The sequence below is a fragment of the Myripristis murdjan genome, chromosome 3, assembly GCF_902150065.1.
Source record: "Myripristis murdjan chromosome 3, fMyrMur1.1, whole genome shotgun sequence".
In the NCBI taxonomy this organism is placed as follows: domain Eukaryota; kingdom Metazoa; phylum Chordata; class Actinopteri; order Holocentriformes; family Holocentridae; genus Myripristis; species Myripristis murdjan.
The window spans coordinates 7,925,228-8,213,585 of record NC_043982.1 but is presented as its reverse complement, the minus strand read 5'-3'; the positions used below and the strand labels follow the sequence as shown (position 1 = coordinate 8,213,585).

The following is a 288,358-nucleotide window of genomic DNA, read 5'->3' as shown; positions in this document are numbered from 1 at the left end:
TCAATAGTTTTTCTAAAACATGTAATTATAACTCCACAAACACCTCTCCACCAGTCATCGGCATCCTCCTTCTCCTTTCCTCTTCTTCCTCTTTGAGTTATTATCATTACTAAATGCACAGGTATCTGGTTAGATAGCACTCTGTCCTTCTCACACCACATCAGCAGGTTACAGTCTAAGGTCACATCTAAAACTGATTTCTTGTACAGAGTGCCCTCCACTTTCACTCCCTCTGCTAAACGTCTCGACAAACGAGCATCCTTTCCATTTTACACTGTGGTGACGTCACATTCAGGTCGGCATGCAAGGCCTTACTCAGGAGGCTTGATGTTCTGTGTCGCTCTGCTATCCGGTTGCTTCTAATGTTCCTTCCAAAACACACCGCTGCACTCTTTACTCCTCTGTCAGCTGGCCATCCTTATTCATTGGTTCATGTTTATTTACAAAACCCTCCTTGGCTTGTCCTCACTCGTATCTGTGTCACTTGTTGGAAGCCTCACCTGCTACCTACGACACCTGTTCTGCTCTCAACATATGCTTTTGAAAGTTGCTCAAAACAAAAAAATACATTTGATTGTCGGTCATTCTGGTCTGCTGCAGACACAATCTGGAGCCATCTCCCAAAAACACTAGAACTGGGCAATTTCATACCCATATCAGCTCTCTTGGGCTCTATTATGGACATTTTCACTAATACATGCAGCTGTTTCCCAGCCCACTAATAAACCCTAAGCCCTGCCTTTCTGCTGCATGTTTGTCTCGTGCATATTATTGCTCTCTTGCTGCTGTTTTGCTTTGCCTGTTTTGTCTTGCTGCCTGTTTGCTGCTCTTGCTCTGTTGTTGTATTGCCTGACACTGTTGTCTGCTTGCTACCTACGCAATGCTCGTGTGCTAGCCTGCATGTCCCTTGTGTAATGCTTGTTGTCAAATGTTTGTCATTGTATGTAAATGATGGATGGGTTGGAAACACTTGTGCTGCTGTCTTTTAACATTTCATTTTTCTTTTTAGGCCCTACCCCACTCCCTGCAAGAGGATTTGCCTTGTGCCAGGCCGCCTTTGTTGATAATAATTTGCTCTTAATGGCTTGCCTGGTTAAATAAAGATTCAATAAATTCAATAAAATAAAACAAATTTATTGTCGTTGCTTTTGTTGTTGCTGTTGGTGTCATAAGAAGAGGAAGATATCAAAGAAAAGAAAAGAAAAGAAAAGAAAAGAAAAGGAAAGGAAAGGAAAGGAAAGGAAAGAACAGAACAGAAAAAAATCACTCCATTCATTAAAACGTCCAGAAAGCTGTGAGTCAGGTGTCTGGTGAGTTCATGCTCCAGGTCTGAGACGGAGAGCAGCTCTTGGTTGCTTTTACCCAGTTCTCACCACAGGCTGGCAGTAAAACACAACAAACACATGAAGCATCTGCATGTTCCTCTGTTGTTAGACTGCACCTGATCATTACTGAAACATCAGGAGGTTTAACACACATTTACCTCCATTTTGGCTGATAATCTTTACCATAATTAATATAGAGGTTTGTAAACTACAAAAATGGACACTGAAATATACATTACAGGGGGAGAAATCATTAATCGGCTTACTTACAGGTCACTCGCTGGGAGAGATTCATTCAGTGTAAATGGGATATTATTAAATGATAATGATTTATCTAGGGTGTAATCTGTAGTCCATGTACTGTGGGAAGGGAAGGAGCGCTATGTTATCAGAGGATGCAGGATTTTTTTTTGACAGTCTACAAGGCATCCAAGGCTGTTTTTTGGAGGTCAGCAGTTGATGGCTGGGACTGTGACAAATCTGGCCTTTTCAAACTGCATTTCAAACTTTGGAGTCGAGCTCGTCTGCCCGTCAGTCTGTTTGTCGATGTCATTTACACTGACTGGCAGCCTCTCTGGCTCTGAGAGTCAAGCACAATCATGGATTAACAACCATGAGAACCCCCTCCCCCTTCCAACACACATACACACACACACACACACACACACACACCAAATTCACACACTTACATATGGGGCAGATGTGTTTTGTGCCACAGTGGCTGGAACGGGAAGCAGAGCAGTAGGACGGGCTCAGCCTCAGCTGCGTCTGGCCTCATGGCAGGTCATGCAAACAGGAGCGGCAGAAGCTGAGCCATTTGGGCTTTGTACACACATATTCCAGCTCTTTCAGTTCAGATGAAATATTATCTGGAACATACTTTTAGGATAACTGAGAAAAAAGCTTGATAATGGCTGCAGTGCTCTTAACCCTTAGATGTGAAAGTGTGTCAAACATGATCTGTGTTGGCTGTTTGTTTGTTTTTTTCTTTGCAAAATGATTGCAATGAAAATATTTCATCTTTTCATGTTCCTGGTATTCCTCAAAAATCTTGTTTTTGATACTGCCACATTCACATTTTTTATTTATTTTCAATTCTTTTTTGAGAAAATAGATCTTTTGAATTACTACCCTAAGTTTCCAGAAGTGGGTCAAAAATGGTCTGTATGCATTTCCTATGGAATCTTATGAGAGCATTTGATCCTTATTAAGTACAAAGCCTGTTTGCTGTTGAGCACACTTCAAATATCAGCAGTGTACCCACTTACCAAGACTATTTTATATTTTACACACTATTGCAACTGCATAACACTGCATATTTATTACCACAGGTTGTACTTTAAAAAAAAAAAAAAAAAAAAAAAATCATCAAATAAGACTCTCTAGCCAGCTAACACCATGTAACTAAGTTAGCCAGTTAATGATAATAATAGTAGTAGCTTTATTTGGTATTATTCCAAACAGCTTGCTCACATTATTATAGGTTGGGTGGGTGTTTTGTTTTGTAGACAGAATAGAGCCTGGGACATTTGTGTTAGATTTTTGCATGGCCACTAACCTGCAGATTCATGAAAAATAGACTGAATCTAATACAGGCTCAGTGTAGCTTCTGATCACTTAAATATCTATGGGTTAATTCTCCAACGGAGGCTGGTTCTCCGTAACTAATTTTCTATTCAAGTCTTTAAAGTAACAAAAAGTTTCATTTTGCAATACATATTTTTATACATAATTATCCATTTAGCTCCAGGGAGTGAAGTACGGTCCATGAAAGCACTTTTATGTAATCCTGCACTGATAGGGGAGGAAGACCAGTTGCTGTGACTACAGACAATGACTTTCTAAAGATATAGGAGGCGTATCTTTTCAGCTGCAAAGCATAAACAGGAGGCAGGGATAGGATGTAAAAACAGCTATTTGTCTGTTTTGCTCTGTTTATCTCCCTCTCTCTCCTTTTCTCTGTCAACAGCTGGGCCAAGCCAGGCTCTTGTGTCATCTAATTCAATCTACTGCAGCCAGAATGATGTGAGCAAGAAACATTATACCTTATTTAACTCTTAAACCCATTCAACCCATCTGCTCTGTTTATGAGATAAAGTGTCATTATACCACACACCAAGAAGTGTGAAATCAATTGGAAAATATGCGCCTTTTGTTGATGTGGCAAAAAATGTGATGTAGCCACTGTCTCATTATAATTAGAGGAGGGGAAAAAGTAGTTCCTGTTGGCTCAAGTAAGCCTTGCTCAGCAGAACAAAAAAACACCCAAACCTGAGAGGTAACGATATTATTACTGCAGTACATATTTACACCCAAACAACAATATAAGCTTCAGTCCACACAGCAGTTGACAATGGCTGACGTAGCAAAATCCATAAATCTTATTGGAACCCATCAAACAAACAAACAAAGTAAAAAATAAGGTATCACCCCTATGCAGTTTTAAGAGTTTTGCTTTGTGTCTTAAAAAGAATATGCCTAAACAGGCAAGTTGCTTGCTCCACATGCTGTTTGTCATGCACAGCAGGCAGAACAATGATGTCTATACAATTAAAGTGATACTTCAGTGCAGAAAGAGTTCAACGCCTGGATCTACTAGGAAAGGTGCAGACCATTACCACATGCAGGAAAGTGCATGCAGCTGCTCCCTGTTGTGCAGCCAGTGCTGCTCCTGTTTCTAATATTTAATTTACTGTAGTTGTGTCTCGTGTGTCAAAGGGACAGAAGTCTGTCTGCAGCCTTGTAAAGACCGTCTTGTAGAGGTACAGCGGGATGGTCCTCTGTTATTTTATTCACTCAACAGCCGTGTCAGCCTACCGTGGCCAAACCTTTAAAGGTAATTCATATTCCTGCTTGTAAGGTAGCCTATAGAGTGCTGGGAGCTCCACACAATGTGAAACCAGATAAGAGACAACCAGACAAAAGGTCAAGTGTCTAACACAGACAAAAGTAATTTGAGACGTATTCTCCTGACAGGCGCTTTGTCTCTGCTGACCATGTCATAGCAGAAACTGACAAAGTCAAACATGTCCGGTATTCAACACACCTCCTTCTCTGTAAGGCTCTATTCATCAAAAAGAGAAGTCATTGGCTTTTTAGCTAAGCTCTAGAGGGACTAGCTCACAAAGACGTGTATGTGTTTGGTAAAGCCCCATCAGATAAAGCCCTCGTGGAGTCGGTGCTGCACCAGGGCCAAGACTATATGATCAAATATAATGTCATTAAGAATGTCAACTATCATGTGCATCCGGTTTCATATGATTACGGAAAACTGTGTGATTTTGCATTAAAACCATTTGACTTTTTCAAGATTTAGGACACTTGGGCGATCAGGCAGCTACCTTTAACCCCTGCTCTTTGTTCTGCTTTATTTTCCCATGAATCAGTTTGTATTATATATGTATTTCATTGACAGGATATGACGTCTACATTTTACCGCAGTGTTTTACAAAAGTGCATTGCGCTGATTGTGTTTTAATAACAGCAGGTCGTCCAGTGCGTACAGCCACACAGGTTGTTTCTTCCAACCCTCAAACACGACCAGCAGCAGCGTCTCTAATCGCGTGTTCAGACCAAACAAGAAGGGACTGTTTTTGCATTGCAGACTTGCACAAATACAGCTGTAAATGTTTCGCTCAGAAAATATTACATCATGCAAATACATGAATGAGGTGAATTTCATGTGTTCACGTCATTCGTGACACAGAAATTCATGTCATTTGTGTGGCCCAGCACAAAGTCTTTGCATTGACTTTGTATGTAATTGCACCACTTCATGTTTGGTCTGAACACACAGTGATACGACCCAAAGCTAATTACAAACAAAGCTACATAAAACTGGAAATGAGAACTTGAAGAACATGAGCAAGCTTTGAAAAACCTTTGGTTCTGCCGTTTTTAAAATCTTATTTGGATCTGTCTTGCCACACAGCGAATGAAAACATCCCCTCAGTGGAAAACCCCGTTGCAGCTCTTGAAAAGACAGTTTATTGTTGTCAAGGATCTTAGTGCACCCAGTGTGTCGGGCAAGAGTGAGTCACAAGGCCAAAGCCCAAAAAAAAAAAAAAGACACCAAAAAACCCACAGGATCATTTTGTGTAAATCCAAGGGTGTGTTGGGGCTGTGATTGTTGAAGTTCAGAGAGAAATTCTGCTCAAAAGAGACATTCTTTAGCAAGTGGGACCAGATGAAGCCACGATGAGTAATCTCCATCATTGTCTGCCCACGTCACACTGTGAAAACCCTGTGGCTGATTAATTAAAGAGATTGAATCACCAGGTTTATCTGATCAAGAAGCAGTCATAACAAAATCATAAGACTAAATATTCTTGCTCGCAGTTGCTTTGTAGTTTTACCTGAGTGACAATGTCCCCTTTACCATCTGAGCTTCTCTGTCATTATTTCATGTAGGTTTTTAATTTCAAATGTGTAGATGTGTGTTTATTTGTGCTGGTATTCCAAGTAGAGTGTGCTAATATTACAGCCACCACAACATGCAGCATTGAAGTCTGGTTTGGACCTCTTCATTAGTCCCTCCACAGTGAGCCTCGCACCGTCGGGCACACAGCCGGATCAAACAGGCCCTGTCCCAGCTCCCAGGCCCCACGTACCTGACGAAATCACACTTCAGGCCTTGTCCCGCAGCGCTGCCTCCCCCGGGCTGATAATGGGAAAGCCGAGCCTGCTGCGAGACAAGCCTCGGATCCATTTGGAACCAGTCATTTGCTGATTAGAGTGCCAAGGACAGAGACAGAAATAAGAGCAAATGCATTAAAATAACAAAAAGCACAAATCCTACCACTAAACTGGTGTCTGCTAGTGACTAATTAGCACAGACAGCACGGCGGGCTCACACAGCAATCTGATTTTTCATGCAAACTCTTCTCTGTTCCATGATCCATCGGTCTTTTTACGTTTTCCTGCACAGCATCCAGTCTTTTTTGGACCATGGCTGATCTAAACTAATCAGAAAACAAACTGATGGCTAAATTTCAAGTCACATATATGCATTTAAAGCAATATAGTTAATATCATAATGATTCAGCAAAACTGCATATTGCTCTTTCCATTCATTTTTTTTTTAAGTTGACAAAGACATCACTAACATGAGAACTACAACATATTATGAACAAGCAGCAGATGCACTGTGAACTGCAAATGCAAATTCACACTAGTCCACATGAAGCTTTTATGTACCTGCAGTTTTTCAGGAATAAAATAAAATATTCCAATTTTATCTGTCTGTCTATCTTTTGTGACCATTGTCATAGCCAGTGAATGTTAAACGATTTCCTAGAAAAAAAAAATGGAACAACACTGTAATCTTTAAACAGAGCAAATTTTTAGTACATTATATTGACAATAAAAGAATAAGAGTTTGGTACAAAATTGTATGTACAACTTATTTATATCACACTTTTAAAACAGAGGGTTCCAAAGTTCTTCACACCAATTAAGAGGCCACTCACACTGGCAAGTTTGATCCGCGCCCAAGCACGATTGCCCTTAAAATCCGGATTCTTTGACCAGTGTGATCGCTCCGTTCCGTGCTTGAATACAGTACACTTCCCCCGCTCTGGCACGGTTGGAAGGGGTGTGCTTCAGCGCGGTACGGGCGCGTACATGAGCACATGCACGGTCACGCACGCAGTGCGCGGACGTAAATCATGTAACTTTCCTCCTGCCTCTGCAAAACTGTTTAGTGTGCGCAGCGCGATTACCAGCGAATGGCCGCGTTGCGCAATCAATAATCAACCATGTTGTCTGTGTCATTGTCCGTTGTGCTGCTGCAACCGCGTATAAACAAAAGTCGGTTTATAATGACAGTACAGCAGTCTGTGTGCGGAGATCCGGCAGACCTGGTGCTGCGGCCGGCACTGGCCGCGGCACCGCGCGGTGTGCGGCCATCCGGTCACCCAGTCTGCCGGATCTGACAGGTGCCGCTCCGGCTGTCAGTTGGACCTTTCTGAAGAAGGAGGAAGTTACCTCCGAAACTGTCAAGGTAAATAAACATCCCATGTCTGATTAAAAGGACCAAAAACGTTTTTTAGTTAAAAGGAAGACATGATGTATTTGAACTACATTGATTTATAATGACGTCGGGCCATGCCTGTTGTTGTCGTATTTCAACGTGATGACGCGCACACCGGGGGCAATCGTGCTTGGGCGCGTTTGGGAAAAAGGTAATGTGAGTGCAGGCCAGCCGGGGACTGGGGAGGGGGGGATTTTGGCTTTAGCACGATACGGGCTCAAACTTGCCAATGTGAGTGGGCCCTAAAAGACACTGTAAAAGACACAAATATATCACAATATATAAAAAAAAAAACAAATGAAAACAAGTGAATGAAAGTAACAAACAACAAACAAACATATAATATACAGAGATAAATACAAGTAAGATACAATGAAAAAAGAAAGATGATAAGAAAAACAATAAAATGATGGTAAATCCAGGATAAAAAAGGTGGATTTTTAAAAATTTCATTTGGAGGTGTCTGTTCTGACTGGATTTTTAAGATTCCAGAGTTTCTACAATAGATGACGTGTTTGTCTGAAATGTGCGATCAGTCCCATGAACGCAGTTTTACAGGAGAAAAGCCCAAAGCTGAGGGAAGCCACGCATTAAATATTTGCCCACAGCTGCTAAACTGATTGAAGTGGATTGTAATCTCCTTTCAGCTCCCATGGAGTTCAGCATCTTTCTAGTTTGGAGTTCCCGCAGATGTCCAGATGACTGGTTTCCATGGCAACACATCTTCACATCAGACACGGCCCCACCTGTTATGGCATTAGGGATGTTTTCACTTTGGAATCAAGGGCGCTCTCCTGCTTGTATGTATTGATCTGACAGAAATTTGTCCTGTTTGCACATGGAGCAGAGATGCTTTCAGAGGGGGAGCGGTGTCCCCTCTTGTCTTTGTAGAGACAATGTTGAGTTAAGCGTCAATATTTCAGTATATATCATTTCTGCCTCTTTTTTTTAACCTTCAAAAAAAGTTTAAATGGGGCACTGGATCCAAATGATGAATGCAGTGCGGCACTAAGGCTCTTTTAGTTTGCAAGGATTGAGCTGTGCCTTAAAAAACTGCCCTTTGTTTGTCTTCCTCTGTGGTGCGGTACTCAGGGAAAAGGCTGAATTGCAGCAAGAAAGGACTCGCACACAGACGGAAAAAAAAGGAATTCAGGCTGAGTTTGTATATTTCTATTAATTACATTGCAGGGCTGTACAGATAAAAAAAATGCGTAAAAGTGCAGTGGGTTCAGAAGTGCAGACGTTTCAGTCCGTGTTGAACTTTCCTCGGTGCAAACAGAGCAAGGCATGATGAGTCACCGTCTATGTGGGTCACTCACACAGGTGCACCTGGGGAGCACAGGTGATCTAGGGCTCGATTAAACCCTCATGAAGCCAATCAGCAGCAGCTCAGGTCTTTACAGTCACATTAGGATCCCATCATTCCACAGCACCAACATGTTCACACACATACTGTTATATGAACATACAGATGTTGGTTTTTATACTGGGAATGGGACACACTGGTGTAAAATGACCATAAGATTGAGTCACAGAAAACAGGTCATATCTAATTTTCTACTTAAGCCAGTATAGTGTAGCATTGTAAGGTAGATAATAGGCCAATATCTACATCTACATTTTAGTAAAATTTGATCCATATTTCACAACTGGCAATCACACCAATTAGGAGCCATCATGTCACTGCCTCAGAATGCAAAATCCAAAGTTGAATGACACCTGAAAAGTGTCTTGCAACAGCTGATTTAGTTTTAGGCTCAGCTGATAGCACATTTATGTCCAGTGATTCAAAATCGAAGCTGCGTCCTTGATTTTCCAACATGCTGGATGCCACATTTATCACATGCAAGAAGGTAAACAACATTTTTGGAGCTGCATGTTTTTGGTCACAAAGCTGGTAAAGATATTGACCCTTTTGCCAATAGAACGTGCAGCACATTCAAGGAATGAGACCTGTGGCATTGTTAGTCAGTCTGAATCAAAGTTCTTGACAATTGATTTTCAAAGCACTTATTTATGGCCTATCAAGTACACATGCCCATGGAAGGGTCCACAAAATGTGTGCAGGCAAGCGACGTTGCTGTTTGCTTTTTGCTAAGGTTATGTTATGTTACATTACGTCACCACAACCAACCTTAACCTTTCCCTTACCTTAATCAAACAGTTTTTATGCCTAAACCGAACCTTTCCCTAACCTTAGCCTAAACCTAACCAAGTGACACTGAAACGCTAGAAAGGAGGAGGGAGAAAGAACAGAGGAAGAAGAAGTTTTCATCATAGATTGCAGAATATTCAAAGGCAGTGACTTGTGTTTAATAATAGAGTGAAGCAGATTGACAGTTTAATTTATTGTCTAACAGAACTTGATTTGCAGCCACTACAGTCTCAAAGATCAAGTTTGGTGGATGAAGCGTGTTTGATGTGCATGTTATTTGTATGAAGGCCTCTACAGTCGTATCCCATATATGTTACGTATCACTTACCTGTCAACAGACGTGATTAATCAAAGAAACGTTTGCATCTCCTAATATTGCTCTCTGCTCTTCCTCATTCGTAATTTTTAGGGGTGGCTGAAATCTGGATTTGTTTTTTGTTTTTTTCAGAGAGTTGAAAGGCAAAGAATAGAGTAGTGAGCTGAACTTTTTGCAATACCTGTTGATATTACAGGAACACGCTGCAGCTCTTTACTTATGCTACAGTTTCAATTATTTAGCCGAAAAACATGTCAGCCTTGGATAAGACCTTGAGAAATGCAAATGATTTTGCCATATAAATATAAAGGACACAAATCCAGGGGACAAATGAGTTTTAACTGTCTGTGCTGGCAAGTGGAGATAAATAACTTATATTAATAGTGTTAGTTTTTCTGAATTATTCTAATTAATGCCAGAAATGCGGGCTAAAATACTCAGATAGCATGTGTCTGGCCCTCTCCACGTCAGCAGCTAATATCAGCAGCTTAACAATCGGCCAGGCGCCGGCGGGACGCACAGAGCCTCGTGCCCTGAGCGGAGCCAAGGACAAGGCTGAACAGATAACATGAGCTGCGATGCTGCCTCGCCACATTTTTATGGTGGAGAGTTCACACTGACAATGACATACCGGTGTCCTCTGATGGTCTTTCCCTCTCTGATTGTTATTTATTTTTTATTTTAAATCATGGTTCTGATTGTGCGGCCTCCTAATAACTCATCTGCACACAGCGTTTCAGTCAGTCTACACATGTACATGATATCACAGAGCAACAGGAGATAAAAAGTTGCTGCGTACATCGTAGAGAGTGGATGCAGGGCATATGGGGACATTTTGTGTTTTGGATGGTGATGTCGACTGAGCTGGTTTTTGTCATGCCACAGTCGACAATGTCCCCATAACTGGATAAATATGTAAATACTAACTCTTCTCACACAAACGGTAATGCCTTCAACTTTCAGGCATAAACACTGAGAGACAGAACAAATAGCTCACATGCCAATGCAGGGCTCGATTATATTATAAGCAGGTGTAATTTTTTCACTATATTCAATTTGTTGAATATGGTCCTGTGATGTTCAAAGGCCAGAGGTCAGAGTCAAGTCTACATGTCCAGCATGGCACTGAGCAGGTATGTGGGGATACATTTGCTCTTGATTCACTCGACAGCATTTTGAGCCAATAAGATTTAGTAAACTCAGAAATTGTCATGTATACAGAGAATATTTGTTGTTTATTTTCCGATTAGCAGCCTTGTGCAGTTTATCTCAGTTATTTCTGAAAAGGATCTCCTCTCTTTGCTTGGTGGTCTTGACTTCATGTTTGTGCAGTCCCTTTTGTCTGTCACTGCACCGACAGCAACAGGTTACAGTCATTGAAGGAAAGGAATGTGACTTTGCAAACCAAGGATCTAAGTCCACAATAACGTGTTGGCCATTCCCTCCAAAGAAACATGTTTATTTTACATTACGTATTCCATTTCTTTGACTTAACATCAATTAATCTCAGGGGATTGTAGGTGTCACATTCTTCTCTCTCAGGGAACTGTGGTTATACCCATAACATCCGTAACAGTTCAGTGGCAGGGGCAAAGATGCAAACACTGCGAGTGCTGACAGTTGGATGAGACTCAGGCAGGTCGAGGCGCATCATCAAACAGCTCAGAGGCAGATACCAGGACATCTGTTCCATCGACAGTAGCACCAAGTCTGGGTCACTGTCTCTGTCCTGTGGAAATATTGCTGGTCATGCACGTGGTTGGGATAAATTGAACAGGTGCCCCCCCCCTCCACAAAAAAAAAAAAAAATCTCCAATGACAGTGTCTGCATAACCGATCATATTTCCAGGGCTAATGGAGTGTGTAGGATTGTATCTGCAGTGGTGAGTTGCAGCACACATTTTAACTCATCCCTTCTCTGTGATTACACAAATCACCCACACACACACAGAGCGGTTTGTTAAACTATTCTCTCTGTGTCACCTGCTTGGGTAGCAATAGAAATCATGTGTTATATATTAACTCATGCAATAATAATATATATTTTCACATCTTTTTTTATTATAGTTTTTTGCTTAATACTACCTTGCCCAAAGATATTTCAAGTAGTTTCTGAAATATGAAAAGCCTGTGAATAATACAGATGGAGTGGATAAGTGCATAAATGCGTGAAGTCACAATGTTAAAATATCCCCAGATGCTTGAGCTTAAATGAATGCACTTCACTTGTGAGTGAGCACATTAACAATCTGCTGCTGTGATAATGTTTCAATAGCCCCTGCAGTTAAGCCGTGCAGAATAGTCAGAAATTTGCCACATCGTCTTTCAGCCTCCACTGTACATAGTGTGTGTTTCAAATGGAGAAATAGTGTGACCCACAAAGGTGCTGCAACATGAGCCATTCCCATTGTAAGTGAAACTAAGGTCTCCCATTTAGTGATAAGCAGGGGGGGGCTAAAGCAATTGTTCTGGAGCAAGATCTTGTGAGTTTTTGCCTGGGGGAGAGTCCATTCACTTTTATGGAAAGGAAGATAATTCTGTGAATTTCAGAGACACCCAGACGTCTTCATGGGTTTTTCTGTAACCGATACACCAAGCACGCCCATAAAATGCTCTGTTATGCACGATAAGGGAATATCAATGCGTTGTTGGAGGAGATAACTGAGCCCACACGCTTGGCTGTAAAACACAGCTCCTCCTCACTTCTTCTTGTCCTTCTTCCTGGTTGCAGTCTCAGGATTACATTACTCTAGTGTGGTGCATTTTGCTGAGCTCACCACTTTAACATTCACATGCACCCTAGGAAAGTTGGCCTGTGTATCCACTGGCCATTTGTTATTTGTAGGCAAGTTATTTATAGTTTAGTAGTGATAACTTGATTTGATAACAGTAACTTGCTTCTAATATTCAGTGAGTTACTGCATGTTTGACATGTTATTGCCATAAATTATGGCCTGCATAACTATTTCTAAGGAAAATCCCATTCACTAGTAATTTTACTGGCTTCTCACTCACTGCCAGATATAAAAAAGTTATTGCTAGAAAGGAACAAAGCAGCTGTTTTTATGAGTAAAATGAGCTGCCTTCCTGTCTTTAGCACTGTCACCTCAGTTTTGATCACTGGCACACAGACAAAGAGGTTAAACACAGCCTCGGGTGAGCCTTTGGGTTTTAAGGTGGAACTGAAGAAAGGGTCTAAAGGGGAAATTTCTATGAATAAACTAAACCCTACTGCACTGTACAAAAAACGAGATAGCAGCAGACATGCGTAAATCAATAACAAATCATAAAACATGGAGGGTAAATGTAGCGAGTCTGAGATCTCTCCCTGCTAAAAGCAAATCTTTCAGGGCCTCCACCCACCTCGACCACAGAACAACGTCAGCACCTATGGACACGTGTTGGAACTGAACAAAGACAGCATGAATACTCAGCATATATTCACTCAAAAATATTCAGCAAATTTATTTACACAGCTACTGCAACCACAATAAAAAAATGGAAATGAATGAATGAATGATACTTTATTAATCCTTTGCAGGAAATTACTTTGTCACGGCAGCTTCATCACTTCAACACACATAAAATTGCCCACTCATACTATACTAATTGGCCATGAGAACGTACAGATAATCCAAGGCAACTCTTCTTGTGCATAAAAAGCCCTTTTGTGAAATATTTTCCCCGTAAGTCCAATGAGCACCTTCTTTTGTCATGGTATGAACCTTTTTTACATGAACTGTTGACACGCTGTAGCCTTCTCCTATTCTTCCTTTTTTCATATACTAATTGGCCACTTTAAGTCTAATGAGCAATGTAATAATAATGAAAACTAACTTTTAATCTTTTCTAAAGTGCACTGCATGTCAGCTCATTTTCAATTTTCAACTTTTCCCAAAGCTCAAAGGTCAACATGTTTTCAGTGTTTGCATGTCACCATTTTGACAACATTGTCACAACATGAGCATCCAGTGATTTCATTCACGGTGAGATGCCAACACTGGTCAGGCTCCATGATGTCGCCTCCCAACATCGGCATCCAACAAAGTTGAAATGTCATCTCAACATTGTGACAACTTCTAAATTCAATACTGGGTTAGGGTTAGACATGATATGTTGTGGCAATAGAGGTTAACATGATTTCATCTTTCCAGTACAACAGTCAGACTACGGTTATTTGAGACTGGGCAACACGCCGGTCATCATTTTTCAATAAGAACATCACCTGTTGCCTCCTACATTAACGCGGTAAGTGCCTCTGTAATACAGCATGTGACAGTGACTGTGTTTGTAGTAAAGCTCTCAGTTTTTCTCAAGAAGTGTCTGGCAGGGGCCTCATGTTCCTGAGGCCGCAGAGCTACCTCTGTGCCAACCGGGATATCCCATTTGGCAGAGCAGCTGGTGGGCTCCTTCCAGGGCTGCTACACTATCCCCTCTGAACCAGCTCGCAGGTCCTCAGCCACTGCATCCTTCAGCCTTCAGGTTTTTTGCCCTGACAAAGGCCTTAACTCACGCCACCCTTCAGGTCTGTCTAGTGACCTCATGTTCCCCAGAGAGAGAAAAAAATCTCAATGACATTTTATTGAAATAATATTTGAGACATTATGTTTTTATTAAATGGTCATGACATCAAGTCTCAACCTGTAGGAACAATGAGCACCAACATACACATGTAGGCATCAGCCATGCAGGTTATTTTTCCTTCTTGGCTTAGGCAGTAGCACTCACACACACACACACACACACACACACACACACACACACGTGTTACCAGAGACAAAACATTCAGTAATAGAGACACATTCCTGACATTCTCCACCTTTATCATGTCAGTGGTTGAGAGTAGAAATTTCTGAAGTGGGATTGGGGTGAGTGAGGGTGGGGGGGTCAAGAAAATAAAAATTAAAAACTAATAAAATTTAAAAAAAAAAAAAAAAAAAAGAATTAAAAAAGGGCAAAATAGAAAATACCCACACATTTCCACTGACGCTGATTTTAATCAAATAAAACAAAATTCTCCCTCTTTCTCTCTCTCTATCACACACACAGACAAAGATCTGGCAAAATTCAAAGGCTATGTGTTTTGTTGTAACCTGTTAGAGCAGATTAGCAAAACAATGAGTCAATTAGATCAACATTTCAAAATAACCCCTCTGGCTGTGTGAAGATGCCTTTTCCATGTGCTAATTTATGTGTAGCTGCTGTGGGGATATTGTATGGTGTTTATTTTATCAATAGCCACGTTTTATTAAATACATTTCCACGTGTTGTGGTAATGCTTGATTGCCGGTTTTGTGATGTTTGCAGAAATGAACATACTGAAAGTGACAAGCAACACGGCGCAGATTGCCAAACATGGGGCAATAACAGACACGGCACGGGCGAATGAAGTTAATCATCAGCCAAAGAAAAGAATTTATTTCACTGTGGCATGAATCACGATGGCTTGTTGATTCATCTGCTGTCTGTTCTAATGGCAGTGGTGAGTGAGTCATAACCAAAACAATTAATTGTTCATGAGTGGCTTAGCTTGACTCACTTGAGACTGCACTTGCATATCTGTTGCAGCAGTTTTAGCCACTGTTCAGAGTGCAGAGTCGCTACACTGTGAGAGCAGATAGTGAAAAGGGCAAGTGGAGGGTAATGAGCCTGTTGGTGACAGATCTGGGCTACATCTGCTCCTACGGGATGTGACAGGTTTTGAGCAGCGAGGAAAGGGGCTGTACAGTACCCCACAGGCCGGGGTCTGAGGTCACCATCCAGCCCTGCAGGATTAACACACCTGCCACCAGCACAATGAGGTCTAATGAGTGCACACCGCCGGCACCAGTCTGCTACCAGCGGGCCAAGTGCTTTCTGAGTGGCTCGCACCTCGGCGCTGTTATTGAAGTTCAGCTGAAGCCCGGGCTCTTGAGTCAGTGCCTTCATTAGTGACTTCATGGCACAGCCCTTTCTGAAACTGAACAAAAGGCTCCCGGGAACACAAAATGACACATTCCAGGGATTAGGGACCATTGACAGATTGTACCCTGAAAAGAAGTGAATTTTTGCCTGACGTGCAAGGAATGCGATTTGACAAGATGTTGGAGAGGTCTATGCCAGAGCGCCTTCACCGGCAAAAGCCTTGAAAATAGACCATAACACCTCCATCTGCACTAAGATGCGGTTTGAAGAGGCAGAGGGAGGCGCGAGCGGATTTTCGGACAACAAAATTGCACGGCGCCTGTAGATTTGTATCAACACTCTCCTCGGCCGTGCTCCCCGGCCATTTCAGCACAACAGATGTCTTGGCAAGGCATGAAATTACCAAACCACCTGGGCCCGACTAAAATGCAACTTTGCCCTCGCTAAGGTGCTGCGTTTGATCGGTGTGAGCGAAAACAAAGCCATTTTACTGCATAAATGAATGCAAGCAAAGTGGATTATGCCAGTATGAAATGCAACATACTACACTACCCTTTTTTTGTAAATGAAATTAAAAAGCTCTTTTCTTGTTATTTTCCTATTTGAATTGGAAAGTAGATCCGGCAAGTTGTGTCTGCAGGACACGTCCACCAAATTACAATTAAAATGTCATTTAAAATACTTTTGTTGACACCTGCCCTACTTCTTCAAAAGAGAGAAGACCATGAGGAGTAATGAGCTCTTCATGGTTGGAATGGCATCAGCATAACGTGAAGCCTATGTGAAACACCATCACCACTGCTCAGCATGTCATTATACATTATTAACGTAACATTATCACAAAGTCCAGCCAGGTGAACTCAAACATTTCAATCTGCTGTTCTGGAAAAGTTTAGCATTGCCACGTGTTTTGGAGTTGAGTGTGGCTCTGGCATGGCGTCTCTGAACTAGGCCTAAAATTCCTCAGTTATATCAACACTCTGCAATTTTGATCACACACCTTTAACATATTTCTGGACTGGATTTCTGTATCTCCAAACCCAACATCAACATGAAGTTTGGTGACAACGCTCATATTGGCTGGAGGATGAAATCTGTCCATTACTGTGACCCTGTGACCTCAAATTAACATTGCACACTAATATGTCACAATGTTTTTGCATTGCCAACATGCATATTGTATAAAGAATAAAGCTTGGCAATTTTGCTGACCCCGTGACCCTCTAGTGCCAACAACAGGCAGCTTTTTTTTCCTGGCACATTAATGTCTCGAAAGCTACTGCAGCATTGCCAGCATTCAACATTCACGTTGGACAAATGATGATATTTGTCAGTCTATCTATCTATCTATCTATCTATCTATCTATCTATAACTACGCAGAATGTTACACTATATTAAGCCCACTGTATGTCTGTGCTCAGTCTGTATTTGTTTTCCTGTTGTGCCACTGGAGCATAAAAAAACCCTTTAGGCTTGTCATGTAGAGTTTACGTTTCCGTCTAATCCCCGACTTTCCTTTTATGTAACATCTCAACAAACGAAGGTGGGTAATGAATTCCTGCAGTCATAGATGCTGACTTGTGAAGGTCCGCTGTGAAGAGAATATTCTTTCGGTTGCCATTTCCTCTCTAATTAGACAGCGAGGTGCCTGGGAAGGCTCTCACAGCTCTTTATGGACTTGATTAAGATGACATAATGATGTAGTGGCCATGTGGAGACCTCTGGTCCCCGGGGGCCCCTGGCTCACCACAGGACACCTGTGCCAAGAGCCAGAGTCACAGAGTCCTGCCCTTCAAAGTGTGCTCCTTTATCGGGCCCTACTTCCCAACTGTCGGCCTGTGTGACCCTGCAGCAGGACGAGTCAGGAGGCGGCGATGCTTCAGTACCTTTAACCTCTGCTAATCTGACCCTGAACCCCCCCTGTTGACCCCAGAACAAAGGCTGGGCCATTTTCTTTGTCAGGGCCTTCCTTGTTTTTGTTTCTGTGCAGCGGCTTTTGGGACGCGCATGTACATTTTACACACAAGGAAATGGTTGTAAAAGGCAGAGAGCATGTGAGATATGCTTGTGTGTTGGCGAGCGTGTGATGCAGACGTAGAAAGAGGCTATCAGAGAGGCTGAAGGACACCCTGACTGCCAGAGGGAGAAACACTGAGACTTATGACTGACCCAAGTGAAAACCTTTTGTCTCCTTAATCAGGCCAGCTCAGAGAAATGCTCGAGAGCAGAGACCCTCCAGATTCTTCCATTTTCTTTCAAGTGGCTCTAGTGTTCTGGGGACACTCCACATAATCAAAACTTGCCATATTATGCAACCTCATTCAGCAGCGTGGGAAACCTTGTGCAAAACCTGCACATCTAAAAAAAAAAAAAAAAAACATAGAATGAACTCATGTTTTGCCCACAGAATATATCTGGTGTTAAATCTTGCTTGCCACATACGCTATAATGGCTTTTTTTTTTCTTTCAGGTCCAGAGGCTAAATCATGTTTCTTAGTGTTACTGAGTGTCAAATGAAAAGGGAGCTGCATGAGAGAGTTGAGCAGAGTGCAGGAAGGCTGCCATTCACTGGCCCTGTAATACAGTACTTCCCCTTGTTCAATAACGCTGTTGCCCTAAATTCCCTCTGTAACAAAGACACTTAAGATGGCTTGTATGTCTTTGTGTGTGTGTGTGTGTGTGTGTGTGTGTGTGTTATCGTTGTTGTTTCCTGTAATTTCTCAGCTCATTGTCCAGCAGACACTTCATCAAGAACATCAGGATGCGCTGTGGTGTGGAACCACAACCACACTAATATGAACGTCAGATCATATGAAAGACTCACTTACATTACAATGCAGTCATTCAGCTTTGACGTGAGGGTTCTTGGTCAGCTGAACTGGAGTGGACAGATTAAGATTTTATTGCTTTGATACAGCAAAAGGAGCAGAAGAGTTTAACAGCAGACTGCGGTCCCAAGGTGCCTCCTCAATAACAACTGCTCTACTTTGAAACTCTTGCTGACAAAGGTTTGCGTGTTTCAGTGGCTGCTCTCATGAAGGGGAGTCCAAGCGTTGGCAGGTTCAGAGTCACAAATCATGCTGCAGACCCTGCCAGTTCAAGTCTTCCTCCCAATCCAGGGACTCTGCAATTTTTTATATATGTAATTTTGTGTTTACATACTGCTTGTGTATTTCTGTCTACTGGACAGAAGACAAAGCCGCTCCCTGCGGTTAAATCTTTGAAGCTGCTTGTCAAAAGTGATTATATTTTATTGAATTGTTTGTCCTGTGTCTATTTGCAGCATTAAAGCTTGACTTTGGACTTGTGTACCCATAGATGATAAGATGTCGTCTCAGGAACCCCCATCTGATAAGATTTAGTTATTCCATAACTGTCTGTTGTGTACATTGGCCGAATAACAGTGAAGAGTGTGAAACCTCATTCTCTCATTGGCCTGACTTCTACTCAGTGAAATAATGGTGAAATTATAATATTCACAGTTTTTCTGGGGACCTCCTGGAACCTCCTCAAGGGCCTCTGGGGGTCCCGGGACCCCGGGTTGAGACCCACTGCAGTAGGTCAGCCTAGCCAGTGTAGCTGCACAGAGCTCACATTTGAGATTGTGTGAACACAGCAGATTGTTAGACCCCTGAATTCTGATTAAAATATTTCTCTTTTCTTTTTGGAGACTCACATGAAGTTACATGAGTTTCAGTGGCAGCAGGCAGACACAAAACACACCTCTAAACAAATCTGGAGCAATGGATACCAATACTGTATACTGACACATGTCGTACTAAGCATATTTATGCATTACTGCTCATTTTTTTCGGAATAAATAAGCAAATAAACAAATAAATAAATAAAATTCTTTTTAACTTATGACTGACATGTTGGCATTCTCAAATTATGTGTTGTATTTTATTTAAAATGCAAATGTCTTTTGAACATCAGTCATACTTGTAGTTACTTTTCCCTGCGATTTTAAAGGCTGTGCTCACTTGTGTATCTCTGAGTGTCCTGGCTGTGACTGAGCCATGTGTCACGTGTGTTTCCTTTTCACTGAGAGGTACAGCCAGTACCTCAGCAGCACCACTGAAGGCCCGTGCCTTTCAGGCGAGTGTGTGCCCTCCTCCTCCCTCCGCCTCCTCCTTGCCGTGCCTTTGCTTTCTCTCACAAAGAGCATGTTTGCACTCAGATCACTTCCTTTTTTGTCTCCTTTAAAGAGAGCTGTCACCGAAACATCAGCTGCAGAGTGAGACAACAACAACTCGCAGAGCACAAACAAATCGGAGCCTGTGAAAAGCAGCAGATCTGGGACACATTACCCAACAGCCTGCAGCGCTCCCACAAAACACTTCTCCACTGCACGACACACCAACGCTGTGCTGTCACGTTCCCAAAATTTCTCTCAGTCAAAATCCTAATGAGATTCTGTTCTGTCAGCCTATACTTTTCTTAAAGATGGTGAAATGTCATTGAATTGGTGTTAATGGGCTTTCAAAATGCCTGCAATGAAACCTAAATTTCTTATGCTTGCTTACTTCAGCCTTGTGGCTCTACTTGGGCACAGGCCTCTCCAGGCATCCCGGTCCTGGGCCAGCTCCTCCAGCTGTACGTTTGGTTTTCTGCACGTCTGCCTCCAGGTCACGGTGCCAGGTGTTTCTTGGTCCGCAGCTTTCCTTTTCCCCTGTGGATTCCAAAAGAGGGCATGTGTTGTCCGGCTGGATGCAGGCTTGTGAGGAGTGCGGCCAATCCATCTCCAGCGCCTTCTGAGGATTTCTTCCTCTGCTGCGGTTGTCTCGTTCACTGCCACACTTCCTGGTTGCTGATAGAATCTGGCAAACAAATTTGTGGAATTCGGCAGGTGTTGGTTTGTTGGTTTCAGTCCCCATTGTGTTATAACAGTAGCTCCTCCTCATTAAGTATTTCTGAACAACGTTTTCAACAGCAAAAAAATACGACACATTAAGACTAACAATACATAACATAACAACAAAGACACACAATTCATAAAATAGATCTATAGAACAATTTCATCTCTCAGATGGTTGAGAAAAATGAAATGACTTTACATTCAGTCCACTCAAACACAAACAGAAGTGGGATGCAGAGCTTTCCACTTCCATGTCAGATCTTTTCAAGAACAGAGACAAAAATAATAACACAAGTCATAGTCTTCTACATTAGAAGCACTTTGAGCTGCAATTCTTGTATGAAAGGTGCTATACAAATAAAGTTTTATTATTATTTTTTTTCATTATTATTCCATAGGTAAACAAATACAATCTTAACTTAAAAAAACATATGATTTTACTTTTTGAAGTCAATAAACTTGGAAAAGAATTCCATGCCACTGCTTCTCGATAATTCACTGTTCTCTGTGTTAAACTAGTTTAATACGGAGGCAGCAGAAAATGACCCTGTGATGGCTGCCGAGTGGAATAATGATGTCTGAGAGGTTATTATAGTGCATTTCTGGGGTTTTAGTTTTGATGATATTTCTGATAAAGCACAGCAGAGAATAATGCTGCTTTTTACTCTTGATCAAGCCAAATGATTATGGTAAATGTTTGGATTCTCTAAAAAAAAAAAAAAATGTACATGTCAATCTAAATCGCCTCACTGTTTTTGATGTGTTTTGCGTGTGTGTGTGTGTGTGTGTGTGTGTGTGTTTGCACAAAATGTTCCAGGTCCAGTTACTGTCCTCTCATTGGGTGAAATTAGAGGAAGGATGTTGTTGTTTGCCTGCTGCAGCTCACCTCCACCCTCAGAGCCTCTCCCAGCCTTTCAAGAGGGATAAGCAGCCTGCTTGCTTACACAAACATAAATAGGGAACGGATTAACGGATATTGTCTGAATGAAAGGCTGTACTACTTGATGTTTTTGTTACAGGAGCAGACAAACTGGTAGCTCTTGAACTCTTGAACTCTTGAACGCGATTCCAGTGATCTAATGGGCGTAATAAGTAGGTCTATATGATCTGTGTTTGAAGAGTGGTTTGAGCGACCAGAGAAAAGCAGTGAAAGCCAAAGTTATAGCCTACATGCAGGTGTGTAACACACTCGTACGGCCTTTGTAAAGGGCTGTGCTGGCACTCCTGTACGTCAGAATGAAAGATTCTCATTTAGGAACCAAATAGTGAAGGGGGTTATGTACAGTATATACTGTAACACATGGGGGGGGAATGGGACACAGATTTTTATGCAGTTTTAACCCAGTTAAAATGCATTTTACTCTCTGTACAGAACACATATGGAAAAGATTAACCCCATCTAAGAGGGGTGACAACCACTGCTATTCAAAAAAAAAAAAAAAAAAAAAAAAGCACTGAGTATCGCTCATGCATAAGTGATGGCACAATTTATTGCCACCTGGGTGCTGAAATAATAATAATAATTATTATTATTATAATTATAATAATAATAAGTCTAAATTATCTAAAATGGCATATTAAAAAATTAAATGGTGCAGGAGGAACAGTTTGGAATGCTATGAAAATCTTTACTTTTACTTTTCCTGTCATTTGTAGTGCTGCTCTTTCTTTTGCCTTCCATTTCATGTGTGTCAAGTGCAATCCAAACCTCACAGAGTGTTATTCCTGTACATAACAGATAAATAATCCATGGCACATTAGCTACTTTAAATGTTGTAGAGATGGCTAATTTAGTGAATTTAGAGTCTGATTTCGGAAAAGATATTTATATGTCTTTTTTTGTTTAGATACTGTCCAATAAAGCTGTGGTTTCCTTGTGCATTTCAGTGTCAGTGGAAGTGTGTCATCTTCAGGTTGAGTGGTTAGTGGTTTCATCTGGATTTTTGTCCCCGTGTCGTACTTGCAGCTGATGCCCGTCCACATCTGTCTCACTGCTCATTTGTTTGTGTTTTTGCCTTTTCAAGCAAAGTTTTTGAAAGGGATAAAGATATGTGCACACTGAGAGACCACGCAAATTTCACTTGAATACAGCAAGCTTTTGTTCGATAACATCTTTGTGTCTTTGTCCACATACACAAATCCAGTCACATCACAATGCTGGGCACCTTTGTGCACCTGCGTCACTTTACAGAGAGCTGTGGTTCATGAGCCTGCTGCAGGCTACGCTCTCCCACAGCTCATAGTTGTGATTACAGGACACACTCAGTCCAGACAGACAGGGCTGGATCACAAAACAGTGTGTAGACATTTTCCTCCCCTCTTGAACAGATTTATACATCCAGCACCTATTTGAAACTCTATAGCAAGTGTGTAGTGGTGCTCTCTCAAATGATTTGGCATAAGGTTTCAAATACACAAAAATCATCATTAAATTTCATTCAGCTCATTAGAGTTGATGATTTGCCTTGAATTGGCGATTGAGAAGCATGTCTGGATTTCGCATGCAGCATTGTGATTGTATGCTGTCCTTACATGAGGCTGCAACAATTTCACTGGAGAAGCACTGAAAAAACAAGTGTGATAATTATTTCAAGGCAGTTTCAAAGGGGAGGGCACCTCGTCTTATTATGATGCAGTAACGAATGATGAACGCTACTCAACTCAACTTAATATAGAACATTTTGTTCCATTGTTTATGTTTTTGTGCACATTTGACCTCCAAACGTTAGACAGGTTTTTAACAGTGTTCCATTAATTCTTTGGGTTATTATTCTTGGCATGAACCTGAGGGGGTTTTATCTTCCTTAACATTAGTAAACAAAGTGGTGGGTCCTCCTGTTTGAAACTGCACTGTCTGTCTTTAAGATGATGAACACAAAGGCGCAGAGGAACTAGAAGCACTTATGATGGACTACGCACCGTAAAGTACTTGAGAATACTCCAAATCAGTTTTTGGTGTTGTCATTGCATCTTTTGGTGTTTTGTTAACAGCGTTATAACTCTTAAGTCCAAAGAGCACGTTAAAGCTACTTTAGCAGACGTTCTCATATTTTGACTCAAAGATACAGTGCATGTATCGTTTAACCTCCATTATTAGAATAAGAGCTATATAAGAAATTATTATGCGTGTTGATGACAAGGAATACAGTTCTGCAACTGTTAAACTAAAAATTTAAGAAGAAGTGACATGTCATAATTTAATGACTATTATTGTGATACCGATCCTGCAGGCTTGTGCAATAGGACACATCAGGAGAAGAGATGTTCTTCTAATATTTAGACATAATGAAGGGGGCTTTAGGTAACAGTGTCTTTGCCACTTTGTGCTGGGATGGTAAAGGAGCTGTTCTGTTCATCCTTTGTCCTCCCTGTGGTTTGATTTATTCACCGTGCCAAGCAAGTAGTCAGACACAGCTCCCTCCTGCTGCCACAATGCAGATCGTCTTGAATACTGGGCCTGTCTGTAATCCTACCTCCGACTGGGTAATCATTCACAGCCCAGCACACTGACAGGTTTATGATGGGTGGAGTACTCTGGAGAATGTGTATAGTTTCTGTCGCTGTTCTGGATCTATTTTTATGTGAATAACTCTGGGCCAAGGAACTTTTTTTTCTGACAAGATAAAATCAGCAGTGAGCAGTGATATCATATATTTTGGTGACACTTTTACTCAGTGATTAACTAATAATTCCTGTTTAGCTGTGGCCAGTAGACGACAAAGGTATCATATAGAATATTTCACTGGATGGTTAAAAAGTGGTGTGCAAGAAGACAGAGACATGCATATTGGCATTTATTCTAAAATGCATTAAAGGATATGTATGTACTCTTGGGCATGCAGATGCATTTAGACGATTTACGAATTTCAAAGCTACTTGACTAGCCTCCTCACATTGTAGATTATAGATTTTGCAATAATTTCATTACAGGATGAATCAGTGGTTCTATATACCTGCTGTGGTTAGTCTTATAGTTGCCATGCTTGCAGTGCACTGCAGGTACAATCACACAGTGAAATTACACAGTTCAACTTAACATGACCAGTTATGGTTTAATAAAGTATAAGGCCGCTTGGAGCCTTGTTAATGTGATCATTTCTTCTCTTGGCTGTTTGACACAGTCATTCATTCAGCAAAGAAAATGAGTGAAGTCCATACTGACATGATTACGTATCGTGTTTAAATCTGATCTGATTTTATACAACATGGATAATTTGATAATTTAATGGATAGTTAATGTTGGGGAGGGGGGAGAGAGTGAGAGATGGGAAAGTAGGAGAGAAGAGGGGGACAACAGAAAAACAAGGGGAGAAATTTGAGGAAGTATGAAGGACAAGGATTTTTGTCCTCTGGTTCTTTTCACTTTTTGAGCAAGCAAAATTACAAAGGTGTACATAATGTGTCTCTGGGTGAAGATTTAACTGTTTCTTGTTTACCTTCCATTGGTCTTATGGCTGTGATTATTGTCCCTGTGGAATAATAATGATAACAATATGGAGAGGTGCACTGAGTACCAGTGGCCCAAACATAGGCGGAGTTTGCGGGGGGGGGGGCAGGGGGGGCATTGCCCCCCCTAGCGTCTGAAATGTGTCACTACATTGAGTCAAAAATAGGTCCAATATTTTTTTTTTCCTGTATACATGTCTATAAACATTTAAGCAATGCAATAAAATAAGATTATTTTCAGAAATAAATATGAATTACATTATGTTTGGTATTGTAATAAATAAAATAATTTTTAAAAAATCTTTGCCCCCCCCCAGCGCAAATTTCAAACTCCGTCTATGGGCCCAAACCTATCTTGCTGCTCATCTGCTTCTAAGATGATTTCATACTGGGAGTTTCACACGTCCCACTCTCTTCACAACTTGATATTTTTTTTCGTTGACCACTTCCCACCTGGAAGGCTGTTCCTCCCTGTTGTGGGCTGTCACCAAACTCACAGAGAAAGGCTGCTGGCCTGCAGGGACTCATGACGGACTGAAGTTATGGCCTGAGCGCATGTGGGGAAACAAGGGGCTCCAGGCCCTCTCTTTGGACCCCTTGGCAGATTGAATGTGTTTGTCATGCTCTTTCCCCTCAGGTGAAGAAGAGTTGGTGTACATTTACTCTAAAACAGCGGAGTCATTGAGGGTCCAGAGCGAAATGAGGAATTGGCTGCATTCAGACGCCTTTCACAAGCATTTAAACACAAGAAATCTGGTGCAGCATCACTGGTTTGACTTTTAAATCTATCATTTCAATAATTATATTGTATTGTCATTTAAAAACTAGTTTTGCAGCCAATTTTTTAATTGTTTTTTTTTTTTTTTTGCTAATTTTCTGGTCATTGTCTCATACTTTTTTTTTGACTAATTTCTTGCAAATTTTCAGGTCATTTTTTGCTCATTTACTCATCACTTTTTTTCTACTATTTTTGAAAGAAATTAAGTGAATTTACAGGGGCAAAAGGCTAAATTAGCAAATTTGAAAAAAAAAAAAAAAAAACATCTGGAATAGTAAAAAATTTGTTTTAAAAAGTACCAAAAATTAGCACAAAACACTGACATTTTGCAAAGAAACTTTTGCAAAGGGGGGCATCTCATGACATTTTGGTACCAGTAAGACATAATGACTTCAACTGGAGGTTTGCAGCTTATTGAAAGTCACCTTGAGGTCCAGAACATGATGAGAGACTGAAAACCCTGGCTCTTAAACATGTGATTAAATATCCTGACAGCTACTTTCTCTACACTGATCCAGCTCAAAACAGCAGCCAGTAAAAATACACTATTGGCAGACATATGTAAGTGTAGTCTCTCTCTCTCTCTCTCTCTCTCTCTCTCTCTCTCTGTGTGTGTGTGTGTGTGTGTGTGCGTTTGTGTGTGAGTGTGTGTGTGTGCTGGACAGTCTTATCAGTCTGTGAGATAACTCCTGTCTCGTTGCAGGTAAACATATCTGACAGCTATGTAGTTTTACAGCATTAATTTAAGCTTTATGACGTTTTCTGTGACTTAAGCTGCTTTTATGATTTTATGATCTAGATACATCTTTTTCTCTGAGCTTCGCCGCTGTCTGGGGTCACTTTGAAAGAAATGCTGATGACACTCATCACCAATCTCTGTTCCCTTTATGTGATTTTATATTCTGCCAACGTTGCCCTTGTAAGCTATCTCTGAGATGATTGCTGGCAAGGAGGATGTTACTGCGAGGAAATGTCCTGCTTTTATCCTCAAGTGAAGCTGGCATCAGTCTGAAATGTTCATCTCATTGTATTTGACAACCTGTCGGATTCCGTGACAAGTGTTTCATCCTGCTGCCAAGTGGCTAACCTCCACAACCATGGCATATCAGCTTTTATACTATCAAGCTCATGCTAAACAGAAAACGTTATGTCAATGAATGAACCCATAAACAAGCTTCATGAGAATATTTATTCATATTTTCACAGGCTTTCATATAGGGCATCAGTGTGTCAATGGATATCAGTGTGAGGCAAAAAATGAAATGTACTTTGTCTTCTTTCTCACTTAAACACACCAGTTTGGAAGGTAAGAATTAACCAGTGCCATTATCCCCAACGAAAAAGAAGTGAAGTGATTTAATGATCAACTTTAGAAAGATCTTGTACAACTGTAAGAAATATATCCTGCAGAAATATCATGGAGACATTATTGTGGGATATTGAAAAAATACCACAAAGGACAGTAAAGTCACTATAAACTTGACATTGATGCACCAAATCCAAATTCTTCTAGGGATATTAGAGAAATATTACGGTTTATTTTAGTGAGGGTGCCCTTAAAATGTTGAGACCTGTTCCTGGAAAAAAGTTTACAGCTCAAGACTCAAACTGCTGTATGTTAACTAGATCCCTGAGAGTGTGGCTAAGAAAGAAACAGTCCAAACAACACAGCTTGCCCAGGTGATCTCCCTCACTAAACCAGGGACTCACACACAGGGTGCAGGCTGTCTGAGTCCTGGCTGTGCATGGAGCTCAAGCCTGTGTCTGAGTCGTCGTCATTCACGCTGTGGCTTTTGGAGAGCCCCCTGGCCTGCTCCACCCACTCGCGCTTGCTCTCCAAAGCGCACATCACGCCAGTTGTCACCGAGTCACATTCCACCTCACTGGTCGTCCTCTCGTCTATATCCAGAGTATTCACTTTCTCCAGCAAATCCCTGATTTCCCTTTCCCTTGCCCCCCAAATCTCCTGGGTCAGGTTTAAGTCGCTCCTAATAGCTTCTAAATCCGTGTTGAGGCGCAGTCCGATGTATAAACTCGTATCCAGCTGCGTTTTGATCCTCTCCTCTTCCAAAAGCAGCACATTCTCTGACGGTGCGTCTGCGTCGCTGTCTGCGGTTTGCAGGGCCGCTGGTGCGCTCGGCGGAGACTCCTTGCTGTGGATCTCCTCCTGCCTCCGCTTCATCCACCTGTGATTCAGCTCCTCCTGGATCTCCACGGTGATGTTGTCCATGAGGGCTTCGTGCTTTGACAGCTCCTCCTGTAGTTTCACCACCTCCTCGCACCGCCGCGCGTACTCCTCCAACTTGGCAACAGCCTCCACAGAGGACTTGTGATGAGTTTCTCCCTCGAGGCTGGAGGCTGCGTCAGCAGCGCCAGCATCCACTAAATACGTGTCTTGCACATAATTAATTCCGTGCCTTTCAATTCGGTCAAAATGAACTTTGGCCTCATACCTTTCAATCTCTGCGTCCAGCTGTTTAATCCTCTGGATCTGCTGGCGGATTGTATGATCCTGGGAAATCACAAGGTGGACCAAAGTTTCCATCTTCTCGGCAGAGGTGGCGTCCTTAGATGCCGCCTGCGCCCTCCTCTTATTTATCTTTTCCAACTTTCTGAAAGCTTTCCTGACAACCCGACGCTGCTTCTCTGGCGAGATGAGCCCCATGGGAGCCACCGCGGGGTCCCTAAACACACAGGGGCTCTGCTTGCTGAGCACCACCCGGGCCTCTGCGCTCCGGGGTCCATAGTTAGCCAGAAAAGCCTCATTTTTGACCAGCACGAACCTCACGTTCTCCTGCTCCTCTCCCCATGCGCCCCACAAGCGTAAAATCTTGGTTTTGTTGGGCAAAATCCTCTCAGAGCCTCTCCATTTCTCCACGATGCAATAGGGCCGAGAGTTGCCAGACTGCGTGGCCACAGAGAGGCTGTGCTGGAAGTTTTGGTCCTCCAGCAGCACCTTCACAACATCCGCACATGTGGTGCGCTTTGACAAGCCGAAGACCAGCTTCTCCTCTCGGCAGACCCACACGGATATCTTATTTTCCTCCGACTCCATTGTGAATTGAAACTAAACTCTCTTTTCCAAACAGCTACAGTGAATAACAACAAACAAATAAAAACAGTTATTCTTAAAATCTAAATAAATCCGCATGTCAACAATACTGAGCTCTTCCCCGCATGGTGATGTTGGTTTCATGCGTGTGCGTCCACACCGCTGACGCGCCTGGGGGCTGGCAGCTCCATCTGTCCCTTGGAGCAGCTTTTTTTCTGTCTGCCTCGTCCAAGTGAACCCTCTGGTTTTAACAGCGGAGTGTACACGCTGCGCTTTCTCAAGCCTGCCTTGGCTTTGATCACATGACTGCTCCTAAAATAGGCAAGTACCGGTGAAAAGACCTACATACTGAGCTGTGTGATGACTGATGCTTAGATTTTGCAACAGCAGAGGCCAGAGCACACAATATCATTTATATGACACAAAATGCACAGTGGTGGTGACTTTATGTTTCTTTTTATATGTGAGTTCGCTGAGTTACCCCCCCCCCCCCCCCCCCCCCCCCCCCCCCCCACACACACACACACACACACACACACACCAAAAAAAAAAAAAAAAAAAAGAAGAAGAAGAAGAAGATTTAGGCACTTTACGCTGAGAATTTTGAAGGCTCCATGAAACATCATATTCTAAACAACTTAAATGAATGAATGAATAGATCAAATGATTACATAATCAGTCTTGGGAATAATGGCACCAAAAGATAACTCCTATCATAATTTCATGTTGTGTAGGGCATAAAAAATGATGTGAATTCAGGGGGTTCCCCTTTAATAATTAGAAGTTTCAGTCTTAGTTCAGACCAAATGAATTAGTAGTTATTCTATAGTGCCTTCTTAGCGGATCCAAGCTAAAATGCACAACAGAGTCCGGATAAAATGAATCACCATCCTTGTGCTCTATTTACACCTATGATCCTCAAGAGGAGGATCCTCTGCAGCTACATCCATTGTATCTGATGCAGCAATAGCCTTTATGTGCATGAGTGTCATTGATCCAGGTTCAAAACCAGGTTATTTGTGTTTATGTGTACATTCAAGATATTTCCAAGAATATATGTTTGCTTGGATCCCCAGCTAACATCTGACAAACTGGCAGAGTAATCTATTCAGACTTTTTGGTAATTTACTTACTAATCATTTGACACTGTTGTGGTTAGGTTGTGTGCTGCTAATTAAGTTAACTCACAGTTTGAGAGGGTGTGGATTTATTCTGTGCTCACTCCGACTGTCGCCATGGTCTTACTCCTCCTATCTATCCTCAAGACCATAAAACAGTGTCATGTGACTGACCTTACTGAAGGCTTATTGCTATAAAAGCATCCAGGTGAGCCTGACTCCTCCCCTCTCCAAGACCTTAAGGTAAGAAGTTGATTCTTTAAATGGCACTAACATCAAACCGTCACTTTTGTGCAGGTGCCTTGCATCCCTGAGGATTTTATATGGTGTTCCCTTTGTGTGTTTCAAAACTGCAGGTGATCTGTTTGGGTTCACCTGTTTAAATGCTAGCTGTGTGGTTGCGTTAACCGCTTCTCTTTGTTTCAGACATTTCAATTGGTTGCACCTGTTGTTAACGCCGTGATCACAGCCTTGGTAAGGGCTGTAGCTTTTCTTTCAAAAGCTTAGTTTTTTCTTCCTCAGTCGTAAAAAAAAGTGTTTGATTGTTTAATATTCTATTTAGAGTTTGCATCTCCCTGTTAGCCCACTGTTAGCGGTGCTGCTGTGTTCACAAACAGTAAGTGGGAGGTTTCTTCCTTATTACTGATTTAACAATAAATAGATATATAAAAATTTAATGAAATTCCTGGTGGCTTAATATTTGGAGTATTTCTGAAACATTGCCTCCCAGTTGTGCCATTTTTGTCAGGGGACTATGGACCCAGTCCTGTTTGGGCATGGCACGTTTATTGGAGAATATTGAGAATCCTCGTGGATTTCTTTGGATGAACTCGTTCAAAGAGCCAGGCAGGTTGAACAGACTGCTCATGCTACTGAGCTTCAGTCTCAGTCAACACACTCAAAGGGATGGTAGTAGAAGAAAAAAGACCATACCCCTGTTCATGACTTGGCACAGGGTTCAGGAAAGCTTCTTCAGCTGATATAGAGCAGACAGAATTTACAGCAAAATGATAGTCAGCTTCAGCAGCCTTATGGGATTTGTCAGAAAGACTAGGCAGAGTGGAAGCCCACCATCCTGCTGTAGGAGCAGGAGTGGCAAGTGAGCAGAGTGTGCAGGAAGATGCTTGCACCCTCTGTGCTCCCAGATCTCTTTTGGATGAGGCTGAGCAGTTTGATGGTATAGAGGAAGCCACCCATGACAGCACTGAGGATATTGAGAGCTCAGCAAGTAATAGCTAATGTTTAACAGGTGCTGAGTGCAGCCAAATTTATTGGGCTCGAGGTTTCAGTGGAAGCTCCTGCTCCAGCGGAGGGAGTCTGGGCTGGCAAATAACATTTCCAGTCTGTTTCTGTCCCAGTGGCTGAGGATACTTTGCTGATGCTAAAGAGGTTGTTGGAATGCACCTGGTGTTGCACCTCAATTTGACACTGGCTGCTGCACAGACCATTTTTCCAATTTGCCTTTCAAGGCCGGACCTATCAATTCAATGTTTTGCCATTTGGCCTGTCTCTTTCACCATAAGTTCTCACCAGATTTACACCACCTAGATTGGCGGCAGCTTTATCTCCTCTCCAGATGTCCTACTTGAAAATCTTTCCATATCTGGACAGTTGGTTAATTTGTGCTCCATCTCACATTCAAATGGTTTAGGACACCAAACCACGTCCCATGTGCAGGCTCTGGGTTTCAAGGTAAACTTGATCAATAGCAACCTCAAACCATGATAGCAGCTAGATTTTGTGGGAATTGTTGGAGTTGGTTCAGTTACAGAGGCTGTGGGACTTGGCCTCTTTAGAGGTGGCTAAACGCATGGAATCTCCACTTGAAACAAGACAGGTGAGTGAAACTCTGGGTCACTCAGGCATGTCTCCAGTCCCTGCAACCTTGGAGGAACAAGAAGGAGGAACATTGTCTCCATTGGGCACAGCAACATTTGTTTTTGGCCTTTCTGTGGTTGGCCTCACTCAGGGAAATTCATGTTCCCGGGACAGTGAACCATGAAGCAGATCTGCTCTCCAGGACAGACCTTCTCCTAGGAGAATGGAGGCTCCACGTGGAAATGGTGGTCTTCTAATGGGGTTGCCTCGACAGATCTCAGACCGATCTGCTTGCAGCTGCAGATACGACTCAGTGCAAGACTTGGTTCCCCCTAGAGGGTCAGGGGGGTCCACTGGGTCTAAATGCATTGTGTCATGAATGGCCAGAAGGCTTGTTGTACACTTTCCCCCACTAGCTCTAGTGAAAAGTCAAGATTTGGATTCTGCAGCACAAAAATTTGAGAATTTGGACATTTTGTTTTTACTGTCCTTTATCACAGTTGCTGATCAACTCCAGTCGCTACTATTTGTTCGATACAACTTGCAATGAGTAAATGATGCAAATATAGTTTTTTGTGACTTCCTCCATTACGTTTTGGTGAGTCTTGTACCAGTTTACACTACATAGCCTTGCCAAACTAGGTCTGAAAAAATCAAATATAACTAAAAAATCTTTTCAGACTCCCACAGATGAGAGACCCAGAATCTCCAGTCTGTAACTCTTTCCTACAAGAGGATAATCTGTGCCAATTGAGTGGCCCCTTCCAGTCAGTCTTAACATCCAATTTACCATACCATCAGCACAGGACCAATCCTTGAGGAAACCCTTCACTGCATGCTTTAAAGAGTGATGAAAACCTATATCTTTTATGGCAGAAAAGCATTTTTGTACAGATCTCTATGGTCAAAAGTTTAAACTCTTTTGCACTTGTGACCTCTACTAATAATGACATAGCACTGTGGAATGTGCAGACATACACTGCAGAAAAGTAAAAATGTCAACCAATAGATGGCAGCAAAATCTAGCTATTCTGCCTGGGTCTCATTTACCCTTTAATCTCTGGTCATGGCAATGTATATGCAGACCAAGTGTGACAATTTGTGTTGTGGCTTGCCTAGATGTGATGGGATAGGCAGGCTAACCAGGTAACAAAAATTATTTATTGAATGGGACATCATCCCTCACAAATCATTATTTTGAAGGGAAGTAGAGACAATAAAAAATGACATGGTGTGTAGCATTAATTACCTTATTCTCTATGCCATATTCAGTTCAAAGATGAAGTGATGAAAATTAATGACCTGAAGAATTTGAGGACCAAGTTTTTGTCTGAATGTGCCTGGTTCTCACACTATAATTATCGCATTGTGCTGAACAAACTTTTGCTTCTTGCATTGTGGGCCTGGTTTACATCGCTACCTATGCACGTATGCATGTGATTGCTTGTTAATCATAGAGTGTGAATGGATGCAAAAGGTTTGGCTCATGAAAATGTGTCTAAGTGTGCAACTAACATTAAAGTTATGAAGCCTCAGCATCCAGCCCTCACCAACCGCACTCTAGCCATCCAGACGTGCTGCTCTACTTCCACTGCCAACTATCCTTTTACCAACTGTTTCCTCAAATCTGCTGCAGTTTGCCAACCACTGCCAATCCGAGATCCTGCCCAAGAAATACTTCACTTCTAATCCTTTCTCTCTCATGGACAAAAACACTTTTAAAATCTTCCTTCCTATCACCTGACAAGTTAATATCCAACTGTGGCTGCAGCACTTGCTTTCCAGGTGTATTGTGCTTGAGACAGATGTGCAATCAACATTTCTTTGGTCCAAACAATAGTGGAAAAGGTTGCTTTGTTGCATTTTTCTGTTTGGCTTTTTTAGGTTCACCCTGTCCACTAGAACTGAACCAGGGCTCAACAGTCACATGGACTTACAAGTTGCTTGTTCATCAGAGGTTTGATAGTCTCTGCCCTCTCCCCTGGTTAGAGATTTTAGTGGCAAGGCACACAACAAATCTAATTCCAGCTCCTGTAACTTTAAGCATGATGGACAAGTTTGCATTCTTTGTCGTAAGTCATCTGGTGTCCACACAAATTAAAAATGAGAACATACCTGGACATGGTCATTAGTTGAGGTCATGGTGAATAGTGCTCTCTCCCTCCAGTGGACATCCAGAGAATGTCTGTCAAGAGGTATTGAAGCTGTTCTAGAGGCATGGTGGTGCAGCATCTTACTAAGATGCTTTAAGTTGGTTTTTCTTCAATTTGTCAGCCATCTTTAGACTGCGGGACTCTCACTGAGATCCCCAGGCTGACAAAGCCATCGGCCTCACCCAAAATAGCACATTCTGCATCTCAATCCACTTGGGGGGAACCACTGATCTGGTGGCCTAGCACTCCAACCGGTGGGATATCTGGGTGTCTATTCCCTATCCTTTCTCTCCTCTGTTTTTCTCAGCACTGTCATCTTGCTCTTGACATTTGTCACAGGATGCTGATAGCCCCTTCTCTGGTATCTTTTATCTTCCTTTACAGCATCCTTGTGTGCCTCTCTTCTTGGATCAATCATGAATCAGTCACCTGTTTTCACTTTAACTTGTTCTGAATCTATTCTTGAACTTTTCTTATAAACTAGAAAACTTTCTATCCCATGATCATAAGTATGTCTCCTTTTGTTTCTCTATCTTCCTCTTAAATGTTCCTTTACACCCATCAGACACCTTTATCAAGTCTCCCAGTTCACTCCTGTCAGCTGCCCATGGCAACTATGATGGTGTTTGCCCACAGTTCTTCTGCTGGCTCACTGACACTGTGCTCCATCACCTTATATTTTAGTCCCTGCCCCCTCAGCAAGAGCAATACTGGGTTTTGTTACCTGCCACTAGACCTCACATGAATGACTTCTTAGTGATCAATGCTGCAGGGAATTTTCTCCCTCCATGTGTGCCCCATGGCCATCTTGCTGCCATCAGTTTCCCCCTGGCAGCTTTCTTTCCAGACTGTCAAATGGTCTGACACTAATTATGAGAATCTGGTACTGAGAAAATAAACAAGACATATTTATTCTGCAATTTCTCAAGATTTTCAAGAAACTTGCCTAATTATTACACATTGAATAAGATATCAGGGAGCTGCTTCAGCTGAAGTCCAATTGTCTGACGGTGAAAAACACAAAGAGTCAATACTTTTCTTTTCAGGCAGACCTCCTGGGTGGTGTTAGTGTTACAAAGCATGGTCACAACACTGAAATCATGATGCATTTAGCAATGTCTCCCTCTGGTGTTTGATCCCATTACTACACTGCTGTGCAATCCAATGGAGCAGCAACATGGAAATGCTGAGATTGAAGTGGAAGGCTCCATCTACTGTTTATCTGGTGTTTGTGCAACTTACATGTTTGCTGTACTTTAAGATTTACAGAGTATCCACAGCCATAGTTCTAGAAGGTGCTACTGGCTCAGTGAATGCTCATGTGCTCATGTCAGGTGCACAGTAATTACTTAGTATAAAGAAATAGTTTTGTGACAGTGACCAAAAAAAGGGGACAATATTTTCCAGATTTATTTAACTTCAATATTGCATACATACAAAGTATTCTAGAAAGCTACAAAATATCTACTATTATCAAGAAGGCATCATAATGTTACAGAGCAAAAACAAGACCATATGCAGAACACAAACATAGCAGTTTCTTTTCTTTTCCTTGCTTCCACACTTTACTGTCATTGTGTATATGAAAAGATATCACACTTCTGTACCAAGAAAAGCTAAGATATAATTTTGTACAAAGCACCTTTTTACAAAAAAAGTCTGCACACAAAAACCCAAATGTGTGTATGATACTATCTGAGCTATGTGAAAGATCACTTTTTAAAGCCAACATCTGAAAATGGTAATGAAACAAAAAGGTACCAGTACCTACTCTTTAGACAAAATTACAAATAACAAGAGCTAAACTGCTGATATGTTTGTGGCATGACTCCATGACTCATCTGTGTTTTTGTAATCAAATAGTCCGCTAGACATTCCTGCCATCAAAGGCATCGGTCCTGCTGTTTTTAAGGGTTGAAATGACATGTCAAAATGTACCAGCAGTGCAGCAGTAACATCATTACCATCCTATTGGGCTTGCAATATACAGACAATGTCATCACAAAACCAAGTACAATTGTATACAAGTACAGTAAGAAAACAGGAACATCTCACTAAGTAATCAATAAATGTGAACAGATACACAGGGTAAACATAAGGGAAAAAAGCCTATTAAAAAACCACGGTGTCCATAGGACTGTGGCAAAATACTGAATGATTGAACTTGCTTTGTCTGCATCCACCAGAGACATTGTCTGCAATTATTTAGAATTTCTTAGATTATGATACTTTCAGATGAATACAGCTTTGTAAGAAACAGTAAATATATGATTGAGTAGCTATGGTCTCTATGGTGAAAAATATTAACCTCTGTGGCTTCGTCCACACAAGCAGTGTTAAATTTTTTGATAAGGATGAGTTAAAAGCCATGCTTCCAGGGTGGCAACAAATCTTTTCTTTTGGTTTTGGAAACAGTCTGAAAGCCAATTTTTTTTTTTTTTTTTTTTTTTTTTTTTAACTGTGTTCTTGTCTGAAGCTATTACCATGTAACCAATTACACTGCATCTTGTAGACTCCAAACCATTTAATTAAATTTAATCCAGGCCTTACTGAAAAATTAATAGATTTAATTCTAACCAAATATCACATTGTGTTTTTTTTTTTTTGTTTTTTAACAAGTCTGATGATAACATCACATAATATTAGCTCGCATGTCTGGCTCCTGCCTTACTGACAACAAAACTACGTCTGCATTATCAATATTTAATGTTGTGTGGTATTCAGGTCTTGTGAATATGCAGTCACTAAAAATACCAAAATGTTTCCAAAACCTTTAAAGCTGCCGGTGTGTACGAAGCCTATGACTCTTGACAGCTGCATTTCTTGGTTATTATTCCGTTGACATCCTGCATGCAGTCAGCGGCTGTACGTGTCAACAGGTCTTTCAGTCTCTGACCTCAAACAAAGACAGGCTGTCTTCAAATGCATCAGTTCTGAACTCAGATTACATTGTCGTAAGAATGAATAGATCATTTATTTTACCAGTAACCAGCTGTCCCCTGCCATCGATGCAAACCTTCAAAAAGGCAATGTGGTGATTGGTTTCACTTATGTCTCATTTTTGGTCTAGCAACATTTAATTCATAATTTCTGTCTTTTTGAAGCTGGAATTATTTTATTTATTTTTTTTTTTTAAACCAAAGGCACTTCCTTGCTACAGTGCAGAACATGACAAAAGATTGACTGTATCTCTGTATTTTTTGGTCTTTTACAGCAACAGGAAAGGCAAAGTCAGTTCATGTATATAGTACACTCTTAGAAAGGCTGATATTTTATTAACACTTTTTCTGTTAGAGATAGAGGCTCAAAAAATAGAACCTGTATTAATTTATTTATAAGAACTCTCACAGATGTGGAGAACCCTCGTCAATAAACATTCAATCAACAAACGTCATTCAGCAGAGGTGTGATACATTACAAAAAAACAAAACAAAACAAACAAAAAAAACTATTTCTAAGAGTGTACCATTTGAAAAGTAACTTATAATTTCTCAGATGTGGAAATGTTGTACCAAGCTGTATAACGGTCATTTAATCTATTTTTTTTTCCATCCACAAAAACGTTTCGACTTTAGACTTAAAAACAAAGTAATGGGTAATGTTACAATATATTCTAAGGCACTGTACACTTACACTTTGGCAGATTGTATTGTGAATTTCCTTACACAATTCAAACATTAGAAAGAGTCTTCCCGCAAAGAGATCACAGCTTTAGTGGCATCTTTTGGAGTTCACACAGCTATAACATGTTTAAGGCTCGGAACTGGTGTAGGCCACATAAACATGGGATAGTGTGAACATAAAGGCAGCAACACTCTGGCCTGGACTTCTTCTAGCATGATACACAGAGGGGGAAAAGATTCGGAGACGGAAAAAAATCGATCGTCCGGGAGGGGGGCAATGCCACAGCGTATTGAATAAGGCCTGCTGTCTAGAAGTGATTACTGTCAGATGATTATTTAAGTTAAAAAAACCACAGATCTAGAAAGGGAAAAAAACCAACAACACGTTAGCGTCACTAAGGCATGTCCAAGAAGGGGAACAAAGTGCTTTGGACAAGCTGAAATCCAGTCAGAGTTCATTTGTTTAAAGTAGTGCTTTCACTTATCTAAACCCCAAAATAATTCTCTTGTCATTTGTCACAGGAGAAAGACTGGGAACTGCTTAACAGGTGGTCAAACTTCCTAGATTTATGGAACAGATGCAGGTAAATCTTTGTAGTATTTTCACAGTGCATACATTCTGGTGTTAGTGTCTAAGACTTGGAGTGCTTTGACAGGGATAAACTTTTTCCTGAAAGCTGAGAAATCTTTTTTTGTTTGTTTAGCGCTAATTTTGTAATAATCACGTCTGCTATCAACTTGCCTTCCACTAGCTTCTATTTAGTCTTGTGTTATGATATTTTTGTTTCTTTGGAAAATCTATTGGCTGTGGATGTATGTTTGTATATCTACAGTATGTATGCTCACAAGTTATCCACTAGACATACAAAACACACTCGTACATAATACACACTGACCACGACAGGCCATTGGGAAAAAAAAAAAAAGAAAGAAAAAAGAAAAGGCCAGCGTCCTTTTTCTCTTAGTGTACATTAACAAAGCAGAAGACGACACACATATTTGTTTACCAAATTAACCTCAACCAGTAAATTCTTTAAGAACGGCCACATGGATATCCAACAGAGATCGACTCAACATATTTTAAACGAGGAAATAACTCCCGTATTCAAACATAAAAACAACTGTACCGCGATTCACAGCTGCAGTCAAATAACAAACACATAACATTAAAACAAAAACAAATTCATAACAACTGACTTCACCCAATACTATGACCAAAAAGCATCGTAGGTGTGACTTTTCAGGTAGAGGCACTGCCACTTTGTTTTGAGGTTGGTAAGTCTATGAAAAGAGGGGATTTGAGGGGATTTAGGGGCTTGTGGGCTCTCATTCCTTTACCAGTCTGTAGATGTGATGCTGGGCACCGTGCTCACTGTTTGAAACCTCAAACACACACGCCATACATAGCAGAGTCTCCTGGGTGTCCCTATTCGTCACCACCTGAAAGACAAAGGGACACATGTCACTTTCTTACACAAGAGCATCGTTTTATTTTAAGTTGTAATGTTTTGAAGAGGTTTTTGAAGTGGAATGGGGTTAAAAAAATAAATAAATAAATAACAGCCCACACAGATGTTGATAAGGTTCGACCAATAGGCCCACAGGCTGTCTGTGTCTGCTTATATCAGAAACATCTGTATTGGTCCGAAAAAAGTTTTTTTTTGGGTGGGCTGATAGCGAAATCTGGAATTTTTGTGACCTTGTGTGCCATAAACACAAATGTCAAATTACCAAGAGAACAAACCTAACATGTTCTCCTATTTATTAAACACTTACTTCTATATGTCTATATGTGTCTACATGTATCAGAGAGTTAAATTTAGTGCTTTTTAAGACCTTCTCAGGATTGGTTTTAACATGGTTTCATACTGGGCAAAATCATCTTTTTGTTGGTTAAATGAACATTGCAGCTGAGTGTAAAGGTGAGTACTGTATATTTGGTCTTGTGTGGAGGTCAGTTTTAGGTCGGTTATAGACTACATAATCTCAACAGACTCCTTTACCTTACATAGCAGTGGCTGCTGGAAAATCTAACCTGGACTCTTTCTTTGTTTAAAAAAAAAAAAAAAAAAAAAAAAAAAAAAAAAAGGCCAAAACATTTTCTGATTTCTCTCTACAGATGCCCAAGTGAATAATCTGGTCTCTTATGTGCATGTGGAAATTAAGACCTCCTGAATTAAAATTTTAAGACTATTTAATGACTTTAAGGCCTAATATTTATTAAAATGAATTTAAGATATTATAAGACTTCTTAAGGACCAGAAGACAGCCTGTTAATTAAGACAGAGCCTATTTTATACCTGCATTTGTGCTCTGACTCCTTCAGAAATTCATACTGTTATCGACCATTACAGGTGGGATGATAACAGCTGTCATTATTGGCCACAAATAAAAAAAAACAAACATATTGTTCCATGCCTGGTTATCACTCACAAAGCAGTGCAACAAGACAGTGACTTCTAAAAGAAACTGGGCACTGTTTTGAATGCACATAACCGTATGCATCGGAGAAAAAGGGCATTTTACGCTTTTGTTCCTGCTGTCTCAGTAATGGAGAATGAGACTTTAAGACCCCATGTGATGGCTAATAACAGGGGTTCCTGCCCCCTCTTATCCTCCCTCCATGCCTCCCCTGCAGATAATGAGGCTCCTCATGCCGCGTTTCATCCCCTGTGGAATGTGAGGAATGTAGGACGCGGGAGAGGAACTCATCTCAACACCTAGTCAGAAAACTCCTCTTTTTCAAGCTGGCGGGAGCCACCAGCATCCACCAACACACCCACACACTCACACACCCACACAGCAGAGACGGGAGGAATGAGGGCCCTATAGAGGACCTTGCCCGCCGTACTGCTGCTCATTAGGAGGGAAAGTCATTGTGAAAGACATGATTACCAATAAGATAGTGAAGTTCTCCAGCACACTGTTCATCATATATTTCTCTGGCAGATGTTTTAGCTTATGGATGAAGTTGATCATGTATTCACACATAGGAGACCGGCTTATCCTGTAGACAAAGCGTCCATTCTCAAACCGTGCATATTCAGTCTAAAGAAAGAGAGAGAGAGAGGAAAAAAGAGAACAAAAGCGCACGGCATGAGTAACGGGACAAAAATAACGTAGTTATTTTGTTCGTGGAACTGAAACATTTCAATGGTCAATTGTTGAGCCTCTACCTCCACTTTCTCCACCACCTGCTTGCCGAAGGAGCACACCTTCGTCGAACAGGTAATGGTCATATTCTCCGAGCTCTCGTACTGGCTCGTCACTCCGTAGAAAGCTCCTGTGTCGTCCTGAATGTTGCAGTTCAAGTCAGCCTGGGAGCCGCAGAAAAGAAAATATTTAATGGAACATCTCAAGTTGGCAGAACACGTGCACATGAACGGCAAATAAGCATACTGCCTCTAGAAGTGACAAAGGATTTGCAGGAGGAATGCAGCAGGTGTATAAAGAGAGCAAGGTACTAAGTGTGAGGATGTGTGAGGAGGTTCAACTTATGTCACACCACTGGACTCCAACTTTCAGAAGTCAGAGTTAGGTTTGAATGTAGTATTTCGAATTAGTAAAAAAAAAAAACGTTAAATAAAACTCACTGGTCAGAGTCTGATTACAGAGCTGCCCAGGCTATCCACATACATCTAACATCAAATCAGGGCATCTGAATAAGCATGTAAATGCGTCCATACTGGAAACAGGATTCTAAAGAGGATTAAATGAAGTTATGTTAAAAGGCTGATTACAGGGCTGAAAGGGTCTGCTCCCAGAGGGCAGCCTGTCTTTGCCCAGAACATCCTGTTCATTATGGATACAAAAAGAGGAGACATCCTTCTACAACATTCTCCTCCTTCATTAAGCAAAGCAGTTATACATTCATTATTGTGCAGATTCTGCCTTTCATTTGAAATTTAGATTGGTCGGTCACTTCAAAAGGAATTTTGCAGGGACTTGGTCCAAGTGCATACGGCAGTACTTTGTTGACTGCCGCTAGTTAGCATTTTGCATCGGGGAGGAAATACATGCAATGTTTAAACAGCCATTAGGAGTGCAACCAGGTCACTCCATTGTTTTGAGATATTACGCTGAATTAGAGAGCGCTTTGATCACAAGCTCTCCTGCTATGCAAGTCCAAATATAGCAGAGTGCATTCTGTAAACATTAAGAGTGCCGTCTTCTCTGTGCAGACTCTGATTGTGTCCATTCACTGAGGATGAACCTGAATAGATCGTTACTGAACACGATTCAGCTATCAAATGTTTAACAATGTGCTGTTACAACTTCGTGTAGAGATAAACACACTGATATATACAGAAAATATAATAATAATAAAAAAAGATCTGTTTATTCTGAAGATCAATTTGAACCTGTGAAGACATGTTCAAATAATATCTGAAATATATCCTTTCTATTCAGCAAAATAAGAGCAAATACCGGAGACAAATAACATAATGACACTCACCCAGAATTTTATGAGGAAGAAGGAATTCTGGGGACCTTTGCCAAAAAGCTCCTTCAGCCCTCCTTTCTTTTCAGGGAATTTGTCATAAATCTGACGAATGTCCACCGACTCTAGCAGGGCATCACTGTAGGAATGGTTCGTCTGGCCGATATGCACAAAGAGGTGCTTGTTGTACTGAAAAAATAAACATGGTTTTACAGACAGGTTTAAAAGCAAAAACAACAATAAACTATTCAGGTTTCTAAAGCTGCAGTTCAGAGTAATACGGATAAATACATGTGTCTGAATTTGAGACCTAAACAGAATGGCAATGTAGGCCTTTAAATGATCCAAGACTCAGACCGTTATGGATTTCATGATCTTTTGATCACAGAATGAGCACAAGGTCAGCCAGTCTCTACAAGAACTGTGAGAATTTGCATTTCTGCACGATCCCTGCAATTTTTCAGCTAAAAAGGCATAACTGGAAGAATGCTGTGTGTGTTTATGTGTGTGAGTGCGCTTGCTTAAGAAACTGTTGAAGAGGGTGAGATGCGTGAGATGTGTGTGTCTGTGTGTGAATTTTTCCTGTTTATTACAGTATTAGACCACTAATGATAAACTCTAACGATGAGAAATAGGCCTGTGCAACAACATTCCAGATATATAAATTGGATTTGTCTGTGTGAATGTCTGAAGACTTTAGCAACATTTCTTTTTTTTATGATGTACATGTTAGGCAAGGACCCAAAATAAAACAATTTAACTGAAATACACAAACCAAGCGCAGCTGCTTCATACATTTTTTTTTTAATCTCAGAAAACTCACAGCTGCAGTCTCCTCACTAAATATTTCTAATAACGAGTGAGAACAAATATTTTTCCCTGTGCATCTGTTGTCGGATTCATACTATGTCAGCCGATCCCATTTCTCTAACAAGTTCACTGTTTTCATCCGAGGGCATTTTGATAAAAGTAAACACACATCAAATGGAAAATGTGCTCTGATACATTTCAAACATGTGAGGTATATCCAAAAACAGGAGCAATACCGGCAATTCAGGGAATATCCTAACAGCCATTATCATGGGGCCCTTGTCCTCGCTGCAGCCGTATCAAATTCTATCATGGGGTTGTTTCAAAGTCGCTGCTGCACTTAAGTTCAAGAGCAGTTTCAGTGCAATCTTTCCACCATGTAGCCTTCAGGGCAATGCAACTATTTCAAATATTAAGCTAAATATAAGATTAATGGCTGTTGTCATGTGGTATCAATAACAAAATAGAATTATCAGGAAAATGTAGACAAACATTGATGGATTGCTCCCATCTAAAGCAAACAATAAAAAATGTGAGGCTCAGACTTACGCCTGCTGATTTGTGTACCTTTTCAAATAACATTCAGTGGTTTGTTTCTGTGGGGTTGATTGCCTTACAAAGCCTCAGTCTCCAGTGTAAATATAGTCTGGCATGCCTTTAAGAAATTGATTAATATATATTCATTTATTAATGGTTCAGGTTTCTTGCAACCAGACCAGGCTTCTCTTCTTTGAGATTGTTTTGGCCTGCTCTCAGCTGACTCTGTGCCTGGGAAACTGTCCCTGTGTGCACAGGGGAAATGACTGGATGATAAGAGGCGGGAATAAATACTATAAGATAGCAATTCTCTATGGTGTAGCATGGCGCTCTACTCACTGAGTCTGGGTCTCTCTGTTGCTCTAGGAAGGCGGAGAACTCCACCAATCGGAGTTTGGATGTACCAATGGAGCGGCCCTGCCATGCTGGTGCCGTGGGTGCTTGAGCTGCTGTGGGCTCATAGCCTGCAGTAACACCAAAACAAGTGCCTTCAAACAGCTGCAACCTCTAAATGGGTTGTAAAACAGCACAGGTTCAACGTGTTCCTTTAAAAAAAATAAAATGCTTTAAGAAATCATGGCTTCACATCAGCAAATCAGAATTCCATGTCATGTTCAAGATGCAGTGTCAGAGCTTTTGGTGAAGGGTTTCAGCAAGTAGAGGTTTGTTTGGTTAAGTTCTCTTTAATGCTAGTCCTAGGTACCCATTCAGTCAGTCATTTTCTAATAGCAAAAAGGCCCAGCGTTACACAAATTGCACAACCAAATGAAATGAAGTAAGTGCCTCTGTATGAATTACAGCTCTGATTTTTGTGGCCTAATTTGATGCTAGATTTTCATGTCACAGCCACACAGAACAGGATTTTAAATGGGATTCACTGATTGCCCCCTTTTGATTCATAGCATATTAAGCAATTATTAAACACTTAAAATCTTACAAACTGCTTCTTTGATGCAAGTCAAAAGATAAACAAACCCAAATAGAAAACAACTTTTGTAAGTTACAAAATTGAACTCCACTAAGGGAAAAAAAAAAAAAATCACGCTCAATGAGATTGATCCAAACTTGGTCTTATTCCAATGTCAAATCTCAGTGTTCACTTTGCTGCCTGCACTAGACAAGTTGCTCTCTGCTCCATCATCATAGTAAGCTCCTCAAGGAAGATGTCTCTCTCTCTATCAACAAGTTTTGTTAACTGCAAGGGAATCTGGTATTTGTCATTGTGAATTAAAAGGGACAGAGGGTTCGAATGGAGAGTGTCTGACATGTTTCACACTGAGCAGGGAACTGCTCAAACAGAGGGAGGGCAAGTTTGACATAACCACCTATTATTGTTTGAAATTACTATTACCACATTGGACAAAGAGGTGGAGAGAAAATATAAAGAGCAAGGCACATGTCTAAGTTTAGAGTAAAGCCTTAAAGGCAGCTAGAGCTCTAAAAGGCAGTGCTATTTGCTGCAGAGACCACCCTTTTAATATGCACCTTCCTTTCAGTAAGACTAACATTAAGCAGATTTTTTTTCTGTCATCTAAAAGCCTGTTCCAATGGAAACTGCTGTGGTGCATTATATGCACAAAAGCGATATTTCCAGACTCAGCAAATAATCGTCATGAGCAAGGTGATTTTTCCTTTCACGTTTTTATCTGGTAAAATCTCACTTGAAATCGCCGTTGTGACTGCTGGCTGGATAGGATAGGCTTGCTGGGCGAAAGGCTTAATGCTGAAATATAACAACAGAAAAAAAATATTAACACCACAAAGCACTGAATGCATTAATTTTGACAAAGTAAAAGCTGCATGAAACAAGTATAGTTCACCCAGTCATCCAGTTATCTCCTCTGGAGGGTGGGTATAACTTTAGTTTTCTTTTTTCTGAGAAGAGAATATCATACTCACTCTTGTGAGGATCCTGGCTGGCCAGTGGAAATCATGCCCTGCCAAAACTAGAGAATTAGATAAATAAATAGACAACAAGGAGCAAATGACAAAAAAAAACATCCACTCATGTTAGAAACTGTTAGAAACAAGATCAAAACGGCTCTTAGAACCACGTTCGATAGATGCAGTTATCTCGACTACCATTCCTTTTGATCGTGCGCTTATCTGATAGGGGCAGTTGTGCAAAGCTGTGGTGTGTAATGTGATTTGGCCAGGGTGTCAGTGTGGTTGGCCCCGTGGCCGCCCTCGGTGGAGCTGGACAGGCTGGATCAATAGTAGGGTGCCAGTGGGGCTCTTACCCCTGCTCCAGGGAAGGCTGGGCGTGGGATGCCTGGCAGGCCCAGCTTGTTGTGAATAGCAGTCGCAGAGACGATCTGAGCTGAGGACATGGAAGCCATGCTCTGGAGGGCTTTGTCCTTCACGGTCTGGTCCTTTAAAAGCAGTCACAAAAGGCTTAGCACTCACAGAGGAGGGGGGCTGGGGCACGGTGCAGAAGCAGCAACAACCACACTCTAAACAACACGCTGAAAGCACTACTGACCTCTCTCCCACAATGGTAAACAGCAAGCAGGTTAAAGAGGGTACATCACCATAGCTATTTACGTGTAGTTTTCAAAAAAGGAATGTGCCAAACAATGAGAATTGAATTCCTATATATAATGATTAATGCTGGTATGCACTTACAAGAAAGTTAGCTTGTTGACTAATCCACCACTAAAATATGTCAATAAAACCTCATTCACTGGCACTTCTATCAAGGCTGCATTTGCCTGCATGTCAAAACACATCCAAACATTGTAGAAGAATTAAGCTGAAGGACACAAGTCCCACTTGGTTAAGAGTCTTTTTGCAGCTCCCATTAGTCCCTCTTTTTTGTCTATCAGATGTTAGATGTTTCAAATTAATAGTGTACATGTATGTAAATGCCAGGCTTTGAGGTTGCTAAACTCTCAAGATGAACTCAATTTAAACTAAGTGTTTTTTTTTTTTTTTTTTCCACTGAAGGCCAAATAAGTACATTTTGGAACTGTGGATTAAGTAGAGCCAAAAAGGCCAGAAGAAGCCAGCAAAAGAGCACCACAAATTGTCATATTTTGGACACAATCCTTAGTTAATGTAAATTAGTGTGCTCATGTAAAGTCACACAAGCCCCCGTTACATTCAACATAAATACTGTAGTAGAGTGCATACCTGTCCCACCCGTACAGCACTAGCAGCCCCATGCAACACTCATTGGTGGCAGAAGCATAAAGGTAAGCATGCTGGCAAGAGCTGCTGGTGGAGCAAAAAAAAAAAAAATACAAAAAAAATACAAAATAAAAAAAAGCTACAGCATGATGACAGTATAATGACACACAGAGATGTCAAAAGACTGGGGAGACACTGGGCAGCAGCTGTGGCACCACTACGGCAGAAGCGCGGATGCTAAACTAGCAGCTGGAGGAAGATGCAGGCCCTGGCTGAAGCTGGGCAATGAGCACAGACAGAAAATAAATGCATACTTACCATACTTGTGACCTAAATACAAACAAACAAGGTTTTATTGTAAATTTGCAATTCATCTGTTCTAAGTTGTTACAGTGTGTGATATGCATAAAAAACTCATACGGTAACAAACATCAGTTCATCATGCTATTTTGATTTATGACTGTCCCACCACCATCATACAGTACAACAAAGACTTCTAATTAATATTTCTAATAAAGGGATTATGAAATTTTGATTTCCAAATGAGCCAGACACAGTGAGTCACCGTGACCGACATTTTGCCCTCTATAATTTTCACAATGTGATCAGTGGTCAGCTATCGTTCGAGACAACACAAGAGAACAGTAACGTAATGACTGTAATTTCACTCAAAATGCCACAGACAAGAGAAGAAACAGCATTTTTTCATCGATACCCCCCAAAATGAAGGGGACACTTGTATTTCTCTTTGCTACTGAACTCTAATTTGCTTTAGATGAGAAGAGACAGAGATTCATACAAAAGCTGTCTGTTTTTACTCAGACAGCCGCCTGTGCCCCTGAAAGACCAGGCATTTATGTCTAGCTGCCTGGCTGACTCTCTCTGTCTCTCTTGACACACACACACACTCACTCTCACACGCGCACACACATTAATGAGGGGCCATTAATCCTTGCTGAATACTGGGAGTGGAGGAAAGTGTGAAAGTCAAAAGTATAGTCGCCTCCCCATGAAAGGATGAAAATGGCATATGGGTGAAGGTAAAAGTGTCCTTTCATATACAAGTATTACCTTATAAAATGCCCTAAATTGCAGGTCAATATAATTCAACATTACTCCTTTCACAATGGGTTTTGCCGTTTTAATCTGTCATTTTCAAAGTGTTTCTTTAGTGATTTTAACAGATTTTCAAAATTGCTGAAATAACTGACGAGAGTGCTTTGAGACGGCGATATCTGAGCTGGTAGGAAGGAAAAGCAACTGACAGCCATGTCATTGTGAGAGCCTTGAGTGATCAACAGGCTGAAGACAGGACAAGAAAGCAGGAGAGGGTATTTCAGAAACAGCCAGCTTCACGGCCATTCTCTACTCTGAATGAGCACCACGGAGCCTTTGACAGACGCGAAAAAGTTGGATTACATTGTCAAAGGAAGTAGAAGAGAAAACTCCTCTTCTTTATTATTATTTTTAATATAGACCCCTTTTAACATGCCTTTTTAATTATGTCAGCTTGGTAAGAGATGTAAGCTGACTGATGACCTCTGACCTTCAGCTCTCAGCCACTCACCAACAGCCAATGCATCTTGCCAGCATGCTTCCCATCAAAGACACACAATGCCATCCTGTGATTTTGGGTTTACATCATTATTATAAATAGGCATAGAGAAGAGAGGGGAAAAAAAATCTGCAAACTACCAGTACCATTTGCTTTGAAGTGTTTGATACTGAGCCTTTTTTTATTGTTGGCAAAATTTATAATGCACCAGGTTGTTTTCACATTCAAATAATACTGAACATGAACATGTTTAACTTCTTTTGTAACACCAAATGATGGATATGATGCACAGTTCTCAAAGCAAAGGCACTTGCTAAATGAATAAATGAAGAAGAAAGTAGACAGCGACAGTGATAGTGTGTTTGGGTGAGCAATGGACTGAGAAAGAGGGGGGGTTAGAAACTCTGAACAGACTATGATAAGCAGAGAATCTGGGTTAGGGGGAAATCAGAGCGCCAGGCATTCACTCTGTCACCACGGGAAACAGGAAGTAAGACGCACAGCAACCACAAGCCCAAAAGCAGAAAAGCGCATACCTTTAGCTTGGAATGAAACTCACGAGATTTCCTTCTGGCAAGAACCTGAATGTGACTAGACACCTGCGGGGTAGGGGAGGGGAGGAAAACAAAGGAACAGCCTGTAACCATGGCAATGAAAAGCCCCCTGCAACTGGGCAAAGCCAGACGTACCTTAATGGCAGCTTGGATTTCTCGAACTTTCTTTCTTGCTAAGACCTGTATGTGACTAGACACCTCCATTAAAAAAAAAAAAAAAAAAAAAAAAAAAAAAGAGAAAAGGGGGGAAAAAAAAACAAGAAAAACCAAAAAAGTACAAAGTGGATTACACATCTCTTTGTTGAAAACACTTCAGGGAGATCAGCTCTACAACAGAAGCATCTCCAAACCACACACCAAGCTCACAGCCAATAAAGCATTATGCTGTCTGTTGTCGTCACTTAAGTGAACTGATTAAGGAGGATGCAGGCCCCTTTAGCACACATTAAGAGCGCGCAGATGTGATCTGCTGTGTACTGAATGAGAATTGGCTGGTCCCGCGCTCTCGAGGGAGCTGGGTAAGGCATTTCACTGGCCAAGTTCGTCTTGAACGTTCGCACAGTCCAAAAATATTTCATGTTCTCGTATGAAATATTCAGCAGAGCAAATCGTCGTTCCGAGGGAAGTAATGTGTGTTCACCCGGTTCATCACAGTGTGTGTGCATGTTGTGCGGGGTGGAGTTCCTTTCTCCTCTCGTATTAATCAGGCGAATCACACCCATGGTGGGTATGCTAACAAGAGTGGAGTGGGTTAATAGGAACAGTGTCATCCCAGGCTCTACAGCACTGGGGTTGGCTAAGCACTTTCTCTTCTGGTGAGCATCTGGGAAATATTCATATTCCAACAAATTTATTACTATTGAACTTCAAATCTAACTTTCACATCATGTTATACATTCAAACTAACCACAGCAAGAGAGCTGGACCTGTGTTAATCTGCATTATTGTAGGTAAACAGCTCTCTGGCCATGCTGATTCCCTGCCTAGGGGGAGAGTCACAGAGATGCAAACCACATGGCCTCTCCGGTCCAGACTGATCAATTCACATACAGTGATCAAATGTCACTCTAGGCACAGGCCTGTTATCATTGCCGTCCAAGTCAGTGGTCATATAGGGAATTTCCTGCTCTGAGGGGAGATCAGTGGACCTCGTACTGGCACTGCAGCATCGTCAAAGCTGCTCAGTGATGGGCAATTTGAACGGAAGATTCAACACCGTCCTCTAATTTATGGAAGAGATATAAAGACTGTGTAAGAAGGGATGATGTTTTGTTAACCAACATCACTGCACCAGTGAAATACTTGCTATTGTTTTCAGAGTATTTATCAGTTCATTATTTAAGAAGTCTCTTGTGTTAAGTAATGAATGAAATAATATTTACGTGTGACAGCACAAAATATTGTAATCGATAGGGCTGGGACATGTCAGGGACGTCCTGATACGATTCGATTCATAATACTTGGGTGACGATTTGATGTATATTGCAATTCTGCAATTATTGTGAGTCGGTATTACAATTTCTTGTAATTTTGGATTTAGATTTTTTAAACACTGGGCTATGAGAAGCTGAATCATAATCCAATGACAATCAAAAGCAAGTCAGTCAAATTTATTTCAGCTTTTAAAGTTTATTCCAGGCTTCAATACAGAAAATGAACACTGAAAGTCATGTTATTTTTTTCTTGTTGTCTTTCTCATGATCTGCATGATTTGCGTGATGCCGCTAGAAGCAGATCTTTGAGTCATAACATAAACATTTATTTCCATCTCAAATAAAAAAAAAAATCATTAAAGAAAAGAACTGTGATTTGTAAATGAATCCATTTTTCCCCCTCATCCAAAGTAATTTATTTATTTATCCCTCATGTACTCTCAGACAACAACAGTGACGACTCTGCTGTGGAACCTCAATAATTCAGTCACATTAAAAAACACTGGCAGCTGTTTTTGCACATGCAGAATTATTGTTGATGCATTTATATTTACTGTGTAATAGTCTGTTATACTGTAGAAAGCAAAAAAGAAGAAGAAAAAAAAGCATTCCTGCAAGGAGTTGGCACCTGTTAATAGCTTTCAAAAAAGGAGAAGCAAAACATCTGAAATGTAACCACTGCCAGTTTCTCCTGTACAAATGCACAGCTACAGTCCTGTCTGTCCATGTCATGTAAGTGCAGTCGAGGCTGATCACTTTGGGAACCCCGTATTCCAAGAACATGTGTTCATGCAGGACTACAGGGACAGAGGGGTGTTGTCGGCCTCAGAGGACCCCTCTGCACTGTTTACATCCAAGCAGGGCTGGGCGATAACAGACAAAATGAAATCTCACAACATCCTTGACTGAATACCTCAAAAATTGATACTGCGACTATTAGTACTTTCATAAGATATTTGCACACCAGATATTTTCAGTAAACAGTCATTAGTAATGTTGTTGTGATGACCAGAGCCAAAGAATACAAAAGCTTGAATATCCATGGACAGAAAATTGCCCTTTTCACTGTAATGCAATTTCAATTTAAAAACCAGGCAAACACAACACTTATGCCAGATCATGATATTACAATTATCCAGAATCCCAGACGATATCTAGTTTCATATCATGATATCAATATAACATTGAAATATCGCCCAGCCCTGCCCCCAAGGCATTACCTTGCTACATGCAGCTGAGCATTCTGTGTGTGTGACTAGGTTTGTTTCTTTTCTCTGCAGAAGCAAACGCCAGCAGTCTTTACATATTCATATGTATTTGACGCCCGTTCATATTCATGCAACAGATGCTTGTACATTGCCGCTCTTCTCTTACCTGCTTCCGAGTCCTCGTCTTTCCAGTCCGAAGCTTGATGTATCTGGCTATCAGCTCATTTCGACCTGCGTGAACAAGAAAAAAGAAAGAGAGAAATATATTTGATTTAAAGCAGCCAACACAGCTTGTGTTTTTGTGAACTACTGTAAATCAGTCTTTTTTAACACTACTACTACTGTTAAGAAGAAGAAGAAGAAGGAGAAGAGGAAGAAGAGATTATTGCAGGAAAGAGATCTTAGGGAATTTAAATCATGAAAAAAATAGTGCCATGATTCATTTTTTTCTGTCTTTGATTCCCCATGATAAGTATTCTATTCAAACTTAACACACATGCACATAGTGCGTATTTTTTTTATTATTTTTTTTCCCAAGCAAACCAAAACAGCAATATTAACCGAGGCAAAAAAATTGTAGTTGTGTGCCCCGCCATTTTATTTTATCTTATCATTGCAATCTGTCACAGCCTGTTTACAAAAACACTGTCATTTCCACAGTGGCTGTGTTTGGATGCTCTATTTTATAAACACTAATCAGCTCAATCGTTTGCCTCTTTTTGAGTGGGTGGAATGGAAGATTTTTATATTTGTCACATTTGGTCAAATTTTCCCATTGCTGAAAGAATGTAAAATGTAGCGTGGGAGTGACAAGTTAATTTATGTTTTGAAAATTCCTGAAAAATAGCATACAAAGGTACATTATGTGTCACAGAAAAACAGGCAACTGGTGAGAAATTCAGTTATTTGGATAATGGTGACTCAGCTGGATAATGTGGATATTTTACCAGAGTCAAAGTAAGGACGCCATAACAAGTAAATTCAACTCTGCTTTTCAAGGCACTGAACTGCATCCAACTGTATCAGATCAAATCAAAAATGAATCCACTTGTATCAAATCGCTGATTGGCTGAAACATATATTTCAGTTATTGAATGACTAACTGCAGCAACATACAGAGATTAATTTTGAATTTGTTTTAAGGAGAGACTCAATTAGAAAAACAAAATATCTTTGAATCACAGCTAGCACAAGTAAAGGGCAATTCCCAGAAGGTTTAGAGGCACTCCAGCAGCAACCGCTTGATATTTTTGTCAGAAATTTTGTCACATATTTGTGACTGTAATGAGTGATGTGCATTCAAATGCTTACCAGAAATAAGCACTTTATCAGTCAAAAGAAGACAGAGAGAGATGCCTCGCTCACTCTGCAAGTGTTAGCTTGGCAAGCAAAATGTTACCTGTAATAACAATAATTTTGAATACTGAATTTTAAATAGGTACAAGCTCTTAACACCTTACTATTTAATTCATCATTCTAATAAGGGTTTCAAGCCCAAGACCACCATATTTGGCTATATTCATAATCAGAATTTTTCTAAGTAAAACAGCATACATTCATAGTCATCAGATCTGAAAGCAGTGAGGAACAAAACCTCTACAAACACATTTCAAGTGCAAGCATATCACAAGGTATGTACATCTCACTACAGACAAAACAGATCCGGTTTTCTTGTGAGAACATCATGTTACATTAGCATGAAAAAACTCGCATCAGCACAGCCTTTCAAATTAATCTAATTCAATCTCATTCTCTTCAAAGCCCAGAGCTTTGAAAGGAAACAGACCTTGTCATTCATACTATTACAGAAAATAATGGCAACCGAATATACTGGTTAAAAACAGCGCAGCTCTCACTAAATTATAATTAAAGCATAGCTTTGTAGAGATTTCCAATTAACAGCGGCTCCAAACATTCTTCTGCCCTCAGCTCTGCTCTAATTGCTGTAGCAATGCACATGACCCCTGCTTAGCCTTTTCATATGGTAATAACATGCCGCCAACCCAAAACTATTACACAAATTATAGGTAAGGAGGCACTCTAATTATGTGTCCAGCTGTAGCCATCTAATACCATGGATCTGCTTTACGCCTCTATGTAATGCACCAAGTCCTCAGCATAATGAAACATTTTTTACTTTCACTTCATTCTCAATTAAAGGTCTTACTTATATGCTTCACTTGGGGACCACAATACATTGTATATACACTAATGAGGAATATTTTAGGTAATAACAAAAAAGGCTTTCTCTCTCAAAAGCAGCACATGGATCACATAATGTGATGATGATGTAACATGAACAAATCTGTGAGCTATAATGAGGACAGCAGAATAGACCCACCGTTTAGAGAAAAGCCCTGACTGATATCCTGTCCTGTCTGCCTGTTGTTGCTGTAATGGCAACATAAAAGTAGTTAGCCTGAAGCCTCAACCAGCACTTGTGCTCTACTCAGGTGGGAGCAGAAATGAAAGACAGGGTTGGTCTGGGTAGAGCTGCTTGAATTACACCACATCAGCACCGAGCCCCTACCCCTGTCACTCTTTCTTACTCTGTTCCACAATTTCTCTTCTTTGAAGCTAAAGGTCTCTGGATGCAAGGGACATTTCCAAATAAATTATTCCATTTGGAAGGGCAGCTGTTAAAAAACAGGAAAATCGTCTTTTTCAGGCTGACAGAGTATTAAAAGAACAGCATACACACATATTCAGAAGCACAGTATTTTCTGTACCTTTAACACCTGGCTGTGTGCATGTGTTTGCCACACCTTGACATCTGTTGTTCCCCTCAGAGTGGAGGAGGGGTGAGAGGGATGGGGGGGTGGGGGGTGCCATCAGTTGGAGTTTGTGAAAGGTGGGCCCCAGGGGGAGTTTTGACCCCAAGGCTCTTCACACACTGACCATTTAGGTGAGGCCAGCCTGAGTGAACCCAGTCATGTGACGCCCCAGGTCATGTGACACCCCCTAGGACAAATAAACAACATCTGGGGATTTACAATTCCAGCCTGGTCACCCGGTGTGTCGGCAAGGCAAACTTTACTAGATGAAGCTGCAGCCTTCACTATTCTCAATAATTCACACACTGTGTACACATAACATGACAATACAGGCATTCATGCAAACGCCCGATTCCTAGATCAAAGCACACAAATGGCCAGCTGAAAGCTTGCTTACTGTTGAATAATTCATTCTTTTCACCAGGCTGGAAAAAAAGCTCAGTGGGTCCTGGCCAGCCTGCATTCTTTCTTCTTCCCTGTGTTTGCACAGCAAAACAACATTCACAGGGAAAAAAATGTAACTGTCCACATTCAGGACTAAAAATGTTCTAGACACAATCTGAATCTGAATCTCCCACCTGATACGTGTAAGGTGAATTCAACACACTACTATAGCAAGGTTGCACAAATAAAAAGAGAAAATGTCCCTTTGTGGCAGAGTAAAAAAAAAAGTTACCCCTGTTGAGGTTGGGATTATGCCAAGAATATATGCAGATACTGATAGGATCTTGTTAGTTGCGATGCCAAATCTGATTTGCCCTCCCTATTTGGGTTGATGTTGACTATTCAAAATGCTCTGTGATTTTAAAGTCTCAAAATTAAACTATATTCTAACCTTTTTAACATATTAACTTTGCACTTGGTGCAGTACTGCAGACTTTCAAAATTCAGCTGGAAAAAAATGATACAGGAATGGATGGGTAAGGTCTATTCCATTACATATTAGTTCTGTCTCACAATCATCAGGGCATCAGTCCTAAAGTAGATACAAGGGTGATCCTAAATAAAAACAGGTCAGGCAATGACTGGGATGGGGCATGTACAGCGGCCAATATCCAGAATTCAAAATCCAGACGACTGTTAAAGACAATGGTAAAATTATTGCAATATAACTCACAAATTGGCACATTATTTTTGCTAAATGGGCGGTGACTGACATAAGTTCAAAGTTCATAATACCTCAACAAATTAATTCAGAAATGCTTGTTTTCCTACACTGAGTAATATAGGGAATTAATAAATTTCTGAAAATAGGGGAATCATGCCTGCTTTCACCTGTTAATATTCCTCTTGAGTCAATGATTATAGTATTGAGTTTTATCAATGCTTACCTCAAAAAGATGTGCACATCAATTAATTAACAACAACAACAACGAAAAAGTTTCATATTTCAGATACACACACTGAGGTGATTTCTTCACTGGAAAGAGGATTTAAAACGGGAAATGCCTGGAGTTTATTTTCACTTAAGATGTTGGTTTAACAACAAAAATTTGAATTTAGCAAAACATATATGATTTAGGTTCCTCAGTTTTGCAATATTAAAACATCTGGCAAGGCCCGAGGCTCTTGCCTAGTACCTAACACGACTCCTATTTTATAATTAAACTTTTTATGCAATGAAATATTACTTAATTAGCAAAGCAAATGGATTATTATTGATAATTTTCAATGCAATAGAGTAGTGTTCTTAGCTACAAGCTGTGCATTCAGCCAAAAGAATAGCAATTCTGAAAATACAAGCAACTATTTAAATACAATCTCAAGTTTATCCATTTACATTCAGATCCAGGTTTTCACAATGCTACGTTTTGGATGACATTGTTTTTGCCGGGTGTTAATGAGAGAAAGTAGTTCAGTCAGGAGACTAAGCTGGTTTTCTCACCGGCATGCTTTTCAGAGTTAACCAATTATCAAATGACATGTCAGCTTACCTTGACTAGTTGCTTGTCTAGCTGCCCTGCTTTAACCCACCTCCTCCCCACCTGCTGATGTTGTTCTTATGTTCTATAGGAGGATTGTGCTTATCCCTAGGAAATCTATGTGCTGTGTGCAGGAGCAATTTATGAAATCAAATGTGTGCCGCAGCTAACATAAAAGCAGATCTAGTTCTCTATAGTCAGACTTGCTGCCATGCCACATCAATTAACTAGAAGAGTGCACTCAGTAGAGTGCAGATCTCCGCTAGGCATATTTCCCCTTTTCTAGACCATTGGCTTTTTGTGCTGAGCAAAACTCAGGAGAGACTAAGCAGCCAATTGTATTGTCAAAAGCTTTTCAAAATATAAATTTAAACTACTGTATGATTCAAATGTGATACAGTACAATACAGAAGATATACCGTAACACTCCAAAAGCCTCTCGAGTTAGGTGTTTCTTGTTCTCTCTGTATATTATAAAACACTTTATACCAGTGGTCTGGAACCTCTGGCTCATGAGCCATTTCTAGCTCTTTGCTAGAAATCTTATGACTTTCAATAGAAACATTATAACAGCAAAATTCAACATTTCCTCTCTCTCTCTCTCTCTCTCTCTCTCTCTCTCTCTCAGCAACAGCTGTTTTGCTGAGAATTGGCTGGTCAATCAGTTGGTCCACAAAACATTTCCCCATCCTTTGGCAACCACAGTTTTTGCTATAGGAGGCTGGCATTTGGTGCACGCGTGCGTGTGTGTGTGTGTGTGTGTGTGTGTGTGTGTGTCTGTGTGTGTGGTGTGTGTGTGTGTGTGTGTGTGTGCATGTGTGTGTGTGCGTGTGTGTGTGTGTGTGTGTGTGTGTGTGTGTGTGTGTGTGTGTGTGTGTGTATGTGTGTGATAAAGGTTGGAAAGGCTGGTCATGAGTCAAAGGACAGCTTATTAACTGTTCATACCAACTGGCAAAAAGGGGGTGCAAAGTGGAAGTGGCCTATAACAAAAAGGTATATAACTTCTAAATTGAGTCATGTCATATGGCTAACCTTTGAAGAAACACACACACACACACACACACACACACACACACACCGAAATTGTCATCGGTAACGGTTTGGCTACAGTCATAGATTGACGGTTAACTGCAGACCAACAGACGGACGGACAGATACACACAAGACCAAAGACATGATCTCCTCCCGGCTGCCACCTAGCGGACACAGTAAATGCATTTTCCATACATGAGTAGTCCTGAGGGAAATTGTATTGGGCATGTTCACATGCACAGACAATAAGTTTGTATCACATCTAATGACAGCAGCAACTGCTGTCTTTTTGCACAGCCAGCGGTGACACAGAATCTCTGCTATCCATAATGTCACCAGCACTCCTCACAGTTGACATTCAGTTAATATCTAACAGATTACGTTTGTTGGCAGCTAGTAAGCAAGCCGATCATTGACTATTGCCCACAAGTGATCCCAGACAATGTCTGCAACCAGGTGGAGCCATGAGCAACTTCAGTGCGTCTTGGCCTGGGTAGAGAGGGTCTGTGATGGCTAATATATGAAAAGTAGGCTAATGCCTTACCCCTGGCTATTATGCTAACAAGATATGAGTATTACAATCACTAACATGTTTTAGACTATCTGGTTTTACATCAAAATGTGCTAACAGCATATGTGCCTGGCCTTCTATACGGTCTTTTTGGGACATTTTTGAGAAGTTTCCAAACATGTTATCTAAAAACATTTTAAAGTAATAACATCTTCATATACAGAAAGTAAAATACTTTCTGTAACAGCATGTAACATTATGTACATTGGCATTAGATCATAGGCATGATTTCAGTCATTTGGAAAAAAAAATAAAATAAATAAATAAATAAATAAAAGCAAAACAATGAATTGTGACTAGCACCGTAGCTTAAAGATACAGATGGTTAATTTTACCAGTCTTGCTGGAATAGATTAAGGTAGAAAACGCAGTCTTTAAAATTCTGTTTTATTACACTTAGTGACTTTCAGGAACTCTCAAATCTTGGTGGATACTGATGATAAAACTCAAGAATAATACTAAACAAGAAAACAGTTTTAACTGTGTTTACCATCCCTTTAAGACTCGTGTAAGAGGAGGTGACAAGTTTTACTCATGTTAAAGTTTCTACTCATTGATGACAGAGGTGGATAAAGGTCATGGATTATTAATTGCCTATTTTGTCTGAATCAATTTAACCTATCATGAATATGGTGTGAAATGTAGCTGAAATATGTCATTGGTAGAACATCAACAGGAAGTGCAGGAAATCATTTGGACAGAGCTGAAAATGTCAACTTTGAACTTTGGGCAGTTATTTGAATTATCTGGCCTTTGAGGCTTTCTTACAGCTGACAGCTTTTGCAGATATCTTTAAGTTCCTGTTTAAAATGTAGTTTTACTGTCATTACTAGTTCTGAATGTGAGCCGTTGTACTAGAATTGAGTCAATCCCAGCTGGGTGAGTAAAACCCTGCAGTTTTGGTGAGGGATGGACAGCAGTGAGAGAATTAACTCTTTAAGGGACATTCTTGTCATTCAAAGCAGCAGGAGAGGGATTAGATATTTATAGTGTGACCCCAAAGAGCAGTCATGCTGCTCTGCAGCTGGAGGAGCATGCACTCCTTCCACCTGGCCGGAGTGAACTCTCCGCTGAATCTCAATGACCCTGGAGGTTCTGGGGCATATGAATGGCACTCCACCACCAGCCCACAATGAGATGGTAGTTCAACTTTTCCCCAATTCATCCCCCCAGCAGCTGATTCCTCATTCAGTCAGAAATCCAATTTGGCCTTCAGCATCCTTTCTCCAAGGAACCTGGAACAGGCTCCCTCTGTTGTGAATAACAATAGGCTCTCCGCAGCAGAGTGCACTGTCACAATCCACTGTGGACCAACCTCAGAGGTACCACACCCAGAAACAACTCCCCATAGGACCTCTGGTGTCTAAATCAGCATTTTAGAGATTGAACTAAGCAACTACAGCAACATATACAGTAATTTTAATCTGATTACAAACTAAGAACATGCACACATTCTTTTGTTTTATAAAAAGTAGAGAGGGAAACAGAGAGAGAATAAGCTGACAAACCTGGCTGCAAAGCAGCCCCTATCAGTCCTTCCCTGGACTGATGGGGTTTGCACAGCTGCTGTGTGTGCTTGTATCCATCTATTCTCCTCAGCCCCCCTTCCTCCGTCTCCTCTCCTCCCATCCTAAACCTCCTCCCATCCTACAATTAGGGATGGGTCTTAAATGGATATTAAAATATTTTTCTTTTAAGATCAATACTGACTTTTGCTGAGATATGTTTTGAAAAAAGTGGAACTAACAACATAGTATGTTGTGCTGAAGCCGAGCAAGAGCTTTGGCTGTAGATCAGCCACTAGGGGGCTTCCTATGTCATTAATAAAAAAATGACGCCCATTGCTTTGTACTTATCCTCCAGTAGCTGCTCTCAGTAGCAATCACGTAGCATAATTGTCAAAGCCACACAAACCATGACAGTAAAGGATGATTTTGTAAACTTTCAAGCTCCCACAATTGTGTCAGAAGCTAAAATAAGAGAATCCCTGCCCTCACTACCAAAATGGCTGCTAAAGGTATGCAACCAACCAGTGGTAAAAAGTACCACAAGTAGTATCACTCAGTACCACTAGTAGTATCACTCAGTACCACTAGTAGTATCACTCAGTATCACTACCTGAAATCTGTTCTCTGTTGGTGGAACCTGCTGCTTGCTGCTTTGAGCAAATGAAAAGACGATGCCACACTGTGTTTATTTCATGTTACACAATTTCTTTTAGGCTTTTTACCTAATGGTATTCCATCAAATTACAGATTTCTATTCAGTGCTCATTTCCCTCTTATGGGATTTTCTGCAAGTTTGTCAGGTTAAGGCTGTACAGTCTGGCCATAATTTAAATAGTGCTACCTGGAAATAAAATTCGGGAGCATTGTTCTGCCTAAAAATAACTTGGTATGACTTCGTTTTGAATAACAGGTAAAAGGTTTATAAAAAAAAAAAAAAAAAAAAAAACACCCTAAGAGTTTTTGGTGCACCCATATCAACCTGCCTCCTTTACCTCAGTTGCCAATTTCCTACAGTTCTCAAAATGACTTTTCATGTATGAACTCAATACATTCAGATGTAGGTTGCAGTTGTAGGAGGACAGAAATATCAATACATAACTCTGAGGTAGTAGGAGAAATAGAGAGTTTTTCTACCTTTATTCAAAATGCAACATGTCTTAGGGCAGAACTGTGTTCTGATGGATTGCTGAACTTTGATTCTGAGGTGCTGACACCAAAACCGGATGTTTACTTTTGACATTACTATTATCAAACTCCACTTGTAGCTGCACTGGAAGTATCTTGATATGATACAATATCAAAATATTACCAATATGTTGTTTAAATAGCATCAAAGCAGGAAGTGGAGGGGCATGTTTCCTTTAACAGCCCCGGAAAGTCACTGAAAAATATCCATGTATTTTTAAAACATGTCTTGACTGCCATACATTTTAAATGTGGCAAAATTTCAGGGAGATAATGATTAGTACGTATAGACAGCAGATTATCCTACACTGAAGAATAAGAAAATAGAATCCAGCTTTAAGGGATATTAAATAAAGTTAGGCATTAAATCTTAACATAATGGCAGGTTATCTCACATTGGTATTCTCCATTTCCTTCAGCAATATTTTTATTCATGGAAGGTAATGTGAATTTTACCATTTCGCCTGTCCCTTAAAAGATCAGCTTTACAATACTGTGACTATATCAACCAGTATCAGGTAAATCCATACTATATTTAAAAATTTCAGTGTGTTTTTTTTGATCACATTAGTTTTCCTTTGTAATCATCAGTGAAGCACCATACCATGTCCACTGGCATGCAAACACAAAGGTTCGCTATGAATACAGCACAAAAGCCTCTCATACCACATAAGATAAACACTGAGGTTAATTTAAGTAATGGCATATTAAACATTTTAACTGTCTGGGTTGTAAGTGGCAAGAACAATACTTGCTTTAGTGTTATTTTCCCCCCCTTACTTCTTTTTAAAAGCAGCCATTTCCTGTAACAGCACTTTGTTTAACGCAGACACGACCACAGTCACATCTGGCCTAGCAGTTGCCATGATGTCAGTGGACTGAGACAGCACTGGGCCTGGCTGAGACTCAGACAGCAGACTGCCTACTTGTACACATCGCAGATCACTTCATGTGGCTTGCGCTGCTCTGTTCTATCTGCAGGGCATGAGAGGGCAGAGGAAACCCATGAACCTGCCCTGCCCATAAAGACAAATCTATCATTAATTCTAGCTACTTTTTTTTTTCAGCTGACACTCATCATGCTAGATCCCCACTAAGAGGGAAGGCCTAGAAACTGATATGTCACCAACTGAGGTACTTTTCTCAGAGCTAACATAGTGCAGCCCCCTAGCGGTGACCATGCACTGTTTGTTTACACAAGGTTCATGCTGTTCGTAAAAACATCATGCCTAATACATTTCACCTTAGCCTACAAAAACTGGGTTGCAAACATTTAAGGGCTTACAGGCTACACAGACAAAAAAAAAGTATTAATTTTATATGTGCCACTGTTTTTTTTTTTTGTTTTTTTTTTCATATTTCACAAAATTGTTTAGGAAGTTGGTGGCTGCACACTACAGGGGCTTATAAAGACCTATAATGTGCAGCTAGAAAAACATCTTAACATTAAGAAATCTGTAATAGATCCATAAGTATAAGCCTTTGTTGTTGGCACTATACTTTCCACTAATTAAATACAAAAGCACTGAACTATCTTAAGGTACTTTTTTAATCTTGGACAATATTCTGGCACTAAATATCAATGACAGTCGACAAACTGGACCGCTTGGGATATCCGCTGCAAGATACCCATGGATGGATATTATTTGTGCAATGTGTCCCATTTTGACCATAACATGTAACAAAGCTAAATTTGGCAAAGGAAATTACCAAAAGTGACTTTTATTGACATCGCCTTCATCCAGTAGAAGGCGAGGGGCTGAAGTGGAGGACAGAGGAGCTTATTGTTGGGTTGATACAGAAATTTAGAAAGCTCAAACCAGGAAATGACAACTGGCTGACAATTAAACAGTGTGGTGGAAAAAGACCTACAGTGATGACTCACACATTGCAAAGGGTCCTTTTACTGCAAAAAAAAAAATAAAATAAAATAAATACTTGTTATGCAATTAAGCTTTAAGGGAAAGAAAAGTGAGAGCAGCAAATTACTTAAAAAAAAAATATATATATATATATTTAGCCTATGTAATGTTCTGAAACAACACAGGCAATTACATCCTCAGCAATGTTACTAGTTTCTAAAATGAGTAACTAACAGCTAACAACTAAAACAGCTCATTATTAGTTTTACTTGCATGCAAGCAATCATTTTAAAAGATTCTTTGTCAATTTATTCCAATGTATTATTCCAACTGAGGAGAAAAACCTTTCATAGTAGTGCAATAATCCTTTCCGTTTGGTTTCTTCTTCCTGAATCTTATGTAGGCCAGAGCCCAGATTGTATTTGTATCTATGTGTGTCTATGTGTGTGAGTGTCTGAGTGTGTGTGTGTGTGTGTGTGTGTGTGTGTGTGTGTGTGTGTGTGTGTGTGTGTGTGTGGTAGTGGGCCCACACAATAGCCCTAGCTTTCCTGTCATCCGTGATAGATGACTCAAGGGTCTCAGGCAGACATTAGCATCACAATAGACTAAACCAACAATATGAAGGCATTCAGCAGGAGGGTCCCTCATCCCAGGTTTTGGGAATGGCAGGCAGGGGCAGGAAGCCTTTTACTCGCAATATCAATAGGGAACCACTGCTTGCCAAGTGGAGGAGAGCCTGTGACTTGTGGCTTGGAGAAAAAATTACAATGCCGTTTTATTTTTTTGCAGGGAGAAATCTATGATATCAGTTTATCACTGTGTTAGTCCAGGAGGAGTGGCTGACAACTAAGTCAGTTGTGTGTGACTAATAATTTAGCTTAAATGAATCATGTGCAGATGCCATGGTGAAAACATAATCAGGCCGAAGTGCAAGCTTAAACAATTTAAGCTTTGGGGAAAAAAAAAAAGGAGTGGAGCAGGCCAGATCCTGCAGGTGTTTCCCAAGGAGGGTATAGCATCAACATCTCCATTTAACACCCGCAAATCCCTGCTCTCCGATTGGTAATAATCCGGGTCAGGGCTACTAGGAGCTCAGACTGCTACAGCAATGAAATCCATTGTAAAAGACAGAGTATAATATCTGCTGATCACACATAACATCTGGCTCCAGCCCACCAGCTGCCTATTACGGGTGGCTTAACTTCCTGTATTGTGGGCCCTTAAAAAAGACTTCAAGGCAAAAGTCGCATGTGTGTAGCCATGATGATGACACACACCCGGGCTATTCTCAGAGATACAACAGTAATCCCTTCCACTACACACACACACACACACCCATTCACACACACCATTCACACACACACACACGCACGCACGCACGCACGCACGCACACACACACACACACACACACACACACACACAAATCATTTAACGCCTGCTGGCTGAAACAGAAAAGTTCACGCTGATATGTCTTCCCTATAACCCCTCACTGCATTTATTATGTATTTTGGGGAATCCCTGTTTTTTTTTTTCTCTATTTTCTCTCTGTCTCTCTATCTCTCTCTCCCTCTCTCTCTCTCTCTCTAGGAAATAAACTGTCCATTGTTGTTTTGTGTGTGGTGATGTATTTTTAACTTAGCTTTATTTACTTGGTGGAACTTTGTGCCATTTTTACTACGGTGGAAGTTTTTAATTAGTGTAACCAAGTTTACTTTTTGTTTTATTTTTTCCCTCTTTTTTTTTTTTTTTTAAAGAACATACTGTGATCCTCGCTGAGATTTATGCAGAGCAACCACTCTGCATAATTAAAAACCTCATAAAACCTCATAAAAACCTCACTGGATTTTTCACTTTTGGCCTCACTGTACATGGGTATTCCTTCGAAATCCATAGGCTACAAGCAGCATCCAGTGCTTCAGAGGAGGAGAGCAGAAACGTAAAAACAAGAAAGCCTCTCTGTGAGAATAGTGCATTTATCTCAGTCAAAGATTTCCATAACTAAAGACAGATTTTAATGTGTTTCATTTGCTTCCACTGTATAATGGAGTAACTATGAAAATTGAAGACATTATTAGATTCTGCATGATTTTAAAACATCTCCCTGTTTAGGAAAAAGACAGTATTGGGTTTTACTCTCTGTCAGATGTGGTTCGATTTGAGCGGATAGCTCTTTCCCAATCCCCACTGGTTTCTCCACATATTATTTGATTGGCTAAGGAAACAGAAGCAGTTCCCTCTGGTGTTTAGAGCCTTTTTTGTTGCTTTAGCTCTATCTGTGCACAAATGCAACACAGAACAACCAGTGAGCTGCACAACCCAAAACCCAATTCTCTTTCAGCTGTAAAGCCTCCTCTGATATCTGCAAATTCATCTTGTCATATTGTTCCATAGTGAGCTGCAGCATGGCATGCAACAAATGTCTAGGTGTAATTATTCAGTTGTAACAGACAATAATTCTTTATCCCAAAAAAGTGTCTGGCTAAATACGTTTTTTGAGACATTAATAAGTTGACTGAATGGACTTCAATGTACAGACATCATGGCTGTTCAGAATTTAAAGTTAATTAATGATTCCAAGTTTCATTCAGGGTTTAAAACTCCAACCACCAATAAATTAAGTTCTCATAATGCTGTGAGTGCAACTGTAATTAACAGCTCTTTAAAAATCCATTTTTTCTTTGGACACTAAAAAAAAAAAAAAAAAAAAATCAATACTTAACTTAAAGTGACCTTATTGAGCTGGATAAAAGGTTTTATTGCAGGTAGTGGGTCAAGAGCAGTTGAGATAATGTGCTAGTTGAACAGTGGGGGATTAAAGGTGAGGTGTTCTCTCAAAATCTTACAAGACATCACAAAGCAGCAGGTCACTAACCTGAGCCTTCCTGGAGACACAAAGAGCATTACAGCAGCCAACCTCTGTTGAACTGTGGCTGTGTTCAGACAGGGGTAAGGAGGAGGAGGCGGCCTCTTTATCACTCAGCAGGTCCAGCCCTATTTTATTTCCTCGCTCTCTCCTTGGTCTGCTCTTCTGAGACGAGGCTAAAGCAGAAACCCACTTGGCCCAACTCTGTGCAACACACTCACAGGGGACCAATTTGCGCAGCCAGCCCTTGTCTGAATCAGTCTATCAATTAGGAGCCACTGAGTTTATCATCACATACATTACTGTAGAGGCTGGTCTGGTCATTGTGTTGAGGTGTGCCCCTCAGGAGAAGGGAAGGGATGAAATAAATGACCAGCGAGTCAAGCCACAGTTGGACAGGCTGCTGGACTAATCTGAGAGGACGGCTGTAATTATGAGTCTCCTGAGGAACTGGCTGAGCGGCAAGTCCAATGTGTGAACATGACGCTGACAGCCAGGAAGGTGCAACTCCCCCACCCCTTCTTCTTCTCAACAACAAAATAAGACACAGAGTCAAATCAATATTTTCAATCTCTCAGGATCAATTCGGCATCTGAGCACAAAGGAAGATGTGTTGGCATTGACCAATATGTAGAAATGAAAAGTCAAACTTTATGGTCGTGATGTGCTCCTCTGTCTCACATTCTCTAGTTATCATCAGACCAAGCAGAGAGACCTTGTCTGAAAGTTGTAATTGAACCCAACTATAGCCAGAGAAAAAAAAAAAACAAATACAAAAGCATCTCCATTGCAGCCTGTGAAAATAACCCTGATACAGTCACAACATGATAAATATGTCCAACGCACTCATTCTTATGATCTCTGTTACAGTCTAGATTCCACTGATACAGATAGGAATAGTTGTATAAAACACCAGTGTAAGACCACAATGCACAATTGAGTGTATGCCTACAAAATAATCTTCAGTTTGCTCTTTGTTTCCAGAGATGTTTCAGAATTGTGAGGCTTCCTCTTTTCCACAGGGAGCATGAGGGAGGACATCAACAGTGTCTGTCCCCGTGCTCCGGATGATAGGATAATATAGTCATTCAGATGCCATTCTTATGTTGATTACACAAAATGGTTCCATCAGTATGAAATGATTTCATCAGTGTGAAAGTGTTCCATCCATGGAGTACAATGTCGTCCATGATACAGATGACTCCTGGAACGGAGCATGCAAAGAGACGCTGCATCTTTAAGAAGCCCACAGTTCCACGGTGTTTTAGTCAAACAAAAGCAGCCAATTGGGAATGTGCAACCTGAAACCAGAGGCTCGGCTCTGAGGGCCTCACACAGACCTCAGAGCTGGGACACACCCCATGCACTCCTGATCCAGGCAGAAAACTAAGGCCTGCTATCCAGCCATTCAGTGCAAACGGTTCCACACTGACAGCGTTAGAAACCATGATCAAATAACACACACAGCGTCACTGAGCAGTTCTGGAAGCACATACATCAAAAACCAGACAGCCACTATTAGATCACCTTAAAATAATTAAAACATAACTGATAAAATAAAAATACAGCAGCATTTATCTTGAAAAAAAACAATAAAAAGTGAATTACAAAAAATACATCAAAGTATATATCTATATATTCTCCAGTTTTTTGGATGATTAAGTATACAATTTGGACATGCCTGTGTTCTATAAAATAATTATTTCTGTTACAATGTCTTAAGTTTAACAGGATGCCATTTTTGCTAACTCTCTTCAGTCACTTCAGTCTGTCGGAGTCAGAAAAAAAAAAAAAAAAAGGCAGTAGAAAGGACCTGCAAGTACTGTAGGTCATATCTCCATACAATGTGAACTTTTCAGGAAGAAAGTCCACCCCAAGAGTGCCAACACGTTATGTCTGGTCACTACAACCCAGACACAAGTTAGAACTGAAATCTGTCCCCTAAATGGACCTCCACTGACATTAATATGCGCATCAAAATCAATTCTTAATTCTGCATTCTCACAGCTACATACAGACATTTGAGTGACAGGCCAAAGACATGTAGGGGCTGAAATATGGGAAACAAGTATGAAGCTAGACCTAGACCTTAAATCATCTGAATGTTTCCGTCACTCATCGTCCAAACACTGAGTTTTGGCAGATTGGACCCATGTGTGTTTCTTCTTCTCCCTCCTCTCTCTTGCCAGGGGTGCTAAACAACAGGTGCAGACAAGCTCCAGCAGGACTGTCAGCGAAGAGCTTTGTTTAAAGTGACAGTATAAAGACTAGGGGTGGGAATCACTGAGTAACTCACAATATGATACTATTAAGATATTTAACCCAAGATAACGATACTGTCACTACACAGGTGACTCTGAGACACACTGTAACATAATCATAATATTTGTAACTGAGGAGGAAAAAAATACGCTTGAAAAGGCTAAATAATTTTTCCAATGAGCAGGAATCAGCCATGTTTTTCAGTGTTTTAATATACGCCACGACATGAGCATGACAGAACAGTTCCAGTTAAAATACCTAAAGCCAGGGAACAAATAGGCCTCACTGGAACTCCAATGTGCATCTGTGCAAATGAATCCCAAAATAGATAAAGTGTATCGATAATCTATCACAAGAGGAAGTATAGTGATAAAATGCATCATCGATTTATTGTTGCCCTCGTAATAAAGACATGAAAAGGGTACCCTCTCTGAATTTTACAAGTTAGGCCATCATGTGTCTTTGATCCCTTAGTAATGCATCAGTGCAGTCTCTTTGAAAGTCAAATTCAATTTAAAAGAAACAAATAACCAAAGGCTTGGGCTGCATCACAAAATTAAACAGAGTGACGGGCTGAGTCACACCAACAGAGAGACTGTGGAGAGAAAGAAACACATCTCCATAGTGACCCATGATGAGTAAATCATTATAGTTTATCACAACCTCAACCTTTAAATCCCAAATCCTTATTCAGAATGATTTCTTACGTCCCTCTCATTCCACCATCAATACTGTGTTTACACTTTGAGAGTTACTCCTATTGCGGAAGCAAGATATAAAATAATTGGACTTTTTTCCCGACAATGTGTGTGAAAACATGGCAGTGTTACACTGACAATGGTGGAGGAACAAATGAGGGATTATTCTTAAGGTGTGTGATGTCTCTCCTGCACTGAAGTTCCTCACACTCCATTCTGAGTGAATGCAGGTGACTCAGGGAGCCTGAGCTGATCCCAGAATTCCTCATTATCCGCCCAGCAGGGAGGCTCAGGTCCGCTCGCTCTGTCTCAGAGCATGCTCGGCCCAGAGAGACGAGCCCCAGAGGAGCACAGTGCTGGGCCATTGGGGGCAAGCCAGGTCTGCTCATTATATCTAACTCATCCTTGGCATCTCTGCAAACCAAGTGCCACTTAGTTCCCACAGGAGGGGTCAAGGCTGGATCACTGATGAGATGGCAGAGCAAACAGCAGAGTGGTAATACAAAAAGCTTTACATCAAAGACGTGCAAGGACAGAGGCATACATGGACAACATACCGCCCGAAGTCCAGCATCCAGCCCACAAGGTAAATGTAATATCCATCAGGAACTGCAATGATTTAGTCATTGCACTGAATATCTGGAAAACAGCTGAATGAATTGTGATGACTGTTTCTATTTATCAGAACCAGATTAGATCTGATCACACAGACATACAGAGTACCTCCAAAATGCCATGAGAGGTGATTATATCACCTTTTGTTTCACGAATCCTAACTGTTAGCAAGTGCTTTCAAGCAAATGTATCAAATGCAACAGAGGGGCTGGACTCCTGAATGAAAACAAGAACAAAAGCACTATGTATAGGTGTGGGACAACCTAAATAATAGAGTATGCATGTACATATTTATTTGTCAGTGGACCAAGTAAAAAATATCAGCTCTAGTCTTTTTTCTACAGTAACAGGGAAAAATTCACCAATGTCATTTAGCTTGCAGGCAAGTGCAAATACATAACACAATGAATAAACATACAATTTGAGTGAATCGTGTTGTTTCATTTATCAACCCTATTTCTGCGATAAATGAATGCAGCCTTGCACAGCAGGTGAATTATGTAAGCGCAGAGTCTTAGGCCCTTGGCTAGAGGCCAATGCCCCCTATTTCCCTTTACTTTTTAAGATATTCTCCCAAGTAAACTCAGGGGGCTTGGCAAATGCTGGGCAATGCCCACTATGTAGCCGTAGTGTCTCCCGTCCCCGTCACAATTAGCCTCACGGAATGGGCACCATGCCAGCCAACACAAGTCTCAGGACAGCAAAAAAAAAACACTTCAGGTAAACACCACAATAAGCTAAGGAGCAGAAATTATACATTGTTTTGTACCGCAAGACAGTTGCTATAGAAACTGTTGCTAATTAACTGCACTCTGCCCCAGGATAACAAAGGGCTTAAGGGCACTCAGAGCGGCTCCTCTTGTGATGAGCTGTGTATGGAACACTATGCCATCCTCAGGGTCTCTCATCTACAAAATACCAATCTCCTTTTACCCAACTTTCATCTCAGATGCCATGAGAGGTTTTGTTCTGTCTGCCTCTGTCTGTTATAAACCCTGTGGACCTGGATTACTAGGAAATGCTAGCCTCGCCATGAATAGGGTGAGCCTTTGCCCCCTTGAAAGTCAAATTACAGTCATGTTTTAGACAAATCAATGCCTTGTATCATCAACATGGAGGACAACTTCATGGGTCTCTCATCATCTCTGATGGCATTCCAAACAGATGACCTGCTCACAAGGAGCACCTGACTAATGGAAATCTGAGCCACGCAGCAAAGCACACACATTCACATGGTTAACAAAGCACCTTTGTTTTTAGAAGGAAATGCACCCAGGACAGAGCTTGCATGTGTAAGTAATATATTTACAGTTGTGTCTTCTCGACAACAAAACAGGCTTTATACAGGTCTAAATGTAGACGTATCAAATTTGTGATGATTATTTTTCATCTCCACCTGGCTGCAGGTTGGAGGGGATCATGCATTTAGTCATGTGTATCTGTCCATGTGTGTATCTGTCTGCAACTAATCTTGCATACTACTGGGCTTATCAGCCTAATAGTTTTTGTGCACATTATAACTCTAACTGGCTAGAAGCTGCCACGAGATCAACAACTGCTTCAGTTTGGACTCTTGTGTATTTTGTTTGTTTGTTTGTTTGTTTGTATTCACATGAACATTGTACACTATATTACCAAAAGTATTCGCTCACCCATTCAAATGATCAGAATCAGGTGTCCTAATCACTTGGCCTGGCCACAGGTGTATAAAATCAAGCACTCAGGCATGCAGACTGTGAAACAAGACATTTGTGAAAGAATGGGCCGCTCTCAGGAGCTCAGTGAATTCCAGCGTGGAACTGTCATAGGATGCCACCTGTGCAACAAATCCAGTCGTGAAATTTCCTCGCTCCTAAATATTCCACAGTCAACTGTCAGCTCTATTATAACAAAATGGAAGCGTTTGGGAACAACAGCAACTCAGCCACGAAGTGGTAGGCCACGTAAAGTGACGGAGAGGGGTCAGCGGATGCTGAAGCGCATAGTGCAAAGAGGTCGCCGACTTTCTGCACAGTCAATTGCTACAGAGCTACAAACTTCATGTGACCTTCAGATTAGCCCAAGTACAGTACGCAGAGAGCTTCATGGAATAGGTTTCCATGGCCGAGCAGCTGCAGCCAAGCCACACATCACCAAGTGCAATGCAAAGCGTCGGATGCAATGGTGTAAAGCACGCCGCCACTGGCCTCTAGAGCAGTGGAGACGCGTTCTCTGGAGTGATGAATCACGCTTTTCCATCTGGTAATCTGATGGACGAGTCTGGGTTTGGAGGTTGCCAGGAGAACGGTACATTTCAGACTGCATTGTGCCGACTGTGAAATTTGGTGGAGGAGGAATTATGGTGTGGGGTTGTTTTTCAGGAGCTGGGCTTGGCCCCTTAGTTCCACTGAAAGGAACTTTGAATGCTTCAGGATACCAAAACATTTTGGACAATTCCATGCTCCCAACCTTGTGGGAACAGTTTGGAGCGGGCCCCTTCCTCTTCCAACATGACTGTGCACCAGTGCACAAAGCAAGGTCCATAAAGACATGGATGACAGAGTCTGGTGTGGATGAACTTGACTGGCCTGCACAGAGTCCTGACCTGAACCCGATAGAACACCTTTGGGATGAATTAGAGCGGAGACTGAGAGCCAGGCCTTCTCGACCAACATCAGTGTGTGACCTCACCAATGCGCTTTTGGAAGAATGGTCAAAAATTCCTATAAACACTCTCCTCAACCTTGTGGACAGTCTTCCCAGAAGAGTTGAAGCTGTAATAGCTGCAAAAGGTGGACCGACATCATATTGAACTCTATGGGTTAGGAATGGGATGGCACTTCAGTTCATAGTATGAGTAAAGGCAGGTGAGCGAATACTTTTGGTAATATAGTGTATCTCAAGGTTTGTCTACGCTAGCCTGTCTTCCCTGCTTATACCTTGATAGCATACTCTGCATCTCCCCTTCGTTCCACTACTCTCATGCACACACGTCGGACACAAAGCCTGTCCTGCAGTTCCTGTTCACCACCCATATGCCCCCAGACATGCATGGTGGAGATCTGCACTCTACTGAGTGCACTCCTCTAGTTTTTTTTTTTTTTCTTTTTCCATACAACAATGCAGCAGGCATCTTTTCCCTGGCAGCTCATAATGAGGAGGGTAGGTGTGCGATTCCTGAGGAGATGAAAAAGCTTGATTGTGAGATTCATCTGGGCTCTTCTATCAGACATGGTGACTCCTATGAAGCAATATTAGTGACTTTTGACACTAGACAGGCCAAGAATCCAGGTCACCGAACATTTAAATGCATTGTGCACAGATGCCTACATTTTTTAGAATTTTACAAAAAAAAAAAAAAAAAATCACTGAGATGAAATACAGTCTTAACTATTTCTCCACACAAAACACTGCCATTAGTATCAGAACAATAGGCTACAAAATGCTAGTACCCAAAAGTGTGAATGCCTCTCCTTCTCCTCCGCCCCCTGCTCTCCTCCAATTAGATGACTATTACATAAATCCATTGAGGCAATGAGCACCATCAAAACTCTATCGGACCTATTCTTGCACACGATTATTCACATGCCCTCAGAACATTGTGGTGAGGATGATGAAGCCTTCAGTCACAGGGGAGGTGGGCTTAGGAAACAACAGAGGAAAGCACCAGTTGCATTGAACAGGTAACACACAAACTGTGAGACTGCCTTGACAATTCAGACACAAGGCCCAACTCGTCACACAAAAAGCACATGTACAAACAACTCTTGTCTGTGTCTATGTGACTTGAACATGCTGACATGAATCTCACAACCATCAAATTTACATGGAAAAAGGCATTTGCTCATAAACAGCGTAAAGCTGTTGAAGGAATAAGGCAAGAAAGGAGACGAGTCACATTCCAAGCATTCCATAAAGGATTAAGGAGACTTTCATTGGGATTTTTTAAAATATTTAAATCATCTTAATCATTGCCTTTTGTCAATTTGTCTTTTGTCAATTTTTAATTTTTTTTTAAGTCTGTTTCTTAATATTTAGTCTAAAAGTTAACAGTGAATCTGTACATCAGTGTACAGTGTACTAATCCTGATGCCTCTGAATACTACTTCAGCTATTATTTTTACTAGTTTCAACCCCTTTGGCTATATATACATACATATGGTAACAAACACTCCTAAAAAACACATATACTACCACCTCATGTGCAAATGTTTGAGGAATATTGCTTTACTCGGATGGGGTCTATTCACATTTTATAACATCCATATTTCTTTTCTCTGATCCTAATCTTATTTTGGATTTGGTAAACAGTATGTGTTCAAGATGAATTGTCTCAGTCTATCCAAAATAAAATGCAGGCCAGTTTTTCTCCAAGGAAGACCCACAGCACCTTTAATGCATCAGTGGCTTTGGGGGATTGTCACAGTTCATGGTATGATGGGATTGGCACTGGGTCCCAGCAACAGCTGCAGGGCTGAGCAACAAGCCCTGTCCCCAGAAAAAGTACTCAAACATCAGACTGGTTTCAATCTGTTCCCTGCTACACAGTCCCAACAAACTCTGCCGGGTCAAGCGAGAGGACTGCACCCCCCTTCTCCTGCCTTTTCTCTCCAAAAAATAAAAGTAATCTTCTCTTCCTTGTCTTTCAATAGCTCTTTCCAGCTTTTGAACTGGCACTCGGCTCTCGTTTCCATTTGAGAGAATGGTGTAGGAATCACATTCTGCTATGTAGAATGCATTATGTTTACAAATCCTTTCAGTTTTCATGCCTGAAGAGGTCTGCAAAGCATTTTACTGTGAATGGCTAACAGTTCTGATTCACTGAGCCTAGGAAAGACTGGTCCAAGGATTGTGCTGCTGGCAAGCAAACAAGCAACCAGATACCCCTTACACCTGGCACAAGTGACCTCTGTCTAATCCCACAACTCTTCAGCGGGTCAAGGTCCATTCAAAACCCCAAATAATAAAACCAAAAAGAGAACAGCAATAAACAATTCATGCGCACCAAGCCAATACACTCTCTCTGAAAAGAAAGAGTAAAGGCTGAAAGTGAATTAAGTCTGACATCTAAGCACCTGCCGAAATAATCACTGAGTCGTTTTTATTGACCAGCAACCCTATCAAAACTCTGCAGATGTATTATGGTCATTTTGCACAATGGGAATGTGAAAATCTTACTAACTGCACTTTTAAATGACACTTCACTCCACTAAAATGATGCATGTATACTTAAAGGTGTTAAATCTACAATTTCATAAAATGTATTGTGTTACATGAGCCCTGCCTGCCTCCATTAGCTCTGCCACATTGATAGTGTAAGCTGTTTTCTATTGGTAGATTTCAATGGTTTTTCTCTGTCACTTAAATATCAACTGCAAAACCCCATATTATTCCATATGAATCTATAAATCCAACTGATTTTACTGAGGACATCAATTACAAAATATTTTACATCTTGGTGCAGTGAGCGTTTATATGGGTATAGATGAGCCACACTGCATTTCCATCCGCTGCATTACTAAATATTAATATTTTAACATTTTTGATCGCACAGTGTACCAGAAAACAGAACACCTGTATCATATTGAGGATGTCCACTGTGCAGTAGTGAGACTTGCACTTGATGTTGCTCATTTTAAACTCTCTAGGAAAAGCTAATCGTCATGCTCTAATCCAGAGCAGAGGGACTGTGAGTCAGGTTCTTTGGCACTCAGTGAGTGTGGAAGAGAGGGAAGGGAAGGAAGAGGGGATGGGGAGGATCCTGTTGTCTGAGGCCACGTCTTTGTAGTGGCAGCTGAGGGACTTCTCCGAAACTCTTAGAATTTACATTTTGTTTGGCCGGAGGGGTCACATGACAGCTGCAAGCAAACGCCCTGAGGGGCTTTCTGCTTTCACTTGACACTGACAGGCTGTGAGACGGTCCAACACCACAGAGAGAAAATATTCCCTCTTTCCATGACATCACCCAGCCAGGAATGGGGGAAGTGGAGGGAGGAGAGGGGGGCACAGCTGGTGGCAGCCGCAGTGCCATCTGCTACTGACTAATAGTTCACGCTGCTTTACTTATAGACTTGTACTTCTGCGAACCAGAGTAGCGGCTGTATGGCCACCACCAGAGAGCCAGGAGGGGTCTGCATATCTCAGGTTCATTTCTGAATAGCAGTCTCACACATATTATATTGGTCCAATCAATTATTAATGCATTCTTTCTTTTTAAACATGTTCAGCGGTCAACTGTTGGAGAAAGATGTATGCACACAAAGACATAATTAAATATGAAAATAAAGCTGAAATAAAGTGAAGTAGTAAATGAGGAAAATTTGTATGCTTACTTCAACTTACAAAGCTGAACTCATTAGTATGGGTTAGATGTTTGTTTTCTTATTTCATTATCTGGAGCTAATGCAATTTGTTAGGCAAAAGTCATGTCCCTATTAATAGACTGAATAGGTAATAATGATTTATATTTAGATTTTACTAGTGTTTGGACAAACATTATAAGTAATAGTAAAGTAGAAACAGTAATGGTAGCAGTAGTAATTGCAGTATCTGTAATAGTTATAGTGGTAGGTGTAGTGAGACATGTTTAGTAGCAGTAGTAGTTGTCACAGTTCTAGTAACAGTAGTGAAATCATTAACATTAACTGGTTGTACTATTATCAGTAGTACTAGCTGTAGTTGTAGTAGTTGCAGTAGTAATGACAGTATTGGTGGTAGTCTCCGCAGTGCTCTGGGCAGTAGTACTTGTTACAGTCGTATGTTAAGTAGTTACACTAGAGACGGCACTTACAGCAGGAGTAGTAACAGCAGCAGTAGCACAGGTAGCAGTGGCAGTGGTAATAGTGGTAAGAGCATTAGTAATGCGGTAACTAGGGTGCCTCTAGGTGGTTGTGAGGGTGTACTAGTTAGTTGCTAGGGTGTTATTTGGTGTTTTGAGGTACTAGGTGGTTACTGTTACTATGTGGCTCATTATTAGTTGACTGCTACGCTGTGTATGGGTGTATGTGTGGTTTATGTTTATGTTTATGTTGATGTGTGCATGTGATTGGGTCAACACATACCAGTGAGTGTGTTTTCAGAGGCAGCAATACTAGCAGTAGTGACAGCAGTGCCAGTAGTGCCAGTGGTAGTAGCAGTTTTAGATGCAGGACTACTTTGCACGATGAAAATAAATAGGCTGGGAATAAGTCACTGAATTCCAACATCACACACTTGCAGAGGGGAACATTCTGCCATTATTGTACACTGCAAATAATTTGAAATTAAACTTAAAATACCTCAAAATAGTAGAAACAATCAAAATTTTAAACCACAAACTTGCTGAATATGTTCACATTTTATAGTTTGAACATCAGTGATTGTACAAATGGTGTGAGACTATCTACATACCAAAAAAAATGTCCAGTATTAAAAGTATTAGAAGCATGAGAATAAAGAGAGTATCAGTGTAACTTGAAGTGCGCCGATCAAGTCACACACGCGCATGCACACACTGTCTGTACTCACCATACATTTTTCCCTCATCAGAAAGGATGATCTTCCTGCGCCCACAAGGAGGGTAGATGGCTAGGGCCTCCTGGAAGCTCTGTTCAATGTCAGGGCTCCACACCCCTTCTGCATCATTGTCCATGGGCTTGTCTGCCGAATCGCTCATCCTCTCCATGTCCTCGGCAGGGCTCTCGCTGCCGCTCCAGCTGCTGGGATCAATTGTGGCGGTTGGGCTCTCCAAGCTGAGGCCTGGAGCAGACTAGGGAGAGACCTGGAATCCCCAATAAACAAACACAACCAGCCCATCACTCTCCACAGCAGAGACATCTGACTCCAAAAAAACAACACAGAGCACACCGCTGCTGCTGCCCAGTTGAGAGCACAATATGGTGGCGAGGCAGCCAAACAAGCTAAGACGTCGCCAAGCATGCTGTTGACTTGATTTACCAAGGATGTTATGGGTTTAAACAATTAAAACATTTCCTCTCATAGACTAGTGGCACTTTCTGCTTATCAAATTACAGCACCAAATTGCTTCTATTAAAGATTTATTCACAGACCAGATAGTTGCCTCCTAAAATTGGAAAGGTAACCCATGCCTGGAAGTTTCCTGGAAGCTGAGCAGAGCCCACACACCACCGTAAAATTTGAAACAGACCAGTGAACTCCAGTTCTCCACCAGTGGGTCATGACCCAAAAGTGGGTCACAGACCCATTAAGTGAGCGTCCCTGTATATAATTTTTTTTATGTATTCCGGTACAGGATTTTAATTTGGAAAGCATCTGTTTTGAGTGTTATCATTTTTTTAGCTTAACACATGTTCACATGCCATACGACAAGTGTGCCAAGTCACACTGCATTAAAACCACTGTTGCTGGGTAACCTGTCATAGCTCTTGTCGCTGTCCAGCCACAGCAGGACATTACATCCATTTCATTTCTATATGTGATGTAGAAATGAAACACTTTTTTTGTCAGAAGAAAGTTACAATTCCTGAAGGCATTACAAAAGCTACTACACAGACTGATATTCAACAACAGGGTCTTCATGCATCTTACCATGTTGGTCACAGTTGGATAAAGTCTAATCTCACTCACAGCTGTTGACATGAACAAGGAGCTGCTTAGTGAATCCACAGCTAATAAATATATTGAGGACTATGTGATCCAATGTCATGAAGAGTAGGAGAATCCATAAGTGAATCCTTGCTGAATAACAGACTACTGTACCTATTATTTGTAATGTGTGATGGGAGGCAGAATGTTTCCCACTGCTTGTCAGAAAGCACAACAACTGGACACAGTAGGTAGAAATGCATTTAAGAAAATTACAAAGGCATATCTGACTTTTCCCTTGAAGGCAATAGGCAAGATAACACGTGGATGGTGGAGCTTTCGTTTGACTCCCCACTGAAGAGGAAATGATCTCAGGTGAGGTGCCCACATTTCTGGTATAGAATTAGCAGTATAATTCCATTTCCTCTCATGCAATCAAAGTTGCTCCATCCTTCAGTCGCCTATATGTGAGAGTGGTTTTTGATCCACAGCTCAGCTCAAGGCCAAACACAAAAACAGAATGGACATTCAACATGATCTCGCTCTGTCCACTATCGCACATTTGGCAATTCACTGTGCTGTTAGACCTGTATTGTGTTATTAATTGCTATTATTGTAAGGTTGAATTACACTGAATTCAGCCAAGATGCTGTTTATATTTGGATTTTTATATTTTGTCACTGGCCTGTTTTATTTATTTATTTATTTCAGGGAGAGTGTTTTTCAGGGACAAATATTATATTCTCTTTGTTCCATTACAATTTGGTTTCAAGATGGCTTGCAATTGTTAGTTGATATAATTTGGAGGACATCTATTATTCAAATGTGCCAAAATGGTCTTGCATAGTTGTCACATTACATATTAATTATTGGGTTGTATGCATTAAAATCACTTCTTATTAATGGTTACCTCATTCCATATTACAGGATCTGAGCAACTTGTTTTCACTAGTTTGAGCCATAGTGGAAAAGTTGCACTTTTTTTTATCTTTGGTTCATTTAGGTTCACTCTGCCCAATCACAAGTAAACAGCAGCTTGTAAACAAAAGTCACATGGACTCATGGACCTCATGAGTAGCTTGGTTAGCTGAACAGAGTTTTGGTAACCCATCATCCCGTGAGGTAAGAGCTTTTGGTGACAGGATGTGTGTGTCCCTTTAGTGTGGTCTGCACTCTTCACCGTCATTTACCTTCTCTTGTGCTCAAACCAGTTAAGAACACATGAAAAAACAGCCATCCAGACTGTGGTTTGCCCTCGGTTCATTTTGTTATGCTAGGCTTTCCATGCAGGAGTAATTGCTGAGTATCAGACATCAACATCTGTCTCCTTACACCCATAAAACCACACGTTTTTGGCGTTTCTTGTAGGTGGTGGAATATGTTCTCACTCAACAAAGTACAAAGTAGATTGGTCAAAGGAGGACAGAAGCCCCCATTTATAGGCAGTTTCAGCACACTTATTCGGTGTGTACTTAAAATCAAATGGCATTGTTCTCACCTGGCCAAAGAAACCCAGACAAAGGAGTAAATGCTCAAGAGTCCAAATACACTCTTTCAAAACATACTTGGTGAATGTGTCCATCTTGTGTGTCCCTAAAACGATTTTAAAACTCTGGAAGTGCTGGGCAGATTTTTTTGAGTACATCAAGGACTAAAGGGTCACACTGGAAACTGAAGTTGATACTCTAATGTAGGTGACGAGCAAAGTGAGTAGAATCTGTAATTTATTCTGTGCTCTGAATTTTCATTTGTTTACTTATTAATCATTTTAATTACATTAAACATTATGATTTCCTTCTCTTCATGGTTAAGGGGATGGGGAATAACAGCACAAGTGGGTGGGAATTGTGGATGGGGAAATTATTATATCATTTGTAACACAAATAATACTGATAAAAACATTAAGTCTGGGGCTCATACACATCTTTTTTACCTGATCCATCTGTTTTTGGTTCCATTGTTAATCATTTATGGCTTTTTATCATCAATAATCACATGTTAAGCATGTCAAGTGTTGTTACGAGATTTGGACTTAAGACACACTATACGTCATGTGGGTAGCTTGCATCTTCACACCAAGAGCAGAGGAGGGCATGTTCAACCATATGACACATATATTTAAACATCAGACACTTCAAGCGTACAACGAATCAGGAGGACTATGATCATACAAATAAGCAATTTTTCAGGGACTTGGCTTGCAAAAGGTTCCTTTTAGTGAGGACTGAAGCATTAGAGTGTATTATTAAGACACAGACACAGTAAAAATTATGACATTCAGGTGATAAATGATGTTAATGTTCAGTACAGCCACCTGAAGGCTGAAATGTTTTTTCAAAGATGAAATATTCCTTTTCTGTGGTCATAGGTGATGGGCTATCTTCCTGAGCTGAGTCAATATTATGCTTGCAAAATTTGAGGAAAGTAATACTATCCCAGCTTACAGAGAGTGTAGTAGTAGTAGTAAGCAGTTGTTTCTAAGCTTTTCTTGAGAGACATTTGATATTTGATATTTTTGGGGACTCAGTGAGAGTCCACGAGGGTTTAGTGCAACAGTGATGGCAAGCAAACATACACACCCAACATGGATATAGCTTTCCACAAACAGTTCTATACACACATGAACGACGACTTAAAAGCATTTCTATTCATCTTTTCAAACCGATTCATCATAATTCCTCTGGATGCTTTTGCAAAGTCAAAAATTCCAGCACCATTTTGACCGAGTTTAAAGAATCAGGTACTTTGTGCAGTTCTCAGACAACAAGGGGCATTCTGAGGAAGAGCAAAACATGCAACATGTCAAAGAAAACTGTTTAAGCGCCTGCGCTTTGCTGACAGGGTCAACTCACACCATCATAGAGCTGTCAGTAATAACATCTGTTCAGGCATGTGACACACCCACCTGCAAAAGATATCTGAGGAGGTCTGCTAATTGTCATTTAAGGCAAGTAAACACTGTGCTATTTATTATTTGAGATGTGCCTTCTACCAAACGTTTCTATGAAACATTCAAAATTAATCATTATACAAAATCTATACGAGGATAGATAGGAAAACTGTTGCCAAAATATGTGCAGGTTCCTCCAGCAAAAAATGTGACTGGCACCAGTGAAACCCCTGATCAGGAGCTCTGAAAACATTTCCACAGCGAAGCCTTCAAAGCTCATTTATCTTTAGCCTTAATTCCGTATTAAATATACTTCTTTGTTTGTTTCCATGATAAAAGTTAAAGCAACACTTCACTGAGGCTTCTGCCCATAATGTAATATCTTCCCTCTCTCTCCAGACAACTGCTTCCTCTCCAAGCAAGATTCTATTCAAGCAGCACAAGCTGTCAGGAAGTGGGAATAGTAGCATATGGTTCTTCTAGCATGTCAGTTCACAAGGGGGAAAGGGGAGGGGGGATGGGAGCAAGCTGTTGGAAAAAAAAAAAAAAAAACTCCCGGAGTGGAGAGAGCTTTTACTGAATTCCGTTTTTGTGTGCTGACTGCTGACACTGCAGAACTAACTCACAAACTGATGAGGGAGGGGAAAAATTCCCATTTCAACCACTAAAAGGCTGGGACTCTTTCTAGATGTGCTCCCCTCATCCCAACTGAATAATGAACTACACTGCTAATCACTTCCAGCTTACACTTCCACGGCAAGATGCAAGACAACAGTTTGAAATGTTTGTTGCCATCTTCAACAAGTCCAAACATCTGCTTTTCAATAGTGTTTGTAAGAACTAGTCTTTAAAAAAATATGTTTTTTTCTTATTTTCATCATTCTTAAATTGTTAATGACACTTTATTATACCATCTCCACTAATGCACTCTCTCACAAATTCCTACCGAACCAACCCAAGAACATGATACTAAACATCAATTCATACACTCATTTCACATAACTACAGCTAGATCTATTGTTTACCTCCTACTGCTTATCATTGAGTTATTTTCAAGTGATACAACTTCAGCTCTTCATTGAGCCTAGCTGGTTAATATTTGTAACAACTTAATTGAAATGTTCTTTTATTTCTCCAGGCATATACATTTTTCTATTTCTGTTGCAGGAATGCAATTAGATGTTTAGAATTGTTTTGTCTACCCCCATTTCCATGCACCGCGGTTATCACTTGTGGCATCCACTGATTTATAATAACTGGACTGCTGATGATGTTATAAAATGCAAAGCCATCACAATGCCATATCGGTACAACCAAATTTGTAACACTTTAAAACAGAAGCATTTTAATCACTAAATCTATAATCTAGAACTCTATCAACAGTTTAAGTTTTCACCATGATTTCTTGTCCATGATGCAGACAATCTGTCAGTTATGAGTATTACTGCAAGAAATTAAAAAAAAAAAAAAAAAAAAGAAATACATGTTGTATTTTTAGTTTACCATCATCATTATTATTGTCATTATTATTTGTTTTCATTAACAGACAGGTAACAGTTGTCATCCCGGTTATTAGAACAAAAACTACCTCTAAAGCAGTGCATAGGAAGTGCTCTTTTTACCCTGCATCATTAGCGATATGGACAGATCTAAGTTAGAGGCTGTCAATCAGCTCACTGGCTGTTAGCCTAAACCCTTCTCTCAGATGATCTATACAGCCTCCAGTAATGTCATGTCCATACACATGAACATAAAGCTTTCTCCTGATGTTGCAATCACCTGTGGACTGTTTCCCCACTCCTTTTACAAGTTTGTTTCAAGCTATGCTGCACATCTTCCACATCCGTTATGCATAACTTCAACCTTTGTGGGCAGTCTATTATTACGTTAACCATCCATATTATATTATAGATCAATGGTGGCAACCCAACCCAAATCATATAATTGATCAAAATGCATGTTTCTATTTCTCCTGCAAATGCTGGTTTTCTGTGGTACAGTGAGTTCAAGGTGAATCAAACCTCATGTTCTAACTGTTCCTCAGCGATGTTGTGGCTCTGACCATCACACCAGCTTGATTCTTGTGCACTCTTTCCCTTTCTCTTTCACAGGTGGTTTCCTCACACGTCACACCAGGAAATGAATACTGTTACGGTGACGCATGCAATGAATTATTGAACCCACCGCCCCACCCTCTGCCCTCTCTGACAACGAAACACACAACTTAGAACTACAGCACCACTATTAGATAACAGCTGTTTCAGAGCAAGACTGTGCTCACAATGGCATGCTGATAAATACAGTAGTACTGAAAGAAAATAAGAAAAAAATACCTCCATTTTCATCTTAGTTTCAGTGTTGGAGAATGAAAGGGATTTCCATACAAATTTGCGTTAAACTTAAGATGGAGCAGGCGAAAGTGCAACTCCTATTCAAATCTATGTGGTAGAATCTGTCTCTTGTCCCAACATATAGCCGACGACGCTGCTTGAAAACATTTGCTGGAGAGCTAATCTGAGTGAGTGGTGTGTGATATACACTCAAAGCCATGTAAGTACAAAGACTTCAGAAAAAAAGACAGGGACAGTGCAAAGAATTAAATGCTCCCATCTTTGCTGGTGGCAAAACCTTTACAGGTTAAAACTGCTTAACTATTGAGACAGGCATAACAGAGATTAACATTAAATACATTTTTGTGTCATTATAGCAGTTAAAATCACTAAGCATGTCAAATCACTCTGCACTCACTCACTCTGAAACAGATTTACCTATATAGGTATTGTTTCAATATTTCTTATGCTTACAGATATCATTATATACCAAAATCAAAATTAATTTATTTGAATTATCATGATAGGTTTATTCATTTTAATCTACATCCTGCAGCCCCATTTTAAAGTCTCTGGGCAGTTTGTGCTTATTTTACACCAGGCCCTGGCTTTCAGCATTCACCTACCCAAACTTTGCTGCTGAAAAAGTCAGAATCTTTAGAACGGGTAAAGTTAATGTTATCCAATTATACTTTCTATGGTAAACTAAATTAACCTACATCCAGTGAAAGCTCACTGTCAAAACCCTCTTTCACACACAGTCTGCAGTAAATTACTGGGATAACCTTTCAGGCACTCCTAGTGTAGAATTCCTGTGATTTTCTCATACAACATCTCTGACTGTTCTAGACAGCTGCCTGTCAATTTTATCCATTATTTGTGGATCTGTCCAGTTTCCAGCCATTCTTGAAAAAAAATCTTCTATTACAGCTATCAAATCACCTGCAAGGCAACTGTAAACAAAGTTGCGGATTCAGATACGTCATTAGTGTCTTGTGATTGGTTTGGTCACCCTTACGTGCCATTCCCTGAAATGTTACTATTTTCATTCACAACACAGCCTTATTGGCGTTCTCCCTGAAAGGCTACTAGGTCTTGAGGTGGGAAGTGGGTTGTACAGATTCCCTGAATATCAATCCATGCACCCATTCACACACGAAGTGTTCCTGAACATTTCAGGTGAAGACTCCATGTGTGGAAGGGGCTAAAGAGTGAAGATAGGACTGCTCTGCTTCTTATTCAATCCGTCTTGTTTAGAGGCGTGCTTGCTTTGACAGTGACACTGGCCTACAAATACATTTGATTACAAATTTGAACCCTGTCCTTCTCAGTGTCCACCTGTCATGTGACCAGGAGGGCACTAGGTGACTTTAACAGAATGCAGCCAGAGTCTGTTGACAGCAATTTCTAGCCAGCAAGCTAGCTTATTTGGTATACCTCAGTTTAAGAAGACATACACAATTCATTCACTTACTGCAGTGTTGCAATATTTGTAACAGACTACATTACTAGCCAGTAGTGCAATTAGTATTATCATAACCAAATGTGACAATTTTAAAGAAAAGTCCTCAAAACAGATTCATTGAAGACTTTTAATTGCGTCTTCCATAACCAGTAATATGTACATTAATCATCCAAACCTACAATTTTGTAGGATGTTTACATAACACCTGATTCTGTTTCTTCTTGCCCCGCCTCCTGCAAACCGTTCTCATTGGATGTAATCTTACATGCTGCACATGGCTTGCTGCTCCCACCTAAGTCAACACGGATCAAAACATCATGTGACAAAAGTGCAGGGCAGGTGGATTCTGTACTTCCCATAGGATCCACTCTGCAAAGATGTCTTGAGGAGGGAAACTGAACAGATGTCGACTGCCAAAGTTTGGGGAATTTCAAGTAAGTGCACTGACTCTGTTGACTTTGCCAACTAGCTTGACAACAAACAGGCAGAGCAGTTAAGGACAATTCTCTGTGTGCTCTTCCATTAGCTGTTTGCTTGTTACATGTGTATAATGTTATTCCCCACAGGTCTGCTTGTGCATTAAAATTCTAGACTACCCTGTAATCTACCGTTTCTTTAACTCAAGGCTCCTCAATTCGAGTCTTGATGGGCCTACTGCAGGCTTTTCCCTTCCTCCCAAGCAGATAATAGGCCACACCTGGTCTGTGTCTACCCAGGACCAGGTGTGGTTCATTAACTGCCAGGGACGATCAACCTGAACAGATGACCCCTGCAGCCTGTGGTTATTATGTGGAAAAAGCAAATGCCACTCATTACTCCTGATCACTTTAAACATACCTGTATTCTTCAAATCACAACATGCAACCGATAATCAAACAATCTCCCACCGCTTTGTCCAAAACAGGCAGCTAATGCATTTAATGGAATCAAGGATATAATGTTATTGATGGTGCAAAATCATGCAGAGAATGAGGCTGTATGTGTGTGACTGTTAGTATAGTTTCAGCAGTAACACAATGCTAATCAAAAAGTAACAAGATGATAATAATGGGAGAATAGTGATGCCTTCTAAAGACAAGCAAATAGGATGTCAACAAGATAGGGGTGATGACTAAGATGAATGCACTGGGCGGATGATTGACAAAATTGGATAAGAGATGGAATGGTGCAATAAAACCCAAAAGAAAAGAAGATAAAAAGATGTAATAAAAAATAAAAACATGTAGAGTGAAATTGTTTCAGTTCAAGCCTGTTGCTGTTGATTTGGACCTTGTTAGGTAATTTGCCTCCAGAGCTGCATCTATGTCAGTGATATTTAAGGACAGTTCTGGTGGATATTCTATTTTTTTTTTTTTTATTCAAATATTGGTTATGTGTGCCTGTTTCGATCTGCTTCTGTCATCTGAGTAGTGTTTCCCAGCCTGAGGATGATGTAATCAAATATTGCCACAATATGAATAAAGCAAACTGCTGGCACTGCACTGTCACCTTTTCTTTATCTTCATGAAAACAAATAGCTGATTAACCTTTCTAAGTGCTTAGAGGGTACAATTTGTTTTGTGAAGTCTAATTATGGATTACTGGCCACAAATAGTTTTATTATTGAGTAAAAATCAATTTATGAATACATTTACAAAGCATTTTACCTCTACTGGCCTGCCCTTTATTGATCCATATTTTTTTTTTCCCTTTTTTCATGTAGTATGTTTTCTGTGAATTCTTCAATGTTGTTTATCTAGCGGAGTTTAGAAAGCACTTTGCTCAACTTGTGCTGTTTTACAATGTGCTATGGAAATGAATTTGATTTGACAAATAGTTAGAAATTGAATCTTAGAACTAGTTTAAAATTTACATGAATATTTGCAACATTTGTTTAAATGCTGTAGCACTGTTTCACAGATGTTTGAAAGAATGTGCTTGCAAATCATTTATAAAACATGAGTAAAACATGAGTACAGTCAAGTGCAACAATTTAACATTCATAAATAATTTATTTAGGATTTAAGCATTACTTGTTAATGACGAACAAATAATTTATACAGTAGTAAAAATAGCAACTTTGAATTCTTAACAAAAAGGTTATATAAAAGCTAAGTATACATTACATTTTGAACAATCAAGTTTCGTCCTATCTAATAATGCATTACTGTTAAATATCTGTTGCTTTTTATTGGTACAATATATTAAGTCATAGTTTTTGAAAGCTTCAAATCTTTCCAAGAGCTTCCTAAATTTCCTATAAAATATACTTTCTGAACAAAGCGAGCCATCTGAACTTGCTGCACCTCTCTGTGAACGAATCTGCATGTAAATAACCTGACACATATCCTATATTCTTAAACACATACTATATATGTAAAAGCTTTTGTTACACTGCTCTTTACTGTAATGCCAAAATAAAATTAACATTCACCGTCTGATACCTAGTAGACACTATACTTTGTGCTCCATATGCTACACTTTTGAAACTAAAGATCATAGATATTTTATTCTGAGTGGACTGTGTGGACTGTTGACAATCACCCCAACATCTTTTTCTTTAATTTCTTTCTTCTTCCTAGATTCTACAAGGTCAGAAATAAATCATTGTTTATACGATGACAGCTATGAGCAGCCCAGTGTGGGATTTCTCTAAAATACCAATATCGATTATCAGTGCTTTGACCTAGTAAGTTGATGTATTAATTAACTACTAACCTTATCATCTGATGAATTTTTCTACATCATTCAGAGAGGTGTTTGCTGACTTGCGGTCAGACATGCATTAATAACAGACACAGAGTCTTATACAACCTCTGTACACTGGTTTCTTTGCATACTTTGGCATCAGGCGGCTGCTTCTGCGATGTGTGAATAACCGGGCTGAGTCGTCTATTGAGTTGGTCTCTAAGTGCCTCAGAATCTGTGGACTAATTATGACAGCCAGAGGAAGGTATGAATGTCACCTGTAGAAACACTTGAGGCTTACAGATAATTGCATACTCCTGTCTTTGCAGGGTGCACACCATGGAAATGGCCTTATTTGTGAGATGTGTGGTGGAGATGGCCTCCAATGCAACAAGTGAATGTGGTAGCTAGGCAGGGTGGTAGCTGTGACATGGCATTATGGGAAATTACGCTTATCTTCAGATTACATAAACCGCTCGCCAAGCTGGAATCCAGCTCCTTAAATTAAGAGAGAACCCATTTCACCCATCAGACAGAGCAAGGTAATGAAATAGCAGATGAGAGGTCTCAAATGTAATTTTCCATGTGGAGTTCTTTTGTGCCGTTATCTCAGAGGGTGCAATAATGATTCTGTAAATGACTTTTGTGCACCCCATAATGGCCCACAGTAGTTAAGGCCATGCTGTGGAAAACTGTAATTACCATGTGATTACAAAACTCAATGTTTTCACCATGTTGTAAAGACATATCTTGGCCTATGCATAATTATTACAGCAATGTCAAAGGTATTCGACTTCGAGCAGTATGTAACCAATTATGCGAATTCACAATGGACGACATTAATGAAATTCCATTTAGTTTATGCCATTATAACAAATTAATTATCTCTGGAGTAGTGAGTTTATAAAAGGAAGCGAAGATAGCACATCTTAATTTTAAGACCTCCAGATAGTTTCTGGGTAAGGATAATACCCCAAAAATAAAATCAGGCAATATCTGTGAAGATATTTTTCGATTTTTATTTCAACAGCAGACCCACTCAGGGAAAGGTTCAGGATATGCAGTGAATATTTAAAATAAATTAAAATCTTGAAAAGACGTGGAGTGATGAAGCGAACGTCAGTCTTCACTAAAAACATTTTTGGGAAACATACCTAACATACTGCAACGCAAACAAAGTCAGGAAACTGGGAATGGAGTACAGGGATTATTCTGATTACCATACTCATAATAGAAGTATTTCCAAATGGTCTGTACCACTAAACTACAGAAGACAAACAAGGCAAAGCCACTGATCTATTTCGTATTGGATTTTCCTCTTGGTTTCATGAATAAATCTACAGGGTGTGGAGTACTGATGAATGAATGAACACACTTTTCAATATCAATTTCCAAAGGTCCACTGGAGTTGCTAGAAAGCTTGCTAATGCCCCCTCTGTTATTGGCAGTGGCCTAGTGTTTATTTCATGCCTCTTTAAACCAGCGGGCTTAGGTGCAGTGAGTCCGTCTGATATCATCCCACTCAAATCTGTGGCCTGGATCCCACCACCCAGCAACCATCAGGCCACTGTGGGATCAATCTTTGTTTGCCAGTGAATGGGATTGATTTACAGGTGCTGTCAAAGCAGCCCTCTCTACCTGCCTTGGACTAGGAGACAGGTAGCAGCAACATGACCTACACATCAGATATGCCGCGAGCCCAGAAAACAGGCATCGCTGAAGGCCTTCCATTCACAACATCAGACGTAAAACTGACTATAAATCTAAGAGACAAAATCTCTCATTCTGCTGATAGAATCCTGTCCTTGGGTGAATAACAACAAAATTTCTAAAAATAAAATACCATTTGCTATCCAAACATGAAATGTAATGAGATCTCAGAGGACATTTTCCTTTTCAAAAATTTGCAGTGCATTCCAGACTGCGTACACCCATGTCACTCTGGTGTGGTGCAAAAGCGGAACACATAAAGCTCAGGAAATTAAAGCTGTAAATAAAGGTCCGTCAGATAAAGGATCTCCTGACAGTTATGAGAGCAGAGCAGGCTGAGGGCTGGCCGTTGGCTCATTCAGGACGCGTGTGGATGGGCATGAAAAAACAAATCACAGTGATGAGCATGAAGGCCACCATTTGCATTTGGCTCTGCCAATCCACACTAACTCTCCTCTCTTTTTTCCCTGTCCCCTACTCATCCTTCCTGCCTTTGCTTTCTGTCTCATCAGTCATCTTTTCCTATCCTTTTTCCTTCTCATGTAAGTCCTGCATATCAGACTGGAAATCCATCTGCCATAAAGCAGCTGCCTCAGAGGTGCTAGCAGCAATTTCTTTATTGCAATTGCAATTTATTTATGGATAATAATTTGTTTGCAATTGTGACCACGATTATCTTAAGGTTTTACTCTGTTAATTAGTACCTAACATCCAGTCTGGGCACATGTGGCATACGTGGCACATGCGACACAGAAAGGGTATTTTAAGGAGCAAAATTCCTGATAAACCCTGCATGACAGGTAGATATTGACATATTACACATCATTATAGATATTACACGTAGATATCAATACAATTATTTCTGAACAGACTTACTATTTCAACTAAAATTCTTATACTTCTTATATCAATCCATGTATCAATTCAACTGAAAGCTATCAGATCCTTCCTACTCAACGCATAGTTCAAACACACTAGTGGATTTTGGGGCCCTTTTCAGTGCATCTCCATTTCTTCCATTATAGATTACCAAATGCAGTAGTCTATCAATTAATCATTCTCAAGAATCAACTGACAGACTAATCCTGTTAATTGACACTTCAAAAAGTATGTCTGGAGACATCATGCGCCCAACATGTTTTCAGCAATTTTACATGGGCTAGCCTAATCTGCAAGCTGTCTTTACATGCACAGGAAATCTATAATCATATTGCTGACAGATCCTTATTATGTCTACGGGTAAAAAGAGGACAAGTATGTGTGAATGAATTAAAAAACTCTGACTTTCACCTAGGAAAACACCCCCATCCACAATGACAGCCCACACTATGAGATCTTATTAAATAGATATTAATTCACTGGCATGATCAAAGTCCAATTAAAGCCAACTGTAAAATCTTGTGCTTGATGTAGTCTGACAAATTTTACCAAAAGCTCCTCTCGTGTGGCCAAATGGAACCTTGTGTACACAGACCCCCCATCTGCGAGCAGGACAAATGGATGAGAGGACACAAAGATCCTGCAGGAAATTAACAATGAGTTGCCCATTTCAATGATTTCTGGATCAGCAAAAAAAAAAAAAAAAAAAAAACTCAGTTTCTGAGATCAATGCATTTACCAACTGAAGGCAAACCAGAAAAGTAATTTCATATTATGTGGCCTACTATATTTGAGATTTGAGTTTTACACATTTCAGCTGATGGGAGGAACAAAACAGAAAAGGTCCAGGGCATATTTGTCTGTAGCACATTGTCTGTAGGTGAGCAATTTATAGTTTATAATACTTTGGACATTATGTCTAAACATCACAGCTCTCAATGTGTACAATATTGCTCCAAAGTTTCTGTAGTTGTTTAACTTTATTTATTTATTTATTTATTTGTTATTTGTTTATTTGTTAATTTATTTATTTTATCCAGACTCAGACTACTTTGAAAAGTCAATGATCTTAATTAAATTAACTGCCTCTATATATAATAGCAAGACAGGCCAACTATACCACCAGTAAAAACAACTGGTCCAAATATTTGGAGGCTTGAAGCTCTGGAAGAAAATAGATCATAATCAGTGTTTCGCCTGATAAAGATATGCCCAAAAAAACAAGGGGGGCCAGCGAAGGATGTACTGCTCATTGATAGCAGTAAGGCTTACATGTCATCGTATAACACACATATATTCCTGGCTGAAAATGCCTACTATTACAGGCCTATTATACACATGGAGAGAACAATTTAGTAAAAAAAAAAGAAAATAAAGCTCTGCATTGCTGTGTCCCAGCTAGGATTCCAAACTAATTCACTGGGCACAGCCTGCATATTAATGTTGGGAGCAAACCCTCCAGTGGATCTGTGCCTCCGCTGAATCCAGGGCACCTTCAGGGCAGAGAGAGGCTGCCTGATCTGTGTCGGCCATGATAACAATACAGCAGCCATTGATGAAAGGTCTTTTGGGGATTTATTACAAGCAATGACTGGGGAATTCGGTGCCAGAGAGACTGGCTAACCCACATTTGAATACAGGCCACAAATTATAAACAGTTTCAGTAAATGAAGTGACTGTGTGCCTTTGTTCCATGGGCGTACATCTTCCTTTCGCTAGTGGGAAGCTGAGCACTCTAAACCACTACCGCTACTAAGGCCAGCACTGGGAAAGGAAGTTGTTGAAGCCTGGATTTCCTGCTTTCACTGTGGCCAAGAACTTTATGTTTATAGTGGTTTCAGAAACTGACTCATCTAATGATTCATGGATTATATATTGCTTTTCATCTGTGTCTGATCACGAGGCAGCTCATTTATTTGTCTTTTTATACAAATAAGAATTGTGGCAAAATGGAAGGTAGACAAACAGCATGTCACAGTGTCCCAATAACTTCTGAATGACTGCTATAATGAGTGATTAAAATGTTGTTTTCCTCTAGATTTTTTTTTTTGCCTGTGAAACAGACTGAGACTGACTTATGGTATGAATTATAAGGCTATAATAATAGCGTGCTGATTCAGGGGTTTCATTACATTATAAGACTTCAAAGGGGCAGAGAGGCTCTAACATTTTGTGCTTTCTGTAAAACTTAGTACCAGAGAGATTCTATTCTGAAATGGTCACATCTCTAATTTCTTTAGGACCAAGGGGTAAAACTTGATATACATAACTTGTTTTCTATAATTATGCATATGGAGAAAAAATGGTGTTGCTCTTTCTACGGTGGTTGACAAGGCCAAAGTGCGCTCAGTAGCTGGCAGTCATTTTATGACTGCAGTACTGAGGCAGATTTACTTAGATGACGTCAGTGGCTTTGAGCCAGCTTTTCCTTTTTGGTGGCACTCTCCACTGGCCTCACTGGGGCCTTGCTCTAACTGCTGAGCGGCAGCCCGTACTCTAAAATTCCCTTTCTAGACTAGGGTTTACCTCAGGGCACACACAGTCTGGAAGCCTGCAGGAGTGTCCTCTTTTAAAGCATGCTTTGACCGTGGAAAACACTGATGTTTTGATGTGCGTCTACCCCTGCGAAATGTCACATCTAATTACGCAATTAATGACCCTGTGTCCAGATTAAATTACAGATCACACATCTTTTACAAACCCATGCATTTGTAACAAAAAAAGAGGACTGCATATTATCATTTTAATTCAACTGTGGAATACATTGTGCCTTCACATTCCCACGAGGAATTTCACAGACTCTAACCACACAAGGAAAAAGGGGAGTATTTCTTAGATGCAGCACAATTGTACACTGAGTCAGATAATGCCTTTATTTCTAACATCTGTTTCCCCTCCATACCTCCATTGAGAGGGCAACAAATGTAGACATGGGGAACAAGAAAAGCTCAATCTCTGACCAACAAAACAGAACAAAACAGCAGAGCCATGAAAACATCTAGTCAAAGACTCAACAGTTAATCCAAGTGTTAACAGAGCTAACCCCCCCCAGCAAAAAAACCAAAACATAGAGCTGGAGATGTGTTTTTTCTTTTCTTTTTTCTCATTCTGAAGCTGCCTAACATGTCTGTTGATCTAGGCACGCATTAGGTGACAACTAAACAAATTCTGGCTGAATTATGATTCCTTTATTGTAACATTTAAAAATGTAAATTAAATTTAAGCCTAACCCGTTTCACATAAAAAAGTAAAATACAGATAATGCCTGATCTCTAAAAAAAAACATCAATGAAACATTACTAGTGGTACAATTAAAATATTGTTAATGTGAGATTACAATGAGCAATTTTACATTATTACTTCTCTACAGTATGTTATTCTTTTATGAATCAAGTGTGTTAGTTTGGATGTGGGCATCCTACATATTTACTGTGTTATATGAGATCAAAGTATATATAAAAGACACCACTAAGCTGTGTCCTAAGTGGTGATTATTTCAGTCTTTCTTAACCGTTGGAGCAATAGTTAAACTGGCAAAGATTTATATCTGACAGGCTCTGTAAATAGTTTATTTTCTTCTTCTCTTGTACTGTGAGCATACACTTGTCTTAGCCACTGAATGTTTAAATCTTTGCCTCACCACAAAATGACAGCAATCCTAAGGCCAGCCTGTGTATTTACAGGCAAGACCCCGTCTCTGCTCAGAAGATCACTCAGCAGGTGAGAGTTGTTGTCTCTCACCTGTTGCAGGGAGCACAGAGTACACAAGTGCTTACACTCACAAGTCAGATTTTCACTCTTGCAAGCCAGCATTAATAGGCTACACAACCTGCATCTTCATCTCTTAGTCTTGCTTCTTGCACATCTCATAATGTGCTCTGCGTCAAACCGGTCAGGTATGTAGAGGTTATACTTTAATATGTTCTAATGGTGATCAAATGAATCACTACAGGCTCTCAGATTGACTCATTACAGCACTAGTCTGGATTTATTTTCTGAGACGATGGGTCGTCATCCTGACACTTCAGCATCAATAAGTGCAATCAAAAATCCCTAATTCTTATCAATGCAGGATGTTGCGGCAGCCAGTTTCAAAATAGATCTGTTTTAACACTCATCACTACACTCACAACTTGGTAGATGCAATAATTGCACCACTTTGTGTTCTAAAGAAAACCTGGTCATTTAGTCTCTTTTATGCATTAACATTGTCAAAACTGAAATTCCACCTCTACGCACAAATACAGCAGCCACCTTTAAATGAAGCATTTTAAAAGCCTATGGTATTGATGAGAGAGATCTGAAGTATTCACGCGCCCTATAATAACAACTGCGGGCATGACAACTCTATAGTCTAGATTCAAGCAAGTCTGACTAATGACAGATAGCAAGAAATTTTTGCCTTGTAAAAAACAATAGCGAACATTTATATTTGCACTGTTGCGATACGGGCGTAGAAAACAAGCAAAGGGGTTGTGAATTTGACAACATTGTTCTCTGCAAGGCAAGAGCCATTATACACTGTGAATATGGCCAGCTGGAGAAAAGACGAGTCTCACTTTGCTCCAGGAAGAAACACAATGCATTCAGCACCTCAGCAAGTCACATTATCCTGTCCACATTTCACAACTGCAAGACCACATTTTTCTTTACCGCTGCCAGGAACCCTCAACAAGGCTGGTAAGGGGAAAAAAAAAAAAAAACATAAAAAAAAAACATATAAATAACAGAAAAGCTACAGGGACATACACTGTCTGAATTTACAATTACACTGTTATGTAGTCTAAATATTATTAGAGAAGCTAGTATGTTCAAAACAGCACAATCCCTTATCTTTCAGATAAGCTTCGGTATCTGGCTGGAATTCATTGATTTACATAATACATTACGTTTATTTTAAAAGCACATTTCATAAGTTGGTGTAAAGAGTTGATTTATATCTTATGCCCCAGTAATTCATTTGATTTAGACAGAAAAAATACAAGTTAACATAATAACATACAAACTACAACTGTAGTCACAGTTATGAAAACCTTGTACATGTCTGCGCCTCAGTGTCTCAAATACACTCCAGTCAAAGTTAAGAATCTGATCAGATTTGTCAACATTTCCATATCTGTGATTAAGCAAAGGTTTTGATGGACACGTGGGAACTCGTAATCCCACTCTCAAAAGTAGAGCCTCATAAGGTCAAACAAAGACAACAACATCCTATTCTGGCACTTGAAAATGTTATGCAGGCTGCCATCCAACAGGTCCACTAGTTGCATAAGCTGAAAACAAAGCATCTATTTCTACCCATATTTTTTTTTTTTTTCACCCCGGCAAGTAGATTTACTTCTTAACATTGTGACAAGTCTGCAGTTAGTTATGTCTGACTGAAGTCAACCTGTTCATTGTAAAGGATAATCACCATTTTAGAGGAACAGACAAAAAACAGTGTCATGCTCTTTTTCTATAGGGCTACATTAAAATGTTGAACAATAATGAACAGCAATAAAGGATGTCTTTTACATTGTGAAATTATGAGGGAGTTTGTTTTAAAAACTCTTAGTTAATCCATATAATAGCCAGCATCTTTCTCATAAAAATGCAGCCAACAACTTGTATTAATAGAGATGAAAAGTGAATTTAGTCCAAGCACCTTCTTTTTAAGTATCTGCGGGTCATTTCCTTTTTTTCTCTTTTTCATATCACTCAGTTTAGTTGAGTCACTTCTCCTGCTGGGCGGAGTGAACACCAACTGTCACTGAATTCAATTTATTTACCGGGCAATTAGTCATTCTCCTCAAGCTGGTAATGAAATATGATTGAAGCAATGACACCCAAAGATCAGCAATTTAGAAATCTGACAAGAATACAGGTCAGCTTCACTGGCCTGCACTAACTGGAGACAGGAAAGTGTAATAAATCAAGTGATAAGAAGACTGACTTATAGTCATTAGGAAAGCTGAAATAATAAGAATGTTAAAAAGCCTTGACTTGAGTAACAAATGATCAAAACAGCATAAGCTACAGCCTGGTGATCTAACTGGCAAGTCTGGGAATCCAAGCATATAAGCTGCAAATTTTCAGTCACAAGCCAAAGTGCAAACCCCAACAAAAGATGCACTTTCCACGCTTGGGTCCATATTCCCGGTTCACAAGCTAGTAAGGGCTTTTCGGCCTGATCCTCACCCTTCACATGCATATCCATGGCGCAATATTTCCAAACTCCAGACTGATGGAGAAACTGGGAAATGGGAAACTGAGCTGAGGTAAAAAACTTTGTGTGACACACCGATGGCTGCCACAGCTGGCCTACCCCCGTACGATCAGGGCTACTTCAGTTTTAGCTGACCAGGCATTTCCCGAAAAAAAAAAAAAAAAAAAAAAAAAAAACAGACGGATGTGGAAAACAATAAAGGAAATCCCAAATAAAAGCACCATAAACTCGCTTAAAGCTGCTATACGTGTGCTTATACATCGGCGTTTTCCCTCACACTGTTGCTTACACTTCCCATAACATTGGCCTTGTGTGTTTCAAAAACGAGGGAATCGCTAAAATCAATTGGAGGCTACTTTTCTTCCTCAACGCTGGGTCGATATCCATCGTCTTCAGTTGAGACAGGACTAGGCCTTGATAACATAATTATTTGTGGAAGAAAAAAATCCCGAAGCAATGTGCCAGCCACGGACCCAGAAATGTTTTGCTGCATTGTTTGTCGCCATAGGTTTTGGACAGGTTCAAGATGAATACTTTAAACAGATTTAAACCAGCCCGCAACACTAAACAATAAAGGAGTTTTGGCTAACCTTTGACGGAGCGCTGTAGCTTTAGAGTTGATAAATAACAACCAGAAAGAGAGAGAGATAAAAACATACTTACACAAAACTTCGACGACGAATTAAAAAATTGCTCCTTCAAATGTGTTGAAGCAACAAGTCTTTCAACACAATGTTGTCGAGGTGGTCCGAAAATGCTCCGGTGAAAGCTCCAACTCCCGGCTGAGCCAACTACGAAGAGGAAAACAGCAACGTTTTTAACCGTCATCTTGTCCAAAAAATTGTTATTCCTGTAATATTTATTACGGTTCAGTATATCCTGAATCCCACTGGGAGTTTCTGAGATTCTGGCACAGGGCACACTGCATTATATGGCTTATACAGGGGCGTATGGTCAGGCTTCTTCTCAAAAAATGTAAAAAATGTCAAAGATTTTCGTGCTATGTCAGTGCAATAGGCTACAACACTGAGTGGACAAAGTGAGCACCCTGTTGCAACAGCGACAAGAATCGGCCATCTATTTCAGCGATGGAAAATACACATTTATCGCTGTGGGCTACACTGCACACACCTGGATAAACTAAGCATTTTAATTGCCCAATATTTTCCAAAGAATAAAACTAGACCCCAGCAGAACAGAACAGAAGTCTGCTATCAGTTTGCATATCATTAACTACATTGAAACTTACCTGAAACACCTCCGTTATTGATATTTCATGTAAAAAAAAAAAAAATTAAAAAATCAACCCTTATTTGAAATGTGATGTTGTTGATTTTGTTTTTTTAAACTATGTCAAGTTATTCTAGTGTTTCTGGACCAGCCAGGAAGGTGTAGGTAAATCGCTAGCGGACTGACAGAGATGCGAAGAATGCTCGGAATGAGAAGAGGAATGAAATGAACGCAAAGAGCGAGTTTGCGTCGGGGCGGAGCGAAAGGTGGCGTCATCCCGAACCCAGCAGCCAGCCTGGACAGCGGGGACAAGGGGCAAAAAAAAGCTCCCGTGTCGCCGCCTTCACGGCCCCGCCAGAGCTCGTACTTTACGCTTTCGCACATGTGCTGCTTTCACTTGTTACATGCCCAAGCGGCTTTTTTTTTTTTTTTTTTTTTTTTGGAAATAACGTCACAGCAACAGTGGATCCTGACTAAAGTAGTATTTTATTTTACTTCATTTTATGCTATTATTTTTTGTTGTTGTTGTTTTTCTTTTTCTTCTTTTTTTTTTTTTAGTTTTTTAAACCAGCCTGCACATACTTTGTGCAATAGTTAAGAAAAATTAAACGAAAAATTAAGTAACTGTATTTTTATCATTTTATTATTTTTTTTTAGCTTTATTCATTACTCCTTTTCCTCATTTTGCTGTTTTTTTTCCTATTGTAGGCTACACCATCAAAATATTTTATTTATTTATTTATTTATTTATTATATAGGTATACTGTCATAAATGTTATTTACTACACATTCTTAACACCATTAAAGTTCTATACTGTGTGTTTGCTACTGCTTCAGTGTTTGGTGTGGTCAAAGACAAATTTCCACCTTGCTGAACACTAAAGCTTTATTGTATTGTAGGCCTATTCTAACATATCATAATGCACAGCAATGTGAAATATTCAGAAGTCCCAACGATAACATGCCAACTGTTGCCACAGTTTTCTTTGTGACTGTCATTTTCTCTCAAGACACACCCCCTCCGAGTCAAACCTGAGGTGGGCCAATCAGATATGCGTTCAAATGATATTTGAAGTACAATATTTCCGACTACCCGCGAAGGCAGCATGTGACTTCACAGGACACGCCGAATTCAAATGGGGAGAGGAGGGGAATTCTTTTGTTACGACCAGAACCAGGCCTTTAAATAAAGAAACTTGGTGAAGAATTAGTGTATTATCATCAGCCTTCCCAGGGATGCAGTGCTGAATGAAGAGGGCAATCTATTGACTCCAACTAGTTATTATAAGACAAATATACACCAGTATTAACAGATATTATATTTTCAGGAAACCATTAATTTAATTTATTTTCCTAGTCCCTTAATACAAGCCTCTCAACATACACTACTCACAAAAAGTTAGGGATATTCGGCTTTCGGGTGAAATTTCAGGATGAACCTAAAATGCATTATAACCTTTACAGGTGAACTTAATGTGACCTTCTGTAAACTTTTGAATGCACATGTCCAACTGTTCAATGTTTCAGTTGCTGTTCTCTAACAAGGAGTTTAACAGCAAAATTCACATCAGGTGTTTGATGCTCCAGCTCATCGAGGTCGTATCATTAGGGAACGGCTGCTGGAGACTGGGGTACCTCAGATGGAGTGGCCTGCACTTTCTCCAGAACTGCATCCCACAGAAAACCTATGGGATCAGCTGAGTGGCCGTGTAGAGGCTCGGAGCTCTGTACCCCAGAACCTCAATGTCCTGAGGGCCACCCTTCAAGAAGAGTGGGATGCCATGCCTCAGCAGACAATAAGTCGACTTGTGAACAGCATGAGACGTCGTTGTCAAGCTGTAATTGATGCTCAAGGGCACATGACAAGTTATTGACACTGACATTTTTTGTTGTGGTATATCCACCACTGTTGTTGGCTTTTGTTTCAAGAAATTGTTTGAGATGAGGAAATCACCAGTGTATGCTTCTACTTAAATGCCCTACTTTCATGATATAATATCACTGTAGCGTGAACTTTTTATATTTTCCATAAATTTCACCCAAAAGCCAAATATCCCTAACTTTTTGTGAGTAGTGTATATCTGACATCAGTTTGATCATATTAACTCTGATGTACACTATTGATTCATGCCACTTGTTGACTTTTATGTCAGGCCGAAAGCTGGATAATCTCTATTTTGCAAATAAAAAGGTAAAGTGAAGTTGGACGACTGTACTCTGCTCTTCAGCATTCAATGCCAAACGCAAAGCTATGTGATTTTTCTCATTTTCATGTAACAACAATTATTTCAATGTTAAGTGCAACGTTTATGTAATAAGACACCAGTTCAGATAAAGGACACACAAATTATGTGGTTTCATGTGGCCTTCGTAACAAATCAGATTGCTATCAAATCAAATTCAATTAAACTGGACAAAAGAAACAACATTAGCTTTCTTTGGCCCTTATCATTGCACCAAAACCTTGTGGAAAGCACATTTGGGCAGACATGACTACCACAACTGAGAGTTCAAACAGTTATAGACACGTAGACCAGTTAGAGACAGAACTGTGGTTGGTCCTGTCTGAACAAGTCACCCATTAGAAGCCCGTGTTTTGACACCAATCCTTCAAGAGACAGGGATCTATGAAGATGAACGACTACCTTTCTGAGGACATCCATCAGCACCTGTAACACCTGTCTGTGCATGTTCAGCTGAGAGAGAAACACAGAGAGGTGCATGATTCAAGTCCTTTTTTTCCCCTTACAGCCCAGGATTGCCTTTCAATGACATTTCATTTTGCATTACATTTCATTTTGTTTCATTTGTCTCTCTCCTCTTAATTCTATAATCTTGGATATGCTCCGCATGGTATATTTTAGTAGTGGCTCCTTTCAAAGCAGCTCTTATCTTATCACCCTCTCTATTCTCCTGGGTGTTGCCTGTTCCCTCAATAACAAATTATTAATCATCAAAAGGCAGCTGTATCTATGCAAATGCAACAAAGACCTCTGCAGAGAGCAATCCCTGTTTTTCTCCAAAGATGAATGCAGTACTATGTAGCACCAGCTCGGCACCTTAGAAGTCACAGTGGTGATTCATCAGCTGACACTGTTTCAAAGCTACTTGTTAAACATAAGCTTCGAGTGCCCAGAGACCTCACCAACAGATCCCAGCATAAATAGCAACCTGCAAAATAGCCCAATGCATTGCATCAGAGCTTCATGTAGATCACACATGTAATAGATGGAATTCAGAAAATACGGCATGGTCATATGAAAAGGTTTCGGTGTCACTGGATCCAGGTGGGATTGCATTTTGTAGGCTACTGAGCCAAATGATTACAGTTAAATTATGGATATATGAATCCCTGCCACTCTTGTCTTGGTGTGCACGGCACAGTTACAGTCTGCTGTCATTTCTACATGTGTCGAGGGAAGAAGCAGTGCTCATAGCCGTTGAGCTGTTAAACAAATGGCTCACTCACACACCAAACCTACTGTACAGTATCACACACAGCCTTCACACTGCCTTGTAACGGGGCGTGGTTAACAGGTGGCACATACTGGAAGACAGGCAACTATGTCAGCAGGGAATGAATGAAGGGATGAATTGAAACAAATTCATTTCTGACAGAACAGGACCTTCATATGCTCACATGCATGTGGCACTCAGTAGAGACAGGTGGTTAACACCTCTGTCATCCAACGCATGAAAAAGAAGGGCTGCCGTTACACTGATTTTTTTTTTGTTTGTTTGTTTATTATTTGATTGATTAATTTATTTATTTCACTTACATCAGTCAAAAAATAAAAGCTACACATTTTCTCAGTGAGACACATTACCCCTCTAAACCTGGAGGCAAATGCAACTTTGTTTGAGTGTGGAAAGATAATTTTGTGCAAATCAAGTCAGTTCTGTACTTTTATGCAGCTCTGGCACTTTTGCCAAAAATTATACTTTTTTTCTCACATCTACACTGTTTGGGTCAACGTTAAGTTTCTTGCTGCGGTTCTAAAATGTAATTTTTTTTCTTCTTAAAGATTAGGACTAATTATATTATAGTTTCAGATGATAGACTAATTTACAATATTTGTTTTAATTTCACATTTTCTCTTGCACTGATGATAATGTGATTGCTGTTTTGGCACACCGCTGCTAAATGAATGCAGAGGAAACACAGGTGATAGACACTGAAATTTGAATTACGGTGAAAATTTAGACTATAAATCGTCACGCAGACAAGCTACACGACTGTGCAACCACCTCATAAACAGACACTCAAAGCTCTGGAGAACAAAACAAAAAACAAAATCCCATCACCACTGCAACTGAAAATTTCCTGTGTGTGGCCGTTTTCTGTCTACTGTAAAGGATTTTTCATGGCCTTACCCTACTGTTTGTGGCATAGTGCAAGATCCTCAAAACAAGATCCCAAGTAAGAAAGGCCTGTTACATCAAATTTTGATACACAAATTAATTTTTTCCCCAACTTTTTCAGTCAAAGCTGCCAAATTACGGAACACCCAGACAGTCACTATCAAAGAGTTGATGGTTAAAAGCTTTAAATCTGGTTTAAAAAAATTAAACCTGAAAGAAAGTCAGTCTTGTCTTATATCAGTAGTAATATTTATGTTGCACTGTTTGATGTATATGTTGTGTATACGTTGTTGCCCTTTGACGTAATTGCATTTTTAGTGCTTGAATATGTTTTTCTGCACTGCCTCCATATTGTGTACCATGGCCTCATGCCAAGATAAAAATTAGCTTTTAGGCATATCTGGTACAATATATTTATAGACTAGAAGAGTGGACTCAGTGCAGCTCACCACCAGGCGTATCTCCCCTTCTCAGACTTATGTGAAAACCAGCTGAGGAGTTAGCACTAAACTGTGGCATAAAACACGTTTTCAAAGGCTCTGAATCATGGCAGCCAACAAGATGTTATTGATCATGCAGTCATAACTGTGCACAAAAAAATATTAGGCTGAAAGGCCCAGTAGTTTGTGAGTAGCTGCAGACAGATACACACGCACGCAGGCAGAAAAGCCAGTGTTTTCCCTGCCATTATAAGACTTTTGCGCAGCGCCCAAGTTGATTAAACAGGAAATATGGAAGAAAAAAAAAGCTTTTAATATGCAGTGCTCAAGCTAAAAAATCTTCCTAATGAAAAGGATTTGGAAGTCTGTGGATGTGCTGCCTTCAAGGCAGACCCGAATGCATCCAAGTCAAATATTAACTGGCACTTCCCAAAAAGAAATAGGTTTGCTGTGCAACCATTTTGGTTGGAGTCTGGTCGACCTGCCTTCCCTAATGTTCTTAAAAACCACAGTCAAGTCAGCTCTGGCTTCAGACAAGACAGAGAGAGAGGAGAGAGAGAGAGAGAGAGAGAGAGCAGTGGTGGCCGAGCGAGCTAGAAAATGAATGAAGAGAGGTTCTTTGTCATACAGTCATGACTGTGCCCAAAAAATAGTAAGCTGATAGACCCAGTAGTTTGTGAGATTAGCTGTGGACAGATACACACGCACACGCGCACACACACACACACACACACACACACACACACACAACCCAACAAATGATTCCCTCCAGGCTGCCTTCTGATGGAGATAATAAATAGACATCTTAGCTGCAATGCTCAATACCCATACTCCTCTTTGTATGCAAATAAGTTCCAAACAGTTGCACAGCAGAACTTATTTCTGCGCATTTCATCTATTCTTCTTTGGGGTCATAAATTGAGCACCTCCTTGAATTAGGCAAATGACCCCACTAAGAGGCTGAGCAGTAAATTCTGTCACACTAGAACCTCTCCTCGGCCACAGTGAGGCCGTCCGCCTGTTCAACACTTAACTCCAAAGCAACATTAATGCTGCCCAGAGGATGCAGCATGTCAGTTTGGGTGAAGTTGGGTCTGATGAGCCTCTAGTCCCACCTTCAGGCCAAACTATCAACTTTTTACACACGATGCCATGATGTGAATGTAATGGATTGCCATGATGTTTGGTAAACGCCTTCATGCTCCCCAAAGTAAGATTTGTCTTAATCACCCTCAAGTCAAACATTTGACTTGTATACAACATCTTTCTAGATGTAATGGGCAGCTGCCCAAGTAATTTGATGAGTGTTTTCATGCTTCCCAGGGAATCAGTTTTGGTGTCACCATCAACCTTCCACTAGTGCCACCCTTGGGCCAAAATATCAAATCTGCTATCTCAAAATCTATTGGGTGGACTGCCACTGTAAAGCATATTCATGCTTTCCAAGAAGACAATCCCCGTTATCTTGGGTGACCTCATGACCTTTCCTCTAGCGCAACCCTCAGTCCAAAATGTTCAAACCCCGTTCTCTCGTAACTTGCATTCCCCCGACATGCACCAAATCAGCGAGGTGCCAGCAACAGAAGGCCCATGCTTGTTTCTATACTCAACTCCTGGCATTGTTCACACTTACACTTGCCAAGACTGCACTTAGAGAACACTGCATCCGCACGTCGGTTTACACTTTGCCCACAACATGAACAAAAGTATTTTACAAAATGAACAAAAACAGGCTAATAGAACTTTTGACCCTTCAATCTTGAAACAGCCCTCACAGTCGTTCAGAAATAACATTGTACACAAGCGGTCTTTTCTGTCGGCATCACGGGCAGCAGGTTTTTTTTAATGTCTCTAAACTGCTTATTGACTAATGTTAGCCCTGACCACAAATATCCAATGTGTACAATGAGTAAAGTTCAACACCAGGTCACGTCTCAGGATGGTGCTGAGTATCTCAACTAGAACTGCAGGCTTATATCTGCTCGCCTTTCCCAATTTCTCACCTTCTCCAGCACCTTAACTTAGCCGCCTGAATGTTTTTTTTCTCCCCCTGACACCCATTCGCCCTCTGCCTCAAACATATTCAAACTGGTAGGTTGTCTTTACTAACATGTAAAGAACTGATTTTCTGTTCAGCTACTTTGAATTGCATGTTAACACTTCCGTCACACTGACCTTGAGAGAGAGAGAGAGGCTTTGCATTCAGAGATAATATGTCCATGCAGCGGTGGCTCTGAGCACGGAAGCCATGCGAGGTCTGTATGTAGCAGCTGGTTGTTGTTTTCAAAAGATGGCAAATTGTCTCTTGACTTTTGTGCAATACAGCAAGCACTGAATGATCTTCCTCTTACAAATATCTTGGTTTCTGGTTAGATGAAAGGCTAAACTCTTTTATAGAAATAAGGCATGCTTTACCTTTAATTACAGAGAACAAATTCTCCAATCCACCTTTTTTTTAATTTTTTTTTTTTTTTTTTTTATCCATTTTGGATTATGGTGATATAATTTATATGCCCTCTAGTGCTTCCACCCTGAAACCTCTGGATGCAGCCTATCACTCAGGTTCATGACTGTGGATAATTTTAAAACTCATCATATTATATGAGGAAGTTGGATGGAATTCATTGGCATGCTTTTTGTTTACAAATGACTCACCGGGGAACTCCCAGACTATCTTTCAGGCCTACTTAGATATAGATCTGCTGCACAGTGCACTAGGTCACACTTTTATTTAATCCTAGAAGATCACCGTGTGAGCACAAACACAGGGAGGCTGGCATTTGAGTATGACGCTCCACATACATGGAATAATTTGCCAAAGAAAGCTAAATTTGGATTTCATTTTAGGTAATTTAAATCTTTGTTGTCTGGTAGGGATCAGTGTGCGCATATGTGTTTTAAATGAGTTGCTTATTGCTTTTTATGGATTCAGTGTTTTCTAGTTCTTGTTTTTATTTATTATGAGTGTTGTGTGTGCTTTTTAAAATTTGTGTGCTTTTATTGTTTTTATTGTTTCTACTTTCTTTGTGTATTCAGGGCATGTTTTCAGTTGACCTTCCCTGTTTAAATAAAGGTTGATGATGATATTTTACATATTCCGCAAGCATTACCTGCTAAGCCTGTTCTTTTTTTTTTTTTTTTTTACTCCTTTCCACTTTATCTGCTGTCCAACACACAAAGGTAGCGTCACATGAAGAGCCTGTCCTCTGTATGTTTGTACAGCGTATGCAGCACAGTATGGATGTGAGATGTTAGTCCTACTGGGATGGACGTACAAATATTTTAGAGCAGCAGGGTTTTAGATAATCTGTCTCTAACACCTCAGTATCGGTAAGTCTTTTTTATTGTGAATGCCAGAAATGTTCTTAAAATATTTTAGTCCCAAAAACTATCTGTGAGCCATCTGTGTCTAAATACCTTTTCAGATGGAAACGCATCAAAGCACAACAATACCACCAAACAGCGAACCCCGCCTCTAACCTTTATTTCTCTGTGCGTAAAGACCACTCTCCATTGCTTCCCCTCTAATGCATCACTCGGAACATTCTTACTATCTTTCTGAGATAAAAACATTTTACAGGACTTGCTTTGGCAAACACATTTGGGAGCTCAGGGACAGCACAGATATATGCAGCTCAATTATTATATACATGCTTCAGAGAGCACAGTGCTGAAGCAGCGGCTGGTGTGCTTACAGAGGTGTCCTCGACTCCTGCGCCTGATAAGGCCCTGTGTGTCCATGCTGTGGCATTGCTTTGATTCGAGGCTGCTTGTTCCCTGCTCTAAGCCTCTAAGGGAGGCCATGGTGCAATAGAATTAGCCTGGTTTAGTTCATTTTCCTCCAGATCCGCCCTGGCTCTGCCGCTGCCTATAGCTTGGTCTGGTCTGGCTTAGCCTGGCCTGCAACCTCTTCTAATCAGATAGCCCTGTAAGGCCAGGTGCTTCCCTGGCTCTCTACTTTGACTGCTCAGCCAGTAACACTGATTGGCTTTATTCAGAGATAAGAGAAGGGGCAATGAGGACCATTTACTAGCTAAATGAATAGGAGTTCAGCTTATATTACACATATTATTTGTGTTCATATGTTTGCTTTTCATGTCTTTATTATAAGCAAGCCATGCCTGAATAAAACAGACTTCAATAACAATCAATAACAATAAGTGGAAGTTGATTTCATGTGCTGAATCGGTGCATTTCAGAAGGGGGGAAAAAAATCAACTACAGCACTATGAATTCATAGTTATTCTGGATGTTCTAGGAATATAAACACTGCAGATTTTTTCAGGATGACCAAATATTAATTCATCTGGCAGCTGTGTTTGTTGTATTAATTGTTTACTTATCATACACACTGTTAGCCATATTCATAGTGTCTAATTTGTTTGCATACTGAACTGGTGCACTGGTCTCTCAAACCAAAGTGTGAGAAAAGGCCCCCTAGTGGCAACTTTGAAACAGTATTTGCTGTGTTCAATAGAGTAAACACTAGTGTGGGTTTGTGATTTCAGCCTCTCAAACTGTATTTCCAATCTTAACTAATGGCTGCAAAAACTGTCAAAATATCTCTGTGTATGTTTTCACTGACACTATGTAATTATGGATCACAATTATCCAATGATTTTCCAGTAGTTTTAATGTCATTTTGTGTGCAGCCTGCGACATTAATATTTTCTGTAACACAAAACATCAAACTGTGGTCTGTATTTCACCAGGCAAACACTCATGTATCAAAGACGAAAATGAGCGTGGTTATTTTTTTCTCTTATTCTTCTTCATTATCTTTGAATATGCACATCTTAACACCGACTTCCACTTGAATTCAAAATGCTATTCATATCTATAGACAAAGCTCTTGTGTGTGTTCTTCAGTCTGGATTATAACTAGTCTGTGGCACAGATTGCTGGATGACTCTGTCTTAAGGGGAACAGAAAATTTAGATCAGCGATTTCTTTACTCGTGTGCACTATTGGACACATTAAAATTCACCTAAGTGTGAACCCGGGTAGAAATTGTAATATGAAGAAAAGCGTTGGCAAAGATCAAGCTGTCTTTTTCTGCAAATTTAAACATCTTATGTATGAAATTTGTACAGCCCTGACACTGCCTTGCCCCGTTTGTGTGCTCTAGCAAAGGAGTCATTTATAGCTACTGCCTTTTCTTTAAAAAATGACACAGTGTCAACTTCAGTGTCAGAAATGAAATAATTATTATTACATGGACAGCTGATGCAATGTGTGAGATACGGATGCTTGGAACAAGATCTCTGATATGAAATCCCCCAACTTATTACAAGCATTTAACATCTGCTCTCAAATGAACTCATTTTGCATATTTCTGTTTCTTTCTGCTTTGTGTGTAACTGTGCAAATGATATTTTTCTTGTTTTGCACGTGCCTATGCAGGTCCTTGTAAGCTCCACTATTGACATACTTGGCAGGAATTTGGGCTGAATTCATCACTGCCACAGGTGTCAAGTGTATCTGAAATCCAATGGAACCCACAAAAACCACCAAGAAAGTGCCATACCAGCATGTGAAGTGTCATATTTTTGAATACTCACCCATGCCATAATATTGTACAAATCTTTTGATTCTGCAATTCCTCCTCTTCTTGCTGCGTTACGAAAAAATGGAAACTTCTAAGTTGCTTTTAACTGCTTGGCATGGCAAAGTCCTCAGATGGGATTATTGTGGATTTGTAGGCATTTAGAAACACTTTCAGATTGACTAACATCATTGTGGTATCGTGGCATCGGAAACAATCAGGACAAACAGCGATTTTAATATTATTTTCCGTTCAAAATTGATTTGATTCTTTGCCAGGTTGCTATCATCTATTCACTTTACATGTTCACACAAAGTGTAAGTCAGAAAACATGAGCTTAGATTGTAATGTGACATTGGACACCAGCCTCTCAAATGAAAAATGACTGATTACAGGGATGGACTGGGACAGAAAAGAAGCCCTGGACTGATTTAGACGGGCCCACAAAACAAGCACTCATTCCACAACCCCAAAGCTAACCACTGTCACACACACACACACACACACATATGCACCTAACACCACCACCTGTCTGCATCACAGCACTGTACATATCCACTAATGCAGTAATGCAGATTTTTCTTACTGACCAATACTGCATCATCACATGCCTGCATACATTTCCTATGAACTGCCCAGTCTCTCACCCAAAAACAAACAACTGGGAAGCCCCACCAACACCACCGATCACATTCTCATTTTCTAGTTGATTGACACTTTTTTTTATACAGCTTTTTCCTTCTAACACCCTATTTTTATATATATAAGCCTATATTTACAAGCACAAACATGCACATAAATATATTACATGCATACACATGTATATGCACATAGGCATCAGTGCACACGAGCAAGCACATTCATTATTTTAACTTGGCTGCATTACCAGGAGTCAGGTGGGACCAAGCTACCTGCCAACAAGTCACCAGCTGAGTGACCTCACAGGTATGACATCACCTGGTTCCACAAGAACAGGAAGTTCTGCACTCTCCCATTGAGAACAGGAGTTAGTCGCTCGAGCGGAAAGAGGTCAGGCAGGTTTTCAGTCTGCTGACGTGTTGCGGGCCTCTGTTGTTTAACCCGTTACCTGTGGAATAGCCACATAAGATTGAGGAGTTTTTTATGTGGCTGAAGTCCAAGAGCAGAAGTGTGCTAACCTGGATTACTGTAGGCAAAAGCCCCTCTGGTTTACAGATGATTTCAGAGATGGATTTCTCTACCTCCTTCCAGAATTACTGGGCATGGCCAGATTATTATTATGAGCCTGTTTGCATTTCACATTTGACACACACTCCTGAACAGTTTTTGTCATGTGTTTCTTTTACTGGGTGTAGTATGTAGTCTATGATATAAGGCTGAAAGGGGAGGAGGCAGTGTTTACATATTTCAGAGAACAGACAGTGAATGTCATAACTGTCATGCGAATCATATTAAAATAAATATTGATTTATGGTAAAGACACGCAAGCGCAAACGTTACAGCCCATGGAAATCTCACCCCTGCCAGCTGACAAAAGCTAAACCAACGCTCTCATGTAGGCTACCACCTTGGCTGCACGATTCCTTTGGCAGCTTGTGGCAGAAGAGGCAGCGAACAGGCCAGAGACTTTTCTGCATTTTCTAACAGAATTTTTTTCCTCTTATTTTTTCTGCTCCACCTTGTTTATTATCTTTGCTTTTGCAGTGACGTTGCTGAGTGCTCTGTCTCTGTGGAGCCCTGGTACGTCTCCCAGTACTGACTGGGTGTTCTCAAATGCAAATCACAAATGTGGAGGGTGCTATTGAAAATAGGGAAATAAAGTAATTCAAACAGGAATGCATTCAAGGCACTCACAAAAATGAACAAAGTGAAATGAGGAAGAAAAAAAATCAGGTAATCTTAAAAAGCCTTTATTGCAGAGGCAAAACCATTAGAAAAGTCAATATGTTTCAGTCACCACTAGGTTTTCATCAGGGCATAAAAGAGACAGGTGTGGCCTCACCTGGAAAGCCACAGAGGCAGGCTATCAAATGACCAAGAATGAAAATAATTACATCAGAAGAACATATAAGAGGATTACGCAATGATAAGATTTGATCCTAAAGCTTCCCTTTGCAAAAAAAAAAAAAAAAAAGGTAATCACTTTCACATAGATACATGTGAAAATACAGTGCACTCCCAACAGTTTCTTTTGTCCCATAACTCCGTATTAAGTTAAATGCCAACAGGACGTAATGCTTTACAGCACCATGTCGTCACCAGCACCAACTGTGTCCAACTGTTTTTTTTTTACTGGGTCAGTGTCATGCTTAATGTCACGCTTTGTGCAGCTGTAGTTATAAACATACTAACTTGGCCCTTTTGTGCATTTCCTCTCCCAGGTGTCAACGGTGCTACAATAACAAGTCCAAGAGATGGAGAGTGCACAGCCTGAAGGAGAAGAAGGACTACAACTACTTCCCAGACCTGCAGAAGGCCACATACAAGGGCGTTCCTGTTAGGTATTATGTAATAACAAGACAACCTGCCTCGTGAGGGGAGACATCAAAATATCAAAACATCCAGGTCTGAAAGAGAGACCATTCTCCCTTTCTATGAAGCATCACCTCAGGGACTGCATTTTAAAATGCGGGACTGATAATTGTGATGATATGTTTGTGAGTGATGTTTGTTTGTGTCAACGGATAAAATATTAGGATCAGGTGAGGGATTGTATTAATGTGCACAGAGTGAGAATACATTTTAGTCTTTCTCCCCACCCCACTTCCTTATACTTTGGCCAGTGGATGACCACTTTGATAGAGAACCACCTCTTTTTTTGCTTTATTATTTCTATTATATTTTTTTTCTGAACCTTTTACACATCTGTACATAGTTTTCCAAAATAATTAATCAGCTATACATTTTACTCTTGAACTATTATTGTTATCTTTTGACAACTTCCTCTGTTCATTTTGTCATTATTTAGTTATTTATTTAATACTGTCTTTTGACATTTGCATTTATTATTATTATTATTATTATTATTATTTAAGAAAGAAACTTTATCGAGGGGGAACTGCTTATTAAGTAATTTGATTTGAATAGTTAATTGTTGCTCTGCACTGTTGCACATTGCAAATTTTGTAAACCAAAAGAAATACAAGTGGTTAACATGTTTACAGTAAATGCATCTTCTGCTGGTTTATTTTGTTGCTTTTCAATGCACCACATTCAGTGTGCCACTTACTGTATAAGTTATATATTTGACAGCTTTGAGTTATTGTTCTTTTTAAGCTTTACCATGCTGTTTCCATGTGCTATGATTTGGTGAGAGATGCTGTCATATAATATAAAAATATAAATCATACAAAAATTCCTTTTAAAATATTGTAACATCTACTGTCACCTACTTTAACAGTGGTACTGATAAAAGAAGCCCGCAGTAGACTTTGTATTACATGAATCATACAAGAAAATAATTTATATCAAAGATATACAAAATCACTGTCGTTGACAAAAATGTGAAAAATGCCAAACCCAATTTACAGTAAAATCATGTGAACAGCCTTAAAGAAATGCCTCAGTAGAAAGAAAGAAAGAAAGAAAGGTACAATTGACCTGATCAAAATAACAGAATGCCAATGTATTTATTATTTTTATGGTCTCTTCTATGACAGTAACTCAACCCCCCCCCCCCCACACACACACACACACACCCCACACCCCCCACACCCCCTTTGTGCACACTCTCAACCAGGAGACTAGTCTCCAAGCAACAGCTGAGGTTTTGATGTCTAAATGTTTGTGCACTAAATGTTTCTTTAATCCAATTCTGTAATGCAGTGAAGATATGGATCGATGCTAGCTGCTTTTGATGGTCATTGTACTGCTCAGAGGCATGTCACTGTATCAGTCCTACACAACAGACAAAAAGAGCCAGACCACTCGATAATTTTGTCATTCTGTCATTGGAGAGTGAATCACATCATATTGGTACTGGAGGAACATGCACGTTTTATCCTGGGAAAAAAAAAAAAAAAAAAAAACATTCTTGGTTTCACTCTTAATGCTGGGCTTATACAAGTGGGCTGGACGAAATATTTAATTTTGGGACCAAAGTAAGAAATTTTGCAGACATTCATAAACTATAAACTGAAAATTATTCATATATTTTGAGACCAAAAAAATGCATATGGACCATTAAAGCAATACTCTAAAGGTTCAGGCAAAATCCCTAGACTAAGACAAGATGTTCAATATCATTTCCACCTCTATAAGCCCAGTGGTTTGGTTCCAATGGTTAGCATTTCCCGATAGCTTAGCATACAGACTTGTATTTGAAATACACATACATTGAACATATGGCTTTGTGAGTATACTATCTATTTATTTGCCCACTGCAAAATTTATCTGAAAACATATTGTCTTTTGCCTGCCTTGATTTACCCTTTAACTAACGGGTTTGCCCAAGTTATTGGTAAAATCCATGGCACCAACCACTGATCTATAATTTAAAGTACAGTTTTAGTATTACTTATTATTATTACAGATCATATGTATTAATATAGTAAAGCTATAGTATAATTTTATTCATGTATAGATATATACAAAAAAAAGTATATTTGGTCAGTGGCACTGACCCTGGTCCTGAAATATCATTTCGACTGAACTTTGGTGGTGGAGGCTACCTTTATATTTATATTTGGATGAAGTATTGTGAATAAACTCCTTTGTCATGCACAGATGGAACGCACTGGAAGTGTGTGATGGACAGCCCATGATCTCTGAGCGGTCAGGCTGAGGGAGTGGCGGGCTTTTAGAGATCATCTTTAGTGCATGGATACAGTAATTAATCCAGTTACTCATACAGTTTAAAACATTCAGTTATAGAGGTTAAATATTACAAATGTGGAATAATTTATTTGCGGTATTAGGAGTTAAAGGTTGTGTACAGTGACTAGTAAAAACACAAGGTGGCAGTAATGTGTAGAACAGAGTCACGAGTGCAAAATGAGGAGGCAACCTTGAGAGAAGTTTGCTAGCATGAGAGAGATAGGAGCATTGCAATGCCGTGCATTGCAGTATTATAATGCACAGTTTGCTCAGTAAAAGGCTGAAGGCAGAAAGTGATGTTCCCGTTCTTTTTTTTTTTTTTTCATAAAAGTCACCACAGTGCCTGGTACCAAGGACACATTAACTTATCCTTGTGATGCCAGGAGTTCCTCCTGCACAGGCCTTGACCAGTTCGATGACCTGCCTTCATGATGAGAGGCAGGGAACTCAACCGGAGAACATCAAACTCCAGCTCACAATGAAAGACAATACGAATTCATGGCAAGTTTATCAGAAAAAGTATGAAATTAAACTAATGTATGGATAGGTATTGTGAAAGCATCCAGTGATATTTTCATCCCAGAAACGGCAAGGAAACGTAAGCTCTCTGTTGAGTGCGACATGTCAGTGGAATGAAACGGAAACATGAAGAGTGTTGACAGAAGACTGAGGTGGTGGTGGTGGAGGAATGTACAAAACCTGCTGAATGACAGAGGAGCGGGAGGCATGGCTTATATGTTCCATTGGGGACAAATTATTAGGAAATTGGAAGCAGGGACATGATAGGTTTTTTGTTCTATGTGTATGGGAGAAGAGATATGGCTTTAGAATTTGTGGAGAAGCACAAGTTTATTCAAGCTATGAGAGGTAGGCAAGGCTTGAAGTAATTACATTTTTTCTTCTTAGATCAGTAATTTTACATTTACATTTTGCTTTTACTTAAGGGTGCTTTCATTTTGCCTTTTTATTGTATGTTTTGTGTTTTTACTGAGTACATATTGTACCCAACTTCATTTTAAATCCCATTCATTGACAGTGAATGAAGTGAGGATGAAGCATATAGTGACCCTGTAGACCGTTCAGAGAGAGAGAGAGAGAGAGAGAGCAGTAGTGGTCGAGTGAGCTAGACAGTGAATGAGGAAAGAGAGCGGAATAGCAAAAACCAACAAACCAACAACAGGTTCTCCATTCATAACTGTGCACAAAAAATTCCAGATGATATACCCAGTAGTTTGTGAGATGAGCTGCGGACAGACAGAAACACACACAGACAGACAGACAGACAGACCAGGTCGAACACTCGGTCCCTTCCATGCTACACCTGGTGGAAATACGGTAGCCCCTTTTCTTCTGTGTGTTGTACTGCTGTAGTTTTTTCAAGCTCTTTCCACCTCTGAAGTGGGGCATCTGATGACACAGTGCTCTCCTCACAAACCTGTCAAAATCCAATTCAGATCGTTCAGTATGTCGGTGTAACCAAACACCACATCAGATTTAGATTTTCATGGCACTACGCTATCAGCTCATGTGATGTTTTTCACACAGATAAACAGTTTACGTGCTTTATGTTAAAGTTCCCTTCAAATCTCATTATCTCCCTGCCAGCTTGATTGTCTGTTCAACAGAAGGTATTGCCAGTAGGACACAGCCATTAAAAACAGATTAACGCATAACCAATGTTTAAAATGTGATTATAACCAGATGTGCATGCAGATTGTATCTGAGGCAGAGGGTTTTATGATATCACACAAAAGCATGTTTTTAGAGCACCACTTCATGTCCAGCTATCAAAAAGAATCAGTGCAGCATCACATCGCCTCTGGCAAAAATAGTTGGATCTATATATATATATATATATCCATCCAGGAACTGTCAGACCTAGTTGTCTCAGCTAATTCTTTGATTCTACTTTACAATGAAACCATGTATTTACATAATGTCGAGTACTAATGCAAAGTATAACAATAAAAAAAATCTAATACCAAAAAAAAGAGAGCAATGAGAACAGTGCCTTATGCTGATCCATGCACATTCAAAAGCAATAAGTGAGTTGGCAATAATGATAGAAAAGATAGATAGCAATAGATAAGAGATTCTCCTGCTCAGACACTTCTGTACAAATCAATAATAGACAGATAAAAGTTCCTCCAAGAGGCACTAACTACTCATCCCCTTTTTTTTTTTTTTTTTTTTTTTTGTGAGTATTTTTCTTAACTGCTGCCAGAACTGCTGTTGTCCCAGATTAAGGCAAGAGATGGCTATGGTTGTAGCATGTTAAGGGGGGCTTATTATATGATGAATGGGATGATATAGAGGGATAGTTACAGCGGGGTAATTACTCCTAATGGCAGGAAATGCTCCTGTTCAAGACATCTTTGTGCATGAGGTCTGATTATGGGTGGTCATTTTCATCTTTATGATGAAAAAGCACAGCTCTCAGGTCCTGCATTTTTGCTGATGATGGAGGTTCAGAACAATGGGCTATTGAAAGGCATTGTCACAATCCCAGCTTAAATGTCAGAGGCTAAGAGTAAGGAGAAGTCTGAGGCAACAACAGCATGCTCAACCAAATCTAAGGTGGAACGAAGAGAATAAGATATGACCCTGTGAACTGCAACAACTAATATGAAGCGTTTTAGCAAGGACGTAAACCAAATGCAGTCTGCAGCAGTACATTCCAAGGACCACCACAAAGACCAGGAAAGTGTATGAATTGCTCTACTCGGGTTATAAGATTGGCAAGACCAGCCATTTCTTGTGTGGAAAATGCAGTGTGGCAGCTGCTCAACCCATAGAGTGTGTACCGTTAAGGCTAAAGTCACAGCGATCCAAATTCACTTTCGAATCAGATCCTTTGCTGCATGTCATCCCCTCTCTCTCTGTGTCTGGGAGTGTGGGATGCTCTTCCCTATCACAGCCCTACCTTTTCATTTTTTTTTACACAAAAACACTGCAGTTTCATTGCAGTTTTAAATCAACTGAACTAAAATGTAAATGTACGTTACTCAAGTAACCCTTTAAAAGTTATTGCAATGGCCTAAATTAGTGCACTGTCAGAAGTAAGTAGTTTGAAAACCAAGAAAAGTCATGCAACCAAAAACTTAACCGGTGTTTGCAGAGGGTAAACCAAATAGGAAGGTAACATGTAAAGCTAACTCTTCAGCCACATCTTGTGCCACATTTGATTTATTAGGATGAGCCATTTCTTACATAGATCTCCATATATGAGCCATTGTTGATTGGCTGTGTGATACAAGCAAAATCACAAGGCTTGATTTCATTTGCAATATAGTTAGATCTTTAAATTTAGCCAAATATCAGCACCACTGGAATCTAGGAGAATAACCTTGGATGTGACATTGATTTAAGGCACTTAACTGTTTCAAAATGCCATTGAAAATCTCTAAAATACCACCACCAAAAAAAAAAAATCTTTGTAAAAAGCTTGCAAATGGGAGTGCAAGGTTAACGAGGACGGAGATATCTTGAATCGCAGAGATGCCCCCTGGCAGGAGAATAAGCCAAGGTAAAAGGGGAGGGAAGCCAGGTCACAGTGGGCATAACTGCAGATACAAGCAGAAAGACTCTTCCAGTCCCAAACAGGGTCAGTTTAATCGTCTTTTCTTTCAACAACTTGGTCACAAGGCGTTTTTTAATGCAGTTTAAAGAGAATCGCATGAGCTAATCACCACCATGCATCTTTTCAGAACAGAATTCATCAAAGCTTATTGTACTCCGGCAGCAGAAACATACAGTGGAGCTGAAAGAAACCTGATTTGATCCATGGTGCATTTCATAGCTCATAGCATAGTATAGTTTCACAGCCATACTCTTGCTGTCATAAGTATTTATGTGTATGCAAAGCACTATCCTACTGCACATCCACACTGGAGTCGGTGCTTTATCTGATATGTTTATCTCATGTAAGTGGGAATGATGGACAGTTTAGTTTTTGATATCGATGACCTGACTTTTCTTAAGGCTCTTATATACGACACAACCCCTTCTAAATTTATCATTGTAAAATTTATATTTGCTAGCCATGCTTGTCACTAGTATAGCCTTACTGCAACACTGTCAAAGGCCAAGCTACAGCAAAAGATGAACACAGGTGGATTCCCATCATATGTGAGGGTTACATAATGTTACAGTGCATCACACTAACAAGTGCACAAGGTTGACTATTATGATGTGTAAAAATATATCTGACTAATGTTACCATAACAGCAAACGCAGTAACTTTAGTGAACGTCAAAAGGCTTATTATCAGAAATAATTTTGCCTGCGCTGTCGAGATTCCAGCCTTTTTGATAAGCCGGCCATCCTCAGCTATACCACATTGTGCCTCAAGAGTACTATATGCAGGGTTTCATTGTACCCAAGCTCTGCGACGCATGCCTTCACTGATTAGCATGGCTTCAGCCAGAAAGGAGGAAATAATCTGTGAAATATCATCTGCTGGAGCTGAATGGAGTGAAAACTTGCACATGGAATCACAGTGGCACATGGTTGAATTCTGATTTTTTTGTATTATTTTTATTGTATATAACCACAAATAAACCACTCTGTAATGTCAAAGTAGTTCTAAACTATATGTCATTTATTTATGTAATTTTTTAGGTGATGGAAAATTAACACAGCAGTAAATGGCTGTTGCCCTGTAATCAGATATGCATGCCAGGTCACAGCCAATGTCAATGACTGACTGTATTAACGTTTAATATCTGTTAGTGTTTTGGCCTTTTTCAAGCCATACAGCTGACATAATTTCCCCTTTCTTCCACAACATGAGTTACATCACTATTACAGGGCTTAGGAGCCAGGCAAACACAAGTAACTGTCCAGTGCTCCCCTAGGTGGATGCAGCTGTCTCACATCCTGTGAGCAGAGATCAGACTGAGCTCCTGCTGCAATATATGGCTATTGCAAAAGTGCAACATGCATATGGAAAGGTTTTTTAATATTTAGATGATCATAGTACAAATTTGGAGGCATAGAAAAAAGGGCACATCAGATGAGGTTTTTATAGCTCAATAACTGAGCAATAAATGCTCCAATGATAGATTCATTTTCATTAACTCACCCAGGGAATAAAATAAAGGGAAAAATACAATTAAAAAAAAAAAAAAGAAAAAGGGGGTGGGGGGGGGTGGGGGTGGGAGGTAAACACAGAAACAGGAACTGAATGAATTTATTCCAACAGTTAGAATCGATTTTGAAATTTGATGTGGATTTTTGGCTTGAAGGAGATAACAAATCTCAACTCTTTTTAATATTGTCAACATTTATGGCTTACATAGCATTTACGTTTATCTTTGAGAAATGAAAGTATGAAAATCTCACACTGCACATGACATGGCTACATTGAGCCCTGCCAGTTTTTGAGTGTTATATTTTCAAATGTCTGGACCTTAAATTTTCTAATACTAACACTGACCTGATGTCACACCCCGTGGAGGTATTTGCACAATGACACTGACCAGAATTAACAACAGGTAATCTTTCAATGTGTAGTAAATACATCTCTGGGTTGGAAGGTGTTGAAATATCCCTGTTAAATTCAGGTTATGTGGTGATACATATGGGACCGCGAATGTAGTTGATAAAGTTATCAGGGAGCTGGATTTCAGGGCCACAGACTTGATTGGTAACACAAAACCTAATACTGGTTAAGTTCAAATAAAACAGCTAAAAATTAAACAAATAAGGACTTTGTTTAAACCCAGAGAATATTAATTGAACACAGATGGCCTAATCAGGAGGGACAGACAGGAACATAAACAAAGAGATTTGGAGCGGTGAGGCTGCAGTTTTGTCCCACGGCCGGTGCAATCAAACACAGAGCCGAGGCCCGAATAGGGGCTTGGTGGACACGTGCCCAGCACTGCCGTTACTGCCTTGTCTTCTCAGTCCAATCTTCCCTAGCAGAGGCAGAGGCACGCTTGAGCAGCTGCTGCCCCTCGCAGCACAACAGCCCCCTCCCTCTTATCTGCAGAGCTGATTTGCACCCGCTGGAGGACTATTAATCAGCCACGGCTCTGTAAAACAGTGCAGTGCTGGCAGGACGAGGCTCCCACCTCTCCTCCCCTCCTCTTGGACCCTGCTGACTAAATCTGCTCATTAGCATAAGGCGCCAACTCTTCACATTGGCCCCCCAAGGACTTGGCGTGGTCAACCTGTCCTTCCACTTTGGAAACCAAGAGAACTTGTTTCATTCCCTCAGCAGCTCCTCGGTGGTTCGAACCGCCTAAACCCTCAGCGGACGTATTTACAGACTGATTTGTGCGCAGCTTTTCGCAGATGTCTCGTGTGTCACCTGCTAAGCTTCCAGTGCTGAATAACCAAACGTACCAGAGTGCAATAAAATTCACTTGCAGTAGCTGTACACTTTCATATAACAATCAAAGATTTTTATTACACCATTTACTGCAGCATGACTTTGCTGCTCTCATACTCCTCAGCAAGTCATTATTCCATTATGACCGTTATACAATTTTTCGTAGTTTTACAAAGTCCAAAATGAGCAGTTCACTTTGTCACGTTGATCAAAGGTTGTCACGTCGGGCAAGTCATTGTGTGTGTGTTGAGAACAAGCACCTGAACAAATTCATAACCAATTGTGAGCACTTATATCTATCTATCTATCTAAACCCCCACCCCACCACCACCACCACCACCCCCCATGTATATGAATAGGGAGGACAAAAAATTAGAAACACCTCTCAAAATAATGTAGTCCAGTACAAGACCTCTGTAATAAAGATAGAATTAAATTTGCACATTGTACACATTCTACACAATGTATAATTTATGGCAGAGCCGTTGCATTGATCTGCTTATCTGCATTAGATTGTATTAGATTGTACAGGTGGAATTAATAGAGTGGCCACTGAGTGTGTGTGTGATATCATCCATATTGTTGCCTTCTGAGATATTAATATCTCACATGTTCACATCTATATAATGATATATCTTTCAGCTCTAATATATGCACATCTACACATAGATAGATAGATAGATAGATAGATAGATAGATAGATAGATAGTTTTTATAAATATAATCCACAAACATATGGAAATCATAATATAACATCGATAAAACATACTATAACATACTTGACACTAGCTAATTATCTACAGTGTTTTGCATGTGATGGGATAGTCAGCCCACCGTGACAACATTACCTGTTTAGGTCACCAAAGCCAAGCATTGGTGACAGTTATGAAGTATTTCAGAGCAACCTCTGGTAACGTTATTCACCAGGAGGAACAAAAACAACCCACTGCTTTTATGAAAGTGATTGAATAACTGTTGCGCTCATTTGCATGATGTGAAACCATTTCAGCTTCTCTCATCGTGCCACCACATAACCCGTTGTGCTGGGAGCATCTGCTTCTTCAGTTTTCATTGACTATTAATGGAGACAGAGTGTTGACCTGAATGAGGCCTGCAGAAGGCCAACACTGCAGCAGCAGGATGGAAGGCAGCTGCAGGGTGTGGAGGTCAGGGTTCTGGATGGGTGTCTACATTTGCCTCTGACTCCTACAACCTGCTTCAGCTCTCAACTCATACCAACAAGTTTTCTACTTTGAGTAATGTTTTAATTTTAAGCACAATTTCCTTTTTTAACCACAATAAGAACTTATTTTAAAAACTTGTTTAGCTGCTGAAACACAACCTTAACATTAGTCCTCACTAAAGCTGTTTAGTTTACTAACCTTAACCATGACTATAACCAGAATTATTTTATCTGAGTTTACTATTAGTTAACCTTTTCCACATGATGAACGGGTGAAAATGGCATGTCTTGTCATGGTTTTGGGTTGCTTGTGTTTTGTTTGGTTCTGTTTCATGTGTTTCTGTCATGGTTTTGTTTGTATCTGTTTCCTGAGTTTCTTTTGCCTCGTTCTTTTCAGTGATTTCACCTGTGTCTTGTTTGCTCCTCCCTGTGCCACACCTGTCCTGTGCCTGTTAATCATCCCTGATTGTTCTGATCCCTCCCAGTGTTTCCCTCAGCCTATCCTCTGTGTTCTCCTGTCTTGTGCTCCAGCCCCTTCCCCAGGTGTGTCTTGTTTGATGATTAGTTCTTGTCTATTTAAGTCCTGTTTGAGTTCTGTTCTTCGTCGGTTCATTGTACTGTTTTGTTCTGTTCTGTTCTGTGCCTGCCTTAGTTTCTTTATTAAATTTTGTTTTTCACTGAGCATTTTTCTGCCTGTGGCTCCTGCTTTTGGGTCCTCCACCTTCCAGCCCCGTGACAGAATGAACCGAACCATACAGGACCCAGCGGAGCAATTTTGTTTGGGAGAACTGGCCGACTGCAACCGGTCGCTGGCGGCTAAAATCGCCCAGATCTCACAGCAGGTCGCGGAGATCACCTCATCTGTTAGGACGATGGTTGCATCCCGGGCTCCGGCTGCTCCTGCAAGTGCACTTCTCGGGTGTATCGGCAATTTGCAGGCTAGCCGCAACCCCGACACCAGCCTCAGCTTCCTGCCAGTCCCAGCTACCAGCCCCACCAGTCCCAGCAGCCTGACGAGTCCAGCCACCATTCTCAGCCGTCTGGCGAGTCCAGCCACCAGTCTCAGCTGCCCAGTAAGTCCAGTCACTAGCCTCAGCAGCCTAGCTAGCCCAGCTACCAACTCCAGCAGTCTAGCAAGCCCAGTTCCCTGTGTTCGACTGGCTGACCCGGTCCCAGTCCCTGTCCCAGTTCCCTGTGTTCGACTGGCTGACCCGGTGCCAGTCCCTGTCCCAGTTCCCCGTGTTCGACTGGCTGACCCGGTGCCAGTCCCTGTCCCAGTTCCCCGTGTTCGACTGGCTGATCCGGTCCCAGTCCCTGTCCCAGTTCCCCGAGTTCGACTGGCTGACCCGGTCCCAGTCCCTGTCCCAGTTCCCCGAGTTCGACTGGCTGACCCGGTCCCAGTTCCTGTCCCAGTTCCCCGGGTTCGACTGGCTGTCCCGGTCCCGGTCCCAGTTCCTGTCCCAGTTCCCAGAGTCCAACTGGCTGCTCCTGTCCCAATTCCCCGAGCCGGACCGGCTGCCCCGGTACCAGTCCCTGTTCCCGTACCAGTTCCTCGTGCCCGACTGGCTGTCCCGGTCCCTGCCCCAGTTCCCAGAGTCCGACTGGTTGCCCCGGCCCCAGTCCCTGTCAAAGTTCCCCGAGTGGACGTTGCCGCTGCCCGGCGGCCCCGAGTGGACGTTGCCGCTGCCCGGCGGCCCCGAGTGGACGCTGCCGCTGCCCGGCGGTCCCGAGTGGACGTTGCCGCTGCCCGGCGGCCCCGAGTGGACGCTGCCGCTGCCCGGCGGTCCCGAGTCCACGCTGCCGCTGCCCGGCGGTCCCGAGTCCACGCTGCCGCTGCCCGGCGGTCCCGAGTCCACGCTGCCGCTGCCCGGCGGTCCCGAGTCCACGCTGCCGCTGCCCGGCGGTCCCGAGTCCACGCCGCCGCTGCTGCTGCCTCTGCTGCTGCCGCTGCCCGGCGGTCCCGAGTCCGAGCTGCCGCTGCCCGGCGGTCCCGAGTCCACGCTGCAGGACTTCATGGTTGGCCTGCAGTCTGGTGCCGCCCGCACTGCCGCCATCCAGGGAGGTTCCGCCTTGGCCGCCAGCGCTCCGGCCGTCCGCCCCGAGCACCGCCCCGTGCTTGGTTCCTGGCGCCCTGGCCGTCCGCCCGAGCACCGCCCCGTGCTTAGTTCCTGGCGCCCTGGCCGTCCGCCCGAGCACCGCCCCGTGCTTGGTTCTTCACGCCCTGGCCGTCCGCCCGAGCACCGCCCCGTGCTTGGTTCTTCACGCCCTGGCCGTCCGCCCGAGCACCGCCCCGTCCTTGGTTCTTCGCGCCCTGGCCATCCGCCCGAGCATCGCCCCGCCCGTGGTCATCTGCCCTCTGGCCTTCCACCAGAGTCCAGCTCTGAGCCCTGTTTTGGCCTCCTCCTCCCCCCGTCTTATGACGGCCATCCATCCCCGTGCCCCTGATACTGTTTTTGGGACGTCAGGAGCCGTCCCTTGAGGGGGGGGTTCTGTCATGGTTTTGGGTTGCTTGTGTTTTGTTTGGTTCTGTTTCATGTGTTTCTGTCATGGTTTTGTTTGTATCTGTTTCCTGAGTTTCTTTTGCCTCGTTCTTTTCAGTGATTTCACCTGTGTCTTGTTTGCTCCTCCCTGTGCCACACCTGTCCTGTGCCTGTTAATCATCCCTGATTGTTCTGATCCCTCCCAGTGTTTCCCTCAGCCTATCCTCTGTGTTCTCCTGTCTTGTGCTCCAGCCCCTTCCCCAGGTGTGTCTTGTTTGATGATTAGTTCTTGTCTATTTAAGTCCTGTTTGAGTTCTGTTCTTCGTCGGTTCATTGTACTGTTTTGTTCTGTTCTGTTCTGTGCCTGCCTTAGTTTCTTTATTAAATTTTGTTTTTCACTGAGCATTTTTCTGCCTGTGGCTCCTGCTTTTGGGTCCTCCACCTTCCAGCCCCGTGACATGTCTAATTTGTGCTATTTATCATTTTATTCCTGCCAGGGAAGCACTGTTCACACAGTGTGTGTCCACAACATGTAATTTACATTACAGAGTTTATGATCACCTCACAGCATTTCCTGAGACTCACCCACCATGTGTGATTCAACTCAGCCATCAGGGTTTTCTGTATAGATTGGCCAGTTGCTGGGATGTGACATTTAGAGGACAGTGAGGATGGAAGCTGTTTCAAAAACTGATGTTAGAAGCAATTTTATTTAGCATTTATTATTACATTACTGTGTGACATTCTGCATGCTGGCATTCAAGAGCGCAGAATGCACCAGTATGCATCAGTGTGCCACATAAAAGCTGCTTCTAGTATGTGCAGATCAAATTTAGAAATAAGAACAAATATGCAAATCCTTAAATGCAAGCTCATAATGCTGTATCATCAAAGCTACTTACTGGGTGTGGCTTGTTTGTATAATTTTGAATAGGTCTGAGTCCGACTCAAGAAAATGAGTAAAGGATAAACATCTTGAGGCCGTTTGACGTTGGAACGCCAGCGTGAATGGCCACACCACAACAGCTATAGACATGCAAATCAGAGCTGAACAAGATATGTGTCCATTTTAGTGCTTTAATCCATTCACTTTGTCATTAACTTTATTAGTAACCTTATTCTTCACTTGATTGAATGACCTTTTTTCAACTTTATTGAGCTCTGTCCTCCATTTTCCAAGTTATGTATACGTCTCCAATTTTACATATTTGTTCCATTGTTTGCAGACAATTTTAGGCATGAAATGAATCATTCAGAATAAAGACAGCATAAAGGCAAAGTCTGCCACGATACAATTTTGACTTGATTCGAATCAGGTGCTTGCGATCGAAATCAGGCGATACTATATTCTCATTAACACATTTAATTATTGCACATTATATGAACTTATAAAACAACTTAAACATGATTTGACAAGTTTCTTGGCAACACTGTCTTTGCAAATCAAGTCTGAAATGGCAGCTGTGATCCTCCCTGCTCTTTCCTCCTCATCGTCTTTATCTTCCACGCTTGCCATTATCAGCACGGCGCCACCTAGCAGCTACTACCACACCTTCAGGTGGAAACGGGGACATTTCAAAATTTCAAAATAAAGGCGGCATAATCTGAAAGATGCTGATGATCGATGGTCACACTTTGATGGATCATTACACCCCCCTAGCAATAAGACATTTCGGCAAAAAGACAGAAATTTGCAGGCAGCATTTTCCATTAGCAGACACTGTTTTCGGCAGCGTGTCTGTTTGAAGCCGTCCCAACCTCCTGGAAATGGCTGGCCGTCCTCTCCTCCACACACCTGTCACATGTGATGTTACCTGGCACTGCATGTCGGCACTGGCCTTGCTGCCTGGCATCCCATCTCTGTGCTTCATCACTTTCTTATCTTGGTGTTATTGGCCAAATAATTGTGCCTGTTATTGTTTTGTCCTGTTGAATGCTCAACTGTTTCATCCAAGGTTTCCTCCACATTTCGTCCTGTTCTTGGGGGGTTTTCTTTGCCTTGATGGAGGCTTTAAGGTTGGGTAGTGCTGGTTGGGCTCAGCTCTGTAGTTCAACATGCAACTTTGTGTCTTCTACTTTGTTTCCTGAACACGCAGATTCACTATTTACAACACGGGAGGGAGGTTGCAGTCACATGAAGGAGCCATGGAAATGCATTTGTATGAAGGAAATACATTTAAGAAATAAATATTTTGGCAGTTGCTCTTCTATTCATGCAAATTCTGACAAATTTGTGAATCTTTTCTTCAGTTTCTTCATTGATTCTCTCATTCATTTTCTTTTTACCAGCTTTTGCCTGAGATTTTGGGAGGCCTGAAGGCTGCCATGATTGTACACTCTTTTGTTTAAAAAAAATCCAATTAAAAAATCTTTGATGAAACACATAATGTGCTGAGCACCAGTTACATTCACAAGTGGCAGAGTATGATTTGTTCAAGGATCTTCAACGGCGTTCTTTCAATGCATTTTCAATTGAATGATGATGATGACTTAAGAAATCATTACTGAATACTTTGTGGGAAATTTTTGGAATAGTTTGCAGCGAGGAAACTTGAGTGATGAGACTCTGGTTGAAAACAAACTTGAGGGGTTTCTGCCTTTTCGACAGAATGTCCTACACAGCTGTGAGCAGTGCTTCATGCTTCACCCTCTGCTTTTTTTGGGACGTTATGAAAATGAATTCCAATCATTTTTAGATTAGCCCTCGTAACTATTGACATGAATATTCTGTGTCTGTTTTGCCGGGCCTTTTGGAACATTTTTGTGCAAAACAAGAGTGAGTGCCTCCCAAAAGGGCAACAGTATGCACCGTGGGCCTGTGGCTTTCATTAAAGGAGACATTTCCCTTGTTACTGACCAGTCAGATGGGCAGAAGCAGGACTCTAATGCAGACAAAGAGGAGCCTCTCTGGCCTACAGCACATCAGACTATGGACAGCTTCATTGTCCAGCGCTGGGTTTCACCCATTTGTCCAGCAGGCCCCTAAATGTATTTGTTAGTAGGCCGATGTTCTGTTATTTTGCATGAGATAGGCAGATATGCTTTGAGTGGCCTTTATCTAAGGCTTTAGAAGTTACACAATCACATTGGTTGCCATTAGTCCTTTACTTACTCTTACCCAATATAAAACAGAGGCCTTGCTTATCACAACATCAATTCTTCTGTAATGCTTTGTTATGTGTGTGCCTGTTTCCACTGGTATTTTTACCATGCTTCCTGAAATTTATGTAACAAGACAGAAATAATGCAAATACTCAAGTGGCAATAGGCAATTTAGGGATGTATTTCCCCCTCTTGGAGATTTGAATTTTACTATTCAGGAGGATGTTTTTTTTTTTTTTTTTTTTTTTTTTTTTTTTGCCAAAGTGCTAAAATAATTATGTTGCATTTCAGGTTAATCTCCTCCCATCTTTTCTATTTTCATCGCCCTTCAGAGTTTCTGTAATTTCAATGCAATTTCAGCCTCTGATTGCTGTTTTGCTTGAATGCTAATCATTGTCACCGTATAACCTGTTTGCTAGTCTGCTCCTTTTCCATTCAAGATGAGGTAATTTTAAAAAGAAAACATGAAAAAAGTTGGAAGGGTCAGTAAACAGGTGCTCGGTGCACTCCGCAGGGGCGCACAGACAACACAGTCTGGTGACCAGTGCAGCGGATCACAGTTTACAGTGCGACGCTTCACATATGCCTCGCTGAGCCACGTGCGGCTTGGTGAAAGACAGTGAGGGCTGAGGCCGAGGTCAGTTGACTTTTTTTTATGCTGGCTGAAATATTTTCTCTTGCTGTGTTGTCACGAACGAAAACATTTATTTGAAATCAGAGTACCAGGTCGCGGGAGTCGGAGATTCAGGATCTCAGGTGTATTTTTACTGTTTCACCACTTGGTGACTGGTGGGTTGCTTTCATTTTTTTTCCTGTGTATTACTGTAATGCATTAATTTTGTATTGTGTTATCCCCAACACTGGTACTTATACAGCAATGATAAATGTGAGTGTATTAAACTGAACTTTGAATAGTGTTTTGCTGTTGTAAAATTGTAAAAAATACAAGCTAATTTTTTTTCCATTGGATCAGAGATGGTTAACGTTTTTGTAATATATGGGTACTATGAACGCTTCGACTGAAGGCAGCACACGGTGAATACTTGATAGAAATATAATTAATTATGGATGAAATGTGCCTTTAATCAAGAACAGGCCAGAATTCAGGCCCAGCAACAGGATCCAGTCCTTTCCCGGCAGCATCTTTGCCATTTCATGGGAAGAGGTGAGGCTTGAGTCGAGCACATTTTGCCTGCCAGCTCTATTTAGCCCTCCAAAGTTTGTGTTTGTCTTGTCTTCAGAGAAAGCTCCAACCTCATTCTCCACACTGGTTGTCAGTTTTTCTGCTGCGATCTGGTCGACTGTCTCTCCCTTCAATTCCACAAAACCCAATCATTGTGTCTCAGCAGCCATACTGGCATCACAGAGCCTTGTGTGCTGGTATTCTTGCACCAAAATGGGCAATAACTTCAAAGTCACTGGCTGAAACAACGTCACACTCGCTGTGCAGTCCATCAACCTGAACCTATCGTTGTTTAAAATCCCCGCCTGCAGTGCTAATTCATATTCCCCCCTCAAAGGCTCAGACATTTGGAACTATGTAGCAAGTTGGGCTTGCGTGACCACAAAGCGCTGAGTCATGTTTTGCTGTGATTTCACCTAGTGGCCTGTGATTGATGTTCTACCTCCACTTCATATTTGATTTTATAAAACCCTGGCGGCTTTCAGGGCTTTTTCAGTTCTTTTTCATAACAACAAATCTGTTAATTAATAAGAGGCTAATCCAGGTACATTTGCAGGGACACTTACCAGTCGGGTACAAGGCCCTGCTCTATAGCGATCCTTTTAATTTGCAGGGTTACCTGCTGAGCAAAATGTGGCTTTCCTGATTACTGGAGTCACTTCAACATTTAGCAAAATGCTGTGGGACTAGACTTTTTTTTTCTGTATGTGTGGCTGTAATGTCATTTTTCATCCTGTTTTGGTTGAGGTCCTGCCTTTTAACCATCAGTCAGTCCCGTGCGTCCTACTGTGGACACAACGCAAACAACTCACAGAATAAACCACTTTCCACCGTGTATGTCTCATTTTTCTAAAGCCGGGATACTGTGCTTTCAAAATTAATTTAAGACTGATATACAGAGCTTAATAGTCTTCACACTGAGTATTAATTAATTAAATAATACTGAAACGCTGTCAGATTTGGCTGAAAGCGTTTAAGACAGATTTTGAGCCTCACGTCTGTAAAAAAAAAAAGCTGCCTCAAAGTCATGATCACATGACAATTTGCAAAAAAAATGGAATTAGATGACATCTGTCAGGTGCCGTGGAGCACACTGTCTCCTCCAAGCCAGGTAATCATATGAATATTATTTCTCCCTACTGTAAGCTTTTGACACGTTGTGAATCAATGGTGAAAAGATGAATATGTGAATAAAATGATGCAGCCGGAGAGTAGGCTAATGCAGGACACAGAAGGATTTATTCAAACTGGAATAATAACTGCTGCTTCATTGTTGCTGTTTATTGTTTATTAGTCTCTATGGCGACAGTTATTTTCTGTATTTAATTCATTTCTGTGATCTGTTAACCAGCCAGACTTTTAAATATTACTGTATTCAAATATTCTAAATAAATATTAATATTAGCATGTTAATGTACATATTTAAATATCTCTCCACAAACCTCTTGTCTTGCTGTGTATCATCAAGGGCTGTGTGATATATCCAAATTATATTGATGGTATGATATGAGAGTAGATATTGTTGTTTTGGATGTCATAATATTGTGTATTGTCATATTGTCGTTCCTGCTTTTATACAACAGAGGTTTCTGTTTCAGCAATCTGATTGGTTGAGAGCCACTTGTTATTTACTAACACAATGCAGGAGCTACATCACTTTATCTGTATTATTCTGCAACAACAAACTGTTACTCAAAAAAAGATATTACAAATAAATTACATATTACTCATTAGTTTTTTTTAAAAAAAAAGTACTGCATTACTTTACTTAGTTCCTCCCTGTGGAAAGTAATGGGTTACCCAACTTTTACATTACCTGTGTGTTACACTGCAACACGGCCTCAGATGCGTTGTCATGTAACTGCCAGTTAACAATAGAAAGTTAAGCCTTACATCCGCCCACGTATCAGCACCAACCATCCTGATGGACACACACAAGATTTGTCTTTTATGTTTTTTAATAAAGTAAGAGCAGAGAGCCGACAGCAGCGCTGATGAAAAGCAGCCTGTTTGATGTTGTGCTCACAGCAGTGGAGAGTTGTTTCTGTGCACAGTTTGCACTTTACCGGCACATTCTTCTCCTCTCGACTGCTCTGCCATTTTGTCCTCCATGCCACATGAACTCCAGCCAGAGGTCAGGTGACTGTTGCACACGCATGCATGCAGACACGTTAGCCCGCATTATACAGGTAATGGAAAGACTTATGTTGTTTGATTTGTAACTGTAATGTGTTCAATGAATATAGGAACAGTACCATGTTACATTCCTGCGTTCCAGAGGAGTGTAATGTGACTACAGTTACCTCCAGCGCTGATCATCTGTCACCTACAGGTGATTCTGCTTCTGTCATGCTAGTTAGTCCACGGGGCAAACAATGGATATTTATAACTTGTGGTTTGGATTTTTATTGTTCATAAGATAAGGAGCAGAATGCCACAGAGTAGGCTGCTAGTGTTTAATCTGACAATGTACACCTGCAAAGAGACAGAAACCAAGACAGATCTGATAGAGAAGGTGTTGGTAAAGTAAGTAAAGCCAAGCCACTCACCACTCCCTTGTCAAGGCGTTAAACACGAGGCAGTTCTACATGCACATAACGCAATGCAAAACATGTATTTGCAGTTTGCACCAGATAAATGCTTTTAAATGGAATCTAGCCTCATTTCAATTGCACAGGCAAATGTGCTGCAGCCCAAATGGCTTTGTTATGTTGGCTCTTGGCCTGCAGTTGAGTTGCATAACATGGCCGGCTTGGAGAGTAATTGGACAAATGACCCCTGGGTGTGACATCTGGCACCTCTGGTTGCACCCAGGCACGTAGACAGCCCAGCTCAGGGGTCAAAGGAAATCTGGAGGCGTTTTTTGTTTTGTTTTTGTTTGTTCGCTGGAACAATGTTTACCACAGTCTACACTGTGAAAATAAGTACTGAGCGTTGAAATGCTGAGGGGAGACACTGAGTGGCCTACTGCTTCAAGATATATGTGTTTTTTTTTTTTTTTTTTTAAAGGCTAAACGTCACTGCACAGGTCTGTGCTGATTGTTACAGGCTGCACCTTTAAATCCTTTCCTTTTGAACCATTGTTGTTACAGCCTAATTTTTTTATTTCTGTGGTTACAGGCTATAGATATTGAGTGTATTACTAATCAGTTTTGAGTGTATTCATCGTATTTTGTGCTTATCTACGACAGCGTACAAGGGTCACTGTAGGGAGAAAAAAAATTGTGTAGCGAGGAAAAGGGTGGTAATATTCTGAGAAAAAAAGATTAAAGTTGTAATTTTACAAGACAAAAACTAAGATATTCTCTGAGATTAAAGTGGTAAATAGAAAAAAAACTCATGTTTTGTGAAAAAAAAAATAATAATAATAATAATAATGACTTGATCCTATTCAGAAGAATACAATATTGTGATTCTGGGCTTAAATCAACAGGATTTCCTTGTTACTGAATCCCATTGTAAAGTAGAATTCGCTGAGGTCTTCCACTGCAGGAGTTCTTTTTTTCTGATGCATTTGTGACTTTATAATATCAGAATTATCAGATTTTTTACCCATAAATTTGTGAGTTTTTTCTCGAAAATTCACCACTTTAATCTCAGAGAATAACTGAGTTTTCTTCTCTGAATATCACTCCCCCTCCCCTGGTTGCGTAATTTTTTTGTGTGACCTAAGTAGGCCATCATACTTACCATATAACACTACTAAATGCCTAAACTTCCTGCAGTCATCCATCTTTTTATCTATCTGCCCAGGACAAAAATGGTGATTTCTGCCAAAAGTGCACACACTTGCTCCTCACAGCCCAGACTGGTGACGCTGCTGGTGAAAAGTGAAGCTACAGAACGTTCTTTGAGCAAACATGGCATTCTTTTTCTTATTATTATAAATGATGAGCCATAAACAATCAAAATCAAGACTTCCTAAATGTCAGTGAAGGTCATAAATTCACGCAACATAATCGATGGAATCTAATAGAAAACTGCTGTATGTCTGTAGGCGTGAAGCCCAACTCTGTTGTTCTTTAAGGTAAGAAAAGATTTTAAAAAATAAATAAATAAGAATGGAAGTAGATTGTAGCATTTGTATTATATATTATTATATAAACAATTATTCTGACTGTCTGTCTGTTAGTTGAACACTGATGGAGGCTGATGTTCAGGCGGCTGAACCCATGATCATGGTGAACAATCTGCCACATATTTACAGCCACTTTGACCTTTTGGTCGGGAGGAAAATCTGACAATCAGAGTCTTGGGGGAGTCATTGGGATGGGTAAGCAAAACTTGATTGACTGCCTTTCTTGTTTAAACCAAAGGAGATATGGGTACCACAGGCATTTGGTTGAATGTGTCTTTCCGCTGAATGGGGAGTGAGACTGATAATTCTGCTTAGGATTTCAGCTTAAAGGTCAGTGGAAATGATGTCTTTATGCTGGTGGGGTGTTTTTTCTTTGGGTGTGGTGCAAACTGACTGAGAAGCCCAGAGAGTCAAATCAAACATCCTGAGATCATTTGAGGTGAAGTGATAAATCTGAGTGATGGAAATGTATGGTGATGAAAATGTCCAGGGAAAATGCTTTGGGAAAGGAGATTACTGCACAAGAGGAAGATGATAAGCAGAGAGAGAATCAGTAAATGTTGTGACAAAGACGGGAGAGGCATCAGGGCTCCCCTGGTGGCCTTACGACAACTGTCACGAGCGCAACTGGGTTGAAGTGAGGTTTTTTTGAAATATTGTTTCAGAAAAATGGAAAAAACTGAACTCTTGGTTCATTTCAGAGGCGCAATGAGTCACTTAGAGCATATTTGTTATTATTAGTAGTAATGTTAGTAGCAGTAGCAGTACTACTTGTAGTTGTAATTCTTTAAAAAAGGGGGGAAAAACATTCATCTTCACTTACATTTCAACACCTTCCTAAAATAATCGCCTAAGTCATTTTTTCAGGTTGTTCAGGAGACACAAAAAACTAAAAATACTAAAAACAATGTCAGTCAATTATGTACATAACAGAAATACATGAATTAGGCAAATTTCTGAATATGTCTTTGTTGCCTTAGGCAATTGTAATATGTTATACACTGCAAAAAATCTTACCAAGATTATTTGTCTTATTTCAAGTCAAAAATGTCTTATTTCTAGTCAAAATATCTCATTACACTTAAAATAAGACATGATCACCTCTGAAGTAACTTGTTTTTAGACAATTTTCACTTGTTTCAAGTGAAAATTCACTTGAAACAAATGAAAATTTGCTTGTTTCATTGGCAAAATGTGCCAGTGGATAAAGTGAAAATTCACTTGAAATAAGTGAAAATGAGCTAGAAACAAGAAACAAAACAGAGGCAACGGTGGCAAGTGGCTCAACTGGGCTGAGGATCAGTCACAGGCACGATCGTACAGCAACATGTAGCTGACTAACGTGGCCCGGCGATTTCAGCTCTTCTCAGTCGGCTGTGTGTGTGCTGGTCAGTTTCACGCACCTGAGAGCTCAGCGGCTTGTCTCCACCTCAGCACACAGGCACACTCTGCAGGAGTGCATGGAAATTTGATTTGCCACTCATTCACTCATTCATTCATTTGTTTGTGTGCTAACACAGCGTGGGCTTCTTGCTTGGCTGTTTTTTAGGGGTAAGATCTACTGTGCACTTTTGTTAGATTTTATTTTGCGGTATTTCTGCTTTATTTGATAGAGACGGGAAAGGCAGGGGAGGCAGAGGTGATGACGTATAATTCCAGGCCCAAAAGGTGATGACCTTTGGATGACCCCTGTCTTCTCAGGAAGAGCAGACAGAATCCATATTTGCTGTATGAAAGTGAACATCTCGTGCAAGGCTGTCCAGGCTCTTCTGAAGTTTTTCTGTGGCGTTTTCACATAGTTTCCTCCGACAGTCATTGATAACTTTGTATGTTTTTATGTCTTGGGCTGTATGGTTTGTGGTATGAACATCTCAGAGTAACTCACTTCTTAAGAATTTGAATGATATCTGTATAGGGGCTGGAAAACAACATGGAATGTATGAAGGCTTAGCAGGAGAGCATAAATATTTACCTGTGGCCTCGAGTGTCTCCAAAGACCTCTTCAGACCTTCCGACTGTCTTCACCAAGCTCCGCTGAAAAGAAAAGAAAATCCACTGTGTTTTTATGCAGTAAATTGAAATGTGTAACTGCAGAGTAGTCCATGAAAAGAAGGGCCAATAAATCTGTGGTGTCGGGCGGCACCACTGACCTGGTGTGCGATCCTCCTCGCAATGCAGAGCTGTGAAGACGATGATGATGATGTGTCAAAGTCAGCATGCACTGATATTGGGGCTTAAGACAAACGTTTATGACCCAAAAATTTTAGGAAATGTACATGTGGCCCTCAGCTGAAAATGCAATGAAGCACATGAGTTGTTATACACTGAATTCCCAATGCTTAAATGTAAAAGAGCACATGGTCTTGTTAATTTCCTTGTGGCCTCCTGTTCTTGGCACTCAGCTGAAAAGGCAGATTGTTTGAAATGGTGTGCCATGGAGATGGTCGTAGGCCTAATGATGTTATGACTAACAATCTGTCTTTCCTCATCGTCCAAACAGGATACATTTCAAGTCCATCTCAGGGCAGCAGTCGAGCCAGTTCTGCCGCAGCTTGAGGAGCGAGCGAACACTCTCAAGTCACCCTGGCGACTTGTCAAGTCAGATTTACGATCTGGAGCGAACGCAGCATCAGATAGGCCAAAAACAGAAAAAAGACCAACGGGAAAAGCAGGGAAAGTGGTCAGTCAGTTCCTTAGATGTGCAAAAAAAAAAAAAAAAAAAAAGCCCTTGCCCTGTCATTTGACTTCATCGACTAAACTGGCCAAAACGTGACTAAAAGTGAAATTCAAACAGCTGTCCAGATCAGCACTGATGTCAGGGAGGTTAAATCCAATAGATAACTGAGTGAATATGCAGAGACAGACGTTGTTTTTGACTGAAAGCTGAAGACACTGAAAAACGAACGTCTCTTGAAAGAGTAAAAGCGCCGACGGAGCCAGCAGACATCTTTCACTTTTCATACCTCTGAAGTGCCGTCATCACTTGTCCAAATGCTTCACAATATATAGGACTAAGCACACATTAACAAACTAGAAACGTTAAGAGCTCACATTTACCACGTGCTTGAAAGCTGAAGTGAAGCGCATGCACAAAGGTTAAAGTTTCTCACTTCCAATTTGCCGGTCTTGACCACTTGAAGTAATTTTCAAGGGTGACTCTCCAAGATTTAATAGCATTTAAAAGCGTTAATTAAAGCTCCTACTGACATCGGTGAGCCTCCATGACAGCAAATAGCGGTTATGTTTGTCTTGTTGAAGCCATCATTTAAACAAACGAGCTTCCTCTGTAAAGAAATGATTTGCCTGATAAGCTCTGCTGTGGCCTCAGAGCCACACGCTGCATCGCCGCCTGGCCTCTGGGGGAAAATTTAGTTTGAGCCGGTTCTGACTGACTTGTGACCTTTTTGGGGAATTTCAGCCAAGATTTTTGGGAGCAAATCCAGGGACATTTGTGATTTGCTGTCAAATATTAACCATAATAGACATATTCCATAATCTGACAGAAATTACGGTACATGAAAGCCTTTCACCTGCATTCAAACACAAGAATTATGGACTCAATTCAGCATCACTGACCCGATGTTAAAATATGTCATTTTGGTAATTATAAATACAGGTTTCTTGTAAATTCAGGATGTTTTTTAATTTTCTGTTTTTTGCAAATTTTCTCTCAAGTTTTCTACTTTTTTTTTTTTTTTTTTTTTTTTTTTTTTGCTTTTTTCCTGTGTTTTGGAACAAAATCAAGTTTAAAATTTTTCTGACACTGACCCAGCGTCGCTGATCCGAAGTGTGACTTGTCTGCAAATTCACGGTCCGTCTTCTACTTTTGTTGTAGCCACTTATGAACAAAAAGGAAAACCTAACACTTCCCATGACACAGGCTCTAAAGCGACATACCGTCAGGATTACAGTTTGAATTAGTCTGGAGATAAAAATTACGAATCGCAAGACGTCCGCTGAAAATAGCAGTGCCGTCTGGAGAAAGGGGGGGCCCAGGGACATTTACAGGGACAGAGCATCAAATCAGGGAAGTGTCCCCTGTTATCCAGTGAATATCTGGATCTATTCCTCTGTAGAAGATGGCGGTGGTATGGTTTTTTAAGTTGGGCTCGGAGAAAAGCTTCTTGTGAGGCTGATAGGGCTAAGATGTCTATCATGGGTGGGCAGTTTAATTTGGAATTTCTGTCTTTTTTCTTTTCTTTTTTAAAACACACGTGAACACACAATCTCTGGCATTGCTACCAAACTACTTAGCAAACCTTTAAGAATGGTTAATGTGAATAGTTGTGGCCTGAGGAATCAGCGGGAAACCATTTCCAGGTGGTGCGACAAGAAGAGACAAAGTAAACTTGAGTCAGCCCAGAGTGCAGCAGCACGACCCGCATTTCGCCATGCACACAGGACAAAGAGCAGGCATGCCATCCTCAGCAGGCGCGGAGAAGACAACATGCCAAAGGCTCCTACTTGACTTGACAAACACCGCAGAGTCAAAAACACAAACACACTCGTGCATTTGAACCACATACGTTTCACAAAGCGAAGGCCACTCTTCCATCCCCAAATCCGCAGCTAACTCTTTGAAATATTTAAAGAGCAACCATGAATGGAATGGCGGATGCGTCAAATTCCCGGCCCGCACTTATCATCCAAAGAATGAGCAAATTCACCTTCAGAGGGCAACAACAGAACCATCTAACAGCACAAAGGCACTCCAACAATGCTGACAACGGAGCGTGACGGAGATTCATTCAGGGTGACATAGAACCAGAACCATTTTAAACGTCTCTCTCTCTCTCTCTCTTCCCGTCTCTCTTCTCATTCTCTTCTCATTTTTTCGTCACTTGCATTGACTGTACTTGTAATGTCCTGCAATAATGCCTCGTTTGTATTGCTGTATTAAAGTACAGCTAATGGGGATCCTAATAAATACTAAAACCTGACCTGAGAACAGCTAAAGGGAGGTAGTCCAAAGCACAAAATATGTCCAGTCACTGGAGTCACCCTTGTTTTTCTAAAACCCAAACTATTAGTGGTGGAGTCATTGTGTAAGGCAATTAAACGAAGGTGGCAGTGGCAGCGTTGGACATCAATGTGAAAACTGTCATAACTCCACTGTAACACATCAATATTTATAGTCAAGGCAAAGCCAAGAAGAAGTTTGCACTGAATGTAAACTGGCATTCTGGGGCCAAGGACTTGCAGTTTACACCCTCAGGCGGGATATTTTACTGTGTAACACTCAATTCAAAAAGCAATTTTGTACTGAACGATTTGTAAATAACTTTTAAGTAAATGGAGGCTTAGCCTTCCAAGCTCTAAGTGCATTCCTGGGCAATTTCCAACACAATATAGGAGTACATTTTCCTCTTAAGGCAGACTTAAGTTGAGGCAGAGAAATTCCACTGATGAAGTTTGCAAACCAGGTATGAGTCCTATTCAGAAAAGTTTAAGGCAAAGATACGGAGGCCAATATCAGCACTGTGTCCCATTCTTCTGCGCTTATTCATGAGATAAGAGGCGCTTTATTGGATTTTCATTATCTGAAGAACAGATTGAACCTTTAAATGGTCATTCAGCCATTTTCAAAGCCATTAGCAGCTTCACATCGCCCCCAGTTGTTCCATATAGATGAAAATGGTGTTTTCACTGATCTTGTGTCAATTCATGGTTACTGTAATGGTAAAGAACCATTAATGGAATCTTAATGGCACTGCGATTGTTCCACGTGGAATCATCGTTATATGACACACAGCAGCAGCGTGTAATGTGACCATCTTGACATCAGGTGTTTTAGTTGTGCTTGCTTTTTTCTTCCAGGGAATGGAGAAGGGAGATTCATGGTGTTCAAACTCAGTGAGAAACATTTGCTATCGGATTTTTTTTTCTTTAAAAAAAAAATCATATCACAGAAACTATTGAATTAAACAGACCAATTCCGTCTTCATATATAACGGCCTTTATTGAATGCAATTTATTACAGCCTTTAGTAAAATCTTAAGAGCATTCTATTGCTGTAAACTTCATAATAGATCCGTTTAGTCTCAGCTGTTCATGAGCGGTTCACGGTTCACGGTTTACTGTTCATCAGAGACCCTCTTGTACTTGACAGCGGGAAAATGAATCGGGGTTTTCTCAGGAATGAATCAAAGCAGCAGCAGCGTAGTCACACAGACCCATTTGGCACCTCCCGGGCTCCTTACAAATCAAAGGCAGCACGAGGACAGAAATGCAGCAGGCGGAGATGACTGGGAGGGAACTGCTTGGGTTGAAATGTTCATGTCATAATGATCACTTCCATCTGCCAGCCAAAAAAGCAATTTGTAAATCCCTTAAAAATCCTATAAATCCTATAAATTCAACTCTAGACACTTTTTTAAATCCATAATGTAAAACATAATCACTGAAATGCACTCATGCAGCCATTGAGGGATTTTTTTTTTTTTTTTTTTTTTTTTTTTGCATAGAAGCCACAATGGACTTTGTGTCAGAGTAAATAATAAAAACAGATATCACAGCAGATGCTTTGGATTCAGTGAAAGTCCCCAGCAGTAAAAGTGCAAAGGCAAATAAAATCAATGCATCAACAGGTGTGATGGGATGGCAACAGTAAATAAAGGCCAGACCACGTAGTCTCTGTCCCAACCCTCGAAACCAGTGCTTCTCAAATGGGGGCACGTTGGAGAACCACAGGGGGACATGAGATTTTAAAAGAATGTTAATTTAAAAAAAGATCAGTCACACACAATATCTAAAATAAGTAGCCTATGCTATAATAAGTTCAATGAAAAAATGTAAATGTACATTTGACAAACCACAATTTATATTTGGTTTGTCAAATGTACTTTGGCTAAGTTGACTATGTTAAATGTTAATAGTTAACCATCCTGTGGTGTTTGAGTCAAATTGACTCGTGTTCACTTTTCTTTTATATTTAAAATTTGATTTTCTTCCATATAACTGCCTGAAAATGGCAGATGGTTCTCTGTGACACTCACTTCAAATAAAATTTTTGATCACTACTTGCATTGATTTATGGATTTTTTTTTTTTTTTTTTTTTAATTTCTCCCCTCCTGTGACATTCCCTGGTCAGTTTGATCTGCCCATCACTGGGTGGTGCTGGGTGATGGTCCAAACATTTGAAATGTTTTCATTTCATTTTCACATACTACCAGTCTGCGGTAATCCATCCATTTATATTTAACTATAGTCAAAATAATTCAGAAATTCTGCTTATTTTTACTCAAAAATGAGGTATAATTTTATGTAAATTAGGTCTATTGACCATACATTCCAAAAATAAGCGTAAAATTGGTGATAATGAGTTGGAGTGAAGTTGACTAACAAGGTCAAACACAGAATTGGGTGATAATTTTATGCTGTATACTTTACAACCAGTCTAACCACAAAGGGAACTGTGAACTACAAGGAGATCAGCGAAATGAAAAGTAACAATAGAAAACTAGAAGAACTACTTTTGAGTTTTACTAAAAAGTTTATTTTTGCATACCTGTGTGTGAATTTTCGGTATGACAACTTTGTATTTAAAAGCCTCTAGGCTGTAGTTTTATACAGCCCCCCCCCCGCGCATGCCAGTTGTGTCCCCCCCCACCTCTGAAATCAAAATTTCGTCCATGCCTGGAGGTGTCAAATGTGTGTGTTTTTGGTTTAAATCTGCTCCTGTGGTCGTCGAGCGAGGACGTTTGTTCACTATGACCGAGAAGCCAAGACAAAAACAAAACAAACAAAAAAAAAAATCCAGAAAAAAAAGCAAAAACAGAAATAACAAAATCTCCTCAGTATCAGCTTGTTGTTTCACTCAGTGATGGAGCTGGTTGCACCTCTGCATACAGACTTCTTTTCAGCCTGTTTTTTTTTTTTTTTTTTTTTTTTTCTCAGGTCAGGGGGCTATTTAGCTTAAAAACTACAGGGGGACATAGTTTTTCAGCTGGCCAACCTCTAATCCATTTTCTGGAATTTTGTTGTCTTGGCTTCTTGATGATGGACACTGTCCTCCGGCAGTCTCCATGATCACACATGGGCCTGTGCAGCTTCTACACTAATAAACTGTCTATGTAGCATTCCTTGGGTTGAAAAAATGACGCTGAGCTCGCTCCATTGTCAAATGTGTGGAGTTGAGTGGAAATTGGCTTTATTGTCTGAACCCTGAAATCTGATTTTCTCTGAAATTTCCCTTTAAGTCAATTCAAAGTTAGAGGGGAAAAAATCCATATTGCACAACAATGACACACGCATCTCTTCTGTATCTGCTGGTTGCAGCGCCTCACAGAAGCTGCATCACACTTGCAGTGAGGGAAATATTCCAACTCGAGATGCCATTTCTTCACGGCTACAGCATCACACCAAACAGACAATATGTGGATGTCTTGTGTATCATTTTATACTCATTTCCCTGCAATTCAGCAGGACATGTTTGGTATCTTTGGAAACCTTGGGAATGAATACCTGTGGGCTTGAACAAAGATACCAGCCTTTTTCATCTGATACTGATCAATTCAGCAATCATCCAGTATGTATGGACATTTATTGATGTTAAAAAAAAAAAAAAAAAAGCGAAGACAATGTGAAAAGCAATATAGGAATTCCTCATGAAAACACCCATAACACACTTTGAAATGTTACCAGGGATTATAACAATTTTATACAAAAACACTCTTGAATAAGCCTCGGTTTTCTCAGTGAACAAAAATCCCAGGCTTGAGTGAGTTAAGAGATAAGACAGGAAGAGGAAGGAGGAGAAGAAGAAGAAGAAGAAGAAGAAGAAGAAGAAGAAGAAGAAGAAGAAGAAGAAGAAGAAGAAGAAGAAGAAGAAGAAGAAGAGATGGAGGGATTTAGATAACAGGCGCCTTTATGTCACTGGACATGTTCATTTGGGAAAATAGAGTAATACTGCCCTCTACAATTTTTATGACTGTGTGATGATTTTAGGGGACAAATTGAATTTGATCAATTAAAATGAAGTCTGCAAGAGTCCTCTCCCTTTTCCCATCACATTCTTGAAAGCTCATCCTGGCCTCTGCAGGTTGTCTCAGCTCCTGGGTTGGCAGAGCAGCATATCCACTGAACAACATAATAAATATAAAAAAAAAAAAAAAAAAAAAAAAAAAAATCATATCACTTGGTCATATGAAAGGCCCTTTTTGTTAAGGATAAAAAAAAAGGTTATAATGCAGAATAAATGCTACAATATCACCTCTTGTAATATGTGTAATTTTACAGGATTGGCATGCATTTCTCACAATTTTTTTTCATGTGAAAAGATATTTTCAGAGGACACAACAGACATTCGTTCTGCACAGACAAAACAAGACATGTCTCTCTTGTGAGCGCTCTGAGAGGACAACATAAGAAACAAAGATGAGACGCACCAAAACATTTCTCAGCGTTTGCAAAAAACAAGACAATGAATTTGCAGATTAGTCTTGTCAGCCTGTTAGATAAATGAGCTGTTGAGGAACCGAGAGAATATTGAAAAAAAAAACAAAAAACAGTTTGCTCACAGAGGACTGTTAATATGCACAGAGATGTTGTATGCAAGGTGCTTTTTGAGGGAGGGGTGAAGGGATGATAATTTTTTTTTTTTTTTTAAAGTTTGGAAAAAACATTTTTCAGGGCATTAAAGGCCTTTATTCACATGGCATCTCTATAGCAATATGGTTTTACGCTTCATGTTCCTATCACAAACTGTGAGTTTTTAACACCCAAAAATGTGTTGTAACTACACTTTCCTATGTAAAGTTGTATGACACTGTATTAGCATCAAATGCCTGAGAACATTTTTGGAACAAAAAACTACAAAATAACCTCAATGGTTACAACACTTGTCAGTAAAACAATGAGGTCTTATTTTCTAATTTGGGTTAGTTTCACACTGATGCAATCTGAATATTAAGGTAAAAGCAATGATTTGACACCCCCTTTGTTTCTGCTCATTTCAAACTCATTTATTACCACAAATTCATTAGTCATGCTGAAAGTCAGTGTTACTTCAAAGCTGTATCTTCAATGATATAACAGTACTGTAAGATATTTTTGCAGTCTTGTTTTGGCAGACCTCAGTCATTAGTGATATGAAGCTTATGGGTTACAGGACTTAAACAGTCAGTATCTGCAGCCACACAATTACGTCCACAAGACCATGTGACCATGCAGGTGATCACCTTCAATATGTCATTTCTCCTAACCATCCAGTTCGTTCAGCAACACAAACTTCATAAAAGGCTTCGGCTGAATGGGGGGAAAAGATGACAGAAAGAAAATGATCTAAAACATGGAAAACATAAAAAATACATGAATAAAAAAACAGTTGAAGGCACAAGAAAGTAGTGTATGTTTATCAAAACGATTCTCAAAAGACAAGGTATCAATATGAAAGGCCAGCCGTTACAGTTTGCGTGGCTGTTTTGTTGTTACACAGGTGTGTATACAGTAAGATGTTCAATACAGCTTCAGTTCATCCGTATGAAAAAAGTCCATGAGGCTCGCTCCAAGTAAAAACTGATTCAACATCCATCCAAGTTATGCAACATGCTATATTAATTACAAAACACAAATATCTTATTGCTTACAAAGTATATTATGCTATGAACACTTGTGTTTCTTTAAACGAGTTTATTTTTGCATGAAGCATTTTCTCTCTTGCTGTTTGAGAAACATGCTCAGGATCATACAAAATACTCCACAGCTGTAAAGTGCTTCAATAGCATGATCAGATAGTGTATCTGAATGTGAAGCAACTGGACAGAGTCCGGTCACAGAGGTCTGCAGCTCATCTTGCACTTCAACACCATGCTTTAAAACTGTGGCAAGCACATTCAGACACAAACACATCACTGCATACTACCCAGCTCTTTGGTACAAAATAAATCGGACCACGTCTACTCCTAAATCAGTTATTGCCAAGTAAATGGTTTGCCGTGGAGATGAAAAAGGAGGGAGATTTTATTTCTTTTTGCCTTCCTGGTTTTTCGGATAGCCAACAGTAGATGGCAGCAATGTAGTAGAAATACTGAGCAGGAAACCCACAGCACTCAGCATCAGCAACTCAAGATACTCAGGGAAGTTTGAGTCGTCAATTAAAAAAGACAAAAAAAAAAAAAAAAAAAAAAAAGACAAGGTAATCAAAAAAGTACATAACAGTAAACATTTGGTGTGGTCTGAGTATAACGGTAATGATGTAATACTATAAAACATTATAAAAAAAGAAAAAGTAAAAACGAAGAAAGGAGCACATACATGCTCAAACCAACACCTGTGGAGTGGATTCAGTCGGAGCATGGGACAGGGCCGTGATTTTAATTTAACACTGTGCCAAAGCCATCCACTGTGCACAGGTTCAGGCAGTTCCCACGGTTAAAGTGCTTCAAGTTGACCTCATAGATCACTTTACACGATGAAAAAATCAGTCCTAACCTGAGTTAACTGACTTTATTGCTTGCTCTGTTTTTGAAGCCAGTCTATATAATTAAATTCTACAGCAATTATGATTTGTTATTTCAGCAGTCTCAGTTTTGATTGCACTGACTTTGGCCTATTTTACTCTTTAAATGCATTTCAATTGTATTTGACCTGCTTTTAACCTGTTTCAAAACAGTTAGAATTCATTTTAACACCAGAAGTACAGCTTTCTTAAAAAACCCACTGCAAAACTATTTAACGCAGCATCAATATTTAATTTTCCCAACCACTGTTCTTTAATTAGTTGTTAATTGTTAATTTAAAAAAGAAAAGTTGCAAGGGCAACCTACAGTGTCTCTTCTTTGGCTGACGCAGAAATACATCCAACACAGAGAGAGCTACATACAGTATCACTGTAAAAGTGAGTAAACATTTCAAAGGTGCTTGTGCACAGTCACAAAGTAGCCCACCAAAATATGACAAGACACAGAGACACACACCAGCTGATGTGAGGCTAGGCCACAGACCCAGTGGCATTTGGAATAAAGATAAACAAATACGGGGCTGTTGAGCCTCTAGAGGAGCCTGTGGCCAATATTCTCCTCCAGCCACAGCAGCAGTGGCTGCAGGGGGGTTGAGTCGGCAGGCACAGCCTCTGTGTACATCTGCAGCAGCACCTCTTGCAACACAAGTAGCAGGGGCAGGCCCAGGCTCAATAGCTCATACAGGAATGCATAGTCCTGGGCATTGTCCCTCAGGTGGACAGCAAGGGCCTGTGCTGTCTTACGCACGCGGCGCGACAGCAGCCAGGGGGCGTTACACACAGCACGAGTCACACTCAGGGGCCAGCTCAGGTGCTTCCTTAGGAATGAGCTGAAGGTACCTGCTGCTGTTTGGCTCTGCAGGCCTGCTGCGGGGCCAGGCTGGGCCGCTTCTCCGTTTGCAGCCTGGGTGGCAGATTTGTCCTGGACAGCAACTCCAGAATGACTTCGAGAAGGAAGCTGGGACAGACATATATTTCAAGGTCAATATAGATAGAATAAGATGAAATTTGCCCTCAAAAAATTAACTAATAGATGTTCAAGGCACTTACAGAGCATGCAGAGAAATTCCTCCGTAGCTTCATCCCATTGTTGCGTTGAGCAAAATGAAGTTTGCAGTACAATTTACCTGTAAAATGACAGCAATCATCACACAAGGTACTGAAAACTGGATGATCTCTAGTCTTTGAGTGATATATGGGAACAATAGAGGGAGCAGGCTGATGAGAACTGACATTTGATGATACATACCGTGTTCAGAGTCAAAGGCATGTGCTCCCTGGCGCAGGGGAGAGTTGCAAGTGTCACACCGAAAACATTCCCTGTGGAAGTAGAGCCCCTCGGCACAGACTTTCTCCACCATATAAACACGTCTTTCACATGAATGACACATGTCTCCGGACTGCGGGAACATCCTCCGTACGGAGCTCTGGGAAACAGCACAGGCAGAGTGGCAGGTGAGGGAAATGACAGTGAATCAATCCAAAAACAATGAGTCACATTTCTCCATCTCTGTGTAACTGAGGTCGATGTACACCTGCATGAGAACAATGCAACAGCTTCAGACACGTTCACACACCACTTATGATGTAGCAGCAAAATACTGTTGGTTCAAAGGATGAAAATGTAAAAATAAAGCTCTTCCTTGCAAATTGCTCATTCTGTTGCCATTATGCACCACTGCAAGTGTCATTTCCATCTCCCAACATAATTATATCCTCTATCTTTACACTTCTGCCAGTGTTTCCCAACACAATTACAAGAATGTACTTTTAATTGTTGCTCTGAGTGTGATGTATTGTACTCGCAGCTGAGGTACTGGAGTCCACGACAAATTTCCCCTGGGACAATAAAGTAATTTCTGATTTCTGATTTCTGATTTCTGAATGTGAACAGGCACCATGATTAAATATTATCCCTACAAAAAGCTTGACCTGAGACCAAGAGGTTGGTTTTATTAAATTTTGGTGCTTTCAGGACATCGGGGGTTCTCTACTTGGTCAGTTTGTCAGCTAAACAACAGATAAGCAACAACAGTAAAGGATCCTGAATGCTTTTAAAGATAGGGAGCATTTCCTGGAGCAAGGTGAAAATAACATGTGACAATCATTTCATGGCTTATGAAAGCTTTCATCAACAAGCCACAGGCATGTTTTGCTTGTTGGTGGTTTGCCCAACTTTTATTTGAACATTTTCACCACATACGCTTTTACATGGATACTTAATTACATGATTTAATGAATCTGTATTCATATGGTGCAATGGAGCTGTTATGAAAGTTTAGCTCAGGTGTTTTGAATGTGATGTCAGCTGTGTTTCACCTGACTACTGCTACTGTTAAGACTGACAGTGTGATGACAGTTCTATGCCAACCTTTGATTTATGCAGGGTTAGCAGAGCACTGACAATGACTGGATGAAATTTTTGTTTAGACCAGTTGGTGTCAGGGTGATTCAAATGTGATCAGACTGACTCAGATGTGCAACACTGTGTTTCTCATTCAGTTTAATTTCAGACAAACAAAACACTGTTTTCATCTACAAACTCCAGTCCAGTGGTTCAGAAAATCTTGAAATTTAAAAATTTAAATTTAAAAATAAAAACTGACATTTTTTAAGCTTAATCAACATTCCAGCTGTTTTGAAGAGAAGGAGTGAGGGCCGTTCCTTCATGTGTGGCTTAGACCACACATAGCCATCTGATAGCTATCACTGAAATAATAATAACTTTATTTTAGACCGGAGCAAAGCTATTAGGATAATAGCCTTGCATTTTTAACCTTTGTTCAGACATTTACGTGTGCAGGTGTTGACGTGGGGCAGAAATAGTGTGGGGGCACGCAGTAAGAGAAATATTATGAGAAGACAGACACGGGATGAAGAAATCAATCTGACATAGACCTGTTTCTTAATGTTCTCTGCCATGATGAAAGGTTTTCTTTGACACTGTCACAGCCTGAATGCCCTCGTTTTCAGGCAGACCTGCTTACCGGAGATGTCGGAGGTGACATTTGGGGTGACATTTGAGGTGATGGCAGGGAGGCTCTGTGTCTGTGGACTTTTTCAGAAAGGGTGACCAGTGTCTTTGCTTCACTGTTTACAGCCACAGACACCTTCTCAACTGCCTGCTGGCATTCAGCACAGAAGAAAAGACAGAAAAGAGAAGCATGTGAGAAAATAGAAAAAAGGTGAAAAGCATAAGAGGGAGTAAGCAAAAGGATATATGGACACACAGAGGATGCAGAGAAATGTAAAAAAAATATATATAGATCCTTAATTGTTAAAGAGCTGCATTTGATCCAAAATTGAAGAACAGGGTGTATAATGGGCTACTATTCTGACAATTCTATGCAGAATTTCATGTGTGGAACCCCGATTAATGTAATTCCTCGTAAAGGGAGTGAAATTCCTTCCCAACAACCACGGTAAAATGTGGCCGTGCTAGAACATCTGGTCAGTGACTTGGATCAGATTGTGTGGGATGGGTGGGGCAGAGGAATCCACAAAGTGCCACCACAAAAATACCTACTTCTATGCTGTGAGGAACACTGGTAACTACTGTAAAAACATAACGAGCAACAACAGCAGTTAAAACCAAAGCTCACACGCAAAGCAAGGCGTCTTTTGTCATATCTATCCATTGTGATTACAAGGCTACACAGGGAAAATGTAAGGTAATGCTGAAACTAAGATGTTTGTCTGAAGGTTAAAAAAAAATTAGCTCATAGATCTGTTTATCTTCTTATCTGGTGCATTTCAGTGTGTTGTCTTTGGGATACACATGGGTAAAACATGAATTTAATAAAGCAATCACTGGTAAATAAAGTTTTGGTGTCAAAACTTGATATTTATTGATTAAGAGCATGCAGGAGATCTATATCATCATTTAAGAGTGTGTTAGAGAGAGACTCATCATATAGATATGTGATGATAAATAAATGGCCCTATGTTGAATGTACAGGCGACAGCAGATCAGTTAACACATAGGAATGACTCAGCTGTTCTGTCTGTATTTGCTTTTGTTAACTTGCATATAAAAGTCCTGTAGTTTGTTCATGATGTGGAAAGAGAAGTAACAAGAAAGTAAGACAGCCAGGTTAAAGATAGAGAGGAAAAGAGTGGAAAACCAGTAGAGCCCAAAAATCATGCATGAACTCTAAATAATGTTTGTCTGCCCGTCTTTTCAACATTTTATTTCAAGGCAACATATCCTGAAGTCTAATTGGTAGATTGCCATGAAACTTGGGGAACACATTCATGTTCCCCAGAGGATGAACCCTATCAGTTGTGGTGAACTCAAGGCCTTTCCTCTAGCACTACCCGAAATGGTTTGTTGCAATCTAGAATGTGGATAAATTGTAGTACATGGGCCAAACATTCAAATTACTATGGTCCTTTCAGACCACAATATCAGCTTTGCACACAAAACATCACATACGTTAATCAGTGGGTTGCCATGATATTTGGCAACGATGACTTTGTTTGACGAGTTTGTCCAGACTCCCCAAAGGAATATTGCTCTTGATTGTGGTGACCCTATGACACCCTCAGGCCAGGCCAGAAATTACATTTATCCACTCCAGCCAAAGAACTGCCATGAGTAGCATAAGATTACCAGAGCAAAGTATTCTCTGATTTGTCTTGTTTTATCACTCACAGACACTCATACACACACACACACACACACACACACACACACACACACACACACACACACACACACACTCACAAATGAGTAATTTGTTAACGTAATATATGAAGGTGACAATCTCTTGGCAGCAGCAAGCTACAGTTCACACAGCTTTTCAGTGAACACAAGTCGTGGCTTGGCTACATTTTGATAAAAGGCCGTGGATGCACTATGATAAAATGTTATGCCTGTGGGGATAATTGAGTGGTGGATGATCTAATCAAAATCCATGAGGGGGGAAAATAACTACATGCAAGAGTGATGCCAAGCGTGATGTGTTCTTACATGCACACGAAGGCACTGTGACGGGACAGGTGGTGCAAAAAACAAGCATTAGGGGAGGCGTCACACTTCAGATAGTCACCTTGGGTATACAGGTGTTGTCCCCTGAGAACAACCCACAAAGGTGAACAGCTTTCTCCTTTATGCTCTTTTTGTGAAACTCCCTAGCATGTTGTGTCTGAGCTTTCCGCTGCAGGACGACATGGAGCACAGGAACAAAGAAAACCCGGTGTCAGTCTCACCCCGTTAACATAGTCAGACACACTGTCCCACCAGCTGATGAAAAGGACCAAGTACAGACATAATTAGGTGGACTATTAACCATTAAACAAGGACAATGCTGTAACATGATGAAAGACCTTTCTGTTCTCCTTTACAGATATGAGGCAGGCTTTGACAGCTAAGTGTGTATTGTGTAGCTGAGAACAATGACGCTGCTGTAAGAACGAAGGCAGCTTTATTACATTAATTTCACACCCCACTTGATGTGACTGCTCATTCTACACTCTTGGCAGACAGAGTAGAGACTAGGAGGAGCCCTAGAGTGTAACACAGTGGTTCACTGCAAAAAAAAAAAAAAAAAAAAAATCCACCTTCATAAGTCATTTAGTCTACTATTGGGTCTTAGAGTGTTATTTTTCTTGAAACAAGTGAAGAAATCTGTCTTACTTATTTTGAGATATTGTTTCAAGAAAAATCAGAACAGGTGAAATCTGGAAAAATGGAAGCTGAATTTTCTCACACCACTGGCAATTCATTTGCTGTAAGTCCCTTGTTTATAACCAGATTTTAAGATTAAATGACTGATGAGGTGGACATTTAGCAGTATTGGTCTGATCTAAGGCAGCTTGTTGGCTAATATGAATAATCAAAATAGTCATAAGTCTCTGCCTGCAGTTTTTAAAGAAACTTTACCCTGCCTGAACTTTTCCACAAGGACCCAGACTGGCCAGTAATCTGCCTGTCTGTCTTTGCTGGTGCCAGCTCTGTAGGCCTGCTCTTGCCATTATGGTCAGGCTGGATAATTAGGGGCTGACTTCACCATCTCACTACGCATTATACAAGCCTAAATGTATAATCAGGGCATGATATATAATCTCAATAACATTCACTTTGGGGCCTTTTTTAGGGATTGGAGCATGTAACAATCACACAGCGTTTTAAAAAGGGAAAGACAGGAAGAGAGAGGAAAAAACAGTTAAAAGATAGGCTAAAGATTGAAGGAAGAGATAGTGTTCACCTCACAGATCTTTTCATCCACCTCCCTGAGGCGCTGGAGCATTCTTGTCATGACTACGACTGCTGAGTGGCAGGAGGGAGAATAACCAGGGCAGTCTGCACTCTCAGGCTGGGGCTGGGGCTGCGTCTGAGCGTGTGTTTGATCAGCATGCCTGACTTTCTTAAGGGAATGCTTTGGGCTGGAGGGCTGCTGGGATCGGGGCTGGGGTGGAGGCTGGAATCGAGGTTTGGGCAGTGTCTTAGGTGGCAGGCGGACTATGTGCTCGGCTGCGTTTTTCACACAAGCTGCAGACTGAAACTGGACAAATATTGCACATGTGAACTGGGGGTACAGCTCACATTATGCAACAGAGCAGGCTGCAGGGACCAGTGAGGATGTGCTCTGCAGCAAAGCTCTGTTTTTAGAACAACACAGAATGTTCTGATAATTTAATTATTCACTTAAAACTCTTATTCTAGGTAAATTATAATCTTGTTGTGTTTGTATGTTGTATGTCTATATGTGTTTGTATGTGTATTAGGTGTTAGGACAAAATTAAACATATCAGTTTACATTAAGTTTACTTCAAATTGATTTCTATCAAAATGAATTCTCAAAAGTATTAGGCCTAGCTACTGTTCCCTGTCCCTGTGGTGGCTCCAGTCTACCTGTGGCTTGGGGGGAGGTTTAGGTGGGATTGGCGGCCTGAGTTTGACACACGGGGTCTCAGTCAGGTCAGGAACATGTAGCGGGGAGCAGCTCTCAAACTCTGACTCAATCTTTGCAGCCCCAGAGAAAAGAGTTTAAAGGTGAGTAAAACAGTCAGAAAGGCATGAAAGTAGAAAAGGCAGGGAAAAAACAGAAATAACAGACAAGAACAGACATCCAAGCAATGACCAAAACAATCTCGCCTTCAATAAAAACTGCACACCACTTCCAGAAAAGGTATATTTTAAATAATATATCAAACATAACCTACTACCCACAAAGTAGAAGACACAGTTATCTCTTCTACTTCTGCCACTTATGGTCAGGAAACATACACAGAAGTGCTTGACTTAGACAGAGACGCAGACAGGCAGTTTGTTGTGGTTCTTACCTGTCTGCGGATGGTGCAGCTGGGTGTGCCTTCAAACTTGGCCAGTAGCTGAGAAGCCATGGAGCGGACCTTGTTTTCTTTGGGCTCCCGACTCTCTCGCACGGAGGAGCCGTTGGTGGAGGAGAGATTAGTGGCCTGGATGCAGAGACAGAGAAACCAGGAGATCATGAGAATGTCCAGAAAACAATTTGTGGGTGATTTTTAAAAGTGAAAGCGGTTTGACAAACCTCCTCCAAATAACTGCAGAATTTTCGCCTCCTTTTGTAAATGTTGTCTGTACCGTCTGACTTCTTTTCATCCTGAAAGTTCAGCACAAGGGGAAAAAAAACAGACTGAATGTCTTACAATCCCATACAGGGAACATAACACCAGCCATAAACTTAATGCTGGAAATAATGGTTACAGAATGTAGCAGCCGTCCCAGTTCATTTGATGTGTATTATGTATATCTCCTGCAAATAATGATACTGGAAGGCACTGTCAGATTGTTTTAGTCACTATATTACACATACGAATAGAAGAGTCAATTTACCTTTGGTACCCGTTTCCTTGGCAGCGTAAGATTGAGCACATTATGAATACTTCTGCCTTCTTTTGATGGATAATCTTCACTGTTTTCATCTGCTTCTCTGGAGCCTGCAGTATAACATATATCTGTATTAAAGGTTTCATATTTTATGTAGCGCCCCAGTCATAAATGCCATAGTGTCACTGTGTTGCCCTACCACGTTAGGATAATAATATGAATGTTCTGTGGCAGAAAAAAAAATGGAGGCAAGATTTTTTTTCCTGTGATAAATAAAGCCCTGTTTCTGAAATTATTACTGGAAGAATGCAGTCAGAGGAATGTAGATGGTGGGCTAAGGCTACATAATAAAGCACAGAGAAAAGGTAAGTATTAGATGGCACTGCTATGAATGAAGTGTCTGGTTGTGATATAGAGATATTCAGCTCTCTTCAAACATCATGACTGCATTCAGTTCTCCATTCTCCAACGATCTACCCTGCTGGTGTAGATATACATTCTTCTCATGCCAGTATACTTGACTAATAGGGTTATGTAACTCAGGCATCCTTTCACAGAAAACCACATGAAATTTCATATATTTTCTTTTACTAGAAGATTTTTTTTACATAGCTTAGCCATACTACACTATGAAAAGGAGAGAGCAAGTATCTGTGACTTATAAAATATTACACATAACAAGGTGTGGTTCATATTGGAGAAGGGTGATTTGTGGCTAATTTGGCTTTAGGGGCAACAAAGGTTTCTCTGTGGACAGTAGAAGCTTTCCTCCTGTGTGTCATTTTGTGCAGAGAAAGAGTGAGGAGCAGACTACCTGAGGCAGGTAGAGGTGTGCCACGGAAGAGCTCATAGAATTTGGACAGGTAGGAAATCATCTGGGTCTTATCCAGCTCCTGGTCGGCACACAGCTTCCCAGATGTGAATGGCCGGATCCCAAACTCTCGCTCAGCCACATCAAACGCCAGCTGGAGGTTTGCAGCATAGTCCTCCTCGTTTAATGAATCGAAATCTCTGATGGAGAAAGGTGATAGCAGCTGGGGTAAGAGGCAGGGAGTGAAAAAACAAAACAAAACAAAAAAAAAAAAAAAAAAATGACCCGGACTCATATGGTTTTAAGCCATGGTGATGTCAGTTGGGAAAATATATGGTTACTATGTCAGCATATGGTAGGGTTTCAGTTTTCGTTGTGATTTATCCTGAGTTTTTTCTTTTTTTTTCTTTGATTTTTCGGCACTGAAAATGGATATGCTGCAGCCTTTAAAAGAGAACACCAGTGTCTTTTAGAGTTATAGCACAATTACTTCTGCCTGCTACTAGTGTACTTTTTTATATTCTTTTTAAAATACAGATGTTACGGTGTCAAATCTCACTTGGCTACTTTACTGCTGTCATGGCAGACAAAGATAACTTAATAAACACATGGATGTGACAATGAAGTTTATACGGTGACATGTTTTGAGGGAATATTTTGATGTGGAGACTTTCTGGCCATGGGTGTGAGGTGACTGACAGTAATCAGAGCATAACTTCATGTCAGTACATGTGTGAAATCACTGAACTCGGGCACATTGAAATAATGATAAAACAGAAACTTTCTCAAAACCAAATGAAGAAATGAAATTTACTGTGATGGATTACCTAGCTGGAGCAATTTTCAAGTCTGTGTAAGGTGTTTTTCATATTGTGCAAGGATGAATGGCAGCAGATGGCCTCTTAGGAATATATAGGAAAATAAGCCCTACACTGATTATGTGCAAACACCACCAGGAATAATGTATAATGATCTGACAAGTGGTCTACTCTCAGCAGTTGGCTCACAGTATACATGAGGAGATGGAGAGCAAAAGGGGGAAAACGCCAGTGGTTACTGTAAAGTTATAGGATCAAATGAAATGGCAATGCAGTGTGGCAAGGTGGGAAAGCATTAATTAAAGGGTGAGAGATTATAATTAGATTTCTAGATGTCCTAATCTGCAGTTATATCAGCTAAGTATATGCTGCATAAGCCGATCTCAACTCTAGAAAGAGGTTACTAAGCTACTCGTTCTGTTTTCCAAGAAGCTGTGCGGTTGGCAGGCTTCCAAAAAATGCTCAGTTCTATGTGAGTTTAAGTGTCGTTGCTGTTTTTTTCCTGCAGGACTCTGCTATTACCAGGAGGAAATGGGTTGTTTCTTGGGAGTGAATACTAGTAATTTTGGGGAGAATGATCAACCCCTAAAGTCCACAGTGATGCTACCGGAGTCCACTTTTTTCCAGAATGGAGATGATAAAAGGAAAAACAAAGTGCCTTTGACAAAAGCTGAAATGTGCACTCTGACACTGAGAAAAGTATTCTGTCTCCATGTGATATTTCCAAGCAGCGTGACATACAGGACAGGTTTGCATGCTCTGCTATTTCACACCTATAAGTGAGCGAGAGTCTGCAAACTAAGCATCAACAAAGCACACTGAAAAGGGTCAAGTGTCACTCGAACACTGTGGACAGGAGTGCAGTGGAAAATACACATGTATGAATGGGCAGCTCTCATACCAAGCATACTTAGCACACAAACATGGATTCCAGCACGTTGTGAAATTACAGAGACGGTGCTGTGTTGTAGTCACCAGTGCATTGACTTAAATCATATTTAATGAGGAAATTTTCACAAGAACAAGATATATTTGTGTGTATGTGGATATGTATAATATGAGTGCTTTTAAAATTGGGGTCCAGGGATAATGTAATTCACTAGATATTGTTACGATACAAAAAAAAAAAAAAAATGTATGAGTGATTATTTTAACATTAAGTTTTAATCCAACCACTTTGAATCTATTTATCTAAACAATTAAATACTCTTAATGAAGGTGAACTTGGAGGTCCAGAGCATGAAAAAGATTCTTGTGATAACATCGTGCACACTTATGTCATTGACATTATTCATAGACAGGCCATGTTGTGTCCTAGCGCTTTATCTGCAGCAGCAGGGTGTTCGTGATATAATCTGAAATGTCTTACGTACATCAGCTGGGGCTTGAACCTGTGGATGAGGGCACAGAGCGCGATGCCACTTTGCCAAGAGGACGTCAGGTCTGTCACTGTCACATTCCTGTAGCCCTCTGTCTGTTTCTGGCACCAGGTGAGCAGACGCCCCGGTCTGATCTCTGACTCTACAACAGCAGACAGAGCATGTCAGATTGCGCTGTAAAACAATGTAATTACACACACAGATAATCCGAGGAATGCAGGCTGCATTAGAAAGCCAGTCAGTCAGGCATCCAGAAAATACAGGCCTAAGAGGATATGATTTCATACACATGGACCCATCCAGTGATAGTAAATAAGACTCGGGGAATGGGTGCTGAGGTATGCACACATCTGTCAGGACACGTTCGGCCCAGAGGCTGAAGTCACTGTTGTCTGACGTGGGGCTCAGTTCAGTTTGTACAGCATGTGTCTTTCATTGTTAGTCTGGCCAGGACTGAAGTGACAAAGAGATGAAAAATCACTTTTTCAACTCGTTAGCTAGTTTTCCATTCTAGAATATGCACCTATTTAACAAGAATTGCCAAAGAACAGTTTAATTTGTTTGTATTCTTATATCAAAATTCCACTGCTTCCACAGCCTGTAAAACAGTCTATCTTCAGTGACGACATCAAGCTGAACCAGGACACATAAACAAAATTTTCAACTACTAAAAATGTCACATTATTAAATAATCACACGCCTCCCATTAAACTGACCTGCTTTTCTCTCCCAATCGATCACCCATTGGGTTACACTTTTGAAAAATGTTTCTCAGTGTTAAGCCCCGCCCCCACAACCTGTTTTACTGGAAATAAATTCAAATTAAGGAGGGTGGAGCCTCTCAAAATGCCATTATATTGTGATCCAGCACATTATTCTTCCTTTTTTTTTTTTTTCAAATCTCTTTCACATTTTCTTGAAATACACAAACTATCTCTACCATCTGTATGAAATCACATCCATACAATGTGATTTTGAACTAGGGAGCACTATAATATACCATAAGGACAGTGTTTACCTATCAGGCACTAAATTCCTTCCCCACAAGTTCCAACATTTTCAAAGTGTTTATTCATGAATGTAAATACAGAGCCATTTTAAAGACAGGAACAAGGCCGGTTATGAAATACGACCTGTCAGCAGTTTGCATTTCAAAGCCTTGGCCTCACAATAAACCCACATGTAAAAACAAAGCTAAAATCACGACTGACCCCCCAACACAGGCATTAATGCTGAACACTGTGGATCTTAAGTGTTTAGTGCGCATATGAGAGACGGTCCAAAATAACCTTGGCAAGGAGCTTGTGACAAGATGAAGTAAACAACTCAGATGAGAGCCTTACCTGCAGCATTCGTACTTTCAGCTGCAGACTCTGAAAACAACAAGGGAATGTTTCTGGTCCCATTAGACTCACCTCGTCTAGCCAGGTTGACAGGCCGACGTATTGTAGCAGCTCGCTCCAGGGAGCATGAATTCAGCTCTCCAGTGATGTACAAGTGATGCACCTGCAAGGGACAGACATTACAAAGTAACTATTAAGGTGATAATGGAGAGACAAGAGTTGTGGATATCTTTTTAGAGGAGAGCAAATAGAGGAGGGAGAGTACAGCTGTAAAAAGTGTCATCACCTGGCGTGGCCTGACACAGGAGGAGTTGAGATTGGGGTATCGAGTCCCAGGGTCTACGGTGTACTGCTCAAAGTTTTTGGTTATGTTTTCTGGCGTTGTCTGTGGAAGCAACCTGTAAATACTCTCCCTATGGACACACAAACAAACAACAAAGAATATTTAATACATGGTGTCATTCACACTTGTGGTCACAGTGGATTTTATAGACAAACAGTTCGACTGAGCTTGATTCTACAAAGGAATAATGTTTTTTAATGGTTGCAGAATCCAAAAAAACAAGTAGGCGTATGTCCTCAAAAGTAGGAGCACAGCGTTCTCATTTTTGGGTTCTCAAGTTTTATTGGCATAGGCCTAAACTAATTAACCTCTCTTAAATATTACCTCATCAACCTCTAATCATACACAGGTGCTTCACCTTCACAAAACAGCTGTGTTATTGGTAACCCCCACAGAAACACCAAAACAACACACCCTGCTAATAAAGAGAGAAGAGTGGGGGCTACAAAAACCTTCCATTAAATCTATAGACTTTCAACATGAAGTATACGGAAAAAGTATAGACAAGTATTATCCAGCAATTCTATAAATAGTAACAACATGCAACCACATAACAAAGGTTTTGACATTTGGTGACAATATAAAACACACTATCAAAAATATTTTCTCAAAAATATTTAAGAAAATGTACAGGATTTTTTTTAGAGAATTATTATAGGAAAAAAACAGGAAGAAATAAAAAAAAAAAATAGAGAACAATATAACATGTAGATGCTAAGAAACTGAGTGGTGGATGTTACACATATGAACTCCACTGTACATTCGAACTGTGAGGCTGTGTGCAGGACTACACACACAGTGCTAAAAGACAGGAGGGAACTGTGACAAGTAGATCACAGCTATTTAATAAGACAGTGTAAACATCTTCATTTATTCACTCAACCCACTCAGTTCTATATCAAGGTTGCAGGAAGCTGCTACACCTTGCCGTGGGTGGAAGGTACAGAAACTCCAGGTCACCAGTTCACCATGGGACTAACAAAGATTATTATATGGACCTGCATCCACACTCACATTCATACCTGTGGGCGATTTAAAGAGCTCGATCAATTGCATATCTTTGGACTGTGGGAGGAAACCGGAGCACACAGAGGAAGCCAAGGTAAACAGAGGGACAACATGCAAACTCCTTACAGAAAACACTGGAGTTTGGAAATTGAATCTTTTTTGTTGTGTGGTCACGGTGCTGGCCACTGAACTGCACCCACAGAAGGATACTGATGAAGCAAATTATTTATCTTCAGGTCTTTAAATGAATCTCTGCCTCAGACAGAGAATCCAAGATGTGGAATAAAACATTTAGCCAGACACACCTAAAACTCTAAGTGAGCTCATTAAATATTCCGAGCCTGGACAGGAACAGTACACAAATGTAGGGATCTCAAGCAACAGAAATGTCACATAACTTTGCAAAGTATGAATCTCACCCTCATTAAACTTTTATGTGACTGACAGTAAACTGAACCTCACAAACCTCAGTCTGAGTGTGTGTGTGTGTGTGTGTGTGTGTGTGTGTGTGTGTGTGTGTGTGTGTACGCTCGCGCGCACGCATGCGTGTACGTGTGTGTGTGGATGTGTGTGTGGATGTGTGTGTGTGTGTGTGTGTGTGTGTACCTTTCTGCCAGCACCTCCAGAACAGGGCGGCCCTGCGCCCAGCTCCTCACCATCCAGGCTGTGTCAAAGGCAGCCAGGAAGCCTCTGGCACACCCAGTTCCCATGGGCCAGAAGGGCTGTGCACAAACACATATCACACATATATGAGTGTGTATAAAGGAATGCAACGTACTGGTGGGAACATTTTTAATGAAAAAACAAAAAGAAAAAAAAGCTGTAAAATGTAACAAATAGGTTGATTTAAAAAAAGACGATGAGTCTAAAACTGTGTACAGCATATGAACTACTTTTTTGCTTGTTTATGTGTAATATACTTTATCGTATCATAAACAGTCACGTGGCTTATCTCTTCTCACCTCTAGCAGACTATCTCCGACCAGCGCCACCAGCAGCTGGTGCCCAAACCTCTCCCTGACCAGCGCGGCGTTCTCAGAGGCATACATGCTGGTGAAGTCAAACATAGCCACATCTGGCTGCCCGCAGTGGTTCATGGCAAAATCCAGCGTGGGAAGTTGGTAGTTGGTGCCAAAGTCAGCAGCCTCGCGGGCGTAACACAGAAGAGCTTCCTGGTTGACATTTTCACTGCTCAGCAGCATCTGGGTGTCGATGTAGTCCTGTTGAACAAAAGCCTCACAGTCAGGGGAGAGTCAAACAGAGCAATGCCCAAGCTTATAAAAGTCCTTGATGAAATGCTCTGATGCCATAAGATGACAACTTAGAAAGAGTTGTGATTTATTGTTTTATATGTTATTTATATAAAATAATAATTATTATTTATATTATGTTTTATATTGCCAACATATTTAAAAGACCTGTTCTGAACTTTTTTCATTATACCTTTAGATTCTTTTGTAACTTCACTAAACGTAAGAAAAAAAAATTGTAAAAATTGAAAACTGAAAATGAAAAATCCCAAACTATATGCTGCTTCCCAACACCATGAATGCATCGATAGTTTGATTTTCTTAAGTATTTTTTATATATATTTGATTAATATGATGGCTCACATAGAGACTGGCCAGTTCATAATGCATGATATTAATAGCTCTGCGTCCAGCAAACAATCATAACTCAGTGAATTCTGGCCTCTTTCAGGGTGTTTAGAACAGTTTTGTCTCAATTTATCAAAGTATCTTTGCTTTAATAAAGACTTATCCCTTTTTTGTCAAACTGACAAATCATTAGACTTTTTCCAGGACACTGCTTAAAGATGTCTTCTTACATGAATGACTACTCCTTTGTCCAGCAGGCTTTGCTTCTTGGCAGTCATGACAAAGTAATGCGTGTTGTCCTTGTAGTACACAATGTTCTCCAGATCGATGCCTGCAACAAACGACACGGTCTGAGTTTGACCACAGGCTTGAATGAAAGAAGCTCGAGTGAAAAGCCCCACAGCAATGAATGAGTCTGATGCTTCTGTACTGTAGTGGAGATCAGTGCCTTTTAACACATTGACTTTAGCACTGATTATATTGTAGCAGGAGCACCCCAAAACAAAAACAGTACCCTACCATTACACAACCACAGTCACTGAGAAACTGTGTTTAAGCAGGTTATTTCCTTTGAGCTCGCTCCGTCAAACTGAGCTGTATGTTCAGTCTGACTGTCGCCCCACCTGTCTCCTCTTTGAGGTCAAGGAAGAACTTCTGGTTAAAGATGAAGGCCACGCCGCTGATCTCCTCCACCTTGGCCTCTGCAGTGGTGTTCCTGTTGATGAAGTTGGCCGTGATGGCAATTGCCAGCTTTCCCCTAAACTCCTTCCTTCTGAAACCTGAGATAGAGAGAGAGAAAGAGACAGAGGCACAGGAGGAGAAAAAAGGAATGTTTACTCTCAAATGTTATGATTGGTTTTAACTACAGCAGCAGTAAATGTGCCACTCCTGAAACTTTATCATTATTATTATCATCATCATTATTATTGTTATTTGTATCACTGATACTAATACTACTACTACTTCTACTTCTACTACTATGAATAATAATAATAATAGTAATAGTTTTAGTATTAGTATTAACATTTCATATTAAAATAAACTAATTCAGAGTCTTTCAGCTCCTCCTTTTGGAACTGCATGGTTCTCAAAAGTTACTCAGTAACATTTCAAACTAGCTGTTTTTATTTACGTAGATTTTTTATACATGTAATTTTGCTGCTGCTTGAGCGAGGTAGTTGAGCAGGATGTTTTGGTACCACCCCTGAATGGTGTTAGGCATTCTAAAACTGGGGCACCAGTTTTGACTGCTCCATTACTATCACTGTTAAATTCATGATGGGCCTTTTCCCTTCTCCATCACTCCATTGCTCTTTTACAACTGCAGCAACAACTAGCTGTGCACAGAACTGCACCTATTTCACTCTGATTTAGGGAGGCCACAATAGCAGCAGGCTATTGCAGGCTGACTGCAGGGGAAAATAATTTCCCTAAGGCTTCTTCATAATTGTCGAATGAGCTAAACTTCTTGTCCTACCCAAAAATGCCCTTTTTAGGAATAAGTATCTGATGTGAATTGGTCAAGAGATGACAACATTTCAAAGGGAGAGACAGAAAGAGAGAGAGAGAGACAGAGAGAGAGAGAGAAACTGAGAGACCAAGAGATGGAGAGAGTCCAACTTGCATGTATCAGCAGCTGAACAGCCCAAGCTCCACTCTATTTGTGTACAGTGATGTGGTGGTTTCATGTATAACCTTTTCCTCTGGGAAAGATCAATGACTTCATACGAGTATGACTTTACAAAAGGCAGGATCCATTTTATGGCTTCACATGATTCAAAATGACCATCCAGAAACAACGTTGTGGACTTGTGTCCTGTGTTTTATCTGAACGGAGTCAGTGTCAATGATTAACGCAGCTTTGTACAACATGAAGCCTGAAGCTTTTCAAAATAATGAGAGCTGGTTAACTTCAGGGTAAAATCTAACTGCAAGCGGAGAGAGAAACTATGAGTAAATGTGTGGAGCTGGCGAGCTGTGAAAGACATTCAAGTAATGTGTTAAACACGCAATATTATTTTCATCAATATGGTGTAAAAATCAGAGTGATACATGATGATACATTCTATCTAAAACAAACATGTGAGAGCAGCTTTGCCCACCAAAACAGAGAGTAAGCTGCATTTATGCTGATTTATGCACCAAAGCTACAAGAGGCACTGTGGAATGTGGAGACTGTAGTCGTCAATGCACTTATTGCTGTTCACATAATATATTTAAAAAACAGAGCTAAGAACTGTACTCAAACACTGGTTTGAGGTGCTGGCACTTGACTATTTCCATTGTGTGAGTTTTATATTTTTGTTCACTTACATTCAGGGGTAAATCTTGTACTTTGTCCTGCATCTGACAACTGTAGTTGCTAGCTGGGCCGCACTACACCTACAACTTGTTTGAAGTCATCCAGTTACTGAATATACAATAATTAAACAGTCTAAAAAATACCAGCAAGTACTTTTAAATTTGATCACATTAAGTACACACTTCTATACTTTTCCTTAAGTATAATTTTGAATGCAGGACCATTATGGTATCACTTGTGCGTAAGAAAAGGATTTGATTACTTTTTCCCACTGCTGTTTAGATACAAATGTACAAAGATTAACTTTGCGTCATGCTGTTCCCCATCTTCTCCCATCTTCTCACCTTCCAGAGTATTCCTGCGCCCATCTGCCCCCACCACCACATCAAAGTCAAAGTTAGCCACAGGGTGATCACTCGGCCGGATTGCGGCCCTCCAGCCGATCTCTTTTGGTGAGAGGGAAAGAGAGAAAGAGAGAGGGCAATTAAGAATAACATACAAGATTAATGTGATAGTTACTTGATCCCCACAGGGAATTTCCCTTTTTTTACTGCCCCCCCCTCCTCCAGCATGCAAGATGCAGGATCAGCTGGTAAGTATTTGGTGTCTTGCCCAAAGACACTCCAGCAGAGTTGACACTTGCTGACATGGGGTATGAACCCGACTCATCCGGCTGAAGAAACACCTCTCATCTCTGGGCCACTCTGCCACCCTCTTCTAAACTTGTCAGTGTAAAGAAAGTGAGTGGGCAGAGTAAACAAGTGCAAGTATTTATGCTGTTGCTGTTTTGGGTTGCTGTTTCTTGGGTTGCTATGACCCAGTTACATAAGGACAAAATATGACTGTAAACATCATGTTTGAAAGAGAACACTCGATAAACATTCATGCAGTACAGAAATGCATCATGTCAGCGTACGCCACTATAATTCTAGTCTGTGATAATGGATAACTGTGAAAATGGCACTGTATAATTAAACCTGGCAGTGCAATTTTGTATCTAATATTAGTGATTTTGGGTGCAGGGGACAGTGGCACTGTGAGACCAGCACAGTGAGGGCTTGGCAGTCTGTTGTGTAATATCACCATGTGGAAAATGCATTCCGTGATGTCAAGGGCACAGCTAAGTCCATCACAGCAAAGCAGGGGAGACAAGTCTACTTCTAAATTTAGACGAGGCTCTTGTTGTTATCGCTGTATTGATATAGCAGTGGAAGAGAGACAGCACCTGATGGCAGCGTGTGAGTTTTGAGTTTAAAGTCCTTGTATGAGGGAAAAGGGTCAAGCGAATGGTCAGACGTCAGCTTATACGCTGCAAAACATTTGAGGAAGGCTTATATAATGTGATGATTGTTAAAGAAGTTCATAGATCGTTTCAAACTGAATGTAACATTGAGATCACTGCAAGTTTTGAATTGTCATAAATGTGTTGCATTCACCGTGCTACAGTTTGTCTGAAAAAGTCCATGAGATGAGAACATACACGATCACAACATTTTCTTTCAAACAAACAATATCTTTTCGATGGTATTAAGTGGCTAAGCAGAAGGTAACAAGTGTTTTTACATCAGTTAAAGCACCAAGTATGAGTCAAACAACATATCTGACTTTTACTAGATTCTAAATTTGATGCAAAAACTTGATCAGTGTGAGTGCATAGCTCCTGTTTAATGGTGGCTGTCAAGTAAATTAAATCCTGCGGGATGAGACAGTCAAGTCCCTCGCTGTCTGACTGACCTTGGAGCGGAGCACAGAGCTGGGTGTGGAAACACAGATCCTCAGAGACACTGTACAGTTTAACTCCCTAACTGACCGACAGATGCTGCTTTGTATCTCCTTATATATGCAAGTGAAATGCTAACAATTTACAGAGGGGGACATTATCAAGCTTCTTAACATCAACCTACTTTATGGTCATGTTGTGAAGTTTCCAGCTGCTTAAAATATTCAAATAGGATTTCCAAAGCCCCTATGTGGCGGGACATCAGATGGTAAATAATAAGGCACTGTCTATTTGTTGTTTGAACATAAGGTGAATGGGTAGACAAATACCTTCATTTTCCTGGTCTTCTGGAGGTTCAAGGAGCTTGACAAACTCCACGTTGATGTGAAACTCTACAGCGACGATCAGGGCAACCTTCAGCAAAATCAGCTGCAGCTGCTGAATACCTATCAGACAGCATAACAATCAGCCTTTGTTTAAATAGGTGTCATTGTGTATCCATTATACAGTATTTACAGACATAAATTAGCTCCTTTTGACACTCTTCAATGTAGTGTTGCTAAGGGTAGAAGACAAGAATATACCAGTGTCCACCAGTGTCACAAAAGTAAAAAAAAAAAAAATTGACAAAATGTGGATACAAAGAGATAGGATCATTTCATTTTATTTTATTTAATGAGTCAATCACTTTAGTGAGCTACAGAATAATTTCCTTTGTTTGGACTGAATGCCTTTGCAAGAAAAATGAGAACTATTCCTTTGATTTTTTTTTTCTTTTAACCTTTTTTTTCCATGTTTTACTGCAAAAAATAGTAACTCCATTTTAGACATTTCAATTGAATTTTAAAGTTTGGCACAGGCTAAGGTTATTCTATTGTGTGAAATGGGTGGTTCACCTCTGACTAGCATTCAAGTTTCTGATATTAAAAATAAAAAGATAAATCATCATTACTTCACTGCAAGTCAGAATATTGACTACTTTCCTCAGACTGTTTTGTAACGTGAATGACACAACTATAAGATTTATAATGTGACTGATATAACTGAGGGGTACTCACTGATATGGTCTATGGCACCAGCACAGAATTTGCCATAAAACTTTTTGGCCCCTAGGCCCCGCAGGTCGTGGATGGTGTAGGGCCACAAGTGCAGGACATTGTTTCTGGAGAAAGAGTCTCTCTTCTCAATCACCACCACTTTTGCCCCCAGCAAGGCCAGCTCAATGGCTGTCCGCAGGCCACAGGGGCCTCCTCCGATGATGAGGCACTGCGTAGAAAAGCATGACAAATGGATCTCATTATCAGAATGAGTGCCAGAGAAATGAGCTATACACCGTCAAATGGTTCTTGCAGAAGAGTGTGAAATCAAATAAGGATCATGATCATATTCCTGTGAGATATGCTAACACACAAACATGGATCATCAGAGGGAGTGTTTTTTTTGTTTTTGTTTTTGTTTTTTGTTTTTTGTTTTTTGTTTTTTGGAGCATTTAGATGGTGAGTATCTTACTAAAGGAGGCTTCAGAAAAGATGAACATTGGGTCTTCCAGTCTTTAAATGGCTTTTACCATTGCAAGAATCTCATTCAAAAACCAGTTTTTCTTCAAAAAAAAAAAGTGAAAAAAAAATCTGTTTGTTTACAGCATTTCCTAAAATCAGTCATTGATATTAGTGGGCTGATCTGCCTTATTGTGCCTTGTTTCAACTTATATTTCCCACATCAATTCCTCAAACATGCGAAACTCCATTTCACTTCACTTCAGAAAAATGAAACTTCCAATACTGAGTACTGAGTACTGAAACTAAGTGGTTTGGCATGATGGATATTTTACAGAGTGTTTTGAGAAGGCTGTTACTGAATGAAAAGAAAGATGAAGGGAAAACTTTAAGGGTGCCTCAGTAGGACATTTATGGTCAAACTGTGTTCTTCCCCAGGGGCATGTTTGCCAACACCTTCTTCAAACCTAAATCATTATTCTGTCGTCTTCTCATATCAAAAGTATTATTCACTCATCTACCTCACTCATGAAGTCAGCGTGAATGCATGAAGTCAGTTCTTTGAGGTTACAGCATCTGTCTGAGAATGCGTGATTCAAACATGACATCATACTCTTGAGAGGCAGATGAAAGGGAAAATTTAAATGCGTTTGAGTTTCTCTGTTTCTTTCTCTCACTGACAAACTCCATCTCTCTGTGCATGTGCTTGCATGCCTGTGTCTTCGTTCTTTTGACATTTCATCCAGAACCAAATATCTCCTGAATCCAACAGTCAGCCCAGCTGTGCTGCACAACAAAGAAGGTCTGTTTCTCACCTCCAAAACTTCACCAATCAGCGATTCAGGTATTCTCTCAACATCCCATCAGTTAACTTTCCCCATCAATCCGCTCAATGGCACAAAGAGCTAACACTTTTGTATGAGCTCTACTGTGAATCCACCCTGTGTGCACAGTGTGTTGCCAACATATTTGATCAGGAGGGCTCACTTCCTGTCACTCTGAGCGTCCACCTAGAGGGCTCAGAGGAGGCGCCGCTCACATCAAAACTGTGAGATGATCGTGTTTCAGCAGCTGACCTGGCCTCTGGGCCCGTGTCATGTTTGTGCAGCTTTGTGCAAAAAAAATGAACGTGGGTGTTCTAGGTGCATGCTCACTGTCTCTTTGATGCTCTTTCTTGCTTGCTTTCCTTCTACCAGGGCTGTGAGTCAGCTAGCTGTCTCCCTGGGTGCTGTTTACAGAGCACCCAGTGCCAGCTGACCAAAACCCTAGATCGCTCCCTAAATGGCCAGCTGCTCCCACCAACAAGAACATGACTTGGCTTTCGTCATTCTATATTCTTCGTCTGTGTGTGATTAAGCTCCGGTATGGTATTGCAGTAGGATGTGGTTGATGGGGAATGCAACACTTTATGGCATGTAGCCTGTGGTTATGAGGATGAGGTATTGTCAGGCGTGAGTCAAACACAGGTGGTGGGATTCTTGCCTGGACTGGCCTGTTCGCTGGCCCAGCCCCCCTCCACTACCACACCTGTGAAGAGTGATTAAAGTGGATGGACCTTTCTAAGCACAAGCTTTATTCAAAAAATGTAATATTAAAGTGACATTAAGGTGTGTTAGCGTGCCCCTGCAGTGAACAGGAGAACATTATATTATTACCTTTATCTATTCAGACACACTCATGATACAATGTGTCGACTGCATCACATCTTAGGTAATTATTTTGGTTTGGTCTGTCCACCAGGGGCTACCAGAGATGAGCTGTTTGTTTTAGCCAGTTTCCACGCTCTGATGTATTATTACAGATACAAGGCTTTTCCTGAGGGCTCGCACCAGATCTGCCAAGTCAGCACACACGCACGCACACACTTCCTGTCTGCTTCCTACCTGTGACCTCCCTGTCGTCCCAGCTCCACATCCCCCCCGGTCACATTTCACCTCAGCTCTGTTAATGAACCCTATCTGTCAGTCAGGCTCTCATATGTGGAGCACAGACTGGGAACGGGCTCAGATTTTCATCAAAACAGGCAGTGCGACCAGTGCAGTGAGCTCTTTACAAATCAGCATACAGATTAACACGGAACACTGGATAAGCCCATCAAATTCATCAAACACAAGAAGTGGGCCAGTAGGTCGATTTCCTCAGTATTATTAGGAATATTATTACTAGGGATAAAATTAGGGGTTATTGAAGAAATTGATTTATAGGCCTCCTTGTCTGTGAGGAACTGGGAGATATATCATTATCTTATCAATATCGTGATCTGAAACTAGATATTGTCTGGGATTTCAGATATTGTAATATCGTGATATGGCAAGTGATATGTTTTCCTGGTTTTAAAGGCTGCATTACAGTAAAGGTGTACAATTTTATGAACTTGTCAAACTGTTCTAGTTGTTCTATTATCTGTCTCTAACTGCCTGGTCATCATATACACATTAGTGATGATTGCGTGGCAAAAATCTCTTGTATTTAATTATATTACAAAAGCACCAACAGTCATCTCGACATCGATACCGTGGTATGTGGTCAGTGATATTGTGATATTTGATTTTGTCAATATTGCCCAGCCCCACTAATAGATGTATACATTAGCACTTTGGAAGATATGCACTACTGCACATATGACAATTGTATGGTTTCACTAACAACATTTCTTAGCACCCCATTTACAATGTTGGAAGAGGGGACATCATCCTAACATCTGGCTAACAGCCTGCAAACCTGATGTACAACTCACAAATTGTGTTATTGCTGTTGTTTTGCATTAGTAACTTGGTCCAACTAGTGGCAAGCAACCTTGACAGATGAAAATGTCAGACTTAAGGTGTGGCAGACAAACCAGGGGATCCCAAAATCATCAGGCAATGGTCATAGATGTTCATGTAGGACTTCAACTGGATCAGAACTGCAAAACTGGAATATCACTCTAGTCTGCTCATACAGGAGACCAAGCACAGCCACACTGCACTACGTCTGACATTATCCTGACATTTCAACCATGTTACTCTATGCAGGAAAGCAGTATATATCATGGAAACTGTTAGACTGGATGGGAGATTTTTCCACATCACCTAATCATCCGATGAAGGATGTGGCTCCATCTGTCAAGATCTCACAGCTGTCCAAAAAGGATGTAGAGCACAGAAATGCTGATGGCATATACTCAAGGATATACTATGGTTTGGGGAAATAGAAATGGAAAACATTACCTTAAATTATTATGATATCCTGAGTGGGGGCAGATGTATAGTATTTAAGAAGAGAGATTTTTTTTTTCCTTTGCTTTGCATTTTGGGTGTTTTTTGTATTTTATTCAAGGCCCTGTACACAAATCACAGGTCACAGGTAATTTTTTTGCCAATATGCTTAGTGATGATGGAGTTATTTCCAAATTATCTCACTGATTACTCACTCATATACTCACTGATTGGACAGCTATGAGTATAAGAGAGCATTCAAACTGATCTTGCCTGGAACTTAAATATAAGTTCTAAGTAGACTAAATCATCATGAATATACCTGTTATTACTGTAAAATAAATAAATAAATAAATAGATAGATAGATAAACAAATAAATAAAAACAAAAAACTGTAAAAAGAAAAAAGAAAAAACAATAATAAATAATTAAAAAATAATAATACTGCATCAGTGAGTAAACTGAATAGCTATAGCTTTGAAGAATGTTTCTAAAAGTTTCAATGGCATGTATAAGCAGTTAAGTAACATATTTAATAGTATGGTTTATAAAAAAGATAATAACAATTGGCTTCCATTATGGTACATTCTAGAAATCTGTGGAGAAGAAAAACCATAGATGTGTGTCAGAGTCATTACAGCCATCTGTATCAAGGCCATAAAACAGGGATGACATCATATCCTATAAAGATTGCTGCTACAGCAGGAATTTGGAAACTGGGTGTAGAGTAGTATCACATCTTTCAACGTTAAAAAGAGCAGAGGTCCCATAAAAACATGAGCTGTCACCCTGTGACTCTCCTGGGAAGAAAAAAAAAAGACTTATCAAGCGCTGGCAGACAGGCTGTCCTGTAATTAATAAGAACAAGTCTCATATTGCCGGTATGACGTGTGTGGAAGCTAATAGATGACCGATTAAATCTCAAGCCTGCAAAAGAAAACAGGCAATCTTTTCACAAAACACATAATAAATTTATAGTAATGTTTTAATAGCATACACACTCCACTGTTTGTACATCTGGTTTACTACTTTGGTCCAGTACACAGTACCACTTTGGCTTGTCAGAATGAAAAAATCTGACTGAAACCCTTTGGCACAGGAGTTTAGGACACTTGGTTTCTTCAAAAGCTTATTTACCACTTTGGTGTGGCTTGAATCAAAAAGGACTAGTTAAAATTACGCTCACAATGAAGCGCATAAAACACACTTTATTAACAATCTGGATCTGGTTCCAAACTTTAAGGAGGAGCTTATAAGCGTAACCTGGGCCAGCTAATCACACTTGCCGAGTGATGCTGTCTGTTTCTCTGTGTAATAAAAACACTCTTTCAGTATGGGAGGAACTAATGTCTGAAAGTACATTGTGTTCCCCCCAATTCTTCCTGCTTTTCCCCATCACCTTTACCATAGCTACCACACACACCAACCCACAGGTGGGTTAGATGGTGATGTGTTGATGATGCATTTATCTATTGGTTAATGTTTCGATTGTGTGTCTGTATGTCATGCAATCAGCTTTTTAATTCAAAAATTAACAAAGCAATAGCAAACCTGTCATCCCCCACAAAGTTCCAGCCTGGGCCAATCAGTAACAAATATGACATTTTGTTTCTGGCTATAGTTGTAGTTCCTCTTTGAGCCAGCTGTTACAAATTTGCAGTGCAGCAATGACTACATCACTTCCCTATGCTTCTTTAAAATTAGCTCAGCCTTGTGTGGGATATTGTGCATGAAGCGCAGACAATTAAACTAACATGATAGCACTCCTGTTTGGGCCAATCAAGTGCAGTTTTGAAATGCTAGAACAGATCAACTGCACATACAATTCCCCAACGTCCAATCAATGACATCCAAAATACTGAGCGTGACAGCCAGATGGACAGACAGACAGACAGACAGACAGACAGACAGATGGACAGACTGGGGTCAATCCACAGTTCCCAGTCCCTCCAGAATTTCATCATGGGGGACAAAAACAATCTCTGTATACTCTTGTAATGTAGTGCCTGCCTGGGAATGGCAGAGTTAGTGCAAAGCAATTGTGTAGCTTTAATTTCCTGTGCTGTCTGTAGTGTGCTGTTGCAGTGAAAGAGTGAGTGTGATGTAGCTGATGAGACGTGCCATGACAGGTGCAGGTTAAAGTGAAGACTGTGACAGTGTTAGCCTCAGTAATTCTCCAAGGCACTGGAGGAGTCCAAAGAAGGGACAAAGTGCTGACTTTCTCAAACATTTGGACAACCACAGGACAAAGAATAAACCACCAAAAGTTCAAAACCTCTTCCAGTGGATTCAATCATCATTGTAAAACTTCATAAGGAAATATAAGCAAACCCTTATGGAATTTGCACACATACCAACAATTTATATGCACTCATGAAAAAAAAACAACAAAAGAAACTCAAACTGGGACTTTAAGGACACTTACCTTGGTACCAGCACTGGCTTGGCCATTCTTGTACTCTTTATGGGACATCCTCTTGTCCAGCTTACTCCACAGTGCTTTGGCCTTCCAGTAGGTGACCTTAGCCTTTAGATTGGTGTAAAAGGTGTTGTTGTCCAGGGGGTCCAGGTCCAGCTGTCTGCACAGGACATTAAAGGCCTGCAGCGTTCCTTTACAGGTCGACGCCTGGACAAAGTTCTCAAACAGTTTCCCTGCATTGTCCCTCTCCTCCTCAATCTCCCCCATCTTTGCCAGCTAGGAGAAGACAGTGTGCCCTGCTGAGACTCTTGCTTATCCGGTCCTCTTCTCCAGCTGTGACTACACTCCCCGCACCATCATGCCCAGGCTGAGGAGGCAAGAAACAGAGAGTATGATGTCATCTCATGGCAAGGAGTCCTTCACACATGGCTTTAGGCAACTGGTGTTTTTTTTCCACATTCTATTATTAGCTTGAAAAAGGCAGCCCCATTTCACTGCATTACGTCTATTCACGCAATCAGCTTATGGAAGAGAATGTTAGATAATTTAGCGTGGAGTAATTTGATACGAGTTAAAGGTCCATGACGGTGCTTTTGACCGGTTACTGCATTGTATGCATATTTCACATTAATAGTGGCCATTTTACAATGCATGCCATGTTTTTTTTATCAAAATGTTCAGGTTTTAAATCTACCTCAAAACTCTCTGCCTCTCCAGGTAACATTTGTGCCTCCATTCAGATGTTGTGGACATTCAAATTTAGTTTATTTTTGTAAGGACCTGTTTGCTGGCAGAGGTATACATTCTGGTGGGTGGATATCTTTGGATGGAGAGCATTTCTGAGTACAACAGAGAAGAATGGTGCACTCAAGTACTACCAGATAAACTGGAAAAGCGATTACTTCTCAGTCATTTGGCAGGCTAAACAAACTTTACTTGTTTCAAAGCAAGAAGAAGCAGGTAATGAAGAGAAATCTCTTGCACTGCCTCAACTTGCAACTAGAACTTTATTGTAAGAGACCACATTTCAATCCAGTGAGGATCCTCCTCAGGTTTAGACCTAAAGCAAGAAGAAGCCAAAGAGACATCGGGCCCTATCTTGTGCCACCCGCTATCCGCTGCCACGACCCGCTACCCGCAAATTGCGGATTTAGGAGCTTCCGCTATCCCTAAACGGTATCTTGCGCCACCCGCTACCCGCTATCCTTATGCCGACTCCGTCATTTGCGCCTGGAGGTGTGTCCGTGGGCGTGTTTCATGCGCTTTCCCTAAAGTTGCTATCTTGCGCTCTCGTAACAGCCCAAACTGTTGGTCCTGACCACCCGCGGATAGCGGGTGGTCAGGACCACCCGCTATCCGCTATCCCTAAAGTTTGGGCTGTTACGAGAGCGCGCCCAGGCGGCTTCAATGCGCACCCCGACGGAGCCTCGCCACGCACACGGTCGGACTGATACCGGGACGCCGCCGGAATGGACTGAGTATATTACTCATATAGACTGTTTAAAGGAAAGACTGTTTTAATTGGACACTTACGCCAGCACGTTTTATTGTTTTATCATAAGCCAGCAGCTGTGCTATATTTTTATTTTTAATATTTTATTTGCCCAATCTACCTTGTCAATAAATTAGTTTACACATAGTTCCACCTCTGCCTCTTGTGTGTGTGTGGTGTGACCCGGGGATTTTACTCAATCAGTAGCCTACAACCTTGTGACTCGTCCACTTGGACACATGTGGCTCCACCTCCCGAATTAACTCGCCTATAATATAATATATCATATGTATATATATAAAGCGAACTTGCTTTAGCCTCAGTAGAACCCCTGAGAAACTCTACCTTCCTCTCTCCATCGCGGGTTTAGGATTTAGGATTTAGGATAGCGCATCCTGCCCTTAAAGGCAATGGCACCTGGCACACTGGTTGGTTTAACTGGCATAACGCCCAAAACACGCCTATTCATAATATAGCGGGTAGCGGAGGTGTTTTGCGGATAGCGGGAGGTGCACAAGATAGCAACTTTTACGGGGGAACGCCTCTTCCTAAATCCTAAATCCGCAAATAGCGGGTTTAGGGAGTCTGGCGCAAGATAGGGCCCATCATCCTTTTCACACCATCTTTGTTTATCATTTGTCCCCTGGTTTTGATTTTTTTTCTTCAATCAAATAACACATGAATGCAGCACTGTTCAGCAGCCTACTTTGAAGTCCTGGATCCTGGATGGAGGTTCTGACCAGCATGTGAACACACCAGCAGATGTGTAGTCTTTTCAAATCAATGTAGGCATTAAACTAAATTACTACAAAATGATAAAGTAACAAAAACAAGCCCGTCCAGGCTTGTTTTACCTACTTAAAACACCGTTTACTTGTCTGCAAGTTTTTCATACCATTTTGACATGGAAAAATGACTGTCTTGAATGAAGAAGAGGCATATTCAAAAAAACTGGAAAAACATAGAAAATGGTTAGTATTAACATGAGGTATACAAAAATGGCCTATAAATTTGGTGAAACATGCAAAAACACTAGTACAGTCCTTAAGCTGACAACATAACTGTAATGTATGTGCTGATGGTAACTCATAATATAGGCCTACTGCTATGACATAAATCAAAAGTTGCGACTGTTGTAATTTTGTTAGTTAATTTTCCAGAGGGCACTTAATACCAGTGCTGGTAAAGATTCAGTATCTCAAAATGTAAACATGAATTTTTGAAACAGTAAACTCACACACACATTACTAGATAACATTCCAAGTGGAGACAAGGCTATGAGATAAAACAAGGGAGAAAATGCAACAAGTGGGGAAATAAATGAGCCAGTTTGATGTGGTCAGACAGCCGTCATGCATGTTTACTGGTGGACTACAGGGTGGGCTGCTTGTAGGCTACATAGTGCTTTATTGAAGCAAAACCATTGAAAGATATAAGAAGAACCGCTTGTGGTTCTATATAGTATTTGTTGTTTCAATACTAAAAAAAATCTTCAACACTTTCATGATTCACAAATGACTTAATGTAGACTCCAATGGTTCTATAAATAGTTCAATTTGTGTAGGCATTCATATAGTGAGATATACTCCATCTCCTCGAACAAAAAGTAGGTGTTCATCTCCTTGAACACCTACTTCTACATTTTTTTTTTATAGAAAAGTAAAATTATGGAATATGATAATGCAGCCATCTCAGGGCTTCTATTGAAATATTTGAGGATCAGCAGAATATTTTTGGAGCAGAAAATGCATGAATTGCAAGTGGGACATTTTTCTCTAAGTGCATATGTGAGTTTTTGGAAAAAAATCAGTGCAGAGCCTATGCATAAAGAAACAAGACTAAATTGTTTCTATGAAGGCTCTATGCTATTTCATGTGATTGTGGGTTCATGAAGCATCGGAAAAAGGCACAAAAAGTGCTTTTCCTATGATTACACACCAAGGAACTGGTCTTTGTTTCTGTTAAGCACCTTCCTTTCCTAGAGTGAGGGAGGGGGTAGTAAGCAGGCAGGGAAGAAAAGCATTTGCACTGTGGTCTTTTCTCTCCAGCTGAAAACCAGACAAATAGTTGTTGTTTTTTTCAGCAAAAGAAAGGTAGCTCTTTGAAATGAGTTAGAAGGCAAACCCCTCATTACCACTGATTGATTGCACTTGCCTGCTTCGTACTCCACCCTATGAGACACTGTATATGTGCATACAATACGCTTACATGTGGGTGCATATAAATGACACTGTCACTAAAACACATCCGCCTTTCAAAAGGGAACTAACAGAATTAAACTCTGCATTTCTTTTCCTTTACTCAAATCAACCATCAAACACTCTGAAAACCATGCCAGCAAATCTGTGCCAGAAAAGAACATCAAAGCAAAATGTGGAGATTTTCTGAATTGAGTATGAGTGAGCTCCTTTGGGTGGAGACCCCTGCCTCTGTGAGTTTTGGGAGTAGTCTTCCTTTGATATTCTAATGTCCCATGGAGCGGGATGGGCTGGGCCAGAGGAAGGGTCAAGCTACTCTACTGCCACCCCCCTCCCCCCACCCCCACCCCACAGTGTCCCACTAGCTTTCCCACCTCAGGGATTCCAGGTGGCAACTTAACTGTGTCATGAGGCTGAAATGTGAAGCAAGTCCTCACATAAAATGCTATTCATTTAAAAAGCCACACATAGAGTGTGTTAAATCAAATACAGCACCAAATGGGAAATTTAGTTACTATGACCCTTCAGCCTTGGGTCACAGCCTTGTTTGTGGCATAAGACGGTGACTGTGTCACTGTGATTTTGAATGTTGCCCAGTCACTATGCTAAAATTAACAAATTCGATTGCATAAGATCCTGTTTGGCAGTATGTTTGCATCCTGTTTTGATGCTGCTCTTGTATTGCATTACAGGGAATAAAATTCAGCCAGAGAGAGCAAAACCAACCAGGCCTTTACTAATGACAGAGAGAGGGTGACATCAGTTTTGCACAGCGGTGGCCCCCTGCCAGCTTCACACACCCTCATGGCCTCCAACCAGCCCTTGTCCTGGTGGTAGATAAACCCAGGAGGCCTTTCAGTGCAGACAGTCAGCCTACGCTCAGTGAGCCTACATTCCTTTGCCACGTGGCTTGAGCAGCTCCAAACTGCTCCATCAGCATGGGGCACCACAGGCAACACTCACCCAGCCCTCCCATTGGCTCCACCATCCAGCCGGTCAATGGCATGCCCATGCCACAAGTCAGCTACATAGTTTCTTTTGTAGTTATTTATAATCTGATTGTGAATGAGTGGTGAGTGATGGCTGAGACAGGCAAGAAATATGACGCTTTAATTATTCATGCATAGCAGGAGGAAGTAATGGGAAGGTTGCTGTGTATTGTGACAGCTTTTATAACAATTGTTTTACATTTGGACAAGATTTCTAACTCATCTGCTTCTCTTTATCTATATCTCCCTTGAAATCGGATTAGATAGAGGATAGAGATTTAATGAGGGAAATCAACAGAGGACAATGGTGTGTTTACCTAGATTTCACGTCATCAGTGTAAGTGTCCTTTCAGTGCATATGAGTTTGAAATACTTTAAACTTCTATTCTGGTAAACCATTAAAGTCACTGTGCCGTCACAACACTTAATATGTTTATCTTGATATCAAATTATCCAAAACTATCGTGTGCTTTTGAGAAAAGTCCAAATAAAGACAAAATTACAGCTACAGTTTTGCTTCCACGTTTTAGTTCAAGTGAGTGGTAAGAAGGGCCCTATTATTGCAACCATCTGTTGTATGCATCTGTGAGGATTAATGGAAAGGTACCACTTACTGTCTTTACAGCTGACTCAATGATCAAACTATACTGTCCCAGACACAGGCCCATGACTTCACCATCTTAGGTCTGACAGAATGGAAAGTCAGTTGTGGGCAGACAGAACCAACCCGCAGAACGGCTGTAAAAATACATGCAATGACAGACAGAGCGGAAAGAATACACATGCACACATACACAGGCACACACACACACACACAGACGTGCGCATGCTCCATACATCACATAACAGCCAAACCATATAACGTTTAAGAGGATCAGCGAGTTTAATAGTACGCTTTAAGACTCCTATCTGTTTAAAAAATGATCTGACTGACTGAAACTGACTCAGGCTATTTGACACAGGCAATTGATTAATGTCTCTGTAAACATAGGGAATTTATATAATTAGATCTGCGGCTGATTATTAATGCAAGCAAATAGTCACTGCTAACTCTGCAGCACTGCCCCTGGTCTGTTATTTATGATTTTGCCATTATTTGTTTAACTAGCCTGCTGGACACACTACCTGAAAAGAATAATATCTATACTTTGTGCAGCACAGCAGTTCTATCTATGACCCAGCACACATGGTGGACATAGTACTGTATGTCTGAAAGCAATAACAACTTATCAGTTTCAGTATGATAGAGCAGCAATGTCAGGAATGTGAAAAATGTACCTGTTACACCTGGCCCGCTGGGAAGTTAAATCAAAACACAGGCACACACACACAATGTCTTGTTATATTTTGGTAATGGATTTAGTATACAAACTATACCCAGTTAATACCCAGGCCCATGTGATTACCAGAACCGAGTTTCCTTAGTTTGTCTATAAAATACAATACTGAGACTGACTGCTACTTTGCAGCCAAAGAAACTGAACTAATGAGTGTCGAAGCGGTGACATGATGTCTCCATTTGTTGCTGCAGAGCACATAGCCTCAGGCTAATCAGAATACAATGGGAAGCTGACAACACAAGGAAAACATTGGGAGTGCTGGGAAATGCACATACTGTAGTGCAGCCAGCCAGACAGCAACAGTAATTACATACTGGACTGAAGAAAACCAGGAAGGAACCCTCTCGACCCCTGATAAGCAGGCTGTATGCCTCAGAAAACAGTGCACTCATGTGGACTTCAACCCAGCACGCTCTGCCCTTCCCCAGGCCCCAAACCTTCATGCTATTATCTCAAACTCTCTAAAATCTGGCTGCATGTTCAACCCAGCGGTGCCAAGACTAAAGAAGAACCGTCATGGACAAGGTACAAGCACTGGCCGGCCAAGTAAATGTCAGTCATCTTTAGAAGAGAAAATTGTTAATTTACACAAACAGAAGCAGGCTTCTGAAGGCTGCTGTCTGCGGGCCCATCTGGCCAAGGCAGCGTGTTAACCACATGTCCTCTTTGGAAATGACTTTTCTGGACACACTTCAGTCACTGAGCACAAAGAATTATGCCTGCCCAGTTATTTGAAGTCTGACACAAATAATCCACTCGCCCAATTATTTTGACCCCATCCAGCCACACATTCTCTGCCTCATTTGTTACAATAAATGAGCAATGAGTTGAATAAATCCCTTATCATGACAATGTGGAAATGGATAAAGCACAAATGATGTCCGCGTAGTTTATCTAAAATGCTATAAAAAATAAATAAATAAAAAAAAACTGGCAAAAGGAAATGTGTGTAATACACATAGTTGTACAGAAATAAATTTTTAGACTGAGCCATTAGGACCATTAGAAAATCTACTGGAGTGATGGAAAGCCTCCTCTGACCAACTGACAGTGAGGGTCTAAGGTTGGTGGCTGTTGTTTTTATTTACTGTTTCATAATGTGGACACTGTGAAGCCTTGAAGACCGCAGCTGTGATTAAAACATACCAGTGACTTTGAATGTTTGAATCATCTACAATTCTCCCACATTTTACACTACAAACAAACCCTCCTGCAAATCCTGCAGAGGTATTAAAAATTTCACAACATATAATCAAAAATCCCTCTTTTTTCAAATATGATTTTGTGGTTGAAACACCTACCTTATAACAAAGTTGTCAACATTCATAAAATACATAACCTATAATTGGCTGTGTAAAGCAAACATATCCCCTGGGACTATTTTCCGCTGGAGGGCTTGTTTCAGTCCATCCAATTTCAAGACATCTAATACATAGTGGAATGAATGGAAACCAATGGCTGGTGAAAAGAAAGGAAAATGATACCAGACTTCTAAAATATGACTGCTTGCTTTGGGTTAGCAAATATGTGAGCCTAACATCTACATTTTGTAGATGTTAGGCTAAACATGCAAAATGACTGGTACTGTCCTTTAAGGGCTATACAAACAAGCTTAACTTGACTTGACTTAAATTTCTAAGTCCAGAGGCCGTGCAGTATCTATATCTCTGAATGGCACAATCATGGTTTAGTGTATGACAGTGAGTTTGACTGCAGGGCAGGAATAGTGGAGCACATAAGCCAACATTCAGTAAAGCTCTGCTCAGAATAGACAAGTGTCATGTTCAGGAGGAAAACAGCGCATGACCCTGAGGACAAGTCAACAGGGCTATAATGAGAACCTGTAAATAAGACGACCTCTATTCAAGACAAAAATGTACTGAGTGTCAAACTAAAACAATATAAGGGTTTGGGTCCAGCCAAACTAAACTGGAGACGTGGCTGGTACTAACACTCCACTCGTAAAACTAATTGTTGAAAAAAAAACATCGCCATACAACCAAGAGTGTATTCTGCCCAGGTAGAGAACTGAGTCATGGCGATGGACTAACACATATCATGCCTCAAATCCCATTTCATTAAGCTCTAAGTGTGAAGCCTCCCTCAGATGCCTCACATGCAGACTCTTCCTGTGGAGTGTGTCTGGTTTCCTGTCCAGATCAAAGCTGGATGAAGTGAGGCCCCTATAAAATCTGGGCACTGCAATTTTTAAAATGCGTTTGAAAGTTCTTGTGATTTCCTCCCCTCCGTGCCACAGGCAACTTGTTAATGCTGTCCTGGGGTGGATTTACTGCTGCTAACCTGAGCAGCCTGCTTTTACCTCCTCCTGTTCCTCTGTCTTTTTGTTGTGCTGTTGTCTTGAGGGAAGCGCTCTGTCCTGGTGTATGTTCTCTTCCAGTGTGGCAACAAGGAATAAGAAAACGGACATGGTCCTTTGGATGGCATAAAAAACCTCTTCCTGTTTAGCTCTGAACTGGGGGATTTAAATTTGATCCTTGCCAAGGTACTTCATCTGTGCTGGCAACTTAACAGGAAGAGTCTTTCTGTAGCTGTGGTTCTGAGAGGCTCTTAAGAATGGATAGAAGTTTGTTTTCTAATGGGGGTTCCCACTCACATTAAGTATTTCTATTGTTCATTCAGATGGTGATAAAGCAAAGAGGGAGACTGGCTATGAAAATTAAATAATTTAGCATAACTGCGAATAGGATCTCCTACAATAGTTCTTTTGTTCCTTTTGAGGCAACCTCACAAAACAAAATGTTAAACTGACATAAAGTCATCAGTGAGGCACAATTATAGTCTGCGGGCTCCCACGCTGATTTCAATAACCAATGCATGATGCTGTGGGTACCAGCCCTTTCTTTCCACTTTAGACTCATGGACATTTCATTCATACTGAGCATTATGTTAACACACAGCCTTGCGAGCTAATGGGAATAACACACCCCACCCATCTGAGACTCCCTGAATGTTACAGCCTCTTTTGTGTGGCCGGTGCCTGGAAGCATGCGTCCATTTTTACAGTGTGGAAATAGGAAGGAAACATGCCGCAGAAAGGAAGGAGAAAGTTTACAACACCTCCCTGACAGCGGAGAGTTCAAGCCTGTCCTCACCATCGTTTAATCAGACCGTGTGTAACACATTTTCCATTGTTTCTGTCCGCAGCTTGGCAACCTCAGGTATCACCATGGTGGACAGGTGTTACTTTGCTTTGTGATACACAGGAGGTCAAGGATGTGCCCCAGCTGGATAAATCTGTACATTCTGATTCCTGCTTTGTTGGTCATTGAATCACTGCTTAATTGATTTATTCATTCATTTGATCTATCTACATCTCTCTGTTTCTTGAACTAATTGTTAAAACTTGAGGGATGTATATTGTACTATTGTTTATTGCAGCTGTACCAGTGGCAGGGAGATGCAGCAGGTAACCAGTAATGCTCCTGCGGCAAACAAAGTCATCACCATTCATAAACCACAGAACTGATAATTGCCTGTGTAAAGCAAACACTTCCCAGGCACTATTTTCTCTGGCAGAAGGACTGTTTTACTCTGAAGACTTACAACTCTGAGAGTCTGAAGTGTTTTTTTGTTTGTTTGTTTGTTTGTTTGTTTTTACTTCAGCTCATTTAGTGTCTTTTCCTGTTCTGTAAAAGATGGGGTAAAGCAACATCTTTCCAAGGCTTCTCATGATAATGATGTAGATTTACATCTGGCTGCATAATTAGAGGGACCTGTGCCGCTTTCTGTGACGCCGTTTTCATCTGTACAAGCTGCTTTCAAGTTAAACTCCAGTAAAGCCAGTAATTACAAACTAAATGCAAGTGGCTGGCAGAGACATTTGCAGTTCTGCAAGTTACTGAAGTGTTGGCTGCAGAAGCATCTCCACCAAGATTTTAACATTTTGAAATTAAGAGGTCTTTTTGTTTTGTTTTTTTTTGTTCCTTTTTGGCAACAGTCCACCGCTATTTGAAAAAAACTTTGAGCGCGTACACATCCTTTCAAAACCACATGAACTGATTTGTGTTTGACTTTTACACTTGCCTCTAGGGACAGGCAATAATGTTTACATTTCTACATATAGCACTAAAATACAACCTTATAATCTTGAAATAAATGTGGCATGAAAGAGGGAACAATATGATTAAATTGTATATGCTGAAAGGAGAAAAGCATGAATCACAGCTGTACCTTAACTCCTAATCTAGTGCGTGTTCTGAAAACAAGCCTCACAGCTATTTGGCAGAGGCACAAAATCTCATTTAAATAAAGCATGTGCCGACAGAGAAGAAACTTATCTTGTTGAGCAGCATGTTGTTTGCTGTGTCTTTTTATATGCAGCCCACAAATGAGTCAAAAAATGTCTCACTATAAAGGAAATTCCAGCGAGACAAGAAGAATGTTCTTGCTGTTGAATGTTTGGGGACACAGAGTTTGTTGAATACTACGAGCATAAATCAGTCAGACCATCAGCGAGTGGGGCTGAGGCTGGTCCAGATATGTGTTTGGATGTTAACACGTTTGCTGGCATGGCAGTGAATCACTGTGTTAATACAGCAGGACTTTGAGAAGGGCTCGCTGTATCTTCACCAGTCATAAAATACACAGGAAATGATTACTCATTCAAGAGCGAGGAGGAAAACTACACTGTGTGACTCCTGCTAGCTTCTCCAAATGGTCCTGAACAAATCACGCGTCATGTTGCAATGCATATGAATCACACAAGACCGTCTGTACATGAAGTAATGTGAGATATGAAAGAGCATGAAATAGAATAGCTGACAAAAGCTGAGGGTTTTCTCCCATCATAGTAGTTTTTTTTCAGTCAACCAAAACATTTGACACACATGATCTGACACTGATACTGTGCTACTTTGCGACCTCATAAGGATCGCACCCCACCCCCCCACACCTCCCTCACACACACACACACATTGTTGAACGTCTATCTTTGTGAGAACATTATACTGACTTCCATTCATTTTTTAGAGCCTTTCCGTAATGTTAACCATAACCAACACATGCCGAACCCAAACCCTTACCCTAACCTTAACGTAACCAACAAGCCAGAATTTGCCTTAATAGCTGTGAGAACCAGCCAGAATGTCTTCACTTCCCAAAAATGTCCCCACTCTGTTGGTTCAAAAATGTGTTCTGGCCCTCACTGTGTACCAAGTACAAGTACACATGCACACAAACACACACACATGTTGACCAAGGTCACTTTATAGGACATTACATAGATTGACATTCATTTCTGCTTTTTCCCAATTTAGTCCATGAGCCAGACCATCAATGACAACCGAAAAGGTGGGCAATTTTTAGTTGCTTTTTTCTTCTTCCTATATATGTCAACATTATTTATTTGCATGATAGCCTTTGCAGACTGGCAGCTTAGTGATGGTTATCATGCATTCAATATATAAATATATAAATATATAAATATATATAAATATAAATATATACATCTATATATACATATATACATACACACACACACACACACACATATATATATATATATATATATATATATATATATGTGTGTGTGTGTGTGTGTGTGTGTGTATATATATATATATATATATATATATATATATATATATATACATATATTCAATATATAATTGGGGAAACGGCTTTTGCCCCCAGTTGGACAAGCCATCCCCAGTTAGCTGGTTTTCAGTCTTAAATTCTTTATTTGTTTTAATTTATCTACTTTGTTTTTTGTAATTTAGTATAATTCACTTATCTCTTTTCATTTCTTTTCATCCCTTTTTATTTCTTCTGAAGCATCTTTGAATACCAAGAAAGACGCTACTGAAATGCGTCCCTGAATGTATAGCCAAATCAGACACAAACATACACACACACTAAAGCCTGAAGGTAATCACACACTTTCAACTGTGTTAGTACAGTAGCAAAGTCTGCAGCGTCCACTGATCATTAACTTAGTCACAGCAGAAGCATTTAAAGTGAATCTATTTGATAATGTCGCTGGCTGATCTTCATCCATGAGCCCTCTTTGACAGTCCATAACATCAACACCACACCTCTGTCTTTTGTCTGCTACAACTTAGGAGCTATAACACCCCACACACACACACACACACACACACACACACACACTGAGGGTTGGCCACTGTTGTACCACTCTGACTGGTGAGCAGGTGGAGAATGCATGAGAAAAGCTGAAAAACACTAAAACAACTTAGCAGAGTTCACTGACCGGTGCTGCAGGCCTGTTTTTGGTCAGTCACACTATAACAGCCTGATTTAAATCCCAAAGCCCTGGGCGGGGAGGCTGAGAGCAGAGACCTTGTCTTACCTGTCTCTGGCACTGGGTGAGAAGCTCCTCAGCTTTTTTTTTTTTTTTTTTTTTTTTCCTTTTAAACGCACTGAGACACACAGAAGCTGTCCTTCCTGTTCTTAAAAATGAGTTAAGAAATGAACTGTCAGCGCAGATAAAGGCGCTCCAAAGTGATTTACAGCGCAGGAATCAGCACCGCAGAATGTGGCACTTGCGCAAGTGGCTGCGGTTATCTTATCTGGGGGCAGACAGGCAGCCCAGATGTTCCTGAGACAGCAGCCACACCGTGAAACGTGAACAAAACACGTTTTAAAAATAAGATACCAACCTCAGCGGAAAAAACGCTGAAAAAACTGTTACATGCCGTGTGGACAAGTCAGTTTTACCCCGTAAAAAGCGACTCCTGGCTGTTACTCAACACACAGACCTTAACGGCTACTTACAGTGATAAGCTAGTTTTTAAACCCGGCAGGAGTTCGTTATTTTTCAAAAGGAGAAACCGCTCGCACGTGCCAGGTGTTACAGCGACTTGGGTAGGCGAGGAGAAAAAAATGAACTTACCGTATATGTTTCCGCTAAAGTTATGAACAGGCAGTCGTTCCGGTGTCTTTGATGAAGCGAGGTGCCGGGGACTGAGGTCGGTGAAGGGCTCCAGTCACTCACTCAGCTTGACAGCCAGCAGTGTGTGTGTGTGTGTGTGTGTGTGTGTGTGTGTGTGTGTGTGTGTGTGTGTGTGTGTGTGTGTGTGCGCGCGCGCGCGCGCGCGTGTGCGTGTGCGTGTGTGTGTCGGACCTGCCTCCCTCCAGGCTGGGCGGCGCTCACAGCCCCGACACATCCCATTAACTACCGCTGCTGTTTGGTCCAGAGGTTCACAGGCTTTCTCATGCCGGTTTATTTCAAAATAGACTCCGCGTCACCAAAACCCGCTCTGTAACAGCTTGTCCCGAGGACGTTTTCTGTAACATTTTGTCCCGAGGAGCACATCACTTCATATGGAAATGCATAGGGGCTCCTCGTGTGTCACGGTGAAGTCCAACTCTGCGATAACGAGCATCAAAAGTTTTGACACACAATACTGGGCAGAGATGTTATGTAGCTCAATTTTAAGGATCTAACACCCAAAGCTCCATTTCAAAAACACAAAATGTACACGCAAATGTGATATAGTGCCGGGAATATGTGGATAATTTACATTGTATGGGAAAAGGAAAACCTCGTCCACCGCAGTCATCCTGACACATTGTCTTTTTGTGTTGTTATAATAAACTATTCGTCAGAGACGTCTGGGAAAACCACTGCTTAAAGCAACACACAAAATGCCTACCATGTACAGGCTGTCAGCACAAACTGTAGGCCTACAGGTCAAGCCCCCTTTCTCTCTCTTTTTACACACACACACACACACACACACACACACACACACACACACACACACACACATGCACAGTGCACGGCTCGTTATTATACTCCAATGGCTGGTAGGCTATATTTAGCATGAAGGCAAACGAGGCCATCTGGTGGTAAAATCGCGGAAATGCACTTTCAGTATATAAAGTGTGAAAGTGAATTCAATTTCCAGTTAATTAGGGCTAATTAGATGGTGTCGGTATTGGATGCACTGTAATAACTGTGATCTTTCGCCATAGTTGTTTCAGATTTAGACTGGACTATCCAACCTCTGTGCGTCCTGGTTGCTCAGTAGTCCAGTCATTTTATGAAAAAAACCTAGGACAAATTGCAACAGAAGCAAACTCAACTAATTTTGGATCCTCAGTTTGTCCTGAGTGAGGGAAAAAAAAAAAAGTCCCAAGGAATCCCATTGGTGGAAAGTTTTGAAAATCACCTCTATATGAACATATACCAGATATCACTATAAAAATTCACAAGTTGATTACACACACAAAGACAAGAAAAAAAGTCAGTTACAAGTTCTTTGAATTATTCTGTTTACACATGCATATCACACATTATCTGATTTGATATGCGCTAATAAGGAATATAAGGAATAAATGCCAGAACAGATATTTAAACAGTGAATTCAAAGGTTACTATATATATATACTATATATATAGTAACCTTTGAATCCACTGTTTAAATTTAAACTGTTTAAATTTAAACAATGAATTCAAAGGTCTGGCATTTATTCCTTATATTCCTTATTAGCGCATATCAAATCAGATCATCAGTTTAACCCTTTAAACCCTGGAGCCCACAGGCGGCTCTCAAATCCACTTCACTCCTTCAAACCAAACTAGAGAGTTTAAAAACTGATACTTTGGACTGTGAATATTTTTTTTTTTTTTTTTTTTATTGAGGGGTGGTGGGGTTGTGGATAGTGTGTGTGTGGGAATGGGGGGGTGGGAGTAGTGTGTGTGGCAGGTGGGGGGTTGAGGATGCTGTGTTTGGGGTGGGGGGGTGATTGCAAAGGGGAATGGACTGACATTTAATGGATGTGTGTGTGTGTGTGTGTGTGTGTGTGTGTGTGGTGGGGTGTGGTGGGGTGGGTTTTACTCCCTCCTCCTCCTTCGAGGAGTCAGGAATTTGATGACTCTTCCCACCCAGATGCGAATCTTGGATTTCTTTTTTTTGCGAGGCTTTTCCTCGTCTCGGTCTCCAGAGTCAACGCCCGGCGCTTTGCTGCAGTGGAGGGCTTCCTTCTGCTCCTCCTTCTCCTCCTTCTCCTCCTCCTCCTCCTTCTCCTCCTCCTCCTTCTCCTCCTCCTGCTCCTCCTTCTCCTCCTCCTTCTCCTCTGGGCTCAGCTCAGTCTTCATTTCTGCGTCCTCGTTCTGGAGCATTTCAAGCTGGCTGAGGACCTTCTTCTTCTCCTCCTCCTCTGCACTCAGCTTTGTTTTCAGCTCCCCAATCTCTGAGTCCTTCTCCTTGATAACTGATTCCAGCTTCCCGATGGTCTGGAAAAGGCACTTCTCATCCTTCTTGGCCCTGATCAGCAGGTGCATGTCCCGCCGGGCCATGGTCTTCTGTTTGAGGATGATGTACCTTTGCCTCTCGATCTTCTCCTTGAGGCCTGAGTTCTGTGTCTCATAGAACTCCTTTGCTCTGGTCTCAGCCTCCAGTTTGCTGGAGAGCTCCTGGTTCTTCTGGATGGCCTCCTCCAATTTCTGAAGGAGAGCCTCCTCCTCCGGATTCTGGAGGGCCACCTCTCTGGGCTCCTTTAGCTCCTGCTGGCTGCTGGAGGTCTTGCAGGCGTCCTGCTGCTCCTCCCTGCAAGCCAAGCACTTTTCAGCCTCGGAGGTCTCAGGAGTCTCAAATGTCTCAAGGGTCTCAGGGATGCTGGAGGTCTTGGAGGTATCGGTGTTGTGAGGAGTCTTCACAGGAGCCTTGCTGTTCTGGCAGGTGCCCTGCTCATTCAGCCTACAAGCCCAGAAGTTTTTGGCTTGAGTGAAGGAGATTTTGGAGGTCTCAGATCTGTTTGGAGTCTCTGAGATCTCAAGGGTCTCTGAGGTCTCAGGGTTGTTGAAGCTCTTGGAGATCAGAGTGTTCTGGCTGGAGTCCTGCTGCTCCTGTACCCAAGTCCAGAAAATCTTAGTTTGTGCAAAGCGCATTGCGAAGGTCTCAGTGGTCTCGCAGGGCGGAGTGGTCTTGGAGATCTCAGGGGTCTTGGACTGTCCTTGCAGCCCCTCCATGTTTTAGCTAAAGCAAGGAAGAAAAACCTTGTTTATATTGCACATTTCATTTCATGTGGAAACACAATTTATTTCACAGAGCAAGAACTACCAAGGAAGCTGCCACCATGAAGACTGTGGCTGCTGTCTTGAGTCAAACATCAGACAGACAGAAACACAATTCAAACAGAAACATCAGATCTGTGAGGAAAAACAAAGGGATGCACTGATCCAATATCAATACTGATATATATTGATATCAGATGTCGATCCAATAGTGACTCAAACAGCTGGATCACCTGTCAGTGACAATGGGGCTGATCTGGGGCCAAATCATTAATTTCAGTTCTATGTTCACATAGAATTAAACCCTTAAAAAGCACAGCTGGAAGAGTTTCCAGTCCACTTTGAAAAGACAAACACAAGTTAAACACTGAAATTTAAAACAGATGCTTTTCAGCTTTTCCTGTGAGCGGCACCTTGCAGTCGTCTAGCTGACTGGAAATACAAGTATGGACCACCTTTTCAGATTAAAAGCTCCTTACCTTCACAATAATATACAACAGGTAGCTCAGCTAATTGTTCAACTGTGCTGCACGCAGCTCTGAGCAGGTTGGTGTGAGGCGATCTGCAGCCCGTCTGCCTATTTTGTGCCTCCATCCTCTGATGACATCATGTTCTTCATGATATCACATCACATCTCCCTGTGACATCACAAACACTTTCAGTGACTCCACATTCCAATCAGCACATTCCAAACACTCAAACTTAGAAAGTCTAATGTAATGCTATATTTTATTTTTATAGTATTTCATTTGAGATTGAGAATAAAATGCTGTGTCTTAAAACGAGTCATGATGTTTTGGAGAATTCCACAACACAGCACCGCCTCACCTCATGTTACACACTAAAACTCTGTTAACACCAATATAATATTACATATATTGTAAAATGTGATGTCATTGTCAGATAATGTGTGATATGCATGTGTAAACAGAATAATTCAGAGAACTTGTTGACGTTTGTTGACGTTTTCTTGATGTTTTCTTGACGTTTTTTCTTGTCTTTGTGTGTGTAATCAACTTGTGAATTATTATAGTGATATCTGAAAGTAAAATTTTGAACCCCTTTCCCCTGTGTGTTAAAAAGGGTGGGGTTTTTTTTTTGGTATTATAGGTGATTTTCAAAACTTTCCACCAATGGGATTCTTTGAGACTTTTTTCCCCTCACTCAGGACAAACTGAGGATACAAAATCAGCTGAGTTTTCTTCTCTTGCAATTTGTCCTAGGTTGACGCCAATTTTGGACTAAAATTACTGGACTACAGTTGGGCGCACTTCACCAAACCAAGTCACGTACCAACTATGTTGTAACAAAAGTAGTCTAACTACTTACAGCAACCGAAAGGGTTAACTCCAGTCTGCTGATTCCCTGCACTGACATCCTCAGTCACCTGAGAAACAGTTGTTCTTCTGATTTTCCCACCATATCGCACTAATGCATGAGCATCAGTATTCAAATGTTCGCTTCCAGTCACATTTTCTGGCCATTTTACAGGCCAGCTGCCGAACTGGCTTTTTATAGGCTCCGCTGCTCCGGCCAGTGACTTCACCACTCAAACAGATGATGATGTTGTACGAGCAGCATAGACAACACCTGGAACACATCATACATTTACTCTGGTATTGACTGTCTTTGATGTATTTATGGAGCTGGAGTGATGCATTGTTTATTTCTGTTTCCTCTGTGCAGCACAGCTTTGTGCAGCTTTGAACTTTCAGTAAAACGCCACTCAGTGGTCAGACTCAGTCCTGTCTCCGCCTCATCCCTCACTGGTCAGTGGCCATCACCTGCTCATCTCATAAGTGGTGAGGAGGTGGGCATCATTCCATTGATAACCAAGTGGATACTCCAGCTGTTTTCAACTAAAAACCAAAATTCAGAAAGTGGTGCCAAGTTGTAACCAAAACAGGTAAACCAGCCAGAGGTGGAAAAATAAAAAGGGGACCTACTGCAGGACAGGCGGTCCCACTAGCAAGCAAAAAGCTACGATGCATCATATCTGATGAAACAATCTTTGTCCATGATTAAGACTGTTATTTGGTGATCCACATTAAAACACTGAGGAAATACACATTGAACTAATAACCTCTTAAGTTTTTTATTCACAGACACCTCCAGAGTAAAATATAGAGGCAACTATTAACATTTGTTTCACACAAACACACACACACACACACACACACACACACACACACACACACAACCCACTCTTAAGTGAAAAAGCAATTCACACCAAACTTTAAAGTCCTATATTTTTTTGTGCAAGTTGCTCTAAGTTAATTTCTTTGGGGATTTTTTTTTTTTTTCATTTCTAATTAATTCCAAATGGAGGTTAGCAGAGAATCAGCTGAGCAAGGTCCCTGTTCAGTTAACTAGCTCCTCAGCTAAGCAGAGAGGCTGAAAATGTGATGAGCTGTCTATAAAAGCTCTTGCAGTGAACACACATTAGTCTTTGGTAAGCGCTACGTGGTAAAAGTGTCCAGCTTGAGGACAGTGATCTGTGTTCCCACACTGCTGCAGGATGCAGCTTCCAGCTTAGACTGTGGAAGCCCCTCTGACAGCTGGACACTGGAAAGGGGCTGAGGCCGAAACTGAACACCTGGACAGGTGCAGTGGATGGAGGTTTCAACAACTGACCTAAAGGCTGCTCAGGGAAATAAAACAACAGGGACTGTGCAGATTACAGCAGAGATTACATCAAAATAGATATTAGCTCAACTTACTGGCCCTTTGCTGAAATGTACAGCAAACACTTTACACAGTACTTGCACTTTAGTCACTGTTTCTATAGAAACTCAAGCCAGCTGAGCAGCCTTTGCAAAGAGTGAACATTTCATATGATAGCATATTAAAAGTAGACTTCATGACTATTATCATTATTTTTGTTGTTGTTGTTGTTTTCATCGCCATTGCCATCAGTGCCGGCTTTACCTGTGTTGGCGCTCTAGACAAAATTACTCCCTTGCGCCCTTCAATGCCTACTTACTCACTTATTTATTTATTTAGAAGCCTAGCTTTTTTACCACGACTCAAACAAAATTACTTCTCTTATATCTTTTATTGGCTACCACTGATTTATGGACAGCAGTTCTGTATTTATTTATTTATCTATTTATCTATTTATTTATTGTGTTATATTTTTGAGCTTACGCTGTTCAGTATATTACACACATTCAGATTTGAACTGCGCGCTTGACGTGTGAGCAGCTCCAGCCTGACAGAGGAGCTCCCATGATGGAGAGCTGTGAGTTTGGGATGGTGCTACAGCCTGACGTGACTGGTAAAAGACTAACACTGAGCCACGGCTAATGAGTTTATCATTATTTTGTCTCGGACACGACCCGACAGAGATGCTTGTGTACTTATTTATTACGAGTTGGTACAGAAAAGGCACAGACATGGTGGAGCTGCGGACCTGCAGTGACGGAGAGACGCACCTCAGCTGCGGTGACGCTGCTCTGTATGTGTGTGTGAGTGTGTGAGTGTGTGTCGGCGGCTCACCACACCCTGTCAGTGCGCAGCAGCAGCAGCAGCAGCAGCATGATGTGGCGCTTCGCCCTGCTCCTCCTGGCTCTCACAGCCCACAGCGGGGCCATCCTGCCCGAAATAGTGGATTCAGGCATCAACCAGATCCTGGAGGAGAATTCCGTCCAGGACAGCAACAACGTGCTGGTGGAGGTGGAGCAGGAGACGGAGGACACGCAGCCCAGACTGGAGGATGCTGCCGGGCAAGTAAGCAGCCAGCACGCCTCTCAGCTTTATTTGTGCCTGTTTACTGCTCATCACCTCAATTGTAAGTTAACAACTACTTGCTAATACTTTGATGAGCCTTTGAATACATCTTTTTTTCCCCAGGGACTATTTCCAAGTATAAATTCAGAAAATTCATAAATCCAGACTGAGCAGACAGCAGAGGCAGCACAGAGGTGACTTCTCAGTGCATGTATTGATTTTCTGCGCCTGAAACTTGAACCGATCCATATCCAATCTTTCCAGAGGGGCAACGACAGTGTCGATTCCAGTCTTCGTCTCCATAACCTTCCTTCCAGTCAGGACAGTGAAGGTGGCTCTGAAAAAGTGAATGGCAGTCAGCCTGGCCACAGCTCAGAGACAGCACACCAGGTAGGCTTTGACCTGCACAAAGGGCAAACAGAAGTGGGATAGTCTGTTTTCTTGGTCATACAGGCCAAACAACTGTCCCATCTTCATGCAGGAGACAAACAACATTACCAAGGAAACGGATGCCATCACAACCACAGCTGTCCCATTTAGTGGCCCCAACCATGTAAGTGAATTCTTTGCTATGACACACTGATCACAGTTAACATGTCAAGGTACCCATACACTCTTGCATCTGCATCAAAAGGACAGCAAACAGAATGTGTATTGTGTTGCTTTTAACAGATTTAAAGACATGACACAATTTCTCTCAAATATATATTTTGTATTTCTTATGATGCACATTATTAGATTGCTTTATCACTATGTTTTGTGATGAGTATTATTTCAAGCCTGCTAATGATGTTATTAATATAGTCTTGACATTCCGGTGTCTTTTGGGCAAAGTTCTTCATGTCCTTTGCCTCTCTCAGCTGGAAAGATGGTACAGAAGCAGAATGAAATGTTCTTGGCAGCGGCTGGCCACTAAAAGGCAGCGTGCCGTCCATTCATAATGTGAGGTAGCAGCATCATCGCTGCTGATCTGGCATAATGTCTGCAAAGGAATCAAACTGATCGATCAACTGTGTGTCTGCCTGGGCTGCACCGTGTGTATTTCCTGTCTTAAGTTAATGGGCTGTTGCCAGTATTTGCTTGTGTAGAAAAAAAAAAGATGAACAGTGCTGAAATGCTGAGATAATAAAATGCACGGCCAGGTGGTTTTTAAAGATAAGGCATTGTCTACTTAGCAGATTGTATTTTCAGTGCAGGCAGTGAAACGCTTTCTGTAAAAAAAAAAAAAAAAAAAAATGTTGATAAGTGTGAATTTCTGCGCTGTGCTCTTGCTGTTTGTAACTGGAATACCTCCAAAAGAAGGAAAAAGATCCTTTGGCAACAAGACAATATAGCATTTGCCAAAGCTTTTCAGTAAACTGACCAAAAAAGAATGATAACTGTTTGATAATTATGTTCTGTATAAGCAGAGAACACAAAGTTTGCAATTGATAAAACAAGACGATGCATGACGTTTAATTAAAACACTGTCATAGACTAATAGCCATGATACAGTCAGTATGCTGTATGTCTCATCATCTGATTGCTTTTATACTTATGCTGAACAACCTTCCTGGCAGGATAAAGTGTTTGCAGGCCATCAGATAGTAGGAAGACAAACAAGGTTAAAACTGTGAGACAGGAGTCTGTCCCAGTTTCACCAGCAAGCCACCCGTTTGAAGAACAAATGGTTCTGGTGATGTGCTTCTCTTCATAAATGTAGGTGTCCCTCGCACCTAATTAGGTGACACAAAGTCTGCAACTTGAAAGGATATTTAGGTCGAGCTTTTACATTCATTTTAACCCGAGATACATCTTTCCATTTATTTATTTATTTATTTATTTATTTTTACAGCACCAGGGTGTTTTGACCCTTGACAACAATCCAAAGCATTTTTCTCTGCACAGCGTAGTGTGGCCTGAGTGATTTCATCGCACGCTCCTGTTCCTTCCTCTTTAGGAGTGCATTATTGATGAGGACTGTGAGAAGGGGAGGTACTGCCTCTATGAAACACACAACTCAAAGTGTCTACCTTGCAAACCTATCGATGTGGTAGGTGAATTTTGTTTATATGGACTTGGACAATTTTTTTTTTTCCTTCTATTTTTTTCTGTTTTTTGTGATACATGCTCGGTCATTTACTTGCAGTGGTCTTTCACTTTGACTGCATTGCAGCGTGTCTCTAAGTGTATGTGGAGTGTTTTGTTTGTGAGCACCACTGTGCCGTGAGCTTCACATTAAAGGACATCGCCCGTGTCAAGGTTAAATAAAAACTCTCCCTCTGCTGTCTTAGGGCACAAACAGAAACAAGGAAATAATGGTAATGAGACTTCTCTCTGAGGAGACATATTCACTTAGTAAGGAGTAGAGTAAAAAAGCAATGCACATGCAGGGATAAAGAACCGGGCCATCTGCTAGTCAGGGTGCATGGTGAACGGATAACACGTACACACACAGAATGATCTGTGATCTGTCAAAGGGACCTCGCAGTATTAGAAATGTTTCTGCTGGACCGTTGTCAGAGACCATTTGGTAGCAGTGTCTTTCTGATCTCATCTCCATTTTATAAACACAGCAGCAAGACTTAGCTCTAGCATCATGTCATTAACGCTGTGTCTGTGTGCTTCAGCCCTGCACCAAGGATGAGGAGTGCTGTGGTGAACACTTGTGTCTGTGGGGCCAGTGCAGTCAAAACGCCACTAAAGGGGAAGCTGGCAGCATTTGCCAATACCAGAGCGACTGCAGCACAGATCTGTGTTGTGCTTTCCATAAAGGTATAGCTCACTCCGAGAATAGCAACACACATCTACAGCACCAACTAGTTAGTCATGCTGTGTCTGAGTATTCAGTGTCCTCTCTCTTTGTCACAGTGAGGAAATTCTCTGAGAAAATGCCCAATAATGCAAAATGTCTGCTCTTCATAAACACGATGCCAAACTCAAATAAATATTCCAAGGTTTTGGGGCAACATAGCAATTGTCCAACTTAGCCAGAATGTGACAAGATGTTTGATACCATTTTCACCTCTGTGCATTTACTGGTTCAGTTCCTTCGGGTAGCATTTTGTGTTAGCTTAGCATAAAGACTTGAAGTCTATGGGAGTTGTTAGCCTGGCTCTGTCAAAGTGGGAAAAAAACCTTACAGCAACTCTGAGGCTGTCTTATTTACACAGTGTATCACATGTATTTCAAATGCATGTCTTGGATTTTTTCTTTTTAAATGAGAGTCGTATTAGGAGAAGTTAGACGGTGGAACTATAACCGCTGAACACATTTATCCTTCCATCTATCACCGTCTATTATTTTATTTTCATGGGTCAGTCGTTGCGTCTCTCAGTTTGTGTTTGTTGTTTTTGGAGCTTAGCCCTGCTCTTCCCTGTCTGCTTGGCCAAGCCAATTGAGCGTGAGCGCTGCTACAGTCCCTCCAACCACCTGATGGAGCTGTTGTCCTGGGACATGGAGGGAGAGGGGCCCAGGGAGCACTGCCCCTGTGCTGAGGATCTCCAGTGTCAGCCCCTTGGGTGAGTGCAGTGGCTGCTGTCCAGCACCGTGTTGCCTCACATGACTTTGACAACAACAATGTTATCCCTGTCTGTTACCCTTGGTAGATAAAAGTAATACTGTACACTTTAGCTATTGGACTTATAAATTTGGTAATGTGTGAAAAATGGTTTGGTTTTGAAGCTTTTACTGTATATCACATATCAACTTTTACTATTCATATCACGCTGCTCTGCTCACAGAAGTTGTGCTCTGCTCCTCTGACAGGCGAGGGTCCATGTGCTTAAAGGGACAAGACTCAAGTGAAGAGGACCTGACAGACACTCTTTACTCAGAGATAGACTATATAGTCTAGATCTAGCTTGAGTTGACTCAGATTGCCCTGTAAAAAAAAGACTGAGGAGTCTCTGCTGTCTCCAGTACTGAAGATGTACACCTCCTGTATGTACCTCACATTTAAGATTTGTTCTTTTGGTTATTGCTTATTCAGTGCTTTGTTGCAGTCAGTTTTAGCATTTCGAGTTTGATAACCTTATCCAAAATGATAGAGCTTTACAGCATTGACCATGCCTGAACCTGCATTACTTAAGTGCTAAGAAGTACAGTCTGTGTCCGCTAAAGTAAGAGAGCTGAGGTTTAGTTAAAATCCTTCACTTGTTAAGGTTTCTGAAAATGGATGATGTCAGATAAAAAAAGGCATTCACTCCATTAGCCATGCAGCTGGAGGACCCTCATGTATCAATGCTGTGAATGTACAAAAAATATCTGTGCATGAGACTGTGCATACGTTTCAGCATCGCTCCTACCATGCTGATGCACAGCACCGGGAGAGACAGAAACATGCAATCAAATGAATGGCATGTTTCATAATTATTATAAAAATGTCTAGCCTTCAGCTTTTCTAAACTTGGACAGTGCATGTTGTCCAACTTCATTTCCCACTTTAGGCACAATGACTTCAAATGAAAACTTGACAGTCTTTTTTTTTAAAAAAAAAATAAAGAATTAAAATCCAGAGTCTAGGCAATCAGAAACTGCATCAATGACATATTGATTGTGCTGTGTGGAAAATGGCTCATGTTGCCTTGATGGAGGGCTGCGGCATTCTGCACTGAGAGCAACAAGTGGCAACTCAGAATTTTTTTCCCAGTGTTTATTTTATTGAACCAAGTGGTGGGTGGACGGCTTATTGATTAGTGTACCCTTTGCAGTATTAATAAATATTTATCGCTACAGCAAGCAGTTGATCCAATGTGGCTGGTCCACATTGGCCAGGCTGGTCTCTCTCTGACTTCTGCCTGTTGCAATAACCCCACCCCCACCCCCCACCCACTGAGTTTGCTGCAGCTCACATCTACCGTCAGCTGTCAGGCTTCATTTTTCACTTGTTTGTTCATTTCTTCACCTGAGCCATATTCAGCACAGGAGCAACATCCTTGACAGTTCCTGCAGCACTGTATTTATGTTCATGAGCAGGAGTAATACTTATCGAGGCAGACTACTTTACAGGATTGTGTACACGCATTTGAAAGTCAAATTTATTGTGTGTACATGTTTTATTTAGAAGAAAGAATTGATTATCTTTTCTGTGCAGCATTGATAACTGAGGGCCCAGGAGGCCGGCAAAAATATGCTTCACGTGTGGCAATACAACGACCGAGGCAGGCAACAGGAGGTTTTGTCTTCCCAGGACAGCTCTCCTCAAACATGATCGGAGCTGTACTCTTCCACACCAACCCGACGACCATCAAATTACCCTTCTGCTTATTCTACTGTCCGTAAGATCTCACCTTTGGTTTCTAAATTCACCACTGATTTCAAACAAGAGATTGAAGGGCAATACCAGTGATTTTGAATGTTTGGCTCATTTATTACTATCAACCCACATTTTACATGGCAACAAACCATTTTGCAGATCATGCAGCAGTACTAAGAATTTCACAACATATAATCAAAACCCCTCTATTTCCAAATGTGAGTTTTTGGTTGTATCAGCCACCTTATCAAGTTCTGTTTCTGTGGCAAACAAAGTCGTCACCATTCCTAAACCACAGAACTGATAATTGGCTGTGGGGACTATTTTCTGGTGGAGAGACCGCATCACTCCGCCCAGTTTCAAATAATCCAAACACAACAGTGCTGCTGCTTTTAGGAGAACTAATGTGGACAGCTTTATTACAATGATGGAATACCAGTGTGGAGAAAGTTTGAAGTCTCTGAAAGTTCATTTTCATATTGTAGTGGAATGAATGGAAATCAAGGGCTGGATAAAAGGGAGGAAAAATGACATTGGAGTTCTTAAATATGACTGCTTGGTTTGGAAAAAGATTAACAGAAACATGATGCATATACATTTTGTAGATATTCGACTAAACATGCAGAATCACTGGTATAGTCCTTTAAAGGGAGAGCTGACCTCTGCAGCTTGTAAAAGCCCTTTCTACAGTTCTGAAATTGAATTATATCAGCAGACAGTAAAGCTTAAATAATGTAAAACAATTACACCTGAGGTTGAGAACATCATAACTGCCCACTTCCACCACCGTAGCTAAACCAGCAGCGCATGATAAATTAGTCTTCCTATCTTAGTCATTATGTAAATGTACATACTTAACACTCTCCTCTTCTACCAAGAGCTATTTGCCGCTCCGTCCTGCTGCTTTGTGTTGCCTCGTGCACCGTGACTTCACAATCTGGCCTTGGATCCCTCGCTGCCTGACTAAGCTGCTGTTGGATGTGGATACAAATCCATGGCATACAGCTTCAACAAGATGCAACGAGGTTTTGGAGGCTCACTGCTGAGCCTCAGCTGCTCGTTCGGTGTACCTAAGATTCTTCCTCTCATCTTCCTCGTTTTACAGTATCCTCCCGCGGCACAGGGAAATTTACAAAGTGAACAGACTGATAAGAGCTGGACAACAACAGCAGTCCAGATCTTAGGTTGCTGCTCTCTCTAACAGCACAGTAAATCACTGGCTTATGTTTGCTCGATAGTGCCTGTAGTCACTGTAAATCTGTCCAACTTCACACACAAAACCGATGAGATAGGCAGGGGTTTCTTTCCTAACTGATAAAGAATTTTCTTTTCACTTCAAACTGCTGCTGCCAGGGGCTTCATCGCTTGGTTACATCGCACTTGGGAAGGTAACTGTGTCTGATTAACTGAATGTGTGAAAGTGTCACTGCCTCTGAACCCAGAGGGCCTGTGAAGCCGTCGCCTGTTCAGGTCTGAGGGGGATGGCACACCATATGTTGCTGTAGTAATCTAATCTTAGATGCTTCTGTATCTCAAAGTTCTATCTAAGCTGTTCTCCCTGCACTTTCATACATCGTTGTAGACAAAAACCTTACTGCTTCATCCCTGCAATATTTTTGAAGGGTGTGCCATTATTCCATGGAGGTTTGCCTTTGCCAGAACTCAGGCCTCAGCCACTATATTGCACCTCACAGTATCTCTGCAGGAGAGACAATTATGCTTGTTGAGCTGTTCCTCTTGGAGTTCATTTCCACAAGATGCTGGATCAGGCTATACACTGCGGTCTTACTTTTGTGCTTCTGCAGGGATAGCCAGATAGAGGTAACCTGAGGATAAACTGCTAAAATGAATAGACAGCATGGGACTCTTAGCTATTTCCTCTTCATTTAACATAGAAATCAGTTCTCTCTGTAGCTTTTCACATCCCATCTGAATCTGCTCTTTGTCTGTAAGGTTTGTGTCATGACCCTTAATTTTTCACAGGTCTCTCCGGTATTCTTGGAGTTGCTCGTTGTCAGTGTAGAATCGTTTGTTGCACAGCAGACATGCATTTTAATTTGCATCAATTTACTTTTGGCAGGTCGGTCCTACGTCCTGCTCAGGACATACAATGTTACAATGCCAGAATTGTTATTCATATATCCTCTCACTGATCCCTCTCTTCTGTTTGTGCCATGTTTAATCATAAAGATCATTGTCACTATAAATAATGTTAGAGGAAGGACTGGACACCATGAACGCCAGTGTTTTCATATTTGTTCATTTTTAAATGTTTTAAAAATGGTATAGCTGTTATTGTAAGTATGCTCTACTCAGATTTTTCATCCAGGGCCCTCCAGACTGCCCAGCTACTCCCCACAAAATGCCATGTGATGCAACATGGAAAGCTGTGTTGCTGCTTGACGTAATTTGGTACCAAACCATGCATGTGTTCAAAAAAAAAAAAAAAAAAAAAAAAAAAAAAAAGCCCTGGGAGGCCTGTTATTTTCACACAGCTGATTTTCTCTCTAAGTAGTTTTTTGAATGTTTTGATTTCTCCTCCCAGGTTTATCAGAAACAGTTTACTTCCCATATACAGGCCATGTGTAACCAGCTCAAGAGGATTTTGTTAACCAATATCCTAGAATCTCCTGGCAACACCTCCAGACTGGATCATCAGTTTACTGCTTTGACTCTTTGTCATTTGGATGTAAGAGTTGAGTTATGCGCAGACACATTGCTGTGTCCATCCAGGCAGGAAGCTGCTGTTCCATATTTTATGAAATCAACGGGAAAAATCAAACAAATTGGCATAAGTGGCATGTTGTATGTTTGGGATCATTGTCTTGCAGGAACCTTAATCATCTTTAACTCAGAAGAGTGGCATTAGTTTCTCATGCACTGTATGCTATCAGTTGTTTATATATATATATATATATATATATATATCCCAATCATCTCTGAAAGCATTTCATATGTATTTCCTGACTGTTCGGAACAGATCATGTAGCAACCCTGACACAATTTGATGTCGTCTCAGGCCTGGAAGGTGTAATAGCAATGTAAGCAACCCCTGATGTTCATGCATCTATACTGTTGCTGATAACACTGCATATGTTATGTGTAAGAGTCAAGTGTAACCTTTTTTCCTCTTCATAAGCACCTGAAAACCTGACCCATGTAGCTTGTAGAACTCCTGCCTTAAAGACAATAAAGTTTTAAAATACCAACATATCTGTTCTTAAAAGTTGAACAGCTTGTGTTTTGGCACATAACAAGGTCAACATATAAATTGAACGCAAGTGAGAAACCCAGCAGTTTTAATATACATACACAGAAAACTGCAGTTATGAAAAAAAAGCATTTTAATTCATTTCTAAAATCAACTTAAACTATTTTTCACACAGGATTTAATTCTCAAAGAAATAAACATCAACATCAAAAGAAGAATTTCTTCAGATATTGGCATTTCTACAGTGAATAGCTGGTGGCAGCATCAGAAGCCCAGAGGGGCTGGAATGCTAAGCTCCAGTCCGCAGAGTGTTGGGCCAGACGTGAAAGTCCGACGGGCTCTCTACACCCTCTGGTGTCAGTCTATCAAGCAGCAGCAGGTAGAAGCGCCAAAACAACCTCGCTCTCTCTGGTTAAAAACCACAGAGGGCTCTCGGCCCCAGTCCAACATCACACACATGTGGATGACGCGAGAGATGCACACCCAGGTCACATGATGCAGAAAAAAAAAAACAACCCATTAACTTTCTAAATTAAAGGTTAAATACAAACAACAGATGTGTGCCAGTTATCTCACAAGACCTAACTGGATCATTAAGTCTGGAGCAAAATAATAATTTACAATGAACAAAAACAAAAAAAGGAGATTCATAACATAGTCTACTTGGTTTTGTTTCTAAGTCCTTGGTAGTAAAGGACCGATAGCCTATGTATCAGTAAATCCTGTGGAAGTTATGTACGAGAGGCAAAGCTCCTATAAAGCATTAGAAGAGCAGCAGTAAGAACAACCCATAATGACGCATTACTTTGAGGCATTATAGGAGAAGGGCGGGAACAACCTCTGGGTTAGCAATTTTGAATCATCCAATCTAGAGTATAAATTACTTTTCAACTTGCCAAAGATACTGAGAAAGTGAGAAAGTCCATCTCACCAAAGAGAGAGGATACAAGAGGGCTAGATAAGTAGTTCTTGGTTGCATGTACTACTGGTTTGATAGCATTTAAAGGAGGTGAGGCTTCTAAGGATGAGCATAACTTGTCTGGTGGAGAAGTGTTAAGGAGGCGTGAGCGTATAGACTTACAAGATGTTCACGATTGAGTCAGATGGGCTTAATCAACACTACATCCAAAACAGGAAGAGAAACACGCAGTGGCAGAGAGGAAGGTGAAGGAGAAAGACTCATGTGAAAGGAGACAGGTGACATAAACAGACAGGGATGGATGCCTTCCTCTCCAGTTTCACAGTTCTAACATCCATGCATCCATCTCTGGAACTTGACGTTCAGTTGATTTGTCTATACAGTATTTGATTCTTTTTTTTTTTTCTTTTTTAATAATCGAATAGCTTTTGTACTTCCCTTTAAACTTTACAGTACAATACACTATAGTGCACAATAGGATTTCTGAGCTAATCCTGGAGCCCAGAGTGGAGGGTGAGAGCACGTCAGCCTCACAGCGCTGCTTGACGTTCAAGTCAATGTGGGACCCCGTGCTCAGACAGAGTCCCTGAGCCTGGCCGCTACATTGCAGCAGGCAGGCCTTCCAAACACCCACGGAGCGGCAGGTCTGTGCATCAGTCCTGTCCCGGGTCCTTGGCTGGGCCTCCGTCCAGGTAGATTTTGAGGGCCTTTTCCTTGCGAGGCGAGTAGCTGACGCGGTGTCCGGTCTTCAGCAGCCGGCTGCTCTCCTTCTTCATCAGCTCGTTGCGTTCATCCTCTGACAGATCCATAGGCTCCTCAGTGCTGTCCCTGTGCAGAAACAGATCACAGAAAAGCTGACTGACATAGCTGTAGAATGGGAATGAGCTGCAGCAGTGCAATGCACATGCAACTGAGAGAAAAGTACTGTTTGAAATTCACATATGGTCTAGCACCATACCCCAACTCTACCATCAACGTCATGAAAGAAGGCTGATTCACTTTTGCCATTAAAAACCAACCACAATAGTAAGAAGCTGACGGTAAACTAGCATTGGACCAATATATAGGAAGACAATCACTATTGGCTGGTAACAGCTTATTTTACCAGCAATATTTAAATTAGCGGCAATACAAAAAAAAAAAAAAAAAATTACTATTTTTAGATTAATTAACTGGACAGTAGCCTGCCTGCTAGCCTTCTCCGCCTGAATGAATTATAAATAAACATAAACAACAAGTATCTGCAGTATATTAAATCGTTTTTGACCTAATTATTTTGCACTGAATGATCATATGATTCACGCGGGAGACTCCCGAGTTTTAACCCTATCTCCCGCAATGCTCCCGGTCAGTAATTTCTCCCGCTAATCTCCTGATTTTACAGTGAAGGAAACAAGTCAGATTGTGGGGGGTATTTGTCACAGTATCTGGCCATAACTGCCAACACTCCCGTTTTCCCCAGGTTTCTCATCTCCTGCCGCCCTCCCGTTTTGTCTTTTCTCCCGGGAATCTCCCGTAATTTACAAGCCCCAATTTTGTTTGTTAATAATAATGAGAAACGCACAATAACAAAGGAAGCTGAGACCGAAAGCTGCTGCAGCTCCGTTAGTTTAACACAGGGGTCACCAATCATGTGCCATGGAGGGCCGAGAGGCTGCAGGTTTTCTTTCCAACCAAGATCTCCACCAGGTGATTTCACTGATTAGCTCCTCCTTTCTGATACAAGGTGAGGTGATCAGTGAAGTCACCTGGTGGAGGTCTTGGTTGGAATGAAAACCTGCAGCCTCTCGGCCCTCCATGGAACATGATTGGTGACCCCTGGTTTAACAGAAGCTGAAACACACGGCGAAATGTTTAACTGTAAATAAAAGTGCGCATTTTCCAGCCTGTGTCAGACAATGCCGAGTTTATAGACTAATTATTAAAAACCTGGAAGTGTTGTAAATCTTAACCGGCTCGGCGGGTAATATCCCCGCACATCTTTTGCTGCTCCCCACCACAAAAATCTCCCGGATTTTACTACTCAAATGTTGGCAGGTATGTGAATGACACACTGGAGTCGGTCGGCTCTGACAGTGTTGCTTCACGTGCACCTACTCAATATCATAGCCTGTGATTTCCGTTTATGTCAAGCTGCTATGTTTATCCTCAAAACTGACGGAGCAACCTAACGCAGACATGTTAGCTTACCGTTTTAGGTGATATGCCCTGTTGGTCGTTGAGCTGTGATACGCAAACTGTTGTTTACAAAGTTTGCATTCGCCTTTTTTTCCCCATCTGTTTTGTTAAAATGCTGCCACACTGACGACGTCTTTGACATGGTAGAGGACTAAATGTTCATTAAACGTTCTTAATTAAGCAAATAGTCGGAAAACCAGACCTAATTTTTTCTTCAATTCAGAACATATCGGCCTACCTATCTGTCTCCGCCAGTGGGTTGGGCTAATCCAAAATTGTGAAAACAAGGGGGGTGTTCTGAAGACAGACTGTTACCTGTGAAACCGTTTGTTCTGAAAACACCCCCATTAGCACTTAGTGCTTTACTCCTGATAAAATTAACACGGCAAATAATCGACCAATCAGATTTTGGTCAACCAAGAACGTATCGACCAATAAATCGACCAGTCGACTAACAGACTACAGCCATAGTACAGACTGCACCACATCCAGCTCTCTCACCTGTAGAAGACCACGGCTCCGTCATCACAGATGTACAGAGGCCACACATTGAGGGTTGACACCTTCGGGTTCCAGTCTAAATCCTGGTGGATCTCCAACACAGAGATGTCACAAGGAAACGTTCCTCTCCCCTGCACAGGAAAGGCAGCAGCAGATTCACTCAAAGGTAAAATGGTAAACAGGAAAGTAAAGAAATAAACAAACAATCAAAGAGTCCTGTGTGAAGCAATGCATTTCATACCTTGGCAAACTCCAGGTTTTCAAGAGGAATACCACTTATTTCACTAAGCTGTGGACAGAATAAAGAATAAATGACAGACGGCATTAAATATCATTCAGATCATTTTGTATGTGGTGTCATAAGTACCACTGATTTCTCTTCCCTCAATGCTGCATAAGATAATCTTAAAGCTACATCTCTGTCTGTGTGAATGAAGTGGAAGAATATACAAACAATAGGACAGTACAACACCTTCTCCTTGAGTTCTTCCACACTGCTGCTCTCCAGAACCACTTCCTGGAAGGGCTCCAGCTTCATTGTAGCAGGACGCCAACGCCGCGTTAGAACAGCCAGCTGGGACATAGACTTCATCTTTTCTGGTTCTGAGAGACACACAGGAGGCCATGACTTAAACTAAGATTAGACTATAAATTAAGTGCTCTCACTGTTGTTCTTAAATCCAGACTTTCAACACAAAGGTGTTAGAACTTTTGCCTCCAGAGCCCCCAGACGATGGAACATACCATACTGTTGTTTTTATTGCTTTTATCTCATTTACTCCATTTTATTATGTTCTCATTTTACTTTTATAGTCAACTATTTATGTTATTGTTCTTATTTCCTTTTGTTGTTGACTTTGATGTCCTTATATTCCTTGGTCCTGAGAGGTGAGTGGTCATTGAAGTGGCCCACATGCACTGGCAAGATAAGTGTCAAGACATTTTACTGGAACAATGATCAAAAAGCAGCACTGTAATGCCATACTACAGCGTCACGTTATGTGCCTCAAGCCCATTTTTCCATTCCTGTATGCAGAGAACATAAAACAGGTCTGGATAATATCTGTCTAATTACAGAGAGCCACACTTTTTTTTTTTTTTTATGGAATGTTGATGATGGCCGAGTAATAAATTTAGCAGTGCCATACAGCCTTAATCAGGGAGCCAGTGGGAAATTGTCTTTCTGGAACCCTCTATAACCTGAAATTATTGAGCAAAAACAATAAAATCTGTGTTAACCGAGTGAACGCCAATAAGGATGGTTATGATGAAAACAAATGACAGATTTTACTGAATGACATGGCACTGTTTGTCCAGACACTTATTAATATTTCAGTACAGACCGATCAGGAACCAGCACCAATTTAATGGCACTGCTTGAGATATACAGAATGTGACCTGCCCCAAAAGTTGGAATGTTCTTTCAAGTTCTGGACATCAATCTACAAAAAAATCAAAAACTGATGATGGACAATACTGCTATTTTCCCTCTGAGGAATCGTGGAATGAGAGTTACCATTGAGGACCTCCAGAAAGACCTCCCAGTTGGAAGAAATGTTGATGTCTTCCTCGTAAACATGGTAGTCCAGAAACACTGTTCCTGGGTTCTTCCACGTCTTCTTCCTGAGACGGAACCTGACCACACAGACACGGTTCAAGATAAGAACTGGGCACACTGACCAAATTTAAAGCAACACTTCAAGCATGCTTCATGACTGTACACGAGGGGATTTTCTGAAAGTGGTTGCTGCAGATTTTGAAGATTTAAGCAAAAATTTGTTTGGGAAGTACTGAAGCATACGACTGGAAACCAGGGAATCGTTTAAAAGAATGACAAGTGTGAGTTTAACATAAGTGAGAAGAGGGTAGAGCAATATCTATAAACTATCAATGGCAAATGAACTTAATTTCTGTTTACTTTCCAAAATCATGTATCATTTAACATGTAATCTACAAATACAAACCAGTATCTTATCTTAACATTAATGATGCGGCTCCTGTTTGTGTCTAGGCCACCAGGCTTTGACCATTCGTTAATGTGCTGCTCCAAGTGTGAACACAAAATCTCACCTGTCAATGCTGAGGTCAAGCTTGCACTGCTCTTTCAACTGAGGAAGCAGCTCCTCTTTAGACTGTCTGACAGTCATGCCCTTGGCAAACACCGTGTCCACAAGGAACTTACAGGGCTGGGGAGCACAGGGAGAAACATCTCAACGATGCAGTTTCAACATTAATCTCCAAAACTACCATTTTAGCCTTGATTTTGTTTTCCTCACCTTAACACAATTTGTCTTTACTAAAAACTGCTGACCACAATAACATCATGCTGTGTATTTATAGTACTCTAGGTTCATATTCATATATATCCATCACAAACATGCCATTTTATGTATAAATAGCACAAACCCCACTTCAGTTCTTACCTCTGGTTCATTCACTAGTAGCTGATACACTTTCACTCTGTATTCACCCTTTTTCAGCGCTCTTCCAAGTCGAATAGTTATCTATTGAAGGTAATAAATATTCAATAAATTCAACACATTCCGACCTGCCTAAACATACCGAGGAAAAAAAAAACATTCTGAAAAATAATCCTCACAAACCTTATTGTCATCAGAGAAGGATGAGAGAGTTTCATTGAGGCGTACACTCTCAAACTCCTGGTTGTTGGCGTACACCCGGAACACCTTGAACTGGGTGGAGGTAACTCCCACGAAGGGCTCCAGGTTCTGCTTGAACGCTGCCAACGTTATTCTCTTATCCACATGGACCACTAAACCTTAAGCATAAGAAAAGAAACAGAGATTTAACATCTCTTCAAAGATACGTTGCCCCGTTTCAGTTGTGCAAGCTGTTCTGTCAATTGGATACATTTTCATCAGTTTTCAAGATTCACTTTGCCACCCTTCCATTTAAAGTCGCTAAATCAACATCGTGCTCTATCTGAATCGAAAGTAGAAATCATACATTAGAGAGAAATTTCTTTTGTCTTCTAAAACCCAACCTCTTCTGAAGTTGTAGCAATTCTGAAACAAGCAGTCAATTTATCAATTAGTAGAGCAACAGAAAATCGATTCTGACTTTGATCAGAAGTAAAAATAAATAAATAAAGCCCAATATTTGTTGGTTGTAGCTTATAAATTCTTGTTTTGCTTGTTTCTCTCCGTTTCATATCATCAGTGCTTTGGATGGGCACATTACCACATTTAATGGATGGGATAACTATTTGAAAAAAAATAACCAAAGATTAACTCCAGTATGAAAATAATTATTTGTTGCAATTAATGTTATATGCACAGTTTCTTATTACAAAAGGATGATTTTTCTTTAAATGGCACTATAAAGAGGATTCATACATTTTTGTGCATCCCCAGATGACTCATCGTGAGCACAAGGTTCTGCTTTGAAGTACAGGTACTGAGCCTCTGCCTTGCTCTTTCCGTTGTCGTCGTACTCGCTGTCTGTGCCGGAGTCTTCCTCAGCAGTGTCCCAGGTCTCTTTTTTGCCCTCGTGGGCTTTGGAGCGGCGGCTACTGGTGATGCTGTGTGAGTCCAAGCCATTAGCCAGCTGGATAGGGCCACTGTCCGCATTACATAGTGTGTCACTGCTGTGACTAGAGCTCAGGATGTCGCTGTCCACCGAGCTGGTGCTGCGGTCGTTGTTTACCTCAGAGTCTGAGCGCTCCTCACAGGCAAACTGGTTCTCGGCATCAGAGGAGGCACCACCGCTGCCCCCAGCTGCTGCCCGGATCCGGTTTTCCAGCTCTCTGTTGTCTGCAGCTGCACAAATGGATGAGTTTGAATCGGCCTCCTGGGTTGGGGACTCAATATGTTCAAAGTCGCTGGCATCTGAGCTTTTCTGGCTGTCACTGGTGCTGGAGCCCTGTTGCTGCTGCTGGAGAGACAGGTTCTTTAGCTTCTCTGTGCTCTCCTCCAGGATAGCCTCTACGGACTTCCTGTTACCCTTTGATCCTTCAAAGGAAACATCAGAGTCACCTCCCATTTTTTGGCAAACAGTTCTGTTGGTCAAAGTACCAGGAGACTGCTCAGGCAGCAAGACCAAAAGTCGGATTGTATTCCCGTGGCGATCCAGCAGTTTCCACAAGAGAGAGTCAGTGAAAGTGACCTGGTGATCCGTTGAGTCAGAGCTCTCCACAAAAACCTGATGGGAGGGCAAACACAAATCGCACATAACAATCAAATTTTAATGTTTTTTAGGGATATTCAAATTGATATGCTACTGAATGTTTAGCAATGAACACATACAAATCCCTGTCAGATGGATGGCATGTTTAAATGTGGGACATTATGCTTTAAGGGCTTTACGGTCAGAAATAAAAGAAACAATCCAGGGACCTTGTTGCTCCTGAAGAAGCCCTCAGCTTTCAGTGTCTTGTTTGGAACATAGAGGAGCCGAAGGTCGTTATAGCAGCGCTCCAGGACCACGCGCATGGTTTCTGCAGATAGCTCTGTAGCCTGGAAACAAAGCCAGACATAAGACATAGGACTGGATCTCACATTCTCTCAACTACTGCTGTATCAGATTCAACCATGCCCTATCACAAGTGTTGGATAAAAATGGTTTACAGAATAGACCTTTTGTGCAGCCTCACTAATGTAAAATGACTCTAACCCTCAGGGGATTATTGATCAATTAAATAACTAGGCAAAAAACAGAAGACACTAAAGAAAAGAAAGATTAAGGAGAAATGAAAGAAAAGAGAACCTGTGCAATGAGCTGTTTGAATTCAGTGATCGTCTGATTCAGGTAGGCCCTGACGCTGATGGGAGGAGCGATGGTCTCACTCTTCAGATCAACCACGTGAACCTTTACCATCACCTCTGTAGAACAGCGCGCACACACACACACACACCAAGACATTATGAGCAGTTTAGACTCATCATGCTGTAACATCAGCTTTTTCTGTTCTACATTACTAAAACATCTTTCTTACATCCAAAAGTGTGCAGACATGAGCTTGTGTACTATATATTGTCTTAGGTGTGCACAAGTATGGATAAAATATGATGGTAAGCGTACCCTTTACGCCCACCTTCAACTTTTAAGCAAATAAAAAAATATGCATGTGTCAACATTTGGTGTTTTTATCCTTTTAACCAATCACTTTTACTTATTTCAAGCTCTTATTGTCCAGAACTAAGGTTTGTAAGGGGGAAAAAACAGCCATTTTTCATCTACCATATTGATCTGAATATAAGACGACACTGATTTTAAGACGACCCCTCTTTTTCAAGAACCTTTTTTGGAAATATACTTTTTATATGGACATTCTGCGACACCAGCCCATGCTAGCTTTAAAGTCAGTTCGGGGTATGTTGAGCTCTGTGGCAACTTCAAGTGCTTTTTGCTGCATCACAGCCCTCGTAATGGGTAGTCCTTCGCTACGTTTCTCATTCACAAAATCGCACACCCTCCGGTCAGTCTCGTTGAATCGACCAGTTTTTGGACCACGAGAAGCCCTTCTCTGGCTGTGGGCATTTTTTAGCTCTTCTTTCTGAGACCGCCACCGTCTCACATTGCACTCAGGGCCAGGGTTAAGGGATGTTTATTTACCTTGACAGTTTCGGAGGTAACTTCAGAAAGCGTCCAACTGACAGCCGGAGCAGCATGTCAGCTGGCTGCTACATTCAACCGGTGGCGGCGCACACCGGCCGGCCCACCTGATGCCGGCTGGTGCCTCGGTCGGCTCGGTCGGCACACAGGCTGCCATATATACCTTTCATCATAAATCAACTTTTGTTTATACGCGGTTGCAGCAGCACCATGGACAGCGACACAGACAACATGGTTGATTATTGATTGCGCGACGCGGCCATTCGCCGGTAATCGAGCCGCGCATTAAACGATTTTGCGGAGGCAGGAGGAAAGTTGTATGATTTACGTTGTATCCACGTTCGCGAGCTGCGTGCGTGACCGTTCATGTGCTCGTGCATGAACGCCCGTACCGTGCTGGAGCACACCCCTTCCAACTGTGCTAGAGCGGGGGAAGTGTATTGTATTCAAGCACGGAACATATGCAAGTACAATACATGTGTATTTGCTTAGACCCCCAATATTAGACGAGGGCGTTTTTTCAGGGAATTTTCAATGGAAAAAATATCGTCTTATATTCAGATCAATACGGTATTTCCAGTCATTTTTAAAGTAAGTAGACATTAACATAATAAAATCTTCTCATTGAATGTCAGTTGTGTTTTTTCCAATTTACTATGCAATGTCACTGTAAAATATTTCATTATATTTTCCTCTACTGCTTTGAATATGTTAGTGTCACCAGCACTTTGTATTTTTGAGTGCTTTAAAAATAAATCACTAGTATTATTCTTATTAAAAAAGAAAGATTTTTAAGCTGGCATACCAGACGCATGGTGCAGTGGATATTTGAGCTGCATAGAAGGGAGTACAGCGAAAGCAAAAATGCATGATAGGCATGCAAACAACTGATAGTGCCGTGAATATTAACGGCCTACTGACCTCCGGGCTTGTAAGGCTGGAACACTTGCTCTGGCCTGCGTGTTTCCAACAGCAAGTCAAACATGTATGAGGACTTGACTCCTCCCAGCAGCAGGCCCATCGGTGTGTCCTCCTCGCCTTCATAGGAGCGCTCCAGGTACTCATGGAACTCATCATATTTCACCAAGCGACAGCAGTCCAGAGGGACCACACCGTCTAGCTCCATCAGCTGAGAGGCAGTACACATAATGTTTAGGATGTTTTTGACACTAACCAATCCACATGTTGAAAAAAATGTCTTTAATGAAAGAACTTCATAAGAAACTAAAAGTTAAACTTTGTTCTACAAAAACAACAGCTGGTCATGTAAGTACATAAAACACAGGCTTTGCTAGTTTACCTAAGACCACCATAAGTACAACTTCTAAAATTCATCCAAAGGAGTGTCTTCTATTAGAGGTGTATCAATAGTTAGGTAAATCTTGTTTCAGCTGCCTTCACTATTTCAAGGAAACAAACTATGGGAACTTCTAAAATCAAATTCACACGCACCACTTTCTTAGTGTAGGTCAATAATTTTAAAAATGCTGACATCCATCCTTGTTCTGTGATGTTATTGTTTAACTGTCGTATTTGTTGAAATTATAGATTACTTGTGATGTTCTGGTTTCACTGTACAACTGACAGATTGGTTTTTAATTTCCTGCTCCTCCTATTTCTATCTCAGGTAGTTCTACCTTGTAGGCCATTTCTGTTGCTTCTCGGAGAGTTTTATCCTTATGCACTTCCAGCTTGCTCTCCATCATCATCAACATCTTCACAGGGTGCATGCAGAAGAGTTTGATCTGAAAGTAAAAAGAGCAAGATTGAAACAAGAAAGGTGCATTTCCCGAAGAAAATGTGGGGTGATTACTGTACAATAATGGCAGTGGAAAGGTGGTGGCTGTTGGTTTTAGGCTGATACAGGGGTGCAAATATGTGGTTGATATTCAATGTTGTTGCTAGGTAGTTGCTATGGTGTACTAGGTGGTTGCTATGGTGGTCTAGGTGATTGCTATGGTTTTGCTAGGTGGTTGTTATGGTGTTCCTAAGTGGTTGCTATGGTGCTCTTGGTGGTTGTTAAGGTGTTACTAAGTGGTTGCTACTGTATTCTGGGTGGTCATTATGTGGTTGGTAGGGTGTCTTGAGCTGGTTAGTGTTCCACGTGGTTGCTAGGTTGTTTGCTAGGATGTTGCTAGGTGGTTGCTATGTGGCTACCTTGCACGTGTTGCGCTCAATCTCTCTCTGTCTCTTTTCCTGTTCTTCAGACTCTTTCTCCTTCTGAACCAAAGACTTGATGTGCTCAGGGAAGTCATCCACAGCTAAATATTCTGCAGACACCACAACATACAGTGCAGACATTATTAAACCACACATTCCTGGACCAGCACACTAAAGCCAACCTTATATAATAACCAAAACATCACGATTATAAACAACAACAACCTTGCCACACTGAAAGGCCTTCATGTTGTGGTTCTGTTCTAGTGTCGGGTGCTTTACAGGGTTGAGGGCTTCTGGGTACGATCACATTAATTTTATAATGTATTTCTGTCTAAATGGATTCAGTAACTTCAAAGACAACAATGCCTCTATCAAGATGGCTCTGGCAATGATTTGAGAACCATGAAACTGATGTTAACAATATGCCATTGCCTCCTCAATACCCGTATGGGATCCCAATTGAGCATTTCTGGTGAACTCTGAGGAAAATAGGTGCATAGCTGATCAGTAAAAATAACTGCGTTGATGTGGTGCTTTTAAATTTTCATAATTTTAGGTTGCCTTTTAAAGTTCTGGACAGGGACAGCAGATGAAAACAAGCCTTGACCGCTAACTCTGACTCACTTACAGTTTAACTGTTGATTGGTGTGTACTGTCCCTGAAAAGTAAACCAATAAATAAATAAATAAATAAAACAGTGATCAGAATTGACTTTGCCCTTGGAGAGGAGTAAACCAAAAGAAAAAAAAACACGAAAAGAAAACACCCTACACGTGACAGAGCAACCATGATCTAAATGATTTAAAGATTTAAAGGAATGAATCCCTTACTTGCATTCCTTGAGGGATCTTTCAATCTATAAATCAGCATATACGCATTTGTAGAGCTGTTGGGTGAAAAGGAAACCTTATTAGCATTGCAGTGGAATGGATAAACATAAAATATTGTTTTACTAGGTACTAGGAACTGTGTACTCCCTCTACAGGCACATGAAAAAACATAGTGTTATACAAAAATGTTTCTCAACAAAAACCCTCATTTTTCTTCTGATTACTTACATGCGAGTTGCTACACAACTGCTCAAAACTGATGCAAGACCAACACTGTTTTTGTTCTCAAATGAATGAAGGCCTTGTACAATCAATCCATTAGATGACTGATGCAAGACAGCTCACCTTGCAAAGGCACTGGAATAATAGCCCCTGCTCCCTGAGGACCCTCCGTATGTCTTCCTGATATCATCCTGGGTGATCTGCACAGTAAAAAATGTACATACAAGCATTGACAATGATGCTGATGATTTTAATATTAAATCACAGGGACATGAGGATATTTGTGGCTTCCTTTTATTAAGAGCGTGTAACGATGGTGAGCTCTGCGCCTGGTGAGTCATTTTGTCTGATATTTCAGCGCTTTTAGTAAACAAAATGAGTTCAAGGACTGAGGCTGACCTTGCTGACGTGTTGGTCATTGAAACTGTACCACTGGCCATCACTGAAGGACTTGATGCAGGCATAGTAGTGGCCACCGGCAGCACTTCCCGAATGGACCATGACGGAGAACAGCTCAAAAGTCAACAAACTCTAGAGATGAGACAGGAGAAAAAAAATATATTACTGTACAGTCAAACACATGCAATCCAAGCGCTTTGTTTTTCATTTTCATATCATAGTGGAATGAATGGCAACCACTGGCTGGATAAAAGGGAGGAAAAATTACACTGAGTTTTAAAATACGATTGCTGGCTTTGGGAAAATATTAGCAGAAACATTATGTATGTACATTTTGTAGACATTACACCTCTGTGGTCCTTTAATAAGCTTTACACAATGTCCAGGCTGGTCACCTTTGGCTTCAACACCCTCTCTGTGCTGCCTGTGCTGTCCAAGCAGATGCCCTCATCCACACAGTCATCTGTGGAAAAATCGTTGCTCATCTGGTCGCTGTGGCAACTGCCTTCGTTCTCAGCCCCACTGTCAGTGCAGCTCTCTGTCTGAGGAGACTTCTAGAGGGGAGGCCATTTAAAACAACAGAGAGTGTATAATAAAAGCTGGCTAGATATCAATGTCAATCACAATAGATAATTATGAATAACTGATGACTTCATTTTAATGACCAGTAAATCATATCTAGGTTAATCCACAAAATGCTCCTCATCCTCCAGACCTAATAACCTGGTGTTACACAGGAGCCCATGTTGCTCTCACCTCGTCCTCCACATCAATGAAGGGACTCATGTCAAGCTCCTCAGGGAAAGTCATGCGGTCATTGAGTTTGATCCGATGCATAGTGGTGTAGTCAAAGTCAAAACGCTTCAGCTGTAGTGTCAGCAGGTAGGGAAAGTGCAGAAATCTCAGCCCCTGTGGGGAACAGTCATTAATCAGAGGCGAGTCTGTAAGAGTGGAGCATCTTTGCTCAACATGACTCCCCACATCATATTTTCAGTTTGCTCACCTTACGGGCGTCACATTTTTTTTTGCAGCGCTCACAGAAGTATTGGTTGGGGCCATCGAGAGTTTCTGGTTGAATGAATGCCTGCAGAGCTTCCTCCTGTGAAAACAGAATTGGTTAGGGCCATTGAACTGTAGGCCTGCTCTACCAGTTGGTCATAAAATGAATTGACATGAACTGTAAATCTGAGATCAGTACCCTTAGGGTGTCAGTTTACAGTGAATCCAAACTAGCAGATTAATATTGTTATGTTTTTCTAGACAATGTGTGAAACACTGAAAAAAATGTGCGATGTGACAAAGACGCACCACACTTCCAAAAGCCTGGCTGGCTCCGAAGGGTCTGATTACAAGAGGGATGTCCAGGTAGGTATCAATCCTCCAGCTCTCATAGCCGCACTCCAGACAGCGCACATAATCCTTGAGCTTCCCTTGGTACAGCTGGTTGATCAGGTCAGCCTGCAGGTAAGGAGGCATGAACACAGTCAGGCCTCTCAGCCATGCTTCAATTGTCATAACAACACAAGGCCTTTCTCAGTTCTCAAGTTTGTACTTCATCATGTCTCTTCCTCGCGTCTTAGTCCTGCCCACAGGAGATGCCAGCTGAGGAGGCGAGGAAGAGATGCAAGGAAAAGAGTCGAGGCAACGGGCAGTTAACAAAAGGAAACATTCATGATCACTCAAGCCTCATTTTAATGCGCTCTCTGTTCACTTATGACATGTTTCACCTCTGTAAGTTATTACTGTCATTTCTTCTATTGGACAGTAGAAATGTGATGTGCTTTTTATAAGTAAAAATATTATAAATCATTCTTTATTCCAACTGTACTTCTGTACTAACTGTACTATTTATTTTTTCTGTCTTGTTTCCATTCAAGTTTGTTGTGAAGCACAAAATGTGCTTTAAAAAGTGCCATGCAAATAAATGTTATCATAATGATGCTCGAGATCCATCTGAAAGCTTACATTTTAGAAATAAATAGTCTACGGTGTATCTAGTTTTGTTTACTCTGATTTATAAAATTGTTGTCTCTCAAATTTAATGACTGAGCCTCTATACCAGGCCCTTACGTCCGTAATTTTTTAAAAAGCCACCAGCAGACCTGCGTCTTGAGTATAACAAGTGAAAGCTAGCTTAGTGCTAGGTTCAAGCTCGCCACCTGTTTTGACTGTGAAACCAGTTTAACAGCTTACAGCATCACACTATCACACACACAGCATTATAACAACTATATGAACTGCACATTGAAAAATTCCAATCGCTCCCACACTGTGGCTAGGCTGATGTCAATGTCACAGAAATGATAGAAATCAGCGAGATTCAGGGCAACCTGCTCAGGCCTATAATTGATTTTCAGACCAAAAAGGTTATATTTGAACTTTACTTTGTGATCAATAAGTCTTAACCAAACAACAATGGGAACAAGGAAAAGTGTTTCCTTGGAGATCATGCTTGTGTCCCATGTCATCTCAAACAACAAATGTCCAATGATTCTACAAGTACACCAGGCAACAAATTATTGTCATTCATTAAGCACATGTGCTCAGAACTACAATGTACACTACCAACAAAATGAGGACACATCAGGGAAACACGTTTTTCAGAGGATACATATTTTGGCACACAGCAATCTCTGGCTCCTCTCCCTGCACAGTTAGCCAACCTTTCTACACAGCCTCAGCTACTAAAGTTAAATTAAATGAAGACAAAGACCTGTGTTCAATTTGTACCGCTGAAAAGGCAAGGGTGTTTTCAAAGAAGAGGGATCATAAAAGTTGAACTGAACCAGGCTTGGGTATCTCTCTCTCTTTTTTTGCCATACAAAGCTGAGTGAGACTTGCAGTGGGAATATGGACCCTAACTAGTAAACCAACTATACTAAACTATACTATACTAAACCAAACCCACACACAAGCAAACCACTGCAAGTTACAAAACCTGATGAGCTATGAAAGACTTATTAGGGATGATTAAAGCTCTACATACAAACATAAAACTTATACAATCTGTGTGAGTACACGTATAATTCATATCTATCCAAATGAGTTCCAGATTGGGGCTTTAGGGGACACAGAACTTGTTACACACTGATCCATCAGACTCACACTACAAGACAATAGCACACAGTTGTTGCCCTTTGCCACTTTCACTTTAGCTAACTAGTACAAAATATGTTCATTCGGTCATAAGCAGCAACTCGTGTGCAGACCAAATGTCTCCACATACACACACGGCATCAAGTGTTTACAGTTTACAGCTAACTCCTGAGATCAGAAATAGCTAACCCTGGGGCTTACTGGCCCATTCCTCTTTTGCCACAGTAGGCCCTTTGTTCTGACTGTGGGGGAGAGGGTTCAGGCTGGCTGGGTGGATTTGTGTTGTCGCCAAAGTTGTCGCCTTCTCCTACCTGCTCTGTCTGTTTCCATTTCTGCTCCAGGGCATCGAACATGACCCTGCACAACTCCTGGACATCATGCTGCTGCCAGGCTGAAAACACACACAGAAAGTATAAGTAAGTGAACAGACTTGGAGACACATGGTCTCTCTTTCTTCTTTTCATATGAAAATAGACACATGCATACAAGCCATGTGAGTCAAATCATAGGAAAGTGAGAGTTCTCACCCTCACTGCTGTCCCAGCCAAAGCTTCGTGTCACATCAGTGGTCTCGATTGCCCGTTTCTTACTTGTCTGCAACAGAACGAACAGCCTTTGAAGCTGGTAGGGGATGCTGGTAACTGGGTCCTCTTCTGACTCCTCAAACTCCCAGCTGGAGGAAAGGTTGGATACCAACAGAGTTTAGTGAGCTTAAATATATATATCACAGAGTGAAGCTAACAAAAACCTCCACAAGCACAAGTTCTTACTTGTACAGCGCATTTCTGAACTCCGGAGTCATGAACAGTGTTTGGAGAAGGCTGTTCAAATAGCAGGTCATAGCTTGGTTGACCAAGCCCACATAACCTGAAACGGGGACCAAGAGACAAGAGCAGGTCAGGTGAGGTCACATAACTGGAGGGTATGTCATGTTTATAACAAGCGGCCAAGCCCCACCTGTCTCAGATTTGTTGAGAATGGAGGAGTAGGAGTAAGACGGGCTGCTGTAGTCACTACTGCAACCCGCAGTGCCATCTCTGGGCAGGGGCCCAATAAAACGCTCCTGAGAACTGTCATCAAGTCCACTGCTGTCTGCTGTCCCTGACTCATCCTACACATGCAAGCACAAACATACAGAGTAGAAGCTTTTGATGTATTCCATTTATTTATTTTTTTTAAATAATAGCAGCCAGAGGGTGCAATCAATGAAAAATCAACTCATGGTACTTGTTTGGTTATTCCTCTGCCACTCACCGATGCGATCTGTGGTTGCTCGCCGTCTTTGTCTGTCAACTGAAGGAAATTCCTCTTACCAGGTTCAAAGCCCGACTCAGAGAGGGACATCTCACTGCTGTGGTCCAGTGGTGCCTAAGAGGAGGCGAAGTTACAGCAGACAGTAGCAAGAAATATTCACAAATCACAAATGTGGACAGGTAAAACAAGCAAAACACAGTGCATAGTACGTAAAGGAAAAAAACAACAGCAACAAACAGACAAAAGCAATGTTCCTTAAATACAGATACTACACAGAAGATTTCAGAAATAGTTTTCTTTGGGCTACAGGCTAAGTGAGCTCACAAAGAGACTTAGGTTGAATTCATTTTGAAGAGCTTCTCCATATTGACCGGTCCGAAGGAAGTAGCTTGAGGCTAACATGTGTCCGACACTGCACAACAGAGAACTCTGTGTTGTTCCTCCGGGTGAGCTGAAGAGGAGCGAGCTATAGGCTGCAGTGGAAATGGTTTAATCCACTGACCTACTCAGTGAGATAACAACAGACACAGCACCTGGGCTTTGGCCTGGGTCAGCAGCAGGATTAGCTTGGCCTCGGTTAAGAAAAGGAAGTAGCATGTCTGCACGCACGCACACACACACGCACGTGCATGACCACACAGAGCAAACACACAACTAGTAAGCACATTTAGAATACACTCATTACATAGCTTTTTGGGTGTGGTTATATAAGGATTAGAGAAGAGCTGTGTAACTTAATGTGGGAAAACATTATTGCATTCAGACAGAAAACAGGAGTGGCTGTCCATAATAAACTTAATTTGCTAACCATGTCTGATGTATTTCCCCAGGCGAGGTCAAAGGTACCAATCACATAGCCTGCTTTGTGGGCGACATCTTCATACAGTTTGGAGAGGGCAGTGGAAGCAGGCAGGTTCAGCGTCAGCCGCTCATTGACCGTCTTTGCATTGGTGGTGTCCTGAATTATACACAGCACCCTGGGCTCCTCAGCTGCATTTTGTATCTACAAATCAAAAGAGAAGAGGAGAAAAAGTGAGCATAATAAACTGGCCGCATTTTTTCACTTTAAATGTGCAACATCAGTGCCTTAAACCATGCACAAGAGCCCAGAGTTAGAATAAAATGGTTAGAAGACTCCTCCGGTTATGTTCCCAAAGTCATCAATACAAACACATACCTGACCACAACAGAAAAATGATACTTCAGCTATGCAATGCAGTACAGATATGACCTACTGGGGACAAACTTTCATGTAGGTTTCAGATGAAGACACAGCAGACCATGCTAACATATTAAAACAAACTGCATATGACAACAGCTAAGTAATACAAACTGCCGGAGGAACATATTTAATAGTTAGTAAAACAAAGAGAACACCGCGTAAGCACAGCAGACCCCACAGATGGGTAAGCATGCAGTACAGCAGCAGCATTAATAATTAAGTTTGCAAATCCCACTGTGGCGCATCATTTTCAACATGTTAAAGGATCATTCTGGCTATTTTCAGCCTGGGCCTTGTTTCCCTTGGTTTTGTCAACATGGCAATTGACTGTATTCAAAATTTCATCACTTCACTTCACTGTAGAGCTTGATGCAGCCTTGCTTCAACTCTCCGGGTGCAAACTTGCAAATATACAACCATGGGGCAAACACAAGCTCTGGCAGATAAACCAAAAAGCAATTAAAACAAATGCTTTCAACACAATAATACTTAGTCCGCAATGGGACCTGCTTACATCCAATTTCTGATAATCCACTGACATGTTATTTAAAGTTGCATAAACAGACCACTCAAGTACTGTGACACTGCATTCAGTGTAAACAGCATGTTTGTAAATACAGTATTTGTTAGAAGACTTATGTCAACCTCCTAGTGGTATTTCAGAAGGCAGGATTAGCAAGCAAGACCAATAACTTTAAAAAATGTTATGTAATTATCCTCTAAAATTTTGTTTTCATCAATATGCATGAGGAAATCATATTCCTAAACCTAATATTCATGTTTCACTTTACAAATTCAAATCAGTATCAGCAGCATATGGCATAATCTTTTTCACAATTATCTGGCTGGCTTTCCGATCATGTTTTGTGAAATAAACTACTGGTGTCACAAATTTAGGAAGTGTGCCAATGCAAGTGGTAAACATAGTAGGGATTTTTTCAATACTGACAGTCCAAGGTATTGAACATGGAAATGATCAGTTATGCAATCAGCTGTAGAAAAGCAAGATATATCAGCTGTGGTTTGCTTATGGTTCATTTTAGATTTACAAAAACATAGTTTTGGATGTTATGTTGGATGTGTGTGTATGTATATATATATATATATATATATATACACACACACACACACACACACACACACACACACACAGGCCAAAATGTTATCAGAAGCTTTTTACTCCTCAAAATCAATACTGGTGCCAAAAATCCAGAATCCAGGATCAGGATCAAAATTCAGGATCTTGTGTCTGAGCAATGCTAAAAATATATCAAATGAATATTGTGATTCTTGTTCCAATTGCAGCTATTTAATCATGTGAAAAGTGCAGTATGTTTGTGTGTGTTGGGGTTTTGTTAGCCAGTGTGTTTGCCCTGTGGGTATCACCATGATAAAAAAAATAAATAAATAAATAAGAAAGTAAGGCCCAAGTTGAAAATAATTGGAATTATACTTTAAGCAGCCCGTTTTCATTCTCATGAAAAAAAAAATAATAATAATAATAATAAATACACTGTCTGTTTCAAAAGAAACACAACTGAAGTCTCTAATGGCCAATATATTTGTTTCCCCTCCAGTCAGTATTTCCATTCTTTGTCTTTGTTATGTTATGTGCTGCTGGTACCTATAAAAATTATTCTTAATTAAAGAAAGTCTTGACCCTTGCTGCAATATGACAGTCTTTAAGAGTGCTGTCCCATGCAAATTTAAAACACCATGCTCTACCTCTCACACACAAACACACACAAGCCATGGCTACCTGTGACAACCTCTTCATCTCATCAAAAATACTTTGTCTGCAACTCCAAAATGTACCCTGATAATATATGGAGAGAGTTGTGGGGGAAAGAACATCAACACAAAAGACACACAGCAAAGAAATGAGTTGCACAGTATGTTGGTGTAGTTACTCACATTTAATTCAAGTTGACTAGTAGAACTAGACCTAGTCAACATCCTAAATCCTGGCTGTCAAATGAACCTCACAGTAGCAGGCCAGGTGAAGAGGTGATAATGAAAGGAAGATATTTTCAGACGTTAGCCATTTTTTTCCTATTTTATCTTTGCAAAGCCTGTGATCTTGGAGAATGTGATTGACAGGTCCTATAAAGAAGCAACAGCTGACCACACTGGAGTGTATTATGAGATTAAAGGTTATTTTTATCATGGATGTAATCACAAGGTGCTGACATGAAGCGACAGGTAGAGCAAAGCACAGGCACTATTGGTTTTCTTTACACCTGTGAAAGACTGGAAATAGCAGCTACGCAGTAATTTAGTATAGTGCTGCAAAATGTCAGTACCCAATATCCATGGCAGAATTTATCTGTCACTTTGGGGGTTCTATTCTGTTCTAAAATTGTTTTTGTCCAGTAAAGTAGTGATAGTAGTTGGTGATTTTTTCTTTTTTTTCTTTTTGAAGCACCAGTCATTGCGGCCTGTATGGCCATTCCTCGAAAATTAGATAATAATGATGATTAATCGTGGATCAACAAAAACTTTGGGCTATCTCAAACTATTTGTTCAGAGACCAACTGCAGTGTCAACCCTGTAATGACCCTAATGCTTCATTTTTACACACAACTATAGAGTTACAAACCTAACTTTGACTTGAAGCAGCAAAGACACATTTGCCAAATTCAACCACAAAGCAAGTGAGCAATACTCTATTTCAGCTTTCTGGCCTAAGGCCTGATCGAAAACACCCATAAAGAGTCCTCAACAAACACTTAAACAAGCAAATCCCACCTTGGGGAACTCTGATACTGTCTGTCATCTGTATATCCACAGCTGCATGATCTGTCTGAGCAAAAGAGATCAAAATACAGTGTCTGCATCAATTCCTTGACAGAACACTCAGCCACCCAGCCCACGATCATCCTACTCTGATGCTCTGAGGAGTAAGCAGGGCAATACCCCTCCAAACTGTACTGTGTATACTGACTACATGATCCAGATGACTAAAGTAAGTTTTACTGGAAAAGCTTCCTGGATTCCATTAGCTTACAAATGTGAAATACAGAGGACATCTGGTAATCTATAATACCACAAGGCAGCCAGCACCACTCACTGTCCATCTAATCTACACGTTACAGGGTTGGGTGTGTGACTGTGGGTTCATCACTATGGTTATCGAGCAGGAACTTCCCATCACAGATGTGCTGTTAAACTACAACAGCCAGGGCTGCACTTGTCTGACACCCCTAACAACCCCAAGTCTAGCATTTTAAAAGTACTAGAGTTGGGGTTGTTAGGGGTGCAAATTAAAAAATAAATAAATACAAATTATTGCTGCTTTCTCATTTTTAAACCGGCTCAAACATGGATTATGTACCTATCTCTGAGTCCAATCACATTTATTACTTTCATCAATATTAGGCCTACTGTTAATTATAATATTGACAATAACCCTGTCAATAAGCCTGCAATAATCATAATAGCAGGCCCACCGATCTGTGAAATAAATGAGTTTCTGTGAGGATACAGCTGATCACTGCACCACCTGCTGTCTTTGAAGGAGAACTGCGCTTTGGCAGGAGGATCAGCTAGGCAGAAGAACACCGAGACAGTTTACATGCACACCTTATTCCTGTATTAACCGGAATATTCGCAATATTCCGGTTGCGCACGTGTCATGTAAACACGCACCGAACCCGATTAAGGTCATAATCCGGTTGGAGAGAATTCCGAATAAGACCCCTGACATATGCCTGTTCCAACCGGAATATTGGGGCATGTAAACACCTTAGTCGGAAAATGCCCCGAACCGGAATATTGAGTCAAGACTGCGCATGCTCGACACGCAAGGAATTCTGTGGCGTCTTTGTTGCTATGGTTACTGCAAGCGGGGAAAACGGCATAGCAAACAGCAGCAAGAGCCAGGAGACTGCAGTCCGCCTTCAGCTAATGAAAGACTTAAATATCATGGAGTATATCGCTGGGAGAAAACATAGAAATAGCGACAGTAGAAGAAGAAAACGATGAAGAAGACGAAGAAGAAGACTTCTTCATCTGTCTACCTGGCAGACCAGACGCCTATAAGCGTACTGCTGCCCCCCGCGGCCGAGTGTCACATTACATAAGAGAGTGGAATACGCCGAAACACGGGGGCATGCCAAGTAACATGTAAACGGAATATTCCAGTTGCCGCAGCGCAGTTACCTTAACCGGAATATTGACCCGAACCGGAATATGGTGTGCATGTAAACGTAGTCAATGGGGTAACACGTAGAGTGGTGACAAATGGAGCTTTTCCAACTTTTCCAATTCAAATCTCACAACACTACTGGGTAAAGAACAGTCAAAGAAGCTGGATGCTGTTAGTTCTTGGTAACTAAGTGAAAATATGTATAAATGTCACACAAACTGACGGCTGGTATTACTTACAGTGCAAAACCACTGGTGCGTGATAGATTCACAATTACCCCTAAACAGAAAGTTAGAAGTGTTTTCTAATGGATCAAGAAGATGTCAATCAAAGTCACATTTTGAAATTTACACAGCTATATTTAGTGTTGTTACCTGTTGTGGTTATACATATTACACAAATGACAACCATCTGATCTAAAATCAAACATCAGGTTCTTGCAGTGGATGTCCCAAGATTTCAGAAGAGGTCTACCTTGTTGACTGTCATGGATCTACTTCTGCACTCTTGCCTTCCTTATAAGGCTGTGATGAAATGAGTAAACACAGGTGTGTTGAAAGTTCAATCTTTTTGTCTGTGGGCCCTGTATAAAAGTTTGTAACCTGTTTTTTTTTCTAGATTAAGGTGTCATGGGTAAGGTATGTTTTTTTTTTTTTTTTTTTTTTTTTTTTTTACAAACAAGATATAGCCTATGCCAACGGTGTCTGAACACACTGTCACCACTTGGGGGCTCCACTATATTAGTTCTGAAAATGAATAAATTAATTAAATAAGTAAAACAGTAAGTCAGTGACTGATACCAGTTTGCACCAGGTTTTCCCCCAAACGTGCGTCCAGCAATTAGATCCACAACACTACAAGGAGCCTCAGTAGAGGTTTCTGGCATCCCAGAATCCCCCTCATCAGCCTAGCACCATTCCTAGCTATAATCACCTACACCACCATATATCTGTGCAAAGCCTTATCCCTAGTTCTTAACATGACTCACTAATTTATAAACTTGCTATTGATTTCACCACATAACTTAAGTAGTGGAACTAATACGATTCTAAATACTGCATGGGACTTTTTAACTCTTGCTCTGTGCCTGTGCTAGTAATTACTGTATAGAGTCTATACAGTCCAGAGTTGCTCATTGTGTTTATAGACCCTGAGTCTCAACAGGGCTGGGTTAAAATATTTCATACATTAAACAAATGTTGATGTTTAACATCCATTTCAAGGTGATTTAGCTAATAAGTTCATGTGATGATACTATACTAGCTGCGTGCTTACATCTTGCAAAAGGACAGTTATGTATTTTATTGTCATGACTACTCTGGAACAAACAGCTGACCACAAAGTATCTGAATCTTGAAAAGTAGACTTGCCCTTCTAATGCAAACACTTTCAAAAGTTTTCTTACCTTTTCTTCCTTGTTTTGTCTTTCTGACTAATCTGATTATATATCCAAGGACTGACAGCATGTGAGGCAGTTAACTACATACATGATTGTTTTTCATGTGACATGATTTGTGATGTTTATAAACACTGGAGCATAAGAGACTCCGGTGTAAGTTTTGAGTTTCAAATGGTTTCTTTTCTATGCTCAAGTATATTAATCAACATAAAATGGATCTGTCTGTCCTTGGGCTGTAATGACAACTGCATTACGGCAGTCATGTGATGCCTACTGCAGGGTTGAGGTCATTATAGTCATCACCGTAGGGATGTGTGTACTGACAATAAAAATTATATCTTGATATTTTGGGGATTTTGCAGAAAACAGTAACTGACAATATTTTGGATCCCTCAAAAAAGTGTTTCTAAAAGTCTTTTATTGCACTAGCTTGCTCTTGTTAATAGTATATTAGATACTGTTATATTAGATGATATTATTTAATCTGTTGCTGTGGCAAAATATGAAAGCCTGTGCAGTTTATGCTCCAGAGTTTGGTGACATGAATCATACAATTTAGGCAGAGCTGCATGACTGAAATATTTTCGGTTAGGCAGGGTGTCCAAAGTTGTCAAAGTTTTTCTTGGCCACTTGAATTGGCACCATATCTATCAATGTAACTGGTGACAGCGTTTGTTATTTCTTGCCATCTGTTGCCCTTCTTGTCGTAAGGCGCTCTTATGCAGAATGACTGCCAAACTTTGCTGAGCGTGTTTTTGTTTTGCCAGTACTTTAGCTGGTCGGTTGCAGTCGACCGCTGACTCCTGAAGCTTTTCATATTCTTCATATTCTGTGCGGTGGTTAATTTGCAGACCGTGAAACATGTTAGCTGTGGAGCTGTTTAACAGCAACCACTTTCCGAATCAGTCTGCAGATTGTCTTTTGAGAAACATCCGTCTTTTCGAAGCCAAACCACCTCCATGCGAGTGAGAATGATGAATGTCTAGCAGTTAAATCTAATGTGGTTGATTCCGAGGCTGTGGGGTTTGTATTTGTTCACTCATTTTTAACTTCAGCCATGCAGGCAGCTAGCTAGCTAAGTTTGTTGCGAAGCATGAACACTGCATGTGTTCTCAGTGCGTTTGTGAAGTAGTCTGTCCTACTTGGCTTGATCATATGCAGTGAATGTGTGCGGACTCTCAAGTCATGTTTTGATTGTTTTTTGCAAAATGAGTACCACCATGTCATTGCGCGCATTGTTAAAACAATTATGATATTATCGGAAATTATATATCGCACAGCCCTACATCATTGCATTTTTTCCCATATCTTTTGATTGTGAAAGTTAAAGGAGTGCATATGGTTTGTGATATGAAACATAAATACTATAATTATTGTTTATTTATCATCACTGACTGTCTTCCATCCTATGTTCAAGGGCTTCTGGAGAAAACTTTTCAGCTGCTCGTCACTTCCAATTCACAAAGAAGAGGAAGGAATAGTCCATTAATCATATGGGGGACAGGACAGGGATAGGATCTAACCAATCCTGTGCAATCTTTTGTATCGCCGGAACGGAGGGTTGCAGAGATACAGGACCAAGACCAGTGTGTTCAGAGACCCTGAAAAACTCAGACAGACCTTAGCTTCAAGTCGCAAGGATGTTCAGTTTCAGAGACATGGGCAAAAGGTTGATTTGCAATGTGATAAATTTTACTAAGCATTAATTTTTAATACCAGAGCAGAAGATGATGCAGACAAAATACAAAGAAAAGTGTGTTCAGAGTCCCCAAAAACTTCCAAGCGGACCTTGGTTCCAGAGATATGGGCCAACTGACCTCCCATTAAAGTTAACTTTGGGGGCGGGGGTACGGGCAGTAAACCTCAGTGATATGTTACAATCACAGCTCCAGTCTGTCCACATAAAATTCTAGCCTGGCACTTCACAAAACTGGCTCACACTTGCTTGAACATGTTTCAGCCATTCCCGACATGCACGAGTCTCTACTGAATTCTTGTCAACAGAAAACAGATGCACACCAAAAAATAAGATAAAAACATATTGATGTCCCTGTAAATATTTACAGAATGTTGCCTTACAAAAACTATTGATTGTGGATATTTTGTTTGTATTTTCTTATTCAAGGCTATATTGCAAAAGAAACTTAAGGAACTTAAAATATAATTCACAGAGGTGTGTGTGTGTGTGTGTGTACTGTCTGACTATTAAAAGGTTATTTCCTTGTCCAAAACATAATGTCTAAAGACATATCATGTCAAAACCTACAATGACACTTTTTTAATAAAACTGATGGTCGTCAATAGGAATCAATAAAAAGGGAGTGAGATCTTGAAAGATAAAATGAGCCTGTTGGAAATTAACAACTGTGCTCATTCCCGTATCTGATTAATTCAGATTAAAAACAGGCAAATCTAGTGATCTGGTGGTCTGAAGCACGTACCACTGTGGCAAGATGGTCTCACTTCAGGTCTGCCAGCAACATTTGTGGCATGTTGTCCCCACCTGACTTCTGATTCTCCAGGGAAAGTCAACAGAGAATGGCCACTGTATTCCAGTAATGGCCTGCCTCATATTCATAAAGTTACACACATTCACATCTGATGGCTGCCCAGCATTACTAACACCTCTACTGCTGGCCGCTGGGCAGCATCACTGGAGCAGTAAGGGAGCTGTGTGCCTTATTCAAAGGCTTATCAGCAATGGTTGCTGGGCGGTTGCACTGGTATTGACTATTATAAAACTTCAAACCAATGAAAGACATGGCAGGGAAGGTTCCAAAATCCACTCTACACTTCAACTAGTGTACCAGCTCTCTGAAGTACAATGCATGTCTAAGTAATGACTGCTTAGCTGCTAAAGAGGCTGGAAAAGAAGGTAAGCGTACTGTTTTTTCTTAGGCTCAAAGCTAGTTAATATGAAATAAAAACACCTAAGGAAACACAACAACAGATTGCTACACCAATCAAACACCTACAGCTGGCCATGTAATTGGCTGTATGACAGATTTTTTTTTTTTTTTTTTTTTTTTGGGGGGGGGGGGAGACTACAAGGCAACTAACCCCTGATAAAGGCTAAACAAATAAATATGATAAATACGTGTGGAGGTCTGTTATCAGCATAAATCTCTATGTGCAAACACCACATAAATATCAACCGGTGACGTATGAGGCTTGACGTACCGCGCTGGGCAACTGACGTATATGGGACCGAAAACACACAAAAATGACTCGCACGTTACACCCGCACTAAAACTAAAAACTTCGTTTAATAACTATGTTTTGGGTACACACAATTCCTTAAAAAACGAGCAGAGTGTCAACAACACGCTTTACGCCGCTGCCACGGGCCAATGTCCACACACCTTACCGACAAATGACTGACCTGGCTGGATAATAAACATCGGTGACGCTGACAGTTGCTAGAGCTGCTTCATTTTCCACTGATGAATTGAAAACAGCTGATAGTAACACTAATGTAACAGAGATGGATTAAATTGATTATTAGAGCTAGTCTTATGCCTTATGAACTATCCGCGGTTAACCAGTTAGCCAGCCACTGCCCGTTTAACAATTCAGCACGGTGTAAATGTCAACATGGCAAAGAAGTTAGGTCAAATAAGATGCGTAAAAATGTAAACATGTAACTCCTAACATTTAACGGCTCTGGTTGTGGAATATGAATTTTGCCCGAGTAACGTAGCTAGTCAAGTTTGCTAGCGCTATCAAAAGCTAGTGGCAACATGCTAAAGTTACATTCACAGTCATAGAAATGGAAAAAACGAAAGGACAAGCAAGAAGTCAAAATATGCACACTGTAAAGATAGGATGTTAACATAAACCAAATCTACCTGAGCCACTTAAAAAATACAGTACACAAAGTGAAGATGTTAGCTACCAAGGCAGTATTAGGCTATCTAGTTCCTAACGTCAACAAGAGTTAAAAAGCTAACGACGTGAAGCCAGATTGTGCCAGCTAGTGGTAGCGGCTAGTTAGCTAACTAACGTTAACAGTTGTTGTCTTTGTTTGGGCTGGATATTAAAGTTAACCAATTAACTTATCGCCAGGCCAAGAGGTCGATATGTAAAGACAAGAAAGCAGTGGGTTTCTGTTGGGCAACGAAGATGTTTACGTTTGAGCGTCATGCTAACTTTGTGTGAGCTGCAGTAAACTAGCCGCTAACGACTGTTAGCTATATAGCCTTGTCATCACAGGCCGTCCTGCTCCCGTTAAGCTAACTGTTACTGTTAGCAGCTCAAATTCGGGCTCAAAATGGATCAGCAACATCGCGTACTCGTCAAGTCGTACGACAGCTTGCTCGCGGTCGACGTGCTTTGAATGTCGGCACCGAGAGCTAATGTCCCCAATGTTGATTCCACGACTTGGGCTGGGTCCAGAATAACCTCACCTCTTTGGGTACGATCTGGTTCTCCTCGCTAGGCACCATTTCCATTTGTACGACAGTTCAGACAGGCATCTATCCGGGCAAGGATGTCAACGAGAAAACTTGACGGCGGTGGACACAGACATGGTTTGTGTTGTGTTTGTCTGAAGTTTGGATGCGCAGATACCAAACTCAAAGTTGCCGAAACTTGCAGGCTTATCAAAGTGATCGCTCCACACTTTCTCTCTTACACTACCCAAGCACAAAGTGTCCTGCTATCAATGAAGAAAAATGGCCGGTGTTCAACTCCGCGAGACTTCACTCAGAGAGCTTCCGCGTCACATCCCATCCAGACCTCTAATCCAGAGGCGCGCGCGCGTGTGCGTGTGCGCGCGGAGAGGCTGATGTTTATGTTTGTGTGCGCGTGTTTTTAATTATCAGAAGATAGAGAGAATTGAAATTCTGCAGAGTGTTTACACTTTGGTCAGAGCTCGCTTTGGAAATGCGCCATCGGTGATGTCGCGCATGTGTGAGTGCTGCGGGTCAGCAGTGGGTCAGCGTTTTTTGGCAATCCTTGCTTTTTGCTTTTGAACAGTAGTACTCTCCTTTTTCAGTGGCATCCTCCTGCCACAGCGTCCCAACTCTGCCAGCATGAAATCAGTAAAGTGTACTCTATGGGTTTAGGAGCTATCAACACAGCAGGAGGATTGGGCCTGTTGACAGAATATGAATAATTAGACTACTCTATGATTATGGAGCCAGCCAGTCACATATTCCTCACTGTATCCAGTTCTGGCACAGAATCTGCTGAGGGACGATAGTGAAGTGACGCTCCCTACATAGTAAAAATATGTGTAGTGCATAGTAAATCAGCTGTAGTAGGATGATATTCTCACTGCATTTAAAAACATATGCCCCTCTGTAATGTTCCACATTTATCTCTAATCTCTGGCACCCAGCTGTCTGTCTGCCTGTCTATCTTGCACTAAGTGGCTTGGTGCCTTATAATAGGAAGTCTCACAGGAGTGGTCTTTGCAGTCGTCCTCTCAAGTGTTGTCATTTCAGGCCTTTCTAATCATATCCAGAGCCTTTTTTTCTGAACGGGATTTTGGGATCCCTTTTCATTTGTGCAGTGGTATTCCGCTTTACAGCCACAGTTACCTCATCTTTTGGCGCTAAGAAGAGTTCACAAGCTGACGTTAAGCTACTCTCATTACAAAATGTAAACTCTGAACAGTTTTTGTGCTCTACCCAACACAACTCACTGAGAGGGAGGAAATGGATCCAACAGAGAGCATCTCTTTATCTCTTTATGCTGTTGTTTTTGTGCTGTACTTTAACACTGTTGAGTGAATCAGGCATTTATAGGCGAAGGTTAGTGCAGGTAGTCTGACACAGCAGTGGGAGCCAGCGAGTGGCTGTGGTTGAGGAGAAAGCAAACTAACTAGGGCACAAAGTCACAAAGGCAGGTACCCTTGAGAGTTATAGGGCAGGGACTGTTTATTTCTAGTGTGCTTTATGTTGATCTTTCTGTGAATGGTATGCTCACTGTTGATATGATGGATTGGTAGTATTTGCAGCATGCAACATTGTCAGCATTTTTGCACTGACTCAGATTAAATATGTAAATATAGAGAATTTGGTTCATACTACATGCAGAATTTTTTTTCTCAGAATACACATCTCATGTTTCAGTGGAACAAAAATAGCTTTTTGTCCTGCTTCATACAGTATGAATTCTCTGAGTCAACACTTGTTTTATATTTTTCTTGCATCCTTTTACAGTAGAAGGGGGTCAAATCATCATACCTCACCATAAGCTTTTATAGGGCAATTTTTTTATGCTGACTGAAACTGGTGCAAGTGGGATGAAGGTGAAAGCTGAGAGTTTGTGTTGCATTTGAAGGTTTCACACTGTAGGGGTCAGCAGGCACCAAGAGAAAACATCACATGAGTCGTGAATTTCTAAGAGCATCATTCAACTTTCTGAAATGCTCTGGTTAACACTGACCTATGAAGCCCAAAATAAAATTTTATCACTTTGTTTTATTTCAGTATCTACAGTATAAACCTTGTTGATATAAGCAAACTTTTCACAGCTTCAAAATATATTTAAAGCTCAGCCATCATACTGACATGAATAAGTGGCGTGATATTTATTTTACTTAAGTGTTGCCATAATGCAGTTAAATGCTCTTTCACACGAAATGGTTATAGATAAGCACCCTAATCACCACTTAAATCTACCATTGCTGCTGGCTGGTGGTAATCAAGGTGGTAGGGGATGAATCAGTAGCTTATTATGCCCTAAGGGATCTTTTATTTTGTACAAAGACTATTGTCCAGGGTATTATGTGTGTAGTTGCAAGCATAAAATGTGATTTTTTAAAAAAAAATCTATACACGCACACACATCTCCCTCCTTCCCCACTGCCACAAAATAATATGAACATTTCCTATGATCTTATTTTTTCCTCTTTGGAAAGGACAATATGGTGTTGTAGGGCTGTGAGTCTTGCAGTTTTCTTGGTTGGGTGGTATACAGAGGTTTTATATATATATATATATATATATATATCATGCTGTGGAAGCACATCTCTACTTCAGAATTAAGGCTCACTACTCCAAGGCTTTGTGAAGAACCATTATGTGATCATGAAAGAGTTAACTTCGATGGCTAAAGCAAAATTGGAGTTCTAGTTTAGACTGAAAGTGTGTGTAGCAATTACTGCAGAAAACACAACGTGTGGGGATGGTTAAACGATTAGAGCATTTTGACTGCACTATGGCACCTTCTTTTTTTAAAACACTGTCACAACACTTACTCTCAAAATGACTCATAATACCAGGACTGACAGTATGCCAGTAGGATGACTAAGTTTTAAATATGTTTTGTGACTGTGAGAGGGTTGTTTACACTGGCAATATTCTCTAACCTCTCGATTCAAACATAAAATTATTTTCAAAAAATAATTTTATTTAAAATTTCAGATTTGGGAATTAGTAGGGTTTGAAAGCTGTTGTTTTAGTCAGCACACACAGGCTCCTGTTTTCTGAGTCCCACCATGAGATAAGGGAATTTGAATGAATAACATTTTATCTTTCCTCAGCAGCCACCACTGAGATGCCCTTGAGCAAACCATTTACGTCCTTATTGCCTAAATTGTTACACGGTCAACAGGGCAGCTCCCAAATGTTCCCCTACAAAACTGTAAAAATACAGGTTGATTCTGAATAAAGAGTTGAAAGATGATTAATAATGCCAGAAATAGGAAAGGGATATGGAGAAACAGAATAATTGTAATGCAACAGGGCCTTTGTGTTTTTGCTTGATTTCTATGCAGCCTCATACAGAGGTTCTTAAGTGATTGCCAGTAAACTTATTATGTAGTGTAGTAATTAGATGGAGAGGTCATATATGATTGTAAGTGTTAGAAATCTGGTCATTTTTGATATTTTAGGACTATGGATAAATAAATTTATTGTGAACATGAAGTCATCCAATATCAAAAAAGAGAAACTGCATTCACTTTTTAAAAATATCTGGGATAATAATCTTACATTATTCAATCTGATGTCATCCAAAGGTTAATGTGAAAGATTTTACCAAACACTGTGTGGAAAGACTTATTAACAGCCTCAATCACCATCTAATCATATCAATGAAAACATAAAAATCTCATGGCTTGAGAAAGTTAACAGGATAGACACTGATTAAAAAAAAAGATTCAAACAAAAAATGTGATTTTGCATGATTTTAATCAATGACCTGCACAAGTGATCATCAGGTTGTCAACAACCATTGGGTCTCCTTTAGGGGATGAGGTATTCACAAATGTACTTTTTCTGGCTGCGACAAACCTCGTCGTACCACTTGCCTTGTGCAGCCACTGAGAGAACAACACAGCTCTCCCTCTTGGTTCCTGTGGGCTGCTTCTTGGAGCGGTCCCAGTTGAAGAAACTAATGGGCATGCTGTTGACATCGACATACTGGCCCTCCTTCACTATGTCCGCCACACCAATCCAGAAGTCTTTGGATCCCGGGGCGCTCCTCTTTGCATAGTCTCGTAGCTCATTGTTTTCAATCAGGTCTCGTGGCGTTGCAAGGGTTCCTCCTTGTGCAATGCAGTCTTCGTTTGCTTCATGGTAATGTTTGGGTTCCTCAATTGTAAGGTAGCACTTCCTGTGAGCTTTGATGCCACGGAGACAAACTGAAAATACAAAGCAGTTGCTCCATTAGTGCACTGTACTCTATAGTGACTGATATTCAAAGTGTTATCATTTCTTTGTTCCCAATCGATGTGCAAAGCCTGATTATTTATTAGGCAAATGTTATTTCAGATGGTATGTTGCATAACACATTTCTCCCCACAGTTTTAGTCCTGAAATGTGATGATAGGATAATGATGTGAGTGTTCCTGCCCTCTACTGGTGACAAAGCATACCAAGCAGTTCAACATCTGGCTGTCCTAACAACAGTTTCCTCAGTGCAGTATGATGACAGTGGTCCAAATCAACAGGAACTGACCAGTTGGAAGAAGGCAAGAATTCACAGCCTCAGTCTTATTTGCAACCTATGCTTTGTAATACAGAGGTGTAATTACCCTGAGAAAAGTGAGTTGTTTGGTAGCCAGCAAGGCATGCAGTAACTCCTCTGAATCCCTTATCTCCTCTCTGACTCACTGCCTCTTTCATCAGGCTCTGTGTGTGTGAGAGTAGTACCTGTCTGCAAAGCCTGGATCTCTTTCAGCGAGTTCACCTCCTGCCACAGCTTGTCAAGCTGAGACTTAACATCGTCTTCATGTGCGGCTGCATCTCGACCGAAAAGCATGAAAGCCAGGTCAGATTAACACTGGTAGTGAGCACACGTTTCTGCCACTATGTCTGCATGATGTGTATAGTTACCCGTCTGTCGAGCTGACACAGCCTTCCTGGTACGAGATGGACGGCCGGAGCTGTAGTGGAGCGAGGAGAGGCAAAGAACCAGAAAGATAGGGAGGGCCAGACGTGCCATGCCTAAGGCCGATGGATCCTACAAGGCACAGTGGCGCACCTTAAAATACAGTGAGAGGAACCAAAAACACTGAGGGCAACTCAATATATACTAGCCCTCTGTATGTCTTTCCCTCCTTTCATTGGCTCACACTATGTTTGTTTTTTTCCAGACATCGGGAGGAGGAGGGGGGAAATAAGGGTGGAGTGGCAAATAATGATTTCCTTGTCTCTGCCCATTCATAAATATTTACTTGGGACAAGGTGCACTAAGCAGTTTTCCCTTTCATTTCAAAAACAAGCTGTAAATTCATTGACTGCATCGCTATTACACAGTGTTCCGCAGTGGATTCCGCTCTCTGCCCTTTATATGTCAGCTTTGGACCTGCTCAATGGATCCCGGCCAAGTGAGAAATAATGTTAGTCCCAGGTGTCAACACTGAAAAGAAATGTGCACCCTTAAATATGAACTATAGGAATCATACACATTAAATAGAATTAAACCACACTGACAGGATTTCATTCACAAGTTTCAAAACAGGTTACTGAAAGACAGATATCTTAAAAGTGTGTGAATCATGCTGACTTCCAGTTGCATAATCTTAAAAAACAAAGGTGCCATTACACCTGAGGAAGTCCAGCTCCCAGCTCTGGTGCAAGCGGAGTTATTTTTAGAGTGAGATGTTGTGGACAGATGAGAGAGGGGGGCTAGTCAAGAAAAACTCTGCTGTGTAGTGGATCAGAGGTAGCCATGCTGATCTCTAGGGCACATGGGCTCAATATAGCAACACAGTTTTTCAAACCATCTCAAGCATATGCTCTCCCATTTAGCTCCAAACATTCAACTTTTCTGTCCATTATTTTTTATTTTACAAAAAAATGTCAACATTGAGATTGCATTTCTATTGCAAATGGAATTAGTAATAGTAATAGAAGAGAAATTTATGATGATAAAGAAAACTTAACATTCTGTTTAACCCTGAATTTGGACTCTATATCCAGTTTTACCTTGGAGTATATAAGATATAATAACATTGTATGCTTTGTACTCATAATGACACTGAGAATGCTTGATGTATTGATACTTTCTTTCAATAAAAAGTCTTTAAACATTTAACATCTCTGTCCATTTCTATTCAGGTTAAGTTTCTGTCCTGAGAGGAATGCAGAATAACTGTAGAATGATGATAAACAGAATAAGCATGAAGACAATCCAGCAAACTATATTAATATAGGCAGTATAGTATAGCCTGATGCTTTCTATGGTTCTCATTAGTACGGTAGTATGGCATTCTGTTAGGCCAATGAAGTTTAACATGGATTACATAAGGAATAATAGCATCATATGTTTTGTACTGATAATGACAGTGAGAATGTTTGTTATATTGTTAACGCTTTCTTTCAATAGTGGAATAAAATGTCTGCTGCATACCAGTAGATGTTTTATTCCATTGGACAAAGAAAAAAATGGAAATTTGCACAATTCAGGCTTAGTTTGTTGTTGCTGTGGGATTTCAGTAATGGAATGTGATGCGGGGCACTGAGCCAGAGGACAGAAATGTTGACCCTCCCAAGACACTCCCAAAACAGAACATGAAGCCAGGTTAGTCCATTCCAAATTAATAACTGCACACAGATTGCACTTACACACTCATTACAGCCCTGCTATTATAAACCACAGTGCAACTGAACAATTTCCTAATGCACTTGGCAGGGATCCTAATGACCTGTTGGTTTTGGGGGCAGGCAGTCCAGCCCATGGAGCGCTGATTTCCAGGGGACGCTGAAGGAAATGGCCCTTGTTCCTGGAGAGCAGAGAGGTGTCGGGGTGTGGTCGCTCTCCTGTCGGCAGCACCCCGTTATTGTTTTTCAGTCTCCTGGTTTACTTGATATGCGTCGGTGCACAATTATACACAGTCGACTACATTTTGGCATCCACATTCACAAGGGGCAAGAGTTCGCTAAAAGAGTTACTTTCACAGAACTGTGTGTAGGCTGTGCACAGTTAGAAAACTCTCTAAACACGAGATACTGTCGTTAATTACATGGATATAAAAAATGAGGTTTGACTTCGAAAGCGTAGATGAGTCATCTCCCACATGGACACAGCAGCTTGAAATAGCTCCAACAGTGAAAGGAGGCAGCACCAATTTTGCCTTTGTTGTGGGAGCCCTAACACTCAAACAGTGAAAAATTCATAAATGTATAACAACTTTATGGCTTACTTGGCTTTGACTCTGAATTAGGCAAACAGACACATATCTATCTCATGTGATTCTGGGCTATACAAATAAATAAAAATTGAATGAACACTTTCACATATTGTAGGGTGAAATGTTACATTGTTAAATAACTGGTAATACAAATCAAGCTCTTGGACTGCATGATAGTTATCATTAATCATCACTGTTGCATATTGGTACATTTTTTGGGATGAAGATTTATTCCATTAACACACTGAGCACCACAAATTGGAACTGAGGGCTGCAGCCTGTTATATGTTATAGGCTCCAATTTTTTTACTATACTTATTAGCATGTGTATTAGCCACTTAGCTTATTTTAGTATTAATCTATGCAGAATAAGCATGTAGTGATTTAGTGATATAGTGAAAAATATTCCAGATATTAAGATCTTTGGAGAGCAACAATGTCAAGATAATAAAAATAGAAAAAGTAATTTTCATCGCATAAAATTGATCTTTTGAAAAGTAACCAAAACAAATCCCTTGCAGGTCATTTACTCAGCAAATATATATATATATATATATATATATATTTTTTTTTATTTATTTCAACAGTTACAAATAAGTACATATTAGAATGTATGCAATTCAAATACGGTCTGTGCTAGCACTACTCTCATAATGCGTTATATTAAAGTAAGTGTAAGTTAATAGGTAATAACGTCCTTATAAGTCCTTTATCATATGCTTATTAACATTAATAGTAGTATTAGTAAGACTATATCAATGTATTAATAACAGCATCATAAAGACATTTATTTTAGTTTATAAGATATTTGTCAGCTCTATGCTTTTTGCAGCTGCCACACCTGGAATGAGCGCTATGTGGTCAAGGTCAAGCACAGTTAACTGTTAATAGGTGCATAATAAAAGATGTATTAATTTTGTTTGCACGTAGGGGATCTAAAGCACCAAGTACAGGACTACTTGCAGTGGTTCGACCTGCAATGTATCTAGTGATTCTGACTAATGCAGACTGCCTAAGAATATCATAATAACAAAGGTAAACAGTTATAAATGTGTGCAGTGTGTGTGTAGGCCTACACCTGTATTTGATATTTATGCTCAGTGCCAATGTAATCAGCCATTTGCCTGCCCCCATATTTCTGTGGGGGGCTGGTGCAAGAACATCATGTAAAAAAATGGAGGCGTAATGAGAGCAAAGTTTTTCCAATATTTATGACGATGTAGCTAAAACAAGGTCAAAGTGTTGTGGGGAAGATATGCGTTGAATGTGAATGGTAGAGCAGTTGTGGTTGGGTGACTGGCAGCGGGCTGACTTTTTGAAGCTGTCAAACTGTCCAGCCAGTGTCCACTTTGATCCAAGTGTGCTCAAGCAAGACAAGACAAAGAGGTTTTTTTCTTTCACAGATGGCTGGCTTTAAGTAAAAATGACGTCTTAAAAAAATTTGATCATGAAGCATGAGAGCTGATCCTACAGTTTCGACAAAACACTTTTACCAAAATACTAATTTATCCAGGTGTTCTCTTTCAATCATTGGGTAAAGTGCAGACTACCAAACTACATTTTTAAAGAGAATAATAATAAAAGCATGCATGAGTGTAATATGGAAACAATTCTGTACAGCTCATTTAATTAAAAAAAAAAAAAAGAGGACATGCGGCCAAAGAATAAAACACAGCCTTCACTGGATGCTTTGCAGATAAATTTATTCAAGTAAACAGAATTGTACTCTCATAAAGTACACAACAAAACATGGCAAAACTCAATAAAAATATACGGCCACAGGTAAAACCATTATTTTCTATATAGTTCCATAACTACAATGCTAAAACACTTCTACACAGCAGTGTTTTTTCTTTATTTCTTTTTTTTTCTTACACTTAAGGCAAATTGACTATCATAAAAGCACACACAGACAAACACGCTCTTTCGCGCACGCACGCACACACCCACACACACCCACCCACGCAAAACACACCACAAGGACATTAAAATGGAGATGCATGTGTTCCAAAGCCTACAGTGCATTAACCTCGTACCCAGTTCGATGAACAGTTAAGTTTCTGTACGTTGCAGCTTTCTCTCATACCACCGCTTCACTGCACCAAATAATGCTGCTTGCCCGTCCATTTGATTGAATCTAATTTTTAAAAGCAACCTCAACCCCACCCCATTTCATTTATGATGTTTTGCTTTTGAGCTGATACAATTTAAAATTTTATGACTGCTACACCTGACACAGAATCTACTCGTCTTCTTTTATCAAGTTAAGAAAATACTTCTTTGCGAATACACCAGTTTACATATCAACAATACAAGTGAGGTTATGAATAATTCAGATGGCTGATCTGTCGTTGTTGTTGTTCTTGTTTTTTTTTTCATATTTTTGCAAGTGAAAACAGCGAATGACAGGCTTCGAGCAAACCTAGAAGCAGCAGCAAACTTCGAGTGAGATGCAAATAAAAGCAAACTAAATGCATACTTGAATACATAATGAACAATGATCAGCCATCTGAATAAATCAATCTGTGTGGCAACTGTATTCCTTGTTGGATGTTTTTTTTGTTTGTTTGTTTGTTTTTTTCCAGCATTTGACGAAACTCCTTGGAGATTTGGAGTCATGCAGAGGACAGCACACACTGACTTTGTGAATGTAACAAATAACTTTACTCAACACCAGCATGTCGCGCCTTTATGCACCAGTCATTAAAAAATATCTTGGAGTCGTATGGCACTTATATTGAGAGGCACCAGCAGGTAAACATGACACTGTACAGACACGGAAAGCACTCCATACACTCTGACTCATCACTTTTGTCTTTTTTTCTCCTGTAGGATAATCTAGAATTTGATTTGATGCATTAAACTGTGGATTCTACTTTTTTTTTTTTTTTTGTTACGTCTACATAATCATGCTCCATGTGATTTTGACTTGGAGGTGGAAATGGAGCTTTTCAGAACTTTCTTCACCTATTATAATTCAAAATACAGTCATTTTGCCCTTGTGTCAGCAGACATTACAAATGTTGCTGCCTGAAGGCAAATATAAAAATGCAAGCTGTCACATACAATAATGCCAGCTGAAATATCAAAATTTCTTGAATTAAATCTTACTGGAAAAATATGTCTACTTTCCCATAATGAAGACATATCTTTACTTTGTCTAAACATGTTGGAGTTTTTCGATGATTTGAAGGAAGCGCATCAGTTTTTCATCTTCCCCTGGCAGCTAAAAATACATGTTTTTGTTTTCTTTTTTCGTCTGAACCTCAGATGAGGAATGCCTGCGGAGTGGATATATTTCAAATATCAAAAAGCTGCGTGTGGTGTGGACTTTGTAGCTCAAAGGCACTGGTGATCCCATAATAATAAAATGTTGAGACCCAGGAATAGAGTACATATGCAGATATCTACACAGATTTATAGCCTGACTCCCCTGGCTCATACTATGCAAAGGCAGCATGAGGAAGCGAGAGAAAGCAGTGTTTTATTTTTCCAGTTTTGATTCACTCTCATGGCCAAATGTAGGGAAACCTTGAACTGATTTCCTCAAACTTTAAAATTGCTGCTAAATACTATACTGGCAAAACAGGACAGCACAAGGGAGAGCAGCATACTCTTTTTCATTTCCAGTGAACCATTAAGTCAGCATAAGCTTATTCTAAAACACATATACTTTCTCTTTAAGGGTCACTCTTCTAAAAGGAATTCTCCAACATTTTGGGCAAAATAAAAGGGTGTTTCGCCCAAAACGCTGGAATATTTCTCCAAAGCAACCCCATGGAACTTTTATTTATTTTTTTGTTGAATTTTAAATTAGTAACTGCAATTCAACTCTTTTGCATGCTTGTTTAGTCCACGGCTAATTAAATAAATTGTCGCAAATTCAAAGTGATAAACAAAACGAGCAATTTGCAGACACCTTAAACAAGCTGTAAAATGGACACATGCTTATTTCCACTGTTAGTTAGCGTCACATCACTTACTTGATAATACTATGTTGAGAATGGCACTTATGTCGACTGGCTATTTTGACGAATATAAAGTTGGGTGTTCTATCAGTCTTCACAAACTCACACATTTTACCTGACCGATAAACTGAGAAAACAACAGACAACAGACAACAGACACATGCACGTCTATGCATACATACTGCACAATACTCGTGTGTACTCGTGATCCTCTGTGGTGAATCTGTGTAGAAGTTCAGTCTCCAGTCTCTAGACAGGCATGCTGCAGCTCGGGGGCCGGGTCTAGTGGATGAAAGGCATACGCTCCTTGTTGTCGTTGTCTCCCTCAGGCTCCTCCTCTTCCTCACCTGCTTCGCTCGTCTCTGTGCTGTCACTAGCCATCTGGACACACAATTAGCCGAATTATCATTTACATACATACTAAGGTGCCCATGCACACAGCAGGAGGGGAATGGAACTGATATCCCTCTATTAATGGGCACATATATATGGAATAGGCATGTCCATATAATAGTATTCTAGGTTTGATGTGGAGAACACCATGCAAACTTCTACTTATGGCTTAAGAAGTGGTACTTATAAAGATATAAAGGCTTTCCTGATTTTGGTTTTCCATTTATGTGTTTTTTGTGATGTTGGTGTTGTGGAGGATGACTCCCGTTTAGTATTTCCTTGTTCTTTGTACACTGATTTGAGGAGGTATTTGTTTGAAAAATCCTGATTTGTTCGGGATGTCTGAAGCTGATATGCTGAGTTGGCTTTTAAATATGGAGATTTTTGTTTTGGTGAGGTTTGTGGGACATGCTTGGCAGCCAAGACAGAGAACTACATGTGTCCATCATAAGAGGTAATTTCATTTCTGCCCTGTAAATCGAATGCTCTGAATTGTTCTGTCTTTGAATCTGTGGAACTGTACATTTTGATATGGCATGTGGTGCATCCATATTGGCTGGACACCAAACTAGGTGCAGGACACTTAAATAAAAAAAATCACTTACTGACTTACTATGGCTATTGTATTTGAAAATGTAAGCACCAGGTATTTCACTTCTTCAAGGAAATCTTTATTATAGGGCACTACAGGGGCTTTGCAAGAGCAGCAAAAATAACACTGACATAATGCCCAAATACTCGCTAAATATGTAACAACCAGGTTAGACAAAGAGAAGACAAGACAGAGGACATGAAAATAACCATGTAACATGAGCAGGTATGTAAATCAAATGCGTTAACAAGACAGAGATTCTTGGCTGACCAGATACTAAGGCTAGCAGGCACACTAACAAGCTGATACCCAAACAAAAAAATCAGTCAAATGTGGGCAATCGCTAGTGAAATGATCAGTTAAGAGTCATACTGTAGAAAATTAAATGAAATTACTTCAAGTTACATTAAATGAATCACATCTCTACTGTTCAGAATAGCCAGGTTACAAGTTGAGAAGACAGTGTAATCAGCCATCCTCAGCATAAACAAGCCTCTAATGTGGCCACCAGAGGGCGCAAATGTAACCTGAAAACTTCCTAATGTGTCTCAGCCATTATCAAGTCTATGGTGCATTATAACTGGGCAAAATGGCTTTGGACAAAAAGCCAATTAGACAAGAGCCCCTCTGACAGTTCAACCAGCTGATTAATTTAGTGCCATATTTTCTGTGACAACACCATAGTAAGTGTTAAGGTTCATAGTGGGTAGCCTGATAAAGCTGTAATTGAAATGACTTGCATTGGCAAAGTGTGTTAAGTGCATTATGTAAAAGAGGAACAAATATTTAATGAGGAATTGATAGCAATGACGTTCCAACTGTATTAATAATTATAATTTAGGCCAAGAGTTTCCAAAATAATAACTGTGATAATATATATTACATACAATAATACATTTCCACCCAAATCAGAGCAACCTAGCCACCTACTCCAGGCAAACCCAGTCCTGTTTGCATTATTCTCACTTGAGTCAATAAGATGGTGATGTTGCTATGCTACTTATAGCCCTATCTACTGCTGTGTGCTTTCTGAAAGCTTCATTCTTATCATGAGCTGAAGTAAAACATATCAACAAATGTCTTGTTACCAGTGGCGTAGGAGACTTCTCAACATCCAGAATGAGTTTTCCTATATTGCCTCGGTCATGAATCCTCTGCATGGCCTCTTTTACCTGTGGGCAAAACATGACAAACTGAGTAATTTAAGGAAAAAGGTTAAACTGGGGTGCGTATTATTAGTATGGTGCTATGATCCTATCCGTACAAAGTGTGAAAAAAATCAACCTTGTTCATTTAGACTGATATAACATGAAGTGAAATATGACTTTTTAACACAGGGCAAAAAAAGAAAAAAAAAAAAAAAAAAAAAAAAAAACGTCTCTGATGCTTCCTTAGACGGTTATGCACCCTCCTGATGGCTAATGTGCATACTTTTAGTGTTAGGTTTTTCAGCTTGGCCACATCAGCTGATCAGAGGGGCAAGGGAAGGCAAAGGGGAACTGGCTTGCAAAATGTGTTAAAGAGTGTTAAACGTGCACTACAGCTCTGATTTATCTATATTCTGTAGAAAGGGCCAAAATGCACAGTGAGCCCAGGTTATATTTCCGACTTTGATTGAAAACACACTCCAAGCTGATTTGTGAACAAAAGAGGACATTTTACACTTCACATTTTCACTCATAAAATTCATGAATGCTACTGCGATACTAAGCGCTCTCTGACAAGGGCGCCTCCTGGTAACATTAAAGACATTTCAATTGAAATTCAATGAAATCCACACAAAGAAAATTTTGCAAAAAAATTTAGGTTAAATAAGGTAAGATTATCATCAGTCTGAACTAGTCTTATTTATTTTCATCATCAGTACAAGAAGTTCCCCCAGTCTGAATTGCTCCAATTTATATATACTATGTGAAAAAAGCTGAAAGCTATAATTTAGTCTAAATGATGCTGACTCACCCTACTGGGTAAAATAAAAGTCAACTTGAACAGCTCACCTCCTGTAGATATGATTCAGAGAGGTCTATATTAAGTTAAAAGATATATAGCTATGGCTTCAAACACCTTAAGATGATTTGAGGAGCAGCACAGACTGTATCCTCCATGGGAAATTAGATTAACTGGCTTTTGGCTGACAGGGAGAAACAAGCTCTAACAACTTCACACAAACATTGTATTCTTTTGATTCCCTTGTAACATTTAGTCTGTGGTTCCCAAAAGAATGACAAAAATCTATGCAGTTCTACCTCTTTGCATAACAAAGTTTCTCAAGGAGTCGCATTCGGCCAAAATGAAAAACACCTCTATAAGCCACTTATTTCATGACACTTTATAAGGTTCTTGTATGTTCTTCAGTGCCATGGGAATGGATCAGAATCCTGCTGTGGATATGTAATGCTGATCATCAGGGAATCACACGTATGCCGTCCGCACAGGAACTGAAAATTTCCCTTTTGTGAAACATTATAAACAACCCCATTAATGTAATCCAGGCTGACTCAGCACCGAAGGAATAGAGACTAGTGAACCGTCAAAGAGAGGAGGCGACAAACTAAAGATGACGCTGCAGAGAGGAATCTTTAAGTTGGGGACTATTTAGACTCCTCGTCTTAAGGAGGAATTAGATTTTGTGCCATATCTATAAATGCATTAAAATGTGCAACCCCTTGCCTCTTTCATTTGTGTCATTTGTTTTCTCTTTATGTCTCTTATCATCAGAAATATCTTGATGAAATTCTGGATCAGCATAATTAAATTACAATGTGTTTGTGATTTACTGTATGTATCTAGGATTTCCATAATGTTGACATTTATAAGAACCATCTGATCCTGCCAATGGCAAAAATAAGTGGAGTGGACATAATTTGACGGGTGCACATGCTTTGTACATTGCCGTCCATTTTGCGGTTGCCGGCGTAAGTGTTCTCGACCAGTTCCAAAAGTTTGTCCCTATCAGTCATTTGGATCCCAAAAAGAGGAAAAATAGGGCCCAGGTTGAAAAACACCAGAATGATCCTTTAAAGACTGTTTAACTTTCCACAAAAAAGTGTGCTTTGAAATCTTTTGGTTTTGGCTTGGTGACTCCACACAAAAGCCTTATCTCTCTGGCTGGGTGACCTTTGCCAGAGGAGTTGAACAGGAGTTATGTTTTCACACCATTCAATTTATTACGCCGATTGGCCAGGCAGGCAGATTGGGGCAGGGCAGCCATCAAAACAAGGTGGATATCTTCTGAATGGACTGACATAAAATCACAAGATTTTGTGGAAAGGTTGGCCACAAGCCATGCAGGAGCAGATCAACTTCTCATGACCATTGACTAAAATAGGGTGTGACAGTGGGCATGGCCTATCATGAAAATGGGCAAAATTTACAAATAGGTTCACATAATATTTAATGTTATGCCCTCTTGGATCCAAAGAGCACCTTTTTTTGGTACTGATCTTAGTGAAGTAACGCTCCTTGCCCACTATTGGCGTTGTTTTGTTTCTGAGTTTACATTATGCAGTTATAATTTCTAAGCAGAACAACAGAACACCGACCACCAAACATAATCTGTCTGAACGATGGATAGTGACTTGTGCAGCTCATAACATTTATAACATGTTTTTTAACATCTTGTTGGATCTTTGACATCGACTGTCCATTCTTGTCAATGCCCTACAGCAATTTGACTATGTGAGTGACTGATAAGTCAATTAACAGCAATGTGGACTCTACTCATTACAGCTTGAGCAAATATAATTAATCTTTCATTGGGGAAGTTCACCCATCACAAAAGATTGCTGGAGATGCTGTATTTCCCTTTCTCATTACAGTCCACACAGACAAACAACTGAATGTCCCTCTTTGTCTGGAGGCCATTGTTTCATAAGCATTCACTTGTTTAAAGAAATGGCACAAACCAAGTTGAAAGCAAAAATATGTCAGAAACTATTGCAATACTTTACTACAATCTAAAAATGATGGAGAGGAAAGAGAATATGATCCTCTTCCACAGTGGATGTTACGGGACCTTGCAATTAATTTGTAGGAGTGGTGCAGCTTTATTTCCTATATCTTAAATAGCCTTTACCTTGGCACTTCCAAGCTAAAGTGCATCTCGAGGTGAATCGTCTCCTAACCTAACGCAGCTGGTATCCAGGCAACCTTCCCTTGTTCACCTCCAGTCACATACACTCTCATTCCTGCAGATAAGCAAAGGCAGGCCGGCTGTGCCCCCGACACGCCATCCCAATACTCTTTAATGAGATTCTTCATGGGCAATGGTTCCACTGAATGCTTCGAGCATTCTGCCAAAGTTAGAGCTTGGGGGAAGTTTCCCATGAAAAATGAAATGAAAATCTGAAGAGAACACACATTCATCAACATTCACATCTCAAAAAAAAAAAAAAAAAAAAAAAAAAAAAAATCCCATGAGGTTGATTTCAATAAGAAGTTTTGGGTCTTCTTAAACTTTGCTTGATGTTCATTTCAAAAACTATGCTTCCATTTAGCCAAAGCCATGTGTAGCTGTGGCAATGTGTGCATTTAACTGACAATAAACTTATTTGTAGTATTCTTTTGAGTGACTGTGGCCTCTCTCAGGAGCTGGTGTTTTTGGTTGAGAGACTTTAAAGGTCACTTTTTCTTAATGTAGTTCACCACTAAAAGTGTCTTGTTCCGCATTCAACTGTACAGGCAGACTCCTGAAGGACTCAGATCCCCATTTTTTTTCAGGAAGTTTACTTTTGATTTGGCCTGTTAGCTAGCCCAGATTAACATGATATATTGCAATACTGCAGCAAGAATTCACCTAGCTTATTTGCCAACCTTGGTGTTTGCTACCTGATGATAGCTCCCTGCATTAACACATTTGATCCTTCTCAGCTCCATCCATCCAATTCTGGATATTCTACATTTTCTGGTTCCAAATGACAATATAGCAATATGACAACAAACATAACTAAACACTAAAAAGGGATTTCATAATCCAATGGGTAATGCCAATGGTTTCTTCTCAGTCAGGTTTAGATAGCAGGGATTAGCTTGTAAGCTTGCGTTAACCTTTTCCACAGTGGGGGCACTGGCACGTGGGTTTCGAACATGTAATCCAAGTGGCAGCTTGGGGGATCGAATGTAGAATTCTGTATGTCCATTCAGCATTTTATTCTAAAGCAATATATTTCAAAAGCTACTGATACCCATTTTCCACCAAAGAGGTTCCAGGGCTGGTTCGGAGCCAGTGCCTGACTTAGCACCGGTTCTTTGTTTTTCCACCGCCCAAGCACTGGCCAAACTGGTTCCAAATCGGTTTCAAGCAAGCACCAACTTCGAGCAGGGGCTAAACAGGGGCCAGAGAAAGAACCGATGACGCGACCCACCACATCATTGGTGGGCGGGCTTACAGACCCAAACGGGAACAGGGAACGCTATAAACGTATAGCTAAACATAGTCGCCGTTAGTTCCGACCACAAATACGATGGGTAGCCAGGAATAATTGCGATTTTCGCCTCTGGATCGCAGTGTAGGCCTGTAAAGACACGAGCAGTATTTGCATCGCTACGATGGGTCGTCCATTTGTCATCCATGTTGGTTATTGTGATTCCGAGCAAGTGTCTCGCACACCCACATGATCACGTTTCACGCTGACATCATGACGTGGCTCTGACTTGGCTCTGCTTGGCTCTTGGCTGATGGAAAAGCAAACCGGTTCTTTGTTGGAACCATTTAAGCACCGGCTCTAGCACCAGCACCGAACTAGCACCAGGCTCTTTTTGGTGGAAAAGGGGCATGAGTGACTTACCATGAAATTTGGTAAGTATGTTCATGCTCCTCAGAGGATGAACCCTGTCAGTGTCAGTAACCCCATGACTTTTCCTCTGGTGTCAACATCAGACCAAAATTTAAACTTTCTACTATCTTGAAATGTAATATGTGGATTGACATGATATTTGGTGAGTGCATTCATACTCCCCAAAGGAAGAGTCCTCTTCATTGTGGTGACCCTATAAGCTTTCATCTTACACCATCCATAGTTCAAATAATCGACTTGTACACAACATACCTCTTAAGTGCAATGGAGGGACTGCCAAATAATTTGCCAGTGTACTCATGCTTCCCAAAGAATGAACCTTGTTCCTATTCATTTTGCTGTCAGTATCACCTTTCCTCTTGTGTCAACCTTAGGCCAGAATGTCAAATGTGACATCTTACAATCAACTAGGCAATATGCCATGTCATTTGCTGAGCATGTTCATGCTCCCCTAAGAATGACCCCTGTCAACTTTGGTGATCTCATTACCTTTTCTCTAGTGCCACCCTCAGGCCAAAATGTCAAATTTACTCTCTCAGAATCTATTCAGTGGATTGCCATGACATTTAATGAGCACATGCACACTCACCAGAGGATAACACCCACAATTAAATCTAATTATTGGCTTGCTTGCATGATATTTGGGGAGCACATTCATAAGTCTCAGGTACAGTCACAAATTTCCCCAAATGAAGGTTCCTTTTGTTTTTGAAGACTTCTCAAAATCTTTAGGGCAGATTGCCATTACATTTAGAAAGCAAGAGGTTGCAGTGCAGTTCATCACAACCTCCAGTTTGCCTATGTTACAACCATGTACCATTATCACTTAATAACATTTCTTTGTCACACATAGACTCCTAGAAGTTGGCAGAAGAAGGTAAAATGGTGACCAGGAACCATGAAAATCAATGCTATGCCAAAGATATTCTGTACAGGAAGACCATAGAAAGCCATTCAAAGAAAAGGGCCTGTGGGTATCCCTGCTCACACCCCATGGCTCTGCTGCCCCACTGGGCACAGACCATTGGAAATAAATGAAATGATGTCACTTGCGCATCTGTTGTGGTTTTCCAGCAGTAGCAGCAATTAGTTTATGAACAAGAAAGTTTTAGTTATGTCCCCAACGAATACAAGCCCAAAAAATGGAACTTAAAGTTAAAGCTACCCTTCAGTTGCACAACTTTTTCACCAGACAGGGAGATAAGAATTGATCACTGGCTGAGAAGATGAGACTGTAAAAAATACAGGACATACAGAATGGAAACATAAGTAATGCTACCTTGTTTATTCCTAAAGGGATGTGCCAAATGACAGAACCCCAAGGACTGACTTTCTTATCGAAATTTTGCTTTCCTCCACCCATAGAGTCTGTGCACTTAGCCCTTTTGCCCTCTTCAGATCATGGGCCTTCGCCTCACAAGGACAAGCACCACCAGCTACATGGCAGTGAATGATTTTTGTCAGTGTCTGGGCTGGTGATTGTTTGGGAATCGATAAGACAATAACGTTTTTGCTGGCCATTTTGACTGTACAATGTTTGAAAATATCACATCATAGAAAGCAAAACGATTTCATCTGTCAAGCATGTATTCCCACAGACAAATTTCTGCAAAAGGCAAAGCAGATCTTAACTGCACAAAGCTTTCCAATGCATGTGCAAACTTCCATTACAACCTTTGTAATTTATGTGTGAATTACCTGCGTGAAATTCATGTGAAACAGATGTCAAGGATATTTTATGATGATCCAGGTAGACTACTAAATCTATACAGACAGCACAGAGCACCATTTTAACCAATCATAAAGTTCTGTGATAAATTTTTTTAGAAGGTATTCCTAGTTATTATCATGTGGGATCTCTTGGGGGTGTGAATAGGGACCTTTACCTTCAGAGCGAAGGTATAGCCAAGCCCAGGATGCGGACTAAAAGAGACATGACATCCTGTGTCCCACACAGCATTCAGCTGCTTGACCACTAATCACATGGTCTGAATTTGACACTTTCTATCATCTTCTTGTGCTCACACTTGATGCCTTTTATCAATTTCCCAAAATGATGCTTTTTATGATGTTTGTTGATGTTTTTCACAGTCTTTCATGCTCTTTGCACAAAGAAAATTCCCCAATCCAGGAAATTCACCCTCCAGAGCTCCCAACATGAACCAGTGTTTGATGCATGTGCATTTGCTTTGGCACCATCACGTGGAAGGAATGATCAATAACAACACAAACATGAATCTTTTCCTGTTCACATCAGCTCCACGGAGAAAAGATCACTGGACTGAGAGAGCGTCTGCTGTATGTGTGACAGACAAATTCGGGAAGTTGGCGACTGTGGTACACAACAGTATCTTGTACAGCCACTGAAATATAACCCATTTTTTTCTGCATGACTGCAGTACTGCGACCAGCAGTATTGTTTCCATGTTCAGAGGTGATGTGCCAGTCCCTGCCCCACTGGCAAGGCACAGGGACATATCACTTGGAATAGCTAATAGAAGAGGGGGGCAGGCAGCCACCTTCCACTGGTCACTCTGGAAACAAAAGTCCCTTGTGCCCAAAACAGACCGTCTCTCTTTATGTGGGACAGAGCCACAACAGAATAACTTACTAAACTATTTCTAAAATAAACAAAACTTCAAGTGTTTTTTCAAGACTTTGAAATAGAAAAAGAACACGCAGGCACAGACACAGTGCAGATCTCGGATGATGAAAAACATAATTTGCAATCATTACAGCTGAAAAGCAACTGACTATGACTAGTAGTTTTAGGTGATTGTTCACATAAAAAAGAGTATAAGTAGGCTGCAAATAGAGTAAGTGAAAAAAAAGGCCTCCTCTTCAGTCTGCTTAACAAGACCCTGCACAGAAACAATATTCTGAATACATTTTATATTGTCTAGCTCCTGAAATGGTTACCGACTAGCACCTCATGAAATTCAGATTTTTTTGGCGCTCATCACAAAGCCAATATATGTAAATAGTGTGCTCTGATAGTGGGTGTGATTCTACCAGGATTCTTCAGCAATGGGATCACGACAATATAAGACACTTTAAAAGTTTGCAGAAATCTAAATGAGGTGATTGATGTATGGCCTATTGGGCTTTGATTGAGTGTAAAATAATTACAGAACAGGAAGCTGCAATCTACCCACCATCGGTGGAAGGCTGTCCAACAACAGCTGACAATGCCTCATACAACGAATCGCTGACAAACAGCAGATTACTGCCTGTCCAGGATGTTACGTAACACCTGCTCAAATCAAGCCACTCAAGCCTGCTGGTCTCTTCCCTTTCATAATAATTAATGTTACCATTGAGACCACATCAGTTTTGGGCTTCATGATCATCATTTACCTCCACTGCCAGTCTTAGCACCCTTCAACCCACAGCTCCAGTCCCTTACCTCCTCCAGCGCCCAGAGGGAGTCCACCACTGGTTTGATCTTCTTTTGGTTGTAAAGAGTCAAGAGTTTTTCCATCACTGTCTTCACAAGATTGCATCTCCCCTGCTTGAAGAGGAGGTTGAGCAGCGAGAAGCCCGCTATGACTTTGTTCTCCTCATAGAGTTTAATAGGGTTGACCTTCTCCACCTGCCACCACTGGGACAAACAAACCAGAGACACACATTTCATCCCCGGTGACTCATTTTTGTTTATGTTTCATTTGCCATGAAATGTTCATTAGGTAGTAAATAGGGTGCTTGATTTCCTTCAAATGCTGATGACAGACTGCATCTCTGACTCACAGATTTTGCAAAGCTGAAGAAACTCTTTGTTTCCCCAGTTACCATGTTTGATGCGCCTGAAAAAACAAAAATAACAGGATTGCTGTATGCAGTGCAAATGGCTGGGCAGAAGTGACTGGTCAATAATAGACTGCCACGCAGGCTGAAGGGGTTGAGGTGGGGGAGGAACAGTTGCTACCTTTAGAGCTTTAGATATGTGCAAGCATGGCCTGGCACATCCTGAGCATAACTACAGCTAATGAATTCTTCTCCTCTTAATGCTCTTAATCAGTTCATAATGTGCATGTACCAGGACACAAAGGCTATCAGATGAACTGAGGCCTGACAGAAACTTCAAGGGCCATACCAGTGATTTTAGATGTTTAGCCTAATATCTACAATATACTTAATATTTCTGCTTAACGTTTCCCAAAGCAAATCACATTTCAGAACTTGGATAACATGTTTCCTACCTTTTATAAAGCCACTGGTTTCCATTTATTCTACTATGAAATGAAAATGAACTTTCAGAGACTCGAAACTTTCTTCACACCAGTATTTCATCACTGTAATAAAATCATCCACATTAGTTTTCCTAAAATTGAGTGGAGTAAAACGGTCCCTCAGCCAGAAAATAGTCCCCAGGGAAATGTTTGATTTACACAGAGATTTATCAGTTCTGTGGTTTATGAATGGCGACAACTTCATTAGCCACAGAAGCAGAGCATTATAAGGTGGGTGTTTCAACCAAACAATCATATTTGAAAATGGAGGGATTTTGATTAGATTGTGTGAAATCTTTAGTACCCCTACATAATTTGCAAAAGGGCTTGTTGCAGTGAAAAATGTTGGTAAATTAGGGAGCCCTGATGGGTCACCATGTGGAGCACGTACCATGTAACATTAAGGCAAAGCTGCAGCAGCCTGGGCTTGAATCCAGCCCAGACCTTTTGCTGCATGTCATCCCTTGTCTTTCCTGTCTCTCTCTACTGTAACTGTCGAATAAAGCAGAAATACCACAGAAATCTTTTTAAAAATGGGGGTAAATTGTAGTAAATGGGCCAAACATTCAAGACCACTGGTATCGTCCTTTGTGATTAAAACAGATCAGATATGGATGGTGGCTGTGAGCACTAACACCACATTTTCTCTCTAATCTGAACATACTGAATGAAACAGCAAAGGTTCTACCAACTCATATAAGGCAAGGAATATATATGATCATCACCATAGAGGATGTATGTTCCAAGTGGCTTCAGCAAACCCAGGCCTTTCCCTGTGTTCTCTCCACACAGGCAGTCCAACACAATGTCCACTCCCTCTGGAGAGAGCCTAAAATGGAGAGTCAAAAGAAAGTTAAAGTGCACTGTACAAACAGAAGTCACATCAACATGCTAAAGCAGTGGGGGGTTTCTAACTGTTTTGTATTCTGGAGCCCAAGCTGACCTTCATTAAGCCACAGATGTCCATTCGACGTGATTTAGCTCTAGGAACCGTATTACGAAAGCTTGAAAGTGTTAAACCGTTTAGATGCTACACTTGAGCACTGACAAGTAGCCTACTATAGATTCAAAACAGTGAGATTCTAACAGTGTTAAAATAAGCACTCAAACATTTTGTATCATTACAAATCTATTGAATTATAGTGCAATCAAACTAGGACCCCTGGGAGCCCCCCAATGCCTCCTAGACCTCACTGCTATAGGACAGTATCATCTGAACATGTGATGCAGATGAACATGAGGTCATTTACATCATCTTTGTGGATGACAACCCTGCCCTAAGTCATTTACAGAGATACAGGTCTATTTCCTTCTTCATGACTGCAGGCCTAATAATGAAACAAAGTTAATTTGGATGTAAAATTGAATTCAGAAACTCTGACTCATTATCGCTAGCGCAGCTTCAGTTTTTGTCTCATGATGATGTCACAGAGCTGGCTCACTTTAATATAGCTTTAGTAAAAAGCTGTACCTGACTTTTAACGTGAATATTGACTGATTATCTTTTAACTACTTCATGTTTTCCTGATTGCAAGCAATCAAAGGTGAACACTCCATTAGCAGCCCATCAATACATTAGCTTTGCAGTATACACCACACATTCCCCCCATAATTTCTCCTTTGACTCTACTCTCTAGTCTTCTTCACAAGCAAAGTTTAGCAGCGATCACAATGATGTTCTTCAGTGACACCTTTGATATCCTGGCACAAAACACAATCAATCAAACAAGGCTCCCATAATGAGTCTCATTAAAGTTACAAATGTGAAGGAATGAAAGGCATGTAATGATCAAGGGGGCCCTAATTCCCTCCTTTCTGCCTTGTGGCCCTGAACACCTGCTTGGCTAAACTGCTTGGGGGTCTTGTGATGCCCATGGTCTTGCCTTTTCTAAAAAGACTAATTTAATTTTACTTTGCTCATGATCCTGAGAAGAATGTGCAGGCTGGAGAGATGAAAGGGGCATTAATCCACCACCATTGTTAATATGTAGGCAGAAAGCATGACACAATCAGTGTTGAAAGCACTGTGTGAATCTCTATGCATTATGACCTAAAGAACATATCCATTTAACATACTTCATATGGTAAGTATGTATAAGTACCCTGAGTAAATGACTTATTATTTCTTTATGAAAATAGCATAAGGCATAGTTAGAAGTTACTGTGCCACCTGATGATCTACTGCTGAGGAGACAGCATCCAGATGGATCTTACTGACTGACAAAGATTTGAGACTTTCAGAAAAAAAAAAAAAAAACTTTATAACATACTTGCAGCAAACCCATGGCAGCGCTGCAGCAAATATCAAACAATGTTTCTGCCTCTGTAGTGCAAACTGTTTGGACAGCATGCTGTCTGGAATTTGTAACGTATCAGATCTCAGCCCTAATTGGCTCAGTTGTTCTATATTGCCAGTACAGGCCGTCGCCCCACACAATGCTGCTGCTCTCTGAGATGAGCCGAGTGTTGCCATGGGGACCACAGCCACACAAGACCAAGAAAGGCAACAGGTAACATCTGCATCCGTCTATGTGCTCAGTGTGCTACCACATTAGTTCACATTTATTATATGCTACAGTGAGCCGCTGCTTTATGACGGTTTCAAATGAAATCTCATTTTCAAAAATTAAGCAATTAGTCTGTTGCTGTAATAGAACATGTGGAACTGATTTAACAAGCATTAACATAAAAGCCTTTCTGTCTTTTCTTTACAGACAAACTTTTGGTCCTTACTTTTTGACTTCTTGTACATAATCCGTATTTCTGTCAAAGAGGTGGGTCACAGAGTCTCTGATGGCTACATGTTTGAAACATGAGGCAATCCCAAACACAGTGACGCTGGGGACAGTGGAGCAAAGCTGTGCCACAGCTTGACCCTGAAAATAACAAACAGTCACAATTTGGTTATCAAAAACTGAGAGGCAACAGAGGTGTTAACTCTAAATGTACCAGTGTCAAATGAGGGTTGTTCAGATGCCACCATAAAAACATACACACACACTCATTACAAAACAAAACAAAAAAAGATATCCAGTAGTGTAGAACTGAGGCACATATGGCAAGCTGTTTTAACATTTCCAGAATTAACATCACAGATACCAATAATGTGTGTATGAATTTGTGCAACTGTATGTAACTGAATTTTAAATAGTTGTAATTACATGGTTACTAGTCAGAATTTTCATTCAAGATATCTATAACATGATTTTGACTAGTCAAAACAAAATTTAGAGACATTTGTAATTCAGTTTTGGCAAGTCACACAGAATATTTCAGATATCCTACGCACAAATGAAGTCACAACAATTAAATTATGACTAGTAGTAATTCCAGTTTCAGATATCAACAATTAAATTATGACAAGTTGTAACACTAGTTTCAGATATCCACACATAAATTACAACTAGTCATAATTCCAGTTTGAGTTATCTACACCTAAAATATGACCAGTCGTAACTCTAGTTTCAAATATCTACACATTAAAATATGACTAGTTGTAATATGACAGTTTGAGATATCTATGTCATTTTGACTGGTCGTAATTCCTGTTTCAGATATTTACATCATCATTCTGACTAGTTAAAACTTAATTTGAGATGTCTAAAAAGGACAATGTAGATATTTTAAACTGAGGGAATTAAACATATCTTGAACTGGAATTACATCTAGTCATAATTCCATTGTGGATATCTGTAATGAGAAACTCATTACACTTGAGTGACGAAAGTGATGACATTTGTCCTATGAAGAATGTCATAGTGGATATCTAAAATATTCTTTTTGACTAGGAAGCACTGAATTATATCTGCAACACATATCCAGTCTTGCTATTAAATGTTAAAACAGCTTGCCATAGGCACCATCCAATTTTTAGTTGCAGGTTTTGTTAGTCATTTTAACTATTACAACAAAAATGTTACCTGCTTTCTGAGTACAAATTTCTTTCTCTGATTTCAATCAAACTTCAGGTGAAAGTTTAGCCAGTTTCACTAAGCCGCAAAAATAAGAACCAATTTAAATTCTAGCATATATCTTTAGTATGCACTAACAATAATACAACTGTAGCACCAAGAAAGATACAGGCAACATATAGAACAATATCCCCATTGTGGCTATGAAGCACCCCATTATAATTAGATTTGGATGTGGCTATTACATTGGTTTTGTGTGTGCATGCATACACACATTGTGTGGATGTTTTCGTGCATGACCATGTCCTATTCCTCAGCCTGAGTGCTCCTAGCCCTTCAGACACAGCGACATGTCTGATCGCCAAAATAGCAAATCCACAGGGGGTCCTTTCAATCACATCTGAAAGCCTGAGCTTTTTAAGATGGCATCTGATCTCACTGATAATAGTAACAAGCTGTTTTGCTCAAGAGGCTCAAAAGATTCCCTCTGATAACATTTCCATTTCACTCTCTGACCATTCTACCTCAGTCATTTAAGAAATGGACTTACTACACCACCTCCTGCTGAGTGGACCAATACTGACATCCCCTCTCGCAGATTGGCAACCTCAAATAGCATCATGTATGCAGCCACAAAGTTCAGGGAGAAGGCTGCGGCCTCGGGAAAAGTCATTTCATCTGGCATCTTGTAGACAAAATCCACCGGTGTGCACACCACTTCTGCCCAGGCATTGTAATTCACAAAAGCCATGACTCTGTCCCCTATCTGGAAGAAAAATGTAAGTGTTGCTAGATAACAGGCATACCAGGAATGCTGCAACAATTATGTGGCGTTGGGGAGAGAACAGCTTGAGGATTAAGTACATATTGTTTACATCTCTACTTTTGTTGATGCAAAATGAACTGTGTTCATTCACAAATGGATGAATGTAGATACACAGTAATGCATACTGACTCCAACTGATGAAACTGTTCCAACTGTTGTTGCTGTTCAAGTACTGGATCCACTATTTAGACTGCATAGTATCAAAAAATAACGATAAACACACATCAGAGGTGATCAAAGCCCAAGTGATGTCTTCAATTTGCTTCCTTAGTATCACCGGCAACCAAAAAAAAACACTCTAAAGATTAATTTTATAATAACATGAACAGGGAAAAGCAAGTGATCTTAATGAGGTTCAGCAAAAGTTTGGCATTTTGACATGATAAATGACTAAAAGGATTAACAAGTTATCAAAATGATGACCAATTAAATGGCTATTCATTTACTAATCCTTTAACTAATCACTTCAGCACTAATACACACACTGTGTCACTGCAGTCCGGTTTGGCAGCCTGTAAATTCACTGACCTCAAATCCCTTGGTGTTCTCACCCACCGACTCCACTATTCCAGAACATTCAAATCCAGGGACAAGAGGAGGTTTCGGAGGATTGTCGATGGTCCCCTGGCGCACCATCAGGTCCAGGAAGTTCAACCCACTGCAACAGCACAATCTGACTTCACTCTCTTGTTTTATTTTTGTTACTTTGATTCAATATTTTTACATGAATGAACTCATGCAGCAAAGCTTTTTCTCACCATGCCAGCTAAGTAGTCAGCAATATAAATATTTGATATGAGCTGTATGGATTTACAGTTGCCCAGCAGCTACATTTTAATCATCAGCAATCAGTCCTAGGCACTGCATCTGAATCCTTGCTTTGAACTGATGGCTTTAAGAGCAGTAACATTTTTTTTTTTTTCCACAAAATGTCTTGCCTCTTTCTGAAAGTACACTTTAATTGTCTTTAACTCCAAGTTTGCCAATAGATAGCACTAACTAGGTTGTCATCCTCAAGAATAATTTCATAAGTTCATGTTAAATATGCAAATCTAGCAGAGCAAATCATAATGATGACTTGAATGGTGAGAAATCTTAAAATGTAGGTGTTCCTTGACATAATCCAGGCAAGGCAGGGGGTAGTTTGGTCCTGGTTTGGCTGAATTAGCAGCTCCAGTGCATTAGGAAGGACCTGTGGCTTCTCGGCTGCGAAATTTTTCCCAAGAAATGTCTCCTTCTGGGTCCATACTGAGGCAGAAGTCAGCGATTATACAGTAAAGCGTGGGAACCTCGGGGTGCAGCCGGAGTGCACCACAATCTATGCATCGCAAAAGACACGTATGAGCTGTACAATCCTGCCGGCATCACCTGCAGTATTCAGCATATATTTACCATGCTTTGACGCGGATTTTCACTTCACCCTCCTGAGGCTCGGGCATCGTCTTCTTGGTTACCCTGAGTTTGTTGAGACCTCCGAAACCTGCCAGCATCACCGCTCGCATCTCTTTGGCGTGAGCTGAGGACTCCACGTTGTCTCCCTCTTTTCCCAGATTCTTGTCTATCATGTGCTCGGTCTCCTCTGTCATATCTGCTCCTTCTTTAGCCATGTCGGCGACCTGCTCCGCTGCACCTCCTCTCCGCCTCAGCCTCGGAGTGATGTGGTGCGCAGGCTGGAGCACGGAGCACGGAGCCGGAGCCGGGCGGGCGCTGTGGCACGGTGCGCGTTCCCACAGCGGAGCCGGACCAGCCGAGCGCCTCCTTCACACACGCACGCACGCACACACACACAGGGTGGGTTGCGCGTCCCAGTGGATCACCACCCATATTGTGTTTTCTTACTCTAATTCAGGTGGGACTCAAATAAGCTATAAAAGTTTAAACCCCACCTCCCAAACTGTAATTAGAATAATAACAATCACTTTAAAAACACATAAATAAATAAATACAATAAAATAATTCGATTGGTCAGCAAAGCGATAAAACATGCAGTGCGCCATCTGCTGGAGAAGTTCCGTTAAGCCCATAACATGGACCAGCTCAGTGGCTCTCAAACTTTTTTGTCTGTTGAATCCAAGTCCCCCCTTCACCTGTATGCAGCATTTAGGCCAGAAAGCTGCAACAGAAAACCACAGCTATCAGGCAGTGAGTGAACAATAAGAAACGGAGTGGAAAATTTGCAGTTAGTAGCAGATTTATTCTAACGCTATGGCCACATTTCAGTAAGTCATTCAAGTTTGTTTGTTTTTTTTTCTTTTGACCTGATTCTTCAGGTGTGGCTCTATTTCATGTTTTGAATTGTACTATTATTACCTGAAAATACATATTTTCAAAATCCTGTAATATATTCATGATTTATGCTTACATTTTTCTATTTTCAGAAGTGCTCTTTGTAGTACCTCTGCGTGCCACTAGGGGTGCGCGTACGACTATTTGAGAATTGTGGGACTAGATGACACTATAGCTAAGAAAGTATGGTGCCTTTTAAGTGTTCCTGGAAATGCCCGCACCTTACTTAAACTATGATCAGCAAAAGGCAGTTATTCTTTGCTTGAGCCCCCCTTGGTCTCTACTTGTCTTGGCTGAAATCTTTATTTTACAAACGTGCTCATAGGCAAATAGTTCTGATTCCATTTTTTTTTTTATGAATTGACCATAAAGGTTGAAGTGTAGTAATTCTGCTTCCGCTCTTTCTTGCACTCCCTTACAAGCAGTAATATACAGGCTACACAGTTATCAGATATTAGGCAACTTCTTTTACACACAGCAGTTTTAACTGGCTGACATGACTGAGAGTTAACAGCTGCAACTTTGAACTTCTGCTTTGTCACCGTGTAGCTTTCAAAATACTGTAGTCTCTTCTCCAGTCACATCTTCAGACTTACAGTTGGCTGATGACGCAGCAAACATGCTGGTGAAAAAACAATATTCATGATTTCATAAGTTAACTCATCTGCCATGGGTGCATTGCTCTTTAAATATTAACTACAGTAGCCTAATAATAAGTGGTTCCAGCTTGTAGTCCAAGCAGCTCATGGCTCCGCTTCACATTAAAAGTGATCACAGAGTCAGTGACAATGCCAAATAATGTTATGCAAAATATTGATTTCCTCCCAAATAAAGTTGTACAGTGTTTTTTCTGATACCAGCAACATGTGGAAATGTACATCTACATCATTAAATATCAAAAATTAACACATCATCTCTATGGGTGAACTACAAGATTGAAAGAAGCCCTTCATGACTTAATCTTTATTATGAATCCCAGCTGTTGGTGCCGTCAGAGCACAGCAGAGTTTTACAAAATTTGAAGCTTTCATACACTCAGAGAGAGGTAACTCATTCTTAAATTAAATAAGAAAAAACGAACAACAATCATTTAGGCTCATTTTTACTTTATTACAATGTGTGGACTGGCAACTTAATAATTATCACAAAATTCTAACTACTTGATATCCTCATGTTAAAAGCTTTACATTCACTCTGGGTGTGCTGGACATGGAACAGGAAATGATGAGTGGAAGGACTTGCTCTAATGTTTTGGGACGTCTGTGAATATTCGCAGACCGTGCATCGCTTGAATCTCATCCTTGAGTGCCTGTGGAGGAAAAAATACAGCGGCTAATAAATAAAATGAATCAGTGCTCCAATAATAGATCCATGCACAAGTGACGGGAGGCATTTAAAGCCGATTTCTCATTAACCATCGACAAGTCCTCCGAGAGCATTTTCCTCCAAGTTAATGGAACAAATCTTAAAATATCTCAAGAGCTACTATGAGGTCAAAATGAGATGAATCATGACTCAGTCATCACCTGAAAACATGAGTCATGCCCCAAAAGCTTATCTCTCATTCATATTGTAGATGACAAAAATGCAGAATACTCAGGAATGTCTGCATACTGTAAATGGATGGATGCATGGATATATAGAGCTACAGAAAATAAACACAACAAATAACAACAAAAATAAAGTGGATCAATACAAAGAATATAAGAAAAAACAAAAAACCTTTGCATACCCTCTGACAGTAATAAAAATAGCATACACTAAAATATATATATAGAATATCTATAGACCTTTCATCTTTCAACATCTACATAGACTATATGTACAATGAAATAATGAGATGGCAGTGAGTACACAGCAGGGACTGTTGAGTGTTAGTGTGTAGTTTGCTTCTGGACCACAGAGGTTATGTTGGACAGATGGATGGGATTTTTTGGTTAAAAGTGTTTGAAAAAAAATAAATAAACAAAAATCCACATTGCTGCCAAAGTGAAGCCTGAGGCCGCTTGCCACAGCTGCTTATGCTGGACCGAGCCAGGTGATATGGTGATATGCCGGGCTAACTGTGGAGCCACTTTACCTGGTTGACTAGCTGGTGTTGCTGAATGGTCCTTTTTCCTTGGAACTCGCTGGACTCTATGTGGATCTCGTACATGGCGCCGCATCCACCTGCAGACAACACAGGTTCAGACCCACATCCCGCTCAGATGGCCTGTACCCATTCTGTCTCTTCAGAGTAAAGGCTGATGGACTGGGCCCCTCTTAATAACGATTAGTCAGCCAATATAAGGCTGATACGGTCATGGAGGAAACAGAGATTGTCTGCAATGTTCAGCTTTACATTAGGAATCATTTCACGATATTATTCTGGACTTTTGCAGAATTAAGTTAATTATTGTATAAGATTGTTTCAATATTGCTCACAGCACTTAAAACATTTAAGTTACATATTCATGTCCCCTTTGCCTGAAGACAAAGTAATTTTTGCATACCATTAGGATTAATTTTAGTTCCTGCTGGTCAGACACTACTTGAGCCACGTTCTGCCGATACCAACAGTTTGTTAAATGTCAAGTCGGCACCGATTAATCGGACAATAGGCGAGATCGGATATCATATCCCGCTCATTCACCTCAGGTTAGGTTAGCTCATCTCCAAGTAAGGATGCCTCTGTAATATCCTAAATCCTAATTGTGTATCTACTATTTAAAAAACAATCAAAATTGGGATGATCTCTCTGTAGTGGTAAAGTTCTAGTTTGAATTTTTGTAATGGGCCAGATAAAATTTGCTCAGCTGTTTTGATTATTATTGGTCTTACGCAGGCATTAATCATTTCAAGGGGGATCTACAATGAAGCGCAGGCAAGACTTGGTGATGTGTACGCACATTACATGCAACATGTTATATTTATGTACAATTTGATTGACACTCAATTATCAACATTATTGTGAATGCAGCTGCATCAGTGTGAGCCAGCAGTCCTTACAGCAGGGTTCACACTCTGTGTCAAATGTAAAACTCTGTGATGTTTCCACAGCTTTACATGGCAATAATGTTGAATTTCCATGACCTATTGAAATTATGTTTTTTTGTTGTTGTTGTTTTTTTTTTTTTCCTTTGATGAAAATGATAAGCACTCTTCAGATTCAGAGGTCTTCCTGTATTAAAATTCATTATCGTTACTCTGCCAGGGAAGTAAACATACCATGAACACAATGGGAAATAAAATCTGTGTTTTAATACTTTTTTTCTCTATAGTGGAGGCTGAAAAAATTCCACAATATTTCATGCCTTATCATAAGAAATCATTTAATTCCCTGACTTTCCCTGTCTGGGATAGACTTTTCAAGATTTGGATTTTATTTGGACAGAGCCAAATAAAACAGATTATAAAGGACAGGATATCAGAATGAGCTGATCATACACTATTGGGAAACAGATATAAAAATTACACATAATGCACATACTTTTTTGTTACATATTTCTAATGCACATAATTTTACATTTCTTTTTCCATTTCTATTTCTTCTCTTGAGAATTTGAACAACTGCAAGTGACCCAGTTCCCCAGTAAACTGCTTCTGATTGTGATTGTGAGAAAAAGCAGAAGTGTATCAGCACACACAGATGCAGCAACTCTTGCACCTACATACACATGGGGCCTGCTGTTTCGGGGGCATAAATAATAAGTGTCCATCCTTGATGTGGTCAGTGTTTTAAAGCTGCGTGGGTGCCGTGTCCTCCTACAGTACCTGAGATATCCACCACTTTGAGCGACGAGGCCAGGGGAAACTTCTCTCTGAGTATCTGAGCGATGCGGATCTCTCCTTGTGTCTGTGAGGACAGACACCTCCGGACCTGTCCCGCAAAAACCTACAGGAGCAGAGCAAAGCAAGGCGCAGTGAGTGGAGACGCCACCTTAGCAGACTTGATGTTAGCTAGCGTTTAACTGAGCTTCGCCCTTGAATTTGGACTGAAGCCGCGGAGGAAGAGTTCGTTTACTTGTTTGATGCGAAGAAACCGGCAGACAGAGCTCATGGTTCCGGCCAGGTTCTGTGTGGAAGTCGACGCTTATTCTTTGTGTTGCGTGACCTCAGTCATGAGGACCTTACAAAATCCACAGGCATGTAACTTCACTACTCAGCAAGTCATGTCCTCGGACGGTGACAGCGCCGCGCACACCAAAACATTCGTCTCCAACATATGACGCAACGCAACCGGGTACTTCCGCGGAGCAAATGTTTTCCTAGCATGGCGACGGAAGATTCAATTGACACGCATTTATATCCAATAGTCTTTTCGTTGTGTTATCCAAAACAAACTCATAGCCAAACCCTAAACTTAAACTAACCTCAATTGTAACCTTAACAAATAAGCCACATGAGCACTCACAGTATGAATAATGCCTTCGCTTACCTAGGAAAAAAATCGCCTCGTGGTAGGCTTCTTCTGGTTGCGTATTAGTGATTTGCACCCGTCCTGAGCATTATCGCCACCTATTGTTAATTGTACAGAATCACTACAGAGACAGTCCTTTTTAAATGCTTGTGATGAGTCTAGTGTCTTTTAGGTAATCAAAAACAGAATGTAAAAATGAACTGTTGGTGAAGATTGACTTGACGTCCATATTTTGTATCCCCTTGGATTCCATCTATTTATTTTGTAATAACTGTCTTTGACTTGAGGATTTTGGCCAAATGAGGGTTACGTGTCCCACAGTGTCCAGCTGATTGCAGTGTCCATGTGCATGCTTTCCAGTGAGGTGTGAGGTTGAATCACAAAACTGAACCCATTCAGTTTCTATGGGCTGAATTCAAATATGTGTGTTCCAGTTTCATCCTCCTTATCAAATTTTCCTTCTTCCCCCACATCTCTTCCCACGTCTCTTTGGATCTGGTATAAATATCTTTCTTTAGACACTTTGCCACAGTGCCTTGATTCTGTTCCATATGACTGCTTTTGTTTCTGCTTTACTGACTGATCACTCTACAGTATTTCAGTGTGATTCACTTTTAACCTTTTAGTTTTTGGATCTTATTTCTCATTCCCTTTTGTTTCCTATGTGTGCTGGTGCCCATCAAACCTGTACATCAGTCCCTAATCAAGTGATTCAATTTAATTTTTGCAGTAGCTCATAAAGAATATCCTGTCTACTTCTACATGTTGATTGCTGTAAACTGCTGTCATCAGTACTGATATGTATATATGCATATATATAGTGATCAATTACATTTTTGTACTGATGAACCTGAAGCTTGACAACTGGAGGAATATTAGTTTTGACTGTAATCATGATCCCACAAACTTTGACCATGATCACATTTTTTTCAGTAAACGTATCAATCTCATCATTGGGAAATGTTCATTTGCATAATCATATATTTATAAAATCTAAATCATATTATAGGGCACAGGTTTGAATATTTTCTGAGAGTGAATTCAAGTAGGTCTAGCTTTTCCAAACAATTACTCTAACAAACAAACAGCCACAGTGTAGACTGCTCTGGCCAGATCTCAGTCATTCATTCATTAAACTTTTATTTCAACTTCGAGGCACATTATAGGGACATACACTCTTCTGCATGTGTGTTGAGCAAAAATGATGGCCAATTATGCCATTTCAAGAGTTACAAAATCACACAGTAATTAATTATAGGACAATAAATGCAACAATGAAGAGCAATAAACATGTCAGTTAAAGTAATTGCAGGCTGAAGCGTGATGATTTGTGACTGTCCCTAAAGTATGGATGCAGAGACTGCACTGAACATTGTCCAGGTGTAGCGTGCACAGTGACTAAAGCCAGTCTTTCCAAGGTCAGCCAGAGCTCGTGGCTGATGAGGAGTAATTTGGTCACTGGAGTGAGTTTGATAGGACCCACAGGCTCTACAGCACTGACATGATACACGATGGCAAATAGCATTTGATGGCCTTGCAGATGAATAGAAGCCATTACGTATTATGTCTCTCATTTCAAGAGGACTACGCTGCCTTTTCATTTAACATACAATAATGAGTGTCACAGCTATCATCAGTGTTGAAGTTGAGGGCACTGTGATTCACAGACTCCATCGACCTGAGAGTGAAGGCTGCATCATGTCCATACATAACATGTCCATTCTGTTCGACTGGAGGGACAGCTATTTCTATTAGCATTTTTCTTCTAGGCCTTGGGAAGCAAGAGAGTTACTTCTGTAATGTTAACCATCATTTGTGTCAGTTTACAAGTAATGATGCACTACACAATGTTAGAATATATCTTTCTCCTCAGCCCACATGGCATTACTATTATTTATATTCAGTAGCTCCTCCAATATTAGATCGAGTCACAGTTTTCACAGCTGACCTTTCTGGCTCTGTTGCACAGCATTAATTATCTTTTAAAAGCATTCAGGACTGGAGCGTAATGAGTTGAACATGTGATGCATTAAAGAGATGTTTCTAATTTTCATTCCATCTCCATTTACAAAACCCAAGCAGTGCTGTGCTTCTCCCAGGTACCACACTGATGAGGATTTAACACAGAATTACTGTGAAGAAATGATATGAGCCGGTCATTCTCTAACAATTCTGAAATGTTTGAAAGGTTACCTATCAAATATCCAGAATATCATACCCATGATAGGTACGCTAATTTTGGTAATTTTGGTAATTGGTTCATCATTATTAAGATCAGATCTGTGCCCTCCCTTGTGAATTCATGAGCGTGCCTGAGAGAAAGATTAAAGCTATTTTCTGTGTGCCCTGTGGTAAGAGCAGCTTTAGGAGGAAAGGATCTATTTGTCCTCTCCGGTGGAATTCCTAGGATCAATACCTTGTAATGTCAGTGGTAGCACAACAAGAAAAAGGATGGAGAGTAAAGAGAGGTTTTTGGCTGATTTAATCCAAATAGAATTTAGTGCCTTCCAGAATTTAACTTGATCTCAGTGTGAATTAGAAGATAAATGGAAGCAATAATCCAACTTGGCTTCCCTGACTGGATTAGTACATCTAGTCAAGCATCTAGTCGAGTCCGGGATTTATTTCTATCTTCAAATGAAGTTGACACTTCAGAAGAGAAGTATCGATTTGATCTGATACCATGAATAGTTCATGCATTCTAAATCAAAGCTCTTAATGAAGTGATCAAATGTCAGCTCAGTGTTAGAAGTGATGGCTTTCAATCAGAAAAAAAAATGGCTCATTAACATTTCTTCTAACCAGCACCTTCATTTTCTTTGTGATTGCAATTTTTTCTAATGCATAATATTGGACAATGACAACTAAACCCAAAGTTAAACACAACAGAAGCAATAACTTTGTCATATGTATTAGACGACTTTGAAGGATTGTTTAAGTTAGGCCTAGTTTTATCCATAATTATGTGATTATGAATTATCCCTCAAGAGATCTGTTGCATCCGCCAGCCAGTTTACAGGTTAAATTTGCCCATAATGAATATTTGTGAGCTATTAAATTGAGAAACTAAGTTTGTCGATTTATCAAGTGCAGACGAAGGGCTGTGGGCTCTAAGTAATTGGCAAAGTAACTTGTGATGTGAGATGCATTGGTAGTGATCAAACTATACTCAGCTACACTGATTGCACACATCTACAGGAGCACACATGGCCCACAGCGCCTCACAATGACAAGGCTATTTTTCAGCCGCAGCAACAACAGGCTATTGGAATACGTGAAGCCTCTGGTTTCAAACAGAAAGTTCTTTTAACTTTTAAAGGTCTGATTGGCGTCTTTAAGGTAGAGATGAGTCCAAATGAAAAGCTTATCTCTCCCTGCAGGCTGTGGAGGGCTGCATTTGCGGAGGAGGGACAGGCAATTAGAGGCTGTTGACAATGGGCTCGAGCCCCCATTAAAAACAGGCCCGAGCTTTGTTTGTGCACAAGAATTATGTAGACAACACAATGGCAGGCTGCCATCCAGAGGGCCATCTAATGTCAAAAGTTGCCCTAAAAGGCTGATTAGTGTCAGGGTTGCTGACGTCAGTGCCCTTTAAAGACATGATGTTGCGAGGGAGACTGTCACAGTGTACAAGACAGAGATGGACAGCGCCGCCTTCCCCATGCTGATTCTGACTTTCCTGTCACTCGGCTGGACTTGTTATGCTGAGGACGAGACGGAGGCTCTGTCCTGCCCAGAGTACCAGGAGGGCTTCGATGACTCCTGCTTTGAGTTTGTAGGTCTGCAGCGCTCCTTCCTCAGTGCCCAGGGGTGGTGTGAGCGGGGAGGAGGACACCTAGCCTTCATCCTGAACGATGAGACACAGCAGTTCCTTCAGAAGCACCTGGAGCCGGGGAGGGACTGGTGGCTCGGGCTGGCACCCGCTGCCCCAAACCTCACACTGGACTCTGCCGCCACCGAGGGTAAGGCTGCATCCGGACCAAGGAGTCACCATTTTACAACTTCCAGACACTTTAAACAGATTCTTTGTGACTTGATGTGCATCTGATGGGCATGGCATGGGTACAGGCACCAAGAGGAATAAGTTAATGTGCTGCAAGTGCTATTAAATAGATTTAGGTTTAAAAATGAACTGCAGCAAGCCCTTTCAATTTGTGTTGTGTGGTTTGTAGCATGTGTTCAAGACCAAAATTTAAAACTCGGTGTGATCTATGATTATTGTATTAAAAAAATACAAACGTGATTGATACCTTTCTGGAATTTAGAGATTACTGTCTCAGCAGCAGCTTTCTCATTAGGCAGCTTCGATGTCCCTCGCAGAGATTTGTAATGTGTTTGTTTACTGACTATTGTTAGAAGGCAGGCCCATTTGGGTATCTCAGTCCTGCAGCAGGCATGATGAGAGATATTTATCACTCGGGCCTTTCAATAGGCTTGCTGTCAAGACAGCTGATTTACAAATGCACCTTTATTTCCCTTTGCAAAGAGTTAGAATTAATGACTCATTCACTTGGGTTTCTGCTTTTTCTTCTTTTTCTTCTTCTTCAGTCCTTCAGTTGCACCCGAAGCATTCGCTGACCCTCAGGAGAAAATCTCAAAGAGTGACCGCTGTAGTGATAGCATGTTCTTTATCACATTGTTTCCATATGAGAGCAGAAAACAGAAGTGTCATTAATGGCTCAACATTGAGGGAATTATTATTGTTATCACTGTGTACTGTCTGTTCTCAGGTTCTCTCTCCTGGCTGGATGGCTCAGATGTCAGCTATAATAACTGGGTGAACAGCCCAGATGCACAAGCAGCCTGCGGACATGTGCTGAGACACTCAGGCTTCCAGTGGGAGGCCACAGGAAACTGTAGCCAGGAGATGAACTTCATATGCCAGTTTGGTATGCATTTCTAAATCACTCCAAAATTATACTTTTTTTTGTGTTTGCTGATTTTATCTTTTGTTTGTCTTCTTTTTCACAAAATGTTGTGCATCTGCTTCTGCTTCAGATTCTGGGAAATCCATTGCTTGTGACGGCCAAAATGCGACTCTGCAGTGTGGCTCTGGTCAAGTGATCGAGATAGAGGACAGCTTCTATGGCCGTAAGACAGTTCACTACTGCCGATCCGCACTTACACCCTCACCTACATCATCTGCACTCCAGGAGGAGTGTACCTGGATAGATGTTGTAGATTCAGTAACAGGTACAGTATCAAAAGCTCTCTTCATCAATGTAACTGTTAAATATAAAATTAATACTTTTTAGATTATGGAAATATAATTGTGGGCATTGTGAAAAAAAAAATACAAAAAGTACTTTATAGATCTAGTTACTCCTCTAATGAGTCATTTACATCAGTTGCAACCTGGCAAATGGGTGTGGGCTTATTTAAATAGATATGTTATTATACATCTGTTCGTTTATTTTGAGTTTTAATTACATAGGAACATATGTTTGGTTAGTAAAAGAAGCCACTCTGACAAAAAGCCAGCTATTTAGCAGCTATCTAAATAATGAGCTTTGTGTCAAACACAAAAAAACATGACTGTCCCATGACTGTGGACACAAGGATTACACTGAGAGAAAAGACATGAGCTAAATCCATTCGTAGGAACTGAATAGTTGGATTGTGGCTAAATTAACCCTCACATTCATGTCACTCCAGGATTAGTTATGGTGGAGGGGCTCTTTGGCTTACCAAGCAATTAGTTGGTATTTCCCTTTGGCTAATGTTTTTTTTTTTTGGTTTTTTTTTTAACTTGTATTGTTAAATGAGATATTGGTAATACCTCTCATTAGTGGATTAGTGAGATCATTTCAATTGATTGGGACGACAATGAAGCCACAGGTGCTGGGAGAATGGCAGAAATGTGAAAATAAAGGTTTACACTCCTGCATACCATCTGTACTATCACTTTTTATTCATGCAATGTTTTGGCACATTGACCCTCCATCAATCAATCAATCAACAGTGAAGTCCACATGAAACAATCTTGTATATGTACCATATGGATCATGCATGATGAGGCTAATAAGGTCATACTTTTAAAGCAGCCTAAAAGACAAACCTGAGGGAAAAAGAGGAAAAAGGAAGAAAAAAAGAAAAAAGGAAGTGCCCATATATATATATATATATATATATATATATATATAAGCAAAAAAACAACAACATTTGATAGAATAATATCAAGTAGAAAAATCTGAAAAATATGAGTAATATTTTATAGAAAAGTTACAAAACTGATCACATGAAGTAAGTACATAAATCAATAAGTTACATAAAGAAATCAGTAGGTTCAGTACAATCAGTACATACAGAATCAATGCTGTAAAATACCTTGGCAATATAAAGTAAGAGATACAAAAAATATCATAAACTACTGGACACATTGACCTCAGAGTGTATATATAAAGAAATAAAATGGGAGCATGAAAGAAGATCTACAAATGATTAGCTCTAAATTGCAGTGCCACGTTTAGGGATAGGAAGGTGGACATGAACTATAATTTTACATTAAGGAATAATTTCTCATTAAGACCCATCATTAAGGGTCTTAATGATGAATTAAGCAGTAAGTGCAGGTTGCCATCTCTGTGGGGAAGAACAGCCTTGTCGATAACTATTAAAGGAAAAGTGGTCTCGTCTATCCTGGCTTGTACTATCAAATGCTTTTGCTGCAAAGCTTTCTGATACCCAAGGAAGGTCAAAGCACTGAAACGTTTCATAAATAAAATTTTGGGTTTTTGGTGGTGTGCAGGAGTGTAACCTTCATTTATTAATTAATTGTGATGGAAATGAAGACATAAAGGACGTTATTATGTTTGAAAAGAACGTGTTTAACAAGGTCATAGCAACCAATAGGCTTGAAAAGAGAAATGTACCTTTTGATCAAACCCGTGCAAAACATCAGCATGTTATTTGTGGGTCGCTCCAGGCAACTGCCACGGACTTCAAGCGTGCCAGGCTGCGGCGGATGTGAGCTCCTTTGGTGAACCCTGTCCTGGGCTGGGGAGTTACCTGTCTGTGGAGTACCACTGCAAAGACGGTCAGATGCACACTTTGCTGTGCTTCCTCCCTCCATCCTCTTCCTCTACCATGCAGCTCTTTTTACTGTCTCAGAAACAGGGCATCATCATTAGCTCGAGCAGGATGTAAAATACAGCTTATCAGTGTAATAATGGCTTGTTAATATGCATACACAGCTCAGGTACACACCCAGGGTCATTAGGTTTTCAATCCAGGGTGCATCATTTTAGCGACGCACTCATCCACAAAAACATATCCTTCCAGAGAAGACCTGAACTGAATGTTAGAGCAAGAAATGGTCATTTTCACATGAATTTCTCTTTCTCTCAGGACTCCACTTGTTGATGAATAAGCTGGCTGCCGTTTTTGACAATGTCACCATCGCGGTCAAGTGGCTCCTTCATCCCTTTCAGGGAAACCTCACCTGCACGCTGAACGCTGGAGATGGCCACATCATTGATTCATACAGTCCAGAAGAGTGAGCAGCACTCCCCAAAACATTTAACCAGGGTCTACTATTTATCAGAGATTATTTATAAGTGATATCAATGGTTTTCAAAGCAGGGGGGAGCCTTGAGTTTCTACCACAGGGTCCTCAGCAAAATGAGGAATGGTTTAATAGCACTTTCATTTAATTCACTAGAATTTGTTTGATTGCATAAAATATATGAGGGATCATTTGAAACCTGCACAAATTCAAAAGGTGGAAAGAAACAAAAAAAAACATGGGGAAAAGGTGATAAGCAAAATAAAATAAAGTAAAGTAAAATAAAGGGAAATGGAATATTAGTTTTTTTTTTTTTTTTTTTTTTTTAAAGGCTGCATTTAGACACCTTTCACAAGCATTCAGTGCTAAATACAAACCAAAATATCTCCTTATGTATATCTCTGTGGGACACTACATCCTGAAGATTGACTGAAACTACCTATTGGAGAGTATTTAAAAGGGCACACTCATGCACAGATGCACAGAGGTTGGATGGGACCATATCTATCATATTTTCCATTACGTGATGACTGCTGTTTAAACCTGAACCTTACCTGTCTGCCAGGTTGGAGAGCAGTGTGATACACAAATTCAGCCGTCCAGGTATTTTCACGGTGGGAGTGGAGTGCACCACCAGTGAGTGGCATGTCACAGCTCAGAAAGCCATAACCATTCAGGAGCGCATTGGAGAGTTTGGTGTGGTCAAGTGCTACAGTAGGAACATGTCAACAGATGGCGCCAAATGCAAGGCCCTTTATGGCAGACCTTTTCAAATCCAGGTTGCGGTAGATGCAGGTGAGCAGACTAAAAATGTGGAGAAATAAACTTCTGTCATTTCTGAGCAATCTCTTGAATAATTTGGTTCCTTTTTTGCTGCCACATAGGTACAAATGTGAGCTACAGAATCCAAAGTGTACACCATTTGGTTGCAAATATCTCTGTGGAAAGAGGCCTCACCCCTCATAATATCACAGTGAGTGCCAAAGCGGTGCAGCAGCTTGGACCCGGCTGCCACAATCTGAGTCTGCATGCGTCTAACGGGGTCACAACCCCCGGAGTGTCCACAGAGTTGCAGCTGTGTCTGCTGGAGCCTGTCGAAGGCCTGCAGGCGTCAGTGATAGCAGAGGAAGACGAGTGTCCAGACTCTCCAGATCTCATCATCGGCGTGTCTCTGGAGCGGGGTGCACCTGTGCAGCTCTTCTTCTCTCTGTCTGGAGGCAACAACACGCTCTCCGAGACCAGAGACATGCTGAATGGCAGCTTACAAGCTTATACATTCTCCAGTCCAATTGAAGGTACAACCAATTCTTAGACCACACCATAGTAAACCAAAAATAATATCACTGATGGTAAACGTGACATGCATTGAATAAAATTAAATGCAAACTATTTTGGTAAAGGACCCTTAGCTGTGAAACTACGGGCCGTGAACATCTTCTCTGCCCTTGAAGTGGACATAGACCTCGAGAAAATACTGCACGCCTGCCAGAATTATTCTGGCTTTTCACCAGAGGACAGTGGAAACACAGTATGTGGGAAGTCATCATGATATTATATTACATGACATAATGTCATTTAGCATTTGTCCAAAGAGCTTGATGAATATGCTTAGCAGGAGACAGTAATGGAGTAATGTTTCCCCATACGTGAGGTTATTGTATAGACGGGACTTAATTGTACATATATTGGTATACACAGATATCTGTTTATTTCAGTTAAAACATTTCAGCATGACTGAGATCAAACTCCAACTGGTGTATACTGACTTTTTTTCAACTCCAGACAGACAATATGGGAGTTCCTGGCTCTTACGACCTGAAAATCACTGCTACTCCAGACACTTTGGTTGACTACACTCAGAGTGTCGCACTGGAGGAAACCGGCATGGGATCCTTACCCAGCAAAGGGATCTCATTTGAATGGAAATGTGGTAGGTAGCAAAACAATTCATTTGGACTGCATTGCATTAGTTGTGTTGTATCTTTGCTTTATAACTAACCAGTAGTTAAAGGCAGACTATGCAGTTTCAAAAGAGAGAGCACCTCATGTTGTGCTGATGTGGTGAATGTCACTCAGCTCTCAAAAGAATAGAACTAACCCTAAACCTAACTAATACCTCAGGAGGTCAGGACAACTCTTTCACCCCATCATAAGCCAAAATATATACGAATATATGGAGCATTTTGTTCCATTGTTTATGTTTTTGAGTGCATTTAATATCAAAATGTGAGGTTCAATACTGCTTTTTCTTTTTTTTTTTTCTTTTTTTAAAGGTTTGATTTCACCCGCTGAACAAAATTCACTTTATTTCTTGCTATTTTTCCTGCTTTGGGGGAATTTCTTTCTCATGATATGATTTAAAATGTATTGTGCTCATACTCTTACTGATTTTTTCTTTTAATTTTCTTGTAATTTTTTGTACTTTTTGAACAAATTTTTAATTCATCATTATTATTATTATTATTATTATTATTATTACTATATTCCAGGTCATTTATTGCTAATTTACTCATCACCTTTTTCACATATTTCTGCAAGAAATCAAGACATTTCAAAAATTAAATTCTAATCATATTTTTAAAAGGCTCCAGCATGCACACATCCACAAAATGCAATTTAAAAGGGTTTGACTGGAATAAAAGGCAATAATGGAGGCATCCTGCTGGTTCGGTTGTTGTAAGTGCACACCATCTAACGCTGAAGCACCCAGATGCAGCACTGGCCTTGTTTTCCACACATTATGGCTGGCACGCCAAGAGATTATGTGGAGGAGAAATAGTTCCCCTGCAGCACTCTGTCGAAGGATTAAAACAATAATATTGGAGTTATTTACAATTGTGGAGTATTATTCCAAGATTCGTACTGATGTATTTTATTTAGAATAATCAATGCTGATCCTGTAATCATGATTTGATGCATATCATTGTATCACATCATCATTACTATTGTTTCTCTATTTGATCATTTTCACTCTTTTTATTCATTACAGAGGGAAACTGCAAATGCAACGACACAACAAGGGACAAAACTCATGTTATTGACAAAGACTGCCTTCCTAACCTGCCTGAGGTTTCCAAATATACTTTAACAGCGAGGAGAGAAACTTGGTTTAGGAAATGGGCTGAGCTCTCTTCAGCCTCTCAGTGCATTGCCGTGACTCCAAAGGAATTCACAGACGTCACCATCAGGTAAAACGGTGCCTCTGAGACCAAAGCCATACATCCTGCATGTTGACAGCTGATGTAATCGCTTGAAAGGGGATGGATAACAACATCCTGCAATTCATAAGACACCTCCATTCAAGTTAGACACTAAGTTAGCCAAAGAGAAAGAATTAAATTTACCAGCTAAAGAAGTATGATTTCTGGATTAGATTATGGCTTTATGTATCATTTAAATTTGCATTCCTTTTTGCAGCTGTGATGATTGCACCTCTATAAATGTGAACAGCCATGTAAAGTTCAGACTGACCTGTGTGAAAACTTGCCCAGATGTAGTTTGGTACATTGAGGACCCCAAACCTTTGACGGTGAGTCTGAATCTTCACTTTAATGGACTTTAAACTCCAGGATACCAACCCTGGATCAATATCAAATAACTACAAAAAGTGTGTTAACTGGTGCTTTTTCTCTACAGGGCATCCTCAAAGACTGTTATACCAAAGCAGGGAGGAAGCCACTTATTGAGAGGCAGGATGGGAACACTGAATACACAGTGCATAGCCGGCATCTAACAGGCGCAAAGGATGCATCACTTAACATCAGCGTGATTGCTTATGGTGTGTTCTCTCACATATTAAACAATATCCCTATGATTATTAAACAGTTTAATCATTATTTGCACACATGGCCAAATGACTGTAGATCCTCATTTGAATTGCGGCAATGAATTCTCTTTAACTTTCAGCTCACGGTGCCACAAGCGTTAAAGACATGCTGTTGGGAACATGCAATAGAGCTTAATGGACCTTTTCCTCGGCAGATATTTTGTCATGAAATAGCAATAATGATAAAGGTGTTACAGATGTTTGGTCTAATAGAGCCACAGTTCTGGTGTTGTGCATGATGGCTCACTGGAAAGACTCGGCTATTCATGTCAAACTGGCTGCTGTGAAAAAGGTCTATTCCTGCATTCCTGCATGCATTGTGAAATGCATTAATCATGTTCATTAGAGCTCATGGAGGTCTCGTAAAAGATACATTTTGAATGAAAACAAAACCAAATGTGCTTACAAGAAAATCTTAATTGGGTTGAGTACCTGAACCTGAAAATTAATCCTGGCTGTTGTCCATTGATGGCAAATTATTCTTATTCTTATTCTTCTCTTGACTTTTTCCCCTTTAAAATGTTGTATCCCTATGGCTAAAGAAAAAAAAATGCATATATATTTTCTGCAGGCAAAAAGGAGCCAGGCTTTGCGAGGTACACTCTTCCGATACCAGTCGAATTGCCCACTGAAGCGGCTGCAGCCTCCCAGGTGACTCCTGGGCGGCCTGCTCCCCCCGGACCCCCTTCGTGCAGCATCTCTCCATCATCTGGAACAGTTCTAGACACTTTCAACATTTCCTGCAAACCAAGCTCCTTCTGCTCCAGCGGCTGCCTTTACTGCTTCAGAACAGATAGTGGTGAGCCTGTTGTGCATTTCATTTACAGTAGACAAAATCTGAAAAAATAACACAAGCAGGAGCGGGGCACAGGTGAAGGTTGAAGGTTGAGGTCAGGCTTCTTGGTGTTATAAGCAAATGACAGATTGATTTTTTTGTTTTTTTAATAGTAGCCGAGGAGAGTGAAGATTGTCCCATCTTCAACAAATTGAACTTAAAATGGTATTGAGGTCATTTAGGAGGTCACCTCATTTTTCGCTCATATTTCTGCGCATTGCACTTTTCAATTATTGGGCCGCTTGCTGTGTAATATCCCAGAAAAAAAAAACTCTCTCATACTCTGAGGCCCATTGCTTTAGTTCTTTCATTTTTCATTTCATTATTGTTGTTTGCCTCTAAACCTGGGAAACACAGGGATTTAAATGTACTCTACTGTTGCACATATTGCGAACCACTCTGGATAAGAGCATCTGCCAAAGGCCAGGAAATGCACATGTCAAATGAATCATTTGATTTGATTTTGTGCTCTAAAACGAGATTGGTGCTTCGGCTGCTGTTTTCCAACCCTTATGCAAAAAAGTGACAAGCGATAACAACTGTTTTATCTACCTGCCTCGCTTGTGTCCCAGGTAAACATCTGCGTTGCAGTAATGCACATGAGATAAAGTCCGTCTTCCTCCCTCTTGGAGATAAGAACAACAATTACAGTTTATCTGTTGTGGTGACTGTGAAAAACGACAAGAAGAAGACCACCACAACTATTGGCACTCAGGTTGGTTGTCTGCCAGCAATTATACGTCTTAGAAAAAGAATTTGCCCTAGAAATCAACAATAGTTGATATGAATTAAATATATGGATATGGACCTGTTAATACAGATAATAGCATCTTTTTTACATATGCACATACATGTACATATATATGCTCTTGTCGATATATGTATATATACATACCCATGTTCATGTTTATGCATGTGTTTATATTTACATAAACATTGCTGAAGTAGGTTTATTCACCCTCTGATATGATACATATTCGTCCACCTTCAGCTGTGTAGGCTATGTGTACATATCATTTTCCATCCATTGGTCAGGTTACCTAATGGGTTGGAGTGGGTTCCCTGTTTTTTTATTATTACTATTATTGGGAGGGAGTACAGGTTTAATTTAAAAGTAATTCTGTGAAATATTCCTTGTAATTCTTTGACTGATTATTCAACGAAATCAACATCAAGAAAACAGGATCTCAGGATCATTCAGACTGTCTTTTTGTTTATCCTCCCTAAGGTCAGGAAAAGCAACTCCAGTGCCTCAGTGGAGGCTCTCCAGTCGGCGGTGGAGGATACTGTGGCTCAGTTAGAGCAGCAGGGTCTGCTCTCTGCAGAAGCAGTGGGACAGATATTCACCTCTGTGTCTGATATGCTGAATATGGAGACTGATGAAGAGCAGAAGGATGCGAGGACAAAGGTAATGGAGGCCTGTCGGTGGTGGGGCTGAGAATGTAGAAGCTGTAATGATATTTAGGCAAACAGATTATTGTGACGTTTGTGTCAAAAGCCATATGGTGTTTGTGATGTTCTTTTTTTCTTTAGCTAAGAGAGCAGATGCTGACCACAATGAGCACAGTTCTGCTGGAGTCGCCCAGCAACACGACTCAGGAGGTGCAAGTGACGGCCAGAGCGGTGGCAGGACTCACCCAGCAATCAGATGAGCTCAGTGCCTCTGCTCAAGTACAGCAGACCCACATTAGATTAGCACAAATGCACACATACTAAAGGACATGGAGAGATTTCATTTAAAACTGTTTTAACTTCAAATAACCTCAAAAGTTATTCAAAGGGTATTTTGGTCTCTTCATGAATATTTGAGACATGTCCAGCTGATATGTTGAAGACTGGGAAAAAAGTATCAGTCATAATCTTGTTTGCTGCATCTGATCTCCAGGAAGAAGCTAGTATGTTGCTGGCCAACCTCAGTTCTTCCCTCAACTCCATCAGCGTTAACCAGGATGGTGAGGATGAGGAGGAAGTGGTGGAATCTGCTACACCAATCATTGAAGCAGCCAGTAATATCTTGAATGTTTCATCAAGTGTAAGGAAGCAATGCTCTCTGAAACTGTCATCACTATTATTCTGTTTTTCTTTAGTCCTCACCTCACTGAACAGCATGCCACGTGTTTCTTCCCTCAGAAAAAAGTGTCCGATCTTCTTCTGACTGGAATGAATGATGTTCAGAGTGCACTGCTGAATGGGAAAAAGCCCAACGGAGACCCTGCCATCATCAGCACTGGTCAGATCAGTGTGTATGTCAACAGGTGAGTGGTGTTTCAGACTGTGATGTTGCAGGCTGTGCACTGTAAACCGAGTCTCGCTAAAACCCTCTGTGTCTGTTTATTTTGCTTCTTCCTTCGGCAGAGTGTCTCCAGAAAATGTGCAGATGCAGACTATAAATGTTGAGAAGAACACCTCCTCCAGATTTTCCTTCCCTACGCTGCCTGCCAGTGTCCTGTCCCCAGAGGAGCCGGTGGATGTGAGAGTAAGTGTGTGCACATAGGAGGGAATGATATTGCAATGATATGGGGAAAAATAAAAAAAAAATCTTAAACACCTACAAGCAAAAAAAGATCTAAATACACTTATGTAACCTGAATATTGGTATGTACAGGCTGCTTTTGAGCGTTCCTAGTGCCCATACTGCACTTCTACTTTGTGTCAGTCATTTTCCATATTGTTATATCAGTTATTAATTACCTTGTGGTTAGTATCTTTTCGGCACAAGCCATCCTCAGTACCGCGGGTAATTGGCCAATTATTCTCGGTTGCGTCTAAAAGTCTAACCTATGTACGGGGCAGGCCCAGCCCAAGAACATAAATGTGTATCATTTCCTGATATCGGGGCTCTTTCCTGACCGAGATCCTGCGGGAGCTCTGTCACTCTGAGACCAGCGCTGCCTTGCTTTATATGTGACCATAATAAATATTGCATCAGAAAATTGAAGACTGACTCCGGTCTGTTCCTGGGCTTTCAACAAAAGAATCGGGAGCTAACACAAGCTTTCATCAAAATGTAAGCTGTGGCTGTGATATTGCAACACTTTGATGAACAAACAAATATTGTAGCACCATCCCTTGCACCAGTCTGTGTACTTTTGAATATTCCACAACACAGTGGTGAGTCGCATCAGTCCCTAAGGTTTTTCACATCTGACCAGCACAGTCTGATGTAGCACCTGTGACATATCTTGGCTTTTTTTTTTTTTTTTTTTTTTTTTTTTAATTGAAGGAGAACAGCTTGTGCTCAGAAAGCTCTTTGTCTTGGTGCCTAACTTGCTTCTTATCGCTTGTTACAGATGATGAGTTTTGAGAAGAATCCATATTCTTGGAGCGAGGAAAACATCACGAGCGCTGTGGGATCCGTTTCTCTAACCAGAATGAACGGCACAGTCATTCCTGTTGAAAACCTGCCTGATGAGATTGAGGTAATAATCACTGTCTGCAAGATTAATCCACAACTCTAAATAAAATAATAATAATAATAATAAAATAAAATACAATTTTGGGAGATTTGTGGTAATTCTATGCGCAATAATGCATTTTCTGGGGTTTTCAGATTCTCCTACCAAGACTTGACGTGGGTCAGGAGAACAACACTGTCCTGGACTTGGGCAATTTCAGCACATTAATAATTGATGTTCCCTCACCTGATGTAACACTGGTGCTGAAAATGGAGCCCTCAGAAGACATTCCTCTCAAGCTGTTGTTAGGATATAAGGATTATCCCACTGATGAGAATTACGTAGCCCAGACTCAGTTTCCTCTAGAGAATGCCAGAGAAGGTATTAAAACAGCCAAACTTGCTTATTAAGCATTCATATGGTTGAAAGTCACATTGAAACATGTGAATGTGTGTGAGTGTGTTAAAGAGAGAGTGAGAGAGAGAGAGAGAGAGAGAGAGAGAGAGAGAGGTTTGATACAGTCATTAATTCTGTCATTGTGATACAGAGGAGCAACACACCTGGGTGCTGGGTCCCAAAGATAGAACAGGAGACGTTGGTGTGCACTATCTTGTTGTGAAGCCCATTGTGGAAGCAGGGGTCAAAACTGTCAACGCTACAGTGTCTGTCACTTCCATCGCCGCCCAGTGCAAATACTGGAATGAAACTGAGTCTTCTTGGAGTGAAGATGGCTGCAGGGTGAGCAAAGTGCAGCATCAACACACGGCTGCATGTCTCTGAGATGAAGTGAGCTGTAAAGCGTAACCGGCTGCTTTTTTCCCTCCAGGTTGGCCCGCTCACCACACCACTGGTCACTCAGTGCCTCTGTAACCACTTGACTTTCTTTGGGAGCTCTCTGTTTGTCATGCCCAACCTGGTGGATGTGTCGCGCACCGCTGAACTTTTCGCCACTTTCACCAACAATCCCGTGGTGGTGTGTTTTGTGGGCGCCATCTTTGTCGCTTATCTCCTGGTGGTTGTGTGGGCACGCAGGAAAGACATCCAGGACTCGGCTAAGGTAAGCCTCAGTGAGTGTGAGAGTGTCACCACATGATGCACAGTGGGTTTTATATCTATGATAGACCCATATGAAACACTCACACATAAAGTGCATGCACTCAATGCCTACACTCACACAAAGGCTGCAGAATATTCACATGAAAATGTGAAACACTTGCATATTGCATAATGGATAAAGGAGATCAGTGGCGGCCTTGACACTGCTCTGCTGGTGCTTTTTCCCATTAGTTTTCATTCATTTTAGCTCCAGACTTCATTAGGAGAACTCCAGCATAAATCTTGCCAAGTGACATTGTGTGGTTTGCATGAGGAGGTGCAGGCAGAACAGCACAAGCCTGAACAGAGGTTGCTATCAGATTGTTAATTATGGGGGAACCAAGAAGGTTACATAAAAGCCTCATAACCTTGTCCTGTACCAGCGTCTAGCCACTTACAATATTTAAGGAGCAATCAGTTGTAAATTAAGGTAGATAAGAGGCTTTATTCTCACCCCTTTGTTTTTTCAAAATATTCTTTTTGCAGCAGAAATACTGTATGACAAAACAATTTGTTTCATTGTTTATCTATGCAGCCATATATACTGTGGATAATGTAGTATTTCCAGTGTGTTTCAATACAGTCTTTGTTGTTCTGTATCCCAGTGCTACTTTAAAAGTGACAAATGTGTGTAAACACGTGTGTAATTACATACATAGACATAATAGAGGTATTTCATCTACTCTATTTATGTGCCAATATCTATAGAGTCCTACACAGCCTCTCATAAATCTCTTTGATAAATTAAGTAGTATTGCATTACATACAGTTTCTTGAGTACATCATTGTAAATATTGCCCTTGAATGCCATGTACTTGATTTCACTCATAGGTCAAGATAACTGTGCTTGAAGATAATGACCCCTTGGCTGAGTATCGCTATATGTTGAATATTAGCACAGGGCATCGGCGTGGAGCGTCCACCTCCTCTCAGGTCAGTGGTTTCTGGTTCAGTGCAAGTTTTCTGCAAACTTAGAGAAACCCACAGAAACTATAGTGGTCTTATCTTAACACATACTAACTAGGCTGGACACTTCCAGCCTCCTTGTCTCACCTGCAGTCCTGATGTCTTGTTTTAGGTGACAGTAATTCTGATGGGTACAGAGGGAGAGAGTGAGCCACACCACCTGACAGACCCCGAGAAGCCTGTGTTTGAGAGGGGTGGGGTGGATATGTTCCTGCTCACCACACCCTTTTCCCTGGGAGAGCTGCAGAGCATCAGGATGTGGCACGACAACTCAGGAGTGCACCCCGCATGGTACAAGGAGAGCCGCGGGACACTTTGATGCACCACTAAAGATAACTAAATCTGAGTCAAAAGAATACTTAACCCCCAACATACATATATACAGTACAGGCCAAAAGTTTGGACACACCTTCTCATTCAATGCGTTTTCTTTATTTTCATGACTATTTACGAGAGAATGAGAGAATGCCAAGAGTGTGCAAAGCAGTAATCAGAGCAAAGGGTGGCTATTTTGAAGAAACTAGAATATAAAACATGTTTTCAGTTATTTCACCTTTTTTTGTTAAGTACATAACTCCACATGTGTTCATTCATAGTTTTGATTCCTTCAGTGAGAATCTACAATGTAAATAGTCACGAAAATAAAGAAAACGCATTGAATGAGAAGGTGTGTCCAAACTTTTGGCCTGTACTGTACATATATATTTTGTATCATTTACACGCCCCTCAGTTGTCTTGAATATCCGACAAAACAGGTTTTAATCACATGCCTCAAGGAGAATGATGGTTCTACAAACTGCAGCCACGTCTGGTAGCATGGAGTTGAATGACAAACAGAAGCAAAAAGCATATGAATCACATTTCACCTGTTACACTGACTGAGACTATAATTAAGAATTTGGAGGGGATGTTTTCACACTCTTTTTGCTGCTGATTGTTGAAGTTGCTGATAAATTTTATTACAACAGAATACGTAGTTTTGGGTAAAGTATTGCTTTAAGGTTGGGATTTTTCATTATTACTGCAAGAATGGAAAAAATTAACTCAAGTTTTCATGTAGGTATATCAACAAAGTCATGGTGCAGGATCTGGAGACTGGACAGAAATGGCACTTTCTGTGTAACTCCTGGCTAGCCATAGATATGGGAGAATGCACTCTTGACAAGGTTTTCCCAGTTGCCACAGAGATGGATTTGAAAAGATTCAGGTAAGAGAGCAGCCTTGGGTCTCATAAAGAGAAATCACTAAGAAATTTGACTCAGTTCTGTGTTTTTCTCATTTGCTTATTTCATGGAATTCCTACTTTTTTTACTCCCTTTACCTCTCTTTGTGTACTTTCTAGTAATCTGTTCTTCATGAAGACAGCAAAGGATTTCCGTGATGGCCACATCTGGTTCTCTGTCATTAGTCGACCTCCCTGCAGCACTTTCACCCGTGTGCAGCGAGTGTCCTGCTGCTTCTCTCTGCTGCTGTGCACCATGCTGACCAGCATCATGTTTTGGGGCATCCCTACGGACCCCTCTGAGCAGACCATGGACCTGGGTATGTGACAGCAAACAAATCATTTCAAGTCCCCTTCCATTTAAAAATGTGTTTTTCTTTTGTTTATGTCCGCTAAAACGACTTTGACTATACTAACTTGTATCTTTGCAAAGTTTGTCACTAGAGAGATGTTTTCACACTCCTCTACCGAAGGTGGACGTGTCCGTGCACGCCCCTAAAATCTGAGATTCAGACGTACTTAGGCGAGCTAGATTTGGCACGTCACAAATCCCACAGCCAGTCCCATCAACTAACAGGATGTTGCTTTGCATATCGGTAGCACCAACTCTACCAGTCATGGGGCTCATGCTGGGCTGCTGTTCACGTTTTGTTTTCAGGAAACAACACCAACTCAGAATGGCTGCTTTCAGGGCCGGCGCTAGCCATTTGGGTGCCCTAAGCACAAATGCTTTGTGGTGCCCCCCCCACGCCGCCGCCGCCGCCGCCAGAAATGAACAATAATTCAGTATTTGTCATTGCGTTTCTCTTTATTTTACAAAATAACTTTTCAACATTTATGTTTCAAAAACTGTTGGAAAAAATAAGAGATAAATAATAATAATATTTTTTTTATAACACACTGACTAAACACTAACTAAATATGGCACCAAACACTTGAATAAATAAATAAAATAAAATAATTTAAAATAAAAAATAAATGACACCACTATTAAATAAAGATCTGTCAAAACTGTAAAAACAGTACTAAGTATCCTTGAATAAGGAACTGGTTGGTGATTGACGTCTGCTTGTGGATGGTTGATGTCTGCTTGTAGATGGTTGATCATCTGGATCTTCCACTTGGCTTTGTGTTCCTCCTTGCACATATCGAAGCATTGAGCCTGTAATCACAAATACAAGACAAAATACTCAGGGATTCTACAGTGAAATACAGTTTTGAACCATGGTACAAAAATATTTCAAAATTAATTATAGTATTATGTAGGCCTATATTTAAAACACTGGTACATGAAAAATTTATTATTTTACCTTTATAGACAAGGATTAATGGGGCACAATATAAAAATTCTGTACATAGTTTGAAAACTATGAATATGAAGAGGGGAAATCTACACAACTTTAATATTGATTTTTTCAAATTACAGTTTCACCAGCAGATGTCGCTCTTGGCCTATGAACCTCACGAAAATGTTGTGTGAGCTGCCGGCCAGTCGGTCACCGTAATGACTGGTGTATCCGCACTCCATCGGAAAGCTCCAGCTCTCTGCTTTTGGAAACCGTCGTAATTTTTTCGATAGCACAATTGGTTCAGGATTTACGGTAGTGCCAAGCTCACATTACAAACTGGGAATCTTCTGTGATTGGACGGTCGAAGTGTCAGTAGTCCTACATGCTACCGTAATGGCACTCTATATAGGCGCAAAGCTCCGGTTTCAGATGTTTTTTTTTTTAAGTTTCTGAATATCTTAAACAGTCACGGAGACACCGTTATGTAACGTCGGCATGCCGAATCCTGTCGGCGCAGACATCGCCGGTGTAAGAGGGCTGATAATCAATCACCTGTCTAATTTGGCATATCACATCAAAGTTCAGGTTACCAAGACCCGTTTTCCATTCATCAACTCATTATTTTTGTTTTTCACTACACAATCACATACTCGTTGGTTCATAGAACATAACAAACGCCAAATACAGACATCTCAACTCCAGATACATATCCATATACACAACTAAAAATAACTAGCTAGCCCAGCATCAATTATTTGAAACGTAACACTTACATCTGAACATGGCTAGTGGGAGCTAACGTTACAAAGGTTGTTGATGGTAGTATTATCTGGCACGAGCATAGACATGCATACTAGGGCTAAAAGTAACAAAATTAACATTTGTTATTGTCTTACCTGCAAGTGACGCGCGAGCATCATCTCATTGTTTCTTTCTTTTCCTCTTTTCCGCCCCCGACTCTTGTTGCCTTTTCGATGACATGTCCAAAAATAAAGGTCTGCCAAACTTGCGATTGAAGCGTAATGGAGCAAACCACTAGGGGATGGGGGAGGGGGGCACCAAAGGTGGACTGGGGAGAGGGCCGCACAGGAGATTCATGTTTTTCTCGAGCAAATAAGCCTATGTTATTTTTGTATTGCTTGTATCTATTAACATGTTTTACACACTTTACACAATTTTAAATATATCATTATTATGATTACTATTATTATGATGATTTTTCACGAGCTTGTTTTTTTTTTTTTTTGGTGCCCCCCCAGGCACTTGGTGCCCTACGCGCAGTGCGTGATAAGCGTGTGCGGGGCGCCGTGTCTGGCTGCTTTACATGAAAAATATTCATGTAACTAAGGGAGTCACTGAAAACATTTTTTTCATGGATAGATTATCAAATACAGCACAGTTTTCATGACTTCACAGCATGGGACTTTGGTGGTCTGTGAACAGAGCTCTGGTGCAGGGACTATTTGCATATTTATAGATAAAAGCATTTTTAATTAAGGCAAGACTTAAAGTTACATTTAAGGCAGTAAGGGATGTTTTTTCATGGAAAAACTATGTAATATTGATGAACACAGATTACTTTTAGTGGCTTTTTAGGGGCTTGACAATTGACTGGAGGGGAACTTTAAAGAGGAGACCTGCTCAGTTTACTTGAAACTCAATACCAGTACAGTAAGACTTGATCCTCCCTCTGATGTCATGAAGAAGTCAAATCTGGAAAATTTCCTTTAGTGTTTAGTACTCTATGTAGATCTCAAAATAAATACTCCATACATTTTCAAGTAGCATTCCAGAGACACTGCAGCAATGACTCAGCACAACATGGCTTTCAATTGCATTAATAATGGAATATGATTTGTAAACAGTGGTGTTGAGTTTTAACTCCTAATAGGGCAAGAATACACAGGACCCAAATGTTAAATTCATTGTAAATTACCTCCACCTCACCACCACCATTACCACCTTGTTTGCTTTACATTGCAGGTCATATCGAGTTCACCTGGCAACAGGTTATGATAGGAATTCAAAGCTCAGTCATCATGTTTCCGATTAACCTCCTCATTGTGAGCATCTTCAGAAACACTCGTCCTCGAGAGAAGGCCAGCAAACCGGACACTTCTAAGCAGGGGAAGACTGGTCGAGTGTCTCCCTCACAGACTTCTTCCCCACAAAAGGAGCTCAAGGACATCACACCAGACACTGTGATCAAAGTACTCTATCTTGTATTTCGTCCAAGTCACAACTACCCTTATCACTTAGAACCACTCCATTCTGTGTGTCTGAAGCACTTCACGAGATGGCGTGTCTTTATCTTTCTATTAGGACATAAAGAGAATTGCCCAGTCACTCTCAAAGGCCATGAAAAGTCCTCTGCCCCATCTGGAGCTCAGGCCTGGTCAGCAGGCTGATATCAACACTCTGCTTTCTCTGGTGGAGGACATCATCAGACAGCAGAACCAAACAGGCGGAGAGTTTTACACTGACGCATCCAAGAGGGAACGTTCAATGATCCTCACTTTAGGTGCAGTCAGTCTACAAGGTAAATTCCTTGATTCCTTCACTGATATCCTGTGGTTGCAAAATATAACATGCTTCATGCTTCTGTGGGTGACTAGGGTTTATTTTACTTGGTGTTTCTCAACCTTCTTTGGCTTTTGACGAATTATAATGAAATGATGCCTACTTGCAACCCATTTCACAGGCATTCATGATGCAGAGTGGTGATCAGTTCAACAAAAGCCTGATATTCCCTGTTCAGGTCATTTAATTCTACTAAATAGTAGGACTAGAGGCTGAAAACTTTATTATTTTATGAGGAAAAAAGAAAAAAATACAAAAAAGTAATGGAAATAGACATGATAATAAATTTGTAAAGCAAAAGTGTTTTTATTTTCCTATCATGTAAATCACCTTCTAAACCCCCCAAATAATCTCACAACTCCCTGAGGGACCCCCGACACCCAGATTGAGAACCACTGATTCAATTTTCTGATGTTTTCTTTGATGACGCATTGATAAAATGGATTTGATCTGTTGATGGAAGAATATTGCTTTTCCTGCTGGACAGAAAACAGCGTGTGGGGGAGTCCTGAAAAGACGATGGATGGGGTTCAGAAGAGGAACAACAACAGCCAGTATCTGTACAGACAGCTACGTCACGTGGAGAAGGAGTTGGGTTTGCTGGGACCTTCTCGCTTCCCCAACCCGGACAGCTACAACCGAGCGATGCAGCAAGTCCAGGGAATGAAGGGCCTCCTGGAGCACCACCTGTCTTCGTCCAGCCTGGGAGGAGACCAGCTGGCTCACAGCCCCAGTCCCACAGAGAGCATCAATGGGGACGGTAACAAAAAGTGCTGTCAGGGCGGGCTACCCTGGTGGTTTATTTTTGTGGGCTGGACGCTGGTGATTGCAACGAGCGGCGTTTCTGGATACTTCACCATGATGTATGGGCTGACCTACGGGAAAGACCGCTCTATAAGCTGGCTTATCTCCATGGTTGTCTCCTTTTTTGAGAGTCTCTTTATTACCCAACCTCTGAAGGTAAGGAAGATCAGGAAATACCTCTCACAGTGGGCGTCTTGCTGTGTCATTACGGTAAGTCTGGTGTTAAAACCTGCAAATTTCCTGTTGCAGGTTCTTGGTTTTGCTGCATTCTTTGCCCTCATTTTGAAGAAAGTCGATCAGGAGGAGTACGGAGAGCCTCAGATAGATGATACGTTCAGAAACCCAGGTAGCATTACCACATTTTTCAGTTTCCAGTCTCACTTCCATTGTTGTGTGTGTAACAACCCAACTCAAATGTATAAAATTCTGCTCACAGATGATCCCGATACAGTGCGGGCAGCCAGAAGGGACAGCACATGCAGTTTTTATCAGCCACCGCCGCCCACTGACATAGAGAGGATGAGGAACAACATAATTAAAGAGCAGAAGGTCTTTGCTCTCATTAGGGAGATTCTTGGTAAGACAAACTACTTGGACGTACAGCGAGATGGGAGGCGGTGTAACAGATTGTAAGATATTTGCTTGCGATGCAGCCTATGCAGGATTTATGTGGATGCTGCTGCTGGTGGCATATGGTCAGAGGGATCCCAATGCTTTCTTCCTGACACAACACATAAGGCAGAGCTTCAGCAGAGGCATCGCTGACAGTATGAGTATTACAGACGTGTTCAACTGGGCAAACACCACGCTGCTGAGCAATCTTTTCGGAGAGTACCCAGGTAAGTTATGTTGTGTTGCTGTCCACTACTATTAGCCGATGTTTAACATTTGCACATCTTGATCTACAAATAGAAAAAAAAATGGGAAAATAAACCCTGGTAGTTTAGGTTTGGACATTCTGGAAATAGTCACAAGAACCCCATCCATTTACCACCAGACGCTTAATGGCCATTGTTTCTCATTCAGCTCTTACATGCTCGTCTGTAGGAGACCCTCTCTCTGCCCTGCCTCTAAGGTCTGGTAGTCTCCATGGTTCCCTGACATGAGACACGTATAATAAAGGCTTTCTCTGAGAAATGTTCTTTCAGCGACAGAACCATCATTTGATTCCTTGGACATATGCTTTATTTTTGTACTAACAAAGATTGTTGCAAGTAAGAAGAAAGGAGCTGTCTGCTATTCTCACTGATAGACTTCTCCTCTTACTTACCTGTCCATAAAGTAACAAACAGAAGGAGTGCTTAGAGACAGGATCATTCGCGTTTTAGATTTATCTTCTCTTTAAATGTATATCTTTCTATTACCTGGATATCTACAACAGGTTTCATCACAGATGGGAACTCCAAGCTGGTGGGAAATGCCCGTCTTCGCCAGGTGAGGGTGCAGAAGAACTCCTGCCGCGTTGCCCCGACCATGCAAGAGTTTGTGCCTGACTGTCATTCTCCCTACTCATGGGAGGTGGAGGACATGGGCTCATATAGCCCAGGTTGGGGCCTCCCTCTGGATGATAATTCTTCACAGAGCCCCCACAGCCCTTGGAAGTACCAGTCCCAGGCTAAACTTAAGGCCTACCCCATCTGGGGCAGTGTGATGCTGTACAGAGGAGGGGGTTTTGTGGTGGACCTGGGACCAGATTTACAAAACTCCAGCAGGTGAGGGCTTTTAATCGCCATGGAGACTGTTGAAATAAACAGACAGCATCATGTGTAAATCCATTCCAACACATTTCACATTCTTTCTTTGGAGAATTACTCGCTTACTGACTTGCAGACTCAGTAATTGTTTATTTGAGCTATCTAAATTAGCTTCTCTTCATTGTACTTGACTGCTATAAACAACAACATTGTGCCTGTATTCCTGACACCATGTCTCCACAGTCTGTGTCTCCCTTTCAGTAATGTTGATTCAGGGTTTGTCTTTTCATTCCATTGAGAGAGATTTGGCACACTTGGTTTTAAAGATTTTTATTTATTGAAAATACATGACGTTTATCTATGTTTTGCACAGAACTCTTCAGTACCTATTTGACAACACCTGGTTTGATGCGTATACCCAAGCAATCTTTGTTGAGTTCACGGTATACAATGCCAACGTCAACCTCTTCTGCATTGTCACACTCATGCTAGAAACCACAGCCATAGGTGAGTAAGTCTGTGTTCAACCATGAGAGCTGCACAGAAACTGCAACCATAAACACACCTTGTGGTCTACAGTATTCTTATTTTTCCAGGGGCTTTCCAGTTCCTTAGTGAGCTTCAAAGTGTGCGTCTTTATCAGTCTCCTGGCGGCCTTCACATATTTGTCATGGCATCTGAAGCCATCTATTTCCTCTTCATCATCTATTACATGTTTGTTCAGGTATACATTTCTTATACCTTCAGTTTACCGCTATAATAATGGTCACAGTAAATAAGCGGCCCCAGATACTCCATCTCACACAGACTCCTCTCATCTGACAGGGAAAGCTGATGAAACAGCAGAGATGGGCTTATTTCAAAAGTAAGTGGAACCTTCTAGAGCTGGCTATCATCATTCTCAGCTGGAGCGCACTGTCCGTCTTCATTAAGAGGACTTATCTGGGGAATCGGGACATGGCCTACTACCAGAACAACAAAGACCAGTGAGTGAGAACAGTGCCTTTGTGATTCTGTCCTAATGAACACTAATGCTCATTGACATATCACAGGCAGTATTGGCGAGCTCAGAGGACTTTGGCTGATTGAGAATATGTCAAATGTTTGTCTATTTGAAATAATACCAACCACAGTTTATACCTCCTGTGTAGAACTTAATTAATTATTACCAGAACAAGGAAACCATTGGCACAAAAATAAGACACTATTTCTTTTCATTGGTGGATTATACAGTACATATGAAATGACAAGAGCATCTGCTTAGGGGATTAAATGCTTAATTTTTGCCCCCTGGAAAGTAAAATAGAATTTTTAAATTAACAATATGTGAATCTAAGGCTATCTAAGTGGGTCCTTTGACTTTAGAAATAGGCACATCTTTAGCCACCTATAGTTATTTTTAGCCTGAAGATCTCAACCTAGTAAATTGCAGTGCTGCTGCTTTCATCTTATGCGTCTGTCTTTCCATGCTTAGCGAAGGAAATATCAGCAGAGTTTTGGACTTCTGCAATTAGCAAAACAGACATATTATAATTTGGTTATGAAAGCAAACATTGTAAACAGCTTTTATCTATAACTAGTAGTTACTGAATGCAGCTGTTTTGCGAAGACACATTAGACCATGTGGAAGTTGTCTAAATATTGTTCTGATTAGGCTTATCTGACAAATGAATAGGCTAAACTGCTAAATCGCTTTTTAATGCGCCTCACATAATTGTCCCTAACGCCATCAACCTCCAAGAGAAAAGCCTAATTTTAACTGACTGCACCATCTGCCTTTAGACATGGATGTTTAAACTGGGAATATGTTTGAACTAAGTTTGACCTCTGATAACTGGAAAACATGATTCGGCTAACTATTGTATCCTCAGTCTTCATTCTGTATTCTGCATATCATCTGGATGCAAAAGGCTTGGCATCCAAAAAAAAAGATTTTATGCTGTCAGCATGTGGACATTCTGCTCGTCTATAATTATCAATAGCCTGTTCGTGATGTGAATAAAAGATTGTCGGTGGAGTCCTTGAAATGTGGTTGAATTGTTTAAAGACCCTACGAGTGATTTTTTGGATGTTTGGCTCATTTACTACAATTTCACCACATTTTACATTGCAAGAAAACATTTTGCAAATCATGTGGGAGTACTGCAGATTTCACAGCATATAATCAAAATTCCTCCGTTTTCAAGTATGATTTTTTTTTGGGGCATTTCTGCTTTATTAGACAGTCACAGTGGAAAAGAGACAGGAAAGACAGGGCAGAGAGACAGGATGACATGCAGCAAAAGGTCTGGGCTGGATTCAAAACCAGGCTGCTGTGGCCTAGCTTTACTTTTGCATCGTATCGGCTCTACATGATGAGCCACTGAGGCCAAGACTTCAAATTTGAAGTCTTGGTTGAAACACCCACCTTATAATGTTCTGCGTATGCGGCTAACAAAGTAGTCGCCATTCATAAACCACAGAACTCATGAAAACACAACAGTGCTGCTGCTTTTAAGAAAAATAATTATTACGGTGATGGAATACCGGCGTGAAGAAAGTTTGAAGTCTCTGAAAGTTCATTTTCATATCATAGTGGAATGAATGGAAACCACTGGCTGGATAAAAGGGAGGAAAAATAATGTTGGAGTTCTAATATACGACTGCTTGCTTTTGGAAGAGATTAGCAGAGATGTTAAATATGTACATTTTGTAGAAAACATGCAGAATCATTGGCATGGTTCCTTAAGGTAAGAGTCTCTTGTTAAACAATACAGTATTTTTTCCTGACATCCAGGTATGCCAGTTTCCATGAGACGGCCAAGGCTGATGCAGTGCTGGGTTATCTGATTGCCTTCTTGGTGTTGCTGGCGACGGTCAAACTGTGGCACCTGCTGAGACTGAACCCGAAGCTGCACATGATCACAGCCACGCTGCAGCGGGCCTGGACTGATATCTCAGGCTTCCTGATCGTCATGACCATCATGTTCCTGGCCTACTCCATTGCTGTAAGAGGCTTCCCAAAGTCACAAGTGGAATCCCACTCCTACTGAATCGTTGCTGTTTGTTACAAAATGTGGATATTCACATAGATTCACTGTATTTTTTCAGTCTAATCTGATGTATGGCTGGAAGCTGTACTCATATCGGACTTTGCTGGATGCTGCTCAGACCATGGTCAGCTTGCAGTTGGGCATTTTTAACTATGAAGAGGTTGGTGACACGATTACATGGCACGGCAACAAATTCTGACTGCTGAGTGTTAGTTATTTACTGAACCCTTTCCTCCAATCTCGCAGGTTCTGAATTATAATCCAGTGTTTGGTGCATTTCTTATTGGCTCCTGCATTGTGTTCATGACCTTTGTGGTGCTGAACCTCTTCATCTCCGTTATCCTGGTGGCATTCAGCCAAGAGCAGATACATCACAAGGTATTTCATCCACACTGGGTCTGAAAAGTCAGTGGTGCTGAGTTTGATATCTACTTTAATCAGGAGAGACAAAGTGAATGAAGTAAAGATAATTGTTTATTATAACAGATGAATGGTAATTAAGTCTTGATCTAGAAAGTCTTTGGTGCTTAGACAAGGATATGTTTTGATCAAGGAGCATTAGCAGCAGCAGCATAATCAGTTCCCCCCTGCGGAGCTCAGACACCGGTGGTGATGGTGGCTGATGATAACTTCTGATGAAACATGAATGTGCATAAACAAGGCAATGACGTGGAGGAGGAGGAGGAGGAGGAGGAGCAGACATAACAGCAGCCTGATCACAGCCGAAAGCACAGAGAGAAGCATATCTAAAAAAAAAAAAAACAGTTGCAAGATGATAGGTTAACACCGGAGGTGTGTCGCTATGCTAGTGGACAGACATGAACAGCTGGTATGAACAGTTGATCTGGTTCAGTTGATAACCACAGACGATAATATGAAGAAATTATGAATCAGCATGTGAGCAAGAGGTGGCGAGATTATCAAAAATGGGAATTACAGAGTGCGTGCTTGTGGTTAAATGTTTAGTCTCTGAACCTGCAAGCCATGGGCAAGTTCACACCTCTACCAAGTCTTGTAGTAAGTGAGTTATATGTATATTTTCTCTCTGCTGTTCTGCAGCCATCAGAAGAAGAGGAGATTGTGGACCTGATGCTGATGAAACTCTGCAGTTTGTTTGGGCTCAAATGTAAGAAACCTGGCAGCAGCGGTCTAACTGAGGACACGGCGGTTTCGTCTGCTACGAATAAAGGACTCTCAATGATTTCTTCTGGGAGTATTCATGAGAACTGATATTTCCCAGCACACTTAAATAGAACAGAGACACACTGTAAGGCCTTTGCTTCACTTTTTTTTTTTTTTTTTTTGCTTCTAATGCCTCGCTTAATTTATTCATACCTTGAGGTTATTGTTTTGTGATCCTGTACTGGCCTTTATGTAAGTCTTAATTTGCATTTTTCTCTACTCCAATACAATACTGTCACTGTATGAGAACCTGGAACATTTTATTGAGCAAATAAATTGATCTTTGCTGTGGCTGAGCATTCTGTTTTTTGTTTGTTTTTGTTGTTTTTTTTTTTTTCAGTAGCAAAGCAATTCACTGAGCCTGCAGCTGGAATACACTATGTACATCAAAGTCACTCTGACAGCTGAAACCACAGATGAGGAGCAGTTGTGATTTTGCTGCAGTGAGCTCCAAAGGTGTTACAGCTGCACATTTGTTTGTGTTTCTGCTCTGCACTATGAGGGATGCATGATTATGCAGTTGAGGTGCACAATGAAAAATTTGAAAATGTTTCTTTTCTTACACTCCTGCTATTTCTTTACTGTGGCCACTCAGAAATATCCACCTCCCTCCATATTATCTTCAGCTGTCCCAAAAAAAGCTCTGACCCTTGACCTCTCTATCACCAGCACCACAGTGACTCCCAGTCTGACCCTGAGGGCAACAACAACTTCACCCTGCATGTTTACACTTTACAACATCCTCCTGTGGCCTGGTCACAGCCTCGACCCTCACTGTCCTCCAAATGGGAGAGAAACAAGGTGACGGTGACCCTGCACAGTCACCTTGTCAGCGGTGAATGTAGCACCCATCTGGAAGCAGTCATGAAGGAGGGTCACTCTGGATCCCCCAAATTAAATGCTCGGCTTTCAGCAGGTGTCATGAGCTAAATTTCTGAAATACTTTTAATATTTGGGGCACCTGTTCTCTTCCATGGCCTGTTCCTCTAAGATGCAAGTGAGGTTCTTTAGTTGAATAACACAAATGATAGTTACATCAAGCCATTTCACCTCATGTATAAAAAAGCATTAGCTAAATACCTATAAGGCTAAATTCAAGATCATTTTCTTCCTCACATTATATGTTGCTTACATTTTCCTTCATCTTGTAAGCACTTACTTTTTTATTTATGGCCTATAAATAAACATTATTGTGATGATGA

The 288,358-nt window shown here is 40.7% G+C and overlaps 9 protein-coding genes across 22 annotated transcripts; 2 read left to right on the top strand and 7 right to left on the bottom strand.

Annotated features, from left to right (window-relative positions):
* Nucleotides 1-27,074: 27,074 nt before the first annotated feature.
* rassf10b (Ras association domain family member 10b) lies at nucleotides 27,075-29,049 on the bottom strand. Its single transcript, XM_030046828.1, has one exon. The coding sequence runs from the start codon at nucleotides 28,867-28,869 to the stop codon at nucleotides 27,508-27,510; it is 1,362 nt and encodes a 453-aa protein (XP_029902688.1). The 5' UTR covers nucleotides 28,870-29,049; the 3' UTR covers nucleotides 27,075-27,507.
* A 6,298-nt stretch (nucleotides 29,050-35,347) lies between these two features.
* On the bottom strand, nucleotides 35,348-96,637 carry tead1b (TEA domain family member 1b). Of its 11 annotated transcripts, none has more exons than XM_030081827.1 (14): nucleotides 96,457-96,637; nucleotides 95,871-95,998; nucleotides 76,024-76,276; nucleotides 51,412-51,476; nucleotides 48,587-48,802; nucleotides 46,814-46,825; nucleotides 45,607-45,738; nucleotides 45,266-45,312; nucleotides 45,028-45,089; nucleotides 43,706-43,830; nucleotides 42,035-42,208; nucleotides 40,755-40,895; nucleotides 40,474-40,626; nucleotides 35,348-39,018 (listed from the first exon to the last, which is right to left on the bottom strand). In XM_030081827.1, the coding sequence occupies exons 3-14, from the start codon at nucleotides 76,178-76,180 to the stop codon at nucleotides 38,905-38,907; spliced, it is 1,398 nt and encodes a 465-aa protein (XP_029937687.1). In that variant the 5' UTR covers nucleotides 76,181-76,276; nucleotides 95,871-95,998; nucleotides 96,457-96,637; the 3' UTR covers nucleotides 35,348-38,904. The 11 variants fall into 11 exon arrangements, with proteins under 11 accessions (XP_029937687.1, XP_029937705.1, XP_029937731.1 ...); XM_030081845.1 differs by having other exon boundaries at nucleotides 45,266-45,303; XM_030081871.1 differs by having other exon boundaries at nucleotides 48,740-48,802.
* Nucleotides 96,638-140,008: 43,371 nt separating this feature from the next.
* On the bottom strand, nucleotides 140,009-180,645 carry mical2a (microtubule associated monooxygenase, calponin and LIM domain containing 2a). Of its 3 annotated transcripts, XM_030048462.1 has the most exons (22): nucleotides 180,538-180,645; nucleotides 167,654-168,014; nucleotides 161,594-161,801; nucleotides 160,865-160,981; nucleotides 159,160-159,261; nucleotides 157,137-157,292; nucleotides 156,744-156,844; nucleotides 155,878-156,135; nucleotides 155,522-155,637; nucleotides 153,851-153,977; nucleotides 153,637-153,727; nucleotides 152,216-152,363; nucleotides 150,028-150,224; nucleotides 149,220-149,323; nucleotides 148,915-148,986; nucleotides 148,688-148,822; nucleotides 148,257-148,367; nucleotides 147,610-147,906; nucleotides 146,452-146,559; nucleotides 142,650-142,827; nucleotides 142,451-142,527; nucleotides 140,009-142,358 (listed from the first exon to the last, which is right to left on the bottom strand). In XM_030048462.1, exons 2-22 carry the CDS (start codon nucleotides 167,912-167,914, stop codon nucleotides 141,933-141,935), a joined length of 3,390 nt encoding a protein of 1,129 aa, XP_029904322.1. In that variant the 5' UTR covers nucleotides 167,915-168,014; nucleotides 180,538-180,645; the 3' UTR covers nucleotides 140,009-141,932. The 3 variants fall into 3 exon arrangements, with proteins under 3 accessions (XP_029904322.1, XP_029904320.1, XP_029904321.1); XM_030048460.1 differs by lacking the exons at nucleotides 146,452-146,559; nucleotides 147,610-147,906; nucleotides 148,257-148,367; XM_030048461.1 differs by lacking the exons at nucleotides 146,452-146,559; nucleotides 147,610-147,906; nucleotides 148,257-148,367; nucleotides 180,538-180,645 and adding an exon at nucleotides 179,995-180,166.
* A 6,552-nt stretch (nucleotides 180,646-187,197) lies between these two features.
* Nucleotides 187,198-192,122, top strand: dkk3a (dickkopf WNT signaling pathway inhibitor 3a). The gene is made up of 7 exons (XM_030048122.1): nucleotides 187,198-187,395; nucleotides 187,660-187,785; nucleotides 187,877-187,948; nucleotides 189,335-189,427; nucleotides 190,005-190,149; nucleotides 190,739-190,895; nucleotides 191,143-192,122. Exons 1-7 carry the CDS (start codon nucleotides 187,204-187,206, stop codon nucleotides 191,228-191,230), a joined length of 873 nt encoding a protein of 290 aa, XP_029903982.1. The 5' UTR covers nucleotides 187,198-187,203; the 3' UTR covers nucleotides 191,231-192,122.
* A 3,835-nt stretch (nucleotides 192,123-195,957) lies between these two features.
* On the bottom strand, nucleotides 195,958-224,446 carry usp47 (ubiquitin specific peptidase 47). Of its 2 annotated transcripts, XM_030077657.1 has the most exons (28): nucleotides 224,153-224,446; nucleotides 213,787-213,981; nucleotides 212,979-213,092; nucleotides 212,682-212,835; nucleotides 212,495-212,591; nucleotides 212,252-212,397; nucleotides 212,036-212,115; nucleotides 209,937-210,086; nucleotides 209,632-209,727; nucleotides 209,385-209,537; nucleotides 209,024-209,182; nucleotides 208,629-208,760; nucleotides 208,353-208,429; nucleotides 208,008-208,063; nucleotides 207,172-207,284; nucleotides 206,652-206,759; nucleotides 205,936-206,143; nucleotides 204,166-204,281; nucleotides 203,796-203,915; nucleotides 202,797-203,601; nucleotides 202,044-202,219; nucleotides 201,864-201,944; nucleotides 201,511-201,626; nucleotides 200,957-201,075; nucleotides 199,913-200,043; nucleotides 199,682-199,729; nucleotides 199,441-199,571; nucleotides 195,958-197,589 (listed from the first exon to the last, which is right to left on the bottom strand). In XM_030077657.1, exons 1-28 carry the CDS (start codon nucleotides 224,195-224,197, stop codon nucleotides 197,415-197,417), a joined length of 4,101 nt encoding a protein of 1,366 aa, XP_029933517.1. In that variant the 5' UTR covers nucleotides 224,198-224,446; the 3' UTR covers nucleotides 195,958-197,414. The 2 variants fall into 2 exon arrangements, with proteins under 2 accessions (XP_029933517.1, XP_029933527.1); XM_030077667.1 differs by lacking the exons at nucleotides 213,787-213,981; nucleotides 224,153-224,446 and adding an exon at nucleotides 213,303-213,457 and having other exon boundaries at nucleotides 197,415-197,589.
* A 3,429-nt stretch (nucleotides 224,447-227,875) lies between these two features.
* Nucleotides 227,876-229,207, bottom strand: clec3a (C-type lectin domain family 3, member A). The gene is made up of 3 exons (XM_030047615.1): nucleotides 229,034-229,207; nucleotides 228,851-228,937; nucleotides 227,876-228,339 (listed from the first exon to the last, which is right to left on the bottom strand). Exons 1-3 carry the CDS (start codon nucleotides 229,140-229,142, stop codon nucleotides 227,942-227,944), a joined length of 594 nt encoding a protein of 197 aa, XP_029903475.1. The 5' UTR covers nucleotides 229,143-229,207; the 3' UTR covers nucleotides 227,876-227,941.
* A 4,680-nt stretch (nucleotides 229,208-233,887) lies between these two features.
* Nucleotides 233,888-252,687, bottom strand: vat1l (vesicle amine transport 1-like). The gene is made up of 9 exons (XM_030048470.1): nucleotides 252,440-252,687; nucleotides 251,576-251,705; nucleotides 250,772-250,987; nucleotides 249,044-249,186; nucleotides 247,036-247,139; nucleotides 245,829-245,884; nucleotides 245,488-245,682; nucleotides 237,375-237,458; nucleotides 233,888-235,682 (listed from the first exon to the last, which is right to left on the bottom strand). Exons 1-9 carry the CDS (start codon nucleotides 252,652-252,654, stop codon nucleotides 235,584-235,586), a joined length of 1,242 nt encoding a protein of 413 aa, XP_029904330.1. The 5' UTR covers nucleotides 252,655-252,687; the 3' UTR covers nucleotides 233,888-235,583.
* A 1,735-nt stretch (nucleotides 252,688-254,422) lies between these two features.
* Nucleotides 254,423-257,558, bottom strand: bola3 (bolA family member 3). Its single transcript, XM_030048563.1, has 4 exons — nucleotides 257,337-257,558; nucleotides 257,087-257,207; nucleotides 255,414-255,502; nucleotides 254,423-254,642 (listed from the first exon to the last, which is right to left on the bottom strand). Exons 1-4 carry the CDS (start codon nucleotides 257,370-257,372, stop codon nucleotides 254,577-254,579), a joined length of 312 nt encoding a protein of 103 aa, XP_029904423.1. The 5' UTR covers nucleotides 257,373-257,558; the 3' UTR covers nucleotides 254,423-254,576.
* A 3,814-nt stretch (nucleotides 257,559-261,372) lies between these two features.
* pkd1l2a (polycystic kidney disease 1 like 2a) lies at nucleotides 261,373-287,447 on the top strand. Its single transcript, XM_030048562.1, is given in 41 exon segments — nucleotides 261,373-261,694; nucleotides 262,463-262,621; nucleotides 262,731-262,925; nucleotides 264,658-264,768; nucleotides 265,080-265,227; nucleotides 265,802-266,031; nucleotides 266,121-266,531; nucleotides 266,637-266,764; nucleotides 267,019-267,166; nucleotides 268,226-268,424; nucleotides 268,654-268,765; nucleotides 268,873-269,014; nucleotides 269,634-269,861; nucleotides 270,470-270,612; nucleotides 271,126-271,305; nucleotides 271,431-271,568; nucleotides 271,783-271,929; nucleotides 272,028-272,152; nucleotides 272,253-272,373; nucleotides 273,188-273,316; nucleotides 273,448-273,673; nucleotides 273,840-274,039; nucleotides 274,074-274,349; nucleotides 275,219-275,320; nucleotides 275,466-275,644; nucleotides 276,414-276,560; nucleotides 276,696-276,895; nucleotides 279,848-280,074; nucleotides 280,187-280,403; nucleotides 280,932-281,404; nucleotides 281,498-281,594; nucleotides 281,685-281,825; nucleotides 281,902-282,087; nucleotides 282,630-282,960; nucleotides 283,316-283,449; nucleotides 283,539-283,666; nucleotides 283,768-283,928; nucleotides 285,719-285,929; nucleotides 286,033-286,134; nucleotides 286,221-286,352; nucleotides 287,034-287,447. Coding segments are annotated over 41 exon segments (7,557 nt in total). The 3' UTR covers nucleotides 287,205-287,447.
* The last annotated feature ends 911 nt before the right edge of the window (nucleotides 287,448-288,358 follow it).

What these genes read in the sequence shown, in the direction of transcription:
- bola3 (XM_030048563.1), bottom strand. Translation starts at nt 257,372, where the DNA reads ATGAGCTCTGTCTGCCGGTTTCTTCGCATCAAACAA. An exon ending in GGTTTCTTCGCATCAAACAA is followed by an intron (nt 257,208 to 257,336) that starts GTAAACGAACTC and finishes CTGCTCCTGTAG; the next exon opens with GTTTTTGCGGGACAGGTCCG. An exon ending in AACACCAGCTAGTCAACCAG is followed by an intron (nt 254,643 to 255,413) that starts GTAAAGTGGCTC and finishes TTTCCTCCACAG; the next exon opens with GCACTCAAGGATGAGATTCA.
- tead1b (XM_030081827.1), bottom strand. Translation starts at nt 76,180, where the DNA reads ATGGAGAGGATGAGCGATTCGGCAGACAAGCCCATGGACAATGATGCA. An exon ending in CAGCCTTCCCTGGAGCAGGG is followed by an intron (nt 45,313 to 45,606) that starts GTAAGAGCCCCA and finishes CTAATTCTCTAG; the next exon opens with TTTTGGCAGGGCATGATTTC. An exon ending in AGAACTTCACTATCTTATTG is followed by an intron (nt 39,019 to 40,473) that starts GTAATCATGTCT and finishes TTTGTCTTTCAG; the next exon opens with GTGGTGACGAATAGGGACAC.
- mical2a (XM_030048462.1), bottom strand. Translation starts at nt 167,914, where the DNA reads ATGGGGGAGATTGAGGAGGAGAGGGACAATGCAGGGAAACTGTTTGAG. An exon ending in AACCTCCCCCCAAGCCACAG is followed by an intron (nt 147,907 to 148,256) that starts GTAGACTGGAGC and finishes ATATTTGTCCAG; the next exon opens with TTTCAGTCTGCAGCTTGTGT. An exon ending in ACAACACCTGTATACCCAAG is followed by an intron (nt 142,828 to 146,451) that starts GTGACTATCTGA and finishes GCTGTTTCCCAG; the next exon opens with AGCTCCGTACGGAGGATGTT.
- vat1l (XM_030048470.1), bottom strand. Translation starts at nt 252,654, where the DNA reads ATGGCTAAAGAAGGAGCAGATATGACAGAGGAGACCGAGCACATGATA. An exon ending in ACTCAGCAGGAGGTGGTGTA is followed by an intron (nt 249,187 to 250,771) that starts GTAAGTCCATTT and finishes TGTTATTTTCAG; the next exon opens with GGTCAAGCTGTGGCACAGCT. An exon ending in TATGTACAAGAAGTCAAAAA is followed by an intron (nt 247,140 to 249,043) that starts GTAAGGACCAAA and finishes TCTCCATTTTAG; the next exon opens with GCTCTCTCCAGAGGGAGTGG.
- dkk3a (XM_030048122.1), top strand. Translation starts at nt 187,204, where the DNA reads ATGATGTGGCGCTTCGCCCTGCTCCTCCTGGCTCTCACAGCCCACAGC. An exon ending in CATTTAGTGGCCCCAACCAT is followed by an intron (nt 187,949 to 189,334) that starts GTAAGTGAATTC and finishes CTTCCTCTTTAG; the next exon opens with GAGTGCATTATTGATGAGGA. An exon ending in CTCCAGTGTCAGCCCCTTGG is followed by an intron (nt 190,896 to 191,142) that starts GTGAGTGCAGTG and finishes CTCCTCTGACAG; the next exon opens with GCGAGGGTCCATGTGCTTAA.
- clec3a (XM_030047615.1), bottom strand. Translation starts at nt 229,142, where the DNA reads ATGGCACGTCTGGCCCTCCCTATCTTTCTGGTTCTTTGCCTCTCCTCG. An exon ending in TGTGTCAGCTCGACAGACGG is followed by an intron (nt 228,938 to 229,033) that starts GTAACTATACAC and finishes GTCGAGATGCAG; the next exon opens with CCGCACATGAAGACGATGTT. An exon ending in GATCCAGGCTTTGCAGACAG is followed by an intron (nt 228,340 to 228,850) that starts GTACTACTCTCA and finishes TTGTATTTTCAG; the next exon opens with TTTGTCTCCGTGGCATCAAA.
- rassf10b (XM_030046828.1), bottom strand. Translation starts at nt 28,869, where the DNA reads ATGGAGTCGGAGGAAAATAAGATATCCGTGTGGGTCTGCCGAGAGGAG.
- usp47 (XM_030077657.1), bottom strand. Translation starts at nt 224,197, where the DNA reads ATGGAAATGGTGCCTAGCGAGGAGAACCAGATCGTACCCAAAGAG. An exon ending in CAACAGAAATGGCCTACAAG is followed by an intron (nt 206,144 to 206,651) that starts GTAGAACTACCT and finishes ACTGCCTCTCAG; the next exon opens with CTGATGGAGCTAGACGGTGT. An exon ending in CCAGCCTTACAAGCCCGGAG is followed by an intron (nt 204,282 to 205,935) that starts GTCAGTAGGCCG and finishes GCTGTTCTACAG; the next exon opens with AGGTGATGGTAAAGGTTCAC.